Genomic DNA, 261,020 nt, shown 5'->3' with positions numbered 1-261,020 from the left:
TATCTACATCTCCTTTCAGTTGTGTAACTCGTTTAAAATCGAGAAATGCATCGTATACTTTGAGAAAATTATTTGAAGGATTCATATTCCACATCTCCTGTGGGAAAATTTGGTTTCTCTCATTTTTCAAGTATATATTCTGTAGATTAACATGATCGAATAACGAAAAGTCGAGTAACTGATTATTTTTACGATTTGTCTGAAATGTAACAAATACTAAATATGGCATATAAAATTCTACTGAGTTACAGTAATTTGTAATGTCAAGTTCCAAACTTCTCTTACAACTCAGTCCTGCAACTTCTGCAGTTTGTAGCCACAAAAGATATCGGAAGTTCCGGATTTTTCAGTATATTTTCCCTTTGTTCTAACTAGTAATCTGGTTCATATTTAACAATTGGTACACGAATTTCCATGGATTCTACAACAATTTTACCTTCTTTTGGAAATTTATTTCAACTCCAGCTTGATTAACTTCAGACCATCGAAGAATAGCATCTCCACACTTGTTGACCATGTAAAACTTACTATTAAATCTCCTTCCTACATAATTTCTTTATAATGTTCAAAAAAATCCTCCAAGCACTCCTAAGGGATAAAGCACCTCAATTTTCTTGATCTTTATTATTCCATTACTAAGAATATGTCCTTCTATACCTATTTTATCAGCAAGAGATGAAGTCACATGTAGTAAAACTGATGAGGAAATAAAAGGCTGTTCCATTCTAGATAAAACATTATTTCCTTTATTTATGGTTATATAATCAAATAGTTTTGCTACATAAATATCGATTAATTTTTTATTGGATTTCCCATCATATGTTGGATAATCAATACCATCAGCTCCAATAATACTAAAGTTAACATATAACTGCTCATGATTAGGATGCAACCATCCATCAACAATATTTATGTTAGTTTCTGTCTCCTTGTTGGGTACATTTAAATTATTTTCACTTTTCTCATTCACATTGAGTGAGTAAAACTGATAACTCTCGACTTAATTAATGATATATTTAAAAAAATAAATACTAAGACATTTCTAGAACAACTGTTATATAAGGAAGATTGAAGTCAATCAAAATGTCTTATTCATCAGTTATAATTATTTCTAAATTCTGAATTGGATCAAAAATAGGAATATTAACAGGATAATGAGGTTCATGAATTATTGGTCAACCAAATTCTGCATTAGGGTTGAATGAGCCAATAATATTAGTATCTCGATGAAAATGATCAATATGCCTTACAAACACCCCATCAAACAAATTAAAATTTAAATTTATTAATTCAAATGGAATAATTTTAGGAACATGATTAGCTACAGTCTTTTCATTGATTTCAACAATATGGTTACTAAATCCAAGCACACTTCAATACTTTTTTTATATCAATATACAATTTTACATTACTCTCCATAGTAACTCTTTTTAAAGTTTCATTTGTTTTCATGTGCATATTTGCCATTTCTGAATGAGTAAATTTTTCTAAATTTTTCAAACTATACTGATCAATGGAAATTTTTATTGCTCCTCCATCATAATGTAGTTTACTATTTTTCGATGTAATGTATTGAGTTCAAAAAATTGTATAAAAAACAACTAGTGAAACACTTTTGTAGTTAATTTTTTAACAATAGATGGCTTATCACTCAGCTGAAATACTTTACCGATTTACTATTAAAAATTTATTTAATTAAAGGAAAACAGAGTGGGAACCAAAAATAAGAACTCCAGAGAAGAAATCAAAAAATAAACATAGCAAGTACTTGCCTAACTCTATTTTATGTGCAATCATAAGACCAAATGTTTGTGTGAAAGCAACATTAACGATTGAAAATTATATATTACCTCCAGAATGGTTCAACAGGAAAAAAATAATCGTTTGTGAATTGATACTAAAAGTTTAGATCGACCAAAATACTCAGAATTTATAAAAAGGTGTGAAAGAGTGGAAGATAAGCATAGTGAGAAGATTGCTACTTTTATTGAAAAAAATTATGAAATTATTCCATTAGATCAATGTCAAGAAAATTCAGTTGTAGTATGTGACGATTTCATTCTAGAAAATCAAGATTGAGAATATTTTACTGGAGGAAGACATAAAAGAAGAGATTGTTTTTAGTCAATCTTAATTTTTTAAATATATTTAGACAAGATGACAAATTTAAACTACATTTACCATGAGTTCAGTAGAGGTGAAGTTTGATGATTTCATAGAAATGTGTAGTAAATGTTGGGATGATGAGTTTGAATTCTTTATGACAGACATGACTTTAAAAGCAAATGAAGGAAAATTTAGAGCCAAAATAAAAGATTTCTTTACAACATAAGGGTAACGAATTGTTCCTGTTAATCATTGAACATAAACGCTAAACACATTCAATATACACATAATACATCCAACATAACGATAAAACATTCAACATTAAAATAAAATAGTCAACACAAACATTAGAAATGTTTAATTAATGTTTTTTCTTCCCTAATAAGTGTTCACAAGATATGATGAAGAAGATGTTAAAAAAGCTAAACGAAGTAGAAGAGTAACAGAGAGTTTAAAGAAATGGAAAAAACAGCCAAGAACAGAGAAGGAAAAATATGAAAAAGAGATCAGCCAGTTATTGATGCTATTGAATAAGTAAAAACAAGGAATTAAAGGTACAGGTGATATTATTTGAAAGCTATTGAAGAAAAGAGAGAAGCTGAAAACCAGATACTTCCATATTGTTATCATATAGAAGATTTTTTAGATTTATCACCAATTAAACCATTAAAAGATTGGTCAGTTGATATGCCTGGTAAATACGACTATACATTAAGGCAATCAGAAATCCAGATTGTTTTGAAGACAATTAGGACAAAGAGAGACAATCTCAAGCTGCTGTTAAAAGAATAAATGAGACACAATCTGGCAGTCATAAGAATGAAACTGAAAAGATAAATGTTAGTGAAAGAATGTTAAAGCATATTAATCAAAGTGAGGATCAACTATCTGGTCTGAAGTCTGCTGGTATGTTTAAATATGTTGGTAATTTACTAGTAGAATTTAATGGAGATAAATTAAAAATGGTTGAAAAGACATATAAAAAAGATGGATTAATGAGTCTTTCAACTGAAAAAGAGATTACTATGGATGATTTGAGCGAAAGTTGTATGGTGTAGATCTATCAAATTATGCAGGTATATTATTCAATTCAGGAACACTGTATTCTGAAAACAACCCAAATAAAATAAAATCAAGTAGATGTAATAAATATAAATATCTGATAAAACAAATTCTTGATGTTTATTTCCCAGACTATAGATCTTCAGATTAATCAGAAATAAATTCACCTGAAGAAAAACGTAAAGGCTTAGTAAGGAAATATATATAAAAAAATAGTTCAATATATTTGAATGTATGATGTTAGAAACTTAATTGGCAGATTAATAGTACTTGATGCGGAAGAATTAGCTGCAAATAAAAATTATCATAATGAAAAACGTTAGCATAGCACAGATCTTAACAAATAAATTCAGTGATTTCATTATTAATAATTTAAATGGAATTTCATATTTAATTAGATTTTTAATAATCTTCCTCATACGTTTTGGAAAAGTGAAAAATTTCGAAAAGCATTAGTAAATACATTAATTAATAAATTACCATTTGAAATGCCTCTTACAGGCTATAAATTTTGTGGTCTGGGTATGAAATTAGAAGAAAGATTAGCTAGAGGAAATCAAAGAATTAATCTATTAGATGAAGCTTGCAAACAACATGACATAGCCCATTGTGATAATGAAGATTTTAAAAAAGACATGAAACCGATAAAGAACTTCAATAAGCTGTGAAAGAAAGAATGGATACAAGTGATGCTTCAACTGGTGAAAAAATAGTTGCAGTTGCAGTTAGAGGAATAATGTATGGAAAACGAAAATTAGGAATGGGATGCAGTCCTCAGTCTGCTTCAGTTGGTGCTTGCTTGGATTTAAGTGAAAATGGCTGGGGATTATGAAAAATGTTAATAAATTTATAATCTATATAAGAAATAGCTTTTTAATCGATTGTACTTTGCTACCTAGTGACAACAATAAACCAAAATCAATTCAATTTAAAGTGAATAATAAACAATTGAAAGTATTGAACCATTTTTACCAGATGCTCAAAAACTAAAGAAAGAAATAAAAGGTGGTTATTTACTCATTACACTAGGTATTCCCACTGTGGAAATTGGAAAATTGTGGTAAGGTCTTATGGGACCAAACTGCTGAGGTCATCAGTCCCTTAGCTTACACACTACTTAATCTAGCTTAAAATAACGTACACTAAGCACAACACACACATCCATGCACGAGAGAGGACTTGAACCTCTGACAGGGGGAGCCACATTGACCATGACAAGACACCGAAGACCACATGGCTACCCCATGCTGCACCTGTAGTGACAAAGATTATTGAATACTAAAAAAAAGGAAAGAAGGCGCTGGATTAACAAAACACAAGGGTGGATTTTTACCATTACTTCTGGCTAAATGACCATATCTAGCATCTATTGGTTCACTTGCTGGAATATCTGCAGCAATTGCAAATGCAGTAATAAACAACAAAAAAGCCAATGCAGAATAAGAAGAACAAAAAAGACATAATGGAACAATGGAAAAGAAAGGACAGGGGTAAAGAAAATTTCGAAGAAATGATTGACAAATATAATAATCCATTATTAAATTTCGATATAGAAGAATTAATTACACAATTGAAATCAAACACTTTCATGGAGTTTTTATGATTGATAATTACCTAATGAACCAAACAATAATGAATGTGGAATAGTAAATTTAGATACATGTGATCATCCTGGTACTCATTCGATATGTTATTATAAAAATAATTACAAAAAAATGGTTTTTGATTCATTTGGTGGTAATATACCAAAACAAATAATTTAAAACTTGGGAAAAATGACCTGTGCTACAAAACGGGGAAATAAAAAATTTCAATAAAGTAATATATGGTCACTTGTGTTTGTTTGTTTTAAAATTGTTTTGTGATAATTTTGGATCTAATGGACATTTTTGGAAATAAGACTAGTAAGGATAGAAATGGGAAAATAAAAAATAAAAAATAGAGAATTAGAAAAATCAAAAGTTAAATTGTTCCAAAATTAGAAAATTTTATTAAACAATTTCATGAAGTATTACGAACAATCATTAAAGTAGCTGAAGGATATACTGATTTTAAAGGTAGAGGAATAGTAGATATAAAAGATCCAGTAAATGGTAATGAAGTTGTTACAAAGCAATACTTGAAAAAGAATATGTTTCAAAATCTGAATATATAAGTATTCTAACACAGTTCAATAATTATGTCACTAAAACTGATCTATCAAATTACTTTACCAAAAAAGAAGTAGAAAAAACTCCATCCTTAGATAGTTAAAAAATTTTAAACATAAAGTATTGTATAAACAAGTAATTGTATTGACATTTATGACTGGGAGGGAACAAAATATATACAATTTCAATGAATAAGATTTTATTGTTAAAAAATTTTGTTGTTGTATAAAATATCAACAGGGATTTAACATTAGATGATTTTGATATTTCGAAAAGTGTTGTTGGCAAAGTTTATAAAATAACTTCTAAAATAACAGCAATAAAAATATTGCACAGGTAAAATTTTCTAACTATAAGATTATTAAATTTTTATCTGTATAAGTGTATAATCTCAATCACATAACCTGTTTGAAGTGTAAAAAATTTAAAGATACTCAGAATCCTCACAGACTCACCATTAAAAAAGGATGACAGAGGATTGATGGGATTTGCATGGTATGTACAACTAAAAAGAGTAAGTTTGTGAAGAAATTATTAATGATTTACATAAATAAACATTTTAAAGGAAGAAATGTAGTTTCATTCAGTATTGATTATTTATGGCAAGCTGATCTATTTGAAATAGAGTAAAACGATCATCTAACATTAATAAAAGACATAAATCCTTATTAACTGCTATTGAGGTTTTTTCAAAATTTGATTGGGCTATTCCAATTATAGATAAAACAGGTGAAAATGTTAAAGGGGCTTTTGAATAAATATTTAGAGAGAGAACTCCACAAACTTTACAGACAGATAATGGCAAAGATTTATATAATAATGAATTACAATAAATGATGAAAATTTATGATATTAATGATTATTCAACCTTTAATTAATTAAAAACATCTGTTGTTGGAAGTTTAAACAGAACACTTAAAGAAAACAAGTGGAAAAAATTTCTGTTCAGGGAAATTCTAAATGGACTGGTCTAGACTCAAAATTATTCAACGAGTACAATAACTAAAAACATTTAGCAATAAGAATGTAACCAGTAGATGTTAATGAAAAGAATTTTAAGGTAGGCAAATTGTAACTAATGATAAGTCGAGTTGTAAAACAGGAAGTTAAGTTGGAATTTGCAAATTAAACGATTATTCGAGAATGGATATACTGCTAATTGGTCAACAGAAATTTTCTATTCATTCCAATCCAATCACACATAAACTGAAAGATGCAAATCGTGAAGAAGTTATACATAATTTTTATTAGAATGAATTACAGGAAACAAAATATCCAAATGTATATCTTGTTGAGGAAGTGTTGAGAAAGAAAGGAGATCAGTTAAATGGTTAGGATTTGATAATATTATAGTTGGGTAAATAAAGACAGTGTTATTTTATAATTCAGTACAATGTAGATTAATTATATCATTATTCAATTGAGCCAGTGTGTATTTATCCATAGTATTAAAATAGTTCAGTTGACAGATGATACTAAAATTTTCTTTCATCCTCTGGTACAAATTTATTGAGTTAGGATCGTATTCGAATCTGAACATTGGTTCACAAATATGGACATATCTCTACAATTCCATATAACTCTTTGTAAATTTCTTCTTTATATTCTAATGACATAATAATCTTATTCACATTCATCATTGAATAATTTTAAATTAATATCTTCCCTACAAATGGTTGTGTTCCTCAAATTAATTCTTCTTTCTCATTAATTTGCTCTCCTACTTTTTTGAATGTCTTCTTTTATTCAGAACACACATAGCCATTTATTTATCAGTTTGTAAAACTTCAATTAGTTCTTGTAAATTTTGAATTGTTGATTGTAGTTGGTAGTGACCATGTGTACGAATTGAAGGTAAAACTTCTTCAGTCAACCAATCTTGATAATTTTCTGCTAATCACATTTTTAATTTCATAATTAAAGAATATAAACCAGTGTAGAGGACAAGCGGTTATTTTCAGGAAATATGGTGCGTAATTGTGATTTAGTGTGTTTCATTGTGCGATGCACCAGCCTCACAGCAGACGGTGGATGAAGGTTGGCCAGTGCGTTATGCAGGTGAGACAGTTTTGCAACGAACGTCGGTATGTGTGGTTGTGCGCAGCAGCCATCAACAGCCAGAACGCAGCATTAGCAGAATTACGCCGGAGCAGTCTGTTGTTGGCGCGGTTGCAATAGCTAACTAATAGTGAACATTCTAAAAACACGGTGCCGCGTAACCGGCGGATTCAGCAGCAGTCTGCACTATTTAAGGGCATCACAGGTGGGCATCGGCGTCGGTTCGACCGATTGGGCGTTCAGTCGCTGTTGCGTCATCATCATCAGTGATGCTGTCCCCGAGGACAGGTCGGCGGAGGGCGTTGCTTGCTCCTGCACTGGCGACTCCCGGCGTCGTCACGAACTGCAGCATCTGCAGGAGGCGAGCTAGGCTGGTCCTCATGCTGCTAACCTCCTACCACTTGTGCAGCCACTGACCGAGCATGGCGTCGTGTTCCCCGGGCTGGACGCATCAGTACGTCTCCAACATGACACAAGCGGTGGGGCTGAGCTACCGGAAAATGTATTGGAAGAACCAAAAATAAAGAGGAAGATTGCTAAAAATAGCCACCTTCTTCTACCCAACCAAGGCCTACATCACCGACCACGTCACCCACTCCAGACATCCTATTACATCAGGTTCATTGAAAAAATAGCTGATTTTTCATAGCCCCTAAAGGGGAAATATTTGTTCCCCTTCAAATTCTTATATATTTTTTGATATTTTGCTCTAACATGATCTCGAATTATATTTCTTGTGTTTGGAAATTCTAAAATTTCAGCTATGTCCATTGCTGTAAACCATGGATTATTCTGTTTGTTAATTGACACAAAAACTTCTCTATTGTTGTAAACAACCTTGTCAAATATATTCATAGATGTTGATATCGCTATCACTGGTTCCATTTGATAGAAATATTTTTTATTCAACTTTATTTTTCCAATAAAATTATGGCTTTCCTGTTCTTTAACTGTTGAGTATTTTATGTTAATAATTTGATGTTATTCTTTATATTTCATTATGAATATATTCATATTCTAAAGACAGAGGGTTGTTGTATTTTATTTCAATGTATTCAAGATTGTAATTAGTCAAAGATGTAATTAAATATCATTATTATTTTTCAGTTTTAACTTTTTTCAAAAACTAATAAAAATTATTTTAATAAATGACTAACCTATATGGACTGAAACTCAAGGACCTGGAAGCTAGAGCAAAACTGATTAGGAATTGAAGAATATTCTAACATGGACAACAAAAAGCTTAATGCATTGATTATGTGTAATTTTGAGGAATTGTATAAGATGTTCTCGACAACAAATGATGTCTATAGAAATAAAATAGTTTAGTATCTTAAATCATAACAGTAAAATAAATAGGGAGATGTATCTAGAAATCTGTAGATTTTATGAGAGAATTTCAAGATAAAATACTTTGGTATCTTATACCAGATAAAAATTAATCTAAATATGTTATAACAGAATTTCAAGACAGATTTTATTGGTGGCATATATCATTATTGGACAATTTATGTGAAGATTTTATGAGAGAATTTCAAGTTAAATTAAATTGCTTTATAATGTCAAGTATTCAAAAATTGACTGACATTTTATGAGAGAATTTCAAGACGAAGTAGACTGGTATGTAATATCATCTACTTAAAAACTGTCTAAAGATTTTATTAGAGAATTTCAGGATAATTTAAATTTAGATGGTATATATGGTGAACAAAAATTTAAAGATAAAGTAAATAGGGAATATATTTTAAATTATCAAAACGTAGCAGAATCGTTCATCCAAAAATATTTTAACCCTTATGAACTAATTGTAGAGTGTCAGGTTGTAGAAACAATTATTCTATATGCTTAGATGATGAAGAAAATCATCAATTTGTCAAAAATATTTGTAATTATATTTTTCATCATGGATGTGTGATAACTGGTTAAAGGAAAAAGATAATTGTCCTAGTGTAGAATTTTTCACAAAATTAATAAATATTTCCTTTATAAATGGAAGTAATAAAACCCAAACTTTGCAAATATTGTAATACTGAGAAGTCAACTGATAATTTTATGTTACAGAAATACACAAAAGATGATTAAAAAGCGATGTGTAGATTATGTGTAAATAAATATCATTAAAAAAATTACAATGAAAATTGAATACATTGTGTCTGTGGAAAACATATTGCTAAATATTATTACAGAGATCATTTATGGCGGATTCCAAGTGAAGGAGATTAGAAAATATTATAATCGATGAATAATAATGAAGAAACATTTGGTTCATCAACAAAAGAATGAAAGGTTGCCAAGCGTTAAAGATTTAAGTTGTTTTTCATAAATCTGTCACATTAAGATAGACATAATAACAAATGTAGGAAATGTGTTTTAGAATAAATGAAGAATAAGAAAGTAGAAGCATCTCATACTTAATAATTATGTATCTATTAAACAAGGACTCTCTAACTGACCAATTTTGAAAAATTAATTTTCTTTGAATAGGAAGGTCAAATAGAGAGATACACAGTTGCTCAACTTCGTGATTGTTGTAGAATGAATAACTTGAAAGGATATAGGAAATTAACCAAAGCCTCTCTAATAAGATTTTCTAAAGACGTTACACATCTCATGTGCGTTCTGTCCATAAGGGCAATCTTTGGAAACAGTGACCCTATCATAAAAATTAAAATGATGATGATGTTTCCCAAGCTAAAGAGGGAAAATCACTGAAAGAAATATTTCCATTTTCTACGAATGTGTTTGCGAAACAAAAAGCTAGAGCTAATAAAAAATTTTATTTCCTTTTTATACTTCTTTATTTGAATAACCTAGAGACAGAAATACACTTACAGATTCAATAGTTGATACTGCATTTAAAAACAGATAACAAACTATTAATTTAGAAAATAATTTAAACAAAATAGAACAAATCCATTTATTCACTAAGTAAACCAAAAAATTATGAAAATCTTAAAAGACAGTCTAAAAATAAATCATGGATTGAAAATAACTTTAAAACTTCTCATGAGTACCAAATGCAGATCAACAGAAGTAGTATGGAATTTGAATTCCAGACAGAGGCCCAAAAGGATCACAAATGAAAGAGAGATAATTAAAAAATTTAAAATGGGTTAACAAAATATTTTATCAAGAATGGATGATTTTCAAGCTCATGGATCAGGATGGACATTAAATAGAATTATTGGTTTGCAGTTAGGATTAAATAGATATATTCCATTGAGAGGTCAACTTATATTGAATTAAGAGATCATATGAAAAGTAAATTAGCATGTATTAAGGTAAAAAGTAAAGATAAAAAATTTTTCTTTGAGTTATAAAATCAGCATTATATACCCTGTAGATAATAATTCAGAATGAATTACAAAATATAAAGATCTTTATCAGAAACTGGAAAATATTCAATTTCCTGTAGTGGTTATACATATTCCAAAAACTGAGAGTACAATTAATGTATCTATCAACATTCATTTTTTGACGTAAAAATATCAAATGTATCCATTAAAAATGTGAGAGAGAAAAACATGTAAATCCCCTTTATTTTAAGAATGAAGGTAGTTCACACTACTGTTAAATAACAAAATTCATCCAGCTTGTTTCCAGTCAAATTACTAAAGACAAAGAAGCAAAATTAATTTATGATTTATATTTATTACATTTCACTAGTAAAGAAAAATTAGATAATTCTCCATCAAGATGTTTACAAACCATTAAAAGTAGAAATGCCAGAGAAAGGTTCATATATCAACTTCCATAATTATCAACATACACAAAAAGTTCCATTTGTTTTTTATGCATATTTTGAAAGTTTACTCTGGAAGATGGACTACTGTCAATCGAATTCAGATAATTCATATACAATAAAATATCAAAATATCAACCAGGTAGATACTGTTATCATAACAAGTATGTTAATGGGTATCATAAAGATCGTGTTGTTCATAGAGGGTCAGATTGTCATAAGAAATTTATTGAATGCATAAAAAAAGAGGTTGAATAAACTGGAAGAATTAATTCTAAAACTGAATAAATGAGTCCATTAACTACTGAAGAACAATCAAGACATACTATATGAAAAATTTGTACATTATGTGGATATCACTATGCAATAAATAATAAAAAGATCCACCATGATCATTTAACCTGAAAAAATATTAATCTGTTATGTAATAAATGTAATTTACAGTTAGAACATCCGAGTTTTTTACCAATTTATTTACATAATTTATCTGGATATGATTCTCATTTGTTTATGAAAGAACTTGGGTATGATAAGAAAGAAATAGATGTAATACTTAACAATAATGACAGATGTACTAGTTTTGGTAAAAGTACAGGAAGTCTGAAATTGAGATTTATTGATAAATTTAAATTTATGTCTTCCTCTGTTGACAAACATTCATCAGATCAGAAAAAGGATCAAAGGAAAAACATTAGAAAATTTTTCTCAGCAGAATTATTGGATTTAATGATCATAAAAGGTGTATATCCATATGATGACATGGATTCTTGGAAGAAATTTGAAGAGACACAATTACCAGCAAAAGAAGAATTTTACAATAATTTAAATGACTATGAAATAAGTGAGGAAATCTATAAACACGCAATATTGGTTTGCAAAAATGTTAATATGTAAAATCTTGGTGAATAGCATGATCTGTATCTTAAAACTGATGTATTGTTATTAGCTGATTTTTCGAAAATTTTAGAAAAACTTGTATAAAAGACTATGATTATATCAATCCTGGTATTTTACTGGACCCAGTTTATCTTGGGACGAAATATTGAAAATGACTGGACAACCACTAGAATTATTACATGATTACGATATGATTCTTATGGTTGAAAAAGGAATAAGAGATGCTATATAACAATGCTGTAAGATATATATATATATATATATATATATATATATATATATATATATATATATATATATATATAATGAAAAATTATGATATATGAAAAATTATGATGCAAAAAATATTTCAAATTACTTAGCATATTTAGATGCAAACAATTTATAATATTATGCTATGAGACAGTATTTACCACATTCTGGATTTGAATGGGATGAACGAAATAATTTTGATTGTACAAAAATAAGTAAAGCACCAGGTATTGATAAAATTGGTTATATTTTCGAAGTAGATCTCGAATATCCAAAACAACCGCATGATTTACGTGAAGATTAACCACTCCCTCCTGAAAATAAAATTATACCAGGTACTAAAGAAAGCAAATTGTTAACTACTCTGGAAAACAAAAATAATTATGTAGTTCATTACAGAAATCTTAAACAATACCTAGCTCTAGGAATTAAGGTAACAAAAATTCATTAAGTTTTAAAATTTAAACAATCTGATCGGTTGAAGGAATTTATAGACTTGAATACACAAATGGGGATGCAATCAAAGAATGGCCACCGCCAAACTGAAGCCAAAAGCAAAGTGGACAAACCTGCAGCGCAGCATGCAGCTTGACACAACACACTTGATTTCAAGGGCAGCTTCACTACCCAAGCCATCTGGATCCTTCCCTCCACCACCAGCTTTCCTGAACTGCACAGGTGGGCGTCACCCTTAGAATACATTCTCCACTCCCATAATTATCCCGGCCTCAACCTATGGCAACATACGGATTTTGTATGTCCATCCATTTGACTCGGGAACCATTGCCGTCCACTATTGTAAGAGAATGAAACGCCTACAGCAGTCCTTATGATTTTATTTATTGCGCACATACCACTTTCAGCGCTTCAGCATGAACTTAATCCTAAGATGGCGTTTTGAAGCGCCGAAACTGGGAAATGACATGGCTGCTTTCTTAGGTGGCCAGCCCCTGATGCGGTAGGATAAACCTGTGACAGGACTGGAATGAAAGTGCTGGGTGGGTGGAGTTTTTATAGTTCATAACTTTTTTCTGTTGGATGGTACAAAATAACAAGGAGGTAGAGAATGTTTGGGTGACATACATGAATGCACCCTGTGAGATTCAGATCTCCATAGGACTGCAGTACCTGTATCTAATTTTGAGACACATCGCAGTGCAGTAGCAAAATCCTTGTCCTTCTCCCACTCCCTGTAATTGCTCATACTGTCGTTCCTACTGCCTTGTGTTGCTGGGGAAAGAAACCTTCGTTTGGTGCTGGCACTACACGTTGTACACATATGGCAGAGCTACCACAAACTGTTCGCATATCCATCAAATGGTCAAAACTTGGTCCTGTCACATTAACTGAGCTCACCTTGTTTCTGCACGGGATGCGCAGATAAAGTGTCCTAGATAAAGCGCTCTAACACTTCCATTCAGTTCCGACTTAAACTGGGACTATGACGTGGACAACGCTGCAGAGACTGATGAGCGGTTATAAGATGAGAGGGAATGTCTTAAAAACCACGCTAGAGTTTTTGTTGTAGCATATAGGTTCAACAAAGGTGACTCGTTTTGGGATATGAGAGTGTCATGAATATGATCCACCAGTGGCTGTAATTATTAAAAGACATCTCCATAGGATCCAACGCAAGTGTATGGTTGAATGGATAGACTTGATTCCAAAACGCAGACAGCGTTCCTACCAGAAATCGTAAAGCAATTAACAACTCTTGTGTGTGCCTGTGGAACCAAGACCGCATGTATGTAAGGTGACGGAAGCACAGTCGTTGTGATCGTGTTTTTAACAGTGCGACATGTATGTTGCCAGCTGTACAATCCTTCTCTGGTCAGCTTCAAATGTCGGTTCTCAGTAGTGTTCCTCGAAAAGAAAATCGTTATCCTTCCAGGAATACCCATTTGAGCTAACTGGTGAGTGTAATCCGACTGCTGAGAAAGAAAAACTACTCGACATGCAAAGTGACTGTCATGATTAATTTCAATAATTAGCCTATCAATTTGATATCAGTGACATGCCGCCTGGCGGGTGGAAGCGACGGCTAGGGCACCACGGAAATGATTCTTGACTTGTAACGGTAATTGGGCGTGTTTTTTCGTTGCGGCGATAGCTTTCAACGATATTTCAATATAATTAAAGGTTTCCCTGAGATATTTAAGTCTCTTTTTATTATCTACGTTAATAATCGAAGCTGACGAAATGTATTAAAATTTGTGCTGCAGCCGGGACTCGAACCCGGTTCGAGTCCCGGACGCAGCACAAATTTTAATTCATTTCATCAGCCTCGATTATTGTCGTAGATAATAATAAGAGACTTAAATGTCTCAGGGAAACATTTAATTATAAGAGCTATAAGAATACCAATGGTACAAGGACGACCCTTTACGTCCAAGGCTGGGGTGCTTGCCAATATCGGAGAGCCCTGGCAGAAGTGGTTCAAATGGCTCTGAGCACTGTAGGACTTAACATCAGAGGTCATCAGTCCCCTAGAACTTAGAACTACTTAAACCTAACTAACCTAATGACATCACACACATCCATGCCCGAGGCAGGATTCGAACCTGCGATAGTAGCGGTCGCGCGGTTCCAGACTGAAGCGCCTAGAAACGCTTGGCCACACCGGCCGGCCCTGGCAGTAGTGACAATATGTAAGGGAAAAATTAATTGAAGGTTGTCTTGGAGAGGGCACTCAGCTTAGGTAGTTCGTGCAGCAATGTTAATCATTGTGCTGTGGTAGTGTAATGGTTAGTATTTCTGCCTAGCAAGCAAAAATATCAGGGTTCGGGTTTCGGCCGCAGTGCAAAATTTAATTCATTTTGTTTGCGTCGATTATTTACGTAGATATTTAAATATTTCACCTATACAAGAAGAGACAACCATCGTAGTAAAATCAGATGAGTTACCGAATTTATAAAGTGGTAGATAGTATAAACCTTATATTTGTCACTTCTCTGTGCTGTTACCCTAAGAGACTTAATTTGTAAGGAGACATTTGGTTACCTTAAAAGAGAGTTCGAAAGTGAGGAAGTGTCCTGTGACAGTGGTATATCTTAGCACTCCGTCATGAGCCAAAAATGAATTTAATATTCTAGTCTTGTGATGCATGACGTATGAGATAAGAAAAGATTTTTTTTCCTTCCTAATGAGAAAATACTTAGAAGACATGTAGTCTATACCATCCTGTAACAAGATTTTCACAAGTAACTGTACTTCAGCGATATGAAAGAGCGTGTATGTCTCGATTTCTCCTGTCTTAGGAAATGATTTGTATGTTGACGTCTTCGTCGTTGTTGTTATTGTGGTCTAGAGGCCAGAGACTAGTTTGATGTAGTTAATTATGCTACTCTACCCTGCGCAAGCCTCTCCATCTACGAGTAACTACTGCAACCTACATCCTCCTGAATCTGCTTAATGTATTCATCTCTTGGTCTCCCTTTACAATTTTTATCTTCCACGCTGCCCTAGAATACTAAATTGGTGATCCCTTGATGCCTCAGAACATGCCCTCCCAACCGATCCCTTCTTCTACTCAAGTTGCGGCACAAATTCCTCTTTTTCCCAATTCTGTTCAGTACCTCCTCATTAGTTACGTGATCTGCCAAGCTAATCTTCAGCATTCTTCTGTAGCAGTACATTTCGAAAGCTTCTATTCTCTTCTTGTCCAAGCTATTTATCGTCCATGTTTCACTTCCATACGTGGCTACACTCCATACAAATACTTTCGGAAAAAGACTTCCTGACAATGCGACATGCATGTTGCCAGCGGTAGAATCCTTCTGTAGTCAGCTTCAAATGTCGATTCTCAGTAGTGTTCCTAGAAAAACGCTTTCCTTGCCATTGCCAGTCTACATTTTATATCCTCTCTACTTCGACCATCATCAGTCAGTTATTTTGCTCCCCAAATAGCAAAACTCATTTACTACTTTCAGTGTCTCATTTCCTAACCTAATTCGCTCAGCATCACCTGGTTTAATTTGACTGCATTCCATTGCCCTCATTTTGCTTTTTTTGTTCGTCTTATATCCTCAAACTGATAGCTCGGTAATTTTCACACCTGCTTTCTATGGGATTAGAATTATTATAGTCTTCTTGAAGTCTGAGGGATTTCACATGTCTCATACATCCTACTCACCAGATGGTACAGTTTTGTCAGGGGTGGCTCTCCCAAGGCTATCAGTAGTTCTAATGAAATATTGTCTACTCCCAGGGACCTGTTTCGACTTAGGTCTTTCAGTGTCCTGTCAAATTCTTCATGCAGTATCATATCTCCCATTTCATCTTCATCTACATACTCTTCCATTTCCATAATATTGCCCTCAAGTACATCACCCTTGTGATACTCCTTCCACCTTTCTGCTTTCCGTTCTTTGCTTAGAACTGGTATTCCATCTGAGCTTTTGATATTCGTACAATTTGTTCTCTTTTCTCCAAAGGTCTCTTTAATTTTCCTGTAGGCAGTATCTATCTTACCCCTAGTGATAGATGCTTCTGCATCCTTACATTTGTCCTCTAGCCATCCCTGCTTAGCCATTTTGCACTTCCTGTCGATCTCATTTTTGAGACATTTGTATAGCTTTTTGCCTGTTTCATTTACAGCCATTTTATATTTTCATATTTCATCAACGGTGTGCGGTGGGCCTCGGGAGCTCACATGACACTCTACCTATAGATTATGGTCAGAGTCTACATCTGCCCCTGCAATGTCTTACAGTTTGAAACCTGTTACCCGAGGATTTCTGTTAGCCCTCGTCTTTTTACCTATTTGATCCTCTGCTGTCTTCACTACTTAATCTCTCAAAGCTACCCATTCTTCTTCTACTGTATTTCTTTCCCCCTTTCTTGTCAATCGTTTCCTAATGCTCTCTCTGAAATTCTCTACAACCTCGGTTTATTTCAGTTTATCCAAGTTCTATCTCCTTAAACTCTCATCTTTTTGCAGTTTCTTCAGTCTTTTTAGGTTTCAGCCCAAATAATTGAGCCTTCTTCAGAAGATATACCTGAATCTAGAATTTGTCTAAGAGGGCATGGTCTAGAAATAAAACTAAAACAGCCTGAATAGGCGTAACCACATTTTGAAAATGCGATACATAGGTACTAAGTCAACAACAGGACGTAACTTAAGCTCTGGCGTGCGCCTCCTCTCCATGGACGCTGTGCGGTGGGCCTCGGGAGCTCACATGAAACTCTACCTATAGATTATGGTCAGAGTCTACATCTGACCATGGAAATGTCTTACAGTTTGAAACCTTGTTCCTAAATTTCTGTCTTATCATTATATAATCTATCTGAAACCTTCCAGTGCCTCCAGGACACTTCCGTGTACACAACCTTCTTTCATGATTCTTAAACCAAGTGTTTGCTATGATTAAGTTATCCCCTGTGCAGAATTCTACCAGATGGCTCCCTCTTTCATTCCTTGCCCCCATTCAATATTCATCTACTACTTTTCCTTCACTTCCTTTTCCTACTACCAAATTCCAGTCCTCCTTGGCTATTAATTTTTGTCTCCCTTCGCTATCTGAATAATTTCTTTGCCTCATCATACATTTTCTCAATCTCTTCACCATCTGCAGAGTTAGTTGGTATATAAACTTTTACTATTGTGGTGGGTCTGAATTTTGTGTCTACCTTGGCTACAATATGTGTTTACAATGCTGTTCACAGTAGCTTATCCATATTCCTATTTTTCTATTCATTATCAAAGCTACTCCTGCAGTACCCCTATTTGATTTTGCATTTATAGCCCCATATTCACCTGACCAGAAAGCCTGTTCTTGCTGCCACCGAACATCACTAATTCCCACTATATCTCACTTCAACCCATGCACTTCCCTTTTTAAATTTCCTAACCTACCTACCCGATTAAGAGATCTGAGCTCCCACATTCCGATCCGTAGAACGCCAGTTTTTTTTTCTTCTGATAACGACGTCCTCCTGAGTAGTCCCTGCCCGGAGATCCGAATGGGGACTATTTTACCTCCGAAATATTTTACCCAAGAGGACGCAATCATCATTTAACCATACAGTAAAGTTGCATGCCATTGGGAAAAATTACAGCTGTAGTTTCCCCTTGCTTTCAGCCATTCACAGTACCAGCAGAGCAAGGCCGTTTTGGTTAGTGTTACAAGGCCAGATCAATCAATCATCGTTACTGTTTCCCCTGCAAGTACTGAAGAGGCTGCTGCCCCTCTTCAGGAACCACACGTTTGTCTGGCCTCTCAACAGATACCCCTCTGTTGTGGTTGCACCTACGGTAAAGCTATCTGTGTTGCTGAGACACACAAGCCTCCCACCAACGGCAAGGTTCATGGTTCATGGGGGGGGGGGGGTGATTTGTATAAAAGTGGGAAATCTACATTTCATGTGAGAATTTTGAGGCATACGGTCAGCAACATCACTGTTTCGGATTGGATAAAGTAGATTGTTTAAACTGGTGGGTCCATGTCGGGGTGGAATTGTTTAGAACTACTGTGTACGTCCAAGCTGTAGTTGTTTGTTTCTCTGTGCACCGCAGCTGGCTGCAGCAGTGAACAGGAGGAGTCCCCAACTGAGAGTAATGGATTAGTGCAGCCTGTGATGGGTACAAAGAATGCGACAGCCTTTCTTGTCTTGCCATCAGCGAGGGCTGGCGAAGTGACCAGTGTGCTGAGTGAACGCGACTGAAGCAGACATGTGTATGTTGCGTGAGAGAAGATTCAGATGACGGGTGTTTGTGCTGGAATTATCGATAACGTCCTATTTCCTTCCATTCCAGTCATTCCTGTACACTCTCCATGGACATGGGGGGTTCACTCTGGCAAACATGTGCGTCTTTGACTGGAGCTGCGGCCGCAGCGGTAGTTTTCACCGGCCTCTGAGTGTTGGCGCCTGCGGAGCTGCGGAGCACTTCGGGTGGACATCAGAACATGAGTGCCTGGGATGGGATGCGCAAGTACTTCAGCGATTTCTGACATGCAGCTATGGCAGCTACTGCTATGGACTGAATCGTGGTTTAAGTGTGTAGTGTTTAGTGCTTCTCAATATATCACAGTGGAGTTTGTCTTGCAGAGGTATTTGTTGTTGTTGTTGCTGCCATCCCATGACGTGATAGACCTTTTCTACCCCCCTTCGTCCTGGTGTTGCGGAGAGGACCTATTTAGGAATTCTATAGTGCTTTAAAAGCCCACTCACAATGTCAAATTCCCGATTGATCAATTTATTGTTTCCGATAGTTGTACTGTGAGCACACGTCTGTCTAGCCCCTGCTGCAAATTGTTTAAGGAAATAGCATTCAACTCAGCTGAAATCTGAAGGGAAAAAAATCCAGTAGGTTTTGGATACCGGATCCTTGTCGGATCGATTCTCAGCAAACATACCAATCCTAGTATCCACCAATAGGAAGCAAAGAAAAATTTTCCGATACAAAAGATATCGATTCAGTTAACTTGTCAACCAATCTAATAGAGTGAGAGAATATTTCCAAGACATCTACAGTTGAGGGTTTACCAGTGAAGCGCTGCTTTGCTTGCAGTTCGATCCGCCTGGTAGTGGCAGGCTACAGGACGAGACAGAGAGGGAGAGGGAGACAGAGAGAGAGAAAGATAGAGAGAGAGAGAGAGACAGCTGATGTCTCGACAGGAATTTCTCAGGTATCAAATATCAAAGGGTTGCCACCACCTGACGCTTTTGTTGAGGCATTAGCGCGACGTCTGGTCTGTCAGTCGCGGGCGCAAGCGGACACCTCTTGGACAACGGCACTTGGCATGGCCACTGACGGATGTCACGCTTTGCCGAATCCCGAGCGACCTGCGTGTTCGTTCGCGTGAGCCGGCGCACTGTGTGGGCCAGCTGATGGCTAAAAGTGAACGGTGCACGCTTCAAATCGAAAGAGTGTTAACAGTGTAATTACATGTGATGACTGTTTCATGATGGTAATTTTTGCATGTTCAGAATTTTAAAAAAGTGATCGATTTAATTACTTCTTTTCGATGTATTTGCCAAGACCTGCATCTTCCTAAACAGCAGAGAATGATGAGCGAGAGATATCCAACGCTTGGAAACTGAATTTTTTTATAAATAAATAATACACCCTCTGCTATATAACTGAATTTCCTGTCGTGAGATCCTTTCTCTCCAGCTCAGAACCACAACTTTCGGGATTGGGCGGGGGAGGGGGGGGGGGAGGGGAGTGGGAGGGGTAGAGAGGAGGGGGAGAGGGGAGGAGAGTATTGAGGAATTTACCAGAGGGGAACGAGGGGGAGTGGGGAGGGTTGGAGGTTTGCTGAGGGGTTTTGAGGAGGAGAAGGAGAGGGAAGGGTGGGAGCAGGCTTCTCGGGATAGATTATACACAGGAGGTCGTAACCCACTTGTTGTTGTTGTTGTGGTCTTCAGTCCTGAGACTGGTTTGATGCAGCTCTCCATGCTACTCTATCCTGTGCAAGCTTCTTCATCTCCCAATACCTACTGCAACCTACATCCTTCTGAATCTGCTTAGTGTATTCATCTCTTGGTCTCCCTCTACGATTTTTACCTTCCATGCTGCCCTCCAGTACTAAATTGGTGATCCATTGATGCCCCAGAAAACGTCCTACCAACCGATCCCTTCTTCTAGTCAAGTTGTGCCCCGAACGCCTCCCCAATTTTATTCGATACCTCATCATTAGTTATGTGATCTACCCATCTAATCTTCAGCATTCTTCTGTAGCACCACATTACGAAAGCTTCTATTCTCTTCTTGTCTTAAGTATTTATCGTCCGTGTTTCACTTACATACATGGCTACACTCCATACAAATACTTTCAGAAACGACTTCCTGACACTTAAATCAATACTCGATGTTAACAAATTTCTCTTCTTCAGAAACGCTTTCCTTGCCATTGCCAATCTACATTTTATATCCTCTCTACTTCAACCATCATCAGTTATTTTGCTCCCCAAATAGCAAAACTCCTTTACTACTTTATGTGTCTCATTTCCTAATCTAATTCTCTGAGCATCACCCGACTTAATTCGACTACATTCCATTATCCTCGTTTTGCTTTTGTTGATGTTCATCTTATACCCTCCTTCCAAGACACTGTCCATTCTGTTCAACTGCTCTTCCAAGTCTTATGCTGTCTCTGACAGAATTACAATGTCATCGGCGAACCTCAAAGTTTTTATTTCTTCTCCATGGATTTTAATACCTACTCCGAATTTTTCTTTTGTTTCCTTTACTGCTATCTCAATATACAGATTGAATAGCATCGGAGAGAGGCTACAACCCTGTCTCACTCCTTTCCCAACCACTGCTTCCCTTTCATGTCCGTCGACTCTTATAACTGCCATCTGGTTTCTGTACAAATTGTAAATAGCCTTTCGCTCCCTGTATTTTACCCCTGCCACCTTCAGAATTTCAAAGAGAGTATTCCAGTCAACATTGTCAAAAGCTATCTCTAAGGCTACAAATGCTAGAAACGTAGGTTTGCCTTTCCTTAATCTTTCTTCTAAGATAAGTCGTAGGTTCAATATTGCCTCACATGTTCCAACATTTCTACGGAATCCAAACTGATCTTCCCCGAGGTCAGGTTATACCAGTTTTTCTAGTCATCTGTAAAGAATTCGCGTTAGTATTTTGCAGCTGTGACTTATTAAACTGATAGTTCGGTAATTTTCACATCTGTCAACACCTGCTTTATTTGGGATTGGAATTATTATATTCTTCTTGAAGTCTGAGGGAATTTCGCCTGTCTCATACATCTTGCTCACCAGATGGTAGAGTTTTGTCAGGACTGGCTCTCCCAAGGCTGTCAGTAGTTCTAATGGAATATTGTCTACTCCCGGGGCCTTGTTTTGACTTAGGTCTTTCAGTGCTCTGTCAAACTCTTCACGCAGTATCTTATCTCCCATTTCATCTTCATCTACCTCCTCTTCCATTTCCATAATATTGTCCTCAAGAACATCGCCCCTGTATGGACCCTCTATATACTCCTTCCACCTTTCTGCTTTCCCTTCTTTGCTTAGAACTGGGTTTCCATCTGAGCTCTTGATATTCATGCAAGAATTTCTCTTTTCTCCAAAGGTCTCTTTAATTTTCCTGTAGGCAGTATCTATCTATCTACCCCTCGTGAGATAAGCCTCTACATCCTTACATTTGTCCTCTAGACATCCCTGCTTAGCTATTTTGCACTTCCTGTCGATCTCATTTTTGAGACGTTTGTATTCCTTTTTGCCTGCTTCACTTAATGCATTTTTGTATTTTCTCCTTTCATCAATTAAATTCAGTATCTCTTACGTTACCCAAGGATTTCTACTAGCCCTCGTCTTTTTACCTACTTGATCGTCTGCTGCCTTCACTATTTCATTCCTCAAAGCTACCCATTCTTCTTCTACTGTATTTCTTTCCCCCATTCCTGTCAATTGTTCCCTTATGCTCTGCCTGAAACTTTGTACAACCTCTGGTTTAGTCATTTTATCTGGGTCCCATCTCCTTAAATTCCCACCTTTTTGCAGTTTCTTCAGTTTTAATCTGCAGTTCATAACCAATAGATTGTAGTCATAGTCCACATCTGCCCCTGGAAATGTCTTACAATTTAAAATCTGGTGCCTAAATCTCTGTCTTACCATCATATAATCTATCTGACACCTTCTAGTATCTCCAGGGTTCTTCCATGTATGCAACCTTCTTTCATGATTCTTGAACCAAGTGTTAGCTATGATTAAGTTTTGCTCTGTACAAAATTCTACCAGGCGGCTTCCTCTTTATTTCTTAGTCCCAATCCATATTCACCTACTACGTTTCCTTCTCTTCCTTTTCCTACTGTCGAATTCCAGCCACCCATGACTATTAAATTTTCTTCTCCCTTCACTACCTGAATAACTTCTTTTATCTCATCATACATTTCATCAATTTCTTCATCATCTGCAGAGCTAGTCGGCATATAAACTTGTACTACTTTAGTAGGCGTGGGCTTCGTGTCTATCTTGGCCACAATAATGCGTTCACTATGCTGTTTGTAGTAGCTTACCCACACTCGTATTTTTTTATTCATTATTAAACCTACTCCTGCATTACCCCTATTTGATTTTGTACTTATAACCCTGTCTTCACCTGACCAAAAGTCTTGTTCCTCCTGCCACCGAACTTCACTAATTCCCAATATATCTAACTTTAACCTATCCATTTCCCTTTTTAAGTTTTCTAACCTACCTACCCGATTAAGGGATTTGACATTCCACGCTCCGATCCGTAGAACGCCAGTTTTCTTTCTCCTGATAACGACGTCCTCTTGAGTAGTCCCCGCCCGGAGATCCAAATGGGGGACTATTTTACCTCCGGAATATGTTACCCAAGGGGACGCCATAATAATTTAATTATACAGTAAAGCTGCATGCCCTCGGGAAAAATTACGGCTGTAGTTTCCCCTTGCTTTCAGCCGTTCGCAGTACCACAACAGCAAGGCCGTTTTGGTTAGTGTTACAGGGCCAGATCAGTCAATCATCCAGACTGTTGCCCCTGCAACTACTGAAAAGGCTGCTGCCCCTCTTCAGGAACCACACGTTTGTCTGGGCCTCTCAACAGATACCCCTCCATTGTGGTTGCACCTACAGTACGGCTATCTGTATCGTTGAGACATGCAAGCCTGCCCACCAACGCCAAGGTCCATGGGTCATGGGGGAGGGGGGGGGAGAACCTACTTAGCAGAACAAAAGGTTAAGAACCTGTCAATCAAAAAAGAACAATAGGTTTGTCCCTAATGTATACTTGCCTCCTAATGAAGGCAACCTGCCTAACAAAGACGGCTGATATTGTCGCAAACAGTTTAGGGCAGGCCTATAAGTATGAAGGCTTTCACGACCGGATGACATATCTTCTGGTAAACCTTCCGGGATGTAAGGTCGTGGTCCATGAAGCTCTTTGGCTCCTAACGTTTCGTCCAGAGCTGCGCTGGACATCCCCTACTGATCTGAGCAATCTCGAACTTTCAACTCCAACTTTTTGCACACATCTCATAACTACGCAAATCTCTTGTCGACCTGCTATGAACTCTCTGCGCAAATGTGATGTACTTGTATGCAGACAGTTTTGTGGACAGTTCGTTGCATGCAGGCCAGTCTGTTAATGAAGACTGTTGATCCACACACAAGGAGGTGTAAAAAGTAAAGATTAAAACCTACATAAAATGCTTAGTTGGCTAATGCCTGGCGTTTTCAGCCTTATGGAGAAAAACAGGAAGTTTATTAGAGATATATCATCAGTTCTGTTGAAACAAAATATGTAAGCCATCATTCATGACGTTATTAATTAGTTAGTCAGTTACATATTCCATGAGCTATTTTGCATAACAGATCATAATTATGTGGAATGACTCATTTTACAATCACATCGTAAATAATTTGTATATATGGTTTATTCTGAGCATTTCTTTTGTATGTACACACACACACACACACACACACACACACACACACACACACACACGCACACGCACACACACACATGTACACTTGACAGCAAAAAAAGTGGGTCACTGCCGAATACAACCAGCATAACTTAGCTGTGTTGCAGGTCCTCTAAACACCAAAACCCCATGGGGTACAGTCGTTTGACTACACACAATGGGTACCGCAAGAGACTACTAAAGACCAAAGGTCTTTATGGCAGTCAGTCTAAGCATCAACTAATATCGTCATACAAAACATATTAGAAAACACGTTCTTAGCGATGAGACACCCCACAACACTCATAAACTAACCTTAATTACAACAAGTGACATTCCAAATGTTCTGAGAAAACGGATTATTTTACATATATCGTACAGTAATCCTTAGTCAAAATTAAATACTTGAGACAATATATGGAGTTACAAAGCTGTATGGAAATTGCAAAAAGTTTTTCGCTCTCGAAAAGGTTTTCCATCCACGTGCTGAATGTCACTCAACGGCGAGTGGCTCTGGAAACTGGATATTGGATGAACCAGTAAAAAAACGCGATTAATGGCAACAAGCACTCTACAGAAATCTCAACATTAACAGCGAATCACCAGTAATATCATTGTTCTCGTAACACATCAACAGCTATGTGTACACAAATTTGAATTTTAAATGACATGACTAACGTCGTCGTTCTGCACCTGGATTCAAACCCAGCACCTATAGCCATGTCTAACTAAGTTAAGCTTTGTTTGTGCCTTGTTGAGACCAAATCACTAGGCATAAAGAGATGGGAAGTATAGACGTTTGCACCAGTATCAGTTGTCAATTCAGATCTTGAAAATAAATGACGAAATGTATGTACTGAACTGGGAATCCTGTCATAACAGTTACCTTCCTGTGACAGGAATGTGAACCCAGCACCTAATCGGATTGTTAACGAAGTATGTAAAATCAGAAGTTCAATATCAAATGTTTTCACCAATAGCGAGATGTTGGAACCTTAAATGACGATAGATTTGTTTTTGCCTGACTGGGACTCGAACCCAGCATCTAGCGCCGTTGTTTTCTAGCCAGGAACAGACGATAAATAGCTGTTGTTGGTTCACCAGTAGCGAGATGTGCGCATGTTTAGCTAGACATCAGACGACGAAAAGATCTGTGCTGAATGGAATTCAAACCCCGCACATGTGGTCATGAAGACACTTTAACTATCAAATTCTTTTCCAACAATAGCTAGGAGTGGCATGTTTGTACTTTCAATGATGTGATGGAAAATACTCTGCTGGCTAGAAGTTGAATCCACAACATATCGTCGTTGGTGATCACAACGAACACAACGTCAAACACAAATCCGTTTTCGCCAGTAGGATGGAGAGGAATGCTTGAACTTGAAAAGATGTAAGGAAACGTTTGATCTTGTAATGTTGTTATAAAAAGCTCATCATGTGGCTCTGAGGTCAAACGAACACATTACAGCTGACAACGCACGAAGAGACGCTGAAAATGCAACTATTTTTCACAAGTAGTTCGGAGTGCACATGCTAGGGCTTGAAATGTAATAATGAATATTTTGTGCTGATCCGGATTCGAAGCAAGATAGGTGCCTTTCGAGGAGGCCTAGAAGAGTTTGCAATCTCGGGGAACACAGTGAAATCGAATTCGAATCCTAGTCCAGCACCACAATTTTCAACGTCTCAGTTTCAAATAAAGTAAGAGCCTTCTGAACTTACATGGCCATTGGTTCATTAAATGAAATACGTTTTCTACATTACGACGGCTTGCTGGTGACAGAGTCTCTGCCTTCCCAGATTTCTCCAACTGTCACAGCTCAAACAAATGCTGCTCTGCCCCAGTCGGCTGCGAAGGGATGTTATCTTTACTACGGATATTGAACTACGGAGCTTACTGGCGTTCTGCACTTGGCGTTACTAGTGGTGAAGGAGAGTTATGTGTGTGTTGAAAATCTACGCCTGACGTGAGATGTGAACCTACATGTTTTACACATCAAATCAAGATTAATCCACCAGACCACAGAAACCCCTGCCAAGCACATAATTATGAATTGCAGAGTATTCACTTAGATGTAGATGCAGATGTCAAGGAACAGGTATAAAACGTTGTCTTCGCTGAGCTCTTGTTTCACAGCGGATCGTCGTGCATGCAGTCCAGCGTCCATCAGCCTTCGGCGAATCGTGTCACTGGAACCGGGGAAGTTCGTCTCCCGCCGCAACTGCTTCGCGTTCAGAAAGGGATTTTCCCTGCTCCTAGACACTAGGTCCCTGTCTTCCTGCTGTGAGCTCACTCTCTTCCTGCCTGAGCCAGGAGCCCTGTTGGTGGTGCCTCTTTCAAGGCAAATCCTCCACCATCTCGTTGCAGTGGTATGTGGTACGCCATACCGTCTTCCAGCTTCTCTGATGGAACATCCTCCTTCTTTAATGAGAGCGACGACTCTGTCTCGAATAGACATCTCCCAGTGAGCCATTACAGCAGACAGCCTGATGTGTATTTCTTCTTGCCGATCTTATACTGATGTCAGTAGAATAGGTAAACATATTTACGTCAAACGGAGTGGCAGAGGCAGAGGCATGAGGCGCAGCCGTGCTGGCTCGTCCCAGGCTGTTGGCCCACCAACGCCACCGCCAGCTCGCTCACTTCCGTCTCGCCTCGGCCAGCCTGACTGGCCCGTAGCTCACGAGCCGCGGTTAGTACAGACCCGGGCCGCAAGGCCACGATCACCCCTTGAAGGATCGAAAGTTACACCTAACCTACCCAAGTCTGTAGTATAAACTAACGCAGCTACAGCTATTAGGCTATAACATGTGCAGGTTCACCTACAGTTGACGATTAATTCAAATATTTGACGAACAATACGTTCAAAAATACATTCATTTTAAACATAGCTACCACAAAATATTTCACCTAGCTAGCAATAGCATGAGTCAGGAAACTATTCTTTCTTGTAAGCGCTCTGCATTAGATGTAGCCTTAAGAAAACGTGTATTCAACCACGACAACAAAGCGGAATGTAAAAGTAAACGGGTTTGGCGGCAGTTTCTCCAAATAATAGTATATACATAGTATGTAATACACGTTTTGTGCATTTATAACATGTACTCAGTGTCTCTGAAACAATATGTGCTGCAAGACGGAAATTACTTTCTGCTGAGGCACTTCATTTACATCTAAATGATACACGACTACTAGAGAACATTGCTTTTTACGGCAGTCAATCTACTTATAAATTAACACCATGATATCGCAGATATTAGGCCACACGTTACTAGGGATGAGAAAGGCCTTAAGGTTTTCAACAAAACATGCTACTCCTAGCTACTACTGAATAAGAATTTGATTGTTAAAGTGTCTTCATAACCATGTGTGCGATGTTCGACTTTCAGTCAGCATAGACGTTTTCTTCGCCTTATTTCTAGTTAAACGTGCGCACTGCTCGCTAATGGTGGACCAACATTGGGCATTTCTCGTCTGTTCCTTGTTAGACAACAACGGCAGTAGGCGCCTTGTTCGAATCCCGGTGAGGCAATACAACTTCAGTCGTCATTTAAGGTTACAACCTCAATACTGGTGACAAACTGTGATATCTACATTTGATTTTACATACTTATTCAACAATCCGATTAGGTGCTGGGTTCGCATCCTTGTCACCAGCATTACATGATGGCCTTTCAATTTTAAACATGTGCATCCTTTGTTCCTTGAAAATGCAACAACATACGTCTTTCGAGGTTAATTATCAAGAAGGTAATTGTCATGTTAGGGTTCCTGGTTTCGTACAAACATTATCGTCATTTACGTTCAAGTTGAGAATTGGTAACTGACACTGGTGCAGACGTCAATTTCTTGACGTCTTTTTCTGCCTAGTGATCGAGTCTCGATAAGGCACAAAGCTTTGCTTGGTTAACAATGGCTTTACGTTCTGGCTTTGCATCTGGATCCAGAATGAAGACGTTGGTCATGTCATTTAAAGTACAACTTTGTGTACGTAACTGTTGATGAGTAATGTGAACAATTATATTACTTGTGATTCGCTGTTATTGTTGGGATTTCCGTAGAGTGCTTGCCGCTGTTAATAAAGTTTTTGTGGTGTCACCGCTAGACACCACACTTGCTAGGTGGTAGCTTAAATCGGCCGCGGTCCATTAGTACAGGTCGGACCCGCGTGTCGCCACTGTCAGGATCGCAGACCGAGCGCCACCACAAGGCAGGTCTCGAGAGACGTACGAGCACTCGCCCCAGTTGTACGACGACGTTGCTAGCGACTACATTGACGAAGCCTTTCTCTCATTTGCCGAGAGACAGTTAGAATAGCCTTCAGCTAAGTCCATGGCTACGACCTAGCAAGGAGCCATTAACCATTTGTAACGTTGCATGTACCTCAAGATAGAGTCTCACTTGTATCATCCAGAATGCTGTATACCAAAGGACAATATAAAAGTTAAGTGTTCTAGTAGCTACGTTCTTTTCTTTATCACATTCATTACGAATCCTGTTACAGACTTAACGCCAGACGGCGTGAGTTGACGCGTGCCCTTTCGGCTACTTCACTGTGGACTGGCTGCCTTAACAGTCCACTACAGTTTTCTTTTAACTGATTAGTATTGCATAAAGTTGATGCGAAACCACTCCCGGTTGAACATTGAATGACGTTCAGCATGTGTTGGGTAAACCTTTTAGACAGCAAAGAACTTGTTTCCCATTGCCATACAACTTAATAAATCCATATACTGTCTCAAATATTTAATTTTGCCTAAGGATTACTGAACAATTTATGTGACAAAATTAGTTGTCCCATAACGTTTGAAATGTCACTTATTGTAATCAGGTTTAGTTTACAAACATTAAGGACTGTCTGATCTCTTCTGTACTATCGTGGTGTTACTTTGCATCTAGGCAGACTATCATAAAGACCGGTGTTCTCTAGTAGTCTCTAGTAGTAGTAGTAGTATCTTACAACAACTGTACCGTGGAGGGTTGCGACGATGCGCAACACAGATATGTTATGTTGGTTGCATACATTCAGGTGCAGCCTACATGTTGGAATTCAGGCGTGACCCACTTTTTTTGCTGTTTGCTGTCGAGTGTACACACACACACACACACACACACACACACACACACACACACACACACACACACTATCCATTGATAGTGACTGGGCCAAATATCTCACGAAATAACCATCAAACGAAAAAACTACATAGAACGAAACTCGTCTAGCTTGAAGGGGGAAACCAGAAACCAGATGGCACTATGGTTGGCCCGCTAGATGGCGCTACCATATGTCAAACGGATATCAACTGCGTTTTTTTAAATAGGAACCCCCATTTTTTATTACATATTCGTGTAGTACATAAAGAAATATGAATGTTTTAGTTGCACCACTTTTTTCGCTTTGTGATGGATGGCACTGTAATAGTCACAAACGTATAAGTACGTGGTATCACGCAACATTCCGCCAGTGTGGACTGTATTTGCTTCATAATACATTACCCATGTTAAAATGGACCGTTTACCAATTGCGGAAAAGGTCGATATCGTGTTGATGTATGGCTATTGTGATCAAAATGCCCAACATGTGTGTGCTATGTATGCTGCTCGGTATCCTGGACGACATTATCCAAATGTCCGGACCGTTAGGTGGATAGTTACGTTATTTAAGGAAACAGGAAGTGTTCAGCCACATGTGAAACGTCAACCACGACCTGCAACAAATGATGATGCCCAAGTAGGTGTTTTAGCTGCTGTCGCGGCTAATCCGTGCATCAGTAGCACACAAATTGCGCGAGAATCGGGAATCTCAAAACCGTCGGTGTTGAGAATGCTACATCAACATCGATTGCACCTGTATCATATTTCTATGCACCACGAAAGCATGGTGACGACTTTGAACATCGTGTACAGTTCTCACACTGGGCTGGGCACAAGAGAAATTACGGGATGTTGACAGATTTTTTGCACGTGTTCTATTTAGCGACGAAGCGTCATTCACCAACAGCGGTAATGTAAACTAGCATAATATGCACTATTGGGCAACAGAAAATCCATAATGGCTGTGACAAGTGGAACATCAGCAACCTTGGTGGGTTAATGTATGGTGCGGCATTATGGGAAGATAATTGGCCACCATTTTATCGATGGCAATCTAAATGGTGCAATGTATGCTGACTTCTTACGTAATCTTCTACTGATGTTACTACAAGATGTTTCACTGCATGATAGAATGGCGATGTACTTCCAATATGATGGATGTCCGTCACATAGCTCGCATGCAGTTGAAGTAGTATTGAATAGCATATTTCATGACAGGTGGATTGGTCATTGAAGCACCATACCATGGCCCGCACGTTCACCGGATCTGATGTCCCCTTATTTCTTTCTGTGGGGAAAGTTGAAGGATATTTGCTATCATGAAACACTGACAACGCCTGACAACAGTGCATTCTCAATGCATGTGCTAACATTACGGAAGGTGCACTACTCGCTGTTGAGAAGAATGTCGTTAGACGTATTGCCAAATGCATTGAGGTTGACAGATATCATTTTGAGCATTTATTGCATGAATGTGGTATTTACAGGTAATCATGCTGTACCAGCATGCGTTCTCAGAAATGATAAGTTCACAAAGGTACATGTATCACATACGAACAACCGAAATAAAATGTTCAAATGTAACTATTTTCTGTATTTTAATTTAAAAAACCTACCTGTTACCAACTGTTCGTCTAAAATTGTGATCCATATGTTTATGACTATTACAGCGCCATCTATCACAAAGTGAAAAAAGTGGTCCAAGTAAAATATTCATATTTCTTAACGTACTACACAAATATGTAATAAAAAATGGGAGTTCCTGTTTAAAAAAAACGCAGTTGATATCCGTTTGACCTATGGCAGCCCCATGTAGCGGGCCAACCATAGCGCCATCTGGTTTCCCCCTTCAAGCTAGACAAGTTTCGTTCTTTGTAGTTTTTTCATTTGACGCTTATTTCGTGAGATATTTGGCCCGGTCACGATCAATGGACCACCCTATATATATATATATATATATATATATATATATATATATATATATATATATATATATATATGTGTGTGTGTGTGTGTGTGTGTGTGTGTAATTTCTACCCAACACCTTTTAGGTATTACAGTAACAGAAATTCTTCTATGGAGTAAAAGAAGTTATGAAGGAGAAAGTTTCTCAGTTTCTTTTTAAATCTTATCTTTCTGTCTGTCAGCCATTTTATATCACTGGGTAAGTGATCAAAATTTTTTGTTGTGACATTGTGCTCCCCTTTTTGTGCTAAAGACAAACATAGTGTTGAGTTAGTAATATCATTTTTCCTTCTCATATTGTAATTATGTACATCTATGTTCCTTTTCATCTATGGTGATTCATTTACAACAAACTTCATGAGGGAATAAATATACTGCGAAGTGGTAGTCAGAAATCCCAGCTCCTTAAACAGATCTCTACAAGATGGAAATGGGTGATCGCCACATATTATTCTCATAGCACGTTTTTGTGCAATGAAAACTTTCTTTCTAGAAGATGAATTATCCCAGAACATTATTCGCCAAGATTTGCAATGATTCTAAATGAACTAAGTTGTTTTAGAAGTTCCAAAATGTGATTTTCCCAATGCAATTTCTCATGAATACAGACATCTAAGAAATTCGAAGCTTCCACCCTATTTATTGTTCCTTACCATGTGTTACATTCATCATTGCTGTAATGATGAGCAGAACTAAATATGTAGTCTTTCGAAACTTGTGGATGAAATCATACACAAAAAACCAGTAAATGGTACTTTTAAGAACTTTGTTTGTCAATTCTTCTGTTTTTGTATATATGCTTGGATTGATTACACTACTAGTGTCATCTGTAAAAAAAACTGATTTTATGGGGTTATGGCACAGACACCAGTTAGGATTAACAGACCCTTATTAAGTGCCTAAAGCTTTATTGAGGACACTGATTTTCCTTTTATACTAGTATTTTAGTACAATTTGTCCATTCAGTTTTGTAATGAGATCTTCAGAGGTCCAAATTGAATGATTTAATGATAATTATCCTGACACTCCCTGTTGATGTTGCTCATTCATTTATTAATTAACTACTGGTACAGCAATTTGCTGTGTTTTTAGTGAATAATCTTACGATTGTTCCATGGTTTATAATGGGCTTAGAGTAACAAACATGATTCTTTTATGAAACTCATGATGTTGATCTGTTCATTTTTGTAGGCCAGTGCTAATGGCCAAAAGTTACTGCTGATACATCTACAAAATCTTCTTTATGTGAAAGCGTTAATAAATTTCTTTATGGCATTTAAGAAGGAAAAGTGTCTGCATTGAAAAATAATAATAAGGTTGCTGTACTCAGTGCCATTAATGATATGCACTATTACTGGCCAGTATTGGCCTCCACCAATCACTGTGCTATTGGCTTTGTGTATAGGGGTACTCGCATCTTCCATGGCCAGTAAAGGGAAACATGTTTAAGTTTTGTGGCCAGTGTGGTGGCTAGCAGCAGGTCACGTGACCTACCGGCGGCATTTATTGGATGGTTCTTAAGTGCAGAGGCCGCCAGTAGAGTTGATTCAGCTGTGGTGTGCGGAGCTGTGCTGTTGTTTTTGTGCCTAGATCAAGTGGCTGTTGTGACTTGCTGCCATGCCTTGATAAGGCTTGTTTGAAAGCAAAGAAAGATACCGGTACTAAGAAGAATGTTAAGTGAGTGCCAGATAATATTGAAACATTTTTATAAACTTTCCAAAACCACAAATTACTGTGAAATATACTCCATGAACATTACTTCAACAAAAGAAGAAGGGAAATTAGTATTTTGAAATTGAAGGAAGACCTTACAAGACACTGTTTAGTTGTTCCTGATTTTGCATTTTTGAGGGCTAGAATAAAAATAATCAAGATAACACACAGAAGAGAGTTACTGAAAATTATCTTGTCAAAAACAAGCAGAGCCGAGGCTGAGGATGCTTATACACCAAAGCTACCTTGGTTCAAAATGGCTGACATATTTCTAAACAGCATTTTTGTAACTCGAGACTCAATCAAATCTGGCAAGTTAACATATTCTATTCTAAGTACATGGCTTTAAAATAACTAAATATAAAAATAGCTAAAATTGACTTTTAGGAATTTCAGTATTGTTAATATTTAGAAATGTTTAATTGTATTTTCCAATGGAAACAAAAACATTTAATGGCAAATTTTTTAAATAATTTGATAACGAATTTGTTTTTATTGATTATTTACAAAAAGTATTTACAAACTTCCATATCACTAGATTGAACTGTTAATCAGAAATTGTTAAAATTCCAATTTTACAAGAGTAAAAGAAATTGTTGTACAAAAGTAGATAAAATCAGAAGTTTGAATTACAAATCAAATTCCACCATATTTACATTCCAATGGCCTTCATTTGCTAAGGAACTTGACCTTCTTTGTCGAAGTAAGCAGCCATATTATTCATAAATCAACCCAAATCGAGACAAGTAAAATAAATACTAAAATTTTGATAAACCCTGATACAAAAGGTACAATAAATAAAATCTATGTTGACTTAAAACGGTTCTCACCTCCTAACTTACAGTTATAACAGTTTCAACCATTGCTTCATCAAAAGCCTCCTCAAACTCATTAACACTGTCACACTCCACATTTTTACCAAGTAACACTTAACACTGTATTCTATACCACCTCTAACGACAGACTGGGTGACACAGGTCAGAAAATATTGGAAGCTATTATTGGCCTAGTGTATAAGCTTACTACGTGGTAAAACCGGCCAGAACTGGCTACCACTACTGGCCCTGTGTTCAGCAATCTACAGCGCGGATACTTGCGTGTCGTACTGTATCACGTTACATTACCTCGCGAAAAGGCTACAAACGGTATAAAGGAAACAGATGACCCAAAGCTTTTTTATATCCTGTTTTTAAAACTGAAAAAGCTATGCTTCTGTTATATGTTGAGCAAGATGCTATCTCTGCTGAATAGACGTATAGGAAATTGTTAGTACTAAAACTTGAAATTCGCGGGGCAACAGGAGGAGTGTCTGAATCGTGTAGCACTTTGATTTGAGTAGTTTACGCTGAGTTGACACTTTGCATCTGTACTGATCATCAACAAGTAAATCATGCAATTGACTATAATGACACGATCTCCCTGTCATGCGTTACATCTAATCTCACCCTATACAGGTGCGCTAGATTAGTTTCAGAGCTGTTCTCTTCCGTGTATCAGCAGTTCTTATCCAAGATGAGTATTTAAGGAGGTTATCGGTGAAACAGATATTCAATGAGTTGTCTATGTTAAGCAAGTGCAGACGATGCTGAGTAATCGAAATATGACAGGAGAGCTTTTAGGTGTCAGTGGCCCATAAATTTTAAGTGAAGGTATTTTGTAGAGGTTAGAGATTTTACTAGTATTTTGTATTTACTACCATATGCTCGGTTGATAGACTGACGCGAGGCTTATGTCATCGCTAATCATAAACTAACCTTGTGCTAGTTGTATACACGGTAGCATTGGGAAGTGGTACAATATTATTTAAAGTCCAGTAAAACTTGAGTTACATGAATGTGTTGTTATACACTGTGTGGTACAATATTCTGTAGATGCAGAGTAAGCGTAGCTACAGTGAGTGCACCTTGCTGGAAGTTATGTTTATGAAGTAAGAAGCGCATAATCTGGTTTTGGCCTGTGTGTCCCGTCGTTGTTATTCCGTTTATGCTGTGTTGTGATTTGCACAGAGCTTCAACAACAAAGTTTGTGTTAGTACCACTTAACAGAAACGCTGTTTATAGGCATACTGCTGAAAACTATGGACAAAAGTGTTGTTGTTGCTGTTTGTAATATGAAAACAAGTTGTTGCCAGTTACTAGGGGAACAAGCACAACGTCAATACGTTATTTTATAATAATACTATCCCCTTAAAAAAAAATAAAAAATAAAATACATGCCAAAGAAACTAAACCTATAGGGGAGGGGCGGGGTAAAGGATCTCATCCGTTCTCTACATACCCGGCCAAATTTACCACTCGCTTCTGCATATATTTTAAAAAGTCGCTACTATGACCCCTTGTTCATTACTCTCCTAATCCATTTTAAAGTCGATACTTACTTTCTCAATAAGTATGTTTTACAACCTATGATATCGCTTGATAGTGAATGTGAATGTGGTACACAGTTTCGTATATCATTCATGATTTCCTGTACAATATATCAAGGCAAACATCGAGACATGGAAAAGACTGAAAAGGATATGTTGAAAAACCCCACTTAGTGTAGGCTCTGCTGACCACTATACAATTGCATTAGTTAATGCTAAAATAAACATTAGATAAACCAAACTGCACCAAAGAAGAACTTTAGTGAATATTCAATTCAATTTATTAGCGTCCTTGTAGTACATCATCAAAATGACATAGGACTTGTCAATAAACATTACAATTTAAAATACATGTACATGAAAATTTATAATTGAATTTACTTGTCACTTAGACATTCCAATTTTAATAGAACTATAAGAACATTAACATAAAAATATACAAGTAGGATAACAACGTACAAAAAAAAAAAAATAAATAAATAAAAAAAAAAGCTAGTAATTCTCACATCAAAGATTATTTCCATTCTTACGTTAACACTGTTTCACACTTTCATAGAAACAGCAAGTATTTAAATGTGAGCAATTACACATATTTATTATGTCGGGGATATATTAACTGCGCTTTTATTGTCAACGATTCATAAACTCTTCAATACTGTAAAAACTATTGCTCAATAACATGTTTTTTAATTCTCTTTTAAATATGTGCAGTTTTGGTATTATTTTTAGTTCTTTGGGGAGAGCACTGTTGAGGATTTTGGCTTGGTATAGTACACTTTTGTGATACATAGCTGTTTTATGAATTTCTCTGTGGAAATCATTCCTATTCCTTGTTTCATAGTTGTGAAATTCTCTGTTTAATGTAGGAAATTCATTGTTTTCTTTTAAGAAAAATATGCTTTCATATATGTATAAGGATGGTAGTGTCATGATTTTTAATTCTTTGAAAGCATGCCTACAAGAGTCTCTATATCCTATACCTTTTATTATTCTGACTGCCTTCTTTTGTAGTCTAAATGAATGTTTTGTTAGACTGATGTTCCCCCCAAAACTGTACACCATATCTTAATAAACTGTGCATGAATGATAAATAAACACATAACACTGTTTTAATATTACATGAGCTTTTAAGCATTCTAAGTATATAACATGTTTGACTTAATTTTTTGTTCAATGATATTACATGCTTTTCCCATCTTAAGTGTTCATCAAACCATACTCCCAAGAATTTAGTGTATGATGCTTGTTCAATCTTACACTTGCCTAGTTCTATTGTAAGGTTAGTTTTTATTTTATTTGTAATATGTCTGAAGTTGATCCACATTGTTTTTTTGGCATTCACAATGAGTCTGTTTTCATTAAACCATGTGTCTGCTTCGTCTGTTGCTAATGTGACTTTTTCCTGTAAGTCAGCTTCACTATTTGCTTTAACAAACAAACTTGTATCATCAGCAAACAGTACTGCCTCTGCTTCAGATAATTGACTTGGTAGGTCATTGATAAATATTAAAAACAATAATGGCCCTAATACGGATCCCTGGGGTACTCCATACAAAACCCTCGAATCTTGATGAATATGTCCTATCTGCATGGCTTATCTCCACCTTCTGGTACCTGTCTGACAGATATGATTCAAACCATTTGTGGGCAACTCCTCGTATCCCATAGGCATATAACTTACTAAGCAGTAACTTATAGTCGATGACATCAAAGGCCTTTGATAAGTCTAAAAACAATCCACAATTTAATTCCTTTCTATTTATGGAATTTAGAACAAGTTGCAAAAAATTGAAGATAGCTGCTTCAGTTGATTTATTTTTGAGAAACCTGACAACATTGATAAAGGCCTAAAGATACTAACATCATATTTATCACCATTCTTGTTAAGTGGCTTTATAGTTGACATTTCAAGTTTGATGGAAACACCCCTGTCTTAAAAGATTCATTTATAATTTCAGTGAGATGTGAGGCTATGTTTCTTGCACTTTGCTTAATGACTTTGTCAGGAATCCCATCACACCCACATGACATTTTATTTTTTAACTTATTTATAGCATTTAGTACCTCTGATTCCAGTTACTGGATAAAGGAACATTGTCATGTCATTAATGGGGATTTTTACCTTGCTATTGGAATTGCATTTAGTTTTAATTAAATTTATGGCTATATTTGTGAAATGTCCGTTAAATATGTTGGCAATCTGAAGTGGGTCCTTAACAGTTTTACCCCCACTTTTAATGACAAAGCTGTTATCTTTTCTTTTGTGCCTACCTATATTTTTATTTATTACCTCCCAAGTTGACTTCATTTTGTTGTTACCTTTCTCAATATATGAATCATTATCAAGCTTCTTAGCTGCAATTATTACTTTCTTGTACAGGCTTCTATAACATTTCACATGTGCTTTCAGTGCTACATTCTTCTTGGCTGATTTATTTAACTTTCTGACAAGGGAACCTCCCCATCGCACCCCCCTCAGATTTAGTTACCAGTTGCCACAGTGGATAGGCCTTGAAAACCTGAACACAGATCAATTGAGAAAACAGGAAGAAGTTGTGTGGAACTGTGAAAAAATAAGCAAAATATACAAACTGAGTATTCCATGGGCCACATAGGCAACATCATGGAGTATGTGAGCTCGGGAGCGCCGTGGTAGCGTGATCAGCTGCGGAACCAAAGGTCCTTGGTTCAAGTCTTTCCTCGAGTGAAAATTTTACTTTCTTTATTTTTGCATAGTTATTATCTGTCCGTTCGTTCATTGACGTCTCTGTTCACTGTAATAAGTTTAGTGTCTGTGTTTTGCGACCGCATCGCAAAACCGTGCGATTAGTAAGACGAAAGGACGTGCCTCTCCAATGGGAACCGAAAACATTTGATCGCAAGGTCATAGGTCAACCGATTCCTCCACAGGAAAACACATCTGATATATTCTATACGACACTGGTGACGGCATGTGCGTCACATGACAGGAATATGTTGTCGACCCACCTAACTTGTTCACTTGGCGAATGGGTAAAAATATTCTTCTACCTTGCCCGATTTAGGTTTTCTTGTGGATGTGATAATCACTCCCAAAAAAGTGATGAAAACATAAGAGTTTGTCACATAAATTGAAAATAAAAAATTAAATTTTTCACTCGATGGAAGATTTGAACCAGGGACCTTTCGTTCCGCAGCTGCTCACGTTACCACGAGACCACAGCGCTCCTGTGTTTCATGTGTCCTTGATGTTGCTTATCTTCCCACGAACTACTCAGTTTGAATATTTTGCTTATTTTTTCACAGTTCCACACAACTTCTTCCTGTTTTCTCAATTGATCTGTGTTCAGTTTTTCAAGGCCTATCCACTGTGCCAACTTATAACTAAATCTGAGGGGGGTGCGATAGGGAGGTTCCCTTGTGAGAGTGTCTGATGACTTTCTAATCCCCTGTGTAACCCATGTTTTGGTTTTATGTTTAGTTTTGACTCCTTTTTTATAGGAAAGGCAACATCAAAGCAGTGTTTGTAGCTTTCAAAGAATGAGTCAAACTTTGTGTTGACATCACCACTATTTCAGTGAATTCAGTTGCCAAATTCTACTTATGAAGCTACAAGATAGATGCAGCAGGTTTTTGTTGTTCGGTCTCTCTCTCTCTCTCTCTCTCTTTTTCTTTCTCACATATGAAATATGAAGAAATAACTATTTGTGAGTTTAGAAAGTAATGAGGTCTCAAAAGGGAAGAAGGCAGTGTGTAAAAGCTCAGTGGGCCTATGCTGAGTACGCAACAGAGTTTATTGCCACTTTTCTGTGTAGTTTTGTGTATAGTCTTTTAGTAGTAGCTAATATCTTCCTTATTACTGTAAGTGGAGAAACTGCCGTTTATGATTTCTGTTGTAAGTGGAATGTTAAATTATCAATATTCCATACTTTCTTTTTCTTTGTTAGTTGGAAGAAGTGGCCTTTTTTCGGGGAGAAAATGCGATATTGTAATTTCTGTTGGAATTTTGGATTTAATTTTGTGCTTGATTGTAAGAACTACTGACATTAAATGGTTCATCTGACTAACATTGTTGATGATCCTGCTAATGTAATTGTGCACGGATTTTAATCCTATAGCAGATTTTTTGTTTATTCATAGTAAAGTTTTTATATGCTGTCCCCTTAACAACCATTTATACATGTAGACTACAATTGGGCATCATTTGTGCACGAGGATGCATTGTAGTACAGCACATATTCTCAATGTACATAAATGATTTACAATACAGTGATTGTAAATTTCTATTTTAGTTATATACTAAATTTTTGATAGGCAACTGGTATCCTAAGAAAAGTAGTGTGACATTTAGAAAGACTTACAAAATGTCAGTACTTGTTGCAACATATCACAGGCACAGTAAATAGGAGCAAATACAATATAATGTTCGTAGATAAAAAGTAAGTTTGGACACAACTATAGGATGTTATCAGCAATAAATCACCACTGCCACTGACATAAATGCCTTGGCAAGCACATTCAAGATGACATGAGATTGCAGTTCATTGGCGGAATTTTGAGCACCAGCACATCTTTTGTGAATTCGTTTTGTTTATACTGTGATGCCTTGCTATCCTACTTTAAATTGTGTAGTCAGCATATTTTGAATTTATTGCCTACAGCTGAAATGTAACTAGAATAATGAAATAAATTGGTTACAATTCTTTTGTACCTCTTATGGCACATGGAGCATTACTAATGCTCCCATTTTTTTGTTTCAGACATGTTCAGTAGTCAAAGAAAGGTGTTGTGATATTTTGATTGATCTTACCTTTATGGACAACCAGTGTGTTCAACTTGAACCCTAAGGTACGAATTATTATTTTTTAATATTAAAAAGTGATAAAAAACTGGTACGGTATGAATTGTAGTATGCAGAACACAATTATAGACTACAAAATTAAATATTAACTATAAGAAGAGAAAAAGAAAATGTACTAAAAACTTAATTAATCAGATGATAATAAAGAGGTATTCAACAGGAGTAGTCAGACAATAGCACAGTATAATGAAGAAAGCCAATGTCTTCCTTCATTGTAATTTCAAGTGTTCATACTTCCCTCAAGCCCTGTGTATCAATTACGAAAATACCACAAGAAATGGGAACAATATTCCCATGGTGGTTACATTAATTTGTAGTCATTTATTTTTTGTAATGTTTTCATGTTGTGAATGAAATCGTTCATTGGTTGTTTCTTGAGGCTTCGTTGGTCTGGCAATGCGGTATTGCATTGTTAACTACACCTCTATCAGAATAACATTTGATTGACAGATACACATGAAAATGGGTGATGTAATACTGAGTAATCTGTAATACTGAGCTCACCTGGCAGGATCGTAATACCATTATCACTTTGCTGCTCACTTCTGCTATTAGCTGGAGATGTTCTTTTGCATATTTAAAAAAGAAAAGGAAAAAAGGAGTTGATGAAAATGAATCAGAATAGTTGTGTTAGTGTAATTGAGGTCCGCAGAGTGACATGACAATGTTGAACAAGATGGAAAGCTTGACCAAGGTCATTCTGTGGTGCATTGTTGCTGTGGTAATTTTTTTTGTAAACAGCAAACTGTCAATCACAATATTATTTCTATTCAGATGTAGTCCTGAAAGAGTTTAGAGGGAAGGAAGCACTATAGGGGAAATGGAAGAAAGGGGAGGGAACAGGAAAGGGAGAAGTGGATGAGAGATAAGGAGGAATGAGTAAGGTTGAAATAAGACAAGGAGGATTGTGCCGGCAGAACATACAAGGCCAGGAATGCAGTTTGGCAGGTGGAGGTGTGCAAATGGTTGTGTTGGCTGGGGGGAGGGGGTGAAAGTGAAGGATGAGGAGGGGGGCAGCAGGCGTGTGCAGGGTCGGAATGTGGGAGGTAGAGGCAGCAGGTGCATGGGACTAAGAGTGGGACACATGGGCTCTGGAGCCAGTGAGTTTGTGTGATGCACAGTGATGACGACATAGATTTTTTGGGTGGTGGTGGTGGTGGTGGTGGTGGTGGTGGGGGGGGGGGGTTGGTTGGGGGGGGGTGACAGGGGAGGAAAGAGAAAGTTTCAGGCAGACAGTGTGAGTGCAGTAGGTTAGCAGAGATCCTAGTCAGCAGGGTTACGAGATTGAAGGATGTGTTGTAAGGATAACTGTTATCTGTATAGTTTGGGAAAGCTTGTGCTGGAGAGAAGGATCCAGATGGCATGGGTTGTGAAGCAGATATTGAACTCAAACGTGTCACGCTCAGCAGTACATTCGGCCACTGGGTGATCAACTCTGTTGTCGATCACAGTTTGGCAGTGGTCATTCATTCTGGAGGACAGCTGGTCCCACATTCCTATCCTGCACACCAGCTGCCTCCCTCCGAGCCACCAGCTACCCCTCACTAACCGCTCCTCCCACCTCTTTCTCCCATGCATGTGTGCATGTTAGGGAGAGAGGGGGGAGGGGTGGCACGGAATGGGCCCCACTCATGCGACACCTACAGGCAAATTGCATAGGAAACTTAGTACTCTCAGATTTCTTACCATGCCTATGGGAAAGCATGCCACACAGTTCTTCAATGATTCTATGAAGCTTTGATTGTATCCTGCTTGGAGGATGGCTGTGCTGCCTATTGGTTGACAACACAATCAGTACTGAGCTTGTTTACCAAGTGAGGCAGTGCTGTATTTAGCACACTGGAGTCACATTCAGGAGAATGGTGGTTAAAACCCACATCTGGCCACCCTGATTAGGTTTTCAGTGATTTTCCTGAATCACATTAGGCAAATGCTGGGATGGTTCCTTTGAAAGGGCTTGGCCGATTTCCTTCTCCATCATTCGCTAATCAGAGTTTCTCCTCCTCCTCCTCCTCCTCCTCTTGAGCTTGTTAGACTTTGTTCATCAAAGTGGTGTGTTGTTAGCAACTGGAGCCTTCCGGGCAAACCACGTAGACAGCCTCCAGGTGGAAGCTGGCATCGCACTGATGGTCAGGTGCTAGCAACTTTTGGCAAGCTATATGGACACAGTCAATCAGATGCTTACCCATCCATGTTATTTGAATCTGTTTTATGACTCACTGTTTGGACTGGCTACAAATTGCCAAAAAATATGTAGACCATATGATGTATGAATGGAGGCTCTGTGCAGGGATATACAGCTCACCTCCCCCTCTCCCTCTTCCTCCCCACGTTTTGTACAAAGGTCTGTGATTCAGGGGAACCTTTTCTGGAGGAAAATACTGACACTGGCATTCTCAGAAGTCTCTTCTGTTCGGTTCTCTGTGACCACATCCAATTTGGAATGCATCTACACAGCTGTATCAAAATCAATGACAAGGTTGGTTATATGTTTGCATACTCAAGGCATGAGGAAAAGCAGTCTGCTGAGTGCATACAATGTATACACTGTGGACTCTCCAGGAGGTTCTTTCATAAGTTCGTGCATGGCGCACATGGGGCCGAGCTATTGTGGCCCATTCTTCATTCCCTGGCTGCATTTCCTTCACCATGCCCCTTCCCTCGCTCCCTATCCTCGGTCCTTCCCTGTTGCCACCTCCTTTCCCTCTCTCGGTGTTCTGATTTATGTCGACATGGCTATCCACCTGGTTTCCTGTATTGGTTGCAATTTTGTTCCTTTTGCCTGTTCTTTCATCCTTTTTGGTATTTAGGTCCCCACTTGAGGTTTAACCTCCACTTCAAAATTTCCTGTTTTTAGTGTGAGCCACATGGGGAACAGCTCCCTCCCTAGCATCTACAGTGTGGATTCCTCTCCTGCCTTCCTTCCCCTCTCCCTTCCCCACTTTAGCCCCCTTCCACGCTGCTAGGTCACCAGCATGGGTGATGGGGCTGTTATGTACCCATATGGCTGAGCCCCTTGACAACACAGGGATCACACTACTGATATCGGAGCTGTTCCCTGGTCGGAGTGAGTGGTATCAGGGCAGATGCTTGGTGCATGAAGCGTATCAAGCTTCAAACATCTGGCCATTCTCCAACGACCATCTCTTCTAATGGTGAAGGGTCCTTGACTGCTGCTTCGCATGACTTGGCAACTTTCCTTTCCCAGACAATGCCATGGGAGGAGGGCCTGGCTCGCTGTCTTGAGATGAAACCCTTTCCCCTTTACCTCATCTCTACTAGGATTGATGGAGACACTTCACCACCACAAAGCCGTTGTTTTTCGTGGAAAATGTAGAGGACAAGTTTGGTCAAGTGGAGTCTCTTAGTAATATGTGGTCGTGCTCCTTGTTGATCCAAGCTACTTCTGCCACCCAATCTGCAGCTCTTCATACGTAGGGTAGTCTTGGCAATGTCTCGGTGTCTATCACTCCTTACCAATATCTGAATATGGTCCAGGGATTAATTTTTCATAGGGACCTCATCCTAAAAACTGATGAGGAACTCTGAGGTAATCCGAAGTGACATGGCGTTCATTTTGTTCGATGTGTGCAGAAGGGTTGCAAAGACAACTGCACTTATACTGGCACCTTCATTGTGGCTTTTGAGGGGGATACCTTCCCAGAGAAGGTCAAGGTTATGCGCTACAGATGTGACGTGAAGCCGTACATCCCTCCACCTATGTGGTGCTTTCAGTGCTTGGGTTTTGGGCATGTGTCTTCCCGCTGTATGGCAGAACCTTTGTGTGGTGACTGTGGCCACCCACTCCATGAGGGAAACCCCTGTGTGTGTCAGTTGTGCTGGCCACTCGCTGGATTTCTCGGCTTACAAGATAGAAAAGAGGATGCAAGAATACAAGTCCCTGGATCACCTGTTTTATGCTGAGGCTCGGGAAAAGTATGAGGAACTCCATCCAGTGCCACTATCTTCAACTTTTGCCTCTGTTACTTCCTTTCCTCCTCCTCCCTCATCCTTATCTCTGCCCCATTCCACTCTCCCCTCTCTCTCCCCTGCAGTTCCCACGACTTCTCTTCAGGGAGCTGCTTCCCCTCCCCAGCCAAAGAAGTGCCCTACTTCATCGGCATCTGCTGGTGATTGAGCTCCCTCCTGGGACCCCTCTCCCCGGCATCTCTCAGGCCAGAAGACTGTTACTACCACTCGACTACGAGGTGCACCATTTGTCCATCTGTGCGCCCCAAGGTTGCCCGCTCTCTTTCAGTTCCAGATCTTGCAGAAGCCTATACTCCCCCTGTGCCCTGCCCTCCTCCACCTCTGAAAAAGAAACATAAGTCCCAAGACAAGGTGCCCTGCGGAAGTGCCATCTCCACCCTCGCAACCCGAGTCTGACATCTTATTTATGGATGTCACCCCATCCTTGTTGGTGACAACTATTGACCAAGTGACCTGACCTCCTCCTCGGCTTTTTCATGTCTACATTGGACTCATGCCACATGATCATACAGTGAAATTGCAATGGATACTATAGTCACATACCGGAAGTTCAACGCCTTGTCTCCTCTTATTCTGCGTTCTGTCTTGTTCTTCAAGAAATGCATTTCTGTGATGACCATTCTTCAACTTTTTATGGTTATTGGGCATTCTGTCAAACCCATGCTGGCCTTAGGGTAGCATCTGGTGGGGTCTGCACTTTGGTTCACTCCAATGTCATTAGTGACTGGATCCCCCTACGTACCACCTTAGAAGCGATAGTGGTTCGAGTGCAAACAACTCCAGCAATCACCATTTGCAAAGTTTACCTCCCTCCAGGTAGGCCACTTGCTTACATTTCTCTGTCTACCTTAATCCAGCAACTCCTCTCCCCGTTTCTCCTCCTTGGGGACTTCAATGCCCACCATCCACTGTGGGGGAGTGTCACTTCAACAGATAGGGATATCCTAATTGACCAACTTATCACAGACCTTGTTTTCTCTCTCCTCAATGATGGCTCCCCTACCCACTTCAGTGCCACTCATGCACCATCTCTCCTATCAATCTCACAATCTCCTCCCTGCCCTCGTGGCTTCCCTTCATTAATCATCCCATGATGACCTTTGTGACAGTGACTACTTCCCGGTGATTCTGTTGTTTCCCTGCTGCCACCAGGCAGACAGGCCCCCACGTTGGGCATACCACAGTGCCAATTGGCCTTTATATACATATGCTATCCACTTTGACACCCCCTCTCAAATTCCATTGGTGTAGTCATGCAAGGCATCTCTGCCACTGTTAGTCATGCTGGTGGCACTGCTGTCCCCCTATTCGCAGGTCCCACTCATCATTGGCCAGTACCGTGGTGGACCGAGGGTGTTGCAGTTGCTGTCCAGGACCGCCGAAGGGCGCTGCAGTGATTTAAATGACACCCTGCACAGACCAACCTCCTCACTTTTAAGTGTCTTGGTGCTAAGGCTCGTTAACTTATTAAGCAGAGTAAAAAGGAATGCTGGGAGCACTACGTTTCCTCCCTGGGGATGTATGCCCCCTCTTCACAGGTTTGGTCAAAGCTCCATAGCCTTCTGGGCTGCCAGCGAAAGTCAATTGTCCAGGGCCTGAACCTCCAAGGTGCTCTGTGCACTGATCCATTGGTCCTCACACAACACCTTGCAACACACTTTGCGATCTCATCATTGTCCTCTTCCTACCCAACTACCTTTCTCTGGCAGAAACGCAGAGTTGAACAGACCCCCCTGTTTCATCCCGCACCACATTGAGCCCTATAATGCACCCTTCACTGAATGCGAATTGGTGCAGGCTCTTAGCTCTTCACAAGAGACAGCCCCCAAGGCCGGATTCCATCTACAACTAGATGATCCAACACTTGGAAGTTCCCCAGAGGCAGTAGCTCCTCAGGGTCTTCAACCACATTTGGCTCACAGGTGCTTTTCTGTCACAATGGTGAGACAGTATAGTTATCGCTGTCCTTAAGCCCAGGAAAAACTCAGTCTCTCAACAGCTACTGCCCAATCAGCCTGACGAATGTACTTTGCAAACTGCTTGAAAGGATGGTCAGCTTCAGATTATGTTGGGTACTCTACTCTCGGGGCCTTTTGTCGCCTTATAAGTGTGGCTTTTTGGCAGGGCGATATCCAACTGACCATTTACTCCAATTGGAATCAGCCATCCAACAGGCTTTTACTCACTGCCGATGCCTTGTCGTGGTCGTCTTTGACCTACATAAGGCGTGTGACATGGTTTGGCGCCATCACATTTTAGTTACACTCCGTGACTGTGGATTCCGTGGTCCCCTTCAGATTTTTATTCATGAATTTTTATCATACTGGCTCTTATGGGTTCGAGTTGGCACTTCACTCAGCACCCCTCAGATTCAGGAGAATGGTAGCCCACAGGGTTCTGTGCTAAGTGTCACATTCTTCCTCATTGCCATCAATGGGCATGCGACCTCTGTTGGGCCTCTGTTTATCCCGGCATTGTATGTTGACAATTTCTGCATCTGGTGCAGCTTCCACTCAGTAGAGTCTGCTTTGCGCCAGTTCCAAGGCACCATCCAACAGGAATCTGCGTGGGCCACCCCTGATGGCTTCCAGTTTACTACCTCCAAAATGCAGGTTATGCATTTTTGTCGCCGACCCACAGTGCACACCCATCCAGAACTTTATTTAGGGAACCAACTCCTCAGTGTTGTAGCACAGTCCCATTTCTTGGGCCTTATTTTCGATAACAAGCTGACATGGCTGCCCCACATTTGCCACCTAAAGACTACATGTATGCGGAAGCTTAATGCTCTCTGCCTCCTGGCCTACACAACTTGGGGTGCAGACTGTTTCACTCTTCTCCATTTTTACTGTGCTCTGGTCTTGTGATACGACTGCTGTTGTTTTCTATATACATAAGTGATTTTGTGGACAACATGAGCAGCAATCCGTGGTTGTTTGCTGATGGTGCCATGGTGTATGATATGGTGTCAAAGTTGAGTGACTGTAGGAAGGTACAAGATGACTTGGACAAATTTCCAGTTGGTGTGATGAATGGCAGCTAGCCCAAAATGTAGAAAATTGTAAGTTGATTTGGATGAGTAGGAAGATCAGACCTGTAATGTTCGGATACAGTATTAGTAGTACTCTGCTTGACAGAGTCACATCATTTAAATATCTGGTCGTAACATTGCAAAGCAATATGAGATGGAATGAGCATGTGAGAACTGTGGTAGGGAAGGAAAATGGTCAACTTTGGTTTATTGGCAAAATTTTTTAGGGAAGAGTGGTTCACTTGTAAAAGAGGCTGCATATGGGACACTCGTGCAACCTGTTTCTGAGTATTTAGGATCTGTACCAGGTCAGGTTGAAGGAAGACATTGAAGCAATTGAAAGGTGGGCTGCTGGATTTGTTATTGGTAGGTTCGAACAACATGTGTAAGTGTTACAGAGATGCTTCCTAACTCAAATAGGAATCCCTGGAAGGAGGGCGACATTCTCTTTGAGGAACACTATTAAGAAAATTTAGAGAACTGGCATTGGAAGCTGATTGCCAAACGATCCTATTGCCGCCAACAAACATTGTGCGAAAGCGCCATGAAGATAAGATACGAGGGATTAGGGCTCATATGGAAGTGTGTAGATTGTTGTTTTTCCCTCACTCTAGTTGTGAATGGAACAGGAAAGGAAATGACTAGTTGTGATATAGGGTACCCTCTGCCATGCATCGTATGGTGGCTTGCGCTTGCGGAGTATCTATGTAGATGTAGAAGATATCATGAAATGCTGTCAAGTTGTGTATTACTATTATGTGTGTGGTGCCCGTTCTTCCAGACATGTGCGAAAGAACAGATACTGCACACACAATAGTAATAACCACAAAATGCCAGCAGCTCAAGCATTCTGTTCAGAATGCATACCTCTATCAGAGTTTGTATATTGGTGACTGTTCTAAGAGAGGAAATTGTTATGTCTAAAACAAATGCGAGCAAGCTATGGTTATTTATGTTGCTAGTGGGCCTTATTTTCAAACGATTGGTATGTGTATTAGTAATCTCCTTAGAATGATTAGCACTCTCTCTGGGAGGTTTGTAGTAGCAAGTACATAGTCCTCCACAAATGTTTACATATACCAAAATTGAGAATTGAACAGTGTATAGTTTATCATTAATGCAAAAATATTTTTGAAAAAAGGAGCACAAGACATGTATAAAAAGATATATTCAGAAATTTATTAAATTCACTGAAAGGCTGATGGCCTAGCCAGTGTCTGAATAGAATAAATTAATACAACTGGGCTGTCTTTATATATTTTTCAGTGTGTGTATTGGATCTAAAGAAATTTGTTCCTCAATAATATAACTTCAGTGCTACAGTAGTTTTGCCAATTCTTAAAGAATGTATTACAGTGACTTGTTATTATACGTAGTTTCCAGAGAAATTACATTTAGTTTGACATCACCTTCCTTTGCAACATTTTTTCTGTCAAGTATACAAGGAATGAAGATTAAACACTTGCAATATTTTTATCACTGGCTGTGTATAATTTTATCCATTTTTTGCTGTTTGTAGTACATGTCTCATTACTGATATTTGAACTTTCTATGCGATGCACTCCTATCTTCAATATTTTAAATAATGTGTGACTTTATGCAGGACTAACAGATTTAGTATAACATGAAACTAACTCATGATTATTATGTTCTTCTAGGAAGGACATTATTGGTACTTTTAAATTCTGAACCACGTAGTGCTGCCAAGAATGGGTCAAAATACAAGTGTTCCATCTGGATCACATTTGGGACGAAGGAGATCTTTTCGTAATTCCTGGCGCTCTCCCTTTCCTCGGCGATCCCACACGCACAAGAGCTCTTTAAGTGCTGCCGTCAATTTCATAGATGTTGATCCCAAGGTAAATAAAAGTAATTTCCTTGTCTCTTTAAAATATATTTTATGAGTAGGTGGTCTTTTGAACAGTTGCGAAAAAGTAAAAATCTTTACCGGACTGGAACTCACTCGAATCTTTGCTTATTACAGACAGTGGGTTACCAATTGTTCTATAAGTATGTGTCTCACAGGCTGACAACAAATTTTCAACTCCTCGCTTGTTTTCTTTCCACCTTCTAATGTCATGTCATGTCATGTCGATTTTTAATAATGTGTGTGCATCAAAATATAATAGCGAGTGCAAATTGAGCACATTGGTGACACAGAGATGGTTGGTGCTTAAGAAATGGTAGATTATAATTTGAGAAAAATATTATTAGCTGCCTCCATTCACAAAATTGTGTCTACACTATAATGTAACACAATACAGCATGAGCACTGGAGATCTGTATTCAGATGTAGGGGTATGTCTTCAGATGGAAGTACCGTATTTACTCGAATCTAAGCCGCAGCTTTTTTCCGGTTTTTGTAAACCAAAAAACCACCTGCGGCTTAGAATAGAGTGCAAAGCAAGCGGGAGTTCTGAAAAATGTTGGTAGGTGCCGCCACAACTAACTTCTGCTGTCGAATATATGTAGCGCTACCCAGGCGTGCTTTGCAGGCACAAAGATAAATACTGGCGCCAAAACCTCTATCAGCAAATAAATTAAAAAAAAAAAGGTGGAAGACAAGCTTTTGTCTCTGCCCCGAGTTTTATTCACTGTATTTTCATACATTATGCAATGAAGTAAATACAAATTCCGTATTGTTCATCTTCGAATGTAGCAGCATTTCAATGTACTACGGTAATCCGACTGGCAAGACTGTCTGGGATGTTTGTCAATATGGCCAACTCTATGTTCTGAATTTTTTCCTACCTGTGAGAAGAGATGGTTGCTAATAGGAACTTTTATGAATTGTGAATCAAAATTCACCAAAGAATAATACGAATATAAATATTTTGCCATGTATTGTTTCGTGTTTGCTTCTGTCTCATTTAAATCCTATCTGCCTGAGTGAGACAACAGCAAATGCGGAAGATATAGATATCGTGTCATGTTTATATTCGTATTATTCTTATGCCTAATAGTGATACAGTCAGAAATGAAGCACGGCAATTGACTAGATATTGAAATCTAAGATGACTCTAATGTCTGTGCAGAATGTAATGTACTAAAGAGGCGCCTGCAAAGATTTTGAAACGGAGAAAAATTTTCGCTAAACTCTCGTTCAGAACATTTTCTATCATACGCAGTCTATTATTTGGTTCTTGTTGATCATTACCAAAGAAAGCAGCAGTGTAAGTAATAACAAACAGTAGTCTCTTTCCATTGTTTCGCTAATGAGACGATTCCTCTTTCTCCCTCTCTCTCTCTCTTTTTTTTTAAAAAAAATTGTAAGCGGCGGTAGCGCGGACAAAAGCAAGCCATGCCGTGAGCGGCAACAGGCCGTAAACACTCATTATCAGTATGTGACAAACAATGCTTGACTCAGTACAATAATGTATTATCAGCTTAGAGTGACATAAACACCTATAACAAAGAGAACGGCACTTGTCAGATCAAAGCAAAATAAGCAATCGATTCAAACCAGACGAAACACGTCAAAAGGAAGGGTACCCGTGTAAATACGGACGGAGCGCCTGACGCATAGCAGTGGCTACCTGGTAAAGCTTAACTGCTAAGCTTAAGACTCGAACCAAACTACTGTAGCTGTACCGTCATTCATTCGAAGTAAATTGTGTCTCATATTACAATGGGCCAACTTTGTTTCGATTTGGAGGTGCGGCCTAAAACTTTTCTCTCCCCTTGAATTTCGAGTCTCAAATTTCAGGTGCGGCTTTGATTCGGGAAAATTTTTTTTCCTTGATTTCGAGTCTCATTTTTCAGGTGCGGCTTAGATTCAAGTGCGGCTTAGATTCGAGTAAATACGGTAAGGCTCATTCCATCTCAATATGAAACATGTGCTTCTTACGTGAACGTATGTCCCTTAGTAAAGAACAGTGTTTCACTTCATTATACATTTATATTTTCAAAACTTTCAAGCTCTGCAACAAGATAGTAACTCTACCCATAAAAAATGATAATTCTTTCAATGGCTTTACGTTCATGTGATGAGATCTGAATGTTGTTCACTCTAAATTCCAGTAATATGGGACAGGAGCATGTAAATGTAAATGGTCAGAAAATATCAATTTTTAGTTAAAGCTCATGGGATTCTCTCTCTCTCTCTCTCTCTCTCTCTCTCACACACACACACACACACACACACACACACACACACACACACACACGTGGCAGCTGTCCTCTCTAGACACTGTAGTGCCACTGTGCTGATTAGTGATCTCAGCTGAGGAAGTTAGTGGCAGTAAAGAAGAGGTGTGGAGCGGGGATTCAGAGTGACAGCAATTTTGGGGTTGGAGGAGGTGCTGTAGTGCCGCCTGTACTGTAGTAGTGTGCAGCATCATGGCAGACTACTAGGTGCAGCATTGTACTGGAGAGGGGGGGGGGGGGCAGAGAGATGGAAATGACTATGTTGTTGAGCTGGGAGGGAGGGGAGAAGGTGGTGAAAGGCCAATGTGAGGCTGGAGTGGGAGCAGGGAAGGGGTAGAGGCAGTTGGTGGAAAGGGACTTGTGAAGGTTGATGCCAGGGGTGTTAAGAGTATGAAGGAGATGTTGTAAGCAGAGTTCTCACCTGCACAATTCAGAGAAACTGATGTTGGTGGGAAGAATCCAGATGGCATAGGCTGTGAAGCACTCATTAAAGTAAAGCACATCACGTTGCATGACATGTTTAGTAATGGTGTGGTCCAGCTGTTTCTATGTAGATGAGAACGGCAAGGGTTTGAGAGCAGGGGTAGAATATGGTCAAACGAGGATATTGTGTAGATTGGTTGGCAACAAAATATGTCTGTGGGAGGGATGGGGAGGATAGTGGGGGTGATATTTCTCATTTCCAAGCTTTAAAAGGAAAAAGAGTGGAAAGTATGCATAGTTGGAGGATACATTAGCTACTGAAGTTGGACATTAAAGAGAAACAATACACAAAACAGGAACATGCCATGGAAAGATTGTAACACATGAGCAAAAGCATAGCTCTTTCTAAGAGAGTAGCTAACTACTTAAACAATGATGATTTAAGAACAAGTGTCATTTTAAAACATTTCAGATACAGGTACACCCACTACTTTGCAAAAAATGGGAAAGAAATGCTACACGTCCTGAGAAATGAGCTCATTTCACACAACGTGAAAAAATACAGTGGCACTTGCAGGTGGTACAAATTTAGAGGACAAATGTATGCTTTTACTTTTGGTTTAAATTTAAAAGGTTAGAATGCAATAAATGTTGGTTGGTTGATTTCGGGGAAGGGACCAAACAGCGAGGTCATCGGTCCCATCAGATTAGGGAAGGATGGAGAAGGAAATTGGCCATGCCCTTTCGAAGGAACCATCCCAGCATTTGCCCTAAGCAATTTAGGGAAATCACGGAAAACCTAAATCAGGACGGCCAGAAGTGGGTTTGAACCATCATCCTCCCGAATGAGAGTCCAGTGTGCTAACCACTGCACCACCTCGCTTGGTAATGCAATAAATGTGTGAAATGAATTACGGAAAAGTTAATTTTCTACCATTAACCTTGATTTGACAATAAACAACACAGATGAAACGTGTCTTAAGAAACTATGTTAGCTCTGTCTTGCTACAAGCTTTCATGCCATGGGTAATGTGTAATAGTTTGCATTGCCACCTGTTGTATTATGGGTCACCAGTTCAAAGTTGACCATCAGCAGTTATTTGTTATTACTTATTTAGCACTTTTAGAAGGGTCTTGAAATATGTTACTTTTGTAATGTTTGTATACTTGGAATATTCAATGGTATTATAAATAATAGCTTTCTGGAACATTTGATGTTTGTCTAAGTAACTGCACTCTCTGTCCAGGAAATCCATTCTGTTCTGGCTATATGTTGACGCCAGTAATTAAACGTGCTTTCATTTCTATATGTTGCACTTTGTTGACAGCTGTGCCTTCAGATTTGGATTTGATTGTGGTTTCAACATGAGGTTGTCTGGTGGAGGCACAAGATATCCTCAAGACATCTACATCACCATGGCTCCAATTAGGCATCATAAAAATTGTTTCTTACACAGACAACAACCAGAGTACAAGCAATAAATCATTTCCATGGTCTGTACAATCAGAAGACCAATGGATTCCATGCTGGTCATAAGTCAAGTTCATATCAGACATCTGTCAGTATTTTATGGTTGGTAGCGAACAGAAGAGGTAAAGGGATTCGACCGAGTCGCCAAAACCAACAGGTGAGATGACGTGATGTGTGCAGCAAATGTGTTCTTCTACTTGGATGGCACAGCCCACCAGTGGTTCGAGAACAACAAATAGAAAGCTAGTAGCTGGGACAAATTCCACACAGGATTTCAGAAAACATTTGACGACAGTCAGCAGTGTTCTTTTAGCTGAACAAAAATTGGAAACAAGGCCCAACATCATGGTGAAATGACACAACCATACATATAGAATCTTTTAGCCCTTTGCAACATTGTAAATCCAAATATGGCAGTAGCTGACAAAATCTCACGTTTGATGAAAATGATCACAGAAGATGTGCACCAAGCTCTTCTGGTAAAGGAAGCCACAACAGAAGAATTCATCTGGTGATGCCAGCACATGGAGGAAATGTGACAGAAAAAGTCAGTAAAATAAGTGTGTTTGACTCCAGAATGTAGCCCCTTTGGCAGTTGTGGAAGACCACTGTGACCTCACATCTCATATGCCAGTCAGTAAGAGAAGAGGTACCAGCAGTGTGTGGTAGCCAAAAACTTTGGACCGAGTATTAAAGAGATAGCAGCCATGTACGTTACTCCTGTATGTCAGGATGTAATAGAGAATGTTGAAAAATGGTGTATTGATCTTCAGCACCAATCTCTACCACCAGTCAAACAAGCCATGACAAATGGACATGCCCAATTTGGTCTTGAGCTGCCACAGTTGAACGGCAACCCAATATTTGGCTAATGCAGTTACGACCAACTCCTCCTCCAGGTAAAATGCCCCAAAGAACAGACATTTGGAGGACAGAGGGTAACACACCAGTATATTTTCACTGTGGATGCCCTGGACATATTGTACACTACTGCAGAGAGAGAGAGAGAGAGAGAGAGAGAGAGAGAGAGACAAATGTTTGACAACTATTACACTACCAGACTTCAGCCATCACAATAGCCCTGTTCAAGCCAGTCATCTGCAGATGATTATAGTTGACGGTTTGGACAAGGCCCATTGCCGCACCATGGATGAGACTGTTGCCCAAGATGCTGCAGCTATTACAATTATCAGTTGAGATACACAGTTAAACTGTGAAACTTGTGAAAAATTACTTAGATTCACAAAAGAAATCAAGATACCAGTGACAGTCTTGAACACTGTAGGTTGTCAAGAACAGCCACTACCCATCTCTAAAGGTATGTTTGTGGGGACAGCCAAACCAGTCTGGGAAGGGCAGCCTAATGCCATCAATGAAGCATTACACTCCTCTACCATTACTAACAACAAAGGGAGGGGAGCTACTTCCGAACTGTCAGTATTATCCAGCCTGACCAAGAAGCAATGTCGGTGAGTGTTTGCCTTTCTCCACCCATTTTCACATGCTTTCAAATGCAGATGGAAAAAAGACAGACCAAGCAGCCCATGCTAAAACACCCTATAAACACTGGGGATTATCCACCATATAGCGTGTCACTAGCTGAACGACAGATAGTCCAGGAGGAAGTGGAGAAGATGCTGCAAGATGACAGTCATTGAACCTTCTGAGAGTCCTTGGTCCTTTCTGATAGTCCTAGTTAAGGAGGATGTTGGCACATGGCATTTCTCCATTGACTGCCAATGAGTTAACAAAATTATGAATAAGGGTGTCTATTCATTGCCGTCCATTGATGACACCATGGTCTGCTTGAAAGGAGCAAAGTATTTTTGTACTAGGGACATGCAGACTGACTACTGGCACATTAGGGTTGACATGGTTGACCAGAAAAAGACTATGTTCATAACTCCAGATGGCCCCTTAAAAGTCCAAATTTATACAGTTTGGGTGATGTGACACTCTAGCCAGCTTTGAATGTGTGCTGGACAATTTGCTTCAACACCTTAACATGTCATTGTTGTTTTTTTAAGAACATCTAAGCTGGCTAACAATTGTGTTGAAGTGTGTTCAGATTGCAGGTCTCTGCCTGAATCTGAAACAGTGCTTCATCTTTGCCCAAGAAATATAAATCTTGGGGCACCTCATGAATGGCAGTGAAGTCTGTCCTGATCCAGAGAAAATAAGACCAGTCACAGATTTTCCAATTCTGCAGCACAATCATGATGTGAGAATTTTTCTCAGAATGTGCTCATACTACCAGCAATTCATAGAGTTCCTGTACAAGGCACATCCGTTTCAAGAACCACTGCAGGTAGATGTGAAATTTTCCTGGAATGAGGTGTGAGAGAGATCTTTCCTTGGCCTTTGGGAGATGCCATCATCATCATCAGGTCCATTGTATCATGAAAAAGCCAGTACAGAATTTCATACCGACGTTAGCAGTGGATGCTGACGGCCTGCCTTTCAAGAAATTCTTTGCTGGAACACAGCACTTGTACGAAACGTTGGCCATCACTGCATTAAATGACATTGCTGATGAACAGAGGGAAGAGGCAGCATTGCTGAGAATTACAGAAGCATAGAAAAATGAGGAAGCAACCAGAGGAAGATTCCATTTCATAAACTGAATATTTTATAAGAGGAATTATGGTCTGATGAGGTGGACATTGCTGCTTGTCATTCCAGCACATCTGCGGCCAATGATCCTGAAGTATTTTCAGTATTTTTACGTACAGTCAGATTTCCGTACAAATTCAGTACAGTAATGTGATAATTGTAAACAGACGTTATAATTTTTTTTTTTTTTTATTTGATGATACATGGCTCCAACAGTATAAGAATTATCGTATACACATTAGTGTATTGAGTATTTGCATGTTTTATGACAATTTATTTATTACCTTTTAAATGAAAATATGTTTAAGATTTTTTTGTCTTATTCACTATCCCTGAGAACCATTTCACTAAGGATCTGTGGAAGGTTCATTAGCATATTTGTTTCTTTTTTTTTTATATTCACTATGTGTTCTTGTTTTTCTGTCATATTCATGTGCGTTCTCCTTAGTGACTACAAATTTTATGTCATACTGATGTTGCCTGACAAGCACTATTAAGTGCAAAATGTTGACTGGGAGAAATAGCTATTTAGTACAGAGAGACAAAGGCAAACAGTTTTACAAATTACTAGTGGAAGCATTCTTATACAACAGTCTTAAACATCTGCTTCAGTTGGTCACGTGTGACATAAGCACTTTGTCTACTAGCAACTTGTATACAGGGTGTTACAGAAAGGTACGGCCAAACTTACAGGAAACATTCCTCACACACAAAGAAAGAAAATATGTTATGTGGACATGTGTCCGGAAACACTTACTTTCCATGTTAGAGCTCATTTTATTATTTCTCTTCAAATCACATTAATCATGGAATGGAAACACACAGGAACAGAACGTACCAGCGTGACTTCAAACACTTTGTTACAGGAAATGTTCAAAATGTCCTCCGTTAGCGAGGATACATGCATCCACCCTCCGTCTCATGGAATCCCTGATGTACTGATGCAGCCTTGGAGAATGGCGTATTGTATCACAGCCGTCCACAATATGAGCACGAAGAGTCTCTACATTTGGTACCAGGGTTGCGTAGACAAGAGCTTTCAAATGCCCCCATGAATGAAAGTCAAGAGGGTTGAGGTCAGGAGAGCGTGGAGGCCATGGAATTGGTCCGCCTCTACCAATCCATCGGTCACCGAATCTGTTGTTGAGAAGCGTACGAACACTTCGACTGAAATGTGCAGGAGCTCCATCGTGCATGAACCACATGTTGTGTCGTACTTGTAAAGGCACGTGTTCTAGCAGCACAGGTAGAGTATCCCGTATGAAATCATGATAACTTGCTCCATTGAGCGTAGGTGGAAGAACATGGGCCCAATCAAGACATCACCAACAATGCCTCCCCAAAAGTTCACAGAAAATCTGTGTTGATGACGCGATTGCACAATTGCGTGCGGATTCTCATCAGCCCACACATGTTGATTGTGAAAATTTACAATTTGATCACGTTGGAATGAAGCCTCATCAGTAAAGAGAACATTTGCACTGAAATGAGGATTGACACATTGTTGGATGAACCATTCACAGAAGTGTACCCGTGGAGGCCAATCAGCTGCTGATAGTGCCTGCACATGCTGCACATGGTACGGAAACAACTGTTTCTCCCATAGCACTTTCCATACAGTGACGTGGTCAACGTTACCTTGTACAGCAGCAACTTCTCTGACGCTGACGTTAGGGTTATTGTCAACTGCACGAAGAATTGCCTCGTCCATTGCAGGTGTCCTTGTCATTCTAGGTCTTCCCCAGTCGCGAGTCATAGGCTGGAATGTTCTGTGCTCCCTAAGACTCCGATCAATTGCTTCGAACGTCTTCCTGCCGGGACACCTTCGTTCTGGAAATCTGTCTCGATACAAACGTACTGCGCCACGGCTATTGCCCCGTGCTAATCCATACATCAAATGGGCATCTGCCAACTCCGCATTTGTAAACATTGCACTGACTGCAAAACAATGTTCGTGATGAACACTAACCTGTTGATGCTACGTACTGATGTGCTTGATATCTAGTACTGTAGAGCAATGAGTCACATGTCAACACAAGCACCGAAGTCAACATTACCTTCCTTCAATTGGGCCAACTGGCGGTGAATCGAGGAAGTACAGTACATACAGACGAAACTAAAATGAGCTCTAACATGGAAATTAAGCGTTTCCGGACACGTGTCCACATAACATCTTTTCTTTATTTGTGTGTGAGGAATGTTTCCTGAAAGTTTGGCTGTACCTTTTTGTAACACTCTGTATGTGACTTTATCATTTTATACGTTTTGGTATTAGTTGTTCTAGAAAAAGGCTTGTAGATGAATAATTTACAAGTGTAAAATATGCCCTATTTCCTGTTCAGACAACGGTTAATACTTCATGACTATGTTCCTGTAGTTTAAGAGGCCTCCAAGGTATTTGAAGCTTTCTACTTGCTCTTCTTCTTTCTGACATATGAATTGTATGGTATCAGCATTAGCTGGAATATTTTTCTTCCAACCCAATTCAGTTCCTGTGAAATATTTTCCCACTTCCCTTAACTCTTTTTCTAGGACCAGCACAGGGCCTAGAGGGCAGAGTGGGAGAGTGAGTTCGGTTCCTGATTCTACCACAAATTCTTCTAGTATCTCATTTTGTTTTCTCTCACACTGCATTTGGATAACTAGTGCAGAAAGTTCATAAATTGTTATAGCAGGCAAGAAGGCATTAGGAGATGCTTTTAGAATAACACACACTGTTCCTACTAAAGTAAAGTCTGGTGAAGACCGTAGGGAAAATTTCAGTTAGAGATGGAAGTTATTGAGTTACTGCTATAACATGGAGTGCAAGTTTTGACACCAGTCTAACACACACAGAGCAAACTATGCAGAATACTTCGCCAGAATTTTTGTCATACTTGCTCGTGGTCTGATCTGCTGTCTCAGTGTGACTGTCAAAGAAAGAGAAGACTTAATCTTCCAATGATGAAACTGACAAAAGCCACATCCTGATGTGGAGAATGGGTTCTGTATTCTCTGTGGCTCATGACTAGACCTCAGACTTTTAGGTTCTAAAAGTCTTAAATTAGGCACCTAAAATTGGTTCTGTCACTTACAAAAATAGGTTATAAAAATCAGAAAATAGGTTATCGAAATGTGACATTTTGTTTAGAAAGATAGATAGATAGATTGACAAAAATCCACATTATATTATTGTCCATGACCAAAATTACAGTCACAGTGAATAATTAACACTTTCTCCAGATTTTCCGTTGAGAAACTGCATCTCTTGTCTGTTAATAGCATCTTATATGCTGAGAATGAGCGTTCCACGTCAACAGATATCACCTGAGCATATTTAAATGACAGTATTAGGCGTAATGGAACTGCACACTCATGTTCTGTTGATTTACCTGATAAGATAGCAGCCACTATGCAGAGGGTGGTCAGTCCTGAGTTTTTTGTAGCACTGTCTTTAGTTTCTCACTATCTTTCATACCAATAGAACCTGGGACCAAGTTGATTTTTTTCTGTCACCTCTTCTATCAATCGCAGTTGCTTGTAGACAGGTTTCCCTCAACACTCCAGAGCTTTAATAATAGGGACTAAAAATGCATAATGAGATTTTATGTATACAATGTCGTTGAAAATTGTTGGGTCCTTTAGAAGGTCTTTAGCGGAAGTAATGCTCACTGCCTCCTCCTGCAGTTAATGTTCTTAATGTATTCCAAATACTCGCTGTAGTATTCGGTGACTTCTAGCCACATTCTCCAGCGAGTAAGTGTAGGTTCTGGTGGAAGTGGTACATTGGGAAGTTCCTCTTAAAATAACTGGATTCTTGTAGGTGTCTTAACAAAAAATTTTTTGTTGGTTGAAACTAGCTTATTTACCTGTGGAAACTAGAGACAAATCATCTCAGATACACGATTCATGGCCTGGGCAAGGCATGTGATTTGGAACAAGGCTCGCTAAAATACAGCAGCAGTTTTGTATGTGGGTGCATCAGTGTAGATAACAAATACTGTATTTTCATCTAGGCTGTTGGGGAAAAGTAATTTGAGGGCTTTATTAACAAAGTGAGCAATTGTTTCCTAGTTAGTCTTTTTTATATACTTTTTGTAGATCAGCTGAGGTACAGAGTAAGTGCCAGGATCTAGCTTTCCAACAATCTAATTAACCACATACCGACCTTTTCTGTCAGTTGTCTCATTGACAGAGATCTACATGTGTGAATCGCCTATATCTTCCCTTATCCTGCTCAATGTATTGTCATATAAAGTATCTAAATAATTCTTTATCAGTGTGAATTCTGATGGAATGCTGCGGTGACAGTGTTCCTCTAGAAAACTTTTGTACTGGCTATTTTCAACTGCATTGAATGGTATGTTTGCTGCAACAATGGCTCAACTCAGGTCAATATGAAATTCATTTTTGTTTGTTGCATTTGATTTATTTTTGAAATTTGTCTGGTGTTTAATCCGTGCAACATGCCAACTTAAATGCAACCTCTGTTCAGAATGTACCTAAAAACAAAAAGAAATGAGAAATACTTTGTGGAAGAATTTACGTACGAGATCTACTTAGGAAAAGTAATCTACATGAAGGGTTTAGAAACAATATTTTTGCATTCCCATGTGTTTGGTCCAAGTGAACTCAGAAAAAAAACATTTGCATCACTGTTCTCTGAGTGGGCATAACATTTAAAAGGCTAACATTTTACTTACATCTTTGTTGCACACATTGCAGTGAATAACTCTTCCGCCTGTAGAGAAATCAGGAAATTGTTGTAACCACTGACGAATCAGAGATGATTTGGAGCTGGTTACTTCCGGCATGCTTGACTTTCCAAAAATACACTGTCGCTGTGAAATATTTCACCACATACAAGCAGCATGCAGACCGACTGAATGACGACAGTGCAGGTGTTTTAAACAGGCTGCCCCGACAGGGCAGGAAGGTGCGAAGAAACCAGTTACCATTCAGTTAACATTTTCTAAGTAGCCAGGAAGACCAGAAGAGTAGTTTTAGTCAGACAAATTTTATTTGGCTTGATTTTTAAAAATTAGATACAGTCAGGCTCTAACATGAAATTAGATATTTTTAGAATTTTTAAAAATGAGGTACAATCTGGTACTAACCTGAAATGAGGTATTTTTAGGTGCTATAAAACTGGCGTTTTCAATCATAAATTGGCGTAATTCGTTTATGTACAAATTTTATTGCCTTTATGAAATGAGGAACAAAATAGGTTTTTACCTAAAATCTGAGGTCTACTCACGACACACATCAGCTGGTCATGACAGGTACATTGTGACATGTGACAGACAAAGATTAGAACTCATCCACACTCATTGAAATTTTGTTCAAGAAACAGGAGAGAACACCCTCTTGATATCTGGAAATTTATTTATTTATTTATTTCAATTTACATGGATCCTTGATACGAGTGTATTGCTAGTATGTAAAATGTGTCAGATTATTGCAGTAATAACCACAAGTAAATGATGATGAGGCTTAGAATCTAATTCACATGTAAACAGATACATGAGATTCAACTGTTGAAGTAACAAAGATTATACTAGTAAGAATGGTTACAGAAAAAAATTATAAGTCTTACATTCTAATTCATTTAAAAAGCATTCCGTCAGTGATTGATGTACCAGTGTTGCATAGTCATTTCATAAAGAAATGCTTTAAATTAAACACATTTTGCTAATTATTACACATTGTCAAAGTATACCTGTAAAGAATAGAAAGAACTATTCAAAAGACAAAGTTTTAGCTGGTTTTTTGAATTCAGTCTTATCCCCAATGACTGATTTTACATGAACTGGAAGTTTATTGTATACTTCTATGCTTGAATAATGTACTCCTTTCAGCTCCATCCTGAGATTTTTTGTGAAGATAATGTTTACTTCTTGTATCAAAGGATCACACAGACTTTAAAAAATCTGTCATAATGTTTCTCTTAGTAGCTTTACAGGGAAAAGCTTTTGTGTTGATGTTAGAAATGCCATTTTTATCTGTGTTCTCAAATCTAAGACAGTTTGCATTACTGCTTTCGGTGAAGGTGGTGTGTGGTCATCTTCACTTTTGCTTTTAGTCATGTAGCTTAGAGAATATGGAGCCTAATTCAGTATACCTCAATCATAGATTATTTTTCTATTTTTCCCTCTTCTTCTAACCTTGCACCCACTTGTACTTCAACTATAGCTAACAATTCGAAGGCTGAAAGAATGGATTGAAACAAAAACTTTGTTATAGGTTTCTGACTCATTAAGTCTGTGTGTGTACATTTTATCTGTCCAAGCTGAACTAGGAGGAAATGTCACTGCTACAAGTGTTAAGTGTATGTTGTTTTTGGGAATTTTTCACTCAAAAGTTTATGTACTTGTCACAACTGAGGGACATTGATGCACAGCACTTCAAATCCATGAATATTTTAAAATATATTAACCATGGGACATAGGAAGCAAACTACACACGTTTGCTGTAATTTTACATATCACGTATAAGATGCTGGCTTGGTTACGGATGCACCATGAGGAAAATATGCTGAATGTCTGGGTATTATGTCCTCAGAATCTTGAAAGCTGCTTATTCATTTTGTGTGTGAGATGTTTTATATAGTGTCCTGGTGGAATTACTTTAATATTTCTGTAATGTGTTGATACTGACCAATCAATATCTTATAAATCATGCAGCTCTTCTCTGAACATTTCAGTTACATTTGTCTTTCTGTCTGTGAAGTGTGTGCATGTCCAATTTCATATAGTGCATGTAATTTGTGTAGCTGTCAGTGATTTAAGCTCTTAAATGGAAAGATGCAAACCAAAGAAAACCTACTGTTCTTTTGACTAATATTGCATTAATCTTACCAAATCGTGAAACCTCATGGCAGGAAACACATCGGTTGAGTCACTGGATTTGCATTTGAGATCAGTGGTGTTCAAATTCTACTCAGGCCATCTAGATTTTAAGTTTTTGTGATTCTGTTACACTGATTAAAGCAAATGATGAATATCGTGATGATTCCTTTGAAATTGGCATGGGTGGTATCGTTCCCCATTTTTGTCCATTCTATCTGATGCTCTGTTGCTAATGGATTGTCAACAATTACACTAATGTTCCTTCATTCAAAGTATGAGTGTTACAATATATGTGAAATAGACTTTACTATTGTTTTATTATATTTCTACATTGATTTTTGTTGTTTTTTCAGCTTCAATCAAACTAATTATGAAATTTAATTCCAATTTCAGCATATAGAACTGTTAAATGTAAACACAGCCAGTGAAGAAGAGTTAATGACATTGCCAGGGATTACAAGGCACATTGCACGAAGCATTGTGGAATATCGTCAAGCTATTGGAAGGTTTAAGAAAGTTGAAGATCTTGCTCTAGTGTCTGGCGTAGGAGCAGAGAAACTGGATTTGATTCGCCCAGAGATATGTGTTAGGAGCAAAAATGCAAGGTATGATTTATAATATAATTCAAAAGTCTGAAGCAGATTAACTCTTTTCTTTTATAGGTGTATTTATCAATGTCATTTTCAGTTTACATATTTATCCCTAGTTACTGGACTGTTATTGTTAGCTTGTGTCAACAGGTTTCGTTGTGTTCCTCTTAGTAAAATATGGGAGCCACATTCTAAGTTTTTACAAAGACAGTTAAAAATCAATATTTTGATATAAATAATGTTATTGTTTCTAATTATTTGCCTTCAGAATTAACACATTTTTGCCTGGGTTTGAATTAATTCTGGGAACATTTTTCCTCTCCACTGTTAACTCAAAAACATGATTTTCGGAGGATTCATCAGCTTCTTTAGGTGATGAAATCATTGTCCATCAACATTTTGTGTGATGTAAGAGAACAGAAAGAAGACAGTGGGCTTTAAATCGGGTGAATATGGGGAGTGAACAGAAACATTTTTTGTATCTATTAACTTCTGTCTATATATGTGTCAAATTGCTGATATTTGAGCAGACTTCACATTTGGTAAGACTTCTTTCTCTGATTCTTAAGTAATTGTATTCTCATATTGGAGAGCCTTATATTCAATGCAAAAAAAAAAAATTGTTTTACTTTTTTACTGTCTCTCTTCAATTGATGAAATGCGTAATATACTTTTCTTTGAAATGGCTTTCTAGTTGTGCATCATCTCGAGCACAGTCCTTTGACAGTATAGCAAGTTCAGAGTTTTCTCAGGCCGGATCTACTAGCCGCACTGTAGATGTGAACTCTGCAACAGTTTTTGAGCTGATGACTGTAAATGGCCTTAACCAAGAACTTGCAGCTAACATAGTTGAACACAGATTAAGGAGAGGGCCATTTAGAACATTAGAGGATCTGGCAAAGGTTAGTATTCTGCTTCCCTTTGCAGTATTTTATTATACCAGATTATTGATTTACAGCAGATGCATATGATGACTGGCTACTAATTAATCATTATTTTGTAGCTATAATACTGATCTTAAATTAGTGAGTATTAAATTACGCTGCCTGACAAAAAAGTGAAGCACCCAGTAGGCAAAGAGGAAATGAAACTGCACGGATTGAGAGGCTATTTGATGGTACTCCAGTGATTACAATACCTAGTCAACTTTACAAAAGAAATTTGGGAGTATGAACCCACTTATCAGTACGACATTGCACTCCCACGACCCTGGATACGTGCAATGATTCAGTTGGGAAGGGTGTCATAAAACTGTTGTCACCTCTGCAGAGGCAAGCTAGCCCACATCTGTTGCAGCTGGTCCTTGATATCATGAATGCTGACATCAGAGCTGGTTCCACACACATTCTGTCGGAGACAGAAATGGAGATCTTGCTGATCATGGTAATACCTCAGCACCATGCAGACGGTTCGTAGAGACACATGCTGTGTCCGGACAAGCATTGTCTTGAAAAATGGCACTACAATACTATTCTAAGAGTGTGAACACTTGAGGACACAGGATGTCCATGATGTACTGTTGTGCTGTCAAATTTCCCTGGTAGGGACCAGCTGACTTGAAGCGTACCTGATGCTCCCCACACCATGACCCCAGTAGTAATGCTGCTGTGCTTCACCAAACCATTAGAAGGGTGAGGCATCTCCTCAGTTTCCTGTCGTACTTGCCAGTGACCGTAATCCCTGGTAGTGCAGAACTCTGATTAATTGCTAAACACAATGTAATGCCATTCATCTGCAGTCCTTGCTTCCTGATCAGAGCACCACTCTAGACACAGCTGTTTGACATTAATGGGAGCCTATGCGCGGCACAGTAATTCCCTAGTCCCGCTGCTGCTGCTGTTGCTAGTCTCCAGCCAGTGGTGTGGGACGATACAGAATGTTGCTGGTACTCGACTCCTTGTTCTCAGATGGCAGGCACAGATGTGAAGGGGGTTATGGTGTAGTTGGTGTACAATGTGGTCATCCTCAATTGTGATGGTTAACCAGAACTTTGATGTCACGTATGCCTGTCCTTGTATTCTGATGCAGTCCAACATCAAGCCACTGTTGCACCTGAATCCCCCCCCCCCCCCCCCCCCCCAAAAAAAAAATCTGGATAATGCACAATTCAACCAGCCAGACAACTGAAGACTCATAATGAGACCCATTTCAAACACTCTCAGGTGCTAATAATAATGCCTCACATGAGTATATAGCATCTCTGTGCCCTTCACTATGATTGCTCATCTGACACTGTTCACACCCCTTATACACACTATCAGTCCTGGCACTGTACTAAACACAGACAACACTTAAGCATTTTGGTGGCTGTTTACCTGTCGCAGAGAACTCCAACTATAATCATTTATAAATCTTCCAGTGGTATGTGCATGCACAATATTACATTGATGTCTAACCATGTCTTCTGAGTGCTTCATTTGTTTTAGTCAGGCTATGTATTTTCAAAGCAAACTGGACTGCTACTGAATTGAGGCATTGCATTGAGAGCAAAGATTATTGATCTTCTTATAACTTAGATTATAAAATGCAAAAAGTCGTGAATAAGTTCAATGATCATGTAGCACTTTTGCAATAAAAGAACTGTCTATATAGTGCTTCATTATCCCCATCAATGTTTTGAAGAATAGTCATCATCAGATTAAAGAAAGAAAGAAATAATTACTACATAATATACGTCAATTTTTGTATTGAATCTTGTAATTTACACGTGTCAGGTTGTGGTTATTGCTTTCTTCTCTAATCTGATGACAGCAGCTTGTTGAAACATGTAATTTACAATGGATAAATAAGGTATGGTGTAGACCATGTGTTGCATCTCATTAAAAAAAACTTTATTGGTACTGTTTTTAGAGATATTACTGAAGATTAATTTTCAAACTGCAACTTCTGTGTGAAGCAAAAAAGCGGAACATGATGGAGAATATTCATATTTTTCAAAAAAATAATGTTGATTTTGCTGTCGTGTAGGATGCCATTTTATTTTGAATGCATGCAACAGTGCATTGCAACACCTGACATTCCGCAGTTTAGAGAAATCTCACTGTGGCATATATGGTAGCTGGTCTTTGTATAAATAGTTTTTTTCATGGGAATAGCAGACCCTTTCAGCAAACATAAATTGCTTATGTAACATAACCCTCAAGATTTTTCTTGGTATAGTTGACTGATGATTTGTTTTTGGGTTGCTGATAGAGCACACAATATTTCAATGTCAGATCTAGTGTGCTTAAATTGTTTGAAGCTGTAATATGATGTGTACCTGCTGCTGGACTCCAGCCAGATTGAGAGGTATTATTTGTGTTGTGCCACTATTTGTAGCCAAATTGATTCCTTACCCTTGCTACTCCCTTTGACACAGATGTTGTTTTCCTGCAGCTATGAGAGCCCTTCGAGAAAGAAACGTGATAGAGCTAGAGAAAAATGTTGTCAGTTTGTTCTCCTGTAAAGTAAAGTTATTAATTGGGCATCAGCAGTTAATTTTGTTAATATTGGGTAGTAAATAAGTGTACTTCCTGTTTCAGTTGATACAACAAAAATGTCATTTTTCCAGTCGTATTGTTTATAAATAGTGAAAAGTTGTAAGAAGGGAAAATCTTGCATGTAAGCTTCAATTTGTTAACAATAAATGTGAAACAAACTTTGTCTGGATTTAATTGTTTAACTCTCATTTCATTCAAAATAATTTTTTAAGGTTTCATTTCGTCTAAAACACCAAGTATCAGAGTACTTGATGTTTACTTATGAGAAATAAAATGTTTGATTTTGATTAAGTTGTGAGGAAATTCGGTGTTATAAGTTGTGACCAGTTGGCCTAATTTGTTTATACAGGGGCCATAAGATGATAGAGGTTTAACTTTGCTTTTAAATAGGATTCACTTCTAATTACATAGTAAGTGCAGTTTTTAATCACTGTACAGGGCAATTTCATTGGTTCAGTAAATCGTAATATGAGGGGAATGGAGGAAGCCTGCGACAGATCACCAGTGGATACAATTACATAATCTTGGAGTTAAACAAGAACATTCTGTACCACCCATCAACTTTGACCAATAGGTGTAATATCAAGCCCTGACATGCTACATAGACACGGTTTCAAAATGTCAACCAAATAACATTACACGTTGCAATGGTGCAAAAATATAAACATCAAATGCAGAACACAAATGTACAAAAAGTCATAATGTGATACCAAAACACACAGTGAAAACTCACAAAACTAACAAAAGACAGAATCAATAACATGAGCTGAACTAAAAGGTTACCTTCCATTGGGAAAGTGGGTGCACTCAGCGACTGTTGTTCAAAGAACTGTGACTAACGTCCGAACAACAAGGAACTAACATGCATCAAGATTAGAAAATGTTGCATTGATAATGGCTAGGCACTAGCCGAAATATGGATTTGCATAATAAAACCTACAACAAAAAAGAAGAAGAAGAAGAAGGAAGAAAGAAAGAAAGAAAGAAAGAAAGAAAAAAGGTGGCCAATTGCTGTGCTCTATAATTTATTGACCTATATACACCCACCATTGGTGGGTACATAAATGATTAAGAGTTGCAGTTCACTGTGACAGGTACAAAAGCCACCAAAGTAGATTAGTTTTGTTCATGTTTAATGCTGTTACCAGTCATGATAGGGCATATATAAGGGAAGTGAACAGTATCAGATGTTTATTTATCACTTTTAAGGAAGTGTAGATGCTTTGTACTTGAGTGAGAGAGTGTTATAAGGTGCCTCAGAGCTTAAAAAAGGCCTTGTTGTCGGTCTACATGTGACCAGCTGCTAGACTCTTGCAATAACCAGATTTGTGGGCATTTGGAAGTGACAGTGGCCCTTTGTTGGACTTCATGGGTACATGAGGACAAATATAGATGCTGTCAAGGTTCCAGTTAACAACATCCTTCCACCACAATATTGTGTATCAAGCACATCATGACACTTTCACATCTGCCTCTGTCTTTGAGAAATGGTAATGGACTTCCTGGAACATTCTGTATCTTTCTCTACCATTAGTTGGAGAGTAGCAGTAGCAGTTCTAAGGATGCACAGGGCACATCCTATTGTGTTCAGCAATTAATTGCCGTTCTGCACTACCCCAAATGACCACCATCAGTGGGTATGGTTGCAACATGGGGGGAGTACCATTCTTCCAATGTTTTGGAAAGACACAACGGTGTTACTCCTGGCGTTGTGCTGTAGGGAGCTGACGGGTGTGACTTCAGGTCACGGCCAATAGTGACTGAGGGAATTCTGACTACACAATGATATCTCACGGACATCCTGCATGCTCTCAAGTGATAACTCCCATGAGACAGTGTCATGGTACCATTTTTCAACTGGACCATACTTGTCGAAGCATGACATGTGCCTTTATGAATGGACTTGATGATGATCCCCACATTTGTTCCTGATAGAACATTTGTGGGACCGGCTTGCATGTCAACTCCATCCCAGTGTCAGTATCCAGGATATCAAGGATCATTTACAGCAGTTGTAGGCCAGCTTGCATTAGTAGAGGATACAACACCTTTATAACACCATTCCCAATCGAATCGGTGCATGCATCCAGGCCAGTGGGGGTGTAACATCGTACTGATAATAGGGCTCATACTGCGCAGTTCATTGTAAATTTGACTCGATTTTGTAATCATCAAAATAATAATGCATGCCCTCTCTACCTGAGAAGTTTCTGTCTGTCCTTTGCATTTCATAAGTATTAAACAGTCTGTCCTAAACTTGATGGAACTTAAAAATCACAATTGTTGCAGTATAATTGCAGCAGCCTCTCAAGAATAGCCACATAGAGTGAAGTGTAACTGCATTTCATGATTGGTTTGAAGTTTGAAAAACCTATGAAGCTGCAATAAATATTGAAACCATTATCACACCCAGTTAAATAACACCGAAAAAACTGAAATCGGGGAATTATACTGGGACATATTTTCACAATATTGATTAAGTGATGACTATGCATCTGTTCAATGCAGAGAGAAAAAAAATAGTTTTCTGGGTAGTCAGTGTTACTTCAGGCACCTGTAAAGAGCATCAAATAAAGTGAAATGGGCGAGAAGTTAGTTGGGTATAAGTAGGCTACTTCAGGGATTTGTGGACATGGTAAAGAGCTGTGCATGTCTTGTTCATCCTGTCCAACAAGGGGTGCAAGGCTGATGTGACAGAGCAACAAGGAGGTATTGCCTCTAAGCATACAAAAATTAATTCTGTTAGAAAAGTGGTGGATGTTGCAAGTATTACTACATACAGTCGCACAGGCTTCATAAGACTAACAGACATCCCCATTCACAAGAAATGCCATTGAAAGGTAATAGCCAGCAACTTATGTTCTACAACACACCATGAGATCTGGCTGTCGTGTGTATTTCCCGATGCGCTTGCTGGATGGGGCTCCGCTCCTGCCGAGAGGGCTGTTGTAACAACCGCAGCCATCATCTGGCCTGTGTTGTGTTAGTGCGTGAGTGTAAACCTGAGTCCAAATGTCAATTTTTGCGCGTGCGCCAATAGTTCCCTGCATTCTGCTAGAGTCGCTGTGATTTGTTTTTGTGACACACAGTGCTTTCATTCCTGGTTTTGTTAAGTTTGTATGTTAGTTATTCTATTTTTCTTACCTCTATTCTTGTATGGGTTCCTATGTACAATATACCAAGTAACACAAGCAGACAATGAGCTTACTAAGTGCAGTTGATCTGTTCCCATGTTCCTAGTCTCATGAGCCTGGTATTTAGTGTTAATCCTCCTGAGCTCTGTATTTAACATTCTGCAGTCAGATAAAATTCTGTGGTGTTGAAGATAATACAGTGTATGTGTTATTCCTGTAGCAGTCATAGTAGAATCTCGAGAACTGATTCTCATACACAGTGGCCAAGGATTGATATAGACATTTCAAGGGTAAAGATGTGGACTACACTCAACAAGCAATGCCACAGCTACGTACATACATGCAAATCACAATTACTCAGTTCTCTGCCAAGGAAATAAAAATTCCCTCCATCAAAAGCAATAACTCCCATGGCATTCATAATAATCAAGTAAATGACTACAGTTCTCTCTCTCTCTCTCTCTCTCTCTCTCTCTCTCACACACACACACACACACACACACACACACACACACACACACACACACACAAAATGCTGTTAGTCACATGTGCAATATACCACAGGCTGAAATATATTATTGTCAGACCCTTTTAAAAGATATGTTTTAAGGCAGATATTAATAATTGCTGATGAGTCTATGTGCTTCCTTCTTGGTGATACTGAAAAATATTGAGCATGGAAAGAATAACAGTATACTTATCCCAAAATGAGATACTTACTCCCAATGTTTGTTTCAGAATGATCTCTACATAGAACATACCAGTTCTCAGTTTATGAACTGAATGGCAAAAATATTGCCAACTGGTATTTTATGTGACATACCAAAAGCATTTCATTGGGTGGTAGCTGGTAACAGGTTTTCATCCTATCTAATTCAAAGAATATAAAGTGAAACATTGGTCAGGAACACAAGGAATACACACAATGAATTAACATCTTCATTATAGCAAATGGTTCCTACAGGTGTACCACAGGGATTGATATTGGGTCCACACTTGTTCTTGTTATATATAAATGAATTGCTGTTGTATGCCAGAACAGCTTGACTAGTTCTCTTTGCAGCTGATACTAATATTAATAGTTAAGCCTAATGCAGAATTGAAATTACTTTTGAAATTAATAACTAGTTCACTACTAATGTTCTGTCACTGATCTTAGGTAAAACATGATATATGTACTTCTGTTCTGCCCAAGGCCTGAACACCTCATTAGAAATAATGCATTAAGGCAAATCAGTGATGAAACAGTTTATTCTTAATTCTTAGGTGTTTATATTGATAAGAACCTGAAATTGAAATTACTTGTCTAAGCTCACAGCTTTTGTATTATGAATAATTTTAGATTTGGGGAATGAAAATGTCAAAAAGTTGACTTGACCGAATCAACCAATCAACCACAAATGTCATATGGAATCATATTCTGGGCAAACACTCTATTGAGGAATGAAAGTTCTTGCTGCACAGAAGCATGTAGTAAAGATAACAAATGGTGTCCACTTCAGATTATCTTGTAGATATCTCTTTAAACAGTTTGGCATACTGAAAGCAGCCTCACAGTACGACAACTCCCTTATGAAATTTGTTGTCAAGAATTGGTCACAGTTTGGAAGCAATATTAATGAATATAATACTAGAAAGGGAAATGACATGCATTATCCGTTGCCGAACCCTTATGTTTGTATGGTACAGAAAGGAGTGTAAGATATTTAGCCACAAAAAGCTTTGACCATGTACACAGTAATATGGAGAATCTGAGAGATAATAAAATGGACTTCAAAAACAAACTAGAATTGCTGTAACTCACCAAACGAAAGTGTTGGTACGTTGATAGAGACAATAAAATACTCTCAAACACACACACAAATTTCAAGCTTTCACAACCCAAGGTTGCTTCATTAGGAAGGAGGGAAGGAGAGGGAAAGACGAAAGGATGTGGGTTTTAAGAGAGAGGGTAAGGAGTCATTCCAATCCCAGGAGCGGAAAGACTTACCTTAGGGGGAAAAAAGGACAGGTATACACTCGCACTCGCGCGCGCACACACACACACACACACACACACATATATATATATATATATACAAAGATGATGTGACTTACCGAACGAAAGCGCTGGCAGGTCGATAGACACACAAACAAACGTGTTTGTTTGTGTGTCTATCGACCTGCCAGCGCTTTCGTTCGGTAAGTGACATCATCTTTGTTTTTAGATATATTTTTCCCGCGTGGAATGTTTCCCTCTATATATATATATATATATATATATATATATATATATATATATATATATACAAAGATGATGTGACTTACCAAATGAAAGTGCTGGCAGGTCGACAGACACACAAACATACACACAAAATTCAAGCTTTCGCAACAAACTGTTGCCTCATCAGGAAAGAGGGAAGGAGAGGGAAAGACGAAAGGATGTGGGTTTTAAGGGAGAGGGTAAGGAGTCATTCCAATCCCGGGAGCGGAAAGACTTACCTTAGGGGGAAAAAAGGACGGGTATACACTCGCGCACACACACACATATCCATCCACACATATACAGACACAAGCAGACATATTTAAAGATATGTCTGCTTGTGTCTGTATATGTGTGGATGGATATGTGTGTGTGTGCGCGAGTGTATACCCGTCCTTTTTTCCCCCTAAGGTAAGTCTTTCCGCTCCCGGGATTGGAATGACTCCTTACCCTCTCCCTTAAAACCCACATCCTTTCGTCTTTCCCTCTCCTTCCCTCTTTCCTGATGAGGCAACAGTTTGTTGCGAAAGCTTGAATTTTGTGTGTATGTTTGTGTGTCTGTCGACCTGCCAGCACTTTCATTTGGTAAGTCACATCATCTTTGTTTTTAGATATATTTTTCCTACGTGGAATGTTTCCGTCTCTCTCTCTCTCTCAGGCATGTCTGCTTGTGTCTGTATATGTGTGGATAGGTGTGTGTGTGTGTGTGTGTGTGTGTGTGTGCTACTCTTTTTGCTACTGTGCATGTTCTGCATGGTCTTTAACTATCCGTTTCCCATAACAGCATGCTCTACTATTTTCCATCTTGGTTTGGTGCCCTGATAGATAGCTGAAAAAATAATAATGGAAAAACCAGGTTGTAGGAAAAAGGAAAAGATGGTAAGATTTTTACTTGAAATTCATGCCATAAAATATGTGATGTTCATCTTGGTTGGTTCTGTTGAAGCATCTCTCAAATGCAAAAGTGAAAAGTTGATTCTTGGAATACATTACATTGATTCTTACATACAAAAATTTCAAGTGCATTTACTTTCAATGTAAAATTACTTTCACTTCATATTTTCAGGTGCTGACCTTTCTCTGATTGTGCAATACATTATTTTCATGTGCCTTCATTATTCTTCACATGAGGGACAGAAACATCAAAATGAATGTGTCTAAAGGTACAAATTTAGAATTGTGCTTGTCATTTTCATTGCTGCATAGTTGCTGCATTACTTGTTGAAGAAGTCTGTGTTTGCAAATAGCGCTTTTTTTGTAGCACACACACACATTTGTAACTACTATTATATCAATTGCAAACAGATCGTTCAGTGTGATCCTTTGTCATCTTTGTATGTTTGGTAGTTTCCGCTGTCTTAATGGGAGCATTTAAAGACTATGACAAGTCCGTATGGGTTTTAATGGTTCCTAATCACTTTTTTTCCTATGTTGTCAATTTGGTCCTGAGTTGGAGTACTTCATCCTTTGTGAGATGAAGTCATTTAACACTTCGCATTTTATGTACACTCATTTAGTTTCACATGAGTTATTTGTGCTTTGTAAAAATATTGCATTAAACAGCTTTCATCAACAAATTTTGTTTACTCTCGGATGAGAGTAGCCCACCTTGTCTGGGCAGGGAGAGGGGGGTGGGGTGAGGGGTCATGTTGTCTGGCTGCCATGCACATGACCCAGCAGCATTTCCCAGTAATTCTAGGGATTTTTTCCTTGGGTGGGAGCTCTGAAACAGCATGCACACGGACTTGTGAGACCAATTAGAAGCTACTTTAATGAGAAGTAGTGGCTCCAAGGTATGAAGAACGATGTGCTGACTCCATGCTACTCCATACTACATCCAAATGACGGCATATGCCAGAGGATGACAGGGCCGCCAGTCAGCATCATACAGTCCACTTGGCTTGTTTACAGAATTCCTGTTTGCTACATGCTAGAATGCACTCATGAAGATAAGTTTCGATTGATTATTACTCTTAGTACTAATTAAGCGAGACACTGGGAACACTTGAACATTCTCCAATCACAGCAAATTTTTGTGCATTTAGTGGCTACATAGAATTGGTTTTGTTCTAAGTAGTTACTATTCACTAACAATGTCCTCATTTCTTGTTATTTGTGTGTGACTTCTACTGACTTTAAAACATAAAAAATAAAAAAGTGGAAATGCTTACACCTACTTCTATAGGATAATGTGTTATGTGTTGTCTTTTCCAAATCTGAAATTTTTCTCTCAGGGAATGTTGAAACAGACCAATAGATGAATGTGTGTCAGTTTATATTTTGAGCTAGTATTAGCTTTTCTGTTTTGCTTACTGTGTTTAAATTTTGTGAATTGCAGTCAGCTTGCCACAGATCATAGTCAGCAATTGGTAACTTCCAATATGCATTAAAGCTACGCAGAGTGGTTGTAAAAATACTAAACTACACAATGGACAGTAACAACCTGAAAATTTATCTCATTGTGTTTGAATTCGTGGTATCATCTAGGTAGATCGTTGCCTCCCCAATCAGTTAACTCCACTAATGACATGTACAGTTATCATTCATCGATACCTAGTTTTTTAACATGAATGACACTATAATTATCCAAGAGCATTGCATTTTCTGTATGCTTGCACCCATTACGTTGGCATGATGACGTATCACTCCTTTGTAAATGTTTTTCTTGATTATACATTTCCTGAAACATGTAATGGATATGTGTTCATATCTATAAAACAATAAACTCAAACATTTGGTTGAATACTACTTCAATTTTGTTTTCATTTAACGTCCATCTTTTCAGTTAGTTTGCATTTTACCATTACTTCCTCGTGCACTGATAATCATTTCTGAACACTGACTTTGTTTAAAATAGGTCACAACCTGAATAAAGCTGACTCCTAAGTTAAGATTTTGGGGCTAGTGACCTTTGTGGCATGAGGCAAGTCATTTTAAGTTTCAGTATACAATCGACTGCTGAATTGCGTAGCCAGTCCATTTCACATACTATCATCTATTAATGTGAAGTTGTTGGGAGTTTAATGAAGGCTAGGGATTGTTCTGTCTGTCATTTGCATTTCATAAGTACTAAACAGTCTGTTCTAAAACTTGATGGTAAGTTAACAATCATAGTTGCTGCTGTATAATTACAGCAGCCTCTCAAGAATAACCACATAGAGCTAAGTGAAACTGAATTTCATGATGGGTTTGAATTCTGAAAAACCTATGAAGCTGCAATAAGTATTGAAACCATTATCACACCCAGTTAAATAACACCGAAAAAACTGAAATTCAGGAAATTATACTGGGACATATTTTCACAATATTGATTAAGTGATGACTAAGCATATGTTCAATGCAGAGAAAAACTATAGTTTTCTGGGTAGTCAGTATTACTTCAGGCACCTGTAAATGGCATAAACAAAGTGAAATGGGTGAGAAGTTAGTTGGGTAATGTAGGCTAGTTCAGGGATTTGTGGACATGGTAAAGAGCTGTGCATGTCTTTTTCATCATGTGAAACAAGGGGTCAAGGCTGATGTGTCAGAGCAACAAGGAGGGATTTCCTCTAAGCCTGCCAAAATTAATTCTGTTAAAAAAAGTGGTGGATGTTGCAAGTATTACTACATACTGTTGTACAGGCTTGCTAAGAGTAAGACACATCCCCACTCATGAGAAATGCCATTGAAAGGTAATTGTAATATTTCTGGACAGGTGGCACAAGTTTCTGATTGTGGCTGAAGATTACTTGACTACGAGGCACAAACTGCTGCAGTACTTCACATCTGGTTGTTACTGGCCCATTTCCAAGGGAACATGAACAAGTGTGATTTGCTTCATGATTGTTTGGAAGAAAGTTGCCCACAAAGCAGCATTTCTCATTTCTGTCTATGAAGTTATCAACTTACAATAGGCTGTGAATGAACAAAAATAAACCTTAACTGGTTAGAAATGTATCTGGTCATGTGAATAATATTGCTACCTATGTGTGAATGGTGTGTGATTTTGTGTTAATTGTAAGCCTCAGGCTGTGCATGTTGAAAGAGGCTCTTGGCTAAACTGACAGGCTCATTAATTCAGAATGGACACATTTCACTCCTGGACAGCTTCATTTGCAGTTTTCTGTTATCTTAATAAGAACCATGATATTATGAGCCCTGTCATCCAACTTGACAATTCTCTTGACTGAGCTGAGCATGTACAGCTTTTCATGGCAAAAATTAATTAACAATGACACAGATGGATTGCCCTCAAAGTCCCTGAATTTAGACACGAAAGCAATTGTATGGAATCATCTGAAAAAAAGGCAAAAATCTGGAATGCCATCCATATGTCCAACACGAGATGGCAGTTGTTGGAAATAAGTTTTTGCTATATCCAGAAAATGGTACAGAAAATTACTATTGCCACAAAACTTGTGCAACTCTTTCAATCTGTTAGGATAAAAGTAAACTTATTTTTGGTTATAATATTTGCACCACATTAAATTTAAAAGAGAAAAAAATGTAGACAGTATTAGCATGATTTTTAAATAAAATGTAGTAATTCATCTCAGTATTGCAGAATTCTAGACTTAACTTCTGCATAACATTTTACTTTTGCTTAATGACCACACTGTGAAATGGTAAAAACATGTGGGAATCCACTACTAAATAACCTGACACTTACTTTTATGCAGAATTTTATTTCATATGACACAAAAAGGCTGAGCCACTTTGGTAACAAATGACAGGTAATATACCCTTACTATGTATGCTACAACTGCTTTTCTCCTGATAACATCCTGTGTTGCTGCACCTTGGTACTGTCAGGGATTCATGATCCTTGTTTTGTCTTTTTTTTTCCTGCAGCACACTTACTAAGTGGCACTCTTTTATTCTTCTCTTACTGCCTTCTGTAGAATAATTCGTGGCATGTTCATGTATTGGGATTGTGCAGTGGTGGATGTGATAAAAATTAACTGTGATAGTCATAATCATTAGCCTTCTTGGGTTAATTTTCTAAGGATTGTCTTTGTAAGATGCTTTCATATAGCTTTATTTGTTTGTCATCTGTGATTCGTGCAAGCATTTAATAATTTTCCATTTTGGTCTCACTTGCTAACTTTTCAGCTTTCAGTTTCATATGAAATACTTGTATACATTTTATTCAACACCAAGTAACTTCACTTATTCCCTTTAACTTGTATTAAGAAAAAATAATGTGGCAGATCTCACTCAGATTGTCTCACGAACCATCCACAATCTTGCACAGATACTTCATGCACGATTTGATTACAGATGGTGCCTTATGTAGGGAAGGCTGTGAAATTCACAACCACAATATTAGACATAAAAACAATTTCCATATAGTCTATGTATTATTGCAATATATTTCATTGGGTCTAGTAAATCGAACATGTACAGTATAGCACATTAAATATAGGGCACTGTCTGGGGTCCAGAATAAAATTAATATTCTGGTACAAAAGTCTGTATCAAGTTGCCAGCAGACAGCAGTGGAAATCCCCAGATCTAAAAGTAATTTTTATAAAAATTGGTGTGCTTAATTTGGCACTAGACTTGATTTTTTGTTAGTATGCTATACAGAAATTTGCCTGCAGTGGCTGCTTCTGCCTGTTAACTCATTCCACATCTCTTAATGCTGCCCTTCAAGATAAAATTTACTTGTGAGAGTGAGTGAATGTATGAATAAACTGTGCATTAGCAAGCCCAGTGCACTGCAGTGCTGATTGTGATAGTTTGTAGTTATATATGAAGTAAAACTATCAACAATATGAAAACCTAAAAAAAAATCTGCTCACCAGGCAGCAATGGGAGACACAAATAAAAAAGGTATTACGTATGCAAGAATTCGGAGCCAGTGGTTCCTTCTTCTGGCAGACGGGTTGAAGGGGAAGGAAGAGGGATGAAGGAAAAGGACTGGCGAGGTTTATCACTAATCCTTTTCCTTCACCTCTCTTCCATCCCTTCTGACAGAAGTAGGAGCCACTGGTTGCGAAATCTTGCATACATAATACCTTTTATATGCGTTTCCTCCTGCCACTGCTGAGTGAGTAGATTTTTTTATCTATTCAATTACACTGTGTTTTCAAGAATTGCTAATTTTTGTTAACAATATGAAAAGGGTAGATTGCTTTTCACCATACAGAGCAGCTGTTGACTCACATACCAAATACCAGACTGCAAAATTGTAGCCTTTGGAGACACACACACACACACACACACACACACACACACACACACACACACACACACACACACACACACAACTTCTGACTGTGGCTGTTTGTGCCTGACTGTGGGCTACATGTGCAACTGTAATGAACAGCAGTTCGGAATGGGTTGGTGGGGGTAAGGAGGCAGAATGGGTTGTGGAGGGGAGGAAAAGCAGGGTGAGGATGGGGGAGGATGCTGTTCTGGGAGTGAGCAGGGATGTGGTGGTGTCAGAATAGGGCTGCTAGTGCGGAGTTGGGAGGCTGTACTAGGGGAGGGAGAATGGGAGAGGGTAGAGGAGAGATGTAGAGAAGGGGAAAAAAACTATAGTATGTGCATTGGAGGAGTAAAAGGCGTGTGTATTACTGGAGTGGGAACAGGGAAGAAGCTGGAGAACAGGGGCTAGTGAAGGTTGAGGTAGGAGGGGGCAGGGGGATAAGAGAATGTAAGATGTGTTGTAGGGAGAAGTCTTACTTGCACAGTTCAGGATGAATAGTATTGTTAGGAAGGATCTACATAGCACAGGCTGTTAAGCAGTCACTGAAGTGAACCACGTAGTGTTGGGCAGCAAGTTCAGAAACTGAATGGTCCAAAGGGGCCTAAACTTTTGCTAGTCCTGATCCTCCAACCTCTGCCCTGCTTCCACTACAGCACAATACACCTATTCCACCAATGTACCTACTAGTCTTATACCCTTCTCTATGTATCTCCTCTCCCCTTCCCCAACACAGCCTTCTGACTCTGCACCTAGCAGCCCTGTCCTTTCCCCATGACAGCACATCTTCCCCCACCTCTATCTTGCAGGATTTCTAGTTGGTGTGATGAATAGCTGCTTGCTGTAAATGTAGTTTATATAAGTTGATGTGGATGAGTAGAAAAAACAATCCTGTAACATTTGCATAATAGTGTGCTGCTTGGCACAGTAACATCAATTAAATATCTGGGCGTGACATTGCAAAGCGATATGAAATGGAATGAGTATGTCAGTTAGGTAGTAGGGAAAGAAAATGCTCCACTTTATTTTACGGGAATTTTGGGAAAGTCTAGCTCATTGTATTGTTAGAATTTAGGGAAAGTGTAGCTCATCTATAAAGGAAATGACATATAGAATGCTAGTGTGAACCAATCTCAAGTATTGCTCTTGTGTTAGGGATCCACACCAGATCACAGTAAACAAAGACATTGGAACAGTTCAGAAGTGTGCTGCTAGATTTGTTATCGGAGGTTTGACCAGCATGCAGGTATTACGGAAATGTTTTGTGAACTCAAATGTGTAGGCTGGAGAGAGAAAAATGCTTTTTTCATGATGCACTATTGCAGAAATTTTTAGAACCAGCATCTGAAACCAACTCCAGATAAATTCTGATGCCACCAACATACATTTTGCATAAGGATCATGAAGATAAGAGAAATTAGGAAACATATGGAGGATACAGATAGTCATTTTTCTCTTGTTATGTTTGAGAGTGGTACAGGAAAGGAAATTAAGAGAGATGGTAGTGCTCCTGTGTGAGAAGAGTGTCGCCACAAGTCAAGGCATAAGAGTCCAGCCCTCTACCTGACACAGACTCTGGACATTGGGCACTGTGGGGTGTTATACTCAAAGATCTTGTAGGATGCACAGCATGACATTAGCACATGGGAGGAGATGACTGCCAGCTCCCACAGTTTAAAGCCTAGCTTGAAGAGGTCTCTTGTGGATTATGGGGACCACTTTCCCTCCCATTTCAACATGACCAATGTAAAAAATACTTTCTTGGCACCAGGATGCAAGTTGAGGATGGCATGCTGGATGGATGGTGTGTTGTACTGCGTCGGCTTCTCATTGTGGCATCAGTCAAGCCAAAGGTGGTGACAGACTATCTGGATATTGACTATGTGGGCTTGGCTGCCTTTGACTACGACAGTGTCTGGCTTGTGGAGTCCTGTTATATAAGGGTGGGTCTCCACTGAGACATCGAAGCCCCTTTGCGTGAGTTCACGTGTGAGATACAGGGTATGTGGCACCATACAGTGGCATGTGTGTAGATGCATGTGTACCCTGATTTCCCTACCTCCCCCTCCCATGCTGCTTCTCTACTCCTACCACCAACCCCAGACTGCTGTTCACGTAAGATGTGTGTGCTGCTTGCAGTCAGGCTTGAGTGGCTGTAGGCGTAGCCACGCGTGTGCGTGCGCATGTGTGTGTGAGCGCGTGCGCATGTGTGCATGGGTGTGTGCACATGCTTCTGTTTCTGAAAAAAGACTTCTTTGTTTGAAAGCTAAAAGTTTATCAGTCTTTACATTGTGTGTGTCTGTGACTCAATGCCTCCTCTGTGTGATGAGTAGAATCTATCCTTTTCATATTGTTGTTGTTCCATCCTGGAGTTTCCATTGCTTGATTAACTATTAATCCGAGATGTCAAGCTTCAGTAGTATAATACTTCTATCATTAGCTTTTGTGAAAAATATTTGACTAAAGTTCGCTGAGTTCCATCCTGGAGCTGTGAATGTGAGTAGTATAGAACAAATGTGGGGATATGAAATGGCATGATCACATAGGCTCTGTCTTGGGTAAACCATGTAGCAGACTTTGGTTCAGTGGTAGGATACAGGAAAACTCAAACATCCTACAAAGCAGAAACATTACTAAAATATGTGGGATACATACCATATGTGACTCACAGGAAATATTGACTGTATTCATAAAAGGGCAGCGTAAATGATAACATGTTTATTTGACTCATAGGAGAACATCATGGAAATGGTGAAACACCTGCACTGGCAGACACTTGAAAATAGATATCAGCTATCCTGGAAAAGCATAGTCCCAAACTAGTGTTCAGTGAGGAATTGAAGAATGTACTGCAGCACTCTACATACTTCTCCCACAGTGACTCTGTGTTCAAAATTATAGAAATTACAGTGTGCACAAAACCATTTAAGTAGTCATTCTCCCTGTGATCTACACACGAATGGTTCAAGATAAACCCTAATAAATGTTACAGTAGAGAGTACCGTCTCCCATGCAGTCTACATCTACATACATACATACATACATACATACATACATACTCCACAAGCCACCAATACAGTACATGTTGGAGGGTGCCCTGTATCATTACTAGTAATTTCCTTTCCTCTTCCACTCGCAAATAGAGGGAGGCAAAAATGACTGTCTATATGCCTCTGTATGAGCCTTAATTTCTTGTCTCTTATCTTTTGTGGTCTTTAAGTGAAATGTATGTTGGTGGCAGTAGAGTTGCTCTGCAGTCTGCTTCAAATGCGGTTCTCTAATTTTCTCAATAGTGTTCCTTGAAAAGAACATTGTCTTCCCTCCAGGGAAGTTCCTGAAGCATCTCTGTAATACGTGTGCGTTGTTTGAACCTACTGGTAACAAATTTAGCAGCCCGCCTCTGAATTGCTTCAATATCTTTCTTTAATCCAATCTGGTGTGGGTCCCAAACACTCGAGCAGTATTCAAGAACTGGTCACACTAGTGTCCTATATATGGTCTCCTTCACAGATGAATCGCACTTCCCCAAAATTCTCCCAATAAACCAAAGTCAACCATTCTCCTTCCCTACCATAATCCTCATATTCTTGTAACATAACACTCTGATTTTTAAAGGCCATGATTGTGTCAAACAGGACACTACTATTGCTGTATACAAACATTTTAGGTATGTTTTTCCTACTTCTCCACATTAACTTACATTTTTCTACATTTACAACTAGCTCCCATTCATCACACCAACTAGAAATTTTGTCTAAGACATTGTGTATCTTCCTACCATCATACAACTTGGACATCTTGCCACACACCACAACTTCATCAGCAAGCAATAGCAGGCTGCTGCCCACCCTGTCCACTAGATCATTTATGTATATAGAAAATAATGACAGTACCATTATGCGTCCCTGGGATACTCCTGACGATACAATGGTCTCTGATGAACTTTCACTGTCAAGGATAACCTACTGGATTCTATTACTTAAGAAGTCTTAGAGCCACTCACATATCTGGAAACATATTCCATATGCTTGTACCTTCATTAACTGTTTGCAGTGAGACACAATGTCAAATGCTTTCTGTAAATCTAGAAATGTGGAACCTGTCAGTTGCCCTTCATCCATAGGCCGCAGTACATCATGTGAGAAAGGGCGAGCTGAGTTTTGCACGAGCAGTGTTTTCTAAACTGCTGATTTGTGGAATAAGCTTTTCGTTGAACAGAGATTATATTCAAGAATCGTGCAGCAAACATATGTTAAGGATATTGATCTGTAATTTTGCAGATCCATTGTTTTACCCTTCTTATATACAGGAGTCACTGTTTTTTTCCAGCTGCTTGGGATTTTGTGCTGGGTCAGATATCTGCGATAAATACTAGACAAGTAAGGGACCAGTGCTGTAGAGTACTCTTTGTAAAACTGAATTGGGATTCCATGCGGACCTAGCGATTTACTTGTTTTCAACTCTTTTAGTTGTTGCTTTATGTGAGGTATGCTTAATGCTATATTGTCCGTACAGGACTCTGAGTGATGGTCAAATGATAGTATAGTTGTACAATTCTCCTGCATGAACAATTTCTTGAATGCAAAATTTAAAAGTTATCCTTTTGTTTTGCTAGTTTCTGCTGCCACGCCAGACCAGCCAACAAGTGACTTAATGAAAGCCTTAGACCCACTTAGCATTTTTACATAGGACCAGAATTTCCTCAGATTGTTTACCAGGTCTGGTCTGATTGTGATAGTTCCATGCTTTGTGCATTGATCTTTTTACAGACACACAAATCTCCCCTAACTTTTGTCTATCTGTCATTTGCATGCTCTGTTTTGAACTGAAAGTGCAAGGGCCTTTACTTCCTGAGTATTTTACGAATTTTGTCATTAAAGAGGGGCAGATATTTTCCATCCCTAATCCTCTCACTAGGTGTGTACCTGTCCAGAGAATGATTTACAATCTGTTTAAACTTTGCCCATAATTCCTCTATGTTCATAATATTGGAACTAAATTACATCAGTTCATTGTCTAAGTCAACAATGTAGGAAAAGGTAGATTGCTACTTACTGTAAAGAAGATGCATCAAGTAGCAGACAGGCACAATTGAAAGACACTCACATATAGCTGTTGGCTACAGCCTTCATCAAACAATGGCTTATGTGCTCTTTCTAGGAGAAAAACTCTCCTAGCCCTCTTGACTGATTTATTAACTTTCATTACCGTAGTCACTATGATATAATCAGTAATCTCTGTTTCTATATTGCTGGTGTCGATAAGGTCTGGCCTGTTTGTAGCTATAAGACTTAAGATATGTCTTTGGATGTGGGCTGCCGAACTAGTCGCTCAGAACAGTTTTTGGAAAACATGTTAAAAAGTACTTCACAAGACTGTCTGTCTGTACCCACCTGCAATGAATCCATGGATGTCTCATCTACACTCGGTAGTTAAAGTCGCCTCCAACTAGTATTATGTGATCTGGATGTTTAGGCACTACTGGCCATAGACTTTCTTTGAACGACTCTAGAACTGTTACAGTGGAAATGGGTGCCTTGTAAAAACACCCAGAATGTAACTTAGTTTCAACCTCAACAGAGAAAACATTTTTGTCAATTGCGCTGAACACTACCCCTCCTGTGATGTATAACCTGTCTTTCCAGTATGCATTCCACGACTCACTAAATACCTCAGCTTTCTACTTTGTATTTCAGCCAGTTCTCAGTCGCAAGAATAATTTGAGCACAATAACTTTCCTGGTGGAGGGGGGAGCAAATTTGATAGCTTTGTTATGAATACTTCAGCAATTTACTGATAAAATTTTGACAGTCGCAGTGTCTTTATTCTGAATGCAGTCTGATTTCACTAGTTGCTGGCAAGTGTTAATCAGAGTACCTGAAGCTACCTCCTAGCCTAAAAAAGACATCCATGTTCACTCCATAAGTTTTTCACTATCTGAGCAGGTGCTTTCTGTGTCTTGTGCACACCTGATCTATTGAAGGGAGTCCTACAGTTCCCCACCTGATAATGCAGGTCCAGAAATCTGCTCCCAAGCCCGGTAGAGTCGATGAAGGCTTTAGTTGAGACTCTCCACTCAGCTCCAAACCAAAGGACCTCAGTCAACTCTGAGAGCAAAGCTGCAAATTGTGAGCTGTGCTTGCACTCCATGTGCAAGGCCAACGGCCTTCATTACCTCCACCATCCACCTGTACACAAACTGAGGCTGTCCTCAAAGCCCATGTGATAAGTGTTTTTGGTGCTGATGTGAGCCACAACTCAGAGACTCCTGCACCCTGCTTGCCTGATAGGTGCAGGCAAGGCCACCTTCACATCTTGGATGAGGTCCCGTGGCAGACATACTGAATCCACATTGGCTTTCTTTCCAGCCCTGAACACTATCTTCCTAAGGGGCTCCATAATGCACCCAACTTTGGAGCTCCTGATAACTAGGAAGCACTTGCTCACGTGTGCCTCATCAGACCCTGCTGAAGGAATGGCCACCTGTTCAGTCACAGGGTGAATAGGCGAGACCAGAATGCCAGCCTCCACATTGTCCATCTGCCTCAAGTGACGAAAATGCAATACCAACTAACACCACTACATCCCAAGCAGCAGCCTGAAGGCAGCTACCCATAGCCAAAAGAGCATTCAGCTGTTCACAACCTGCAGCCATTTCCTTCTTTGTTCGCACATAGCATGCACACATACTACCCATCCTAACAAGACTAAATAAAGAAGTAAACTATAAAACTATTCCTCAGTGGTGTTGCTCAGCAAGAATGTAGAATATATATCTACATGTTGGCTGTTTTTCATCATGGAACTTCGGAGGCAGTCACTGGAAGAATGGTATGATGTATTACTTACAAGGTCTTAATTATATGGTGTGTAGTGGTGGCAGTCATATGTAGTGGGCCTGAAGTCAACATTAGATTATGAGCAGAGAATTTTGTTTGCTATGAGCTAAGCAAATGATGTAAACTAGGTGAAAAAATAATTTGCCGAAACTGCAACAATTAAAAGAATTCCTTATTGGCAATGTAAATGTTTCAAATAATTTTCTATGTTTATTTCTGTTTTCCCCAGCAAGAAAATAATTTTTCCTGACTATATGATTTGCTCTCTGACTTTGTATCTTGTGGTTGTCATCATGTTATAAATTATTAGTTGCTTTGTCCACTATTGAAAGAAAATTACCTCACTGATAAATCATTGATTACTTAACATTAATTCCCATGATTTCTCACAGAAGTCTAACATAATTTGATCTTTTTCCCAATTTTAATGATCTATTTATTGTAAAATGAAATATTAAAAAGACAGATATTTCCTTTATATTACTTTTGTAACATAGATTTCTAGAAGCAGGGCATATTCGTTCCTGTGATCTGTGATTTTGATTACATGCAGCCTTGTATGTCTAGGTAGAAATGAACTACAGGTGAACATGTTGGGCGTACTGCAGTGTCATCCTGGGCTAGATCTTTGTGAGTGTGATTTTTGTTGTGATTGTTATATCCATCTGACGCACAAATTTCTGTTAGTACTGTATCGTCATAGCCATATTGTGAGATGTTAAAAACATAAAGAAAACCACTACTAAATATGCAGACTTTTATTTCACAGAACCAAAAGAAAAATCGGGTTAAGCTACTTGGATAGTGAACCTGTACCAAAAAAATGAGGTTTAGGATTTTGCTTGGGCAGCAGGTGAGCTATGTTTTTACATGCTTTGTGAACAAATGGTACAATATAAATCAGATGTAAGTGATTAAGACTCTTTAACCTTGAAATGAACCACCATATCATTGTGATGTAATGTAAGTTGATATGTAATGCACTGTTGCTCACATACGATTGAATAACTTTGTACCCACTCATTATTAGCTAACATACACCATATGTGAGTAGGCAAAAAACATAACATTTTAGCAACAAATTCCACAGTTAAGCAGTTACCTGATGCTTTAAAGTGGTGCCCCTGTAATCACTTACATTTGTTCATTTGCAGCAAGCAGTGACTATGTGGAAAATCTGCATCACAGTTTCAATGCAGCAAATATTTTCAGAGCGTAGAGGAGGAAGATAAGTGGGTGAGATAGAAACTGCAGACCACAGTGAAAGAAAAAAAACTGTCTATTAAAATGTGTTACAGCTCAGACACTGTTTGGAATGTAGCATATATCTACAGAAACTGTTTTGTTTCTTATAGCGATCCCTTCCCCCACCCTTCCATAGTCTTCCCTTGCTCCATTTCAGGGGTAGTAATCACTATGTAAAAATGTGTTGAGAAAAACACTGTACACAGTCAGAAAGAAATAGAAAAAGTTTTTACATATCATTGAAATACCTTTACAGTGTTTTTGACCATCCAGATATCACAGATCATTAGTCAAGGATAGGTCTTATTGTCTAATAATAGTCATGAGAAAAGACTGTAAAATCTTCAGTCCATCAATAGTATAAATTTGAGAGCATGATGGCTTGTTTTTTTTTTATCTGCAGAAGTGAGCTGCTGCAGAAAAATGTCTAGTGAAGTGCAAAATAAATGATTGAATTGTGTATTGAGCTATTTTTCATTGACTTTAATGACTTTTAATTTGTTAATAGAAACCTTTTTGAAAATATAAACTAATAATCCTTGTTTTAGGTGAAAGGGATATCACACTTAAGACTTGGAGCCATACGTTCACAGATAACAATGAACCTGCCAGAAAATTTGCCAGTAAGAAATGGTTACGTGCCACACATGATACCGGAGAATTCCACTTCATCTCTTGAAGGTATGGTAGTAAACTAATTTGAATATACTGTTCAGTGGAATAGATTGGGTAAATGGAGAGGCAAAGGACAGGTGTTCAGCAGATAGGAAGTGAGAAAATGCTGCATATTGCACTGAAGAGCAAAATTAAGTGCATAGTTGGAGAGGGAAAAGGGGAGAAATAAAATCATTGTTAAAATGATAAATGTGTCACATCCCAAGGGTGCCAACGTGAACCCAAGAGTGAGATAATGGTAGGCCATAACTTTTGGTTTGGTAGTGATAGAGGCTTACGTGGTTAGGCTGGTCAGAGTTTTAACATATAATGTTTCACTATATCTATATTTAATATACATCTCTTAAATCAATGTGAAATGTATAATAGAGAGTATTTTTTATTGTATTGTGTTTTTGTGCCCTTCTGTTTGTTGTTGGAGCTTGGGAAAAATGACTGTTTGTAAGCCTCTGTGTGAGCTTTTATATACCTACTTGCACGATCTCTGCAGGATAAATACATAGAATGTTGAAAATTGCTAATAGTTTCTGTTCTTAAAGATACTTCCTGAAGTTTTCCAAGCAGAGTGTGATGGTATGTGTGGTGTATTTCTTAGTGTGTCCACCAGTTAATATTTTTTAACATTTCTTTCACTTTCTCCCAACAGTTGAACAAGCATATGACCAATCACACTGCTTTTCCTTGTGTACAATCAGTTTCTTCCGTTCATTGAGCCTGATATGGGTCCATTCATTTAATCAGTATTAAAGTCTGGGCTGTACAAATGTTTCACATCCGATCTACCTTGTAGATGAACTGCTGTTTCCCAATATCCTACCAATGGATCGTAGCTGGCCATTTGTTTCATAGACATTGAGCTTATGATGTCATTCCTCTTCATATATTTAGACAACAGTACTTCCAAATATTTGTATGCCATGACTAACTCTGGTTCTGATTCATTAATCCTATAGTCAAAGGATGCCATTCGTTTACAATGCTTAAAGGGCACAACTTTGCATTTCTATACATTAAAAGCTAGTTTGCGGGTTTTGCACCATGTTGTTATTTTACTGGGATTTAACTGGAAGTAACTGCAAATTTTATCAGATAGAATTTACTCTTAGATAACAGCATCATCTGTGAAAAGCCTGAGGTTACAACTAAGATTATGTAGTTAGTCATGAACTGCAGTAGTCGCATTAACATCTGCAGCACTTCATATTTTGTTTCAGTGTCTGTAAAAGACAGTCCATCCCGGATAACATGCTGCATCCTGCCTAATTAGGACATTTTTGATCCAGTTGCAAACCTGTTTAGCTATCCTGTAGGAACAAATTTTCTGTAGAAGGTATTGTTGTGGTACTGAATCAAAAGCTCTAGCACTGAGGATGTCATATGTGAGAAAGTGTGAGTTTATAGTTTTGCATGATTCGTCTATTTTGGGATCTGTGCTAATCCCCATGGAGAGTATTACTTTCTCACAGGTAAGTCATGGTGTTGGAACTGAGAGTGTGTTTCAGTAATCTGCCACAACAATGTCTGAATGTTGTAGGGTAATAGTTCTGTCGATCAGCTCTACTAGACTTTGTATGGCCCTTCTGAGTTTTAGAAATGTAAGCTCCTTTTCAAAACCACTGGTGCTGTTTTAATGTCCCATGGCAGTGGTACAGCTATTGAATGACAACATTCCTTGTCTTGAAGGAGGATTTAAATACAGAATTAAGTGGTTCAGCTTTTGTGTTGCTATGTTTTATTTCAGTTCCTGTCTCATCCACAAGGTTTGTACACTGATTTTTGTGCCAGCAACAGCATTATCATATGACATAAATTACTTAGGATTTCTACAATTTTATTGTTTCATTTGAACCTATTGTGCTGTTTGTGCTATTTTTAAGATGTTCTTTCCTATTGTCTGTCTTCCAGGGGATCTCTGCCATCTTTATCATGCTTGGTTCTTATTTTACTAGGCATTAGTCTACTATTTGTTTGAACTTGAGCAACAGTTCCTTGTGTGTTCACCGTTTGAAGCAAATAGTTCTAGTTTCTATCTGAGAAATGATTTAACCTCCTCCTTATCCATTTTACTGAACATATAACATTTCTAGCTCTTTGTACCCAGGAGTCCACTGCTGCTACAAAAAAATTGTTACAGTGTGTTTTACACTGTAGAATGGAAGAATCATTCTGTACCTTTAGTATTTTCATGGTTGAATGATTGATTACAGCACATTTCACTAGGTCCCATCAGCTTCAGTTTAGTGTATGTAATTATTGTTCAGTGAATGGTCAAAAGCAACACATTAACCGGAGCACTATCAATTCAAACATATTGTTTTCCATTGTGCATAGCAAAACTTTTTACAGTAAATGTTCTTAAAAGACAGGGCTGGCTGTGGGTAACCAAAACAAAGAAAAACACCCTAGTGTGGATGGAGCTAATATTATTTGTAAACATGCATTGTATATTTCATCAAAAAGTAGAAAGCATCAAAAATGAAAATAAAGAGCTTTTATTGTCAACACAGGAAAGTAAATGATTATGAGTGTAATGTCACATGGAAGTTACAGAAATCGAGTAATTCCTCTTGAGGTTTCCAAGTGTGTGATCATAGAAGTAGATGAAGAAGAGGGAGAATATTTATATAATATGAAGAAGCAAAGTAAAATCCTTGGCCATTTTCCTGACAATTGCTCAAAAAATGGAGAAACTTCACACAGCAGATCAGTTTAGTTGTATTGGAGTATCACAGTCACAGTCTGCAAGTTGAAGAAACCCATTTATGAAATAATAACATGTAATTTCCATTTTCTTTCAGGTCACAAAAGAAAACCGCAAACATCACTGAAATATGGCACTTCAAATGGATTCCTGGCAATTGGAGATATTTTTGAGATGCTTTCAGCATCAACTCCACGACCTATAGTTGAAGAAGATTTCCAGTATGAACGTAATGGTAAACCAGCAGTAAGAATAGCATCATGGAATCTTCAGTGCCTCACAGTGGAAAAAATAGAGAATCCTGGAGTGAAAGAGATATTTTGCCGAACAATACTGGAAAACAAGTAATTACGTTTCAGTGAATTTTAAGTCTTTGGATTTGTTGCAACTACCTGACTTATTTTGTTGTGTGTTAGGTGTTTGAAAAGCCTATTCATGTCATATGTCATTCACTGGCTTCTGTAAAAGTCATAAAAATTTTAGTGTACAGCAAAAAGTTCCTAGCTCTTTCAGTTTCTCTATTTTGTAGCTCATTACTGTGTTGACAAGTGCATCTCGGTGTCATATATTGTTCAATAGCAATATAGCCTATTGTAAGGCGTGTCCTTGTAAACATAATTACATTTTACAATGGGTTGGTTAGAAATCAAGTTAAAAACAAAATCCTCGAAGTTTGAAGCAGAAAATATTCTTTCCCAAGGTAGATGAACAAGTAGAGAGGGAAGTAAGACAGAATGGTTGAACAAATTTCTCTTATATTAAGTGAATTGTTTTGGTTCTATATGATGATTATCACATATGTCTGTCCTGTTAAACTAGTGCATTAAACATATAAAACTTGTAGCCAAGATGAACATAGTTGAAAGAGATAAAACACAATGAAAATTGTTCTTAAACATATCATCATAACATTTTATTATGTTTTATGCCTTTCGACAGTGTCTGTCTTGGACACAGTTTTTTTATATTTGATATTCTAGTTTAGTGAGACTGACATATCTAATCATGATCATGTGGATCAAAATCAATTGTGCAATAAAAGAGAAATTTATGCTGTCAGAAACTGTTTGAAATTATACAGTTTTCAGTATATTTCCCTTTCTCTGAGTCAGTTGTGAACTTGCATAAGCTCGACAAAATAGTCAATATATGCAAAAACTGTCTACCCTTCCCAAAACCTTAACTGGAATAATAAACTAGCCTTTGTTGTATTTGACCTCTGTAATAGTTGAAGTAAAATTGTTGGCTTCTTTCTTAAAGATTGTGCGTAAAGCTAGTCCAAAAAATGTTTCCACATTCAGGCTTCCCTGTGAATGATGAAATCTGCTCAATTGCCAAGGCATTGTAGTTAAAATCATTAGAGCCTGCAACTTTTCAATTACAGCAAGTGTAGTTTTCCGAAGACACACAATACTAAGATTTTGTTACTGAGCTAAGATAAGTTAAAGTTGCAGACAGAACATGCTCCGTGCTTTCATGAGCAATGTGATAAGTTTTCTGTTAATGAGACATCAAACTCACAGCTACTTGGGGTGAACATGTATGAACAGATTAAGACCTTGTGAAGAACTCTTCGGGAAACAAACAGTCCTCAGAAATATGACATCCTTCATTCAGTAAAACAGCAAAATGGTAGGAGGAAATGGAGCTGTTGAAGGATTGGACAAAACATTCATCTAAGGCTCCAGCTCTAGGGTCAGTAAGCAAGAGAGGAGATAGTTGACCCTGAGAAGACTCCTCCGAAAATCTCCATCTGAATCTATGGAGATTCTTGTTCCATTTAAGATATAGAATTCCCAAACATACTGGTCACCATACAGTCATCGGCTTCGAAGTAGCCAGTAATGTTGCTGCTAGTTTTGGTAACATGCATAATGTGTCAAAAAGATTAATTTATGTATTAAAATCACTACTCATTTGGTGGTCCTCCTGCATTCTGTGCCTGCCCCAATCATACTCGTATTTCACTATGTGTCATTGATACCATTTGCTCTCTTGACCAACTGTCTTTCGTTTTACAAAAAGTAGTGCATGACTCCATGTTATTATTTGAACAGGCCTCTTTGCTTCACATGAAGGAGTACAAATTTTCTTTATTATAATCTTTGTCAAATTTTATTTGCATGTCACAGTTCATTTTTACTGATTAAGCAGAAGTTGCTTTGAAATGTATATCAGGGTTTGTCTTGGATTTGGATAAGGAAGAAGCTAAGAGATTATATGACGACTGTCTGTAATTAATATCTTCAGTGGGTTCAGTATTCAGTAGTATGGTGAATCCCTGCAGCATGCCTTTGCATCACACACAGCTCGCTCAGAAAAGTTACCCTGTGTTTAAGTTAGAAATTTTCATCACTCTTGTTTGTAATTAGAATACTATGTCAGGTGAGAACAAGAGCGTTTTATCCTTTCTGTCTAGTCACCTAAGAAGTGCACAGTAGTGCTGGAGTTTTGCCGAATATTATTTCTTTCTTTTTAAAAATTAAATGACATTCAAAGCCATATTGTTTCTTTAGTTGTCTCCTTTTATGTCTGAACTGCAACTGGTTTCATCGTTGTAGGTTAGTTGGACCTCTGGCTGGCTAGTGCTGTCCAAGTTTAATGCACCGGTAAAGCTGTTGTCCCATATTATCACTCAGTTTTTGTGCTTGTAACTCAGCATAAAACAAATCCTTATGATCACACTTGACTGTACTGGTCACAGCTTTGCTTCCGCTCCACATGAAACAAAATCTAATGAGATTCAAGCAATCACGGAAGAAAGCATGGCATACTGTTTATGTCAGGTTTATTATTATGTTGAACAGAGTATAGTTGGGATAATAATATGTAATAAGTTGATACTACAGAAAATATTGATCTAAAATTAAACACTTGTCTCCCTACAGTAAACAATGTTAGCTCAATATTATTTGCACACTGTCGAGGATTGTATGAGTCACTAACATGATTCTGAATGTAGAAAGTAAAGTACTCCAGACAAGTAAGAGTGCCAAAATATAATGGAACAGAGCAAACTATTGTTCTTGTTGAGATACATTTCATATTGAAATAGTGTATTTTCCTGTCATATATTGATGAATGATGCCTCTTGTCATTACCAAATACTAACATCTTTTTTGATTGCATCGTCATCTTGGAATTCCTTACCAGCAGGGAAAAGTTATAAGATCAGGCAAGATTGGGCCTGTAAACTGATTGAGGAAAAGTTTCCTCAATGGATGTCTGCAATGAGCTGTTATGTTCAGCCATTGGGTGGTGATTGAGTATTGCCATAGATGACATCAGCAGCATATCTCAACATGCAGCATTGCTCATTATGACCTGTACTCTGCCATTTGTATTACATTGTAATATCACTTGATGATTGCATTGCTCAAAAGTCCATCAGCATACTTTCTCTGCTCCAGATCACCACTGTCAGGAGCATTTTAGTGGATGGAACTGGTTTGGGTTTCATCCTATGTGACGAGATGTGTGCCTCCACTTTCCAAACTCTTGTTTTGCCTTAGGAGTCTCCTGTGAAACCCTTCTTGTATCTAGTCACAATACGGTTGAAAAGAACCACCTACCTTCTTATGGTATATAGTATTAGCCATACCTTTTTAATTTGTCACGTTGTTATGTATGCATTGCGTAGTCAACATTCCATTGTCTGCAGTTATGACAGCCAATGCATGAATGCTTGAATATAATACATAACTCTATGAAAATCTCCTTATTTTGAATTTAATGAATTGTATGTTGACTTGACAGTGGCTTCAAGACTGAAGCTAGATGTCTGATAAAGACTAAATTCATTACACTGCTTTTGATGCTTCCACTGTGACCTTATTGTGAAGATTCACTTTACCTGACATAATTTTTTTTTTTTTTTATTTAACCTGATAAGATTAGAGCTCTCTCTTAACATCAGATCAGGCTTTCACATGTACAGAACTTTTTTTTTTACACCTTGGTTATCTGAGAAATAAAAATAATTTTCATATGACAGAAAGTAATAAAATACTGTTAATATAATTAAAAATTATGTGAATTTATGTTGAGAGAATGTGAATAAGTAGTACTGACTAAGAACTAATAAAGTTAATACTACTACTACTACTACTACTACTACTACCACCACCACCACCACCACCACCACCACCACCACTACTACTCTGCTGCTTCTGCTACCATAATATTAATGATGATAATAATAATAACAATAATGATGATGCTCATGATCATGATATTAATAATGATACTGATGGTTAAAATATGGGTGTACAAATGTTACTTCTAACATAACAAGTTTTGAAGCACGGAATTTAGTTAGACCGCAGCAGCTAAAAGCTGAAATGAGGATGATCTGGTTAGAAAGAATGATGTAATGGGGTGCCATTACAAAAAAAAAAAGTACACATTATTGTTGCTTCAGTAAGTATGTCATTAACTGTCTTTTGAAGCTGGAGGTGTTACTAAATTCCCTAATATAATGAGGGAGGTCACTCCAGAGTTGGGTACCTGCTGTTGAAAAGGACTTCAAAAAATGGCAGAGTAATGGAGTGGGACAGAGAGAATTTTGCTCAGATGAAACGAGTGTTTCTACTGTGTTGTTCAGTCAAGAGCTTAAAAAAAAATAAGATCGAAGAGAGAGATGAGGGACATATTATGTTGCTAAGACAGTAGAGAAGATGGAATGTTGTATTCGTCTGTTGGTCAGTTTTGGAATAACTGTGCTGGGGGGCAGCCCAACAGCTACCACAAATCGGCGTGAAATTTACATAATGAGAGATAATTACTGCTTGCAGTATTGGAATTAAAGCATGAATTCTTGTTAAAACTAAATTGGTGCTATGTACAGTCTTCCTTCTATTGCAAGAAAAATACGATGTGCAAATATTGGAATAAAAAAACAGAAGAAGAATGTATATAGGATAATTTTTCTTACTGTGTCCATGGATATTTTTAGAATGTCCAATTTTGCAGCAAATTTTGTGCTTAACAAAAAGTCAATTGTTCGATTATTACACATACCTATTTAATAGAAGTCACTATTAGGTTACACTGATATTAGTTTACCTCAAATTTTCTGTGGTTGCTGATCATACAGTTCATCCACTAAATGTCTTTGATTAGCACATATATATTTTAAGATGCCTTGCAGGATGGAAGAAATTACTGCCTCTTGTTATGATTGCAAGTAAAAGTCATGCTTATGGATGAACATAGCATTTACCACACACACTGCTTATGCTCGAGTATAAATTACTCGTCCTTTCTGTGTGATATCTTAAACATAAGTTCTCTCTAGTGAGATTGAAACAAGACGAAGATAGTAATTAAAACTTCCGGGCTAAAAGGCCATGGTCCAATAGTAGAAATATTTCTGCTATTGGACCACGGCCTCTTAGCCCGGAAGTTTTAATTACTGAAGACGCAGGCCGTGAAAGCCTACCCACTATGATAAGACGAAGATAATTTTAAAAGCCATCTTTGCCATCTTCTGTGGCAACGTACAAATTTCTTATTATTGGGTATTACACAATGTATGGAATTTCCTGCACTTGCCTGCCCATAGATAGGATTGTTGTGCAGAAGATGGTGAAATATGATCAAAGTCGAACACCACAGGTACACTGAATGGAAGCATTCAGCACCAGTTACAGGCATTCTGTGTTCTTTCCTGAGAATGACTTGCAGGATAACATTGTTGTAATGAACAATTGAAAGTATAAGTGCTTGTACAAATATATTTCTCAGGTTGAAAGAAAAGAGCTGTTTATATTGTTGTAGAGCATGGTGAAATGCTGATGCCTCCTTGCAAATTGCACCTGTGTACTCTGCCCAATTTATCTTTTCATCTTTTATTATTCCTAGGCCCTTTGCCGAGGGGCAAAAGTTGATACCTGTACCATTTAAGGTTAACTATGTTAGATATTTGCTATATATTGGGCTTATGAGCCTAGAATGACAAAAAAAGAGCTGCTTGCGTTTCAGATGAGTTGAGCTTTAATACTATATTCTGTGCTTAACTTGATAGTGTACACAGGTTAGTACTGAAATTCCCAGTGGCTGTCTTAAAGTTTATTGGTTTTGTGTCTCTTCATCATTGAAAATAATCAGGACAGATTCACTATTGATTTCATAAACTCTATGGTGAATGTGACTGTTTGGTAGATACTAATAATTCAAATCCTGTTCAACAGTATAGTCGATGAGATAGACAGTTTGGTTTTGTTTGACAATACTGCAACCCACCTTTGAGTGTGTATATTACCACCTCTGTTAACAGCAATATCTCTCTTTTGCTAATTGGATTCACTACTCTAGATGGTTTCTACTCAAGTGCCTGTCTGTGGGCAGCCAAGCACCCGTAGGTAGCAGTGGCCAGGGGTGGGCAAACAGCTGATAAGCAGGCAGTCAGGCCAGACGGTCAGGCTATAGTGCATGCATTGCCCTGGCTGATATCAGGCAGCAGCCAGCCGAGACTGAAGCAGTAACAGGGAAGTAACCAATTGTGTGACATTTTATAAGTTCCTAACCAGGGGCATACTGTATAGTTTTACCTGTTCCCTTTGGTAGTTAATTTGTTGAACTTCTGCGTGTTAATTTGTTATTTAATAGACACAGTTCTCAGGTTTTCATTTGTGTCAGAAAGAAAACCAATTTTATGATGTATTACAAGTACATAATAAGGAGCGAATTATTTAGTTTCACTAAATCAGTTTTTGAATCTCTGCATATTAATTTAATTTATTGGACACAGTTCTTGCATTTTCCTCTTGTGTCTACAGTAGAGCTCCTTAGTCTGTGTTGATTGACATTGTTTGTCTGTGTAGTGTAGTTTCCAACAATCTTTAGTATGAATAGGGACTGTGATTGCTGTGTGCGGATGCAGGCCGAGTTAGTGACACTTCACTCTCAGCTCCAGGCTATGATGACTTCAGTTACACTGCTTGAAACTGCAGTGGATGGGCATCACTGTTGTGGGTCGGCCATGGGGATCCAAAGGATGTCCAGCACATCTGAGTCCACTGATCGATTGGCACCAGTGGCCAGCCCAATTACTGCTCGCACTGACCACTGGTCAAATGGGAGGTCACATCGGTGCATGGCAGGCGGCGAGAGATTTCCAAGGGGACCACACGTAAGGCCTCCCCAGTTAGTGTGACAAACAGGTTCCCGCTGCTGTCTGTGGCTGATATTGTCCCTCAGCCAGATACAGTCACTTGTCTTGTTTCAGAGGAAACCTCTCAGCCTGCAAGATCCGGGCAATCAAAGAGAGTGGGATTATTGTAGTTGAGAGCTCCAATGTTAGGTGTGTTATGGGGCCACTTAGGGACATGGCTGCAAAGGAGGAGAAGAAAGTCATTGTGCACTCAATGTGCATGCTGGGTGCCTTCCAGATGCCATGAAGAGCACAGGTGGCAACTGCAGGTGGTGGCTCACGTCGGTACCAATGAGGTGTGTCACTTTGCATCGGAAGAGATTCTCTCTGGTTTCGAGCGGCTGACAGAAGTGGTAAAGGCTGCCAATCTTGCTTGCAAGATGAAAGCAGAGCTCACCGTTTGCATCATAGTTGACAGGACTGATTGCGGTCCTCTGGTACAGAGCCAAGTGGAGAATATGAATCAGAGGCTAAGATGGTTCTGTGACTGTGTAGGCTGCAGATTCCCCGGCTTGTGCCATAGGGTGGTTGGGTTTCAGGTTCCACTGAATAGTCAAGAATTGCCTACACACAGAAGGCAGCTGCATGGGTAGCAGGGGCTGTGTGGTTAGGAGTGGACAATCGTCTAGGTTTCAGGGAAATACAAAAAGGGCTTCAGTCTCAAATGGTGCAGGTAGAACAGAGGAACTATTGGTTTAACAGTTGTATATTGTTGTAGGTCCAAGTGCAAATAGAAAGCATTGATGCTTAAATCGTTATAGGCACTGAAAGCTGGCTGAGGCCAGAGATAAGTTCAGCCAAACTTTTTGTGAAGAACATAATGGTATTTAGAAAGGACAGGCTAAACACAGTTGGCAGTGATGTTTTTGTCGCCATTAGTACTAGTTTATGTTGTAGCAAAATTGAAATAGATAGTTCTTGTGAGTTAGTGTGGGTAGAAGTCATTCTTGGCAACTGGGATAAAATAATAATTGGATCCTTTTACCGCCCCCCCCCCCCCCCCTACTCAGATGATACAATTGCTGAAAGGCTTAAAGAAAACTTGAGTTTCATTTTAAACACGTACCCAACTCATACAGTTAAACTTCTGTGGTGACTAATTTACCCTCAGTATGTTGCCAAAAATACAAGTTTAAACCTGGAGGTACACATTAATCATCATCCAAAATTGTGCTAAACGCATTCTCTGAAAATTATTTCGACCAGTTAGTTCACGAGCCCACACAAATAATAAACGATTGTGAAGACGCTCTTGACCTCTTAGCAACAAATAATCCAGAGCTGATGATGAGCATCAAAACAGATACAGGGATTAGTGAACACAGGGTTGTCATAGTGAGATTAAATATTGTAACCCCAAATCCGCCAAAAATAAATCAAAAATATACCTATTCAAAAAAAGCACATAAAAGTTCACTTGATGCCTTCCTGAGAGACAATCTCCACTGCTTCCAGATTAACAGTGTATGTTTAGACCAGATGTGGCCTGGATTCAAATAAATAGTGTTGACAGCAATCAAGAGATTTATAACAAATAAATTAACAAATGACGGAGCTACCATGGTACACAAACCGGTGCAGAACACGGTTGCCAAAGCAACGAAAAAAGCATGCGAAATTTAAATGAACACAAAATCTTCAATATTGGTGATCTTTTACAGAAGCTCAAAATTTAGCGCATATTTCAATGTGAGATCCGTATAATAGTTACCCCCAACAAAACTTCGTCTTGAAACCCGGCAGAATATCCAAAAAGAGTCTGATCGTATGTAAAATATGCTATTGGCAAGACACAGTCAATACTTTCTCTGTGTGATAGCAATGGAAATGCTATTGACAGCAGTTGTGGTAGGAGTTACTAAACACAGCCTCCAAAAATTCCTTCACCAGAGAAGATGAAGTAAATATTCCAGAATTCAAATGAAGAAGAGCTGCCAACATGAATAACTTAGAAGTTGATATCCTTGTAATAGTGAAGCAACTTAAATCACTTAATAAAAGTAATTATTCTTGTCCAGACTGTATACCAATTAGGTTCCTTTCAGAGTACGCTGATGCGCTAGCTCCATACTTATCATATACAGCCACACGCTCGATCAAAGATCCATACCAAAGACTGGAAGGTTGCACAGGTCATGCCAATATTCAAGAAATGTAGTAAGAGTAAGCCACTAAATTACATGCCCATATCATTAATGTCAGTATGCAGTATGATTTTGGGACACACATTGCATTCAAACATTATGAACTACCTTGGAGAGAGTGGTCTGTTGACACAAAGTCAACATGGATCTAGAAAACATTGTTCTTGTGAAACACAACTAGCTCTTTACTCACACAAAGTGTCGAGTGCTATTTACAATAGATTTTAAATAGATTTCGTAGTTCTAGATTTCCAGAAGGCTTTTGATACTGTACCACACAAGCGGCTTGTAGTGAAATAGTGTGCTTATGGAATATCGTCTCAGTTATGTGACTGGATTCGTCATTTCCTGTTAGAGCAGTCACAGTTCATAGTAATTGATGGAAAGTCACCGAGTAAAACAGAAGTGATTTCTGGCGTCCCCAAGGTACTGTTATAGGCCGTCTGCTGTTCCTTGTCTATATAAATGATTTAGGAGACAATCTGAGCAGCCATCTTAGATTGTTTTCAGATGATGTTGTCGTTTATCATCTGGTAAAGTCATCAGAAGATCAAAACAAATTGGAAAATGATTTGGAAGAGGCATCTGTATGGTAAAAAATTGGCAATTGATCCTAAATAATGAAAAGGTCATCCTCATGAGTGCTAAAAGGAATATGTTAAACTTCAGTTACACAATAAATCAGTCAAATGTAAAGGCTGAAAATTCAACTGAACACCCAGTAATTATAATTATCGACAACTTAAATTGGAAAAAACACACAGAAAATGTTTTGGGGAAGGCAAACCGAAGACTGTGTTTTATTGGCAGAAAACTTAGAAAATGTAACAGATCTACTAAAGAGACTGCCTGCACTATGCTTATCCATTCTCTTTTGGAGTACTGCTGCATGATCTGGGATTCTTACGAGGACTAATTGAGTACATTGACAAAGTTCAAAGAAGAGCAGCATGTTTTGTATTATCCCGAAATAGGGGTGAGCATGCCACTTACATGATACAGAATTTGGGGTAGACATCATTATAAGAAAGGCGTTTTTCGTTGTGGTGGAATCTTCTCATGTAATTTCAACCATCAACTTTTCCTCTGAATACAAGAATACTTTGTTGACACTGATGTGCTTAGGGAGAAATGATCATCATACAAAATAAAGAAAATCAGAGCTGTCATGGAAAGAGATAGGTGTTCGTTTTTTTTTTTGTATTTCCACACTGTTCAAGACTGGAATAATAGAGAAGTATTGTTAAGGTGTTCGATGAACCCTGCTGTACCAGGCACTTAAGTGAGATATGCACAATATTCATGTAGATGTAGATCCCACTGAAAGGCTAAGTCGCTCATGCATGTGCAGAATGCACACAATAGGGTCACCTGGCAGGTAGCCTATACTACCTTCACCTGACTGTGTGCATGCCGATGGGAGCTCATGGACAACATATGTACTCCTCAAGCCACTGTATGGTGCATTGCGAGGGGTATAATGTACCACTACTAGTCATTTTCTTTCCTGTTCCACTTGCAAACAGAGCGAGGGTAAGGCAGCTAGGTGCAGTAGGGAGGTTAGAGGTTGGACAGAGGATGGCAGAGGGGGGGGGGGGTGTTATTAGCGGAAAAGGAGAGCAGTAAAAAGACTTTGGATGTGTTGTTGGAATAGGGGACTTGTGTAGTGCTGGAACGGGAACAGAAGAGGGGCCAGGGGGTAAGGACACTACTAATGAAAGTTGAGGCCAGAAGGGTTACAGGACCTTAGGATATATTGCAGGGAGAGTTCCCACCTATGTGATTCAGAAAAGCTGGTCTTGATGGGAGGATCCAGATGGCACAGCCCGTGAAGCAGCCATTAGGATGAAGAATGTCGTGTTGGGCAGCGTGCTCAGCAATGGGGTGATCCAGTCATTTCTTGGCCACAGTTTGTCGGTGGCCATTCATACACAGAGACAACTTGTTAGTTGTCATGTCCACATAGAATGCAGCACAGTGTTTGCAGCTTAGCTTATAGATCACATGACTGGTTTCACAGGTAGCCCTGCCTTTGTTGAGGGTAGGTGATGCTTGTGACTAGAATGGAGTAGAGTAGATGATGGTGGGATGCTATATGGGACAGGTCTCACATCTAGGTCTATGAGGCAAGGGCGGGGCAAGGGCGTTGGAAGCAGGGGTGGAGTAGTGATGGACAAGGATATTGGAGTAGGGATGAACAAGGATATTGTGTATGTCCAGTGGGCAGTGGAATACCACTGTGGGAGAGGAGGGAAGGGTACTGGGTAAGACATTCCTCATTTCAGGACACAGAGAGAGGTAGTTGAAACCCTGGTGGAGGATGTGATTCAGTTGCTCCAGTACTGGGTGGTATTGAGTCACGAAGGGAATGCACCTCTGTGGCTGGACGGTGGAACTTTGGGAGGTGGTGGGTGGCTGGAAATATAAGGCACAGAAGATCTGGTTTTGTACAAGGTTGGGAGGGTAATTACAGTCTGTGAAGGCCTCAGTGAGATCCTCAGTGTATTTCGAGAGGGACCGCTCGTCACTATAGATGTGACAGCGATGGGTGACTAGGCTGTATGGTAGGGACTTCTTGGTTTGGAATGGGTGGCAGCTGTTGAAGTGGAGGTATAATTTGGTTGATAGGTTTGATGTGTGTGGAGGTGCTGACGTAGCTATCTTTTGAGGTGGACGTCAACATCAAGGAAGGTGGCTTGTTGGGTTAGGTAGGACCAGGTGAAGCAAATGGGGGAGAAGGTGTTGAAGTTCTGGAAGAATGTGGATAGGGTGTCCTCATCCTCAATCCAGACCATGAAGATGTCATCAGTAAAGAATGAGTCTGATGAGGGTTTTAGGAATCTTAGTGTTCGGAGGGGGAAAAAATGCAGTTAGTGGACTTTAAGCCAAAAATTGATTGTGCTTTACTTTTTTATGCAATACTTCGTCTTCAAATGACAGGTTGTTTCCCTTGCCATGATTGCTCTTTTTGCCCCCTCGTTGCCATCTTCTTCTGTATAATTTTATTTTTTTTATCATAGTAATGTGGTAACAGAAAAACCTGATAGAAGTCTTTAGTATCCCCACAGCAGACCTCCCAATGGAGGCAGATCAATTCAATTGGCACTGGTAGAACAGCAGAGTAGTTCAGGAACCTTCCATGGAGGGCGCACATGTTGCGTCGGAAATACAGAAGCGTCCGATCTTACCCGTCGGCTTTGACCCATGACGTCACAAATACCGCGGAAACGACCATAAACAACAATTCCAATATGGCGGATATAAAAACATCGAATACGTATTGTAAACACTGAAATACACAAGTTTCACAAAAAGCCTAATGACTGTAACGGGACAAGCGTGGGAAATTGGGGGTTTTTGGGTGGGGAGAAACTAAATATGTCGTTATGCGGTGGGGGGAGTCTGCAGTGCCCCCCCATCCCCCCACAGGCTTCATTAGTGTCAAATCAATATTTTCGAATCATAGGCGGCCGCTGCCGCGGCCGCATTCCAAAAAAAAAAACTCCCAAACTAACCTCAAGTGGGCTACGCTACAGATCAATATGTTCATCAAATTGCTTCATATTACGTATACATGTTCATTAAACAAGAGTACATCAAACCATGTATTAGGTTTTCCGCGCCGTAATGACGTCACACACCACAACACGCTTACGTCACGGGTCAAAGCCGACGAGTAAGATCGGACCTTTCTGTTGACCCGTTGCGTCATATGGGCAGACCCTCTGAAGTGTTTACTTGCGAGCAGCAGTGAACAGAACAGGCAGTGCTCCTGCAGAGTTAGACTGCTGCGGACGTAGTCTAGAGCTCGTGTCGAGAATTGTTGTTGTGCATGGTCATTAGACACCCATGACAGCCCTTACTTCAATTTGCACGGCAAGTTAGTCCCATTCACGGGGTTCTGTTCCCTGTTTGTTGCTAAGCCACCATCAGCATAAAGTACCATGCCAACCGTGTTGAGTAGCAGCATTCTCACACTTTCTGCAGATAGTAAAGTGATAACAAAGGACATTCTTACATGTGTGCTGCCCCTCTTTTTTTCCCATGGTGTTCACTTTGGTCAACCATGGACCTGGCATTTCAGCAAAGCTGACAGGAACAATGATGTCTACAGGAGAACCAGCAGTAGTTGCACCAGCAACATCAACAGGAGCAGCTGCAGGTGCTGGTAACCCAGAATATGAACTTAATCCACACTCTTGTCTCCCCGTGGAGTCAATTTTCTTCTCCACACCCTGTGCCATTTGCCAGTTTCCATAAGTCTCCAGAAAGAGGGATAATTATCCGTGCTGGTTCTTGCTGCACTGTCTGGTAAGGCATATTGTTGATCTGGTTGATAGGGTCACCGTGTTGTTGACCAGCAGTGTGGGTTTACATGAAGTTTTCCAAATTTTAAAGCCCTCAACTGAGCCCGAGAAGCTCTCCTTTGACGAGTTTCGTCAGTTGTTCAGACAGTATTTCGGTCCTCAAACCCATGTGATAGCAGCAGCATGGTTGCATTGTAACAAGCATCGCAATCACTCTGCGCAGTCATACGTGGCCTGGATCACAGATTTGCATGGCCTCTCACACAAGTGTCGTCTTGAGTGTCCGGTGAGCCACCTCTTATGCTGACTTGCCAATTCACGAAGTGATGGGTCAATTCCTGATTACGAGATTCAGATTAGGGCATTGACCTTGTCCAATCCTTCTTTAGCCAACATTGCCCAAAATTCAGAGTCACATGAGGTTACGGTAGTGGGAAGGGATGCCCTTTCTGATAACTGGCAGGTGGCTCAGCTGGGTGTGTGTGATAAACAGCACTTGATGCACTATGGGATACCCCAGGCAGCCAAACCTCTAGCAAAGTCAACTTGTGTTACCACCAGTGCCAAGGTGTTGCATCGCAGCCTGACCTCACCTACAGTGAGCAAGACATGTTCACACTAGTTGCAGCATCGTAATTCCTATTGGCAGGATTTTTCGAGTCCTCAATGTCATTCCCTTCCTACTCGTTGGGTGAGCCAACGGTCCTGTCCTGACTGTCATTTGTCACGTCACTGTGACTCCCCATGTGTGGAAGCCACATTAGTCAGTGGAAGCATCAGTCAGCCTCATTAATTGGGATACATACAGTATCTTGGGGTATCCGATGCTGCAATGACTGCTCCGTCAGGTTGTGTCTTACAGTAAACAGTGCATTCCATTCAGAGGGCAATTCTCTACCTCTGCGCATTACAAGAATGTTGAACAGCAACTTAACATTATTAGTGGTCAATTTATCACTGGTGCAAAATATCTTTGGGCTCAATACCTTTCCTGTTTCCAGCTTTCAGATCTTGGACAAGTGCATTTACTGTCTCAGTTTGTTCTTTTTCATGATTTGGACTCCTTACTGCAATCCTATAGCCCACTGTTTGAGAGTACCTTGGGCTGGGCAGAAAATTTTGAGGCATGTTTCTCATAAGCCACTGGTGGTCCCACAATTTTTTACCCCCACCACATTCCCTTTGCAATGTGCTACAAGGTAAAAGCTGAGTTGCGGTGTTGGCAGGATCAGGGTGGTTTCTCCAATTTCAGTGAGTCAGTAGGACACTCCTTTGCTGGTAATTCAGAAACCCAAAGGTGCCGCATGCCTCTGTGTCGATTTTGAACAGATGGCCAATGCACAATCTGTCGTGAATTTGTATTGCAATCTGTGGCAGGCGGAGTTGTTGGCAAAGTTGTTGGGGTGGAGTGGGGGGAGGAGGGAACAATGTTTTTCCCCGCATCAACTTGAGTGATGCTTATCTTCAGTTAGTTTTCTAGCGGCTTCTACTGAATGGCCTTCATTGCTAGTTCTCTCCATAGGTGCATTTTTGGGTCATGTGCTTAGTAAAAAAAAGGCCTTGTTCCCGTTGAGGCCATTTTCAACCTACCAGTGCCCACGAATCTGAAGGAGACCCAGTCTTTTTTTGCATAAGATCTGACATTATGCTTAGTTTATTCCCCATGCTATGCACATCTGCCAGACTCTTAATCGTCTCTGCCAGAAGGACATTGAGTTTGTGTGGCTTGTGGACTGCCAGTGGGCTTTCCAGTCTCTCAAGCAGTGTTTTTACTGTACCCTTTGCTGGATTCTCTTATGCTCAGTACACCTTTAAACCTGTCCTGTGATGCATACTAGTATAGCATTGGTCTCATCGGAACCTGGATGGCACCAAATAGCCCATGCTTACACTTCGAAGACACTTTCTGCTGTGCAATGGAACTATCCACAGGTGGAAAAGGAGGCACTAGCTGTTATTTTCAGGGCCAAAAGCTCCACACTTTCCTGTATGAGGTGAGGCACCTCCTCATCACTGACCACAAGCTATTGGTTTCCTTATTTGGTCCTCATTCTGAGTTGCCAGATGGGACTGTCCACTAGTTGCAGCAGTAGGCCCTCTCTCTCAGCAGCTATTCTTACAGTGTTCATTAGTGCTCCACCACCCACCATGCTTATACTGATGTGCTGGAGTTCGACCAGCAAGAGGCTCTTGTGTTTACCTTGGATGATGGCTTGCAGCAAACCCTGTCAGATTTTCTGTTGACAGCATAAGAGGTCACAACTGCCATGGTGGTTGATGCACTTTTCCAGAAAATGGCTTCAGTGGTCCAGATGAGTTGCCTGGAGCATGTCTCATTGGTTGCGTATCCAGTGCGGGCATACTTTTTTCTCCTTTGTGCTTGACTCAGCATTATCTTTGGGGTCCTCATGATTGCCACAGAGGAGCAATGCAGTTGAGTGGTTGTCCCCTGCATCCTTGCATACTCCAGTTGCTGCATGTGTCACACTGGGGTATAACTTGGACAAAAACTTGTGATGTCAAACATCTGGTGCGAACTTGAGGGGCTTGTGCACAGAACTGGGCCATACCACTGTGCCAGTTCTCTCATTGGGTATACCCAGAGCATCCTTGGTATGTAAACTGCATGGGTCCCTTTTTGGGCAGTATGTGGTGGTTGGTTGTAGACACGTTGTCAAATTTCGTACGCATAGACAAGCTGTTGTCCACGTCATTGTCTACCACCATTTGTGTGTGCTCAGTTACTTTTTCCATTGAGGTATCCGTTTGCATTCTATTGTGTGATAACAGTAGGCAATTTTTGTTGTGAGGGTTTGAACACTTTTGCATCTGCAATGGTATTCAGCATCCGAGTACCACTCCATTTCTCTCGGCTTCTAACTCGGAGATGGAGTGCTTTAAGCTTACATTCAAGACCCAGATGAAGTAGTCCATGTCTACCCCTTCCTGTGTTGATGCATTGTCAAGTTTTCTGGCTATGTACCAGGAATGCCTGGTCAACATGTGCAATCCAGCACGAGAGCCAGGTACAGCGTCTTCTTGATTTATTGCATCCTAAGTCACATGCCACAGACCACCTCGGCCCACTGCATTTCCCTGCTGAGGCTGCCGTTTGGGCCTGACCCTTTGGCTGGTGGCTGGGATGGCTGCCGGATGTTGTGGTGGGCCACAATGGATGGCAGTTGTTCGTAATGAATGTCTGTGGAGAGCAGCACGACTCATCGTGCCAACCAGTTGTGCCCATGCGCTGGGGGAGTGTTGGTATTGCAGCGTTCCAGTCAGCTAAGTGACAGTGTTGAATGCGACGTTGTTCCCAGACGAGGCTTCCACTTGCAGCATCGTGCCTCACTGTCACATCCCCTCTGTGCCCTCCGACTTCCTACCATCGCCTGCCCCATTTTGCCCTGGTGAAACTAACACCTCCACCTGCTGTGATTGAGTCTATGGATTTCAACCCACCTCCCTTACCTTCTGCCTCTTATCCCTCTTTGTCAACGAACATGGCCTCATCCCCACTGCCATTGAATGAAGCATCATTCCACCCTTCTAGCAGAGCCAGCAGTGCCAGTGTTGCCTTCTTTGGTAGTTAGTTCACTGCAGGGTTCTCCAGTGCTCTCTCCGGTTCTGTGATGGAGGTTGGTATTCAAGCGAATTTTCAGCCCTACATGGCCTGGTAGTCAGCCTGAAGCACCACACTGACTGTGTCGAGAAGTGGTGTTGTCACACCTTCTGCAGAAACTGAAGAGTGTAAATAATAATTGAGAGGCCAGACCTTCACTCACTTTTAAAGGGATATGGAGTGGTGAATCAACATGCCAGAAGTGCTGAATACTCTCTCTCTCTCTCTCTCTCTCTCTCTCTCTCTCTCTCTCTCTCTTTGCCTGTTTTGTCACTCCTTCCCTGTTTCCTCTTTCGGGTTTGGAGTCTTCTGACAGGGAAAATGATTTGGGAGGCGGGGGAGTGGGGGGGGGGGGGGAGAAGTTGTCATCCGTTCAAATGATTGTAATTTTTACATGGAATAATAACTAAGTATATTTACTTTCTGTGACCTTCCATTATGTCATGGTGATTGACACCACCTTACTGTTAGTTGTAGATATGAAATTAGTGCCTAGCTTCCTCTCTCTGAACCCTAGACACCCCCCCTTCCCCCCCCCCCCCCCCATTTTGCTGCCTGTAGTTTGTTTTTGCTGTAGTTAGTTTATCAGCTCAGTGCCTCTGGGTTATCAGTTATTTTATTATTCTCATATATGTATCCTTTAAAGCAAAGTGTAAGTCATGCTTTTGGTTGATAACATTGCTATCTTAAGAGAGCCAACATTTGACAGTGTTGGCAATGCATAACAGATTTAAACATCCATTTGTCAGTTTACTTTAATAGTACTTTTGGTTTCAGGTTTTCTGTGATAGCTGTTCAGGAAGTTATGGACAGTTTTACTTTAAAAAAGGTATGTATTTTATACACCATCTTTTTCAATGTCATGTGTAACTGTATTGATGTGAATATATAGTTGTTGAGAGTATAAAAGATAACTCTCATTTCTTCCCTGTCAGTGCCCATCCTTTATGCTTCAGTCTAAGGATGAGTGTGTATTTTTGTACTTGGAGATAATGTTTTTATACTATTACATTTGGGTATATTTTTAAAGTTCTCTTGAGAGGAGCAAGGCAATGGAAGTAGAGTGTAGGATAGTTACAAATACAACTTTCTTAACAATTGTTAATCGGTAGCTAATACATGACATTGTAACTAATGAGTAAAAAACAACTTCTTCATTCCGTAGATAATTGCAATAGTGTAAGAGCTGCAATATGTGGATGTATGGGTTAACACTGTTTGAGCTCCATGTGTTGCCCCTTTTCTTAACCGTATCTAACAAACAGCTGTTTGGAAATCACAGATGTCAGTCACATGTCCTTCACCAGCACTCAGATGCGAATGCAACCAGAGCAACATTAGGCTATGTAATGTTGTCTTTACTGATCATTTCAATGCGCACTTATTTGTCCGTGGTGGAGCAATGAGTCCTGCAAGTATACATGTTGTTTACCTCACAACTCAGTATTACAGTAGTTGCACTAGTGTACTACAGTGTTGTTATGTGTACAGTCAAAACAGCACAGGTCATTGTAGTGAAACTATCACAGGTCTTCACACACGCAGAATGTGGTGCCATGACCTTTGTCTACAGGTTCTGCAAAGGTAATTCCAGAGTTCAAGCAAAGGGCCATAAAATGAGCTCAGATCAGCAACACAGCAACTGTCTATTAGAGTTGCAAAATGGGTACAAATTAAACGAACCATTAAATCATAATGTTTTATCTACTAACACCTACATTTGTCCTATAGACAATTTTTTTTTTCATTAGTTTTCTCAGAAACTTAAGAACAAGACCTATTTTTATATTACATGTTTTGTTCAGAATCACCAAATGAGATGGTGACAACTACTCTTTCTTCATACCCATGAGGTCCTCATCTAGGTTCTGATGAAAATAACAAAATACATGAAACAGTTCTTTCAATCATCCTTGGAGCTTCTGCGGCATCATGTGAAGTCCCACTTCCAAATGCAGACAGGATGCACACACTTTGTGATGTGCAGTGCCTAAGATACAGTACCTGACATATTGAAACATCCTTGCACATCAGAAGTGTGTGCTGGACTGGGACTTGAACCTAGACCTTTGCCTATGGTAGGCAAGTGCTCTATTGACTGAGCTATCCAACACATGCCCTGCCATCACAGCTTAACTTCCACCAATACCTCGTGCTCTACCTGCCAAGAAGTTTCAAATCAGCACACATGCTGCCACAGAGTCAAAATTCATTCCAGTTCCCGAGGTGGCCGGTCGGTGTGGCCGAGCTGTTCTAGGCACTTCAGTCAGGAACCGCACAACCACTATGGTTGCAGGTTCGAATCCTGCTTCAGGCATGGATGTGTGTGATGTCCTTAGGTTAGTTAGCTTTAAGCAGTTCTAAGTTCTAGGGGACTGATGACCTCAAATGTTAAGTCCCATAGTGCTCAGAGCCATTTGAACTATTTTGAACTGAGGTGTTGTTCACTCAGAAACATTTATTGATGAACTTGGATTAAACCTCTGCACTGATAATAGTATTAAATCAAGACAGATTTAAACTTCTCATGCCTCCAAAATCAATTATTAAAGCTCTGTAGTTTTGTAACAACTTCCAAGAAGATTCCTTGATCCAACAATTGGACTTAAATGTATACACTTCTCCACCTCCAGCTGGCTAGCAGCAATTTTTTTTTTTTTTTTTTTTTTTTTTTTGTAATACCCAGAAACACCTAACAGCATAAGATTTTAAATTCAATAGGAGAAAAAGGCCACACAGAAACACCACATTCAAATTTGCATGGAAACAAATGGAATTTATTGGCTTCAGTTAAACTTCACATAGTCCCCTTCATTCATTGAACATTATTTCAGGCTGGCTGCTGGCTCCACGATCTAAGGTTTCTGCCTTCCGAGCGCCTCACACTCAAAAACTGCCAACACACTCCTACATGACTGGAAAATGATTCAATGAGAATTCAGTGCCCACATGTGGGAATCACTTGCAAATTCTTTCAAAGATTTGTGCTCTGGCATAACAGTTTTATCACTCACCCAGGATTCCACAAGTGCCTCACCAAAAAAAAAAAAGTACAGCTGTTTTTATCTGTTTTTATTGCTCTGAGTTGTGCATTAACTGACTAAAGGTCAATGCTTCAATATGCTGAACTGTGCAAGCATTATTAGCTGCAACAGGCAGAAAATGTGCTTTGTTGATGCTGTACATTTTAGCAGTTTTGATCGAGATAAACTTGTGCTGCAGTATTCTTCTCCAGCACACCGGTGTAGAAGTGTGCACAGAATCAGCTAAGTTAAAAATCCATGCATTATGCACACTTATTTATATATAAAAGCCGACTTAAGAATTTTCCTTTGTGTTAGTCCGCGTGTACAAGATCGTGTGCCAATTTAAAGATCTAGATTCATGTATTTTACTGTTTGCATCACTTCTACATAATCTTTCATTGATTGTATCAATACCCATTTGTATTGTGTTCTGTTGTGAAATTTCAAACATTCGCAAGTGCTGCGATAAACTAATACTGTTGTTATCAATTGTAGGCTTAAACTTAATTGTGCTCTTCTAAAGTTTTTGGGAACAGTAGACTTATCCTCATTCAAAATAATTGTTCTCTAATTTCATTGTGCAATTATGTGAGAAATAGGTTATGTTGAGAATTTTTGGACACTTAAAAAACTATATTTTTGTAAGTTACTGGTGCAAGTGTTTTGGATATGTAATTCATTTCGTAGCAAATCAGGATTTGTGATTCACAGTTCAGCCAAAGAATACATCACCCCTGAATGTCATTGTATATCAACGCAAATAAAAAAAAAAGCATTTATGAGAATTTTCGGAAGCTACCATTGTCCTTTGCATAATTTACAAGCAATTTGTAGTAAATCAGCATTTGTGATTTAGTTACTGTAGCAGATTTTCTGACTTACATATTGTGTTACATCTAGTTTTCCCTTAAGGAGGTGTAGCCCTATACATTATCTGTATTTATTGTAAATTAACTCTGTTTTTGAGTTTGCTAAAACCTACACTATAATTAACATCAAAACATTTTAGGACACTAGTAATTTTTACCACAGGTTTTTGTGTTGCCTTAACAGAAATCTTGTTTTGTGTATTTGCCCCAATTCTTAAAAGTAATTAGCAACCTTTTAGCTCAGCAGAGAAAAGATAATAAGTGGGCTTAATTTGAAGTTATTTGTTCACTTCCTTGTAATACGTTGTATCAGCCACAATGCAGCCCCACAGTGAATGACGTTCTCAAACACGGGATGAGTTGTTTGATGTTCATAAGCAGCTGGAAATTGCTCTCTGGCTACTGTCAAAGGATTGGCAGCTGCTGCGAGGTGGCATGTTGGAAGAGATCCTGAGAGTTGTGTAACTGTGATACCTGTATCAGAGGTGCCTCAAGTACTATTCTCGCCTGTGGATCCTGTATCCTCGGCAGAAAGTACAGGATCTATTATTACTCTTCTACTTGACTGTGAGTGGCTTGTGAATGGTAGATCTAGATGTCCTGTACAGGATGGATGGGGACCAGGGAGGACTCAGGGTTTTGTACGGATCCCCCTAACCAACAAGTTTGAGCTGCCATCTTTTTCTGAAACTGGGTGAGTGGGACTCACTTCACCTGTTTTGGGGAAACTTGTTTTGTCTGGTGTCAGGAGAAGGAAAATGCAAAAGGGTAGGAGTCTGTTAATCGTCTGCAATTCAAATGGACGGCGAGTGATGGTACCCCTTAGGGAAATGGCAGCAAGGGGCAGGGAAGGACACAAGGTGCACTCAGTGTGTATGCCTAGGGGTCTCATTCAACATGTTGTAGAGGCTATTCCAGCAATCGTTGAGGGAACAGAGTGCAACCAACTGCAGAGTGTTGTGCAATTTGGAACAAGTGATGGCTGTTGTTTGGGCTCCGAGGTCATTCTTGTGTCATTCCAGTGACTGCCAGAGCAGGTTGAGAAGACAGCCATGTGTATGGAGTTTCAGTAAAGCTCACAATTTGCAGCACTGTTCCCAGAATTGATCTTGGTCATTTGTTTCTGAATCGAGTGGAAGGCCTGAATCAGATACTTCAAAGGTTCTGGTTGTGACTTCCAGGACTTGTGCCATAGTGTTGAGAACTGTAAGATCTCCCTAAATGGATGAGGTGTGCACTACACATCAGAGGCTGCAACTCGGGTAGCTGACTGTGTGTGGGGTGCACACAAAGGTTTTTTTGATTAGGTGGCTCTCCATCCAATCCAGATAATAATAGCTGTAGGAAATCCAGAAGTATCAATGTAAGATCGAAAGAAGTGCCTCCCACAGGTAATCCTAATGATAAACTACCAAAGCATTCACAATGAAGTACCAGAGTTTGAAGTGCTCATGAAAAGCGGTAAAGCTCACATAATACTAGGTACAGAAAGCTCGTTGAAACCTGAAATTGGTAGCAGTGAGATTTGCGAGGGAAATGAAAATGGTGTATTTGTTGCAGTAGACAAAAAACTCAAATCCACAGAGAGAGAAATTGAAGCTACATGTGAGTTTGTTCGAGAAAGACTCAGTATTATGAGTGGGCATAAAATGATAAATGGATCCTTCTATTGCCCACCAGACTCATCTACTGATGTACCTGAGAACTTGAGAGGAAAATCTCAGTTCACTTGTACGTAAGTTCCACAATCATACTGCCATCATCGGCGGAGACTTCGGTCATCCAACAAGTAACTGGGAAAGTTAGAGTTTTGTTAGTGGTGGGCATGATAAGACATCCTGTGAAACTTTGCTAAATACCTTCTTGAAAACTGTCTAGAACAGATAGATAGGAACCCCAACTGTGATGGAAATATATTGGATCTAATGGCAACAAACAGACCTGACCTTTTTGAGAATGTCCACATCAAAACTCGTATCAGAGACCATGATGTAGCTGTGGCAGCAGTGATTACCAAAGTGCAAAGTACAACTAAAACAATAAGAAAGATAGATATGTTCAGTAAACAATGTAAAAAATCAGTAGTGTCATATCTCAATGAGGAACTTGAAACCTTCAGCAAAGGGCAGGAGCATGTAGAGGAACTCTGGCTCAAGTTTAAAAGAACAGTTAACCATCCACTGGATAGACATGTACCCAGTATAACAGTTCATAATGGGAGGGAACCTCCATGATATACATCACGGAAAAGAAGCAGAGATTAGTGCATAGTATAGGTAAAACAAAGCATAAGGCTATAGATAGAGAAATGCTGAATGAAACGTGTTTAGCTGTCAAGAGAGCAATATATGATGCATTCAGTGACTACTGTAGCAGAATATTCCTTTATAAAGAAAAACCCAGGAGAATTGCCCCAATTTAATCCCCGTACCACTGAAAAGACTAATGAAGTAAGTGTTAGTGTCAGTGAATATGAGAAACAGCAGAAATCGTTAAAGTTGAACAAAGCTTCAGGGCCGATGGAATCCCTGTCAGATTCTATACTGAATTTGTTAGCCCTTCTTCTGGTAGTAATGTATCGTAGATCCCTGGGAGGGAGGGAGGGAGGTAGGTAGGTAGGTAGGTAGGTAGGTAGGTAGGTAGGTAGGTCCCTTATCCTTATCATCGATTTGTTGTAGAATTTTAGAACATACTCTGAGCTCAAACATAATGAGGTATCTTGAACAGAATGACCTCCTCAATGCCAACCAGCATGGATTTCAAAAACACTGATCATGTGAAAACAACTTGCACTTTTCTTACATGACATACTGAAAGCATTGGATCAAGACAATCAGGTAGATGAAGTATTTCTTGATTCCCAGAAATTATTCATCTCAGTGCCACACCTATGCTTATTGTCAAAAGAATGATGATATGGGGTATCAAGTGAAATTTGTGACTGGATTGAGGACTTTTTGGTAGGGAGCACACAGAATGTTTTCTTGGATGTAGAGTCATATTCAGATGACAAAGTTTGCTGGGTGAATAGTTATGCCATTTAAACCTTTTAGTAGTACTTTATTCAATTATGTATTTTTAATGTAAAAATTCATTCGTTGTGTGTACATGAATGCATGAGTGTTCTTTCGTCTGTGCTGTTTTAATCAAACTTGCAGTTAAATTGTTAAATGTATTAAAACCAAAGAAATGTTAATCATTATTGACACGATTGTCCATATCAAATTAAAGTACTAGACAGGAAGAATGCATATAAATAAAGTAGGAGGGGAATTGGAGAAACACAATACATGTTGAAAGTACGAGCAATGAGCTGAGTACATATTTCTGGGATGGTTGGTGCTTGAAAAACATTTTTATGAAAACAAAGACTTTGTTGATTGCAATGCAGGAGTTATTTTTGGCAACAATAATTTGATTCAGAGTTTATTTTGTAACTATATCAGATTCATATTTTCATAGATGCTGTAATACTAAGTCACAAATTAGTTTCACATTTCGAAATATTGACAGCATAGCATCAGAGATTGTATAATTTAATGTTTCAGATATGTGAAGAACTTAACAGTCCAACACTACGTAAAGTTGCAGAATGGAAGGATAATTCAAAAAACTGGAAGTGCTGCACCTGTGAGAAAACAGTTGAAAATTTCAAGGTTAGTACGACATATTTGCAAACTGAAGACTTATTTTTAGGCAGCCTACTTGTTTTGTTATCCTGGTTTTCCGCACCATAAATGGTATGAAAAAAGAAAAAAGATGGTTTCATTGGTTAGCAGAACTTGTACACTATTGTAATTTTACCTCGAGTTGTGTACTCACACTGTGACAAGTTTCACCAAAATAGAAAAATTTAGTGACGTGACAGTGGATGAGCCCCTTCCAACAGAAATACTGTAGTAAAAACAGTTATTAAAATGGAATGGTATGGCCCATGTCAGATGCAAAAATGTTGGGAATTAATAAAGTGGGAAAAAGGTGTTCAAAATTTACGTTATTATTGTGCATAAATCATTAACACAAATTTCTCAGGATGTGTTTGCCTGGGTGCAGACATGACTTCATGTACGGGGGTGGGGGGATGAGAATTAAGGGATTAACCATTTTATCTTGCCTCATGATGAAATTGGCAGTGTATGAAGGTATAACTGTTTAAAGGAAGTCCCTCTAACTAATAGCTCACCTTCAAAGGATGTCATGTTTCCAAGTAGAGAAGGAATTAGCGTATTTCATCAAGATATAAGAGGTATTAGAGATAAAGTTAGTGAACTACTTATAGATATTGACTCTGAAATTATTGATATGTCGGAGCAACACTTAAATAATTTAGCAATTCAGGGGCTTCCTTTACCAGGATGCAGATTAGCTGGCTATTTGTCAAGGAGATCCTTGCGAGGTGAGGGAGTGCCTATGTACGTAAGAAACAGTATTCCATTTGAGTCCGTAGACATATCATGGCACTGCACTGAACAGATATTTGAATGTTGTGCAGCGGCAGTTGAATTTAGTGAAACTAAACTTCTAATTGTTGTTATTTATAGCTCCCCTATCTCTGTCTTCAGAGCATTTCTGCTAAAGCTAGAGGGGATTCTTGATTCACTTTGTAGGAAGTACCAAAATTTAGTTGTATGTGGTGATTTCAATATAAATTTTGTATATGATGGAGCAAGAAAGAGATGTTGGTAGATCTCCTAAATTTCTTTGATCTGATGCAGACTATGTTTTTTCCTACTAGGGTGCACGGATACAGTAGCACAGCCATAGACACATTTTGTCATACACTCAAATGGTTTATGTGTAATGTTTTTTGTTTATTTTTAAAACAAGTCTCGCTATTCTTATTGAGGTTCATTAAATATTGGTAATACTGTTTTTAGTTTTCTTATTTAAAATAAAGTTACACTTTATTATCCTCTCTGTCCTGTTCTTCCTCTTCCAACCTCCCATTAATCTGTCTCTTTGTCCCAAAGTTGTCCACTTTACTAGGTGCAGCAGAATATCCAGGAAATTGAATTTCCTGAGTGAGTACTACACAGCAAACTGAGAGAAAAGTATTTAAGGCACAAAAGCATCTGTGCTCAAATAATCATTTGCTACTACAGTGGAAGAAAAAAAAGTAGCACAGAAGATGAATATGATGTTACAGACTAATGCAAATACTAAAAATGAAAAATATGTACATGCAAATCCACTTGTAAAAATGTAATAGGGAGAATACCTATCAACTCCTCCAAGCAGCTAATGAAGTTCACCTCAACCCACGAACAGTGTTTAGGCAAACATGCATATGCTAAGAAAATTTGCTAGCATCTGTACAATAGTTAAATCTGCTGCTTCATGACCAAAATTAAATTTGGGAACAGGAATCAGAAATATAAGAACTATCAATAAAAAAATGTTGATTGCAAAATACTACCATGAATTATTTGCAGAAGAATGGAAAGACTGGTAGAAGCCAGGCATAAGGAAAATAAATTTGGATCCCAGAGAAAAATAGGAACTTGGGCAGTACTGACCCTACAACTTAATAGACTTAATTAAAAAGGCAAACAACATTTATAGAAAGCTTTAAACAATGTTGACTGGGAACATTATTTGAAATTCTGTTATTCAATTTGTACATTGAGTAAGCAGTAAGGAAGTAGGAGATATTTGGTAATGGAATTTAAGTACAGGGCTAGAAATAAAATATTTGAAGTTTGCTAATGACAGTGTAATTCTGTCAGAGATTGTATGGATATCATCTTCAAAAGGAGTTATAAGATGAACGTCAACAAAAGTAAAACTACGGTAATGGAATGTAGTTGAATTAAATCAAATTATACTGAGAGAATTAAGATTAGGAAATGAGACTCTGAAAGTAGTAGATGAGTTACACCATTTGGCTACCAAAATAACTGAAGGTGGTAGAAGTAAAGACGACATAAAATGCATACAGCCAGTAGCAAGAAAAAACTTTCTGAAAAAACATCCAATATAAATGTAATGAAAAGGATAGATTACGACTCACTACATGGAGGAGATACTGAGACACAGGCAGGCATGACAAGAAGGCCGCTGTACATTCAAACTTTCAGCCAAAAGACCTCCTTCTGAAGCAAAAAAACACACACACATTTTACTTCAGAACAATGCCTTTTAGTGGAAAGCTTATGTGCATAGCAGTCTTGTGTCGTTCCTGTCTGCGACTCAGCATCTCCTCTATGCGGTGAGTAGCAATCAGTTATTTTCAAGATATTGTCATTATTCCATCCTGGACTTTCCATTCTCTCTTCTTTATCTGTGTAAATTGAAGTCACCTACTTGCATCCGTCTGTACATGCAGGCTAATATCAGGAACTGCAGTGTGGTTTTTGATATGGTTTTGACTCATAAATATATTGATTCATGAGAAAGGCTTTGTATATAATTTATGAATACTTTACAAATTGTCCAAATTATGATGAATTAAAGTTAAGTCATAAAAATGATGCCATTGCCACGTAGCGAACAGCTGCCATAACTTGACAGAGGAACAGTGCCTTGAGAATGCAGCAAGCCAGATGTAATTCCCATCAAATGTGCTGGTCCAGCAGTAGAATATGTGGTTGGATGCTGGAAGGTTGTGGGGACTGAATCTTAGCTGGGTCACATTTTTTACTCAGCCATTTAAGCTAGCTTCACCCCTCAGTTATGTGGAAATGTTCGTTTTGAAATATGTAAATTTCAGGCTGCCAATTTCTGCTTCCCTCACATTAGCAATGGCAATTTGCACTCTTAATTCGCTGCAGATTCTTTGGACAATGGGCAGTGAGTTATTCAGCTTTGAAGTATTGTAATAAATATGACCAGTAACGGAAAGATAACCACCTCATCATCAGGCTGTGACGTGAGACTTACAACTTGAAATAATCAAATGTTTTTAACCAGTGGTCTCCGTGGAATTGTTTGAGAACAGTAGCATAGCGAAAGAATGTGAATTCAGAATATGTGGTGTTTTATTTTTTATGTTGCAAGCAGAACGTTTTCCAAACAAGTACTTCAGCAACTTTGCTTCGTTTGCATACAGTGTGTATTTTTAGCAGTGCAGCAGATGACTCAACTTTTCTCTTTCTGCCTTCCTTGAATCAGTCCTATAAATGATTCTTTGTGTGGCATGGCAAAATATTCTGCCATAAAAAGTCCACAGCAAAGAATTGCAGCAATGAGTCTCAGCAGTGCGTCACAGTGCATACTAAGCTTCACAAGCAGAGTGCTGTGACTGAGCTAAACATGTGCACTGTACATGTATATCATCTGTATTTTTTCTTTTATCTGTGCCATCTTAGCCAACCTCGAGTACATTCTGAATCTCACACATAAATATGTGATTCACATACGGTATTTACATTACTAACATCATGGTGTGCTCCCATCATTGCCATGAGATGTCACTCCAAAAGCCAATTAAATTTGCCTCCAGACAACTTGTCTGCCACGTGTTGCTCACATCGCATAAGTTATATGAAAGCCACGACATTCAGTTACTTAACGTTGGACTCTGAAAGTTATTGATAATTCTATGCAGTGACCTGCAAACAAAAAATGCTGGGTCACACAAGTCGTCTGGTCATAAATACTTAATGCTACTCGTGTGTAGCCAGGCTGAGTCACAAGTTCAATATAACTATACGTGTGAGAAAGTATTTTTTTAAAAACTTGAAACTATTTGTAAAGATTGTAGTCTTATACATATGTGAAACTGTAATGATAAACAATAGATACAAGTAGAGGATAAGAGCTTTTGAAACATGATGTTATAGGAGAATGTTGAATATTAGATCAATAGGTCAGAGACAGCTAATGAAAAGGTACTGAATCAAATCAGGGAAAAGATAAATTTATAGTAAAACCTGACTAAATGAAGGGATTGATCTGTAGGACACATACTGAGGCATCAAAAAATATTTAATTTTGGTAACGGCAGATAATAACTGTAAAGGAATTGTAAAGAAAGCCGGGATCTGACTACCACAAGCACGTTCGTCAGTGGATGTAGATTGCAATCTTAATGTTGAGATAAATGAGACTCGCACAGGATAGACTAGTATGATCAGCTGTTTCAAATCATTCTTCAGACTGCAGACCAAAACAACAAGAAAGTGAGAGTTCTAGACCATCATGCCACTCAGTGGTAGTTTTTTACAATGTGTCTAATGGCATTTCAACAGATACTAGGAATTATGAAGTCCTTGTGAGTGTACATCCCTGCCCCTTAGCCATTTCATCATAGTTTTAGATTCTTAACTTGGCAGGATGGTATAGTGAAAGATAAAGAACTTCACTGCCTGGATTGCTGCTGTACTGCAATGGAAATTGATGGGTTCAAGGCACACGGGTGGGCTAAAACTTTCAGTTTGTGGTAGAACCATGTATTTAAATTTGCAGGGAAAAGTTTAAACTCGCTTGTACCCTGTGTTAAATGGGTATAATTTTCACCTAAGGACAACCTTACTTGTGATAGGGCCAAATGATGGGTGACTATAGTTGTAAATAACACACTGCATTACTCTGCTGTCACCTACTTTATGTATTTTCAAGAAGTTGCCATTGACATGAGAGAGAGCCATAAAAGGAATTATGTTAAGAGGATCTGTGACCTCAACATGCAAGGCCCCTCTGCTCACTTTTATAAGGCTCAAGATGACTGATTATCACAAGGGTCTCGGTCTTCCACAGAACCAACCCCACACCCTAGCTTGTGTTCGAAGACTTCATCCAGTGGCAACAATCAAAAGGTTGCCTGCTGTTTGAGAATCTTGCACTGTTGTGGAACAAATTGTCTTCAGTTGTCCACAATTAATGAGGGCATTTGCAATAAGCCTGAAGCATGGTCTCATTTCACCAACCCAAACTCAAGTTTGGAACATGAAAATAATTTTAGATATGTTTTTAATTTAGTGTTTTATGAAATTTTAAATGATTAATGCAATTATGTATCAGCATTCACTGATGATTGTGGCAAGGGACACCTTGGCTGGTCTGCTGTTTTCGTTGATTGTGACCTCAATATCGATCTTCCAAATGAATTTACTTTGTTCAGTGAATTCAACATGATATTGGGGCACTAGAGAAGATGAAATATATCCAGTTGGTGAAATTCGTTTATGCTCAGACTCATTAAGTGATCAGTGAAAGCAAATTGGTCCTCTTTATTATGGTTGCTACTAGAAATGACCATGTTCCAAAAATTTTGAAAAAGGGTACTCCAGAACTGCGGCAAAACTGAATAAATCCTTACTGAAGTGGTAAAACTTAAGTCATTACTATAGGAGTCACTTTGGAACTCCTTGCCCCTATTACATGTGCAAATAGCTTACAAAATAAAAATAACCACTTGCATGATTTTTGTAAATCACGCACACTTGAGTTGAAACGATTGCCTGTATTATTTGAAATAAAAAATGGTCTCTTGTGGATTCAAAAACATTTAGCTATAAAGTGTGTCTCTTAAGACTGGTCAGGGTCTCACATTGATGCATAAGATATCTGTCCTGGGACTGGTCAGGTGCATTTTCTCTAGTGTTTCAGCAGATATTTGTGATTTTGTTTTTGAATTGTGTAGCTGGAGTCATCTGAAACAATTACTGCTCACTATGTGTTTCATGCAATGACCAGTGTTGATGGAAAGCATTAGTTTGTTTCCCGTTACAAACAAAATTATTTTTAAAGCAGTATTTTATGTGTTCCATAAAAACACGGGAGAACTGCCGGATATCGGCTCATTGATATGTATTAATGGGGACAGTAAAGCTCAAAGAGCTGACTGCTATTGCCAAGCATGCAGAGCTTTAGTTCGCTGCTGGATTGCTGATTAATTCTTCATATTTTACTGTCAGGTTAATACATAATGAAAAAACAAATCTAAGTCTAGACTAATTGAGAGCTTTCTGTTGAATGGACTCGCAAAATTCTGATTTAAAAATAATTTTGTTTGTTATGGTAAACAAACTGATGCTTTCTGTTGACTGTAGGCATTGTTTGAAAGACATGATAAACAGTGATTGTCTAGGCTAACTCCAGTTGCACAATTCAAAAACGAAATTTCAAATATCTTCTGAAACATCAGAGAAAATGCAGCTGATCTCTCTTATGAGAGACAACAGGGATATCAGGTACCAAAATATAAAGAAATGCTGCTGGAGTTGAGTATCTGTTAAATGTGACAGGTTCACCCTGTCTGAACATAACACCCATAAGAGGAAACTCTACTACAGCATGAGTGGCTGAGACGGGCCACTGTAAAACACATATTAAGACTCTAATAACCTAAGGTGAGCCCTCAAGGGTGCTCTCCACTCTTTGGCAGGTTTGTGCATGGCTACCATGGGGTCCCAACCCTTGCTTCACCTTTTCCCTTCCGTGCTGCATGTCTATCCTCTTGCTATTCTTTTTCCCCTCCCTTGGGGAACCTGTCTGGGATGTTTTTGGGAATGTGTTGTGCATTTTCAGTAGCTGACATTAGAACAGTCTCTCCACTGTTTTTTATTCCTTTTTTCCCCATTCCCCTTCTCCTGCCCTTCCTCTGCTTTGGCGTTTGAGGTTCCTCTTTTAGTTCTTCCTCCCCATGCACTCCTGCAGGCCGGCCCATGCATCTGACACATAAGAGGTGACTGGGTAATGCATAATTCCCAGCACCGGATCAACAGGTAGAACAGGTAGGGTTCGCATGTAACCCCTGGTACAGACCAGCCCCCAGGGAGGGGTGATTGCCTGAACTGCTACCTTCTCAAATTGCTGATTGGTCCCTCTGTCAGGTGTTTGGGAGGTGTGACCTGAGGTGTGAACAAACCCCTAAAGCGGGTGCTCTACCCTCTGAGGGAGACCCCCAGCTGGAAGGAGCACACCATCGGAGACACTGGCAGTTCTCAGGGATTTTCTCACAATGGGCTGAGCCAATTATCATCTTCACAGTCAATGTTACTATATGTAAACAGAATGAAACTCAAGATTCAAAGACCGTCCCAGTTGCACCACAGTTCCTCATGATTTCAAGTACTGAAGACAGTCAGTCCTTTGCGTTGGTAAATCCGTTTATTATTCAGAAAGGTGATGATGCAATTCCCGACCCTGCAGAATCCTGTTCTACTTTACACAATGGCACTTCCCTTTTGGAGACTACTTCTGATTCTCAAGCACAACAACTGCTTGCAGCTTCACTGCTCCATGGCTATAATGTTCATGTCTAGCCCATCGAACGCTGAATTCTTCAAATATTTACACTAGGCTGCTTGATGATCTGACCAAGGCAGAAATCCAAGCATACTTCTCTGATCAGTGCATGATTGCAGTGCATCAGGTGATGAAAAAGGTAGATGCATCCTTAGTGTTCACACGCACTCTTTTACTCACTTTCAGTAGACTGGTGCTTCCATCAAAAATTGAAGCAGGCTGTGAAGTTATCATAATCTGACCATAAATTTCGAACCTGATGGGCTGTTATCAGTGTCATTATGTAATGGATCTGGGAGTTGTGTTATTTTCTACCGGATTTGTCGATACCAAATTGTAAATGTTTTCTTATATTTTTGTCAGAATTTTTTTATTGTAATTTGCCTTATCTTATGTTAATTTACTTATATTTCTGAGAGTGACAGCATATTGATTACTATTAGTAGATGTGACGAAGAATATCAAAGAGACTGGTTACAAGTGGAAGCTTGTGTGTTGTGTAAAATGTCTTTGACGCTGGAGTAGTCTTTGGCTGTAGTCAGTCGGCAGTTAACTCTTGGTGTGTGTTGACGGTAGAACAATGTGCAGGTCGCCGTCATAAATAATTTTGAATTATGTTACTATTTTTTTAATATAAACTTTAAGAAGAAACCACATTCGAAGAAATGGTATTTGAAGCACCAGAAATGAGGCAAACGCATTGAACCAGGTCATTTCTGCAGCCGACAAAGATGCATTGTGGAATCGTACTTCCACTAGACAACTGAAGCCAAGACAAATATCGCCTTGTAAACATTATACGGAAAAGGTACTGTCACGAAATATGCCAAATTTAAGTAAATAAAAATAGTTAGCATATTTCAATCATTACAACTACATTCAAATGTCCTGTCAACACTTGGCCAAATGTGTAACCTGTGGTAGGGATGCCCAGGAGAGCGATTGTTTGCCTCCTCCTCCCTGCTGTATCAGTGTAATGGCAACCATGCAGCCTCCTTCTGTGATAGTCCCTTGTATCTTGATGGGTGGGGCGTCCAGAAGATCCTGGTGAAGAAAAAAGTGCCTTACCAGTCACTCGTAAGCTATTGGGTAATTGGAAACCCTGCATTCTACTGTCTAGCACTTACAGTACTGTTCTTGCTACATCTCACTCCACGAAAGACATGGCCACGCAGAATTATGTCATCAGATTCAGCACCGCGGTTATAAAATCACCCAGTGTTGTGGTAGCATCCCTGTATCCTTCTCCAGCTGTGCAACAAGCCACCAAACTTTCACCTCATGGGGCAAATTCACCTGCTACACAACCGGCAGGATGGAAAGGACAGAAAGAATGCTCTCGTGAAAACTTATGTCCCTCCAGCCAATAAACATCTGAGTCTTCCTCTGCCAACTGGAAAGACTCCAAGAAATCAAAGGGAAATGGTCTTCTCCTTTGCTGACTTGAAGATCCTCTTCAACCGTGTCACCATGTGATACTCTCACCCGGCTGACCCATGTCACTGGTGCACACCGCCAACTGTTTCTCTGCCCTGGGCTCTGCACACTGACAGAAGGAGAGTGCCGACGCCTCTGTAGATCTCAGATCTCGTGGAGCAAAATCCTCCAGCCTCCGCACCCTGTAGCAGTGAGTCTTCGAAGGCTGGCATTAGCAGCTGCCAAGGCGATACCCCTTCATATTTTCCCTGTTCCCCTTTCCTTGTTATGACTCTCCTCCAGTCGAACATGCACAATCTTTGATCCAAAAAAGAGGACTTATGGCTGCTCTTGGAATTGCAGCTGCCGCTTGTTCTCTGCCTTCAGGAATCAAATTGCGTCCTCATAACCGCTTTGAGCTCTCGCACCTCTTCCCGGTCTGCTTTGACCTCCCCACCAAGAATGGCATTCTATCTCATGGGGTGGAGGGGGGGGGGGGAGGGCAGGGGTTCATGCTGTTGTGTGGGATGATGTTCACAGGCAACCCATCTCCCTGACTACCTGGTTTCAAGCTTCTGTCGTCTGCATTTTCCTTCCTCACTTCACCTTTTCCCTTCTGTTGTGTGGGCCAACTTCCGATGGCTCTCTGGGACCGAGGTCTGTTCCCCAATTTCTGGCCTGACAGTAGCAGATGTTGTCATAGTGGACCCTATTTCTATCTCCAACATCTTAGGCCATTATTTTATGGAGATTTCGGGCTCCACCCACTATCAACCTGCCTTCCTCCATCAGAAACGAGTGGAGGAGGCTCGGGTGATAATCTTCTCTTCTCAGAATCGCGAGTGCTACAATGTCGCCATTACTATGAGGAAGCTAGATCATGCTCTCACTTCATCCCAAGCCTCTGCCCCAGGGCCATGATGTTCACATTCTGATGTTGCAGAACCTTTCTCTTGTGGGCAGGCACTTTCTCTTTCATATGTACAATCACATCTGGGCTGAGGGCACGTTTCCCAGATGCTGGCATGAAGCCACTGTCATACCTATACCTAAGCCCTGTAAGGACAAACACCTTCCTTCTAGTTATCCCCCAATTTCTTTGACCAGCTACGGTTGCAAGGTGATGGAAAAAAAGATTCATGCCTGGCTGGTATGGTGGCTCGAATGTCCCAATTTGTTAACTACTGCACAGTGTGGATTTCAACCACACTGTTCTACAGTTGACCATCTCATCACTTTGTCAACCCATGTCATGAATGATTTCCTGTGGAAATACCAGACTGTGGCTGTGTTTTTTGATTTGGAGAAAGCCTATAACACCTGCTGGAGGAATGGAATCCTCCGTACACTCTACACGTGGGGCTTTCATGGCCCCATGCCTCATTTCCTTCAGGAATTTTTAAGAGACTAGGTTTTCAAGGAACTTATAGGTTCTGCCTTGTTGGACACCTTTATCCAGGAAAACCGTGTGCCTCAGGGGTTCCAACCTGAGCGTCGTCCTCTTTGTTATCGCTGTTAACTGTGTTATGGCCTGTCTCCCATCTGGCATCTCTGGCTCCCTTTTCATTGACTATTTTGTGATTTATTGCAGTTCTCCATGGACTTGTCTTCTTGTCGCGGTCATCAGCGATGTCTCGATCATCATTACTCATGGAGCATCAACAATGGCTTTTGCTTTTCCACTGACAAAACTGATTGTATGAATTTCTGGCGGTGCAATTAGTCTCTTCCACTGTCCTTACTTCTTGGGCCTGTTGCTCTTCTGTTCATTGAAACTACAAAATTCCTGGGACTCAAACTCGATAGGAAACTTTCTTGGTCTGCCCACGTGTCTTACATGGCTGCCCACTGTACACGGTCCCTCGATGCCCATGCCCTCAGCGGTACTTTCAAAACTACACTGTGTGTGTTTTGTTTATTCATCTGCACATCTGTCTCTCTTACACTGTCTCAGTACTATCCATTATCATGGCATCCATTTGGCCACTGGTACCTTTTACACTAGCCTGGTTGAGAGTCTGTATGCAGAATCTACCGAACTACTGCTGTCTTACCGCCTTTCTCCTCTGCAGATACGCATGCCAATTGTCTGCCATGCCTGGCCACCCATGCTATGCCACCTCCAACAATTATTCTTGTGTTTGCCAGTATAGGGTGCGTCCCTCATCTCTGTTACCTCCTGGAGTAAGCTTTTGGCTCTTGCTCCCACCTCACGTTACCTGCCACTTTCCCAATGGGTGTGAACCTTTCACCACCTTGGCTTCGTGTGGCAGTCTTTGTTCACCTTGGCCTTCATTTTCTTTGTTAGATAACTACTCCAGCCTTGTTCTATTGCTGTAAGTTTCACAGCCTTCACACGGAACTTCATGATAGTACCTTTATGTACACTGATGGCTCTCAGATTGACCATGGTGTCGGGTGTGCTTTCGTCATTGGTGCCCACAATTTTCAGTATCGGCTTCCAGAACACTGCTAATTATTTACAGCAGAGCTCCTCGCCCTGTATCAGGCCATGCATTACACATGGTGACACAGGATTTTCAATTGCGTCATCTGCTCGGACTCTTAGTGCTTTTCAGAGCCTCTGTGTGCTGTACACCATCTGTCTCTTAGTGCAATGGGTCCAGGAAAGCTGTCACTTGCTCACTTTTGATGGAGCCACTGTGATGTTTATGTGGGTTCCTGGTCGTGTCAATCTGACAGGGAACGAGCCCGTTGACACTTCAGCCAAGGTTGCAGCCCTCATATCTTGGCCCACTAGTTCTTCCATTCCTTCTGATAATCTCTGTGTTGCCGTCTGCCAGCAGGTGGCGTCACTTCAGCGTCACCATTGGTCCACCCTTCATGGGAACAATCTCTGGGGAATTAATCTTCTCCCAGCAGCTTGGATGACCTCTTCTCGGCCCTCTCACCAAGGGGAGCATATGACCCTAGTTGCTTTTGTGTACCAAAACAAAACAACCTAAAGTGGCACAAACAAGAAATCGTATGTAGCTGTTTACAGTTTGGATGTATGACAGTTATAAATTCAAGGAAAATGTTTTGTTGCATGTTGTTATCACTTTCATAATAACTGAATCTGAAAATTTGGTATTAGTTGATGTGTGAAATCAGTGATGATGGTGACAATGTTACACAGACATTCAGTTAGTAGGAATGTGTGTGTATTAAAGGAACTGTTTGTCAGTAAATTGCCAAGGCAGAGTTTTACAACCATTTGAATGTTTGGACCCACGTAAATGTAAGAAAGACTTTGCCTCAACCTATGATGGTGGCTGGTACACAGTGACAGTGACAATGCAACATGCTCAGTACGCACAACTACAGCAGTGATAATCTTCTTAAAGTGGACACATTTCCCTGAGAAAGAGTGTCTATACATTATCCACATGTCCTGGTTCCGTGATGATGAAAGCAGTTATAATCATCATCATAAATTGTGATGTTTGGAACTAAATATGCACATTCTACTTTCACTGAATATGAAACCAGTCATAATGAAACTGGTTTGATGCTGGCTCAATTAGGAATATACTGGGTAATTAAATTGACACTTGATACACTTATATCATTAAACAGACATGCACTAGAATAGGTACATCAAACAGAACAGGTGATGGTTGACCTGCACATGCACAGCCAGCCAGCCAGCCAGCGAGCCAGCAAGCACTGCACATCCCCCCCCCCTCCCCCTCTACTCCCTCTCATATTGTCATTCTATGCTGGGTTCCAAGAGACAAGGAAAGACAGAGATGACGCCATAATGGAAGGTGGATGAAAGACATTACAAAACCTGCAGAGCAGCGTGGGTGCTTATATTCGAAGACCATACATAGATTCACATCTGTGTGACTACTCCACAGTTCACACTTATGTTCCTGGCAAGGTTTCTTTGGACTATCTTCAGACTATTTCTCTACTGTTCCTCTCTCTAATAACGTATAAGAAAAATCAACACTTAAATCTATCTGTAAAGCTTTGGTTTCTCTTATTTTATTATGACAATCATTTCTCCCGCGTCCTGCCATCCTGATTTAGGTTTTCTGTGATTTCCCTAAATCGCTTCAGGCAAATGCTAGGATAGTTCCTTTGAAAGGGCACGGCTGACTTCCTTCCACATCCTTCCCTAATCTGATGAGACCGATGACCTCGCAGTTTGGTCTCCTCCCCAAATCAACCCTGTAAAATATTTTCACTTTCAGAGGAGAAAGTTGGTGATAGAAATTTCATGAAAAGATCTCACCACAATGAAAAATGCCTTTGTTTTATTGATTGCCATCCCAAATTGCTTATAGTATCTGTGACACTCTCTCCCCAGTTTCACCAATAATGCAAAATGAGTTGCCCTTCGTTGTAACCGAGCAAGGTGGCACAGTGGTTAGCAAACTGGACTCGCATTCAGGAGGGCGACAGTTCAATCTCGCATGCAGCCATCCTGATTTAGTTTTTCCGTGATTTCCCTAAATCGCTTCAGGCAAATGCCGGGATGGTTCCTTTGACAGGGCACAGCCAACTTCCCTAATCCGCTGTTTGGTCTTTTCCCCCAAATCAACCCAGTCGTCTTTGTACTTTTCTGATGTCTTGTCAGTCCTATCTGGTAATGATCCCATGTAGCACAGCAATACTCTAGCAGAGGGTGAACAAGTGTAGCGTAGGCAGTCTTTTAGTAGACCTTTTGCATTCTAAGTGTTCTGCCAATAAAATGTAGTCTTTGGTTTGCCTTCCCCATAACTTTGTCTATGTGATCATTCCAGCGTAAGTTGTTCCTAATTGCAATTCATAGGTATTTTAGTCAAATTTACAGCCTGTAGTTTTTTTTTTCTCTCTCTCTCTCTCTCTCTCTCGTGTGGATGATATTAGGCTTTTCATTATTGAGAGACAATTGGCACTTTTTGCATGATACAGGTATCGTGTCTAAGTAATATTGCAATTGGTTTTGATCTTGTGATTACTTTACTAGACAGTAAATGACAACATGTGCAAACAGTCTAATAGGGCTACTCAGTTCTCTCTTAAATTGTTTATGTAGATTTGAAACATCAGAGGGCCTATAACACTTCCTTGGGGAACACGGGACATCACTTCCATTTTACTTGATGATTTTCTGTTTATTATTATGTACTGTAACCTTTCTGAGAGGAAATCACGGATCTGGTCACACAACTGAAATGATACGTACCATAGCCATGCAATTTGATTTGATGACTCTTATGAGGAAATCTAAAAGTATGCAATCAATTTGACATCCCCTGTCAACAGCACTCATTACTTCATGCAAATGAAGAGCTACTTTTGTTTCTCAGGAATGATATTTTTCTGAATCTGTACTGACTGAGTCAATACTCTTTTAACTTCAAGGTAATTCATAATGTTCAAACATGATATATGTTCCAGAATCCTACTGAAAATTTACATTAGTGACATGGGTCTGTAATTCAGTGGATTACTCCTTTCTTGAGTTTTGGCGTGACCTGTGCAACTTTACAGTCTTTTGGTATGGATCTCTCACCAAGTGAGTGGATGTATATGTATGGGGCTGTTGCATGAGAATGCTTTGAAAGGAAGCTTACTAGTATGCTGTATGGACCAGAAGACAGGTCTTCATTAAGTGATTTAAGCTGCTTCACTACACCGAGGGTGCCTACTTCTAAATTAAATATCTTGGCAGTTGTTCTTGATTTGAATTCTGGAATATTTACTTCATCTTATTTGGTGAAGGAATTTCTGAAAATTGAATTCAGTAACTCTGCTCTAGTGGAACTGCCATTGGTAATTTTGCAATTGGTATTGTGCTGTGATAGTATTGATTGTGTCTTTCTGCTGATGTACATTACCCAAGACCAGAATCTCTCTGGATTTTCTGTCAGATTTAGAGATACAGTTTCATTTCGGAAGCCATTAAAAACATCCCACATTGAAATCTGTGCCGAGTTTCTTCATTGTGCAAGCTGTTAAAAACATCCCACATTGAAGTGCGGGCTGAGTTTCAAGCTTCAGTAAAATTTAGCCAGTCTTGGAGATTTTGTGTAACATGGGGAATCAGCACCATCTTTTATTAATTTTATTGGTATAAATCTCTCAATTGCCTAAGATACTATTTCTTTGAATTTAAGCCTTATCTCGTCTACTCTTACATAGTTTTTTGGGAAGGAGTGGCAGCTGTTACGTAGGAAGGTGTTGAGCAAAATTTTATTTGCATTTTTAAATAGATATATTTTGTGTTTAATTTTGCTGAATTAGGATGTTGAGATGGTTAGCCTCACTACAATATCTTGCCCTTGCTAACCTCTATATCCATGTTGATGGCCCCCTTCTTGCTCAGCATAATTTGTTGCTAAGAGATCAAGTATGTTTTCACAACCATTTACACTTTGAGTAGGCACCTGAACTAATTACTCAAAATAATTTTCACAGAAAGCATTTAGGACAATTTCTACCTAACACCAGCTTTGAATATGTATTTTCACTAACAAATTGAGGGTAGATTGAAGTCACCACCTACAATAATTGTATGAGTGGAGTACTTATTTGTAATGAGTCTCAAGTTTTCTTTGAACTGTTCATCAGCTGTATAATTTGATCTGGGGGATCAGTAAAAGGAATCAGTTATTAATTTATTCCGGTTGTCAAGTATAACTTCTACCCATACTATCACAGGAAATATCTATTTCAATTTGCTACAAGTTAAACTACTTATAATAGCAACAAAGACTCCACCACCAACTGTTTGTAATCTATCCTTTTTAAAGACGTTAGGATCTTTGTAAAAATTTTTGCTGAACTTATTTATGGCTTCAACTAGCTTTTGGTACCTGTAACGATTAGTGCTTGCAGCCATGGTTCTTTCTCAATTGCTTCTGTGCCTACCCTCTTCCCGTGTTTGTTCTACACCCTTTGAACCCGAAACCCTTTCTGCACTTTCCTGAGACCCTCTAACCTAAAAAACTGCCCATTCCATTCCTCACATCTCTTACTACCCTTGTAGTCATCTCCTGTGTGTAATGGACACCTGACCTATTTTGCAGAACCCAAAACCTCATCATCCTATGGTGCAAGTCAAGAATTCTACAATCTACATGGTTGCAGAACCATCTGAACCTCTGATTCACTCTCTCCACGTGGCTCTGTACCAAAGGTGCACAGTCAGTCCTGTCAGTGGCGCTACAGATGGTGAGCTTTGTCTTCATCTCGCAAGCAAGACTGGCAAACTACCAATTCAGCTACCACCTAAAACCAGAGAGAATCTCTTCTGATCCAAAGTGACACACATTGTTTGTGCTGACATGAGCCAACACCTGCAGTTGGCTACACCCTTTGCTCTTTATGGCATCCAGAAGCACTTGTTCCTCATCTGGAATCTCACATCCCGGTACGCACACAGAGTGCACACTGGATTTCTTCCCCACATCCCTAAGGGGCCCCTTATGTGCCTAACATTGGAGCTCCCAACTACTAGTAAAGTCATGTAATTTGAATGGCCAGATCTTGTCAAACCAAGAGGCTTCCTCTGAAACAGGGCCAGCAACTGCATCTGGCTAAGTGCCTTTGTCAGCCACATACAGACCCAAAAACCAGGCATGCCCTTTGATCGACCCCTCAGAAAGTCTTTCACTGCTTCCCACACTTGAAACAACTTTCCTTTAGACCACAACTGAGGGGTTGTCCTCAATGTGTGCAGTACCCAGGACAGTCACAGTAGTGGATCAATCGGAGGACACGAGGGACAAGCTGGACATGCCTTGCATCTCTACATCAAGCCTTCAACAGTGATGCCCTTTGGTGAAAGCCTCAAGTTGTGTAACCAAAGCCAGCACTGCTTGGAGCTGCAAGTGGAGGATCACCAGCTTAGTTCAGATATGAACCTAGCAATCACAGTATCTATCCATCCTAAAGTCAGAGGAACTGTAGAATAAACTGTGATTAAAACATGGAACTTGCAAACAAAATGCTGTGCTCTGAAATGCTGCTAGTTGGGAGCTGTTGACCAACTAACAAGTTCTGCAGTTGTAAGTGTCATTTACATAAAAATAAATGCCTAATGCAAAACAAATGGGAGAAATGTATGGTACACAGTAGTTAAAAATGCCAAGCTGTGGCTACCAGAAATACAAATACACAAGAAATTTAAGATTTCTAACTGAAATGCACAAAGTAAATAATTTGCTTATTGTTGTTAAAAGCTTGTTACTACTCACAAACAGAACTCTGTGCTCCAAAGACTGCTGCCTGGACGGGTGCTGCTGACCAACTTGTGAAAAGAAAAGTCAAGAGCAGGCCTGTATCCACCAGTGGATGCTGCTGTTAATGATTTACTGTGCTCCAAACAAGTTCAGTTAATCAGTTTAAATAACAGTTACTGTTTTTGCATATCTATAACAGAGAGCTTCATTAGAAATGCTTCCTATATTTTTTTCTCAAGTGCTGGTTCTGGAGCAATTTTTATTTATTGTAGTCTGTTGTCGTATAGTGATTCACTTTTGTGGTATGATGGTGATCTGGAAATAGTTTCTTTAAATTTTTCTCTCATCTTAGTTATGTCTTAAGATGACATTTTTCCATAAGTAGTCCCTAGGGAAAAAGATGATTTTGTGGATAAACTAACATGTAAAGTATAGTCCAGTACAGTAAAATATACAAGACACAATTTTTTGAAGGCACTAATTATTCTCAGTGTGATTTCTTTTCCTTATTTTGGTATTATAAATGCATTCATGCTGTGACTGGCTTTTTCTGAGAAACTGATTACATAGCAGAGTAATGAATGGAACTAAGCATGGTTTGTCTTCCTCATCCTTTGTGTACTTGTAAATTTTAATACTCTAAAATCGTAGCACACTCTTGAGTGTTTTTGACAAGTTGGTTATCAGTATAACCCTTTTCAGCCCATATTGAACCCATAGCCCAAAAGTTTTGTGACACCTACATATTCTTATTTTGCCTTTCAATCTTACTAGGACAGATTTTTGGGTAAGTGGAGGAAATCTCACAGTTCACACGTACTGATTTTTGTTCTTTCTTTAACATTTTCAGTAACATTATTGTCAAAAAGTGATTGTTTTCCTTATTATATTTCAGTAACCTTAGTTTTTGTGTTGACATCAAATTTTCTGCTGTTGACTGCACACTTTATATTCTACATCCAGTCAGTTATGCATGAGTGACATCAGCAAATGGCACAAATTTTTGGAGACACATCTATCCAATTACGTTAGAAACATTTACAGGGATAGGATCAAGCCCAGAGGAATGTCATACTTTGTTGGTGATTCATTGATGGGAAAATGTTTGCAATTGTATTCTGAATGCTGAACTTTTATGTTGTGATAACATTTCTGTGCAGTTTTCTAGATTTGAAAATAACAACCTGTAACTATATATTCTACACTCATTTTTTTTAATTTCATGCTTCCATCAATGAACTATGGCATTAACAAATGAATTTTATCTCACATTAGTAATGCTTCCAACTGTTTATTACCTATTAATACATTTTTTATCGAAACCATTTTCCAGGTGTGATATAGCTTCTTTACGTATTTGCTTTGTACTGAGTTCCTTAGATATTTTTAATGTGCTTTTAATATCATTTGCATTGTCTTCCAGGGTTCAGCTGGCCTTGGATTTATTTATGACTGCAGGAATGACCTGCAGATTCTGCAAGTAAAGGAAGTTGAACTAAGTGAAGCCTGCCCTAAGTTGGCACGCAGTATTGGAGTCCTGCTAATGAAATTCAAGGTTGTTATGAAATAAAATTTTCATTTTTATTTTCAGAAATGTTTAAATTTGTAAATAGATTACAATTTCAATATATTTATTCATTTGTTAACTTTGATACCTGTTATTGATAACTGCATATGAGTTAATGATTCCTTTTGAAAGTGGAAGAGCGGATACGACCAACTATATTTGGTCGTACAGGGTATAGATTTATGGGTATTGTGGCATATGAAGGAAACAATTTGCACATCATGGTGGTGAAATGCACAGATTGAGTAATTGATTTTTATCATGACCTGTTGAACTGCATTTTGAATAAAAAATGTAATTGTACTACAAGATATGAAATAAAAATACAAACCTACCAAAATTTTTGATTTTCTCCACAATTCTTGTGAGATAGTACAAAGCATTTTTCAAATTTTTATCAGTGGGTAGACAAATTTATGTAGCCAAAGTGATGAACTGTAATATTTCCTCGTGTTTCACTCAAGGTGAGAGGGATATCTGCTGCAGTTATACTTTCTTCTTCTTCATCAGTTTTCTGAGACTGGTTTGACGCAGCCCTCCAGAACTTACTCTCCATTACCAACCTCTTCATCTCAGGGTAGCATTTGCACGCAACCTGTAAGTTATTTTTTGAGTATATTCCAATCATCTTCCCCTTGAAATTTTACCCTTTGCAACTCCCTCTACTATCATGGAAGGTATTCTGAGATGTTTTAACACATGTCCTGTCATCCTCTCTTCCTCCTTGTCAGTGTTCTCCATATGTCCTACACCCATTTTACTCTGAGCACGTCATTCTTGAGCTTTCGTATTTATTTTTCCCCTCTGGGTTTTTGTACACATTGTATATTACCATCATTTCCTATAGCTTACAGCTGTTCTTCTGAGAATTTCGAACATTTTGCACCTTTTTATGTCGCTGAGCACTTTCTGTAGGTTGACAAAGCCTATGCTGCCACTATCAAGCACTTTGTTAGGACTACCCCTCTGGTGGCTTTCTCTTTCCTAAAGCCAAACTAATTGTCATCTGACAGATCCTCAATTTTCATTTTACATTTTCTGTATATTGTTCTTGTCAGCAACTTGGTTTCATGATTTGATTCACACACTTACATGCCCTTGCTGTCTTAAGAATTTTGTGGATGATATTTTTCCAAAAGTCTGATGGTATATCTTTAATCCCACAGATTCTACAAACTTGAATAGTCAGTTTGTTTCCATGTGACTCAATTATTTTAGAAATACCAAAAGCAATTCTTCACCCCTGTAGGGGCCTTCAGTGTACTCTTTCCACTTATGTGCTCTTTCCTCTGTTTTTAACAGTGGAGTTGCTCTTTCATTCATAAAGTTGACACCTTTGTTTTTAATTTCACTAAAGGTGTTACGACTTTTCTACATGCAGGATCTATCCTTCCAATGACCATTCCTTTTTTAATTTCTTCACTTTTTCCTGCACAATTTTGCTTTAGCTTCCCTACACTTCATATTTATTTCATTCCTAAGTGACTTTTCTCCTGAGTGGTTTTGTGCTTTCTTCTTTTGTCTGTCAACTGACATATTCATTCTGTTCTCAAGGCTTCTTTTCAGTTACCTTCCTTGCACATATATTTGTCTGTTCATCTTCTGTCCTTTCCTCTTTAACTGAACCATCTACTGTGGTGTTAATCATTGTCATATGTACAGTCGTAGAGAACTTATAAGGGGGGTTGGGGCGTTTAATAGGTAATGTAACACTTTTTTCTGAAAGCAGGTTTGTTTTATTCAGGATTACTATACACCATATTGTTCCCCACTCTTTTGGCAACTAAACCCTATTTTTAATGTAATGTATATTCAGTGTGATGGCCGTATGCCACCTTATTGGGAGGGCCTGTATGCGTGCATGGTACCAGTACTGGTCAACGTTAGAACTATTGTCTTGCAGCATCAGTGACTTCTCATCATCTATGTATTGCTTTCTGCAGAGTGTGTCCTTCTGTGGGCTGAACAGTTAGAAATTAGAAGTTACAAGATCAGAGCTGTAGAGTGGATGAGGAAGAACAGTTCAATGAAGTTTTATGAGGTCCTCTCAGGTGCACAAACTTGGGTGAGGCATTGCATTCTCATGGCAAACAAGTAGTTCATTTGCATTTTTGTGGCAACAACATGCTAAAATCATTCCTTCATTTTCCTGATGGTAGAAGACTAAATTTCAGGGTTGATTGTTGCACCATGAGTGAGGACATCAAACAGAATAACCCCTTCTGAGCGCATTACTGGTTTAGGGTGCAACTTTGAACTTTTTCTTTGGAGGAGAGGCAGTGTGGTGCCACACACCATAGATTGCCATTTCCATTCTGGTTCAAAATGATAAACTCAAGTTTCATCACCTGTGACGACGTACTACAAAAAATTGGTATTATCAGCCTCACAACACGCAAGAAATTCTGCACAGATGGTCCTTGATTGTTCTTTGTAGTCTTCTGTTAGGCAGCAAGGAACCCAGGGGGCACACACCTTTAAGTGCCGCAAATTTTGGATGAGTGTATCAGCACTACTAGCAGACACATCCAGTTGTGGAATGAGATGTTTGATCGTGATCTGTCAATCGCATCAAATGAGGTGTCCACACATTCCAACATCACAAGAGTCACAACTGTGTGTGGCCAGCTGGCACATGGGAGATTGGATGGGTTTGCGCAGCCTTGTTGTGATGATGACAGATGCCTCACACAATGACTCATTGTGCTGTTTTTCACTTCCAAGTCTCTGTATACATTCTGCAAGTGCGTATCTGTGATGCTCTGGTTTTCCACTAACAGAAACTCAGACAAGTCTGCTTGGAACACACCCCTGTTACAGACACCATTTTGAAGGCTATGTGTAGTGCCACCACATATCGGAACTTCATGAAACTATAGGTGCTGAAGTGGGAATACTCCAACATCTCCCAAAGAAAATACTGCATTTTTTCAACTGAAATTGGCCAACAAAATAAGTGTTGCTTTACTTATTGAATGCACCTCATAAAAACACATCACCATTTCTCAGTATTTCAGTATCCCACTTCTTTCCACATTGATCTTTCCAGGTGATTCTTGTAAACTTCAGTCTACTCTTCAACATTACTAAATTGTGTACTAGATACTCATAACAATTCAAAATCTGATTTCAGAATCTTTGTGTCACCATGCTATAATCCATCTGGATTCTTCCCATGTCCTTAGGCCATGAGTTTTGGGCAGTGTTTTTGCTATTACCAGCTAATGTTTACTGCAGAACTGTATTATGTTACCTACCCTTTCACTCCTACTACCAAGCCCATATTCAGCTGTAACTCTGTCTTCTATTCCTTTCCCTATTACATCATTCCAATACCCCATTATTTTTAGAGTATCATCTTCCTTCCAGTATCCACATACTTTCTGTCTCTTTGTTTTGTGCTTGTGGCATAATTATGTATATCTGAACATATGTTGTTGACATAGATTTGCTTTTGATTCTGATCACAATAATCATATTACTGAACTATTCACAATAATTTTCTGTCTGCCACACCATTCTATTCATGATGCTCCCTACTCTCGTTAAACCATTTTCTGCTGCTGTTGATATCGCCATATACTGGTCTGACTAGAAATTCTTATCTTCTTTCCATTTCAGTTCAAGGTCTCCAATATGTTCATACTGAGCTTTTTCATTTCCCTATCCAGATTTTCTAGCTTTCCTATGTCATTCAGACTTCAGACACTCCGTGTTCTGTCACACAGAATGTTTCCCCTTTGGTGGTTATTCAGTCTTCTGCTCATAGTCACTCTCCCCTTAGTAGTCTCCTCCTGGAGATTCAAAAGGAGGACACTTTTTTCTGAAAGCAGGTTGGTTCTATTCAAGATTACTGTACACCATATTATTGCCCACTCTTTTGGCAACTAAACCCTATTTTTCAATGTAATGTCTACTCTGTGTGATGGCCTGTATGCGTGCATGGTGCCACTACTGGTCAACATCTGAACTATTGTCTTACTGGATCAGTAACTTCATCATCATCTATGTATTGCTTTCTGCAGTGTGTCCCCTCCAGTTAGCCAAAGAGATAGAAATTAGAAGTTATAAGATCAGAGCTGTAGAGTGGATGAGGAAGAAAAGTTCAATGAAGTTTCCCCAATGGAGAGATTATCATGACACTTTCTTAATTACAGTCCATGCAGTCTGTGGCTTTGCAGGAGGGTCAGAGAAGGGGATAATATAATAATTACTATAATACAAGTATTGGTAAGGTAAGCTAATGCTGTGTGGGGGGGGGGGGGGGGGGGAGGAAAGACTTAATATATGGATTGTTGAATTTTAATAGAAAAGCTGTGTGAGGGAAGGCTATGGAAGGGGATAAGGAAAAAACTAGCATAAATTGAAAACCTATGAAGTTTTTGAAGTGATGGTTGTGGGTAATAGTAGTCTCCAAATGATCAAACTCAAGATTCTTGCTTTTATATTTCATAACATGCTCAACAAGATGATAAGTGTTGCCAACATAGTGTGTTCATGGCCAACTGTTAAAGTGGCTGTATTGGAGTGTACTGGTGAACTTGATATGAGCCAAAGTGTCAATGTAGTGCATGCCAACCTAATGATGATGTGGGAAACAGAGAGACCTTGTAAATTTTGCAAGAGATGAGGTATTGAACTGCCTCAGTAAATGAAGATATTCAAGCCACTGCAAGTCAGTCACTGAGAGTAGCTGTCACTGTGAATCAAATGTACATTTGTCTGTCCTGTGAATACTTTATTATTTTATTGGTGGTATTATTTACTACTACTACTACTACTACTACTGTCATTATTTTCTTCACAATTACAATAAAAATCATTTTTGTAATTACTGATCTTACTTTACCTCCTTTGCCTTGAATCTACCTTTTCTTTGACACATGCCCGGTTCTTCCCTTTTCTCTTTTCAATTTCTCACTGCTGGTGTTCTCTTGTTGTTCTACGGTTTTTTGCTATATTCTGAATAATCTACTTTTGATATCATCATCATGATCATCCTACCTGCCTCGTGATGACTCGGTGTTTCTGTTGTCATTTCATCATAATTTATGGAAGTGGCGAGATTGGACTGAGCAAAGGTTGGGAATTTGTACGGGTGCTGATAACCGCATAATTGAGCACCCCACAAACCAAACATTGTCGTCATCATCATCATCATCTGAGATAGAAGAAGATAATCTACTTACAGTTGTTCAAAATAAGAAAAAATAGAGCAGGACTGACAAACCGACAAATTAGTATACACATGTAAATCTTCCACGGTATTAATCCTTTATTTGGAGAGAAAGAAATACAGGAAATAAAATTTACAAATGTTGTAATGACTAAAAGTCACTCAAACCTCTGCATAAAAAAACACATTTTTCTCATCAGATGTTTCTTTCTACTTCTGTTGGCCAAAATGTTTTTTTTCTAGTGATTCAGATTTGTGAGTTACTGCCTCATATATATGATAATTCCAAATAGGTCCCTGTACTATTCATAGTCTTTCAGCATGTGTATCTCTCTACCTTTCAGTGAACAAATGTCATATTTAGATTTCTTTATGGTACATTACGTATCATGTCTTCAATTTCTCTCTAATTGTATTTAAAAATTAAGGACAAAAATGTATAAATGAAATTAATCTTCACCTATCTTTAGTTGTTTGTGTTTCAGTCTGTGGCTGTTTGATATTTCTGAGTCAGTAGTTATTTAAAAATTCCGAGAAAAATCTAAGAGTGTGGGGGAGGGGGATTTTGAATAGTTCTTGGCTTTGCACAAAAAGAATAGTGTCAGAGTTTTGACAGTACACATTTATTTAACATATTGCACCCCTACCTCTTCTTAAATCATTGATGCATATTTTCTAGTCCATTAAGTAAGAAAAATATGTGATACATAGTCAAATGAGCTCTCAGCAGCTTGTTTGACATGTTCATTGGTATCTAAATGATGAACCATGAGATGTTTCTTCAGGTTGGGAAATAGATGGTGGTCCAAAGGGGCCATGTCAGTTAAATGAGAGAGATGGTCAATCAGCTGGAAACGTAAGGCCTTTAATTTGGCATCTACAACTAGGGACATTTACAAGGGCACATTGTCTCACCACAAAATCACCCCTTGGATGAATTTTCCATGGTGAATAGTTGAGGAGGCTGGTGTAATACTCTCCTGTTATACTAGAAAGCCGAGAAATATAGCCCACCAGCAGAGAATAACATTTTCGTGTCAGGAAATGGGTGCCGTGACTTTTTTGATTGATTTCTGGATGTGGAACTTTCTGGTCACGGAGTCCCACTGTAGTGCCTTTCCTTTGATTCTTCATTTGTTTCAAGATAACAAATGTGGAGCCAGGTTTAATCCTAAGTCAGCAACCTAACCATAAGTTTCCGAAATTAGCTACCACAACTCTGGATGTCTCATCTGGGGCTTTCTTCCGTTCACTGTTCAAACATTTTGGCACTGACTATGCGGAAAGTTTCCTTATATCTAGGATATTGTTGATAATGAAACCAACACACTCCCATGAGATGCCTAGTGTTTTGGTGAAAACTTCATGATGCCCTGTAACTCCACAGATGTGGGACTTCCTGACATTCAAACAGTTACATAATGAGAGTTTAAGCTTACATGTGGTGGCAAATTAATTTTTCAGTTCCAATTGGAAGGTGCTAAAGTCAGGGACTTTTGCACGCCTATGCTCCCTTATATTAAAGAAAAATTTTACTATTTTTGAACTTTAATTTAAGAGCTAACAATGCATATCTTTCTCATACTGTTTCAGGTTACTGATACTGTAGTATCATTACTTAATATGTATGTAAAAGACAGCAATGAAGATTCCTTCTCCAGCATAGAGCAGATGACACATGATAACTTCCAAGAAGATGAGTTACTAATAATATTAGGAGATTTCACTGGCCTTAAGAAAAACAAAGGTAACTAATTTTGTTGTGCTCACTGTATAGTGTTTGATAGACACACAAGCCGTGCTGAAAAAGTTGCTGAGCTTTCTAATAACATCATTCTTTGAAACAGGATGATGATGATGATGATGATGATGATCAATTATGTGATGTTTTCAGTTGTGTTACTGGTTTCCTGTTCTTTGATCCTATAAAGTGACATGTCCAATGCAAGCAAAGAAACAAGTATTCATGTCATGAGAGCACTTTGTGGATGTATCACTTTTGTAGGTTTCAGTTCACCTTGGAACACTCAAAGAATTTACTGTTGCTTGATTTCAGACTCATATTTCAAAATTTTTTCTGCTGTTACAATTTTGTATACAGATTTTGCATTTCCTCAGTTGAATTTTCATGCATTTCTTTACAAAAATATCGAAACTAGCTTCTTTTTGAGCTTTGGTCAATTTGTGTGAAATCCATTGGGAAGAGATTTTCACAGTTAAACATTCATGCATAAACCAAAATCCTGGAGGCTGCATGCAGCCTTCAGTATGCCTAAATATGCCTCAGTCTCCTGGTAACTCACTTGCCATCCCTCTTCAATCATGTTACGCATAGCATCAACATTTTTTGGAACAACAATCGATATTGATTGACCTTCACAAAATTCATCATTGTTGCAAGCATGACCATTATGAAATTCTGCAAACTAATCGTGAAGAATCTTTTCTTTGGATGACTTATTATCCAACAAAACTTCATGTAAAATTTACAGTTCTTTCACATCACCAGTTCTTTAAATGCTCAGAATAAACACTACTACTGTTTTAACAGTAACAAGTGACAAATTTTAAAACAATAGTAAAGTTACATCGCAATGGTGCGATCTGCTAGTCATTTGTAATTACTTAAAAAAGTGATCCTCGTACTGTACAGAAGATCGACATGGAACAGAATGAATAAATAAAGCTCCTGTTCCTATTTGTAATATGTTACATGTGGTTTAATGAAATCAGTGTGACAAATGTGTTCTTGAAACATTCACAAACACAAACAGTTTTATATTAATGGTCTGTTATATCCAGTGCTTTAGCAATTGAGAAAGTCATTTGAGATGGCCAGATAAAAACTGGATATTTATCCTGTTCTTATTATTTGTTGCTGGGGGCTGTAACCCAATGATAATCTCCTTGTGACTGTCAAGTATAAAATTATATTTAAAAAAATTCATTTTCGCCATCATACTAAAACATTCAGGTAAGGTGACAAACTGGGTCAGGGACAATGACAAACTATGACAGAGGTTTATTTCAACAACAAGTTGTATTTGTTTTATGGCTTTGCTAAGTTTTGATGATTTAAAAAATGTATCACAATAAATATAGTGGCTTCCCAAGTTAAGGAAATAAACATTTGATTCTGTACCAACAATATTGCCCTGCTAGAAACTGTTTCATTACTCCACCTTTACTACTATTACACTACTGGCCATTAAAATTGCTACACCAAGAAGAAATGCAGATGATAAACGGGTATTCATTGGACAAATATATTATACTAGAACTGACATGTGATTACATTTTCACGCAATTTGGGTGCGTAGATCCTGAGAAATCAGTACCCAGAACAACCAACTCTGGCCGTAATAGTAGCCTTGATACGCCTGGGCATTGAGTCAAACAGAGCTTGGATGGTGTGTACAGGTATAGCTGCCCATGCAGCTTCAACACGATACCACAGTTCATCAAGAGTAGTGACTGGCATATTGTGATGAGCCAGTTGCTCGGGCACCATTGACTGGACATTTTCAATTGGTGAGAGATCTGGAGAATGTGCTGGCCAGGGCAACAGTCGAACATTTTCTGTATCCAGGAAGGCTGTACAGGACCTGCAACACACGGTCGTGGATTATCCTGCTGAAATGTAGGGTTTCGCAGGGATCAAATGAAGGGTAGAGCCACGGGTCGTAACACATCTGAAATGTAACATCCACTGTTCAAAGTGCCGTCAATGCGATCAAGAGGTGACCGAGACATGTAACCAATGGCACCCCATACCATCACGCCAGGTGATAAGCCAGTATGGCAATGACGAATACACTCTTCCAATGTGTGTTAACCGTGATGTCGCCAAACACGGATGCAACCATCATGATGCTGTAAACAGAACCTGGATTCATCCGAAAAAATGACGTTTTGCCATTTGTGCACCCAGGTTCGTTGTTGAGTACACCATCGCAGGCGCTTCTGTCTGTGATGAAGCATCAAGGGTAACTGCAGCCATGGTCTCCGAGCTGATAGTCCATGCTCCTGCAAACGTCGTTGAACTGTTCATGCAGATGGTTGTTGTCTTGCAAACGTCCCCATCTGTGTTGACTCGGGGATCGAGACGTGGCTGTGCGATCCGTTACAGCCATGTGGATAAGATGCCTGTCATCTCGACTGCTAGTGATACGAGGCCATTGGGATCCAGCACAGCATTCCGTATTACCCTCCTGAACCCACCGATTCCATATTCTGCTAACAGTCATTGGATCTCAACCAACGCGAGCAGCGAAGTCGCGATACGATAAACCGCAATCGCGATAGGCTACAATCCAACCTTTATCAAAGTCGGAAACATGGTGGTACGAATTTCTCCTCCTCACATGAGGCATCGCAACAACGTTTCACCATGCAACACCAGTCAACTGCTGTTTGTGAATGAGAAATTGGTTGGAAACTTTCCTCATGTCAGCACATTGTAGGTGCCGCCACCGGCGCCAACCTTGTGTGAATGCTCTGAAAAGCTAATCATTTGCATATCACAGCGTCATCTTCCTGTCGATTAAATTTTGCATCTGTAGCATGTCATCTTCATGGTGTAGCAATTTTAATGGCCAGTAGTGTAAATTACTGCCATTTAAAACACACTCAAAAGCCAATCAAACAATCATGATAACTACATTTCCATGGATGACGTTTGACTTGAATTTTATTCTGGGTAGTGAACATGGTATTGCTTGCACATGATATGTGGGAACTGTAATTCAGATTTCCTTTTTTCACCATGTAGTGTTTTAGGTCCATACCATCATCCGTGCCAGCAAATGGCACATTGCTCTCTTCTTTTTAAAAGAAATTACTAGTTTAGGGCATTTAGTATCGGTGATTTCATCTGACACTGTTTTGAGTTTCTCTTCTCGTTCTGTTCCTTTCATTTTTTATTAAGAAGCATTTTAATCAGTAATGTGTTATAGTGAGGTATATAGATGGAAATTTCTTATTAGGTTTCTTAAATTTATATTTTTTACAGTCAGAAGTTGCAGAAAAAACGCAGTTACTTCATATGGTAAAAAAAGCTGTCAATTTTGTAGGTCTGTCAGATAGAAGCATGTCCGAGTGTGGCTGAATTGAATCAGTTGTTGTTGTTTAAATAGCAGTTTCACCTTCTTGACAAGGTATCTCAGCTGTGACAAGGCACAAATCATCCTTGGTGAAAATACTGTTCTCTAATGGCATGATTGTCATAGCTGAGTAGTTATTAATTGCTAATCTCCCATTAGCAACCACAAGGCATGCTTTGCTAGTTTCTGACTACATGACTCCTACACCCAAACCTGCGCCCAGTGGGGTCACTTTCCTCTTCTCTTTCAGTTTCTTTCATTTTTTATTAAGAAGCAAGACTTCCCTTATCCCTCCCTCCTTAGGATTTAGTGAAAGTGTGTGTGTGTGTGTGTGTGTGTGTGTGTGTGAGAGAGAGAGAGAGAGAGAGAGAGAGAGAGAGAGAGAGAGAGAGAGAGAGAGATTTTAAAAAAATGATAGTTTGCCTGAAAAGCTATTGTAAGTTTTTGAACTGTCAGTAAGTCAGCTGTGGGCGTCTCACTGTATTTTCTCATTTTGATTTTTTATTTCATTCTACGACCATTTTGTGACACTGATGCCTTAAATGTCACAGGAGTCATAAATAAATAAAACAGTCAGATCATAAACATCTTTGTTGTCTCATGAATGGAACCTAAATTTCAGGAATACATGCGAGATTCTTTTCATGAAATCTTACATTACGAAACAAAATATATTGGCTACCATGTCAGACTATGATAAAAAAAATTGTTAAAATATTTATGAAGATATTTAACTCCTCTGGAAGTAAATTGAATTATGTAAGTTTTTAGTGTCTTAGTTCATAGTGTTTAACTAGAACTTGTAGATTACCAATTCAGATTTGAAACATTGTAATAATCCATCCCATATTTTTACTGCCATAAAAATTCTTTAGTGCATAAGAAGTTTGAGTCACCAAGTCATGTTAAGTTACAAAAAAAAAAGATTGTTTTGTTATGTGATTTAATTGGATTTCTTTATTCTCTCCACAGAGATGGATGATAGTCTGAAAGTAAATTATAGGACGATAATTCCTACCACAATTTCTACAAATGCTAATGAGAATCCAGTGGTAAAATATGCAGATAACGTCCTTCTTAACAAAAGTGCACAATCACTGTTTACAGGTAATGGTCTTTCCCTTCTCTGTGCTTACTCATTCATCTTTTGGACTAATGATGTCCTCATTTTTTGGGAACTAAGTGAAAATTATTTCATAAAAGTTCCAGTTTTGATCAAAACAGTTAGTGTTAAAAAAAAAAGGGGGGGTGAAGGAAAACTGCGAATTTTTTGCAATGAGAAATAAGTACTGGCCCCTAGCCTGCTGCTGCCGGCCGAAGTGGCCGTGCAGTTAAAGGCGCTGCAGTCTGGAACCACAAGACTGCTACGGTCGCAGGTTCGAATCCTGCCTCGGGCATGGATGTTTGTGATGTCCTTAGGTTAGTTAGGTTTAACTAGTTCTAAGTTCTAGGGGACTAATGACCTCAGCAGTTGAGTCCCATAGTGCTCAGAACCATTTGAACCCTAGCCTGCTGAAGGTATTTTTTCATTTGACACAATTTCATTGGTTGGAATATCAGTTTTTTATGCATATTTAATCAATTAGCTTATCAGTTGCATCATGAGGCTAAATGCCTCCAACTCCAGACCATCAAACTTAAGGAAAATCTAAGGTATTTATTAATACTGGATCTTTGGGCCTCCATATTAATAGCAAGTTACATGTGGTAGTCAGTAGTGTGGTGTCAGTATGATAGTTACTCCCAGAAATCTACTGCTTTTTGGTTTCGTGATAATTTTATGCTTGTTCTAAAAGTCTGAGGTATTGTATCACCTCTGATCAGTTGCTTTTTGCTTGTAATTTACATGTTAACAAACAGATATAAGAAAAACAAATTGCTGATTGGATCTACTGTAGAAACTATTTAAAAAATGAGCTATTGGAAGAGGAGGATAAAAAAGACATGGTCTACACTTTTAACAGGAAGGAGAAAAATTGGTATCTGAAGTGACAGCAAGAAGTGTAGGGGGAGGGTGTACTGTTACAAGCAATGGAATTCTTGATATTACATATGTGAGATGTAAGCCTTTTTGTCCAAGTACTTCATTTGTACAAACTGATTTAAAAGTGGTCCAGATGAATGAAGTGTCATACATAAAAGAAACAAGTGTGAATGAGCCTACTGTGATTCATCACAATGTTAGAGGACTAAAAAACAAAGTTAATGAACTACTTCTCTGTTTACGTGATCTAGAATGTCTTAAGGAAGTTGATGCATTAGGTCTAGGCCTGTCTAACAGCCAAATAAATATAGAAATATTTTGTGTTAAACATAAAAATTAGGAGTTGTCATGTAATTTAAAAATAATACTGAGCTCAAATCTATTGAAACCTGTAATTTCCTTGTGAACTGCTGTTAACGGAAAGACCATGTATAATTGTTACAGTATATAGATTCCCAGTGGAAGAGGGAGATAATGACAGTGAGAACAGAAAGCAGCAGTGGGAAGGAATATTTGAATCAGTATTACTCCACTCAGAAAAAATAGGCTGTGGAGAGCTTAAAAGCAATTAATTAACAATTTGAAAATGTTACATAAGGCCTATAACCTCAGTTATATTTTTAATTTCCCCAGCAGAATTACATAGCAGAACTACTACTGGAGCACAAGAAAAGGTGAATAGGCTCCTGTTTAATTAAAATACTTTGACAGAAAAGTGGTTCACCGGCTGCCTTATTCTGCCTTCCTGAGCACCTTTAAAAATTTTCCCAAAAATTTTATCATGAAAACATATCCCTGCTCATTTTAACATGCAACTCACTTCTCACTCCCACAAGCTTCCCTAACTGTATCTCGCTCACACCCATTAGTCCATTGCTGTAAGCCACTCATACCCATCCACTCTTACTTGCTTATTCTCACTCACTCAGCCCAACTCATTGTCATCATCTCTTTGTGTCTCTACTATCTCCTGTCTCTCAGCCACAGTCTCCTTCATTTTGTACTACTACTACTACTACTGTCGTCTCCTCTTACTGTCACTGTCTCCCTGTTGCTCTCTCCTAATGTTGCTTTCTCATTCATTCCTTCCCACTGCTGCTTTCTGTTCTCACTGTCATTATCTCCCTCTTCCTTGTTACCATTGTCACAGACTCTCTCTCTCATTATCACTGGCTCTAACCCACTTCCACTTTCTCCTTCTCTTTATTCCTCTCCACCTGGTACTGTCTCCCTCACTCTTTTCCTAGCACTGTTTTGTCTTTGTCACCTATGTTCCACTGCTAATGCATCCCTCCTTTGCTCGTTCTATACAACCACCGTCTGCTATCTTCCAGTATTTATTACTTTTGTGTCTCCTTCCCACTGCCAATGTCTCCTCCTCTCTCAGCCAAAAAGGGGGAATATGTTCACATGCCAAAATTTTTGGAAAATTTTTAAAGGTGCTGAGGAAGGCAGAATGAGGCACTGGTAACCCACTTTTTAGTCAAAGTATGTTAAACAGGAGCAACTCACCATTTTTTATGCTCTGATAGGAACATTTTTCCGCTGGCTCCCTTCTTTTCTCTGCTGCAGCAGGGCATATCACTCATATGAAAAGAACTTTATGGCTCACAAATTTATGGTAGTTTCCTTACACGAAATTAAAACACACAACTAATTGTACTCTTCAGATTGGATTTTATGTGCACAAAAATTTTTCATGTGGTGCACATGGGGGTTCCCAGAACCCTTCTGATGATAATGGAGATACTTCACAGCATATTTCTCCATGCTACATACTATAAACTATGTTTTTGTTTCACACCGAATTTTTACCTGTGTGTTTTACATGCACAAATAGGGTAACTGTAAACCTCTATATCTCAGAAACAGATAAGGATGTAAAGAAAATTTTCAGGCTGTTAGAGATCAAGACCTTAGGAATCGGTCATAAAAGTTACAGCCATTTGTTGTGAATAACTGTCTTGAAATCCGCAGCTCAGTTTTGGTACCCAAAAACTATGTTTTTGGGGTGTATCTTGGTAACGGATAAAGATTTTTAAATTGGAAAGATGGCATTTCTAGATAAATGCCTAGAGAATTTACCATTGAAATTTCAGCAATACCCTGTGCTTAATTATTTAGATACGAGCTGCTGACAGCAAAAAAATGGTGTAAAAACACTACTTTGGGTTTTCTCAGGAACTACCCATAAACCAAGTGGGCCTCCATAAGTCCCTTAAGGCACACTGTATGCCACATAAAATGCAAAAAGAACCAACCTATTTGCTCCATTTGCCTAAGCAGGAGGATAACTCATACTTTGACCCTGTACTGTAGGATAGTTACAGTGTTGTGTTGGATATACCCACGGTTCCTAGCTCAAGAGCTGTCCAGAACACTTAACCCTGCCTTTCTCTCACTAACAGAACATGAGGTATGAGCCCCGGAGAAATCCCATTTTTATATGCAGCATTTTGGGAAATGATGGTAGTGCATCCCTAACAATAGACAGCATTTTTGTTGGTGAACACTTAATAAGTGATACAAATGTTTATACTGTAGTGAATGGCCCCTCTGACCACGATGCACAGCTAGCTGTACTGAACACTTGTGTGATTATGTTGTAGTGATATCATGGAAAAAAATTAGAGTAATTAATGGATGGACATCAGAAAATTTCAAGGCAGCTTTACAGAAAAATAATGGGAGGGATGTTTATAATGTGACAGTTGTAAATTCTGAATTTGATATATTTATAGAAGGGTTTGTATTGATCTTCAACAGCTGCTTTCCCAAGAAAACAATAAAGTATGCCACCACTGACATGTTTTTAGAAAAAAAATGTAGGAGAGTGAGAGGTTGAAAGACTTTCGAAAGAGGGGCCTGCAGGAATCTGTTTGTTGCGCATGTTGTGTTGCTTTTATAGTTCTGTTTTTGATCCTGATGATGACTGAGCTAGCAGTTGTGTTACCGCAGAATATAATCTCGTACTGTGGAAAGCTGTGGTGCTGAGCAAAGTATACAATTCGAACAGTGTGAAAGCTTGCTTTGTGTGCTATTGTGTGTGTCTACCATTTAAAATCATGTTGAAGCCACATGCCTAAAAATTGGTTTCCAGTGAATGTGTAATTTTGCTGGATTTTGTCACAGAGGTGTTGAAGACTTCCACCTCAGAACTTATTATCATGCTGATTAGTCACCCTGTTTGATTACTAATACTGCAGTCGCATGGAGGCACTGTTCAGATAGTTTTAGTAGTTAGCTTAGTTTCTTGCAATTAAAGTTAAATTATCCTGATGATGCTATTACTGATTTTTACAAGTGCTTGCATTACCGTTATGTGGCACTGCTGCCTGTTGACCTCTCGGCATGATGTGCAAACAAAAGTATCTCCACATGTAAATTTCCAGCCACATACGTCTCTCTCTGTTAGAATGATCACCATGTCTGTTGGTTTCATAACCATTGTGACACAGCTTATTGTTGCCCTATATGACATGAGACACAGATGAGGAAATTACACCGTTTATAATAAATCACTGATACTTACACTGCTGTAACTGCTGTAAAACACACAACTTCTGTGGTGAGTGCTTTGACCACTTTTTGCCAAAATAAAGCAGTTTTCCTTTTTTGCAGGCCACATCTCCAACACTACAATGGCATTCATTGCTGAGCTCACGCACAAATCTCTTTAATAATTGTACCACACTCCACCCTATCCAGAGTGTCAGCTATTGATATAGTGTCAGGGTGGGCAACAATAACACACTATGCTTACATACCAATTCTCAAAGACAATTGAAAAACAAGAAAATATAGTCCCTCCAGTGGTGGGGATGGAGGGGTCAGATACCTGGTCCCATGAAAGTAGATGTAGTTGGTAAATGACCACAATGCCATACCATTTAAATTAAGCAAGAGATACAGAAAGACATGAAAATACAATCCATGTTAGTAGAATTCACATACATATGCGAGTATACCTGTCATAAGAAATATAATTACAATTTTAATCATTATGATATTAGTAAGACAAGGAAAGCAAGCAAAATTTATTTAAGGCTAACAAATTTCCCTACAGTTTAATTTGTATGAGAGAAAGAATGAAAATTTTTCAAAGGAAATAGACAACAAAAATAATATTAATTAAGTCCCTGAAAATGAAAGTACAATTAACTGCTCACTACACAAAATGCATCCACATTACATATCATTGATAGTAACAAGAAAACTATGCACTTACATAGCTGCTCTTGGCTGTTCCACACATGCAAAATTTATTCTACTCAAAGCTCTGCACCATCGGGCATTAACATTGATAAGTGGGGAAGAGCTGGTTTCTCGTGGCACCACCTCGGTTACAGGTACAGACTTGGCAATCACTGGCACAGCATTCAATGTTCTCCAATGTCCACCCATCAGGTTAGCATCTCTGCCTTGCAGTAAACCACCCTTGTGATACAATATTCACAGTCAACGTCTATCTTCAGGAGTTCTGGGAACCAGGGTGATGCAAAAATTTTTTTGATGTGTGTGTAAACTTGGCTGCAACTACTATCCTGCAGTGTATTTGGGCATGGCGAGTAACAAGCTGTCTGTCTACATGAATGGCCACTGCCAAAATATGGCCAAGAGATAGCTGGAGCACCCAGTTGTTGAACATGTTGCTGAACATGGTGTGCCTCATTTTAGTGACTGCTTCACAGCCTGTGTCATCTGGATTCTTCCCACCAACACCAGCTCAGTTTTTTCGAATTGTGCAGATGGGAACCCTCTCTACAACACATCCTTCATTCCTGTAACCCCTCTGGTCGCATTCACCAGTGCCCATCCTTCTCCCACATGTGTCTTCCCCTGCTCCCACTCTAGTATATACACACACCACACACCACACACACACACACACACACACACACACACACACACACACACACACACACACTATCCCTCAGTGCACCTACAAATGATTACCTCCTCTACTTCTCCACCCCCCCCCCCCCCCCCCATTTCCCAGCACAGTGTCCCAATGCTGCACCTGACTGCCCTACCCTGTCCCTGCACATGCAGACAGGCGGTACCTGCATCTTCCCTCCCTATAACTTGCCGTCCCTCCCCATTCCCAACCAACACCTCTTCCACACCCCAACTACAGACCACAGCTGGATTGCAGCGAACATCAGATGCAGTCACAGTCAGTCTTAGTGCCCCTTGGCAGTGGCCGTGTGTGTGTGTGGGGGGTGGGGGGAGGGGGGGGGGGTGGGGGGGGTTGTCGTTGCTGTTTGCATGTGTGAGAGATCTACTTCTGAGAGGTGAAAATATTTCTAGTGTTCTGTTGCATTGTGCCTATCTGCAACTCACTGTCTCCTCTATGTGGTGAGTGGCAATCTGTCCTGACCATATTGCCACATTGTTGTTGTTCCATCCTGTAAATGAGTGTTCTTCAATAGCTATGGCTTCTTCTAAGTTATTGTATTTTGTTCTGGTATTAAGAGGTGGTTTTAAAAGTTCTCAGAATCACCATGAGAAGTCAGCACTAGCACAACGAGTTTTTCATATTATATTGCTTGGACTGTTGCCTGTAAACATGTGCCACATCAGTGCTCTTGTGGAGAGAGCTGTGGCTGTGACATGGCTCTGTTGTTGTTATTCCCATGTAGTGATTTGCGAAGATGGAAAAAATCGAGATTCGAGCAGTGATTAAGTACTTCATAAAGAAGGGTATGAAAGCTAAGGACATTCATGCCGATTTCCAGAATACATTGGGGGACTCTGCTTCCTCATATTCAACTGTTAACAAGTGGACAAATGAATTTAAATTTGGTTGGGAGAACTTAGACGATGATCTGTGTAGTGGTCAGCAGAGATATATCACTACTCCAGAAAGCATTGCAAAAGTGCACAAAATGGTCATGGAGGATCGCCAATTGAAAGTGTGTGAAATTGTACATGCTTGACAGATGTCATCTGAAAGGGTATATCACATTTTAACTGAAGAATTAGAAATGAAAAACTTATCTGCAAGATGGGTGCCGCAACTCGCAACGTGCGCCCGCACACGTGCCATCGCCATGGCAAAATTACATGAACTAAGGTATGAATTGTTGCCATGCCCACCTTATTCAGCTGATATGGCTCTGTCAGACTTCTATCTCTTCCTAAAACTGAAAATTTTTCTTGGTGGACGAAATTTCACTTGAAACAAAGAACTGAGAGCCGGAATTGACAACTATTTTGCAGGCCTGGAGGAAACTCATTTTTGTAATGGAATCAAAGCAATGGAACATCACTGGACCAACTGCATTAATCTACAAATACACTGAAAAATAAAAAGAGCTTCAGTGATGTAAGTACTTTTTTTCTATTCTGTTCCGAGAACTTCTCAAACCACCCTCGTAGTTGTTTCAACTGTAACTATATTTATCCTGCAGCTCTGTCATTCAGACAAACTTATTGCAAAAAACGCTTAATGAACATATTGGAAATCACTGGCTTAGAATGGACACTACTTTGACGATGAGACTAAAAGTCTCTGATAATCAGCTGTGGAAGTAACCTCTCACCAGAAAAATTCAGATACAAACAATGCTTTATAAGCTGTGACAAAGTGAATGTGTTGCCCCTAAATATTTGCATTATGTGATAGGCTCCAGAAATTTAATCCTTACATTTTAATCAAATACTATCAGTCTTTCTCTTTGTTATGAGAAATATCTTTCATTACTACTTATTTTATGTTTTATTGTGTAACTTGGTTCATTTGGTTTGCTCTGCAGTGATATCGGAAAGTAATAAGTGTTGGCAACAAACATTTTATTTCCAGGTGTTTGGGGTATTGTGAGGCAAGGTCTGTCACATCTCGCTATTCCTAAAGGATGGCTGTGGGGTGGCTGTGCCACAGAACATTGCCCGGTGTGGTGTGAACTTTTCACAGGCACTACTGTGCAGCACAGCTGAGTTGTAACACATCACATTCTCCTGAAGTAAACAGAGATATCATATTGATAGTTAATAATATTTATCATATGTTTTTCTCTCAAATAGTTTATGTTCGTAATATTTAATTTCATCATTCCACACACAATTAGTGCCACAAATTATACATGTATTTTCTAGTTATTAGAAATACTAAATCTGTAGCAGACAATAGTTGTGGCAGGCTTACCACAGATAAAGCAAATAACAAAGTAGTTTTGTGTTGCACTTGAGGGAAAATGCACAGAAAAATAATTTAAGATGCAGGAATTTTGTGATTTGCATTGCTGATCTTAATTATTGCCTTGTTGATTTATTGTATAATATTTATTGTGGAATTAGAGAGTGTGTGTGTGTGTGTGCACGCACGCACACTTGTGCCCACATGTGCGTGCATACACACGAGCATGCATTGATACATGAGTGTGTGTGTGTGTGTGTGTGTGTGTGTGTGAGAGAGAGAGAGAGAGAGAGAGAGAGAGAGAGAGAGATTCTCTCCTGCTTGTTTTAAGTATGTGTGGTATCAGATTGTTCTTGCCTTTGTAAGTTTCACAGTATTATAAGTCTTCCCATAATTGTCTAACAGAAATATATTTTATACTAATGTATTGTTCTGTCTGGAAGATAAAGTATCGAGAAGTAGATGTAAAGATGCCATTATCTGTGATAGATTTTGTAACACAGTGTAATGGTTCATAGACTGAAATAACTCCAAACTTCACATCACATTTAATATACATATATATGTTTCCCTCTATTATATTGATATCAATATACATATATAATCATTCAATCTCATATAATTGAGCAGATTTTCATTTAATTAAGAAGTGAGAAGTCATACCTGGATCTACTGATATTTATAATACTATTTTATTGTAGGTGACAGTCTTCAGTTAAATCCATGATGCAAAATATTTGCTTTGGAAAAGCATCATGACTTTTAAATTGTTAAAGACATTTTAGATTTCACTGACAGGTGCTCTTACACCAGTCAAAAAGTCTTCCTGTTGTGCGTAATTTGTCATGTTTTGTGATATTGTAGTTGAATTAATGATTTGCAGTTTTTATTTATAAACTGTGTTCTTAGAATATGTTGTGCAAAACCAGAAACAATCAAGTATATTTTAAATTTTGATGCTGAGAAACATTTATTTCACTATGTAACGTGACACAGACGTTGAGAACCAGAATTTTGTTCTTGAAGCAAATGCTAAACTGCTAGTGCATCCTACTGTCATCATTCACTATAGTTTGTACAGTAATTGTCTGTGAGGGTATTCAGCGTGTTCAGACTTGAAAACTATTATATTATGTGTTGTGAGTCCTTTATTGATCAAGGCTTTTACTGTTAAGAATCTATGTTGCTGATGTTGCCATCATCTTCATATGGAAAATAATTAATTACAGGTGGCTGTAGGGGGAGACTTTGGGAATTTCTGATCATTCTCTTGAATTTCATAGTAAGTGGTGTACCAACTTTTTTTCCAGCTTTGTTTTTCTTCCGTCATCTTTTTTATTTCTGGCATGTCACTCTGGGAGAACTCCAGCTTAACATTATGTGTAATGCAGTCTACATACTTGTACATAACAACACCACAGTCACTTCTGTTGCTTTGCATTGGGATATTCTTCACACACCAGATCTCCCATATGTCTTCACTAAGTGGTTCAGTTGATCTCTGTGCAGCTTCTTGGTACAAGTAATTCCATTTAGTTAATGGACTTCACTCATTCTCTTCTCCCATACTGTCATAATACAGGAATGCCTGCTTTTGGAAATAGACAGCTGCCACACATCAGTCAGTTCCCAGATGAACAGGAAAAACAAAATGTCAAGTTTGAATACATCTGTCTGGTCAATTTTTTCATGCTCTGATAACCACATTTAATAATATTTGGGAAGAAACGTGTTGTATGCATACCTTTCTGGTTCTCTGTTCTGTCTCCCTGTTTGATTTACGAGTTTCATGTAGAAATTCAAAGATTTGATTGTTGAGTTAGTTTGTCCCAAATAAAGTAACTAAATCAGAAAGAATCATCAGTGAGCGAAACCCTTCACCCACCAACTCCATATTAGTGTCCTTGCATTAGTCGTCGTAACCCTCTGACTTGCCAGATGAATGAGATGCATTTCAGCAATTTTAGCAACATCATACTCATGTGGAATATCTTCAGGAAAACTGTTACATACTATCCTTTGATAGTAACTTCCAATTGTATTTCATTGAATAAATGTAGTAATGTGACCTTCTCCATACTGCTTTTTTAGAATCTCATTTCTCTCTTAGCCTTTCAGCCTCTGAATATTCAGTTTTGTTGGGGTGTATAGGTTTTGCCTGACCAGTTCTCCTCCCACCGAACTACTTGCATCATTCTCCTTCAACACGCTGAAAACATAAGTTTTTTGGAAAAATGCTGTAGCTTTTAAATAAGATTATGTTTTCTACATGTCTAAGAAGAATGATATATGTAGTGCAGATGGAGTACAGTTGCTACTGTGGTATGTAGATAAGAGGTTTCAGAAATATAAACATTTTAATTTTTTTTATTTTGTGAAGCTGACATAGATGGTAATGTCTAGTGAACCAACACATGGGACAAATGAAAATAACAGTACATGATCATTTTTCTTTTCTTTTACATTAGTTACTCAAAAAGAAAAATCAATTAACAAGATTAAGAGGTTATAAAAATATTAAATGCAGTTGCAGTTTAGGGTTTATAGTCTGGAGACACATTCTTGAAGACTTATTATTTATAATCAAAGTTAAAAGCAGTTTGCAATGTAGTTTACTCCTATTTGTGAAAGGAAACTGAAGACTTGTATTCCTTTATTCAGATCATGCCATATCTGATTGTTCAAGTTAGTAGCTACAGTTTACAACTGAATTTTTTTTTTATTTTTATGAAATGCTCATTGCTATTCTGTCAGCTTTACTTCAAAGAACTGGAGGCAGGGGGGAGGGGAGAAGAGAGAGAGAGAGAGAGAGAGAGAGAGAGAGAGAGAGAGAGAGAGAGAGAGAGAGAGAGATTCTGAACTGACAAAGTCTATTGCATGTAATAATGCTGAATGACTAATAAATAATCTGAATCAGAGAGAGAGAATGTGCTTGTGTGCTGCAGTGTGCATGGGTGCACATGTGTATCTTACGCGAGCATACATGCATTCACACGTAGGAGCATGCACACATGTGGGAACATGCATGTGTGTGTGCTCTGAAGCAGATGTGCAAATGCGCATGCACTTTGTCTTTCTCTCTTGGTATAGTTTCTCGCAAAGTTAAATCATCCTAATGATCCTATCCTATTACATGCACATGCATTAACACATGGGAGTGCGCATGCTCATCCACATGTGAGAGCACACACATGTTGTCAAGCACACATTCACACTCAGGGAAAAAGAAAATGCCTTGTCTCATGTGACGGTTCCCTGCAACCAATAGATAAAAAGTTTAGTTCACAGCAAAACATGAAGATAGTTTTTAATGAACCAATTATTTATGTTAACCACAAATGAAAATTAACTGATTAATACTCAATCTGTGTCCAATATTTTCTCAAAGTTATGAAAATTAAATGTAAAAATATTGTTTGAATGATCTTATTGTAAATGCTTAAAATTAAGAATCTTTTTTGGTACACAAATACAATAGGTGCTCATAATTCAACATGTTTTTGCTATAAGATCTTTTGAAAACAATAATGGCAGCTTCTCTGTATAGTAGACCTAATTGTCAGTACAAAAGCTTTTTGTAAAAAAAAGATGGTGGCATTGACTAGAGTAATAAAGAGAAAGAGAGATGGGAAAGAAAATCAGTATATAACAATTAACACATACCATAAGTATGTAAATACAAGGAGACCTTGCCAAAGAAAAATAAAATGATATTAGGGCAGAACTAACAGAATAAGCAAAAAATTAAAAGTCCTAGTTTCTCTTTGGAGATAAATACAACAATTTATTTCGGTACATTTAGTAAAAGAAGTATCAACATACTGTTGTATTTTTAAGAGTGGAGCTGTAGGATATGATTAAAAAGACAATGTAATTTACTTTCAAACCAACACCCATGTCAAGAACTGCCCCCCCCCCCCCCTCTTCAGAAAAATGTTGTTAACTGTCATGCTTCATAAAATACATTCTGACTGACTAGCATTTGGTTTTGGTTACTAAAGATTAGTAAGCACCACATGGGTAGACAGCAGGAAAAAGTGGGCTGTGAGTAATCAAAGAATTGTGTTGTTAAAAATGTGTTCAGGTCAATAATATGAGGACAATATAGCTGTAATTTTGTGTTCAAGATATGGGCTGTGCACTTGTACACATAGTTTACAATCATTAATTATATCAAAGAAAAGATTTCTCTGGATTGTTAGTACAGGGCTACTACAAATGATTCACTCATTTTCATAGCTCTTTATTTTCCAAAGTATTACATGTACAAATATGATTGATGCATTAATAGAACCATAAACCCTATACAGCTTCATCTGCAACACTGCACAGAAAACATTAACATTCGGTAAATCTGTTTCATTTACCACAGTTTCATGAGGATTTTCAGTGCCCCACAGTCACATATTGTGGCGATTAACATTTCCATATAAATGCAAGGTTGCTCCATTGCTGAATATCACCTTGAAGGCAAAATGTTCATCCTCTTGCTTTGTCACAGTTTTGTCAAGGCATTGCACTCATAACATCAACTACTGGGTACAATGCAAACTTGGCAAGTTTACAGTTCTACTTGAGCATCAGTCATGACTGTAAATGTAATATTTTGGAAAATATAGCACTTTTAAAGCAAATGAATTATTTATAGTAGCCCAGTACGTATGCACTGGTGTCTGTGCTGTTTGTTCACGAAACCGACTCACTTTAATTAAGTTTTAGGCATTCCAGATATGCATACATAAACACTCAGCTGAAACAATGTGTTTAATTGTGTTACAGATAGGCTACGCTTTTTACAGTGGAAATGTTTGTAATGTTGGAAATAAGAACTGTTGCTTATTATTGTTGCTGCTGTTACTATTTTTTTAAAAGTGACTTAGTATGGAACAGTTATAATTATTTTAAATTCAAACACTGCATGCAGTCAGCTTTTCAACTGTTATTTGTTAAATGTAAATTGAATTCATAACAGAATACTACAGTTTGTTCATGTGAATTTCTTGTAAGCTCCCATCAGAAACTACACCATTACAACAGTGCTGTGGCTTATATTCTGAAGTTATGTTATCTGTAAGATTTACTGTTTTAACAAGTGAATTGCATAAATTAAAGTGGCAGAGGATTATGACTAAAAAGTAATGTAACTGTAAGGAAGTGTGCTGTTAACAGTATTCACAATAAGGAGGCTGTGAAATTGGCATGTTAGCCAAGAATGACAAATAACTGAAACTATGTGTAATGAGTTCTTACAGCATTCTTCTGACCCTGTTGTTATTAACTTTTGTTACTGTATTCAAATGCAAATCTGAAAAGATTTTGTACTTTGTTTTTTTATGTAGAATGTTATTAAAATTCTGAATATAAAAAAAACCTCCAGTTTTTTTCAAAATGTCAAAAGATTGCTGGAAAAGCCTGAAGAATTAAACCTCCAGTTTGTTGCCACATGCAAGATGCTTACGTATATACACTTTTTACGTCTACAAACATTTCTACATAAAACTGATATCACTATTCATTTCACCCTTCTAGTATAGTATATGCACTTAGATCTCTCCCCCCGTCTCTCTCTCTCTCTCTCTCTCTCTCTCTCTCTCTGTGTGTGTGTGTGTGTGTGTGTGTGTGTGTGTGTGTGTGAGAGAGAGAGAGAGAGAGAGAGAGAGAGAGAGTGTGTCTTATCTCATTATTCTGTATATAAGGGTTACATTTCCTCTTTTTTGCCATCCATCCTTATGTTTCCATTATTGATTCATATTATTTTACAATGAAAATGTATTATATACAGGAGGAAAGGTAGTACAAACAAAAAGAAAACTCAGCTACATGGACAAAATTACAAAGATTTTTTTGCTTGTATGCAGTTGTAAAATATTCCTCCAGTACATAAACAGCATTATCTTGTCATCATTGCATGCCTTTCATGAATTTTTGCTTTAATAATGAAGTGGAATGAAATTACTATTTGCAGTTAATCTTCTTCCAAGGTTTATTATTTAAGTAGTGGCCATTTCTCTTTTCCTGCACATTAAAATTGTAATTTATTGATGGAAGTGTATTGCACTATTGTGCAGAAAGCTAGTTGTCACAAAGTGGATGGTAACTGACCATTCTCAATATTACCAAATCCAAAAACAAGGTCGTCAATGAAGTGTACCTCTATGTTTATTACGAACACAAATATACAGCCAGAACATAACTGAATTCCTGGACAGACAGTGCTGCTGGTTGTGCAAACATAGGAAATTTTGAAAACCTTCCAGAAATTATATGTAATAAATAACTACTAGTGGTCAGGTTTGAAGGTTACCCGCAGTGCAAAAGCCACTGATAGTAACTGCTATGCCACATTGCATGCACTACAGCTCATGGCAACGGCATTGCTCTCTTTCTTAGAGAAACAGCGACCCATTGCTTCAGAAGTTTTCTTGGAAATGATTACAGCACCCTGGACCTAGACCTCGTCAATGGTCCTCTATATGGCAGTGTTGGCAGATCTTTGCATTCTGGTTGCGTTTTCACTTCATCTTCATTATAATGAGCATAGGTGACCTTTCACATCAAAGCTTTGTGGTTATAGAGGGGGTCTTTAGTTTCCTTGAATGAGAAGCCTCCATTGTCAATCTGTGCCTTAGGACTGTAGTAGGGCTTCAGGCAGGGGACATGGGTAACGTCTCTGCATTCTTGTCATTGTATGTGGTGCCCGACAAGTGACAAACTGTATGATGTGGCCCTAGGTAGCACTTTAGTAAGCTTTAAAGTCATTTATTAGTTACCAGTAGTACAAGCACATTCTGAAAAAAATCCCCACATCATGAATGTGTTCAGGACTCAGAAAATATGTGCCTTCTCTTATTTTTTGTAGATGGAGACTCACTCCATTACCATTCACTAGGTCCCCCAAGATTTTTATTTCTTGGGCTCTGAAGAGACACTTTTTCAAGTTAAGACAGAGACCTACAGTCTGAACACACTTCTACTTAGTTGTTGGGTGGCTTAGATGTTCTTCACATTTCTTCAAAATAAAAAGAAAAAAAAAACACATTTTGTCCATTTAAGGTGTCAAAGGTGTTGGAGTGCTATGTAGTCCAAATAATTGTAAACTGACAGAGACTGTCAGAAGTTATAAAAGCAGTCTCTTCCTGTTCAGCCTCATGGGCCTCTATTTGCCAATACCTTTCATGCATGTCCATAGCTGAGAAATACATTGCTCCTCTCAAGCAACCTAGGGGTCATCAATGTGGAGAAATGGGTAGACATCTTTATTCATGATTTTGTTCAGTCATCAGTATTCAATGCAGAAATTCCATGTGCCATGGATCACAGGAGAGAACAGAGGATTCCCTGAAGGTCCAGTGTCATCTTAAAGTGTTTTCTTCACTTTTTTTCCAGATTATATGTTGTTCAGCCGGCGACACCCTGTATGAGCACTTGGCTAGTTAGAAGATAATCCCCCACTGTTGATACGGTGTTTCAGCATGGTCTGTCTTTTCCTCACTCCAGATTTGAGAGCATCAGAAAATTGTTGAAAAATGGCCAGTACTTGCTGAAATTTTTTCTTGGCCCCTTTGTCTGTAATGGCAGTGGAGCACAATTACCTTTTTTTTTCTGCCCTTCTTAGACTGGTTCAGCTCTTCATACCTACACACATTTAGAGATGAGGTGTTGCTGCTCCTGACAATTAGTGATCCACAGTTCTGCTTCACCACCTGCAATGCTTATGATCACTGCTGGCATGTAGGTTTCTCTTGTGAGCCTGAGTAGCTTTTTGCAATCAACAAAAGCTTCGGTTTAAGTGTCTAGATTGATATTTGGAATTTGTCTTATTTATGACAGTGGGATAACAATGCCTTCACTGGAAAACAAATGCCCAGAGCAATATTTGTTACATGTGCTTGTCAAAATAGGTTCGTCATTCTAGAGCTCTCATCATCCACAGTCTGTGACAGCTTGTGATGTCAGCATGAAGTCCCGTCCAAGAACAAATTACGACTACATTCTGAAATTGCAGATTTGAAGGACTGTATTCTGTCATTGATAGTTATTCTTGCAATATGTGTTTCTTTCAGCTGTACATACTTCTCATTTGTGACTTTTAGTGCAGTTGCTTTCATATCACTGGATGTAGCATTACTTAGCTGATGACGAAACATTTGTCATCACCGAAAAGGAAGCCCCTGAGTTGACTAGCACCCAGACAGGTTGGTCGGTGGTGGTGGTGGTGGTGGTGGTGGTGGTGGTGGTGAGTGAGATTTTGTGACATCTTGATGACTGTCATCCATAAATGATACCCTTGCTTAGATTTCTCCTGAATTCAGCGGCTTGGTGATCAATTGATACTTTTATGTGGCAGTGGAGAGTGGCTAGGGCATGTGGGGGAGCATTATCCAGTGTTTAGCAATTGGCTTCATCCCAAAGGCTGACTATAATACTTTGAAGTTCACTGTTGTGAACAGAACTGTCATGCTGGATGACATCTGGTGGCATAGTTGTCGTTGAAAACTCATCTTTGTTCTCTGCAGTAGTGTACAACACGTCTAGAGCATCCACAGTGGAAACACCAATATGCTGTTCTCTGCCCTCCTAATGTCTGTTCTTCTGAAGGACATTATACGTGGCAGAGAAGATGGTTGTACGTGTGTTGGATGGGTGATGGGTTGGACTACTGCAGCACAGGTCTGAGTTGGCAGACTCCCCATTCTTCCTTGCACATTCGAGTGGTTGTTTAGATTGATGCTAAAGAGCAATAAACCTCTTCTTCAACATTGTCAGTTATCTCTTGACATATAGGGTCGACATTTATGTTTTCTATTGCTTGCTTACTCAGTCTGACTGTTGGGGCTGCCGTAAAATGGTGTCTCTCTTCTCTTACAACCTGGCATACAAGAAAGGTGAGGTCATGGTGGTTTCCCACGACTGCCATAGGGACCACATTCCAGCATTGGTCATACCTTTTTCGTCTGAATCTGTTCTATTCCATTCCCTCAATTTGTTGGCACCACTTGATGAATTATTCTGTCATTCATCTACATCTACATCCATACTCCGCAAGCCACCTGACAGTGTGTGGTGGAGGGTACTTTGATTACCTCTATCAGTTCTCCCTTCTATTCCAGTCTTGTATTGTTTGTGGAAAGAAAGATTGTCGGTAAGCCTCTGTGTGGGCTCTAATCTCTCTGATTTTATCCTCATGGCCTCTTCGCGAGATATACGTACGAGGGAGCAATATACTGCTTGACTCCTCGGTGAAGGTATGTTCTCGAAACTTCAACAAAAGCCCGTACCGAGCTACTGAGCGTCTCTCCTGCAGAGTCTTCCACTGGAGTTTATCTACCAACCTTTATCAGAAGAGTGTGCTACATGTCTTTTGTGATTCCATTTATCATGTTTGAGATTTTGTCAGACCCTGTCATGTTAGGATTCACAGTGTGGGTAGCATAGTACTAAAACATTTTGTATGTAGCACCGTGCCATTTCCCCAAGATGTTAGGGCTGTTCTGCACTTGTTCTTCCAGTACGCAGACTTGCTGCTGATTGTCGCCAAACATCTTCAGTCTGGCCTGGAATTTATACCAGCCATTGAGCCTCCCCTTGTTCTCAAACTGCTGCAGGGATGTGCAAAAATAAATGTACAAATTTTCCAAACTCATGTCATCCCACCTATTGTATTTGGTGACTCAGTCAAATCCTTTGCCACTGAATCAAGTCCTGAACAGCAGCTCCGGACAAAACTTATGGATGCCTGACATGCAGCTGACTTACTGCTGTTTTGGAATGCATTGGTCTCCTGAATATACTGACCATGGGAACAATGTACTGCTTTTATTCCAGTTCCTGTCTGTGTAGGCAATGGATTTTATGTTTCCTAATTTGAAACATAGTGATGTACACATTTTGAATTACCCAGAATCTACATCAATCAATCGCACATCATAACCACAATCTGGTCCAGATCGGAAACATGTTAACAATTAATTAATAATGTGAACACCAACATACAGCCAGAATAGAAAGAAATGAACTCCTTGACATGGTTTGCTGGTATTTATATAGACATTGAATTTTCCAGAATATACAAACACAAGAAATTTTGATAACCTTACAGAAATGATGCATACCAGGTAACAAACAATATGGATGGCTCTTAAAACGCACCTGCAGGAAGCCCATGAGGCATCTCAGAAGTGCTTGAAATGCACCTCTTAGATTGTCTGCCATGTGTGATGCGACAGAAGGGAAAAAACCATTCAACAATCAATGGAACATTTTAGAACCTTGCACCTCCTCCTCAGGAATAATTTCTGCGGACACCCATGGTAACACTGCATTGATTTTCTGGTGAAGTCAGAAGACAACCAGGAAGCCAAAATCATTAAATTCTAATCTAAAAATGCATTCACACTTAGGACTGTACTACCATTTTACCAATGTACAAACCAAGAAGTGACTACTACTGAAATGAGCTCTACCAATATTGAAAGCAAGACTACTCAGAGTGAACAAGAATACTGACAAAACTTCTTTTGTGTTGTAGTTCCATCAAATATCAACCAGGAAGTTGGTTTAAACACCACATTGCTTACTAGGCCTGGTCCTATTGGAGATGGTTTGACCTTCCCCTCGTCACTTCAAATTAATACTTGTTATGTTTGCCTTTCATCACCCATAAAGAATACAACATTGGCTAAGGGACTGTCCCACACCTAAACATACATGAAAATCAGTACTAAGTTTTCTGTGTCTGTTCCAAAGTGCACTCTTATGTGCTGGCGTACGCCTTTGCCAGCACTCCAGTTGGCACTAGGAAACATTGTATAGCAAGCACTGAACTAAGCATGCCTATGAGAAGAGAATACCAAGATATACCCCACGCTACGCGCTGCTAACACACCCTGGGCAGAGTCCACATGCTGATCGAGCTGTCTCGATATCAATCCCAGTACCTCAGTAAGTTGCGTCAGGACTCAATTCGCATTGTACCTCAATACATCACACTGTGCTCTAGTCTCCCACAATGATAGTCATCACCTCACACCTTAGTTAGCTGTGAGGGAACATTAGTCATTGTATATAGCAGTGATATGGACACGGACAAGGTTCAAGAATTAGACATGTGATTTGTTTACTGTTAACCACAGAGCTTCAGATTGGACATCACTGAAGTTAAGTACCCAATTTGTTCCTGTAATAAAGTGTATTTTAACCATGTGTGCATTTTGCGTTTTAGTGTGAGGAAACTGGCCATCCATGTATCATCAGTTTATTGCAAGTTCCTAGAGTATATTCTGCAGTTGGCTTGAGTATTGTGACTTTTCTGAAAGAAAGAAAGAAACTTTTTGGAAGCAATTGATAAATGTTGAGGAAAAAGCAATTTGTGAAATGCAGCTGGCAGTTTTCACACCCAGTTTCTTGCAAATAGTGGACGCAAGTGCAGTAGAAGATTATGTCTCCTAGATTTCTGAAAGGCATTTGATACTAACACTTTACAGCTACAAACCATTATACAACATACATAATATCTTTACAAGTGTGTGACTGGCTGGAAGAATTTTTGTCTAATTGAACGCAGTACTGAATATGCAGTGCATTTTATTCACTTCAGAACCCAGTACACTATAATGGACAGAAAATGTTAAAATGTGCCTCGAGAAAGTATAAAGTTCTCAGTACAAATATGTGATACCTCAAGGAGAGTCTGAAGTACCCACAAATTGTTTGTTGAAAATGCAGTTGTCTACAGCAAAGTATCTTTGCTGATGATTATAACCAAATGCAAAACAACTTAATAGTACTTCTACTTCGTGCACTGAATGGCAGTTCTCTTTAAATGTGGCTAAATGAAAGAATTAAATCAAACAATGGAAACTTCAGGTAGTCTAACATTGTAATGACTTAAAGTGTGAAAGTAGGTGTGGGTTACACTGATTTATTTCCCCAAACCACATTCCCTTCTTTACGAGGTGACTTACTTGGAATTTTGCAGCCCCTTTTCTTTACGGGATAGTTGGCTGCTGGAAAATCTCTTAACTTCTTCTCTGTCGAATAGCGCTAGCTACAGCAACTTTGAATCCTCTTTCTACTTATAAAATGAGTAGACATACGAACTTCCCTTTTCGTCAGTTAATGATGTATTTGACTTTCACGCACAATATGATTCATACTTTCATCATACATACGTAACTTTCTGTAAGTACCTCGTACCATCGAACATTAGAAACAAAATGAGTTACAGTTAAAAGAAAGTAGACTTGACTCCCATGACTTTCTTTAAAAAAAAAAAAAAAAAAAAAAAAAGAGTCTGAAAATACATATTGCCTCTACCAAGGCTGAGTCAAAAGTCTACAAGAGTACTTTGCAACTGTTCTTGTTTCCCATAACAATAGTCAGTGACACAATAAGCACAAAGCTGCATATAGACTCCATGGTTCTTCCATACACACTCACTAACAGATCTATGGATTGCCCGACAGGTACTTGTCGGTACCGTTCGACCACCATGTCTACCTTCTTTTCGCAACTGCTTTTAAACCTGCACACACAATAATGACATGTGCAGTAGACATGATTTTACCATCCCACTCCATATCCAGAATATCTTTTGTTCGAGAGAGTAGAAGGCTGAGTGGTTCTAGAATTTACACAGAAATTCTCGAATCACTGTATATCATCCCCCCCCCCCCCCCTCAAATCGAGCACGCAATAGTTTAAACATAATCATTATGCAAGTAATATCACTCATAACAACATTTCATATCTTAACAGTATACATTTTTACATATGTTTACATACATATCTCTCCTTTCCATAATAATTCTCTGCCCTCTCTTGCACAATGTTTTGCTTATTTTTTCTCTACTCTTTTCTTACCTTACTTTGTTATTGAGAGAGCATTTATTGTTTTTTTTTTGTCAGCATTACTAATATTTAGGAATTGTGAGGACGCTTTTCTTTATTTCGTTTTTCAATCGAAAACTTCAGGTGTTGATGAACATGAGTAATCTATTTTTCGTTCTTATCTTTTTGTACTACCTTTTTCCTAGTATGTACTATTTTGATTAGTTGTAGCTTGGAGGAACTCTGGGTGAAATGAAAGTATTATTTTGACCCTCGTTTACTTCCACAAAACATAATAACGCTAGTTGTTCATAGAATTTACACTTTCCAGAATAATTCCTATAAAATTTGTAACTTTTGTCACAATACTGTCCCCGTCTCCTAGAATAAGCACCTATTTCTTGCTTGTGGGTTGACCTTATGAGAGCACTTCCTCTTTCCATTCTGGTAGGTACACCCCTTTTTAGGCCGCAGATCGTCCTATCTGCACATAGGTACGTCTGTGCATTATACTTTGTGATTGCTAGGTAAGCCCCCCCATGCTTTCTGAGTAAGCCTCACGGTTCATTACCCTAATATACATTTCTATGTATACCATAATTAAGTATCTTCTGGTAAAGATATAAATCTATCTTAAACTTCACATTCATTCTTTAATATATCATTCACTCCCTAGAGTCCTCCGCTACTTATCAACTTCTATACTTTCAATAGATATTATGTCTATATATATTACTTATGTCCCCCTATCCTTCAATTCATCAAAGTTTTTATTGCATTGACATTGCTCATGCCTTTTTCTTATTTATCCATTACTCACTACTATTTTATAGTTGTTTGTTATGTATGGGCACCTCTCCTTATGTATATTCGATGTAGGACCGTCATAACTCCCCATACATGTGCGCATAATGGACACATGTTTTCCCCTACAACACCTGGTGGTTCTCACATCATGACAGGCTTTGTCTTATATAATTTAATGTTTGCGTAGAAGTGTATATTTGTGTATAAGTGGATGTGTGTTTGTGTAGTCTGATTCTTCGGCCTTCTTATCTAAAGATAAGATGTAGGTTATTAGTAACCATGGAAATAAGGAAGGATTTCAGTGATAGAAGTTTATGAATCTGGAAAGAGGGAAAAGATAGACAAGTCCTCAAAGTAAGAAAGGAAAAAATAGATGTGGTTGCTAGGATCGGAGAAGAGAAAGAAGGAGCACCAAAGACAGGAAACCCTTCCCACCCCCCTTCCCCAGGATCTCTACCTCTCAGGTACTTGAGTGAGGCGCCAGAGGAGGTTTGGTCTTAAATTATCTCCTACAAAATGGACTTGTCCCACCTTCACCCTTTGAGCTCCCCGAAGGAAATCCTAACAACCCTATGGAAACGACAAGTGAAGAAGAATCAGGCACACTTGCTTGTGAGGGTTGTTTGAAAGATGTGATGTGTGTTTTGTGTTAATCATGATTTATCAGTTCCTGTAAATCAAGCTTTTAGCTACAGTACCAACCCCTTTCAAAATTTATACAAACCCTCTCATTTATATCACACCTAATAAAAGGTATAAAATACTCTATACAAAATAGAAAAGCTATACACTTCAGTATAACAATTGTTCAATTAGTCACATCATATTACATTTTCCACAAATACACTACTTTATTCAGTTAATTTTGTTTAGATATCACTTTTTTCTGTAATTCTCTAAGTTTTTCTGTATTTATTTGGTTTTCTAAGGAATAAAATTACAGAATAGTTCTAGATTTTAAAGGAATTTGGTGCAATAAAACTATTTTGGAAGAAACACCGAAAACAACTCAGGATCCGACGGTCATTACTTCGCCCATTAACTCGGAATGTTGATGTCCCTGGCGGATAGATGACCCTGCCCGGGTCCCATGGATCTGGTATTAACTTTTCTTGTGAACTGGTAGACTAGTAATTCCCTTTAAATTTCTTTTGAAAGTCTTCCAAAGAGGAAAAGCTCTCAATATTTACTGTTCCCCATTCTGAGGCTGCCCCTAAAAGGTACCCCACCACAAGTTCGATCTTCTTGGAATCTTCCCAATTTTTTTTGGCAAAGCTTGGTTAGATCTTTTTAAGAAATGGGTTGAATGTACCTCTCCGTCCAACTTAAACTTAGGGATTTGTCTAGATAACCCTGAATTAGGTCCCCATTGTAAATCAGTCATAGCTTCACTAGTTAATACAATGATGGTGAGGATACCCTTTTTTCTACTTTATCTTAGATAAGCTGAATCTCTTTCCACAGGTCGTCCATACCCTTCCTTGTATCATTAAGTTCGGAAGAAGGAATAGGCAATACATTGCCGGATGTTAGTCTCTCGGTAACTTTTCAATCTATAATTTCCCCAAATTGTTCCTCCAAACTAATTACATTTATAATATCAGAGTTAGCTATTTTCTCTTTGAAATTCCTTTCTACATTATCTACCTGTGTACTGACACCTGTAATTTGTGAATGAATGACTGGCATTAACTCATTCTGCTTATCTACACTCTCTTGCAAAGTATACAACCCATGTCTTAAATCATTAAACTTAATATTGTACACATTTCCAAAAAGAGTCTAACTTTTCAATAAGTTTGGATTCTACATTATTACATTTGTTCTCAATGTTAAGTTCTAAACTTTTTGACAAATCTTGAAAGGTATCATTCTGTTTCTGATTATGGTCAGTAAACATATGATTTACATGAGTAGTCAAAGAGGTTGTCAACTCATTTTTTAGATCTACTTTTAACTTCTCTACTTTATTACTTATGGCATCGAATTCAGTCTTCAAAGCACCCATGCCTTTGCATGGATTACTAAATTACTTGCTTTAAGAGTTGACTTTGGCGTTTAACAAACCTAAATTAGTTGTTTGAATATTTAGAGTTTCCCTCTGAACATTTAATTTAGAATTTACCAAACCTAATTCTTTTAATTAGAGCTGCACTCTGAGCTTTGATTAAATTTATCAACTCAGCCCAGTCAGGCACTTCTTTGCTGTTTCTCATGGCCATAGCTGGGTCTTGAGTTTCTTCAACCTGTTGTATATTTTCCATGTTCCCATATCCTTTAGCTCTTGTACGCATTTAAAACTAACTTTAAATATGATAACTACACAAATAAAGTTCACTCAAAAGTATCTTGTAGCATTTCATACTGAAGTAATGAAGTTTTGTTTCACGCTCACCCGACGTAGGGTTCTCATAGCGTAGGTGAGCGGATGTAGAGGCAGGTCAGCACTGGTGATCAGCAGCTGATGCCGGCGGCATCAGATGTATGTCGGTTTCCGTGTCTGCACCCCCGCAACATGTGTGAGAGCTGTATACTCCCCGCACTGGATCTTCTTGGTTGAAGCATTCTATGCGTATTTCTTCTTAGACAATTATGTCTAAATCTTCTTTGGTGATCAGCAGCTGATGCCGGCGGCATCAGATGTATGTCGGTTTCCGTGTCTGCACCCCCGCAACATGTGTGAGAGCTGTATACTCCCCGCACTGGATCTTCTTGGTTGAAGCATTCTATGCGTATTTCTTCTTAGACAATTATGTCTAAATCTTCTTTGATGTTTTATCATTGTGAATTTTTCATGTCTTCATTTTTCATTAATTTTGCTCCATTAGATACTTGAACATATTCCAATGTTTCAGAGTAAATTCCTTGTCATATTACGTTTGGCTGCTATGGCAACATACAACAGCTTCTTTTCTCATTTTTGACTGAAAATTCCTGTTTTTTCAGTCCTTTCATGCAGGTCGCCATGTTCTAACATTTCATGTCAACTTAAAGTGTGAAAGTAGACATACAAACTTTACTTTTTGTCAGTTAACAATGTATTTGACTTTCATGCACAATATAATTCACAGTTTCAACATACATATGTAACTTTCTGTAAGTACCTCGTACCATTGAACATTAGAAACAAAATGATTTACAGTTAAAAGAAAGTTGGCTTGACTCCCATAACTTCCTTAAAATGTGAAAAAAAAAAAAGAGTCTGAAAATACGTCTTGCCTCTACCAAGGCTGAGTCAAAAGTCTACAAGAGTACTTTTTCAACCATTATTGTTCCACATAACAATAGTCCGTGACACAATAAGCACAAAGCTACATATAGATTCCATGGTTCTTCCATACACACTCACTTAACACATCTCTGGATTGCCCAACAGGTACTTTTTGGTGCCATTTGATCGCCGCATCAACCTTCTTCCCGCGACTGATTTTAAACCTGCACCTGTGATGCCCAGTAGATAGGATTTTACCATCACACACTCATATCCAGAATATTGTGTGTTCAGGCTGGTAGAAGGCTGAGTGGTTCTAGAATTTACACAGAAATTCTCGACTCACTACAGTAGGAATATCAACAATGAAGGAAAAGACAGATTGCTACATACCATAAAGAAGACATATCAAGTTGCAGACAGGCACAATTAAAAGACAATTCCATAAAGCTTTTGGTCACAGCCTTCATCAGTAAAAGAGACAGACACACCATTCACACACAAGCAAGCACACCTTACGACCACAAACTCCTGCATCTCGGGCTGGAATGCTGGAGTTGGCAGTCGTGTGTGTGCGTGAGGTGTGCTTGCTTGTGTATGAATGGTGTGTATCTTTCTTTTACTGATGAAGGCTGTGGCCGAAATCTTTATAGAAGTGTCTTGCAATTTTGCCTGTTTGCAACTTCACGTGTCTTCTTTATGGTAAGTACCAATTTCTTTTCCTACATTGTTAAATGAAAGAATGCTCATATTACAGAGACATGCAAAAAAAATTCTGGAAAGTGTAAACATTATATAAAATTCTTAGAGGTAGCACTAAGCAACAACAGGGTATGTAATGAACAGACAGTCAATAGTAAGGAAGATAAATGTAACTCTTAGATTTGCTGGAAGGATTCTGGGGAAAATGAGGTACATCTGTAAAACAAATCATTTGCAGAGGACAAGTTGGACCTAATGTTGAAGGAATTCAGACACATTGCTAGGACCACAATGGCCTGGTGTAGTATGATAGTATGAATGATATGCATTATGATTATCTCCAACATGTTGGACTTCTCTGCTTGCCTGTATTATTATATTATCCTGTAATTATTGTTTAAAGTGATCTTCAGTTTTATCAGATACTTCTAATTACCAACATGAAAAATAAAAATGAACATAAGTCTGTGGATGTGATCCCCACAACATCAGTGCCAAGTATCTAGGTGACAATAGTGAAGCAGTCAAATGTGATGACTGCTGACCTCTATTTTTCAGTTACTAGATCCTAGTGACTAAACTCCTTAAGGAGACATTTAGAAGGATTAAACTGCTTTCCCTTGTAAGATTAGCTTCCCGAACAGGAACATTATTCTGGAGAAATTTATCACACAATGAATTGTGGAAGGTTTTGGTTGCACATTAATGTATTGATGCGTTTTGATACATCATCATCAAACATAGAATAACATATGAACAAACTACACAAAAATGAGCACATAAGGTACTAAAAATATAGTTCTCATAAATGCAGAACTAGGTTCCAAACTTGGTACCTGGATCCATACAAACCATTTTGTATGGTCGGTTTGAATTTCATTCTGTGTGCAATGATGATACATCGAAATGCATCAATAAATTTATATGCCACAATTCATTGTGTGCCAGTTCTGAATGGTCACCTGCCTCTTAGCTGGATGCATTTCACTATCAAATGAAGTAATTTAGCATGTTAGACATCATCCCGGCTTGTTGTGGCAGTATTCTGCTGCAATGCCTGACAGTCTAGTGGGTGAGTTATGCCTGTCTTAGCACCATACATTCTATAACAGCAAGTTACAGTACATGATTTAAGGACAGATGGGTAAACCACCTCACCAACAGTCCAGTGACTTAAAAGCCATGCCTCACTGTCAGTCATGTAATTCATGAGCTATGCCTCATGACCAAGAAGCTATTCATGACCACCTTATTGCTCCTGTGGAGTTAGGGACTTTGCCAGTGTCAGAGTTGTGGTACAGCACAACATTCCTAAGTGCCGTGTGCAAGATCAATCAAATGATATTGTGACAATAGAGAATCCGGTTGGAAACTGTATTTTGGTACACACCACCACCAGTCCAAGATAATGAACTTCTAAATACATCACAGAAAAATCATTTTTTTAAATGCAGTGCAGCATAAACATGGTACTTTTTTTCCCTGCATTGGCTGCCATGACTCAATGCCAGCTTAAAGGGAATGTACAGCCATCAAGGGGGAGTTCTGTGATGATCATTGACTCTACCAATTAGTGTTTTCTGTAGGCCACATGGTGTCTTGTTTGGACCCCAAATGTGTCCAAATGTCATCTCTCCGTGGCCTTGTGTCTGTGGCATTTTGGGGCTATATTTTTTCTCGGAGATTTGAGATGCTTTGTAGGATAAATGACTGAGTTAATACTACACCATACTGCAATGATTCCATCAGTATTACAACTATATACTGGACGTCAATCTGTTTCTGTAGGTTCATTCTCCAATACACATCAGCCATAGTGCAGAAGTGATTTGCACAACATAATTGAGATTTCTCTTCCCTGCTGGCTTCCTCCCGCACCATTCCCTTTGGAAACGTATGGAAGCAGACACACATACACACACTCACGCAAACGCAACTTGCACACATGTCTGCAGTCTCAGAGAACTGAACCACACTGCGAGCAGCAGCACCAGTGCATGATGGGAGTGGCAACTGGGTGGTGGTAAGGAGGAGGCTATGATGGAGAGGGGGAGGGATAGTGTGGTGGGAGTGGCGGGCAGTGAAGTGTTGCAGTTGGCCCGGCATTGATGGCAATGTTGATCCCCTGGTCTGTGGGTGTACTGTGTGTGCGCGTCAGCAGGCAAGCCCCCCTCACTCGTTTGCACCCTGCCTGTGCCTCGCCGGCCCTGGGATCGCATCAATGTCGATTTTGCAGGCCCATTTTTGGGGTCCATGTGGTTACTCATCGTTGATGCCTTCTCCAAATACCCGTATGTCGTCCGCATGGCATTCACCACCATGGAAGCTACACTCATGGCCCTGGCCCAGGTTCTCACAGAGGACCTGCCACACATGTTGGTCTCTGATAATGGTCCCCAGTTCACAGCGTTCCCCTTCCATGACTTCTGTCAGGCCAACGGTATCAAACATATCAGTAGCCGCCCTTTCCACCCTTCGTCCAATGGCACAGCGGAGAGGCTTGTTCGCATTTTTAAACAACAGTTGACAAAGGCAGTCAATACATCTTCAACCACATCGGCCCTCACCCTGTTTTTAACTACCTATCACACTACACCAACTGACGGATGCACATTCCGGCAGAGCTCCTTCATGGGCAACAGCTGCGGACCCTGCTCCATTTGCCGATGCCATCTCCCTCCCGCCCTCACCCCCACTCCCAGCCCTCACAGTGGTATGCCCCATCACGGCCATGTGAGCCCGCGAGTACAGGCGCAAGACAGGTTAGTTGCCCGCCACGGTCGTCGTGGCCCATGGATGGCGAGTGACGTAGGTGCAGACGTCGAAAGGGTTGGAGCGCCGCCATCATAATCAGCTCCATCTGCGTGTCCCCACGGGACTCGCACCGCCGCCTCCTCCCCTACCTGCTTCAGGTGCGGACGTGGTCCTCGAGTCACTGCCCCTGCCCCCTGGTTGCCGTCTCCCCACGGGCCTGCCGCTGGCCCTCCCCGCCTCCGGGTGGATCTGCAGCTCCCTCCTCCACCCTGGACTCTTAGTCGGCTGTCATGGATACCTCGGGCATCCCTTCCTCCCCGTCAACAGCGGTTGATGAGGCTCTTCTCCTCACTGCCCCCACCTCGGCACTGTCTGGTGCATTTCCGCCCCTCCGCAGACGTCATAGATATCGAAGACCCCTAGAGGTCTCTGCACCATCGCGCCATAAGCCGTGGCGGCGCGCGCCTCCTGGCCCGCATTTAGTGTGAGGGCACCACAGTGGAACACGTGGTTCCAGTGGCCAATAGCGGCGTCCCCAATCGTGTATTTAAGCGCCTGCCTCTCGCTCAGCCAGTGAGTCTAATTGTTGCGTGAGTCTTGACATATCGCCTTGACAACAGACAGCGTGTTTATCGTTCTTTGTTTTCATTACTAGTGGACATCTTGGATTCATTCGGTTGTCTCTGTCACTTCGTTGCTTCTTGCATGTTGTCATGGTAAGGTCTCTCTCGATCGTCCATCATTGTTTCGTGTCTGTCCTTTCCGTTTGTTTGTTTGTTCACAGGCCACTCTCTGTTTGGTCCCGCTGATCTTACTCAGCCACCCCGTGACCATTCCGGTAGCGGTTACGACAGGTTACAACGGTTTCTGTATTCCTTTTTTACCTACACTCCCAATTGAATCAGAGCTACTCCGAAGCATTAAGGCTTCACCTCTGGTAAAACTGCTGCATGACTGGCACTGGTTTAGACATCAGTCAGTTATGTCTATGCTTAGTTTCTGTATTGAATCTTATAACTCTAATCCTCAGTCATCTGTTTCTTCACTGAACCAAAGCAATAATTTTGCACTTGTTGATACATCTGTATTCTGCAAGCCACTGTGCGATTTGCGATGGAGGATACATAGCGTAACTCCTTGTTTCATCTCCCTTCTCCCTTCTTAATCCGTTCATGGGTGCTATGTTGGAAGAAAGATTGAAAATACTTCTCTGTGTGAGCTTCTATTTCTCTAATTTTAGTGATGTGGCTATTACACTCATGTTAGGGTAAGCAGTATGATTTTAGATGCACTTAGAAATGTGGGCACTTGGAATTTTTTGAGTAAGGCTCTCTGCAACACATATTGTCTCTCTTGTAGCATTTCCTATTATGATTTGTTGAGCATTTCTATGAAACTCTAATGACAAATAGTGCAGCATTTATTAAAAACTTTTCGACATCTTCCATCAATCCAACTTGTCAAAGATCCAACACTTTTGGGTCTTGAATCCAAGCTCTTTTGTGGATGAATTACACTTCCAAGGTATTTTTCCAATCAGGTAATCACCATTTCAGATCCCATAAAGGCAACGAAAACTGATGCCATTTCTTTCCCGCTTATGGTGTGAATGGTGGCAGCACATCATCTAGAACCAGTTCAGCATAGTGGATGAGATGGGTAGTGCTAATTGTCTAGTATCCACATGATCAGAGGGGCCTGAAGACAGTCTAATGTAACACAAAAATCGATAACAAATAAAAATAACAACACAAGATAGCTGAAGGTGCCATCCCTACTACATTAACTTAAACTGCACTGGTCAGAAATTTGCAGCTACTTGCAGGTTTTGGCTGATTGCTAATCACATAGTCATTGCACCGGGTGCTGGTCACCTGAAAGTCCTGCTGTATCTCATAATCAGTTTCAAATGGCATCACCTCCTCCACAAAATTGTGTCATCAGTGAACATGTCATAAAGCTACAGACCTTATCTTCCACAACATTCATTTACGTCATAAATAGCAGCAGCCTTATTTCTGGACCTCAAGGTCCACCAAATGCTACCTTTGTTTCTGATGAGGCCTCCCCATTAAGAATAACATATTGAATGGATGTGTCAGTGCCATGGAAGAGCATGCTTGTAATGTGATGCACCTGTTTGTGGACACAATCAAAAAGATCAAAAGCAGCCAGTTGGCTGTGCAGCATCCACTTAGTATTGTTGAGAATTCATTTCAGATGTTTCCTTTCAAACACCGTTTGATCTGTTATCTTATCCGCACCAGAAAGTGATCACTGATTAGGGAGGAACCCCTGACTGTTGTGAAGTGTGTGTATTTCCGCTTATTTAGAATACATATCTTGACTTGATAAGCCTCTTGACAACTTGATCCCTTAGGCAAGTTCCATAGTACATTGTGCACATTAAAGTCACCAAGCTTGTGAAAGAGATGGGACAATTTCACAATAGTGCTACTGTGATCCTCATGGTTTATATTCTCATAAGCTGGTAAACGGAAGGACCATATTGTAACTCTCAAGGGAAAAATAACTGAATCAAAGCATTTGAGTTTTTGTTACAGATGGATGCTGAAAATTAATTGGACTGATAAGAAATGATGAGTTTCTGTGCAGACTTTGTGAGGATAAGAGTATGTGACTGGAGATGCATTAAAATATTATGAGTAAGAAGAGGTAGAGGGAGCCATTAAGGGCAAAAACTGTACGGTATGACAGCTGTTGGAATACGTCCAACAAACAATTAAGGACATTTGGTGCAAGTGCTACTCTGAAATGAACAGGTTGTCACAGGAGAGGAAATTGGGGCAAGTGTGCTACTCTAGCCACAGCCAGTCTTTGACGAGCAGATCCTGTACAATTACCAAGCTTTTGGAAATGTTGATTGCTATGTTTCACCTGCTGTTCCAAATATGAGATATTTTACACGAGATTAGTTGAGTATCCGGCATCATCCAGGTATGTGTTTATTCCAATCTTCTATTATTTCATTTCCTCTTTTCCTGTGTCTCTGTCCATCTGCATCACTTCTTCCCTCTGTCCACCTCCTCCACAGCCACTCTGCCCATATCCTCCTGCCCGTCTCTTTGTTCAGCTGCTCATTCCTTGTCTGTCCATATCCTCCTCCCCTCTGTGTGTATATCCTTCTCCTCCCTCTAATTCCATTTCCTACACCTCTCTCTTCATCAGTCTCCTCTTTCTCTTCATCTATTCCTCCCTCTCCCTCTTTCCACCCCCTGCTGCTTTACGTCTCCTCCTCCCCCCTCTCCCCGTTCATTTCTACCACTTTCCTTTCGGCGTCCATCTTCTCCTATTTCCTTTCTGAGCCTCTGTCTGTTCATCTCCTACCCCCCCCCCCCCCACCCCGTCTGTCTATCTTCTCTTTGCTTTCTCTGTCCATCTCCTCCTTTCTTCTTGATGTCTGCTGTCCATCTCCTTGTGTCCTCCCTTTCCTCTCTATGTTATCACACTCACCCCAAAAGGAAGCTGGTAGTTCTTGCCCCTAAAGTATTTATTTCCAGATAGTAACTAATAGGGCTACGTGTACTAAATTTGATTGAAATTGTTCCAGAGATTGTTGTTTAAAACGAGCTTCTTACCCATGACTTTAGCAGCATGTGCATGTGTCAAATATATTTCACACATATTTTACAAATTGTATGCATATTTGTACACATATTTCACCTGTATATCTAGTTTACTATGTACCTATCAGTTTCATTTTCACACAGCTCAATGTTTATGACACTGAACATATCTCCTGAACTATGTGCTGTACAACGATATAATTTTGCAGGTACATCAAGTGGTATATATCTACTGTTACGAAATGTGTTGTGAATAAAGGTAGTAGCAACAAAGTAGTAAATCTGAACATCTTACATATTCGGTAGTTTTTCGTGCATCTCAGTGTTTACGATGTCATATTTCCTGAAATAACTGTTGTACAATGACACAGTGATGTAATTTTTCTGGTACATCCAGTAGTATATGTGAATACCACCTGCAAAATGTGTCACGAGTACAATTAGAAGTAAAGAAGTAATAAATTCAAACATCATGCTTCATGTGGAAGCATGCACAGCAAAAATGTTGTAAGTGATAAACTTTTTCATTTCATCATTTTGTGGAGGTTGTAAGTGAGAAAAAGTTTCATAAGGATTCGGAATTATGAGTAAAGCTTCTTTTAAGTCTCTAAGTGCTCTCATTCCCAAATAGTGGATGAGTAAAGTGTGAGTATTTTTACATCATGGACTACACTGATTTTTCATCCCCACCAGCATCCCTTTGGTGATTCTTTCCAGACAATAAATGATATGTGAACCATGTTTGGTTAAAATTGGTCCAGTGGTTTAGGAGACGATGTGGAATATACATATGTACATCTGTTTTTATAATTTGTATGGATCGTGGTTGAGTGACTTGATAGGCCAGTCAATGTGCAGTAAGATACTCCACAGCGATGCCCCATCTGATTCCTCATAGGGCACAGTCAGATATATTGCTTCTTGGGTTACCAATCCTCACATCCCACTGTGTGGTAGGCATTTAAAGAATGATGATAAGGTAATTTTCAAAATGGAATGTTTCCTGAATGGCCAAAATAGAGTTCACTGCCTTGTCATCCAACATTCGAATAACTGGGCTGCACTGAAAGATGAATATGCAGAGAAGGACTAAAATGATCATGAACTTTTGTGGCTTCAGTTTGAATTTTTCAGTGTGATAATTAGAACTCAATGAATACCCTTTGCACACACAACTTCACTGCTGTATCAAATGGGATCAAATGAATATTAACAAATCAACTCTTACAGAAAAGAAAACTGAAATTGGAAAAACAAACAACTGATATGTTACAAAAGTACATATTATGATTTTTGAGCACTGCAGAAGTTATTTCATCTGAATGCAGTGGTTGAAGTCATTCAGAGATATGAGGACATAATGTGAATACTTCTCATCCTGACTTTCCTTTTTAATCTTCTCCCTCTGTCTCTCTCTCTTCCCCAAGGAACAAACTGTTAGTCTATAAAGCTAAGATTGTGTGTGTACTTTTGTGTGTCTATCGATCCGGAAAGTAAGTACTCTCTCATACCATATTTAACAGACTATAAGATACACTGTTTTCTTCAAAAAATTGCCTCCACAATTTAGATGTGTCTTATGCTTCAAATTAATATAAAAATGCCCAGTATTTGATTTAAAATTCCCACCAGTCTTAAAAATGGTCGTATATTTGATGCTGCAAGAAATGTATCTCTATCTGGCAACACTGGATTCAACTGGTAGCAGCAGTGCATCAATATAACCAATATTAGTTGCAGGGATTCACAAGCTTGCTAACACTGTCTCCCTCCTGCCCCGCCATCACAAACCTAGAACATTGTTTAGGCTATGATGCATCATTGCAGTTTATGGTGCCAGTGAACTTGAATGGAAAGTTATTTGTGTTATCAGTACCAGTACAATATTTTTGTTAGTAGCTAGTTTCGTAATGGAAAAAAAGAAAGGTATTCATATGATGCAGGCTATAAATTGAAAGTAATAGCATATGCAGAAGAACATGGAAACAGAGTAGCCGAGCAGCATTTTGGCCCTCCACCAACAGAAAAAACCATTTATGATTGGCAGGCTAGCAAAGAAGACCTGAAAAAAAATGAGGAAGACTAAGTGTGCAAATAGAGCACTGAATGCAAAATGGCCAAACTAGAGGACGACATATTGAAATGGATTCAAGGACATTGTCAAAATGGCATCGGAATTGATAAAAAATGATTCAAATACATGCTCGTAAGCTAGCACTACAGTGGAACTTAAAAGACTTTAAGGCTGGAGTTGGTTGGTGCTAAAAGTTTATATAGTGCCACAGACTTAGCAAGCAAATCAAAACCATAATTTCTCAGACAACACCACAAGAGTATAAAGAGAAAATATTATATTTCCATCGATTTATTATTCAACATTGAAGAAAACCAGTGTGAAACTAAGCCAAACAGCAAATACGGACAAAACTCCCCTGACATTTGATGTGTCAAGTAACAGAACCGTTTCCATGAAAGATGCTAAAACTGTAACTATATAAACAAATGGACACAAAAAAATACACCATACTGTTGTTCTTTATTGACATTCTGACGATACTAAACTTAATCCAATGATCATTTTCAAGTGCAAAACAATGCCAAAATGTTCTCAAATACTGCCAGGTGTTGCTGTTCACATGCATGACAGGGGCTGGATGGGTTAGGTTGGTATGAAATTATGGGTTAACAGCATGTGGAAGACAAGGACAGGTGCTTTATTGAAGAAAAGTTCTGTTCTTGTGCTAGATCAGTGTAGTAGTCATTTGAAAAATTCTGTGAAAGATAAATTGAGACGGAAATACACAGTTTGTTGTTATTTCGGGAGGACTTATTTCACAATTGCAACCTCTTGATGTATCGATAAATAAACCATTTAAAGTATATAAGAGAAAGGAATGGAAATGGATGATGGGTGAAACCCAAGGTGAATTCACGCCAAAGGGAGCTTTAAAACAACCTACAGTAAAACAAGCATGTCAGTGGATAAAATAGTCATGCTCTAGAGTGAGAGAAGAAATTCTTGTTAAATCTCTCAAAAAGTGTGGCACAAGTAATACTCTCGATGACATTGAAGATAATCTTATATATGAAAAGGACAACAATGATGACAAAGAGGAGGAGGAAGAAGAAGAATGTTCAGATGACAACTTTCAGGGGTTTTAAAGGTCGGATCAATTTTATAAACTAAGAATTTTTTTAGTCCGTCTTTGCAATCTGATAATAAAAATGTTATTTTAAAAAAAATTGCTTATAAATGCAGATGAATCTTATAGTCCATAAAATACAATAACGAAATAGTGTTTGACAAATTCAGAGAACCAATAGATACACTGTGGAATAAATCTAGACCCAATATAATACATTTTGCATGAGAAATATAAAGTTAGATCAGAGCATGGGCAGCAGTAAACAAAGATTTTGGACAGGTCAAACTCTTTGATACTGGCTGTCAGCTTTGACATTTAACATAATGAGGAGGCATGTCATGTCATATATATGTTGAGTATTTGAAAGTTTGAGAAGACAGCCTTTTGAAATACATGTCATTTGATGCGACACACTCTTGTGATAAGTATCATTGTGCTGGAAATTTGTTGGGTTCTTTATTAGTCATCATCCACTTTCTGTCATTGTAGTTTTTGTGATGTTTTGTAATACATCTCGAGGTGAAACTTGCAAGTCATACGTTGTTTGATGAGATATGGGACATGTCCAGCACTATAATTTTCGTATACAGTATGGATGTTAAATACCGTGAGAAAGTTATAAAATGACAAAGGTTGATCCCTCAAGTAGTAGAAATACAGGATGTAATCAATAAGTAGTAGGACTGAATTAATTTAAATTTTTTTGTTGAACTAACTGGTACAAATCCTTAGTATTCCTCGAAGTATCACCCTTGTCCTTTGACACAATGCATATAATGCAGTTCCCATTGCACGTATGCTTTCTGGAACTCGCTTTCCTTGATCTTCTTTAAAGACGCCGTCGCGGCATTTTGGACGTCTTCTACGGAGGTGAATTGGTGTCCCTTGAGGTCCCGCTTGACTGGGGAAATAGCAAAAAGTGCGCTGGTGACAGATCTGAACTGTAGGGAGGGTGAGACATTGTGGCAACCCTGTGCTTGGCGAGGTGTTCCAACACCCGCAGCACGCAGTGGCACGGCATGTTCTACATCTACATCCATACTCCGCAAGCCACCTGACGGTGTGTGGCGGAGGGTACCCTGAGTACCTCTATCGGTTCTCCCTTCTATTCCAGTCTCATATTGTTCGTCATGGTGCAGCTAACAACAGGTGGCGATGTCTGGCTGCACTCGGAGGACGCGTTGTGCAACCTTTCAAACACTTCCACATAAAATTCAGATATTCACAGTTTGTCCAGGGCGCACAAACGCCCGGTGAACCAGACAACAATGGTCAAACAAGCAGATGACCAGGGTTTTGACCCTTGACTTGCTCATTTTGGCTTTCTTCGCACATGGGGAATTGGCGGTGTGCCAGTCAGCGCTCTGGCGTTCATCTTCAGGTCATACTCAAAACACTATGTTTCGTCACTGGTAATCACATTGTGAAGAAAATTTGGGTTTTCTTTAACACAGTTCAGAATTTCCTGGGAAATCTGCACACAATTCAGTTTTTGTTTGTCACTCATGATTTTTTGCACAAACTTGGCACACACCTTTTGCATGGCCATACCCTCAGTAACAATTTTTTGGCTGGTACCATACGAAATCCCCAACTCATCAAACAACAGACAAATTTTATGTATTGGTTGGAGTCTAGAAGCACCTTCACTTTGGCCACGTTTTCATCTATCCTTGAAATTGATGGGTGACCAGCACGCTGGTGCTCTTGAACACTCTCCGGCCCCTCTGGAAACATCCCCAGGCTGTGGCAAATCCATGTCTCCGCAATATCCTTTCTTCCAGGAGTGCTAGCTCTGCAAATTTCGTAGGAGAGCTGCTATTAAGTTTGGAAGATAGGAGACAAGGTACTGGAGGAAGTGAAGCTGTGACGACGGGTCATGAGTCGTGCTTGGGTATCTCAGTTGGTAGAGCACTTGCACACAAAAGGCAAAGGTCCCAAGTTCGAGTCTCTGTCTGGCATGCAGTTTTAACCTTCCAGGAAGTTTCAGTTTCATAATTTCCTGGCATATCCACTTTTTCAATTTTACACACTTTTGCACACATTTGATGATAAAGACAGTAATACAGTGTTTTTTCTCCTTCAAATAAACAATATTTGACTTGTCATAAGACAGTTGGAATTGTCATGATGATGAATGATATGACTTTTTAGTTGTTTTCCAAAATTTCCTGTTGTTTGATCCTCTAAGGTGATGGGTACAGTGAAAGCCAAGAAACGAGTACTCATTTTCTTTGAAGTGCTTTGTGAACATACCAGTTTTGTTGCTTCAGGTTCATCTTGGAACACACAGACCGTTGATTGATGTTGGGCTTCTGGCTGGTATGAATATTTCCAACTTTTATCTCCTATCGCAATATTGTACAGAGATACTGTAAACTGGGGTGAATAAGGACAGTTTATTTTTTTTAAACATATTTCTGAACAATAACTAACTTTGGTACTGAGGGTAATGCTGCTATAGAGTACAACACTGCTCAACTTAGCATACCATATAATGAAAAGCTGCTCTCCTTTTCTTGAACATATACATACAGGATGTCCCACTTATCTTGACAACCCTAAATAACTGTTTTTCCAGATGCAAATTACAAAATGTTTCAAGCAAATGTTCTTTAGTCATCAGGGGGACATCAATCAGCAAGATTGCCTTTGTTGTAGCTTTATTTTTTACAAAAATATGAACAGCAGTATGACTTTTTTAAATGGCACGCTGTATTTTTTATTCGGTAATTCATTTCCTCTCCTAAAGACCTATTCAAAAATGTATCACAGTGTACCATTCACTGAAAAACAATATTATTAATTACATAACACAACATTGACTTTGAGCCCGGGATCACAACCCCATCCACTTGCTGGAGTTGTCAGAAAACAAATGAAAACATAACACAAAATTGACTTTGACTCTCCTGTACCATTGCCCAGGAGTAGAACACTCAAAGGCGCTCAAAGTGGTGACTCTGGACACCGATACACTGGTGCACTCAATGAATGAAAGAATTATTTACTGCTTCTAGTGTCGCCTGCTGAAGAGAATTACAAGCAAGCACAGTAGGTTCCTGCATGTCTTCTGGAGTTGTTGGAATATCGCGACAGACAACGTCTTTAATGCATCTCCAAAGAAAAAAGTCTAGAGGATTTACATCAGGAGACCTAGCAGGCCAAGTAACTGTTCCTCCTCGACCGATCCATCTGGCAGGATACATTCGGTTCAGAACATGCAAGGGATTATGTGCTGGACATGCATCATGTTGATACCACATAAGCATTCTGGTTCTTAGCGGCACTTCATCCAGAAGAGGAGGAAGAATTCATCTGAGGAAGTTGGCACACGCTGTGCCGTTTAGACTACCATTGATGAAATAAGGGCCAATAATTGTAGTACTAAGCATCCCACACCAGACGTTAACTCTCCATTGATGCTGATGTTCCACCTGTCTAAGCCATTGTCGCTTGACCAATAATGGATGTTCCTTGTATTTAACTGTCCTTTGTTTGAGAAGGAACATTCATCGGTAAATAGAACATTGGAGAAGAAGTTCGGGTTGGCGAGGATTTGCTGCTGTGCCCACTGGCAGAACTGTACACTATTCTGGAAATCATTCCCACGCAATTCTTGATGTAGGTGTACATGGTAAGGATGGAACCGGTGATGTGTAAGAATACGATGTACACTGGTTTTAGGAATTCCAACCTCGTGTTCAAGCTGTCGTGTGCTCACATGTGGAGTCATACCAACAGAAGTGAGAACAGTAACTTCGGTAGCTTTGTCTGTACGAGTGCTACGACGATTGCATTGTCATGAGCTGAAAGTTCCCGTTTCCTCAAGTGTCGCACCAAGACGAGAAAACACCCATCAGGAAGGTGGATACTTGTCAGGATATCACTCTCTGTACAGTTCCGTTGCCTGTGTGGCATTTTGCCTACCTTCAACAACAACAATAAAAGAAATGTTATGTCGATGCAGTTTGTAGGAAGGACAGCCTTTATTGTATGCCTACTCTACACAAGAGTATTTAAAAGGACTAAAGTACTGTGCTAAATGTACCTGTACATAAGAAAACAGTATTGCAATTACTGTTCTGCTAATTTACATTCCCCACAGATGAGCAGCGTTTCTACCTTCTCTTCGTTGGTGTACATTCTACTCACCCATCTCTCAACTGACGATGGATGACAGAATGACGGGTGTGCATTCTACTTATGTTTACATTTCTCCTCTGTCAATGTCAGCATGTGGATGTGTTCCATTACCCCAAGTATCTGCACTAACTGCTGGGAGCGTCAGTGTCAATGTTGTGTTATATAATTAATAACATTGCCTGGTACCGACCACCACAGGTTTTGAATCCGCGCAAGACTGCATGGACCTTGATTACCACTAGAGGTGTTTACAGCCATCGCGCTCTAAGCTGTGGCTGCACACATTCCTGGCTTGCGTATAATGTGAGGGTGCCACGGCGGAGCATGTGGTCCCAGCAGCCAATAGCGATGTACCGTATCCTGTATACAAGCGCCTGCCTCTCGCTCAGCTAGGCAGTCTGAAATTCGTGGAGTCTATTGACATCTCGGCAACAGACAGCATGTGTGTTACGAGTGGATGCTGTGGATTCGTTTCGTTGTTGCTTGTCATCCTGTTGTTTCTTGCATGATTTTGTCATAAGGTCTCGCTCGGTCGTCCGTTGTTGTTTGTGTCCGTCCTTTCCCATTTGTTTGTTTGTTCATGGGCCACTCTCCGTTTAGTCCTGCCACGCTTTGTTCTCGGTCACACGACCGTTCTGGCTGCGGTTACAACATTTTGGCAATGAGGTAAACGGTGGTAGTTGTTAGCATGGAGACGAAGACGAAGTTCGTCTGTCTTCTGGAGCACCAACAGCAGCTCATGCAGCAGCAGCAGCTCCAGTTAGACATCTTACAACAGTCGCTGCAGTTGCTCACGGACAAAGTCGATGCCCGGGACGCATTACCACAACAGCTTCCAAATCCTCAGGTGTCCGAAGCTTTCCCACGTCTGCCGTCATTCCCACCATTTAATGATGCTAAAGAAGACTGGGAAACATACTTACATTGGCTGAAACAACATTTCACGGCTTTTCAAGTCACAGATGACTTCTTGCAGCGGTCGTTGTTTTTGTCTTGGGCCTTCCCAGACACATTCTTTCTTCTCCGCAAGTTGGCACCGTTGTATGATCCTGTGGCGCTCTCTTTCCAGGAGATATGCCTTTTGCTGACAAACTATTATTCCCAATGCTACCATGTGGTCACCTCTCGGCTGGAGTTCCACCAGTACCATAAACAGCCTTGTCAATCGTATCATTCCTGGGTCACGGACTTGCAGGGTCTCAGCCATTGATGCAATTTTACGTGCACCAATCAGCAGTGTAAGGCTTCATATGTTGACTCCCTGATCCGGGTTGTGGTGGTTCAGCTGGCTCCCGATCCGGAGGTCTGCACTGTGGAGCTGAAACTCGATAACCCCTCCTTGGAAGAGATTCTCCGTATTGCCCACTCCTTTGAAATTGCTCAAGCGGCTAATGAGCATCTTATGGCGCGGCCGCAGGTGGCGGCGAACGAAGCGTCTCGGCGGGTTTCACCCTCGCGACGTTGACGTGGCCCATCTGACAGAGGCCAGCACTGTCAAGACTCCTCATTGTCCGATGTCTCTACGGTATCGGCGCCTCCAGTCGCCCCTCATCGCCGGGCATGCAGCCCCCTTCCATCTTGCCCACAGTACTTCACTGCACATTCTAGAGCTGATTGTCCCCACCGCTGGAAAACATACATGCTGTGTAACAAGGAGGGCCACATCCGATCAGTTTCTTGTAGTCGCTTGACTCTCTCCAGTCCTGCCCCTCCCGGGCCTCAAGGTACTGTCCATGCTCTGCAATCAGTTGTCCCACAGGATAACCTGTCAGTGCGGAAGCTTTTCCTCACGCTCCATCTTTTCACTGAGGATGTCAGTTTTCATGTTGACACTGGGGCCACCGTCTCCCTGATTAATATGTTGACATATACCTGACTGGGCTCTCCTGAGTTGTCACCTCCCTCTCGCCGTTTGATTGCCTACGGAGACGGTTCCATTCCCCTCCGTGGGCAGTTCGTCGTCCAGGCGATGTACAAGCATGTTCCCCGGTTCCTTACCCTGTTTGTCGTCAACCATCCGTCGGCTTTGACTATTTTTGTCCTGGACGTGTTTCAGCTGTTTGGCTTTTCAATTTCCGACGAAGCTCAGGTCTTTTCCACAGCTGTTCCTTTTCAGGAGTTGGACAATCTGTGCTCTGCTTTTGTGTCATTGTTTGCAACAGATCTTGGATGTGCTTCTGATTTGCAGGCGCACATCACCCATCGGCTGTCATGGACACCACGGATGTCCCTTCATCCCCACCAATGGCGGCTGATGAGCCCGAGTCTTCTCCCATCTGTTGCCCACCTCGGCACTGTCCAGGGCGTTTCTGCCCCTGCGCGCAAGTTTCGAGGTCTCTACAGCCGGCATGCCATAAGCCATGGCTGCGCACGTCCCTGGCTCGCAAATAACATGATGGCACCATGGTGGAGCACGTGGTCCCAGCAGCTAATAGCGATGTACCATATCCTGTGTATAAGTGCCTGCCTCTCGCTCAGCTAGGCAGTGTGAAATTCGTGGAGTCTATCGACATCTTGGCAACAGAGAGTGTGTGTATAGTACTTTGTTTTCGTTATGAGTGGACATTTGCATTCGTTTGGTTGTCGCTTGTCACTCTGTTGCTTCTTGCGTGTTGTCGTTGTAAGGTCTTGCTCAGTCATCCATTGTTTGTGTCCGCTGTCCGTCCTTTCCCGTTTGTTTGTTTGTTCACGGGTCACTCACCGTTTGGTTCCACCGCGCTTTTTGTGTCAGTGAATGGTACATTGTGATACATTTTTGAATAGGTCTTTAGGACAGGAAATGAATTACTGAATAAAAAGTACAGGGTGCCATTTAAAAAAGTCATACCTCTGTTCATATCTTTGTAAAAAACAAAGCTACAATGAAGGCAATCATGCTGATTGATGTCCCCCTGGTGGCTAAAGAAAATTTGCTTGAAATATTTTGTAATTTGCATCTGGACAATAAGTTATTTAGAGTGGTCAAGATAAATGGGACACCCAGTATATTTGTTTATTTGTGTCCCTCCATGGTTAGGGTGAAAAGGAATCGACATTTATTTATCAGTGTGTTCCCTATCCAAACATATGATGGGGGTCTGTAGGGATGTTCATCTTTTTTAAAAAAGACTTGATGGCATTTATTATAGAAGTACAGTAACAAAAGAAACTTTCGTTTATCTCAGAATGGGATGCTTATTAAACACTGTTTACATTTTTCACATTAGAGAATTTAAATAAAGTTTATTTTAAACCCATAACTATAATTTTAAAAATACAATTGAGAACTTTTTTTCTTTTTTTTTTTCAAGTCTTGCTTTCTGTAATAATGTCCAAAATGAGTTTTTCACAGTATATTTTTATTTGAGATAGCTGCCTTTCTTATTCAAAAGCAGTTTTTTCCCACCTCAAAACCCAATTACTTCCATGGTTAGAAGATACCGAATTCCCTCCATTATTCCAAACCTTGCATTAAAACATGCTTTCTCAAGCTAAAATTTTTGTAGGGTTAAGTCTTTTGATTTTAATAATGCCATTTTCAGTGTTCATATTGGTAACATATCCTGAAGTAAAAATAAAGCCTCATAACATTTGCTTGCTATCCATTTGCATTATTCTTGGGTCATTGTCAGTGATGACAGAGATGTTTTATATATTCTTAGCCTCTGTTTCAAAGTTTACTTTTAAATAAAAAGACAGAAGAATACTCTAAACCTGTAATGGAAGTTGGAAGGAAGAAAAGTAAAAGAAGAGGTTATTTTACAAAAAGAAAAATGAAAACACAAGAAGATACATAATGAATGTGCAGGGCCGTTGTGTGCTAGACGTGGTCACATTTCAAATGATTATATATCCAGGGACTGTTATGCTGCTGACTTAACCTACGATGAAATGGATGATAAGCACTTAACAACACTTTTGAACAATATTTCATTCAGAAGTTGAAACAGACTAGCATTGCACTTGCAGAATTAGAAATTAATTGTATTTTATTTGACTATTTTCCAGACTTTTGGAAGCTCCTGTATAAAAATGCAGTGCAACTTCATGGTTCAGATTTCTGTTATACATACATATTTTAGGGAATCAACTGTAGTACAGACCCTCTAAAAAGGAGGGAAAGCCTACAGAGCCATGGACTCAGCTCAAAAAATGAAATCAATGAGTCATGTAAATAAAGGAAAGAGTTGAGATATGTCAATGTCAGTGAAGTTCACTGAAATACCTGATGATGCCAGGGAATTCTATGAAATTATTTTGAAGTGGACTAGTGCTGTAGTGCAAATAGGTAATGTGATGGAAAATGTAGACATTGGGGAAAAAGAGTAAGCCACTGGAATATACACACATTCAGTGGATTGACTTAAGATATTTTAACGCTTGTCTTAACCCATTAGCGCTATGGTGCGTTGCCATATGGCAACGTTTGTAACTCTTTTTTAAAAATCGTTTATTCTACGACATCAACGAAGCGAGAGTGCTGGCAGCACTGGATTCTGTTCCGCAAGACTCTAAAGATCACTACAATGCAACAGTTTTAACAATACATTTAAATTCTGCGGCGTAAGCAGTGTTGGAAGTCATTGTTTGCTGAATGACGAAGAAAAATGGAGTATAAGTTCAAGTAAGTATGCTTTACACAGTAACTTACGACATGTAATTTGGTTTTTTAGTATGGTTGTGCTTTAATTACTCAAATATATATTCTTTGGAGGTTACTGCTTGCTGTGAAATAAATTACGTTCTTTTATGCCTTTTGAACATCGGTGTTGCCATATGACGCTTGTACTCAGTAAAAGGACGAATTTTCTCTTTTTTGTTTTAAAAGAGGTTTCTCGCTTGCTGAGGTGCTGGAGATTCTTTATAATGACGATGTTGAAGGTGATGTGTTTGTTGAGCCCCCAGATCCAAATGTAGACAGATAAAGATTCGGGAAATGAACATGTTGGCGGGTAAGTATGCCTATCATTGGTTTGTAATTGTTTGTATACTGATGCCAACTTTATTATGATTTGCTATTTAATTTCTTATTTTTACAGACTGTTAGACAACCTCTCCTCTCGTCAACTATGAGCTAATGCTGAAATAAGGATGCCCAATAACGAAAGGATCAGTTTTGATTATGAGCACTGTAATCCGCCGGCACCATCAATGCGTACTGCACAAGATCCAATTGTGTCCGAAACAGCTACGCAACGTCCAAATATACTAGAGCCATCTGTATCTGAGGTAAGATCTACCTTATTGCCAAACTATTACCTTGTTACCAAACTATTTCACAGCTTGATTTCAAGAGAGAAGTAGCAACAGTGTACTTGCAAAGACACCAAGCTTTACCAAAAGGAGCCGGGAGACCATCTGCATCAAGGGCACGTTCCGACAGACGTATATCAGATTCAATTAGGTTTGATAAGACTGACCACCTCATCCAGCACACAGAAGGAAAGAAGAAGAAAAGGTGTGCACACGAGGACTGTAAATCTATTGTGAGAACAATGTGTTCAAAGTGTAATGTGGGATTGCGTATTGACTGTTTTATTCCATTTCATGTAAAATAATGCTGAGTTCAATGTTTGATTATTAATTGTACTGTGTTATAAAATATCAGTTGTATGATGAAGCTTGAATAATAAATTTGCACAAAACTTGTATATGTAATATGAAATTTCAGTAACCTACTTATTTTAGTTGACGTTGTAATCCATATAAATTTAGCTAGTGAACGCGCCTAGCGTTGCCATATGGCAACATCAAATATCTCGCTAATGGCGGTAATGATTTTCATCGAAACAACTCTGTTGTGTAATTTATACCTTTTACAGACATAATAACGCAATTTTTTTTAAAAAATCACAACAAAATTAATTCCGGCACTAATAGGTTAATGTATTAACTGCATTCCACATCAGAAATACTTTATGAAATTGTGTGTAATGTACTTGTTTATTGTGTTTCCTTGGTAAATGGATGATAAGAAAGATAGTTGCACATAAGTATATTATGAAGAAAGCAAGTTTTGAAATAAATAGGTATTTTCAATGTCTGTTTTAAAGACATGCATGCGTACAGGAAACACAACAGACTATTTAGGGACTTGTAGATGGATGAAAATTTTGCAAGCTTCACAGATAATCTATTAATTTCTAAATAGCTGTTGATGCATCCATAAATCAAATCACTCTTGTGACCCATCCTAGAATATTGCTCAAGTGTGTGGGACTCGCACCAAATAAGATTAATAGGAGATATTGAACACATACTGAGAAGGGCAGCACAAATGGTCACAGGTTTGTTTTAATCAATGGGAGAGTGTCAAACAGATACTGAAGGAGCAGAACTGGAAGACTCTTGAAGATAGATGTAAACTATCCCAAGAAAGTCTATTAACAGTTTCAAGCTGCACTCTATAATTCACAAGTCACATACAGTCACTGAGTGCATCCACTTTCCGAATGGAAGGTAACCTGATAGTTTCTACTATGATAAAAATAAAAACGTGATTTTGGTATCAAAGTACCTTGTGACAAGAGACTGGCCATCTTAACTGCGTAATAAATCTTTTTGTTTTGATTTATGGATGCATCAACTGCTATTTAGAAATTATTGGATTACCTGTGAAGCTCGCAAAATTTTCATCCATTTACAAGTCCCTAAACAGTCTGTTGTGTTTCCTGAAAAACTATAGTTTTGCAGAAACCAAGTTTTGAAAAAGTCATCCTCAATTATAAAAAGTTGGGATAACATAAAAATAAGAAACTGATTAATCAAATAAATCACTCACTATGGAAATAGCTTTGGCTAGAAGGTGTAATGTCCCCTTCACACAGATGATGTCTTCAAAACAGCAAGGGCATCAGCTTTTAAGAAATGACACTCATCTGGCCTGTCCAAAGAAACAAATACATCTGAATACTCAATCAACTGGTGAAGAAAAGTTCCACAGTATTGGTCATTTTCCTTATCAACTTGAAGAACCTTTTCAATGAACACCTTTGTATGCTTATAAGAATACTTGACCTTAACCCAGTCTCCTTCCTTTAAATTGTTTACTTCTTCATTTGAAGTCTCCACCATTTTGTCCATGTTCTAGGTCATCTGAAACAGGTTCTTGATCATTAGATTATGGTTCTGGATCATCTACATTGCTATTTTGAAAGTCTGCTAGAGCAACTCTGGCTCCAATGCCTTCCATTGGTGCTGTCAGCTCATGCTGAAGTAACTCTGGGTATACCTCAGAGAAGTGTGTTGGAACCCTTGTTGTATATCTTGCAGACAACATTAAAAGCAACATCAGGCTTTTTCCAGATGATGCAGTCATCTATAATGAGGTATTATCTGAAAGAAGCTGCATAAATATTCAGTCAGATCTTGAGAAGGTTTCAAAGTGGTGCAACTTGCTTTAAATGTTAAGAAATGAAAAATTGTGCTAGGGATATGACATGGAATGATAACATAGGCTCAGTCATGGGTAAAGCAGCTGGTAGACTTTGGTTTATTGGTAAAATACTGGAGAAGTCCAATCAGTCAACAAAGGAGATAGCTTACAAATCACTCGTGTGACCCATCCTAGAATATTGCTCAAGTGTGTGGGACTCACACCAAATAAGATTAAAAGGAGATATTGAACACATACAGAGAAGGGCAGCACAAATGGTCACAGGTTTGTTTTAATCAATGGGAGAGTAACACACAGATACTGAAGGAGCAGAACTGGAAGACTCTTGAAGATAGATGTAAACTAACCCAAGAAAGTCTATTAACAGTTTCAAGCTGCACTCTATAATTCATGTCACATACAGTCGCTGAGTGCATCCACTTTCCGAATGGAAGGTAACCTGATAGTTTCTAACATGATAAAAATAAAAACATGATTTTGGTATCAAAATACCTCGTGACAAGAGACTGGCCATCTTAACTGCACAAGTCTCAACTCCTTAGGGAAAACAAAAGTGAGAGATTTCTTTTAATTTCATTTCACAGTTTTTGCACCTATTAACCCTCATGTCCTTTCACTACAGTTTATAGTACTGCACTTCTTTGGCAGAATTTTTTGAGCATTTCCTCACACCAACTGACAAGTCTGTTCTTAGCACTGGTCACATTTTGCGGAAGCCATCAGGAACAGATTTTTTTACAGCTGGAACTGAGCGATCTTTTATTTTTTACCTTACTTAAATGTAGTTTGGATGGTAAGTAAGGTAGAGCTTGTTTTGTGTGATTATTTCTTAAATTTATTTTAAGAGAGCTACGATTTTTTTCCTCTGTTTTTGACACTTCCTGTAAGGTACAATTAATTTTACTTAGTCCTGAGACCTGGAGACAATCGTCATGATTTTTTTGGAAACAGATATTCTGTACCTGTTAAACAGAAGATCCACAAAAGTTTTTCTTTTTTTCTTTTAAATTCATGATTTTCTGAAGTGTTCATTACAATGGACACTTGGTCTTGGAGACGTATAAGTAAATATTAGAAAGGAAGTTGAAAATGTAAAAAAAAAGTACTTTATTGGTAGTTTATTGAACAAAATACAGTCTTATTAGGCAGATATTACTTGAATCATTCACTGATTATTAATTTAAAATAATGAATATAAATTTAAAAAGGAAAATAAATGACAAATTTTGACAGTTTTATTTCTGATGATACTCAGAGAAACAGTTTTTCTGTGATGATAGACAGAGGAAAACTGAACAACCTTTGCACTTTATTTTGGTTTTCTTCGTGCAGCCACTGTTCTTACACCTCGTGCTATTTTTCAACCCAGTCATTTCTGGCAAATGGGTTACAGAAGGTGAAGGTGATTGTGGCGGCAATACTCTTCGCCTTTTAGGAGTTGACTCCTCATCATCTTCATCAGAATGTTGTTCCTCTTGGCCCCTTAAGAAATGCTCAGCAATTCTAATTTTGAAATCAAGGTACTGCAGGATATTCTTCTTTGGCTCGTCATTCTTAAGCAATTCTAATTTTGAAATCAAGGTACTGCAGTATATTCTTCTTTGGCTCGTCGTTCTTAATTCGGTCACTTCTGTACTGAATCCAGCTATTTGCAATTCCTAGATCTATGAAATGAAAAATAGTTTTTACAGTCCACTTTCTCATTCTGGTGCAGATCCTGTAAAAACTCATCATTCTGTCAATCAGGTCTATGCCACCCGTATTTTTATTGTAGCAGCTGATTACTGCTGGATGGGGAACCTGAATGTATCTCCGATCTTTTTTCGACCACCTTTTACATTGATCCATAGGGTTCTTCCCAACCTTCGTCGATGCAGTTATGACTGGCTTTTGGACATACCATTTTACAATAGAAATGTGTTTGTCTTTTATCACTGTCTGGTCAACAGACCCACGTCCTTGATTTGCAAGAATCTTGTCTGCAGTCAGATGGACTGCTCTGGGTATTCTTGACTTCATGACGGTTCCAGTGGCAGGCAAGTTTTTTTCAGCCAATGATTCCAGTAAAGGAACAGAGGTAAAATACCTATCAAAGAACACGTGTGTTCCTCCTGGAAGACTCTAGCAAAGCCTGAGGACTGCCGAGGCTCCTATTCTTTGTTTTAATTGCTGACCAATAGCTTCTGGGAATGTTCCTTTGCGATGATAAATCTCAAAGTCAAGGACTAGTCCTGAAGGAGCAGCCAACACAAAATTTTTAAGCCCTTCAGGATTTGGCTTTCCCCTGACAAATTTTTTTATTGCACATGCTCCAGTAAACGGGATCATTTGTTCATCCACTGCCACTTCAGGAATTCGAGGTAAACTGAGGCATGCTCTCTTTACACATTCTAAAAGTGGCCTTATTTCCCACAACTTATCTTTCCTTCTAGTTTCCTCTGTTACAGCATTATCGCCTGTCACCTTCAAATTACTTCCAATGGTGAAGTATCGGTCTCGAGTCATGATTTCAGTAATGCTAATAACTCTTGTTGTTTTACCCCAGTACATTCTAACTCTAGGGTATCTCAAACAAGGCATTAGTATTGTTGCTCCAATAAATACCTGCAATTCCTTGGCAGACAGCTTTAAAGACCTTCCAGTCTGCTGTAAATATCTCATATTGTTAAGTTCAGACATATCCTAAAAAAAAAAAACCAAGTCAAAGTATTGCTGAAAGTAGTCCATGATCTGCTTCTCATTATGTTCTGCAACTTCCGTGGGTGAGAAGGTGGCCTGGAGTCCCTCAAACCTGAAATTTGGAAACAAAGCATGAAGGAAAGATCGAAAATATCAGGAATAATAGAAAATTATTTACAAGAAGGTATCACACTTACCTTTCGCATTTCTCCCAAAACATCCTGCAATTCTGTGAAGAACTCTCGTCATCATCAGAATTATCAGTACTGCTGCTACTATGTTCACTTGGGGAAGGAACATTGCGTTGCAGCGCAGCATCATCTGCCAGATCAAAATCACCATCCTCCTCCTCACTAATCTCAAGATCTGACGTCTCCATTCAAAAGAAGTTCTAAAATTTCTTCTGAACTTAGCTTTGATCTGTATCCTTTAAGAAAATGATTGTTTTAACATAGTGCCTACTTTCCTTACAGAAAATAATTATAGTGGTGTATCAGATAATGTCACTGAGCAACAGTCACAACACGAAATGTATTGGAAATTAGCGAAGGTAATCACCACTAATGCCTACGAAATAGTGCTCAGAAATGTGACTTCAAGTCCCAGCGTCCACTGCAGTGGACATTACTGTTTTGCAACGATAATTTATGGAAATACACAGTACTACCAAACCTTATTTCACAGAAAGGTTGTATAAGCACCACTTATAGATACTGTCTACAATAGGTCCTTTTTTTCATAAAATAAATTTCAAAAAATACACAATAATGATGGAGAACTCACCTGCCATTGTAAAAAATCATAAACAAAGCTGCTACTTGGTGCCAAGTAATCGTAATGACTGTTTCTCCCACCAGATGGCTACAGCATACAGTCCATTCAAATGTGCCACAGGTATTACAACAGAAAATGCAGAATCTTTGACAGCAGGACAGGAAACTCCATGTCCATTATAATGGACATCAGGTCTCAGGAGGATATGAAAGTCTTTGCTTTGTTTGGTTTCTTTTCCTTTTGTTTTCTGAATTGGAAACATTGTGCAATAATCTCACTTGTACAGCATCTAACTGTTTTACTTTTGGGTGCAAAGACACTTGGGATTGTCGAACCTGCAAACATGGTACACACAGTGGTTCTGTGCGGAAAACACAATTTGTCTAAATTCCAACTGCCCTCATTTGTATCTCACTTGTATAGCATCTAACTGTTATATTTTTGGGCGGAAAGACACTTGTGATTGTCGAACCTGCAAACGTGGTACGCCAAGTTGTCTGTGCGGAAAAAACAATTTGTAAAAATTCCAACTGCCCTCATCTTATGCCTTTTAAATCTGAATGGTAAGTTAGCTGAAAGTTGAATTTGTGGTATGAAAACCAGTTTGCCTCTTTATTTTCCTATAAAATTTCCATATCTATGATGCAGTTTAGAAGCTGTTTTGCAAGAGCGTACTGGGAACACTGAGCAAATTTATAAAGTACTGCCTTAGCAGTCACAGATCAACAGCTGCAGTAGAGTCAGAATAACATACAAGTAAAGGATTGTGAGATGAGACTAGTTGTGCTCAGTGGAAAACTGCACTGCACAGCTGTAATGACCATAGGGACAGGTTGATGTCATCACACCACAGAGAATCTCTCCTTCTGAGCGATGTGACTAGGTGTGAGAAGTTCCTCACGGAAACCTATAGTCCACACTTGCGGCTATCAGCACTTAAAATTCCCTCCCTGGGGCTTAGCACCACATCGGCAGCCACCATCCATCTCCTGCCAGAGAGCAGCAAGTCGAGTCCCATGCACAGTCAGCAGTGTTTTCCATTGGGCCCTCTGCCCCATTACCACCACCACTCAACCTTCTGAGCGCAGCTACACTTTCCAGAGTGGTAGTCTCCTCTGGGCATTCTTCACGATAATAATTTTTTTGTTGGTTTAGGTTTGTGCAACATTGGCTGTAAGGCTTTTGAGCCATTTCTTTATTTTTAATTGTATCTTGAATCTGGGTGATGGGGTTATTTTAATCATTTTCAATAACACAGCTCTTCTCCCCATGCAACCTCTGTGTGTGTGTGTGTTTTCTGTAAAGCTACTCCTCCTGCTCCATGCAAATCTCCCTCGAAAGCATTCATAGTAGAGGTTGCATGACCTGAATGGTTCTTTATAAATTTACTTCTTCTTGTGGTCTCTGAAAAGCCAGTATTCACAGATAATTTCCAAAATGTGGATGTTATCTGTGCAATCCAAGTTGACACTTGGCGTGATGGCTAATGGCAGTGACCATAAAGGCATTTACAATTACAGTCCACATCGCCCACCAACTCGAGTGTAAATTTGGTGTGTGAAGACCACACATTGTGTCAATGCAATACCTGATATGTACAATAAGTAGTTACAAGTGATAACACTAAAATAAATTATTATGTGGCAACTGCGGGGTCTGCCCTTAGAGCCACAGATGCTACTTTAATACAGACTATACAATTTTTAAAACACATGCTCAATTTAATATCTAATTGCACTTCAATCTACAAGTTATTACGGGCATTTCCTTTCTTGGTTTGCTGCCAGGAATCACCTACATAAATTTAACCACTGATTTTGTCATCACAACCCTCTTTATGCAGCTTTACTGTATGATTAAATGATGATGGCGTCCTCTTGGGTAAAATATTCCGGAGGTAAAATAGTCCCCCATTCGGATCTCCAGGCGGGGACTACTCAGGAGGACGTCGTTATCAGGAGAAAGAAAACTGGCATTCTACGGATCAGAGCGTGGAATGTCAGATCCCTTAATCGGGCAGGTAGGTTAGAAAATTTAAAAAGGGAAATGGATAGGTTAAAGTTGGATATAGTGGGAATTAGTGAAGTTCGGTGGCAGGAAAAACAAGACTTTTGGTCTGGTGATTACAGGGTTATAAATACAAAGTCAAATAGGGGTAATGCAGGAGTAGGTTTAATAATGAATAAAACAATAGGAATACGGGTAAGCTACTACAAACAGCACAGCGAATGCATTGTTGTGGCCAAGATAGACACGGATCCCACGCCTACGACAGTAGTACAAGTCTATATGCCAACTAGCTCTGCAGATGACGAAGAAATGTATGATGAAATAAAAGAAATTATTCAGATAGTGAAGGGAGACGAAAATTTAATAGTCATGGGTGGCTGGAATTCGGTAGTAGGAAAGGGGAGAGAAGGAAACATAGTAGGTGAATATGGATTGGGGTAAGAAATGAAAGAGGAAGCCGCCTGGTAGAATTTTGCACAGAGCATAACTTAATCATAGCTAACACTTGGTTCAAGAATCATAAAAGAAGGTTGTATACATGTAAGAACCCTGGAGATACTAAAAGGTATCAGATAGATTGTATAATGGTAAGACAGAGATTTAGGAACCAGGTTTTAAATTGTAAGACATTTCCAGGGGCAGATGTGGACTCTGACCACAATCTATTGGTTATGAACTGTAGATTAAAACTGAAGAAACTGCAAAAAGGTGGGAATTTAAGGAGATGGGACCTGGATAAACTGACTAAACCAGAAGTTGTACAGAGTTTCAGGGAGAACATAAGGGAACAGTTGACAAGAATGGGGGAAAGAAATACAGTAGAAGAAGAATGGGTAGCTTTGAGGGATGAAGTAGTGAAGGTAGCAGAGGATCAAGTAGGTAAAAAGATGAGGGCTAACAGAAATCCTTGGGTGACAGAAGAAATATTGAATTTAATTGATGAAAGGAGAAAATATAAAAATGCAGTAAATGAAGCAGGCAAAAAGGAATACAAACGTCTCAAAAATGAGATCGACAGGAAGTGCAAAATGGCTAAGCAGGGATGGCTAGAGGACAAATGTAAGGATGTAGAGGCTTGTCTCACTAGGGGTAAGATAGATACTGCCTACAGGAAAATTAAAGAGACCTTTGGAGAAAAGAGAACGACTTGTATGAATATCAAGAGCTCAGATGGAAATCCAGTTCTAAGCAAAGAAGGGAAAGCAGAAAGGTGGAAAGAGTATATAGAGGGTCTATACAAGGGCGATGTACTTGAGGACAATATTATGGAAATGGAAGAGGATGTAGATGAAGATGAAATGGGAAATATGATACTGCGTGAAGAGTTTGACAGAGCACTGAAAGACCTGAGTCGAAACAAGGCCCCGGGAGTAGACAACATTCCATTAGAACTACTGACGGCCTTGGGAGAGCCAGTCCTGACAAAACTCTACCATCTGGTGAGCAAAATGTATGAGACAGGCGAACCACCCTCTGACTTCAAGAAGAATATAATAATTCCAATCCCAAAGAAAGCAGTCGTCGTCAGATGTGAAAATTACCGAGCTATCAGTTTAATTAGTCATGGGTGCAAAATACTAATGCAAATTCTTTACAGACGAATGGAAAAACTGGTAGAAGCCGACCTTGGGGAAGATCAGTTTGGATTCCGTAGAAATATGGGGACACGTGAGGCAATATGGACCCTACGACTTATTTTAGAAGCTAGATTAAGAAAAGGCAAACCTACATTTCTAGCATTTGTAGACTTAGAGAAAGCTTTTGACAATGTTGACTGGAATATTCTCTTTCAAATTCTGAAGGTGGCAGGAGTAAAATACAGGGAGCGAAATGCTATTTACAATTTGTACAGAAACCAGATGGCAGTTATAAGAGTCAAGGGGCATGAAAGGGAAGCAGGGGTTGGGAAGGGAGTGAGACAGGGTTGTAGCCTGTCCCCGATGTTATTCAATCTGTATATTGAGCAAGCAGTAAAGGAAACAAAAGAAAAATTCGGAGTAGGTATTAAAATTCATGGAGAAGAAATAAAAACTTTGAGCTTCGCCGATGACATTGTAATTCTGTCAGAGACAGCAAAGGACTTGGAAGAGCTGTTGAACGGAATGGACAGTGTCTTGAAAGGAGGATATAAGATGAACATCAACAAAAGCAAAATGAGGATAATGGAATGTAGTCAAATTAAATCGGGTGATGCTGAGGGAATTAGATTAGGAAATGAGGCACTTAAAGTAGTAAAGGAGTTTTGCTATTTAGGGAGTAAAATAACTGATGATGGTCGAAGTAGAGAGGATATAAAATGTAGACTGGCAATGGCAAGGAAAGCGTTTCTGAAGAAGAAAAATTTGTTAACATCAAGTATAGATTTAAGTGTCAGGAAGTCGTTTCTGAAAGTATATGTATGGAGTGTAGCCATGTATGGAAGTGAAACATGGACGATAAATAGTTCGGACAGAAGAATGCTGAAGATTAGATGGGTAGATCACATAACTAATGAGGAGGTATTGAATAGAATTGGGGAGAAGAGGAGTTTGTGGCACAACTTGACTAGAAGAAGGGACCGGTTGGTAGGACATGTTCTGAGGCATCAAGGGATCACAAATTTAGCATTGGAGGGCAGCGTGGAGGGTAAAAATCGTAGAGGGAGACCAAGAGATGAATACACTAAGCAGATTCAGAAGGCTGTAGGTTGCAGTAGGTACTGGGAGATGAAGAAGCTTGCACAGGATAGAGTAGCATGGAGAGCTGCATCAAACCAGTGTTAGGACTGAAGACCACAACAACAACACCCTCTTTATCTAGGTACACTCGCAACTGTAAAAATTCTATGGCTAGTACCTCTAGATTGTGTAAACAGTGTATAATTTTCAACATTTTTATAAGACATGTTTATTACCAAAGAGAAATTTCAGGTACACTGCATTACAATACAAACACTGCAATGGTGATATAAACTATTAAAGTCATAAAAAATATAGCAAAGTTCTTAACAATAATTACAGGCTCTAGAAGTAGCCTAAGCATGATGTATCACTTTAAGAAAATAGCTTTGTCATTGACAAATTGAGGCACCAAGGAGTAGTAGGTGCAGTTTGCAAGTGAGCAGCTAGCTGCAATTGACAAGGCTCTGCACGTACCTACATAACAGAAAACACAATGAGCATGCGACACTCAAGAAAAGAGTACTATTGTCTGGTAACTGGCCCCAAACCAACTGACTTACTGAAATGTCAAGCACATAGTTATTTTAATCAATGTACACTTATGATCACCTGTAATAACACCCCATACACCACAAATACTGTCCTTAAGCCATTCAGTCAGACAACTATTTTGTTGTCCTCTACATTATTTTGTACTCTCACTTCCACGCTTTACAATACTCAAGTAGTTGTTATAGCAAAATGTGCATAAGGGGTCTGTCTCCCAATCTCGGTAAGGTCGTTGGCTTGAAAATCGGTTTCTTTCACAGGAAACAGAAATGGTAATTTCACAATCTGCAATTTCGCATATTTTATTTAAATCTGATATTGCCTCCGATAACGTATATGACGTTAAAACAAACGGTACTGCATCATATTTCAGAAAAAATGGTATGGACTGGCCCCATGTGTCGTGAGAACTCTGTTCATCAATACCACTATTGTAAGCCATGATTATAGACGGAGTTTCATAAGTAACTGACTTAACGAAGTCATGATACATGCCACTGTAAAGTTTAATGTTGATCCCCTTTCCCTTTTTTTCACATCCCGAGCACAATGTGAAACTTGTACCCTCAATAACATCTGGTCCAATGAACACAACAGATAAATATTTTACATGTGGTAACCAGTGCAACACACTTTCCCAAGAGAAGAAAAAGGAACACTCAAGGTAACTAGCACCAACAACATGCACAATAAGGGAGGCTCTCATAATTCTCTCTCTCTCGAGGGCATACAACAGCGTTAAAGGACATGAGAAAAGCTCTGACACATACGCAAACACCAACTGTGGAGGCAGAGTAACCAGTTTATCAAACGTAATATGGCACTGTATAAAATCTATTGTGTTCTTGGGCAAAAGAGTATACTCTTCCTGACTTGTCACCATTAGAGTGCTAAAATCCAAATCATTTTTCACTTTTGTGTCAATTTCCAAACAAAGTTTCAAATCACTGCACACTCCCGAGTGATTCGTTGAATCTTTTAACTGATGGTCAACTGAACAGTAACTTGCTGACAGACAATCGCCACAATCAATCAAATCGCCGTTATTGAACATTTTGCAGACCCTACAAACTCTTGGGAAGAAAAACATCTCACGCTCGTATTTACATAGTTTTCTCGCTACAAAGACTTCAGCAGCAGCCATATATTTCGTGCGAAGAGTACACCATTCTCTCACCGTCATGTGCGGATTGGGAGATTCAAATAACGCCGACACGCCGCTATTGTGGCATATTCTCACAATACTTTTGCACAGATCTTTATGCTTTGGCCAATGTTTCTTTTGGTGTTTCACAGAACAATATGAAATCAATCGACATTTGCTGCATCGCTTCACATCAACATCGGGTTGATGCAACTTACAGACATGACAACAGTTAGAATAAAAACTGCCTTCCATCAACAAGTCGCGACACATCACCGTTTGTCAACAACTCTGTTATCAAAACAAAAACAATTAATTGAAAGATCAAAGATAATTTTAGTTCACATGATTTTTCAAAGTTCTTCCTGCAAGTTAGGTTACAGACAAATTATAGCAGGTGTCTTCTTTGTTTTAGTAGACACTAGCCTCATTGCACGTGTGCCAAATAGCTTGTTTAATGTTTTGCATTAACAGTCCTGAAAAATTCTAATGCATCCAATAGTCAGTAAGCCCCAATCAGCAACAAGGATTAAGACTTGTAAACATATAAAGGTTAGTTAAAATAATAAAAGAGCAGGATCTTTATCTTCTATTTTCCATTCTGTTCATTCGCCATCTGCTCCAATTTCTCGGAAAATGTAAAATCATGGTTTCTGCAAAATTAGACTCTAAACCATATATAAAATAAAAATAAACAATTCACCCCACAACTGAGCCTTGAGTACGAGGATATCATCTTCGTAACAAATGATCATTGGTTATCGGCAGTAGTTTGTTGTCACGTTGTATGATTAGCATAACAAAACTGATGCGTGTTTTCGTTGTATGCTATGCAGTTTGTTGAGGAGACATTCATTTAATCCTGTGGTGTTACGTTTTATAATTGTATTGATGTATTCCAAGACTGAAAATGGGGGCAGCGGTGAACCTAATTTTTCTTTAGGCACTGTGAAATGGTGTAGCCTGTAGATATAGATGATTTCAGCACTTTTACATATATGTTGTTCGTAGTTTGGTCGATACTATGAGTTTTTAAATACATGTACCAATTTCGTTGGGAGAATATTTAGTTATTTAAAACAATGGGGATCCGAGGGCTTACTACTTATATACAAAGTAATGCCGACAAGTACTTGGAATCATACGAACTACACAACAGCCACTTAGTTATCGACGGGAACAATATAGCGTCTCACCTGTATAGTTGGTTTTCTAAATGCAACAGTGCCTTCGGTGGGGATTATGACGAATATGAAAAGTCTGTGAAGGATTTTTTTAAGCTTCTGCGGGTATGCAATATTTCACCATTAGTTGTTCTCGACGGCGGATATGAGCCACGGAAACTAAATACTGCGAAATCTAGGTTACGAAGCCGCTACCATATAGCCAAGAACGTTACACCGCGAACACAGTCGAGCATAAAATTCTTCCCTCTTATGATGAAAGAAGTGTTTAAAGACGCATTACTGCATTTAGACATCCCATTTGTTCAGTGTGATTTTGAAGCCGATGATGAAATAGCAGCATTGACCAGAAATTTAGGATGCCCCGTACTGAGTTATGATTCAGACTTTTATGTTTATGATGTGCCTTACATACCATTCTCAACATTGCAGATGGAACCCATTAAATGTTCAGTGAATGAAAACAAGTACTTTATTAACTGTAAATTGTACAGGATTGAGAATTTCCTAAATTCATTTGGGGGGCTAGAAAAAGAAATGTTACCACTGTTAGCTACACTGCTTGGTAATGATTATATTAAAAGAAGTACTTTCAGCAACTTCTTCAGCCAACTGAAATTACCCAAAAACAAAACTATGAGTGAGACCCAGAAAAGAATTTGTGGACTGCTTCAGTGGCTACGTAAGGAAACTCCAGAGACAGCTCGCAACAAGGTATACACATTCCTTATTCATTTGTAACAACATTAATATAAAATCAAAACATATAGTAGTACCAGCTGAAAAATCTATAACTACGACACAAATTTGGTACAGAGTTTTCAAGTTTAATTTAGCCTATTCGGTTTTGCTCCTTTTGCTGTTGTTTTTACATCTAACCACAGGGAACAGACTATTGGCACTTAAGTATTTTTCAAAATCTTGCTGAGTACATTTATTTTCACAAAAGTAATTCACTAACTATAACATGTCTGTTATAATGGAGTAGACTGTAATAACAAATGTTTAAGCTGAAACAAATTTTTATGAAACTACTTAGAACACAAAGAAAGACATTAACACAGATCAAAGTGGAGACACAAGGGTAGATTCTGAAATCAGTGACAGATATTTGGTAATAAGATCTACTTATCAGGAGATTAGAATCAGTTCATATGTGGTATGTAAACGAATACATTCTGTAGCTGAGAAACTTTTGTTATTTGTGCTGTATATGACAATGCTGGTACTATCAGTTTATTAGAGCAATTTTGAACTGTCACAAATTGAAACTTTTTTTTTTAAATTTTAACTTCTATGCTGTCTCCAGTTGTAAAAGAAATTAAAAAAGAAATAAAAATGTAGTACCTTTCATTGTTTTCTTGATCACAACATTCCTCTGTTCAATGTTTCCATTTGGTTGTTAGTGAAACACCCAACTTAGATTCACGTATATCTATATAGAGGTTAAAGTCACAGAGATGGCTGCTGTAGGTTTTAAGTTGATACTTTGTGCCCTGTGTTTTAGTCCCCAAGAATTGCTGCAGTTCTAGCATATTGCTATCTATTCTGTTTGGAAATGAACAAGAGTCAGTGTTTGCTACATAAGCATGTAATTTCTTACACACAATGTCACCATGGCCTGCTTAATTATTTCCATTTATTTGAAGGTGAATTCAGTTATAAATTATATTCTATGAGGCATTTGTTGCTACATATTGTAATTGTATTCAACAGATTCTAGTAAGTCAAATTGCTCAGACACTATAAACTTGAATTACAATAACTTTGTATTTGATATTTCTCTGAGTTGAGGTCGGGTACCAGCCAGTTATGGTGGTTTCCACATGCTTGATGTTGTCTGTTCTGCAAGCACAAGCAGTGCAATGCCTTTTCTGGGAGAAACAGTCTCCAAGGAGGGAAAGCAGAGAGAGAGAGAGAGAGGGGGGGGGGGGGGCGGTTGAAGGTGAGGTAGGCCAAATGAGGTACTTTTTTCCCACATGAGTTTCTTATCTCAGGAACATGTGGTGTGGTGTGTACCAATCGGCAGCTCAGCTCCATTACCTACCATAAACATGTGAGTCGCAAAGTTATTATAAACAAAATGAAGTTGGGTGTGTCTTTCCGAATGTTCATGTCAACCAGCATATATGGATGGTCCGCCCACATTGTAGACAGCATGGTGAATCAAAATGTGCTTCCCTCTGAACTAAATATTAAGGATGACACAACGCCTGACTACCTGCTACATGAAAATATTGACACAAAGTCATTGCTGACACGCAATCAACATGTGAACTAGTCACATGCTTTGAGATGTACAAGACCTCATATATGGAATGAGACTCCTGTGAGCATAGCTCTACCAGAGCTTAGCATTGTGCATGTCTACACACTTTTTGGGTCATGGCAAGCAACTGTAACATTGGTATGGTTAACTGAGGCTGTTCTGGTATGGTTAACTGAGGCTGTTGTGGCACATGCTATTCCTCAGATTTCTGCACATCAGTACAGATAAAACTGCAGTGGGAGTAGAGGATTGAATAGGTACCCCTAGATATTTTTGCACTTGCATCTTGATGCACACAATGTGGGTGTAAGCAAAATAAAACAGACATTAGAAGCCCACTTGTTTCCACAGCTTTTTATTTTGAAATAATTAGGATTGAAAATAGGTTAATGGAACTGGATGAAGAATTAAAATAGAATCAAATGAGGCATTATATGGATTTCAGAAGAGCACAGAAAAACCAAATACACTCTAGTCACATTACTACCTGTTAAACGCCTGGATAACCACCTGTTGCAGCACGGACATGCAGGAGGAGGGGCAATGAGGTTCCAGAAGCCATGTGACTCAAGTGCTGTGGCCAGTTGTGCTAGGTTTCTTGACTGAGGATCAAAGGTGCAAACAGCCCAGTCAAGGTGGTCTCTCAGATTCTTGATTGCTTTTAAATCCGGAGTTTGATGGACAGGGGAGTACAATAAACTCACCCTGAGACTATTCGAACCACACACGGATATTGTGAATTGAGTGATGCATTGCATTGTCTTATTGGTAGTTGCCATCATGCTGAGGGAAAAGAAACTGCAGGATGGTTTCCAAAGGAAGGTGCATACATGTGTTGAGCCATTGTGGCTTCCAGAGTGATGAGATATCCAGGGAATGCCACAACCCCCCCCCCCCCCCTCCCCAGGTGACAACACTCCCTCCTCCAGCCTAGAGCCTTCCAGTGATTGTTGCAGGGTTTCAGCTTTTAGATGTTTCACACCGATAGAGCATAAATTATGATTCATCTGGAAAGGCCACCTGTCACCACTCAGTGGACCTGCAGTCTTGTTATTGGTGTGCAAATTTCAGCTTTTGTCACCAATGATCAGCAGCAGTCAGGATGGAGACTTGAACCAGGCACCTGCTGCGGAGATCTGCACGGAGCAGTATTAACTGAACAGTCATTGAGGAGACACTGTTGGTAGCGTCTCCGTCATCTACGGCCCATGCTGCACCACAGTTGCCTGGGCAGCGGTTTTGGATAGCACCATTTTGCCATGCACGGTATACTTTAATTATGGCAGCACACAAACAGTTTAAAAACTTAGCTGTTTCAGAAAATGCTTCCACCCTCGGGCTGATAGCCAACGATCATGCTCTTTAGATGTTAGATAAATCGCTCTGTTTTGCATTACAACCACGACTGCATTGTTTTCTGTGTTCTCCTGACATATATTATACTCTCCACTGCTACTGCTGCCACCTGCTGTCTGCGAGTGGTTATTGTACACATTGGTGATGGTCACATTAATGTGACTGGACTATGTAGAATAAACATTGGGGCAGGTTTTATTGTTGTTGTGGTGGTGGTCTTCAGTCCAGAGACTGGTTTGATGCAGCTCTCCATGCTACTATATCCTGTGCAAGCTTCTTCGCTTTTTCATCTCCCATTACCTACTGCAACCTACATCCTTCTGAAACTGCTTAGTGTATTCATCTCTTTATTACAGACCAGAAAATGAAGGGAAAAAAATATTACAGGTATTAAAGGAATATATATATATATATATATATATATATATATATATATATATATATATATATATATATATATATATATAACAACAATTGTTACATATTTAACTTCACTTTGAACTACATCATTCTTCGCAGGTTCATCACTTGAAGTCCGATATAAAACGGATTTATATCTTGAAATAACTTATTTTTAGCCCGACATTGGATTTCTAAATCTGTCCATGATTTTACTTTTGATATATCTGCACTTGTCTCCGGCTTTGAATATGTTACAAACTTAAATCTATTTCTTCTACTATATCTACGCCATGGAACACCAGAAGAACGTTCGGGTTTAAGACTAAATCCACCAATTTTATTACTACAAGCTATACGAACTTTCTCCAAAGCACCTTGGTCTTCAAATATTTTTTTATTTGCTCTATCATCCAATGTCAAGCATTCTACTCTTACATTAATCCTATACACATACGTAACAACTTTATTAATTATTACTGATGCATACTTGTTAGCAAAAAACTTAAATTCATCTGTAATGTCGTAATGTTTTAATGTAGAAAAATTAATAGCACTCTCATCATATTTCTCAGTGGCGCCCATTTTTCCATATTCTGAGGTATGACTTTTGAGGCTTTATTTATTGAGGCTCTAGTAGTTATACCACAAAGGCCTATAACGTCCTTGTCTGAAATCGTAGTACCTATGTGCACATCTTATTCCATTAGGCATAAACACAAACTCTCTATATGCATCCCTGAATTGCCAAATTAAATCATTCAGATTTGGCTTATAATACCACAGTTCTTCAAGTACAATAATAGCTGCTGAATAATTTATTTTGTTTCCATAGAAAGTAATAGCTAATTCATCAATTCTTTCTTGACTGGTAGGAACAAGGAAAGTGAGGCGCCGGTCGTCCGGGTAATTTCTGATATGGTCCCAGTTGCCATAAAAAAACTCCAACGCAGACATTAGCTGTAAACAACAAGCCTCAAAAGTCATACCTCAGACGCACAGCCGAAGGCCTTCCTAGAAAATGGCCTCACGGTTAGTGAGGTCTCCTAATCAGGGTAAAACGAAATATAGGCTTGTTCACAAGTTATCTACTGAGAAAGAGCGGTGACAGTGTAATTGTCAGAATGAATTTTGTTTACATTTTAGGTGGCAAGTGTTGGCACGTTTGTATTATGTGTTGGATATTTCAGGATGGCTCACAACCTGCGTTTTGCTTTGGGATTCCGAAGAGCAGAGTATGAAAATGTTACCAGTACTGATGAACAAACCCAAGGTATGCAACATCACGCAGCTGATCCTTCTCTGCAAACAAGACAACGAAAGAGTCTTCACAATCTGAATTTGACTACGGATGGGAGGTGCCGCTGTCGTGCTTGCCAGCGTACCTACTCGGAGCTTCGAGGTCATCCGCTCCGAGTGAGAACCCAGTGGGAGCCCCATTAGAAAGTCAATCGTTGCCACCTAGTATTGCTAGTGGCACGATTCCGCGTTGTAGGGATTACGTCACCTCTTAAAGGCCGCGTGCAGGCCAGGACGTGCCTGACCGGCTTGGACATGTTCCAGACGTTTCTGCAACTACTTGCCGCCAGGGATATAAAAGGCGCAGCGAGAGTTTTCTCATTACAGATGAAGTAAAATCATGGACAGATTTAGAAATCCAATGTCGGGCTAAAAATAAGTTATTTCAAGGTATAAATCCGTTTTATATCGGACTTCAAATTTCAGGTGATGAACCTGCGAAGAATGATGTAGTTCAAAGTGAAGTTAAATATGTAACATTTGTTGTTAGAAATAGAGTGTATATGACTTTTTGTAAAAGGAAGGGTACCGTTACGTTCTGAATAAAGCTTGTTGTTTACAGCTAATGTCTGCGTTGGAGTTTTTTATGGCAACTGGGACCATATCAGAAATTACCCGGACGACCTGCACCTCGCCTTCCTTGTTCCTACCAATCAAGAAAGAATTGATGAATTAGCTATTACTTTCTATGGAAACAAAATAAATTATTCAGCAGCTATTATTGTACTTGAAGAACTGTGGTATTATAAGCCAAATCTAAATGATTTAATTCGGCAATTCAGGGATGCATATAGAGAGTTTGTGTTTATGCCTAATGGAATAAGATGTGCACATAGGTACTACGATTTCAGACAAGGACGTTATAGGCCTTTGTGGTATAACTACTAGAGCTTCAATAAATAAAGCCTCAAAAGTCATACCTCAGACGCCCAGCCAAAGGCCTTCCTAGAAAATGGCCTCACGGTTAGTGAGGTCTCCTAATCAGGGTAAAACGAAATATAGGCTTGTTCACAAGTTATCTACTGAGAAAGAGCGGTGGCAGTGTAATTGTCAGAATGAATTTTGTTTACATTTTAGGTGGCAAGTGTTGGCACGTTTGTATATATATATAAAATCACCCTCTCCAAACCTTGCAGGAATTTCTGACTTCCAGCCTTGCCTCTCAATCCTTCTTAAAAAACCTTAATCCTACTCCCAACATCACCACTGCTGAAGCCCAGGCTATCCGTGATCTGAAGGCTGACCAGTCCATCGTCATTCTTCCGGCGGACAAGGGTTCCACGACCGTGGTACTTGATCGTCGGGAGTATGTGGCTGAGGGACTGCGCCAGCTTTCAGACAACACCACATACAAAGTTTGCCAAGGTAATCCCATTCCTGATGTCCAGGCGGAGCTTCAAGGAATCCTCAGAACCTTCGGCCCCCTACAAAACCTTTCACCTGACTCCATCAACCTCCTGACCCCACCGACACCCCGCACCCCTACCTTCTACCTTCTTCCTAAAATTCACAAACCCAATCATCCCAGCCGCCCCATTGTCGCTGGTTACCAAGCCCCCACAGAACGTATCTGTGCCTACGTAGATCAACACCTTCAACCCATTACATGCAGTCTACCATCCTTCATCAAAGACACCAACCACTTTCTCGAACGCCTGGAATCCTTACCCAATCCGTTACCCCCGGAAACCATCCTTGTAACCATTGATGCCACTTCCTTATACACAAATATCCCGCACGTCCAGGGCCTCGCTGCGATGGAGCACTTCCTTTCACGCCGATCACCTGCCACCCTACTTAAAACCTGTTTCCTCATTACCTTAGCCAGCTTCATCCTGACCCACAACTTCTTCACTTTTGAAGACCAGACATACCAACAATTAAAGGGAACAGCCATGGGTACCAGGATGGCCCCCTCGTACGCCAACCTATTCATGGGTCGCTTAGAGGAAGCCTTCTTGGTTACCCAGGCCTGCCAACCCAAAGTTTGGTACAGATTTATTGATGACATCTTCATGATCTAGACTCACAGTGAAGAACAACTCCAGAATTTCCTCTCCAACCTCAACTCCTTTGGTTCCATCAGATTCACCTGGTCCTACTCCAAATCCCATGCCACTTTCCTTGACGTTGACCTCCACCTGTCCAATGGCCAGCTTCACACGTCCGTCCACATCAAACCCACCAACAAGCAACAGTACCTCCATTATGACAGCTGCCACCCATTCCACATCAAACGGTCCCTTCCCTACAGCCTAGGTCTTCGTGGCAAACGAATCTGCTCCAGTCCGGAATCCCTGAACCATTACACCAACAACCTGACAACAGCTTTCGCATCCCGCAACTACCCTCCCGACCTGGTACAGAAGCAAATAACCAGAGCCACTTCCTCATCCTCTCAAACCCAGAACCTCCCACAGAAGAACCACAAAAGTGCCCCACTTGTGACAGGATACTTTCCGCGACTGGATCAGACTCTGAATGTGGCTCTCCAGCAGGGATACGACTTCCTCAAATCCTGCCCTGAAATGAGATCCATCCTTCATGAAATCCTCCCCACACCACCAAGAGTGTCTTTCCGCCGTCCATATATATATCAGGTCGATAGACACACAAACATACACACAAGATATATTTTTCCCACGTGGAATGTTTCCCTCTATTATATATATATATATATATATATATATATATAGATGATGAGACTTACCAAACAAAAGCGCTGGCAGGTCGATAGGCACACAAACAAACACAAATATACACACAAAATTCAAGCTTTCGCAACAAACATATGTCTGCTTGTGTCTGTATGTGTGGATGGATATGTGTGTGTGTGCGAGTGTATACCTGTCCTTTTTTCCCCCTAAGGTAAGTCTTTCCGCTCCCGGGATTGGAATGACTCCTTACCCTCTCCCTTAAAACCCACATCCTTTCGTCTTTCCCTCTCCTTCCCTCTTTCCTGATGAGGCAACAGTTTGTTGCGAAAGCTTGAATTTTGTGTGTATATTTGTGTTTGTTTGTGTGCCTATCGACCTGCCAGCGCTTTTGTTTGGTAAGTCTCATCATCTTTCTTTTTAGATATATTTTTTCCACGTGGAATGTTTCCCTCTGTTATATATATATATATATATATACCATGGAAAACATTCAAGTGTATGTATCAACATGATGGGGTAGAAGAATTATTTCTCCTTCTTCTTCTTCTTCTGCTGCTGCTGAAACCTTTGTATTGATTAAGTACATTTTGGAACAAGATGCAATTGAGGCTCGACAGGTATTAGATATGGTTATTAATCCAATAAAATGGCTCTTATGGTAACTAAATAACTAAACTTATCGGGGAAGTGTTGCGCAATACTTCAGTATTACCAGCTACATATTCAGAGTTGAGCCTGCAAGACAGATAATAACACTAATAATTTGTGAAATTTATTTTAATTTGTAAATGGTGCAACATCAACAAATCCAAATACCATTCAAAATCTATACATTTCAATGGAAAAATATGTATGATTTGATATTTTCTGTTGTCAGACAACTGAGGAAATCACAAAGAACTTTAAATAAGTATACATATGCATGCTTTTTTTATGTGCTTATATCATATTGTGGAACTTCATCACCTCTTTGCTAGATGGTAGCACAAGTAATTGGAATGTGTTTGCTTTGTGACATAAATGTTTGCAGTATGAAAATTTATTTTTGTGTGCTTGTGGCTATGATGGAATTACAAAACTTGGCTTGTGGCTGCAATAGTAAACTCTAAATAAAAAGAGCCAGGTTCAGATGCATTGTAATTTTTCAGGACATTATTAGCTTTACTGTGAAGATTAAAATACTGGACTATCAGTTTTCACATATAACTTTGTATTATTCATATTCATTTCTAGGTTCTTGGGCACCTGAAGAAGCCATCTCGGGAGTCTGTTGAAAGACAAATAATGAAGATAGCTTCAGGATATCATCCAACAGAAATACATTCAGCTCTGGGATTGCCGTTGCAGCCTGCCTTAGTATTTGTAGAGAAGAGGGTTGTTCAAGAAGAACAGTTACAAGAAACTCACTCACTTCATAGTGAATATACCCCTGGTGAAGAAATGGGTTGTAATACAATTGACAATATTTGCAGTGACAGTGGAAGTGAAAACACTTACAGTGACAATGATTGTGAAGAACCCAGCAGTAACAGTGATGAAGAAAAATGTACTAACTCTGAGTCAGAGGGCGGCAGTAAATCAGAGACAGATGAGAAATCTGCATGTGTCAAAACTGCTGAAGAAAATATTGTTCTCTCTCTCCCCGAGTGGTTTAAAAACAGCTTCAGAAAAGGAAATATGCCAACTAGCTTTCACGATATGTTGACACAAAAGTTATATTTTATGTCACCTCAGGTTGAAGACTACTCTCTTGTTTTTTCACAGGACATTAGCATACCTATTATTCAAATAATATTTGGCCTTCTGATGTCTGGAAAACCGAGCACTTTGAGCTACTATTCCAGAAGCCCTCGTGGACAGTTACAGAAGTATTGTTTAAGTTCTTTGTGCAAAACATCAAGAGTAAAAGAATTTCCTTCCTTGCTTAATCTTCCACAACTTCCTTTGACTGAGAGGCAATATATATTGTTAGATACAATGGGCATTAAAGACAAAACTGAATATATAATACAGAAATTGTGTCCAGAATGGAGATTGTTTGCAATTGCGTTGAAGTATTGGTTCAGCCATACTATGCAACCTGCGCTTAACTCTTGTTATATACATGCACTCATTTTCAGTGCAGTTGTTTTAAATATAGTTAGCAAGGTACCAGGGTACTATAAATCAAAAAAATCTTTGTCAGGTGTGCTCAAAAAAGTGAAATCGAGTGAAGTTGAAAAAAGTTCTTCAGAAAGTGATGATTTTTTATTTGGGGAATTTCTTCAATCTTCAGATGCTCTCAGCGAACCAAATAAAATGCTGCATGTCATCAGGAAAGAAGACAGTATATTATTAGCTAATATTATTTTGCCTTTCCACCAAATTAATGAGCACATGAAGTCAAATGCTCGCCTTTATTCAGTTACAACTGTTCACGCCTTTGCTCAATTCCAAAGCTGTCTAATGCATCTGAGACATTTAAATGCTTTACTCAGTTTTCCATTTCCACAGATCCTACCTGCAAAATTTTATTCAGGGACTCTGGTATACAATATGTACATGAATTTTCAAAAACGGTCAGATGTAATGGGATATGTATGTCACCTTTTGCAAAAAGCTGAGTCTGTACTGGTTTTGTACAAAAGTGTGATTGAGGCAATATTCGAAATGCTACCATTACTTCCATCCCTGAAACGTCGCAGACATAAGAAAAAGAAAAAAGGAGCACACATGAAAGTAGTAGATGATACTGATGATGACAATGGTGGTTCTTCGGGAAGCCAAATTGCCGAAAGTGCTTTCAGTGATTTGAACAACAGATTCAGTATTCTGGGAACAGGTGACAGGTGAATGAAGGTTTCTTTTCAAAAATATTGAAATATTGCACAGAACAGAATATTGTTATGTTGTTTGTAGTAAGTGTGCAATTGAAGCAGTGGTAACAAATATGCAGTTATGGAATAGAATATTGATATTTTGTTTGTAGTTTAGTGTGCAAGTGAAGCAGTGGTAACAAGTATGCAGTTATGGAAAGTCTGTAACAGTAGTGTTCCAGTATTCTGTCCTATGATGAATGGTGCTTTACATACAAAGACCATAATACCACATTCATAATGAAACATGTATGTCCTATAGGTATCTATTTTTGTCATACCATATATGATGTAAATAAATCATGACCTAAATCTTGTTACTGATGAAAATCATGTCATACAAGACACTTGATTCAGTCAAACTGAACATATTCACATTTAAAGCGTACTGCAGTAACATTTTTTTAATGCCTGAACATCAAATGTTGATACCCAAGTCCATAGGTTTTGTATGGTGTTAGAAAATGTTTTGAGTGAATCCTACTAAAGTCAGTGGGTTATGATTGATGCATCTCTTCTTATACACCATCCAATGATTTGTTATGTTTCTACATCAACTTAAAAGAAATGACTAGGCCACAACAAAACTACCCTACAAACACACTTTGATGGTAGCATCTGATGACACACACACACACACACACACACACACACACACACACACACACAGAGAGAGAGAGAGAGAGAGAGAGAGAGAGAAAATGTAGATTACTGACCTCTCTGTAGGTGCTCTTTTGTGCTGAGAGCATAGTGAATGGAAACTGAATTGTCTATCTTATAGCCATGAATAAAGAAAATGGCAAAAGGCTGTGGTAACTACTGCTACATAACAATCATGCACATTGGATCTTTGCTATCATTGATGAAATCAGATTTTGAAAAACTTGATTTGGATTGAGGTTCTTTTGATCTTGCTAACTTTGATGATCTCTTTATTTAGTCTTTCTCAAACTTTTCATCCAGTAATGAACAGGCCTTTCAAACTTGATAACTTCAACTCCAAATCAGTTCACATGGAGCTGAGAAATTAACCAGTACACTAGCTAACACTGAAGGACTCAAACTAAACTCTGTCCGAACAGGCCTTGGATGGCACATCTGTGCCAACCAATCACCGTGTCATTGTATGCTGATATGGAGGGGCATGTGGTTAGCACACCGCTCTTCTAGCTGCTGTCATTTTTCATGACTGGAGCTGCTACCTCTCAGTCGGGCAGCTCCTCAATTGACGCCAAGGACTGAGTGCACTCCGCTTACCAACAGTGGTCAATAGACCTTTATGGTCACCCTTCTGACTGCTAGCCAAACCCAACAGTGTTTAACTTTGGTGATCTGATGCGAACTGGTGTTACCACTGCAAGACCATTTGCACAACAGTGAAGAACATATTAGTGATTTAACTCTGTCTGCTCTTTGTCTCAAGTAAAATTTTTTAATGCAGACAAAAATTGCTGAGGACTTTTTCATCAGCGTAGTACATGCAAAAGCAGTTTAATATTACACAGTACAATACACTGCTGATCACTGAAACTGCAACACCAGGAATGACGGCAAACAACAAAATTTTATCTATTCTGCAAATACAGTAAGGTAGCAAGAGTATAGGATTAAATTTTTAGAAGATTTGCGGGTTTGGAGAATGAAAAATTTAGTACACGTAGTTGCCACCTTTAGCAGCAACAGTGGCTTTAGCCAGTCCAGCCATCGAGTCGAATTGAACTTTGAAGACAGATGCTGATACATCATTCTATGCTGCTCAGGATCAGAGTTCATCAGTCATAGTGGCTCATGGCTGATGTCACTGCAGTCTCTCAGCAACTCTTGAACAGAAGTTTTCACTGGGCGAGGTCTGGAGAACATGCTGGCGAAGAGAACAGTCGAACACCCTCTGTATTCAGGATAGTTCAGGACTGTATGGTCAACTTGTGGCCTCAGGGTTATCCCACTGAAAGGTAATGTGACAGAGACATAGAAGGCCCCCCCATGAACCATAGACCTTGCCGTTGGTGGGGAGGCTTGCGTGCCTCAGCGATACAGATAGCCGTACCGTAGGTGCAACCACAACGGAGGGTTATCTGTTGAGAGGCCAGACAAACATGTGGTTCCTGAAGAGGGGCAGCAGCCTTTTCAGTAATTGCAGGGGCAACAGTCTGGATGATTGACTGATCTGGTCTTGTTACACTAACCAAAACGGCCTTGCTGTGCTGGTACTGCGAACGGCTGAAAGCAAGGGGAAACTACGGCCGTAATTTTTCCCGAAGGCATGCAGCTTTACTGTATGAATAAATGATGATGTCGTCCTCTTGGGTAAAATATTCCGGAGGTAAAATAGTCCCCCATTCGGATCTCCGGGCAGGGACTACTCAGGAGGACGTCGTTATCAGGAGAAAGAAAACTGGCGTTCTACGGATCGGAGCGTGGAATGTCAGGTCCCTTAATCGGGCAGGTAGGTTAGAAAATTTAAAAAGGGAAATGGATAGGTTAAAGTTGGATATAGTGGGAATTAGTGAAGTTCGGTGGCAGTAGGAACAAGACTTTTGGTCAGGTGAATACAGGGTTATAAATACAAAATCAAATAGGGGTAATGCAGGAGTAGGTTTAATAATGAATAAAACAATAGGAATGCGGGTAAGCTACTACAAACAGCACAGCGAACTCATTGTTGTGGCCAAGTTAGACACGGATCCCACGCCTATGACAGTAGTACAAGTCTATATGCCAACTAGCTCTGCAGATGACAAAGAAATGTATGATGAAATAAAAGAAATTATTCAGATAGTGAAGGGAGACGAAAATTTAATAGTCATGGGTGACTGGAATTCGGTAGTAGGAAAGGGGAGAGAAGGAAACGTAGTAGGTGAATATGGATTGGGGTAAGAAATGAAAGAGGAAGCCGCCTGGTAGAATTTTGCGCAGAGCATAACTTAATCATAGCTAACACTTGGTTCAAGAATCATCAAAGAAGGTTGTATACATGTAAGAACCCTGGAGATACTAAAAGGTATCAGATAGATTATATAATGGTAAGGCAGAGATTTAGGAACCAGGTTTTAAATTGTAAGACATTTCCAGGGGCAGATGTGGACTCTGACCACAATCTATTGGTTATGAGCTGTAGATTAAAACTGAAGAAACTGCAAAAAGGTGGGAATTTAAGGAGATGGGACCTGGATAAACTGACTAAACCAGAGGTTGTACAGAGTTTCAGGGAGAACATAAGGGAACAGTTGACAAGAATGGGGGAAAGAAATACAGTAGAAGAAGAATGGGTAGCTTTGAGGGATGAAGTAGTGAAGGTAGCAGAGGATCAAGTAGGTAAAAAGATGAGGGCTAATAGAAATCCTTGGGTGACAGAAGGAATATTGAATTTAATTGACGAAAGGAGAAAATATAAAAATGCAGTAAATGAAGCAGGCAAAAAGGTATACAAACGTCTCAAAAATGAGATCGACAGGAAGTGCAAGATGGCTAAGCAGACATGGCTAGAGGACAAATGTAAGGATATAGAGGCTTATCTCACTAGAGGTAAGATAGATACTGCCTACAGGAAAATTAAAAAGACCTTTGGAGAAAAGAGAACGACTTGTATGAACATCAAGAGCTCAGATGGAAATCCAGTTCTAAGCAAAGAAGGGAAAGCAGAAAGGTGGAAAGAGTATATAGAGGGTCTATACAAGGGCGATGTACTTGAGGACAATATTATGGAAATGGAAGAGGATGTAGATGAAGATGAAATGGGAAATATGATACTGCGTGAAGAGTTTGACAGAGCACTGAAAGACCTGAGTCGAAACAAGGCCCCGGGAGTAGACAACATTCCATTAGAACTACTGACGGCCTTGGGAGAGCTAGTCCTGACAAAACTCTACCATCTGGTGAGCAAAATGTATGAGACAGGCGAAATACCCTCTGACTTCAAGAAGAATATAATAATTCCAATCCCAAAGAAAGCAGTCGTCGTCAGATGTGAAAATTACCGAGCTATCAGTTTAATTAGTCATGGGTGCAAAATACTAATGCAAATTCTTTACAGACGAATGGAAAAACTGGTAGAAGCCGACCTTGGGGAAGATCGGTTTGGATTCCGTAGAAATATGGGGACACGTGAGGCAATACTGACCCTACGACTTATTTTAGAAGCTAGATTAAGAAAAGGCAAACCTACATTTCTAGCATTTGTAGACTTAGAGAAAGCTTTTGACAATGTTGACTGGAATATTCTCTTTCAAATTCTGAAGGTGGCAGGAGTAAAATACAGGGAGCGAAATGCTATTTACAATTTGTACAGAAACCAGATGGCAGTTATAAGAGTCAAGGGGCATGAAAGGGAAGCAGGGGTTGGGAAGGGAGTGAGACAGGGTTGTAGCCTGTCCCCGATGTTATTCAATCTGTATATTGAGCAAGCAGTAAAGGAAACAAAAGAAAAATTCGGAGTAGGTATTAAAATCCATGGAGAAGAAATAAAAACTTTGAGGTTCACCGATGACATTGTAATTCTGTCAGAGACAGCAAAGGACTTGGAAGAGCAGTTGAACGGAATGGATAGTGTCTTGAAAGGAGGATATAAAATGAACATCAACAAAAGCAAAACGAGGATAATGGAATGTAGTCGAATTAAGTCGGATGATGCTGAGGGAATTAGATTGGGAAATGAGACACTTAAAGCAGTAAAGGAGTTTTGCTATTTGGGGAGCAAAATAACTGATGATGGTTGAAGTAGAGAGGATATAAAATGTAGACTGGCAATGGCAAGGAAAGCGTTTCTGAAGAAGAGAAATTTGTTAATATCGAGTATAGATTTAAGTGTCACGAAGTCGTTTCTGAAAGTATATGTATGGAGTGTAGCCATGTATGGAAGTGAAACATGGACGATAAATAGTTGGACAAGAAAAGAATAGAAGCTTTCGAAATGTGGTGCTACAGAAGAATGCTGAAGATTAGATGGGTAGATCACATAACGAATGAGGAGGTACTGAATAGGATTGGGGAGAAGAGGAGTTTGTGGCACAACTTGACTAGAAGAAGGGATCGGTTGGTAGGACATGTTCTGAGGCATAAAGGGATCACAAATTTAGTATTGGAGGGCAGTGTGGAGGGTGAAAATCGCAGAGGGAGACCAAGAGATGAATACACTAAGCACATTCAGAAGGATGTAGGTTGCAGTAGGTACTGGGAGATAAAGAAGCTTGCACAGGATAGAGTAGCATGGAGAGCTGCATCAAACCAGTCTCAGGACTGAAGACCACAACAACAACAACAACACCTAGAAGGCAGGGTATAGACATGAGTCTTACACAACAGGAATGTAATGTCTGCTGTCCTGATTAAGTCACAAGTGCTCATAGGTAACCAGTGGCACTTCATACCATCATGCGAGGTGCTGGACCTGTTGGACGATGACAAATGCTATCTGACAGTATACATTCTCCTCAGAGCCTTCACACACAGGTGTGTCCATTGTGACTCTGTACTCAGAACCAAGACCCCTCTGAAAATACGATGTGGTAACACTCCTGTGGTGTCATCAAGGGCACCACTGTTGAAACACTTCTCTCTGCTGCAGCACCAAGGGAAATAACAACAATAGTCACCATGCTGACAGTGCCCGGTGCTCTAGATGTCAACACATTGTTTATGTGAATACTTGTTTTGCTGCAAACAAGCCCATTTTCTGATTCAGTGTAAGTAATGGGACTGTACCATTCTGCATGACTGAATGAACAATATGTATGTCTGCTTGGGTGCTAGTTGTGCAGGGCACTGGAGGTCTTGAATGGCGCTGAGTATGGCCTCCTGAATGCATTCATTCCATATTAGCATGACGAATGCAAGCATCAGTACTGTGGAATGATGTTCCATAATCTCCGTAGGCCAAGATCTCGCCGCTGTCAAAGTTTGACACGTGCCAATAAATAGTTTTTCCTTTTTACCATGGTGTAACACAATATTCTCGTGAACAACAAATATTCAAATCTTCACTTATACAGATGGTGTTACCATCACATACATAAGGTGTAAAAGGGTAATGAATTGGTGGAGCTGTCATTTGCACCCAGGTGAATCACGTGAAAATATTTCTGATGAGATTGTGACCGCATGACAGAAATGAACATACCTGGAACATGGAATGTTAGTTGGAGTTTGATGCATGGGACATCCCATTTCAGAAATCATTGTTGTTGTGGTCTTCTGTCCAGAGACTGGTTTGATGCAGCTCTCCATGCTGCTGTATCCTGTGCAACCCTCTTCATCTCCGAATAACTACTGCAACCTACATTCTTCTGAATCTGCTTAGCGTATTCATCTCTTGGTCTCATCTAAGATTTTTTCCCTCCAGACTTCCCTCCAGTACTAAATTGGTGATCCCTTGATGCTTCAGAATGTGTCCTATCAACCGATCCATTCTTCTAGTCAACTTGTGCCACAAATTCCCCTTCTCTCCAATTCTATTCAGTTGCACTTCATTAGTTATATGATTTACCCATCTAATCTTCAGCATTCTTCTGTAGCACCACATTTCGAAAGCTTCTATTCTTTTCTTGTCTAGACTGTTTATCATACATGTTTCACTTCCATACATGGCTTCACTCCATATAAATACTTTCTGAAAAGACTTTCTAACACTTAAATCTATACTCGATGTTAACAAATTTCTCTTCTTCAGAAACACTTTCCATGCCATTGCCAGTCTACATTTTATATCCACTCTACTCCGACTGTCATCAGTTATTTTGCTCCCCAAATAGCAAAACTCATTTACTACTTTAAGTTTCCCATTTCCTAATCTAATACCCTAAGCATCACCCGATTTAATTCGACTACATTCCATTATCCTCGTTTTGCTTTTGTTGATGTTCATCTTATATCCTCCTTTCAAGACACTGTCCATTCTGTTCAGCTGCTCTTCCAGTTCCTTTGCCGTCTCTGACAGAATTACAATGTCTTCGGCAAACCTCAAAGGTTGTATTTCTTCTCCATGGATTTTAATTCACACTCCAAATTTTTCTTTTGTTTCCTTTACTGCTTGCTCAACATACATATTGAATAACATCAGGGATAGGCTGCAACCATGTCTCGCTGCCCTCTCAACCACTGCTTCCCTTTCATGCCCCTCCACTCTTACTGCCATCTGGTTTCTGTACAAATTGTAAACAGCCTTTTGCTCCCTGTATTTCACCCCTGCCACCTTCAGAATTTGAAAGAGAGTATTCAAGTCAACATTGTCAAAAGCTTTCTCTAAGGCTACAAATGCTAGAACCGTAGGTTTGCCATTCCTTAGCCTGTCTTCTAAAAAAAGTAGAAGGGTCAGTATTTCTTTGCGTCTTCCAACATTTCTACAGAATCCAAACTGATCCTCCCCAAGGTTGGCCTCTACCAGTGTTTCCATTCGTCTGTAAAGAATTCGTGTTAATATTTTGCAACTGTAACTTATTAAACTGATAGTTTGGTAATTTTCGCACAAGTCAACACCTGCTTTCTTTGGGATTGGAATTATTACATTTTTCTTGAAGTCTGAGGGTATTTCGCCTGCCTCATACATCTTGTTCACCAGATGGAAGAATTGTGTCATGGCTGGCTCTCCCAAGGCTATCAGTGGTTCTGCTGGAACATTGTCTACTCCTGAGGCCTTGTTTCAGCTTAAGTCTTTTAGTGCTCTGTCAAATTCTTCACACAGTATCACATCTCCCATTTGGTCTTCATCTGCATCCTCTTCTGTTTCCATAGTATGGATCTCAAGTATATCACCATTGTATAGACCCTCTGTATACTCCTTCCACCTTTCTGCTTTCTCTTCACTGCTTAGGACAGGTTTTCCATCTGAGCTTGTGATATTCATACAGGTGGTTCTCTTGTCTCCAAAGGTCTCTTTAATATTCCTGTAGGCAGTATCTATCTTAATCCTAGTGATACATGCTTTTACATCCTTACATTTGTCCTCTAGCTATCCCTGATTATCCATTTTGCACATCCTGTCGATCTCATTTTTGATACGTTTGTATTCCTTTTCACCTGCTTCATTTACTACATTTTTATATTTTCTCATTTCATCAATTAAATTCAATATCTTTTCTGTTACCCAAGGACTTCTACTAGCCACCTTTTTACCTACGTGATCCTCTGCTGCCTTCACTATTTCATCTCTCTTCTTTTACTGTATTTTTTCCCCTGTTCTTGTCAATTGTACCCTAATACTCTTCTCTGAAACTCTCAATAACCTCTGGTTATTTCAGTTTATCCAGGCCTCACCTCCTTACATTCTTACCTTTCTGCAGTTTATGACCAATAAATTATGGTCAGAGTCCACATCAGCCCCTGGAAATGTCTTACAATTTAAAACCTGGTTCCTAAATCTCTGTCTTACCATTATGTAATCAGGCCTCTTCCATGTATACAACCTTCTTTCATGATTCTTGAACCAAGTGTTAGCTATGATTAAGTTATTCTCTGTGCAAGTTGTTCCAGGCAGCTTCCCATTTCATTCCTTACCCCCAATCCATATTCACCTATTACCTTTCTTTCTCTCCCTTTTCCTACAGTCACATTCCAGTCCCCCATGACTACTAAATTTTTGTCTCCCTTCCACTATCTAAATAATTTCTTTTTTCACATCATACATTTCTTCAGTCTCTTCATCACCTGTGGAGTTAGTTGGCATATAAACTTGTACTACTGTGGTAGGCATGTGCTTCATGTCTATCTTGGCTACAATAATGTGTTCACTATGCAGTCCTCAGTAGCTTATCCGTGTTCCTATTTTCTTATTCAATATGAAACCCGCTCTTGCATTATCTTTATTTGTTTTTTTATTTATAACCGTCTATTCACCTGATCAGAAGTCGTGTTCCTCCTGGCACCGAACTTCACTAATTCCCACTATATCTAACATTAATCTATCGATTTCCCTTTTTAAATTTTCTAACCTTCCTGCCCTATTAATGGATCTGACATTCCACACTCCTATCTGTAGAATGCCAGTTTTGTTTCTCCTGTAAAGACATCCTCCTGAGAAGTACCTGCCCGGAGATCTGAATGGGGCACTATTTTACCTCTGGAATATTTTACCTAAGAGGACACCATCATCATTTATCCAAGCTGGATGCCCTTGGGAAAAATTACAGTTGTAGTTTACACTTGCTTTCAGCCGTTCACAGTACCAGCACAGCAAGGTTATTTTGGTTGATGTTACAAGGCCAGCTCAGTCAATCATCCAGACTGTTGCCGCTGCAACTACTGAAAAGGCTGCTGCCCCTCTTCAGGAACCACACATTTGTCTGGCCTCTCAACAGATACCCTTCCATTGCAGTTGCACATACACTACGGCTATCTGTATCACTGAGTCATGCAAGCAGCTCCACCAACGACAAGGTCCATGGTTCATGGAGTTGAATTCAATGTTCCAGGTTCCACATTGTTAGGAGTGTACCGAGAACACCATATTTCAGGTATTAGCTCTCACCGCAACAACACAGTGGCCAGTGGCCTTCAATTAATAACCGAAAGCAGTAGCGTTTGTGTAGAGTTGTCAGTGCTAACAAACAAGCAACACTGCATGAAATAACTGCAGTAATCAATGTGGGATGTATGACATAGCTTACAGCGCCTCCCTGGGCTCGTAACCATATTGGTTGGACCATAGACAACTGTGGTGAAAACCTAACAAACCCTTGGGGCCCAGACTGTCAAGATGGCACTGTGTAAGCTGGTGGTGGCATCATAATAGTGTGGTATGTGTTTACATGGACTGGATCCTCTGGTTCAGCTGAACTGATCATTGATGGGAAATGGTTATTTTCAGCCATTCATGGACTTCGTGTTCTCAAACAATGATGGAATATTTATGGGTGACAATGCCAACATGTCACAAGGCCACAATTGTTCACAATTAGTCTGAAGGACATTCTGGACATTTCAAGCAAATAATTTGGCTGCCCAGATCACCAAATATGAATCCCATTGAACGTATTGGGGCATAATTGAGAGGTTAGTTCATGCACAAAATCCTGCACTGGCAACACTTTGTAATCGTGGATGGTTGTAGAAGCAGAATGGCCTATTATCTCTGCAGGGGTCTTCCGAAGATTTGTTGAGTTCGTATCATGTCAAGTTGCTGCACTTCGCAGGGAAAAAGGAAGTACAATGTGATATTATGAGGTATCCCATGAAATATGTCACCTCAGTATATAGTTCATACAGAATTAGGTGGCAATACTTATGCTTACTTCGTGTTAATGCGACAAAATGCATGTCAGTCTGATGTTTGTAGCATATCTTCATGACAGTTTAAATGGTCAGCAGTGTATAAATAGAAGAGAGTAATCCAACTGGTAAATTCAGCAAAATAAAATAAGGCAGTCTATGTGTTAGGTGTCAACAAACATGGAAACAATCAAGAAACATAGCTTGCTTTTATTTTCCAGCAGAACACACTGCCTAGAGTTCTCACTGTAGCTGGTTGATACTGGCTGGAACCAACTTGGCTACAGCAAATTAGGAAAAAAAAAATAGTTTCTTACAGCTGCACCACCATTGCTGCCACCGTCTTTTCTTCTTCTTCTTCTTCTTTTTTCTGTATTTAGCTTTCACAGGATGAATTATGCCTAGGCCTAAAAGCTGCAGGTGTCTTATACTATCGACAGGAAGATGTGCATCCGAGTGTGTGGAGACTATGTGTGCTGGATAAAGTGATCATTCCTGCAGTGAGCACTAGAAAGGTAACTATCACGTGTCATGCCATGCATCTACCCATGTATCTTGTAGTGGGATGTAAGAGAATCATACTACTGAAGAATAACTTGGTCATCCCAGCCTCTGTCGTCTCGTTTAAGAACGGATTCGGTGAATTGTGCATAGTTAACTTTCGCCGAGAATTGCACATCCACCCAAGACGCATGTGCATAGCAAACGCTGAGCTGTTAATTGAAGAACAGCTGAGCGTCATAGAAACCTCCCATGCTGAGTCTGTGGGCGAAATCAGCGCTTCCACTGCGAGACAAGATCTTCTAGCTTGACTATCACCAGATCTCACTAAGGAACAACAGAAGAAGCTACTTGCCATTCTTCAAGAGTTCTCTGAATGTTTCAATCTACAGGTGAAGAGAAAATTAGACAAATCGACAGTGAAGCACCGGATTAGCACTGGAGACCATCAACCAATAAGCCAGAGAGCATACCGTGTGTCAGCAACTGAACGTCGAATAATTCGTAACAAGGTGGAGAAAATGATGAAGAATGACATCATTCAGCCTTCACAGAGCCCATGGTCGTCACCAGCGGTCCTCATCAGGAAGAAGGATGGCAGTTGGCGCTTTTGTATTGATTACAGGAAGATAACTAAAAAGGACTTTACGCTCTTCCACGAATTGACGATATACTAGATTGCCTGAAGGGGGCTAAGATTTTCTCACCCTGGACATGTACTCGTTGGCAAATCGAAGTAGATCAGGCTGACTGTGAGAAAACTGCATTCTTCACCCCTGAGGGCCTGTATGAGTTTAAGGTAATGCCGTTTGGTTTGTGTAATGCACCAGCAACTTTCGAACGGATGATGGATAATCTTCTAAGGCACCTGAAGTGGACAATTTGTCTTTGTTATGTAAATGACATTATAGTGTTCTCAGAGACATTTGATTAACACATAAAGAGACTGAGGGGCGTTCTTAAGTGTCTCCAATCACGGAGACTGAAACTTAATCCCAGAAAGTGTCTCTTTGGAGCATAAGAAATCAAAATACTTGGACACCTTGTGTCAAACAAAGGTGACCCAGAAAAAGTGAGATCTATAACGGAATTTCCTATTCCTAAAAGTATTATAGACGTGTGAAGCTTCCTCAGATTATGACTTTTGTATGAAAGCCAGGCCACTCCAAGAGTTGTTAAAAGCTGATGCTAAATTTATCTGGGGTGGTGCTCAACAAGATTATTTCAATGTGCTGTGAAAACGCTCTGACGACTGACCCTGTACCTGGTCTGTATGATGCGATAGCACCTACAGAACTACATACAGATGCCAGCGGATATGTGATCAGTGCTGTTCTGGTGCAAATTTCGGTTGGAAAAGAGAAGGTTATAGCCTATGCTTCTAGGACACTTACAAAAGCCGAGAGAAACTACTCAACTACAGAAAGAGAATGTCTTGCTGTGATCTGGGCCGTGTGCAAATTTTGACAGTGTCTTTATGGTAGGCCATTCACAGTTGTTGAAGACCATCATTCGCTTAGCTGGTTGACAGGTATTAGGGATCCAACAGGACGACTCACCAGGTTGGCACTACGTCTTCAAGAGTATGACATTACCATACTGTACAAAAGTGGAAGAAAACACCAAGATGCTAACTGTCTCTCAAGAAACCCTGTGCAAGACCATCAAGACTTTGATGAAGATAGTGACTGTCTCGCTGCTGAGCAGAAGGAGGACGCCATGATATCTCTAATTATGCTTGCCTTAAATCGGTCAGAGGACGTGAAAGGACAATTTAAGGTAGTTAATGGGTTACTTTGCAAGAAAAACTTTGATCTGTTTGGAAAGAGGTGGCTACTAGTGATTCCTAAACATAAGCACTTACATGATCTACAGAGGATTTATTAAGACATACGATAGAATCTGCAAGAGATTTTTCTGGCCAGGTTTATTTAGGAGTGTCAGTCACTGTGAGTTGCACTGTCGAGAGTGCCAGAGGAGAAAGGCAGTTCCTCAGAAACCACCCGGGCTGACTCACACCAATTCCACCAGCGGAAATGCCTTTCCAGCGTGTTGGGATTGACCTCCTCAGACGATTTCCAACGTCTGCTCAGCGTGTTGGGATTGACCTCCTCAGACGATTTCCATCTGTTAGTGGCAATAGATGGATTGTTGTTTGAACTGATTATCTGACACGTTATGCCATTACAAAAGCCACGAAAACAGCCTAAGCATCCGAGGTAGCCAAATTTATCGTGGAAGACATTGTATTAAAACACGGTGCCCCAAGGTCATTAATTAGAAATTGAGGGAAAGTTTTTCAATCGAATCTTGTGACAGAGAGAAATCGTCAGTGCAACACTACTCATCACATGACGACTGCCTACCATCTGCAAACTAACGGGCTTACTGAACGCCTTAAGGGGCTCTGGAACGCCCTATACTTGCAATGTTAAAATAACGCTTATAAATTACATCTTTCCTCACAAAGTATTTGAGGTAGGAAGTTGAACTTTTTACAGATTATTTATTGGAATATGGGCTACAACTTAACACAGGGATTGTCAAAATTTTAGTTCAGTTATTAAAGATGATTTTTTTCAATTGTAATGAAAATTCACAACATTTTTTGCAATTTTTTATTTATATATTCAAAAATATACAGTTTTTTGGAAAAAGGCTGTGTTAAATTATGTAGAAGGTACTGTGTAACATTTACTGAAAGTTTGAAACAAATATGTTTGGAAGATCCTTAGAAAACATGTAATTAGTATGAGAAAATAAAAGTTTTGGGAATCGAGCGACAAAGATTGGATTAACTTTTTAGTGCATTCCAGGTCCATAGGATGGATTATCTTCATCCTCTGCAAACTCCTCCTCCAGCTTCCTCTTGTTCCTCCTCCTGTTTACTCTTGCTTGTATTTCTAGACTCTTTACAGCCCTGTCTGCAGCCCGAAGGCATTCCTTGTCTAAAGCAAGCATCGCTCGTACCATGTTAGAACCTATCTTCATTCCCATATTTCTAAATACCTTTGGCTTTCCAACATTTCTCCTTTTCTTAAAAGCCTTCAGAGGATTTCTAATAACTTTACTTTTACTCATTATTATACTTCAACAAAACAGAGACTCAAGAAACAGAATTAATTACGAATATTTTCGAGATAACGACAGAGTAAATAAACATGAAACAATCGACAATCACACCAGCGATATATATTGAACCATCACAGGTTAGCCACAACACATACTTTATCTCACATCACTAAAATGTACATGATGAACACGGACGTTAATAATAACACCATTTGACAGCAGTTTAACAGCGCCACAGTGGGTCACGCCCATGTAGAACACATTTCAAAAAATAAATAAATAAATAAATAAATAAAAATAGTTGTAGTCTTCGGAATTGAATAAATTATATATCTATTAAAAGGTAATAGTCTGCAGATTCAGAAAACGCAAAAAAGTAAAAATTGAACATTTCATGATTTTGAGCCTTTCTGGAGCCCCATAATAAGACCTTGGCCGACTTTCTATAAATGTTCGTCAATGTTGAGCAGAGCAACTGGGATGAGGTGCTACCTTTCGTGACATTTGCCTACAACACCGCCAAACAAGACACCACAGGATTTACGCCATTTTTCCTGGTGCATGGGTGTGAGGCGATGGTCTCTGTGTTTCCATTACATCCTGATGACGTGGACGACGACTACATTGGCCGGGGGTTAACCAGAGCTGAGGAAGCTCAGCAGTTAGCTCGACTCCGCATGCTGTAGGCTCAAGAAAACGATCGCCGAAGGTATGACGCGAGCCACCACCCTATTGTCTACCAGTCTGGTGACCTCGACTGGATCTTCACTCCTGTTCAAAAGGTTGGTCTCTCTGAGAAGCTCATCAGGCGCTAGTTTGGACCTTATAAGGTTGTAAGACAGTTGTCTGACGTTACTTATGAAGTTTAAGATTTTGACCCCGACACAAGACGATGAAAGATCAGAGGTACAGTCCATGTCCTTCGAAACATCAACACTCTAGAGGAATGTCATTATCTTTGCATGTGCATGGCATCTCTCAATAACAAGAATGGTCTTTCTTCCATCTTGCACATAAATTCCCGAGAAATTTCAGTAATTGTCGAGGTGTTGCTAATAAAATTGCAGTTGAGAGTATTGTTCTTAAGTTTTTAAATTTTTCCTGTTAGTAATGCCAGCAACTTTTCACTGTCATCGACACAGTGCGATAATTCTTTCTTTGCTTATTTTGTCCATGTAACGTCAACCCCCACCTCCACATAAAACAGAATAGCCCAATGTTTTTGAGGGAAATTTTTAGAGAACCCCAGTTACATCAGCACTGAAAATGTTTCTAGTCACATCCATTATCAGCTGTGGCTAAATATTCTTCTTCCATCTCCACAAAAATTTTGTTAAGAGTGGTTATGTCAGTTTCTACTTTTTTTTAGTTTTATTAGTAAGGTGATGCTTTCCAAGTCCTTAACGGACCCACACACCTTCAGTTTAGCTGTGGAGATAATCTCATGTGATGTCATATCTGAGCAATAATCAGTATGATTACCCGAGCTAAGTGCGTCTTTCAGGTAGGCCATCTGTCTCAACCTGTTACTTTTACTACTTCCATGGAAAAAAAAGATGCATTGCTTGATTTTATAGAATGCTACTAGAATCTTCTTATACATTTAGAACTTTATGAAACCTGAAGCAACTCATGATGACCCAGGAAGAAAGTAAACAACTTTCATTCTGTATTTTGGAAAGAATTATAAAGAACTGACACACAAAAAGCTGCAGCTCTTCATTTTCTGCTACCCACTCTCACTTTATGGATGTGAACACCCCGGATTTTCGAGAAACACATGGGAATGCTGAATGCTATCTATACACTTTCCATGCAAATAACTGTACATATTCTGACTTGAACAGATAACTGCATAGTTAAACTGAAAGTGTGTAGCCCCCCTTTAAATGATTAAGCACATATATTAACCCTTTTTAATGAAGGAGGACTGGAAGTTTCTGGATTTGGGAATACCTGCTTATTTTTCAGAAGCTGGTGCACAGCTCCAACGTTAGGCGGGTGATGGAGCCCCTTAGGGAAATAGCGGAAAGGTCCGGGAAGAAGGCCAGTGTTCACTCTGCCTGCTTGCCAGGGGGTCTCATCCGAGATGTGGAGGAGGCCCTGCCAGTGGCGATAGAGAGCACTGGGTGCACCCGACTGCAAATTGTTGCTCATGTCGGAACCAATGACTCCTGCCGTCTGGGTTCAGAGGTCATCCTCAGTTCATACAGGCAGTTGGCGGAGTTGGTGAAGGCGGAAAGCCTCGCTCGCGGGGTGGAATCTGAGCTAACTATTTGTAGTATCGTTCCCAGAACCAATCGCGGTCCTCTGGTTTGGAGCCGGATGGAAGGCTTAAACCAGAGGCTCAGACGATTCTGTGGAGATCTGGGGTGCAAATTTCTCGACCTCCGCTATCGGATGGAGAAATGTAGGGTCCCCCTGAATAGGTCAGGCGTGCACTACACGCAGGAAGCTGCTACAAGGGTAGCGGAGTACATGTGGAGTACACATGTGGGTTTTTTAGGTTAGAGAATTCCCTCCCTAAGCCTGACAAGACGCCTCCTGAGACGCGGCAAGGTAGGAGTAGGCAAAATGCAACAGGGAATAACTGTATTAACGTGCTAATAGTAAACTGCAGGAGCGTCTATAGAGAGGTCCCAGAACTGCTCTCATTAATAAACAATCACAATGCCCACATAGTACTAGGGACAGAAAGTTGGCTGAAACCAGATGTAAACAGTAAAGAAATTCTAAACTCAGATTGGAATGTATACCACAGAGACAGACTGGGCAGTGATGGGGTAGGCGTGTTTATAGCAATAAGAAGAACAATAGTATCGAAGGAAATTGATGGAGATCTGAAATGTGAAATAATTTGGGCGAAGGTCACGGTTAAAGCAGGCTCAGACATGGTAATTGGATGTCTCTATAGGCCCCCTGGCTCAGCAGCTGTTGAGGCTGAGCACCTGAAGGATAATTTGGAAAATATTTGGAGTAGATTTCCCCACCATGTTATAGTTCTGGGTGGAGATTTGAATTTGCCGGATATAGACTGGGAGACTCAAACGTTCATAACGGGTGGCAGGGGCAAAAAATCCAGTGAAATTCTTTTAAGTGCTTTATCTGAAAACTACCTTGAGCAATTAAACAGAGAACCGAATCGTGGCGATAACATATTAGACCTTCTGGTAACAAACAGACCCGAACTATTTGAAACAGTTAACGCAGAACAGGGAATCAGCGATCATAAAGCGGTTACTGCATCGATGATTTCAGACGTAAATAGAAATATTAAAAAAGGTAGGAAGATTTTTCTGTTTAGAAAAAGTGACAAGAAGCAGATTTCAGAGTACCTGATGGCTCAACACAAACGTTTTGTCTCAAGTACAGATAGTGTTGAGGATCAGTGGACAAAGTTCAAAACCATCGTACAATATGCGTTAGATGACTATGTGCCAAGCAAGATCATAAGAAATGGAAAAGAGCCACCGTGGTACAACAACCGAGTTAGAAAACTGCTGCGGAAGCAAAGGGAACTTCACAGCAAACATAAACATAGCCAAAGCCTTGCAGACAAACAAAAATTACGCGAAGCGAAATTTAGTGTGAGGAGGGCTATGCGAGAGGTGTTCAATGAATTCGAAAGTAAAGTTCTATGTACTGACTTGGCAGAAAATCCTGAGAAATTTTGGTCTTATGTCAAAGCGATAGATGGATCAAAACAAAATGTCCAGACACCCTGTGACCAAAATGGTACTGAAACAGAGGATGACAGACTAAAGGCCGAAATACAGAGGAAGACTGCACTGTAGTTCCTTCTCTAGATTGCCGCACAGATGACAAAATGGTAGATATCGAAATAGACGACAGAGGGATAGAGAAACAATTAAAATCGCTCAAAAGAGGAAAGGCCGCTGGACCTGATGGGATACCAGTTCGATTTTACACAGAGTACGCGAAGGAACTTGCCCCCCTTCTTGCAGCGGTGTACTGTAGGTCTCTAGAAGAGCGTAGCGTTCCAAAGGATTGGAAAAGGGCACAGGTCATCCCCGTTTTCAAGAAGGGACGTCGAACAGATGTGCAAAACTATAGACTTATATTTCTAACGTCTATCAGTTGTAGAATTTTGGAACACGTATTATGTTCGAGTATAATGACTTTTCTGGAGACTAGAAATCTACTCTGTAGGAATCAGCATCGGTTTCGAAAAAGACGATCGTGTGAAACCCAGCTCGCGCTGTTCGTCCATGAGACTCAGAGGGTCATAGACACGGGTTCCCAGGTAGATGCCGTGTTTCTTGACTTCCGCAAGGCGTTCGATACAGTTCCCCACTGTCGTTTAATCAACAAAGTAAGAGCATATGGACTATCAGACCTATTGTGTGATTGGATTGAAGAGTTCCTAGATAACAGAACGCAGCATGTCATTCTCAATGGAGAGAAGTCTTCCGAAGTAAGAGTGATTTCAGGTGTGCCGCAGGGGAGTGTCGTAGGACCGTTGCTATTCACAATATACATAAATGACCTTGTGGATGACATCGGAAGTTCACTAAGGCTTTTTGTAGATGATGCTGTGGTATACCGAGAGGTTGTAACAATGGAAAGTTGTACTGAAATGCAGGAGGATCTGTAGCGAATTGACGCATGGTGCAGGGAATGGCAATTGAATCTCAATGTAGACAAGTGTAATGTGCTGCGAATACATAGAAAGAAAGATCCCTTATCATTTAGCTACAATATAGCAGGTCAGCAACTGGAAGCAGTTAATTCCATAAATTATCTGGGAATACGCATCAGGAGTGATTTAAAATGGAATGATCATATAAAGTTGATAGTCGGTAAAGCAGATGCCAGACTGAGATTCATTGGAAGAATCCTAAGGAAATGCAATCCGAAAACAAAGGAAGACGCTTGTTCGCCCACTGCTTGAATACTGCTCAGCAGCGTGGGATCCGTACCAGATAGGGTTGATAGAAGAGATAGAGAAGATCCAACGGAGAGCAGCGCGCTTTGTTACAGGATCATTTAGTAATTGCGAAGCGTTATGGAGATGATAGATAAACTCCAGTGGAAGACTCTGCAGGAGAGACGCTCAGTAGCTCTGTATGGGCTTTTGTTGAAGTTTCAAGAACATACCTTCACCGAGGAGTCAAGCAGTATATTGCTCCCTCCCTCTCGAGAAGAGACCATGAGGATAAAATCAGAGAGATTACAGCCCACCCAGAGGCATACCAACAATCCTTCTTTCCACGAACAATACGAGACTGGAATATAAAGGAGAACCGATACAGGTACTCAAGTTACCATCCGCCACACACCGTCAGGTGGCTTGCAGAGTATGGATATAGATGTAGATGTATGTGTAGATCATATTTCTTTGCCATTGTGGAGTGTTTAACATTTCAATCGTCTTGACATCACAAATAATTGTCAGCTTGTGTTACATTTTAAGCATTCTTATTTTGCTGGTCACAACCACACAAAACGTTTGCTATACAGAATTCAACACTTCTATTGACAGCACACTGCAATAAAAACGTGTGCTAGGACCTGATGGGACGTTAAATCACATAATCTACATGTCTTTGGGTTCAGTTTGGAAACTGCATAATAATTATTTCCTAGAAGCAGACTTTTTTTTTGAAGTGGGGGACTGAGAGAAATACTGTCACGTAGAAGAAGCTGTAATTAGATGAATGACGAACACAAACTTCACTTAACGAAGGTGTATACAGCACTTGCACATACAAGAGCGCGGAGCGAACTGCCTCCGGCCACAACACATACATTATATATACAGCTACAGAACATTCCAGTCCAATGATTCTTCACATTTGTGGATACTTCTAGAATGTACTCGATCTGAATATAGAAATTAAAATTGTACAGTCCAGGTGAGTTTCGAATTCACGACCCTCCATGCAACAGTTTAGTATCATAACCACTACACCACAGTGCTACTCGTATTCTTCTGCGACATTGCTCCCTCCCTAAAAGAGATGCCTCTGTGTTACGTCGTCCTAGTCTGGGAACGAGTCATCAGTCCTGCGTACTCCGACTCCTGAAGACTGATTCTCGCCCTGGCGGTGATCTTCTTAGAACTTCTTTTGCCGCTATGCTTTTCGTCACCTTTCCACTTGTTGCCAGAGCTTCGAATTTACCCTGGGTTGCAGGATCCTTATAGGGCTTCATTCGAAGGACATGGACTGTACCTCTGATCTTTCATCGTCTTGTGTCAGGGTCAAAATCTTAAACTTCATAAGTAACGTCAGACAACTGTCTTACAACCTTATAAGGTCCAAACTAGCGCCTGATGAGCTTCTCAGAGAGACCAACCTTTTGAACAGGAGTGAAGATCCAGTCGAGGTCACCAGACTGGTAGACAATAGGGTGGTGGCTCGCGTCATACCTTCGGCGATCGTTTTCTTGAGCCTACAGCATGCGGAGTCGAGCTAACTGCTGAGCTTCCTCAGCTCTGGTTAACCCCCGGCCCATGTAGTCGTCGTCCACGTCATCGGGATGTAATGGAAACACAGAGTCCATCGCCGTAATCGCCTCACACCCATGCACCAGGAAAAATGGCGTAAATCCTGTGATGTCTTGTTTGGCGGTGTTGTAGGCAAATGTCACGAAAGGTAGCACCTCATCCCAGTTGCTCTGCTCAACATTGACGAACATTTATAGAAAGTCGGCCAAGGTCTTATTAAGGCATTCAGTAAGCCCGTTAGTTTGCAGATGGTAGGCAGTCGTCATGTGATGAGTAGTGTTGCACTGACGTTTTCTCTCTGTCACAAGATTCGATTGAAAAACTTTCCCTCAATTTCTAATTAATGACCTTGGGGCACCGTGTTTTAATACAATATCTTCCACGATAAATTTGGCTACCTCGGATGCTTAGGCTGTTTTCGTGGCTTTTGTAATGGCATAGCGTGTCAGATAATCAGTTCAAACAACAATCCATCTATTGCCACTAACAGATGGAAATCGTCTGAGGAGGTCAATCCCAACACGCTGAGCAGACGTTGGAAATCGTCTGAGGAGTTCAATCCCAACACGCTGGAAAGGCATTTCGGCTGGTGGAATTGGTGTGAGTCAGCCCGGGTGGTTTCTGAGGAACTGCCTTTCTCCTCTGGCACTCTCGACAGTGCAACTCACAGTGACTGACACTCCTAAATAAACCTGGCCAGAAAAATCTCTTGCAGATTCTATCGTATGTCTTAATAAATCCTCTGTAGATCATGTAAGTGCTTATGTTTAGGAATCACTAGTAGCCACCTCTTTCCAAACAGATCAAAGTTTTTCTTGCAAAGTAACCCATTAACTACCTTAAATTGTCCTTTCACGTCCTCTGACCGATTTAAAGCAAGCATAATTAGAGATATCATGGCGTCCTCCTTCTGCTCAGCAGCGAGACAGTCACTATCTTCATCAAAGTCTTGATGGTCTTGCACAGGGTTTCTTGAGAGACAGTTAGCATCTTGGTGTTTTCTTCCACTTTTGTACAGTATGGTAATGTCATACTCTTGAAGACATAGTGCCAACCTGGTGAGTCGTCCTGTTGGATCCCTAATACCTGTCAACCAGCTAAGCGAATGATGGTCTTCAACAACTGTGAATGGCCTACCATAAAGACACTGTCAAAATTTGCACACGGCCCAGATCACAGCAAGACATTCTCTTTCTGTAGTTGAGTAGTTTCTCTCGGCTTTTGTAAGTGTCCTAGAAGCATAGGCTATAACCTTCTCTTTTCCAACCGAAATTTGCACCAGAACAGCACTGATCACATATCCGCTGGCATCTGTATGTAGTTCTGTAGGTGCTATCGCATCATACAGACCAGGTACAGGGTCAGTCGTCAGAGCGTTTTCACAGCACATTGAAATAATCTTGTTGAGCACCACCCCAGATAAATTTAGCATCAGCTTTTAACAACTCTTGGAGTGGCCTGGCTTTCATACAAAAGTCTTTGATAAAACGACGGTAATAAGAACATAATCTGAGGAAGCTTCACACGTCTATAATACTTTTAGGAATAGGAAATTCCGTTATAGATCTCACTTTTTCTGGGTCACCTTTGTTTGACACAAGGTGTCCAAGTATTTTGATTTCTTATGCTCCAAAGAGACACTTTCTGGGATTAAGTTTCAGTCTCCGTGATTGGAGACACTTAAGAACGCCCCTCAGTCTCTTTATGTGTTAATCAAATGTCTCTGAGAACACTATAATGTCATTTACATAACAAAGACAAATTGTCCACTTCAGGTGCCTTAGAAGATTATCCATCATCCGTTCGAAAGTTGCTGGTGCATTACACAAACCAAACGGCATTACCTTAAACTCATACAGGCCCTCAGGGGTGAAGAATGCAGTTTTCTCACAGTCAGCCTGATCTACTTCGATTTGCCAACGAGTACATGTCCAGGGTGAGAAAATCTTAGCCCCCTTCAGGCAATCTAGTATATCGTCAATTCGTGGAAGAGCGTAAAGTCCTTTTTAGTTATCTTCCTGTAATCAATACAAAAGCGCCAACTGCCATCCTTCTTCCTGATGAGGACCGCTGGTGACGACCATGGGCTCTGTGAAGGCTGAATGATGTCATTCTTCATCATTTTCTCCACCTTGTTACGAATTATTCGACGTTCAGTTGCTGACACACGGTATGCTCTCTGGCTTATTGGTTGATGGTCTCCAGTGCTAATCCGGTGCTTCACTGTCGATTTGTCTAATTTTCTCTTCACCTGTAGATTGAAACATTCAGAGAACTCTTGAAGAATGGCAAGTAGCTTCTTCTGTTGTTCCTTAGTGAGATCTGGTGATAGTCAAGCTAGAAGATCTTGTCTCGCAGTGGAAGCGCTGATTTCGCCCACAGACTCAGCATGGGAGGTTTCTATGACACTCAGCTGTTCTTCAATTAACAGCTCAGCGTTTGCTATGCACATGCGTCTTGGGTGGATGTGCAATTCTCGGCGAAAGTTAACTATGCACAATTCACCGAATCCGTTCTTAAACGAGACGACAGAGGCTGGGATGACCAAGTTATTCTTCAGTAGTATGATTCTCTTACATCCCACTACAAGATACATGGGTAGATGCATGGCATGACACGTGATAGTTCCCTTTCTAGTGCTCACTGCAGGAATGATCACTTTATCCAGCACACATAGTCTCCACACACTCGGATGCACATCTTCCTGTCCACAGTATCTCATCTCGTCTAGCATAATCTTCAAGCAACCACAATCTATAATTTCCTGAGAAGCTTTCAAAAAGGCACATCCTAGAATGACATCATGTCTACACTTTTAAGATGATGAATTCTAAGGGCTGTGTATGGCCACTTATACCCACACGAATGGTACTTCTTCCTGTAGGTTTTACATATTTCCCATTAGCCACTTTCAGCAGAGATGTTTTGTTGTCGACGAATACGGAACTTCTCCGAAATGACTGAATATGATGCTCCAGAATCCACAAGAGCTTGGGCTGGTTGGCCATCCACGAGGATATCGGCGTAGTTTCCTATCAGTTTTGTAGTTATTGACGGCGGAGGATTTTTCTCTTCGGCGGCCTCACCCCTAAGGAAGGTCACACCTCTTAGTTTTCCAGGTTGTGGCGGCTAGGTGATAGGCTGGAGCTTCTGAACGGTGATGGAGACCTTGATCGGCGTCTAGGGGAGCATCTTCTCCAGTGGCTAGCTTGCGGCGACAGTGACGTATGTCGTCCTACACCCACTTCTTCTTGTTCATCTTCATCGTCCCGGTGTTGGCGTCGGCTAAGATCGGTCTGCTGTCTTCTGGCGCGGGCATCATCAAATATCCGCCACCTTTCTTGACAACAGTGCACCACATGTCCCGGTCATCTGCAGTGGAAACATACTGGTTGGTTATCCTGGGTCCTCCAGGTATCAGTCTTCCGTGGTGCCCAAACAGGTTCCTCATGCGGCATTTTCACAATATATATAAATGACCTAGTAGGTAGTGTCGGAAGTTCCATGCAACTTTTCGCAGATGGTGCTGTAGTATACAGAGAAGTTGCAGCATTAGAAAATTGTAGCGAAATGCAGGAAGATCCGCAGCGGATAGGCACTTGGTGCAGGGAGTGGCAACTGACCCTTAACATAGGCAAATGTAATGTATTGCGAATACATAGAAAGAAGGATCCTTTATTGTATGACTATATGATAGCGGAGAAACACTGGTAGCAGTTACTTCTGAAAATATCTGGGAGTATGCGTGCGGAACGATTTGAAGTGGAATGATCATATAAAATTAATTGTTGGTAAGGTGGGTACCAGGTTGAGATTCATTGGGAGAGTCCTTAGAAAATGTAGTCCATCAACAAAGGAGGTGGCTTACAAAACACTCGTTCGACCTATACTTGAGTATTGCTCATCAGTGTGGGATCCGTACCAGATCGGGTTGACGGAGGAGATAGAGAAGATCCAAAGAAGAGCGGCGCGTTTCGTCACAGGGTTATTTGGTAACCGTGATAGCTTTACGGGGATATTTAGCAAACTCAAGTGGCAGACTCTGCAAGAGAGGTGCTCTGCATCGCGGTGTAGCTTGCTCGCTAGGTTTCGAGAGGGTGCGTTTCTGGATGAGGTATCGAATATATTGCTTCCCCCTACTTATACCTCCCGAGGAGATCACGAATGTAAAATTAGAGAGATTCGAGCGCGCACGGAGGCTTTCAGACAGTGGTTCTTCCCGCGAACCATACACGACTGGAACAGAAAAGGGAGGTAATGACAGTGGCACGTAAAGTGCCCTCCGCCACATACCGTTGAGTGGCTTGCGGAGTATAAATGTAGATGTAGATTGTAGAAACATAACTCCGCCTGGGTCTCGACTTTTTCACCATTTTAAAGGGAAATGAAGGACGAGAGATTGGGTCTGTCCACTTCCTCCCTTATGACCTCTTGATGTATCTCAGTGTTTTTGCTCGCCATGCAATCTAAGTGCCTTCTGAACTTCCTCTCTCACTATCAGACGAAGAACACTTGTGAAATCATTTGCTTCCTCTATCACAGACATCAATATGACATTTGGAAGCTGTTCAAACTTCTTGCGTGTAATTTTTTTTGATGCATTGTCTCGATATACTGGCACCATTTTATGAAGTCGTCTGCTGTTGAAACCTCCTTCAGGAGTAGGGTCGTACGCTGATACACCTGCAGCCACTTGTTTGGATCTTGGCCACCGTCACCAGAAAACCCGGAAGGATGTCTCATCTGGTGGCTCACAGTTGCTGTCATCGTAATGTCCTCTTCTTCCTCTGTCTCTGGTAGATTGCGATCTGTTGAATATGGCTCAAACTCGGGTTTCTTGACACGTAAACGGCGGCTCTGCCGTGGCCTTATGGGAGCCACGGTGTCGTTAATAATGTGTGCTATCAATTTCCACCAGAATAATGTCATGTAGAAGAAGGTGTAATTAGACGAATGATAAACACTAACTTTACTTAACGAAGGTTTATTCAGCACTTGCACATACAAGGATGTGGAGTGAACTGCCTGCGGCCAGAACACATACAGTATATATACAGCTGCAGAACATTCCAGTCCAGAGATTCTTCACATTTGTGGATACTTCTTGAATGTACTTGAACCGAATACAGAAATTAAAATTGTACAGGTGAGTTTTGAACTTACGACCCTCCATGCAACAGTTTAGTATCATAACCACTACACCACGGAGCTACTCAGCTTCTTCTGCGACAATATTCATTAAAAGTGGGTTGTTAATGTGGTGTTTTACTGTACAACAGATGGAAGATTTGCGGACTTCTGGAATGTTGTGTCCTTTCATCCTTTTCTGCTATGTCTTCCTCAGCGAAGGAATCATCATTTGTCAAAAGTTAGTAGCTTGTCAATTGTTGTACATATCCATCAGTTTGCTACTGCCTGATAAGAAGATAGTGCAACATAAAATGAAATGTATACTGCCACATGGAGGAGCAAAAGTTGTGTAAGTACATACATGGTATTCAAACAGAACAGTGCTAAAATTAGCATTTCACGAGGAAACTGACAAGAAATACATTTCATTAAGCAACCAGATGTTGGAAATGCATATTCAGTGAACACTAACCATGAATATGTACACCTGTGACAAAAGGGAGAGAAAGAAAGTACCTTCTTCAAATATTGTTGAGGTACATAGAATTGTGAGATCCTGAAGTTGACAATGTGCCATTAAACAGCACAGTAATACTGTAAGACCTCCTTGATGGTCACAAAGTACACAGCATGTAGAGTCCTGGTAGAGAAGCAATTACACATCTCTGTGCAAGCAATGGGCCAAACAATTTTGGTCCCAGAATACAGTTCTGTCCATGGATTATGCGGCACAGTTTTCGAATTGCTCAGCAGCCATGTCTGGAGTGATAAAAATCTATAGGCTATGCTTGTCTCAGATCACTGTCAATTACTCTCTACTACTGTGGGCTGGAATTTTAAAACATCAACTAAAACGATCTCATCTGAATGCATGTTACCTCGTGTTCATGCTAGATGTGTTGCTGAAGTTGTTGGAGACTATACCTCTTGCTGTTCATGAGAGGGTGTGATTTCAATATGCCTGTGTACCATCCAACTCTGATATTAATATGCTGGGGTAATAGATACCATTGTTGTGGATTGGAAAAAAGAGGTCCTGTCCCAGATCCAACAAATTTGGCTGATCTCACTCCCGTGGATTTTTTGCTATGAATTTACACTCGGCACCATATTATAAACCGAAAAGGAACTGGTTAGTAGGGACCTGGTTGTTTTCTCCTGGTATGGCAGTCAACAAGGATATACAACAGAGTTTTGCAAAATTTTATGGCCACTTATAATGCATGCATGTATCTCTGTGTTAATAAACAATAATAACAGAAAATAAATCTTTGTGATCAGACCCTAAAGATGGTGCAGTGTTGGCTGGCCATTGCATCATCCTCTGCCATGTGATGTGGTGTCATGCGGATGCAGTATGAAGGGGCATGGGATCAGCATAGTGCACTTCCAGCTGTTGTCGGCTTCCAGACCTCAGAGCCACTATTTCTCATTCAGGCAGTTCCTCGGCTGGCATCACAAGGAGGAATGCACCACTATCTAGTCGTCTCATCAAGGAAAAATCTCTGGTAGTACTGGAAACTGAACTCTGGTCTTCCAAATGAGGTTTGGTTTTGGGGGCAGACTGTTTATATCAATAAAAAATTAAATATCCAGTTGTGAGCATTAATTCCATATGTTGAAGTACTCAGTTTTGGTTTCTCTGTTGTCACTATTATTTTGACCCTAATGTAGAGGAAGGATGTAGAGAACAAAAATATTTTAAAATGATGTGTAAATGACTTTTCCAACTATGGAACAAATGTTAAAGTACTTGGATGTACTATAAGCAAGAAAACGTTTGTTTAGATATTGTGTGACGGGTGTAGCAAGATGAACCGAAACCGCTGAAAGTGGTTTATTCATGAAGCAGTTCCAAGAAAATTATCATTTGCTTTTTTTCTATCGTGCTGGACATATTGTGACCATTGCTTTAGAGGGTCAAAGAACATAGTTAGTTTGAACGATATGCAATTTGTTTGCCACCAGCCATCAATAAAACTGGGCGAAAAACAACTGAAAATGTTGCATCATAGCAATGCCAGCCATCACACAGCTCACCAAACATTTTATCATATAACAGGAAATAACATCAAATTAATTTTCATTGGCTATACCCACCTGATTTATCACTGAGTGATTTCTGTTGTACCCTTACATCAAGCAAGAAAGTGTGGGAAATGATTTTCATCAACCCGGGAACATGCTGAATTCTTCCAAAATCATATTTTTGATGAATCGGTTTCAGAGTGCAGAGTGAAAAGAAACGTTTTTAGTATGAACAGATGCAAAAGACATACATTTTGAAAAAAATTGAACAGCTTTACACAAAAAAATGTTTTTGTCACTGCTTTTGCAAAAATTTAACACTTACGCTGAGGCTATAAGCTTCACAACAAACCACGAGCCAGTGCGGCTGACGCTTATAAGCGTCCGCGCTCACTATCAGATTACTCAGTCTAGTTGCAGCGTCTAAACAAGCATCAGAGCGTGTAAACTTTTGTCTTGTGTGGTCAGTTATCGAACCTATATTGTTCCTAATGGCGACTGGACCTTCCAATGTGAAAAGGATCAGGAAAAGTGTTAAATTGACAGAGGAACAGTTACTTAGTGTACTAGACGACAGTGATTTTCTGTGTAGTGAGGACGAGGCATACCACGGAGATTGTCATTTAGAAGCTGCAGAAGAATTACAGAGTGATGATAGCGTGGAAGCACAGCTTTCGAATCTGTTTCTTGACAGTTCCGAATCTGACGATACGGATCACGACGATTATGTGGAAATCGACGACGAGAAAGAGCCCGACCTGTCACACGGAGATAATCCAGGTAAGTCCTGGTATAAAGTACCACATAATATGCAGTATCACCCATTTACGAAGGAAAAAGTTTTGCAAATTCATCCTGCTGGCAATTCTCTTATGGATTTCTTCAGATTATTGGTAAAAGACGAATTGTTGCAACTTGTAGTTGACGAAACGAACGATAACGCAATCAACATATTGCTGAGCGAAAATACAAAAGAGGGATCTAGGATCTGTAAATGGAAACCTCTAAGTATTGGCGAATTACTGGTTTTCCTGGATGTTTCGTTACATGTGGGTAACGTTAAATATCCGCGATTACAAGACTAGTGGAAGAAAAAAATCGCTGTTTGAGAATAGAGGAATAGCGACGAGTATAAGCAGAGACCGGTATTTGCAAAAAATCCGCTCTCTGCATTTTGCAAAAAATCCACTTCCAGGAAACCCAAAACCAGACGATCGTTTATATAAGATAACACGAGAATGTCTCAAGTGTATTACCCGGGAAGAGGTTTACCAATAGATGAATCAATGATTCTTTAGAGGGGAAGATTGTCATTTAGAGAATACATAAAACGCAAACGTAATAAATATGGCATTAAGATGCATATGCTCAACAATCCAGACGGTTTCATAAATAAGTGCGCTGTGTACACGGGAAGCAGTGGAGATATGGGGGGGGAAAGGTCCCGCTGAAAAGGTCGTTTTGCATTTCATGGCAGAAAAGCTGCATTTACTTGGACAATTATTATAACAGTTTTCATTTAGCTACAACTCTGTTGAACCTAAAAACACTTTCCACAGGTACTCTGAAATTAAATAGGAAATATACCCCCGACGACGTTGTATCGGCAAAACTTGGGAGAGGAGAGACAATTGCGCGGTATTCTGATGGAGTTATGATTGGAAAATGGAAGGATCGACGAGAGGTTTCCTACATTTCTACAGAACATCTAAATGTTATGGAGCAAGTGACGAGTGCGCTCCAGCAAATAGTCACGAAACTTTTGCCTATTGTCAGGTACAATGCGTGTATGTCTGGGGCTGATAAACAAGATCAGATGTTATCGTATTATTTATGTGAACAAAAATCTATCCGCTGGCCGAAAAAACTATTCTTTCATGTCACTGACATGCTAGTTTTCAATTCTCTATATCTGTACGACAAATACTCAGGAAATAAAATGACGTTGTACGATTACAGAATGAACATTATAAAGGGCTTCCTTTCGCCAATGGACGTTCCACGAAATGTGAGCAAGAAACATCACAGGCAAACACACGTTGTGCAAAATCTGGAAGCTACTGCAGGGAAGAAGCAAGTTATGAGGAAGCGGTGTATGAAGTGCGCGGAACAAGGCAAGCGCACTGATACACTTTACGAGTGTACAACCTGCCCAGACAAACCTGAATACTGCTTGAACTGCTGTATAATTTCCCATAAGTAGCAAAAACGCGATGATATGGGGAAATTCTGATTATCAAAGACAACTTCTTTTATTTCTTTTGACATTGCATGGTGTCTTTTTATGACGTGAAAGCTTAGAACTTTTTTTCACGAGTACTCAGAAAATGAGGTTTTCTTTTGTTTTAAGTCGACTTATTTCTTATTGCGTTGTAAAGCGTTCACTTCAGTTTTTTGTGAAATAATTTGTTGTGCTAAATTTGTTTTAATAGCACCGCAATTGAAGTGATGGGGGACACGAGAGAAGCCTCCACGTAGGTTGTGTTTCGCTTACTAATTTCTACACATCCGGGCGTCCCCTGGGCGTCTATGATAAATGTAGACGGCTAATTCTCTCATACCAGAAGCAAACATGCTGCTAAATTGACGACCTCTATCGGAGTCAATCTTAAAAATGCGCATTGGAAGTAAATATAATTTCAGATGAATCCAGTTTCCTATTTCCTTTTTTTTCCTTCTTAAGAATTTGCGTTTTGGAATCCAAATTTTTCCTGAATGCAGTGGGTTTGTTGTTTGTTTGAATTGTATTTTTTGTTACATTATCAACAAATCACTTTAAAACATGACCACAATACAGTCGAAGCTTATTTGAAGTAATGCATCTAAGGTGTCATCATTAAGTCAGTATAGAACGTGATCCTACAGATCTTACAAGGTCTTGACGTCAGCCTGTAGCTCAGGTGTGCTTAGGAGCATCGGCTCCGAGCCGTACCTGCCGTTTCAGTGTGCTACCGGCCCGCACTCGCACGTTGCCGGACCGCACTGGAGAGTTGCGCGCCTGCACCAATGCCGCAGCGAAAGTGTTAAAAGGCATTCTCTAAAGGGCTTTAAAATCCATAAAAAGTAGAGAATTAACAGAACTGATCCAGTTAGGAAAACATATTTTACGTATATGTATAATACATTTGGTTTTCAAGTGTGCACAGTTATCTTTCAGAAGAAACTACAGCCACGCAAAGTATTAGTCTATATTAAACATGTCACATTTTTCTCCCCCCCCCCCCCCCCATGAACCATGGACCTTGCCGTTGGTGGGGAGGCTTGCGTGCCTCAGCGATACAGATAGCCGTACCGTAGGTGCAACCACAACGGAGGGGTATCTGTTGAGAGGCCAGACAAACGTGTGGTTCCTGAAGAGGGGCAGCAGCCTTTTCAGTAGTTGCAAGGGCAACAGTCTGGATGATTGACTGATCTGGCCTTGTAACAATAACCAAAACGGCCTTGCTGTGCTGGTACTGCGAACGGCTGAAAGCAAGGGGAAACTACGGCCGTAATTTTTCCCGAGGGCATGCAGCTTTACTGTATGATTAAATGATGATGGCGTCCTCTTGGGTAAAATATTCCGGAGGTAAAATAGTAGGTTAGAAAATTTGAAAAGGGAAATGGATAGGTTAAAGTTAGATATAGTGGGAATTAGTGAAGTTCGGTGGCAGGAGGAACAAGACTTCTGGTCAGGTGACCACAGGGTTATAAACACAAAGTCAAATAGGGGTAATGCAGGAGTAGGTTTAATAATGAATAGGAAAATAGGAACGCGGGTAAGCTACTACAAACAGCTTAGTGAACGCATTATTGTGGCCAAGATAGATACGAAGCCCACACCTACTACAGTAGTACAAGTTTATATGTCAACTAGCTCTGCAGATGACGAAGAAATTGAAGAAATGTATGATGAAATAAAAGAAATTATTCAGATAGTGAAGGGAGACGAAAATTTAATAGTCATGGGTGACTGGAATTCGAGTGTAGGAAAAGGGAGAGAAGGAAACGTAGTAGGTGAATATTGATTGGGGCTAAGAAATGAAAGAGGAAGCCGCCTGGTAGAATTTTGCACAGAGCACAACTTAATCATAGCTAACACTTGGTTTAAGAATCATGATAGAAGTTTGTATACATGGAAGAACCCTGGAGATACTAAAAGGTATCAGATAGATTATATAATGGTAAGACAGAGATTTAGGAACCAGGTTTTAAATTGTAAGACATTTCCAGGGGCAGATGTGGACTCTGACCGCAATCTATTGGTTATGACCTGTAGATTAAAACTGAAGAAACTGCAAAAAGGTGGGAATTTAAGGAGATGGGACCTGGATAAACTGAAAGAACCAAAGGTTGTACAGAGTTTCAGGGAGAGCATAAGGGAACAATTGACAGGAATGGGGGAAAGAAATACAGTAGAAGAAGAATGGGTAGCTTTGAGGGATGAAGTAGTGAAGGCAGCAGAGGATCAAGTAGGTAAAAAGACGAGGGCTGGTAGAAATCCTTGGGTAACAGAAGAAATATTGAATTTAATTGATGAAAGGAGAAAATATAAAAATGCAGTAAATGAAGCAGGCAAAAAGGAATACAAACGTCTCAAAAATGAGATCGACAGGAAGTGCAAAATGGCTAAGCAGGGATGGCTAGAGGACAAATGTAAGGATGTAGAGGCTTGTCTCACTAGGGGGAAGATAGATACTGCCTACAGGAAAATTAAAGAGACCTTTGGAGAGAAGAGAACCACTTGTATGAATATCAAGAGCTCAGATGGCAACCCAGTTCTAAGCAAAGAAGGGAAGGCAGAAAGGTGGAAGGAGTATATAGAGGGTCTATACAAGGGCGATGTACTTAAGGACAATATTATGGAAATGGAAGAGGATGTAGATGAAGATGAAATGGGCGATACGATACTGCGTGAAGAGTTTGACAGAGCACTGAAAGACCTGAGTCGAAACAAGGCCCCCGGAGTAGACAACATTCCATTGGAACTACTGAGGGCCTTGGGAGAGCCAGTCCTGACAAAACTCTACCATCTGGTGAGCAAGATGTATGAAACAGGCGAAATACCCTCAGACTTCAAGGAGAATATAATAATTCCAATCCCAAAGAAAGCAGGTGTTGACAGATGTGAGAATTACCGAACAATCAGTTTAATAAGCCACTGCTGCAAAATACTAACGTGAATTCTTTACAGACGAATGGAAAAACTAGTAGAAGCCGACCTCGGGGAAGATCAGTTTGGATTCCGTAAAAATACTGGAACACGTGAGGCAATACTGACCTTACGACTTATCTTAGAAGAAAGATTAAGGAAAGGCAAACCTACATTTCTAACATTTGTAGACTTAGAGAAAGCTTTTGACAATGTTCACTGGAATACTCTCTTTCAAATTCTAAAGGTGGCAGGGGTAAAATACAGGGAGCGAAAGGCTATTTACAATTTGTACAGAAACCAGATGGCAGTTATAAGAGTTGAGGGACATGAAAGGGAAGCAGTGGTTGGGAAGGGAGTAAGACAGGGTTGTAGCCTCTCCCCGATGTTATTCAATCTGTATATTGAGCAAGCAGTAAAGGAAACAAAAGAAAAATTCGGAGTAGGTATTAAAATCCATGGAGAAGAAATAAAAATTTTGAGGTTTGCCAATGACATTGTAATTCTGTCAGAGACAGCAAAGGACTTGGAAGAGCAGTTGAACGGAATGGACAGTGTCTTGAAAGGAGGATATAAGATGAAGATCAACAAAAGCAAAATGAGGATAATGGAATGTAGTCGAATTAAGTCGGATGATGCTGAGGGAATTAGATTGGGAAATGAGACACTTAAAGCAGTAAAGGAGTTTTGCTATTTGGGGAGCAAAATAACTGATGATGGTCGAAGTAGAGAGGATATAAAATGTAGACTGGCAATGGCAAGGAAAGCGTTTCTGAAGAAGAGAAATTTGTTAACATCGAGTATAGACTTAAGTGTCAGGAAGTCATTTCTGAAAGTATTTGTATGGAGTGTAGCCATGTATGGAAGTGAAACATGGACGGTAAATAGTTTGGACAAGAAGAGAATAGAAGCTTTCGAAATGTGGTGCTACAGAAGAATGCTGAAGATTAGATGGGTAGATCACGTAACTAATGAGGAGGTACTGAATAGGATTGGGGGGAAGAGGAGTTTGTGGCACAACTTGACCAGAAGAAGGGATCGGTTGGTAGGACATGTTCTGAGGCATCAAGGGATCACCAATTTAGTATTGGAGGGCAGCGTGGAGGGTAAAAATCGTAGGGGGAGACCAAGAGATGAATACACTAAGCAGATTCAGAAGGATGTAGGTTGCAGTAGGTACTGGGAGATGAAGAAGCTTGCACAGGATAGAGTAGCATGGAGAGCTGCATCAAACCAGTCTCAGGACTGAAGACCACAACAACAACATTTTTCTCACATTAAAGAAAACAAAAAAATCACTATCCTTTTAGTTGAGTCTTCAGGTATGGGAAAAATGAAAAGTTACATAGGACAAGATCAGTCTTCATGCCCTGTAGCCCTAATTTTCTTCTGATATTTTCAGAATGCAGTTGATGTAGCTATCTCAAGCTGTTGTTTTCTATTTTTCCAAACACCTTGTCTGGAGTTTGGTTTACAACAACTGAACTTGTGGTCACTTTAGATAGATATGTACCAATTATGGCAATAACAATAAGCAAACACCGAATTGGGCTACCTGGTATCACTGTAATGATGTTGGGAAAATGGTATTTCTTAAAAAAATGCAGGACGGTCAACAGAGAAAGCTTAATGACAAAGGAAGAGCTATGTGTGGAGCCTACAACAATTTCCATGTTCAGGTCATAGCAAGTAGTCTGTTAGAAAACCATATGAAGATCTGGTCCTGTGTAGAGTTAAGTAATAGATCCATCCCTCTATCCAGTCACTCAGATCAGTTAACTGTTAAAACTGAACACAATAGATATTATAGAAGATATGGTCAATCTGTTTAGTGTCCACATTGAGGCTGACTCGTCAACCATACATGAGTGAGTGGTTGTTTTAAGGTATGGCTTGCAGTGAAAGACTTTCAGTGGGATCAATTGAAAGGTCTCCCCTCATTTCCTCTCTAGTGTGTCTAACAAACAGGCTGTCTGTGGTTGATAAATATCCTGAGCCACCTCCATTTGTTTGCCCTCTTTCAGTGGAAGCCAGTTAGCCTGCAAGGTCTGGGCACTCAAAGACAGTAGTCTGGAGCTCCAATGTTACTTATGTGATGGAGCCCCTTAGGAATACGGATGCCAAGAAGGGGAAGAAATCCAGTGTACACTCTATGCACATAGCAGGGGGAGGCATCCTATATGTGGAACAGGTTGTTCTGAATGCCATAAACAGCACAGGGTGCAGCCAACTGCAGCTGGTAGCTCTTGTCAGTACTAATGATGTGTGTCACTTTGGGTCTGAAGAGATTCTCATACGTCTCCAGCGATTATCTGAAGTAATAAAGATGAAGACAGAGCTCCCCATCTGCAGCATTGTTGACAGGACCGATTGCAGATCTTTGGTACAGAGCCGAGTGGGGGGTTGTGAATTGGAGGCTCAGGCAATTCTGCAACCATGTAGGCTACAGACTCCTTTCTTGTGACATACCGCAGAGAGATGTCAGGATGCGCTTAATACATGAGGGGTCCATTACACATACCAGGCAGTTACAGATGTGTGAAATGGACTGATGGTTTTTTAGGAAGAGGTTCAATCTCAGAGGGTGCACAACACACTCCGGCTGAGAGTACACCTAGTAAACATTGATATCATAGTTACAAATTGTCACAGCTGTATTGGGAAAGAACCAGAGCTCCAGGTGCTAACAGAAAACACTGAAGCGGAAATCATTACAGCTACTGAAATCTGGCAAAAAGCCAGATATAAGCTCCACCGAAATTACCAAAATTTTTACCAAGGACATAATGGTGTTCTGAAGGATAGATTAAATTCAGTTGTTGTCATGTTTGTTGTTAGTATAAGTAGTTTATCTAGAAGTGACACTGAAGTAGGTAGTTGCTGTGAGTTAGTATGAGTAGCGATTATACTTAAGAACTGGCATAAATGAATAATTGGTTCAGTATGGTTTCAGTTGCCTGAGACTGCAATTGTGTGTGCGTGTGCATGTGCATGTCTGTCGTTTATTGTTGACAGAGGCCTTAATGGCCAAAAGGTGAGAGTCTTTATGCTGTGCCTACATGTGACTCAGCATCTCCGCTACATGGTGAGTAGCAACTTTCTGTTTCATAATATTGTTACATTCCATCCTGGATTTTCCATTGTTTGAATAATTGATTCCTTTTCTGACACCCCTCCAGGTGATTCAGATGATATAGTTACTGAAAGGTTCAAGGAAAATTTATGTCAAATTTTGAATATGTACCCAACTCATACAATTATAGTTGGTGTTGACTCCAATTACCCTTGATTTGCTCGAAAAACATACACGTTTAAATTTGCTGGTATGCATAAAACATCATCCACAATTGTACTAAATGCTTTGTCTGAACATTCTGTGCAGTTAGTTCAAGAGCTCATACAAAGTATAAATGACTGCAATAATATACAATACCTCTTCGCAACAAACAATCCTGAGCCAATAGTGTGTGTGTCATTACAGGTAGAGAGATTCATGACCACGAGGTCATTGTAGTGAGACTTAATACCATAAGATCCAAATCCACCAAAAACAAATGAGAAGTATAGCATAAATTCGCTTGCCGCCTTCCAAAGAGATAGTCTCCATTCCTTCCAAATTAAGCATGTAAGCATGAATCAGATGTGGCTTAAAGACAAAGAAATAGTATTGACAGACATTGAGAGTCTCTAAAATAAATTACTAAGGTATTAAGAAATCCTAATGGTACACAAAACAGGTCAGGATACTGTTACAGAAGCAAGAAAAAAAGCATGCTAGATTTAAAAGAACACAAAATCTTCAAGGTTGCCAATGTTTATAGAAGCTTGAGATTTAGTGCAGATTCCAATACAAAGTGCTTTTAACCCTCCCCAAAAAAAGCTCTGTCTTGAAACCTGACAGAAAACCCAGAGAGATTATGGTTGTATGTAAATTATACCAGTGATAAGATACAATCAATACCTTGACACTGTTAAACATAGTTTTCAGAAATCCGTTCACCAAAGAAGATGCAGTAAATCTTCTAGAATGTGAATGAAGAACAGCTGTCAATATGAGTAACTAAGGTACAGGTACCATCAATGTAGTGAAGCAACTTAAGTTGCTCAATAAAGACACTTCTTCTGGTCTAGATTGTACATAAATTACATTCCTTTTGGAGTATGCTGATGAAATAGCTCCATTTCTAGCAATCATATACAACCATTCACTCGACTAAAGATCCATACCTTAAGGATGGAAAGTTGCACTGGTCAGACCAATACACAAGAAAGGAAACAGAAGCAAACTCCTAGGTTAGAGACCCTTATCACTGACATCAGTTTCAAACATAAACTGTGTTCGAACATTATGAAATATCTCAAAGACAACCATCATTGACACACTGCAAGCTCCAGAAAATATTGTTCTTGTGAAACTCAACTTGTCCTTTATCCACACGAAGCATTGTGTACAATGGACAGATCATTTCAACTTGATTCCATATTTTTAGATTCCCAGAAGGCTTTTGACACCCTTTCTCATAAGCAGCCTCTAATCAAATTGTGTTCTTATGGACTGTCATCTCAGTTTTGTGATTGGATTAGTGATTTTCTGTCAAAGAGGTGAGAGTTAATAGTGACTGACAGGAAGTCATCGAGTGAAACAGTGTGATATCTGGAGTTCCCAAAGGAAGTGTTATACGTCCTCAACTATTTCCAGTCCTTTCAGGAGACAATCTGAGCAGTCCTCTTAGACTGTTTGCAGATGATGGTAATATTTACCATATAATAAAGTCAGCAGAAAATCAGAAAAAAATTGCAATATGATTTAGAAAAAAAGTATTTTTATCGTGCAAAAAGTGGCAATTCACCCTATACAATTTAAAGCGTGAGTTTCTCCACGTGGAAAAAAAATCTGAAGCTGTTAAATTTCAGTTACATAATAAATCAAACTACTTTAAAAGTTCCAGAATGAGATTTTCACTCTGCAGCGGAGTGTGCGCTGATATGAAACTTCCTGGCAGATTAAAACTGTGTGCCGGGCCGAGACTCGAAATCGGGACCTTTGCCTTTCGCGGGCAAGTGCTCTGCCAACTAAGCTACCCAAGCACGACTTACACCCCATCCTCACAGCTTTACTTCCACCAATACACAGTTTTAATCTGCCAGGAAGTTTCTTACTTTAAAAGTTGTTGATTCAAGTAAGTACCCAGGGATTACTTTTACAAACAATTAAAATTGAAACCATAATATAGAAAATGATGTGGGGAAGGTGAACCAAAGACTGCAGTTTACTGGCAGAACATGTAGGACATGCAACAAATCTACAAAAGAGATTGCCAATAATAGATATTTCAGTACTCTTCTGGAGTATTGCTGTGTGATATGGGATTGTTATCAGATAGCACTGACGGAGGACACAGAAACACTTCAAAGAAGGGCAGCTTGTTTTGTATTTCTGCGAAATAGGGGTGAGATTGTAATGAATATGATAAGTGAGCAAAGGTGAAAATTATTAAAATACATTCCATTTTTGTTACAACAACATCTTTTCGCGAAATTTCAATCACCATCTTCCTACTCCAAATGTGAAAATATTTTGGTGACTTCCATCTACACAGTGAGAAATGACAATCATAATGAAATAACAGAAATCATAGCTTTCATCCAAAGATTATATGTTCACGTTTCTCCACTTGATATTCGAAGAGGTAGGCAGATCAGAATTTAATGTCCCATTGACAGGGAGGTTAGTAGAGATTGAGCACAAAACTGTACTATGAAAGAAGGGGTAATGACATTGGCTGTACCCGTTACAAAGAAAACATCGCAGCATTTTCCTTAATCAATTTAAGGAAAGCACGGAAAACCGAAATCTATATGAGGATACAAACTGTTGTTCTCCCGCATGCAAGTCCAGTTGGCCAATCACTATGCCATCTTGCATGTTGCTATTCTTGAGTGGAATGGTCAAGAACTAGTCAGAAAGTGGTTCTATAAACCCTCTACGAAGCACTAGTGTGAACTGTAAAGTAGTCATGTAGATGTAGATGAATAATTAATTCTGCAGATAAAAATTCATCCATACATGACGATATCACCACCATTCCAATATTCGATCACTGTGGACAATTACAAGTGAGAGATATTGAAATAATCACTCCTTGTACCCTACTGAAAAACATTTGAGGCTAGTAAAAGAGAACATAGTGTCAGGTATTTGTGGAATTCCTGTAGTACTTTACATTGAATACACTGTGGAATGAGCCCCGTTTATACGTAATATTCAAAGAGAATATCAAACACAATAAATGGCCCTATGTGAATAAAAAAAATCATCTCAAATTTTGTTATAAAAGAATATGCAGATTTACAGCTACTGTCTCTCTCTGCAATATTCTAGACAGTAATCCAAAATCAAACATTATGATGTTCCTGAACAAAAGCGAGCTACATTCAATGGATCTGCTTCGATTCAGAAAGCTTGTTTTTTTTTTTTTTTTTTTTTTTTTTTTTTTTTTTTTTTTTTTTTTTTTTTTTTTGCCCCACATCAGAAGTCATAGCAGAGTCAAGTGGGCAGGTAGATTCTGTCTTAATAGGTTTCTTTGTTATACCACAATGTCAGTTTCTAACCAAGGTTTGGATATATGAAATATCTTCGCCAAAATGTGATTACTTCAAATAATTTTTGGTCCACATAACATACTACATTACATTGGATGACAAATGCTCAACATAAGCAGTAGTAAATGTGGTATCTCACAGGAAACCAATATAACAAAATTTCAGTGTTCAAGAACCATAAGCTGTCATATCAGGGTAGTTAGCACTCTCAGATTGTTATCTGATGATTCTGTTGCCAAGAGGAAAGTGTTCTTGCTGGAAAAATCGTAAGGAAATGCAGAATTATTTGAGACAGTATTTCCACTTGGTGCACTGAATGGCAGCTCTCTTTCAAATGTGAATAGTGACTATAAGAAAGTGTTTCCTGGAAGGATTCTTGGAAAGTACAGTTCATCTGTGAAGAAAACCCCAAACAATATGCCAGTATGAGCAATTCTTAAGTGCTGCTCCAACATTTGGCATTCATTCTTTCAGCCGTTTCCCACCTGGTGCGTCCCAGAAATACGGTAAATACTTCTTCAGTAGAATGTGAAACTCCATTCTATACTCTATCAGGGATGTGTAGCCTACTTGAAAATTATTTACTTCTAGTACTGTGGCTGTGAATTTCACACTTCATCCTAAATTCATTCATATTGCTATACTAACTAAAAATACCATAAGAGAGGATGTAAACTGACACACAACTGTAAGAAACTGAAAGTTCCTTTACATGTTTGGCAGCCAGTTATATTAAAATATGCTAATAGCCTTGTCTGCAGGTCAAAACAGCAAGAAAGATTTCCAAGTGAAAAGCAGGTGAGTTGAGCTTCTTAGTTAACGAAGCCATATGCTGGTGTCATTTCAGTTTAATATCCATCAGAATGAACAGAACTTCCACACATGGAATTTTATTTAGTATTTGCTCTGTTATCCCTACTTATCCCAGTTTACATAATTTTTATTTGGTTGGAACTGCACAGTATAATGTATGTAAGATTAAGAGTTAAGGTGTTTACTTCACGGATGTCCTGCAGGCATTTTGCAAATCCTAGCTATTTTTGCAAATCCTAGTTATTGAGAAAAAGCAGCAGGAGCAGTGGAATACTCAGAGGATCTTCCTCAGTATGCAGTGGTTGTGTTGGTACATATCATGTTTCCCACAGCTTTATCTTTGATTCATTTGGAAATGTTTCATATTAAAACAAACAAACAGTGTCCGAACAGGCTATGAAGGGCCAACGGTAGGTTTCATATGTGGTAGAATTCTTATGTTCTGTCATTAGCCTCTTAGTTTTATCCAATGAGATAACACTAATTACTGAAAAGTGACCTCAATCTCTCTCTCTCTTCATCTGCAATTGTGATGGTGAATAGGAGTGACAAGAAATATTCAATGTTGAATCACATACTCTGTTTTGAATCAGTCGGACTTCTGGTGTGATCTACTTGGCTTTGGGCATTCCTTTTGCCGCCAGAAGTTTATACAGACAGTTTTCTTGGTGGAAAGTTGGAAGCTGTTGTCTATGTTCCTTGAGTAGAGGTGGTTGAGACAGTGCTGAAGTTACCATTCAAGTAAACAGGTCAGCCGAGAGCAACAACAGACCACAAAATCATTAATGAAGAGTGTGTCTGAGTTGCCTGGTGGGAGACAATCAATAATAAGGTTGATTACTACAACAAATAAGGTTACAATCAGCACAAAGCCCTCAGGTGCACCATTCCCCTGCATAAAAGTGTCCTATAGAGCTGATCTTATGCATACATTAAAAACCCAGTCTTTTGAAGATTCTGAGGTCAATTCAGTAGGTGGCCTCATCCATTCATTGTACAGAACATACCCTCTCTTCAGAAAGTGGCATAGGCTGGTACTTCTTAAAAAAATTGTTCATGACATGGGTCGGAAAAGTGGTAAGATGGTTAACTGCAGAGTGAAGCCTACAAAAGATACGTATGTTTGTTAGCAATTTCTGAAACTCAAGCCACCATGCCAACTGCCCACTGATAATTCATTCCATTGCCATGCAGACACTACGGGTTTAGATGTAGAGATTACAGTGGCTCAGCATGAACATGTAGGAAATGTGCTGTCCTTCCAGATATGATTGTACATATGGAGGAGAAATGGCCTGCCACCAGGAGATAGGTGCTATATTATCTGAATGTGAATGCCATCTCATATCAGGGCAGTGTGTCACGACAATGAAGGAACATGCTCCATCTCCCTATAGCAGAAACAATATTGTTGCATTTGGGTTATAGTAAGTGAAAGAATCTCCCGTGCCTCCACCATTCTTTTCCAAGGCAGGTAGGTATGATGGTAATGGGCAAAGCTTGAGATCTGTGCAAAGTGCTGCCCCGGAGTGTAGAAGGTACTGACAGGAGCCATGAAAATATTATATGAAACTGTCAAATCATGTATTGGAAGATGGACCTTCTTGCCAGCAACACAATGAAGTTCATCCTAAACAACAGAAGAGACAGTGAAATGTTAAAAATGTTTTTTGTTATTTCTGATAATCCGATGGCTCTTTGTACACCATTCTTGACCATGGAATGGCATTCCATGACACAGGGAGTATTTTCACATGAGAGTCATGTCTTGGCATTCCTGACAATCAACAGACTGGTGTTCATTGCTGGAGGAAAGACATTTGGGACATGAGACATTCAGTGGCAGTGAGGATAATGTTTGTAAGAAACTGAGGGCCATCACTGCTGTGGGACTGTTATTTGTCAAAGGTAACCAATGAGGAGTGCAGCCTCCAGACACCTTTAGTAAGTTGCCTGGTTGTCTTACGCACAGATTTTACATAGGACACCAAATGGTCATTCGAGTGTACGTCAGAGATGGTGGACCACTCTAGACAGTGAGCACATTGCAGGAGGGGAGATTAAGGTGTCAATGAATGTCTAGAATCTGAAAGAAATATGGGCTTGCCACTGTTGTGGGGAATGATAAGATGGTCCAAAATATCTGCCAGGAATGAGAACCCCGGGGTCCTGAGTTGGGGACTGGTCAGCGCCGCCAGTCTCCTGTCACCGTAACCCCCGGACATGCTTCAGCGACCACCACATGGCGCGGCGGTGGAATGTTGTGTGCTGCGGGGAATGGTAATCTTGGCTTGATCGCCTGGATTGCGAGGAAGGTAAACCTCTATAAAAACCCCTCAATCTTACGGTGTGCTGCGCGCCTATAAGATGCATGGCTGTTGGGGTGGAACAGTCGCAAGCGGGCAACCTCTGGGGCACTTGCCGCGCCCCAGTTGTATAAGGCTTACCTAGGCACGCGGGGCTCTGTCTAGGTGGACTTCTAGTTCCCTAGCTGCTCGTGGGACCGAGATGGAACCCTCGAACTTTTATTCTTCTCCTGCCAGTGGAAAGGGTGGACCGCTGGTGGGTTCTAACACCCAATCCAACAAGAGGGCTCGTGTAGCCAGTCCTCCTGATTCAGGTTGTAGTAACAGAACGCATGCTGCTTCGCAGAATGTGTTTCTCATAATTAAAAGAAAAGATGGGAGTTTTGAAAAAGTTTCGCCATTTTATATACAGAAGGGCTTAGAAGGTATTGCTGGCACATTAAAATCTGTAAAGCGCTTGCGAAATGGCACCTTGTTGGTTGAATCATCTAGCTTCCAGCAAGTCCAGAACCTTCAGAAGGCACAATTTCTTGGGGAGTTTGCGATAGAGACTGAATTTCACAACACCTTGAATTACAGCAAGGGTGTTGTGACTTGCAGAGATCTCGTTGACATTCCCCAAGACGAACTGAAGGCTGAATGGTCCCGGGAAGGAATTGTCAACGTGCAACACATTATGAAACGGGTGGATGGTGCTCTCATAAAGACTGACTCATTTATCCTTACATTTAACACCACCAAATTGCCAGAGCATGTGAAGGCAGGTTTCCTACGTCTCAGTGTACGGTCTTATTACCCCAACCCCATGCGGTGTTTTAAATGCCAACACTTTGGACACACTACTCTCGGCTGTAGAGGGGAAGCCACTAGCGGGAATTGTGGTAAAGCCGCCCATGAGGGAGTTGGTTGCTCCTCTCCTCCCAAGTGTGTCAACTGCTCTGGGGATCACCCTGTGTGGAGTAGGGAATGCAGAGTTTTCCTTGAGGAACGGAAGATCCAGGAACTAAAAACTACAAAACGCATCCAGTATGGTGAGGCGAAGAAAATCTACAAGTCCATGCAGCCGCCCACGTTCGCTGCTTCCTTTTCTTCCGTTCTCAAACAACCAGTCTTGAAAACCAATGCCGCTACACAAACGGAGGTTGCTACTGTCAGCACTAGCACCTGCGCTTGTCAATGTATGTGTGCTGCTGCCATTCCTGTGAAGCCTGCTGCTCCCCCCCCCCCCCCCCCCCGGCCTTCTGACCAGGCCGTGGTAGCTGACATCATGGAACTTCCTGCCCCTTCCCGGGTCCAGTCTTGTGCACTGCCCAGTGCTGCTACATCCCCTACTGCTTCTGAGGTTTTGGCTCCAATGCCACCTCAGGCCAGAACATCGAAGCCAAAGACAAAGGTGAAGACTCGCCCACTAAAGGAGACTGCAGTTATACAGTCTCCTGATGTGGATGTCATTCTCTCTGACGTCTCTCTCGACTCCTCTTCTGAGGCGATGGAGGTTGATGTCAGACTGGGGCAATCATCTCGCCCCAAAACTGAGCCTCCACCTGTTGTGGGCTCTCCTCCCCAACAGAAAGTGAGAATGAAGGTACTCCCACCCTGATAGATGGCTCCCATTATACAGTGGAACTGAATGGATTCCGGGCACATGTGGAGGAACTGAACCTCCTAGCACGGCAACGACCCCTGTGCTTGTGTTTACAGGAAATGCATTTCAAACCATCTGATGCTTCTGTACTAAGGGGCTATACGTCATATCGCAAAGATGAGCTGACTGGAGAAAGGGCCAAAGGCGGAGTCGCTGTGTTTGTCAATAATGACCACCACTCCTCTGCTCTCCCCCTGGATACTGACCTGCAAGCAGTTGCAGTTGAAATTCATTCACCTCGGAGGCTTACCGTTTGCTCCCTTTATTTACCCCCTCTGGATGCAATGACCTTAGACGCTCTCACAGATCTTATCGACCAACTACCCCGCCCATTTCTCCTCCTGGGAGACTTCAATGCCCATCATGTCCTGTGGGGCTCCACTTCTCTTTGCGCTTGAGGTCGAATTTTGGAGAGCCTCCTAACATCTCAAGTGTTGTGCATCCTCAACACAGGTACTCCGACTCATGCTCTCCAACCCTCACCGACTCTGTTCACTGGGAGGTCATTGATGACCTTCATTCCAGCGATCACTTCCCTATCCGCATTCATCTCCTGGATGGTGTATCGCTGGAGCAGCGGCCACCATCGTGGATGATTGGCAGGGCTAACTGGCCACTGTTCACTCGGTTGGCTGTCTTTGACCGCCACAATACGTACAGGAATGGGTGGATCACATCACGCTTGTGGTCCATCATGCTGCTGACCTGTCCATACCACAGTCTTCTGGTACTCTTAAGCGGTGCCTTGTGCCTTGGTGGACAGAAGAGTGCTGTTCAGCCATACCGAGCAAGGTGGCGCAGTGGTTAAGACACTGGACTCGCATTCGGGAGGACGACGGTTCAATCCCGCGTCCGGCCATCCTGATTTAGGTTTTCCGTGATTTCCCTAAATCACTCCAGGCAAATGCCGGGATGGTTCCTCTGAAAGGGCACGGCCGACTTCCTTCCCCATCCTTCCCTAATCTGATGAGACCGATGACCACGCTGTCTGGTCTCCTTCCCCAAAACCAACCAACCGTTCAGCCATCCGGGACAGGCGTGCGGCTCTTCGCCGATTTAAATGCCGCCCAACAGTGGTCAATCTTACCGCCTTTCGAATCGCGAGAGCCAGGGCTCGGCGTGTTATTAAAGAGAGCAAGAAAAGGTCATGGCAGGAGTTCCTGGACTCCATCAACCGTTCCACTTGTTCCACAAGAGTATGGGAAGCCATCCGGAGGATTTCCAGTAAACATAGCCGTTTACCAATAGCTGCTGTCCTGAACCAGGGATGCCTCCAAACGACACCCAGAGCCAGAGCATTTTGCACAAAGTACTGCCACTGGAAATCAGGATCCAGCGTTTCGTCGCTACCATGCGACTGTCAAAAGAGTGACCTTGGACTTTCAGACGAACAGTTCTGAGGCCTACAATTCCCCTTTCTCCAGGTGGGAACTTGAATCGGCACTTACTGAGACTTCTGACACTGCACCAGGTTACGACCGCATCCGGTACTCCATGCTTCGACATCTGCCAGCGGCGTCAAAGGAAATCCTCCTCGAATGTTTTAATCTCATATGGCAGACAGGAGTGTTCCCCACCTCGTGGAGGGAGGCAATTCTCATCCCTCTCCTCAAACCAGGAAAGGACCGCACATGTCCCGGTAGTTATCGTAGTATCGCCTTGACAAGCTGTGTCGGAAAGACCCTGGAACGGATGGTTAACCAGCGTCTGGTCTGGCTGTTAGAGACCAGACATCTCCTTAGCCGCTTTCAGTGTGGATTCCGAAAATTTCGGTCCACGGTCGACAACCTGACCCTCCTAGAGGCGGCTATTCAGCAGGCTTTTCTCCGCCAGCATCACTGTATCGGTATCTTCTTTGATATCAGTAAGGCATATGATACTACTTGGAGACACTGTATTCTTGCACAAATGCATCAATGGGGCTTTCGTGGCCGCCTCCCGATTTTCATTCGGTCTTTCCTGTCTCAGCGGTTTTTTCGGACCCGCGTTGGTAACACACTGTCTGATCGCTTTGAGCAAGAGAACGGTGTCCCCCAGGGCAGTGTTTTAAGCGTTACCCTCTTTGCATAGCCATCAACAGTATAACGTCTACAGTGAGGAGTCCAGTACAGTGCTCCTTATTTGTGGACGACTTTGCTGTTTTCTGTTCCTCCTCCAGTGTTGCAACCGTGAGCCGTCAGTTGCAGCTAACAGTGTGGCGGTTAGATGAGTGGGCTGCAAAGACGGGTTTTCGGTTTTCTGCCGAAAAGTGCGTTTGTGTTCATTTTAATCGTTCTCGTCGTCTTTTTACTTTGCCACGGCCGGCCGAAGTGGCCGTGCGGTTAAAGGCGCTGCAGTCTGGAACCGCAAGACCGCTACGGTCGCAGGTTCGAATCCTGCCTCGGGCATGGATGTGTGTGATGTCCTTAGGTTAGTTAGGTTTAACTAGTTCTAAGTTCTAGGGGACTAATGACCTCAGCAGTTGAGTCCCATAGTGCTCAGAGCCATTTGAACCATTTTTTTTTTACTTTGCCTGCCTTGCATATGGGGGATACTGTCCTACATTTTAGAGACACAGTGCGGTTTCTGGGCCTAATTTTTGACTCCACGTTGTCATGGCTGCCACACTTACGTGACTTGAAAGCCAGAACGCTGAAGGCACTGAACATCCTCAAGTGCCTCAGCCACAGATCTTGGGGCGCGGACAGGGCGCGTCTCCTTCAGTTTTATGGAGCTTTTGTGCGTTCACGGCTGGACTATGGGTGCACAGTATATGGGTCAGCGAGGCCATCTTATTTGCGGATCCTTGACGCTGTTCACCATGCTGGGATCCGACTGGCCACGGGTGCTTATCGGACCAGTCCCGTACCCAGCCTCTGTGCTGAGTCTGGCGAACCGCCACTTACCATCCGGCGGCAGCTCCTGCTGGTGCGCCAGGCTTGTAAGTTTCTTGCAGCTCCCAGATCGCCTGCTCACCATCTTGTTGCCCATCCACCTCTGGACCGCCTTTTTTCCCGCCGTCCCTGGGCTACGTTGCCGTTTGGGATCCGTGTGCAACATGTATTAGAGTCCCTCAGTGTGGAGTCTGTACAACCCCAAATCCAAGGTTTTAACCGCCTGCCACCCTGGTTACTGAAGAAGCCCGGAGTGATTTTAGATTTATTGCAGTACAAGAGAGATTGCACTCCTGCCACCGTTTTTAATGCAGCAATTTCTGCCATTTTGTCTGAGCACCACGACTATGTAGCTGTTTTCACGGATGGGTCGAAACAAGGGGATTCTGTTGGTTGCTCAGTTGTTTTTTCATATCGTGTCCTCAAGGTCCGACTGCCTCAGACTTTTACTGTCTTTGATGCAGAATTGTCTGCGATCTTGCGGGCACTGGAGCACATGAGACATTCTTCCTCTCCTAAATTTCTTGTCTGTTCCAATTAACTCAGTGCCCTTCACTCATCGCAACATTTGTATCCGGCAGACAAAATTGTCCAGACCATCCAGGATGCCCTCCTCCGACTACAGCGACTGGGGAAGGTTGTATCTTCCTGCTGGGTTCCGGGGCTTGTTGGCATTGCTGGGAATGAAAGGGCAGATCTCGCAGCCAAGGAGGCGTGTCTTGCCCCACAAGTATCTCAGTGTGCT

General features: G+C 39.7%; 3 protein-coding genes and 1 long non-coding RNA gene across 7 annotated transcripts; 2 read left to right on the top strand and 2 right to left on the bottom strand.

The window, feature by feature from the left end:
- The first annotated feature begins 34,787 nt into the window (after positions 1-34,787).
- On the top strand, positions 34,788-153,678 carry LOC126234635 (endonuclease/exonuclease/phosphatase family domain-containing protein 1-like). Of its 4 annotated transcripts, none has more exons than XM_049943361.1 (13): positions 34,788-34,898; positions 40,549-40,636; positions 49,329-49,529; positions 63,544-63,755; positions 64,435-64,642; positions 87,418-87,550; positions 90,343-90,589; positions 108,246-108,297; positions 114,912-115,019; positions 133,573-133,704; positions 140,486-140,639; positions 144,967-145,101; positions 152,784-153,678. In XM_049943361.1, exons 3-13 carry the CDS (start codon positions 49,380-49,382, stop codon positions 152,915-152,917), a joined length of 1,665 nt encoding a protein of 554 aa, XP_049799318.1. In that variant the 5' UTR covers positions 34,788-34,898; positions 40,549-40,636; positions 49,329-49,379; the 3' UTR covers positions 152,918-153,678. The 4 variants fall into 4 exon arrangements, with proteins under 4 accessions (XP_049799318.1, XP_049799321.1, XP_049799320.1 ...); XM_049943364.1 differs by lacking the exon at positions 34,788-34,898 and adding an exon at positions 34,967-35,093; XM_049943363.1 differs by lacking the exon at positions 34,788-34,898 and adding an exon at positions 34,980-35,106.
- Positions 153,679-192,793: 39,115 nt separating this feature from the next.
- LOC126234634 (uncharacterized) lies at positions 192,794-197,441 on the bottom strand. Its single transcript, XR_007544756.1, has 3 exons — positions 195,135-197,441; positions 194,549-194,778; positions 192,794-194,463 (listed from the first exon to the last, which is right to left on the bottom strand). It is a non-coding gene; the product is annotated as an uncharacterized LOC126234634 (long non-coding RNA).
- Positions 197,442-200,029: 2,588 nt separating this feature from the next.
- Positions 200,030-201,811, bottom strand: LOC126234633 (uncharacterized). The gene has a single exon (XM_049943360.1). It carries the CDS (start codon positions 201,759-201,761, stop codon positions 200,481-200,483), a length of 1,281 nt encoding a protein of 426 aa, XP_049799317.1. The 5' UTR covers positions 201,762-201,811; the 3' UTR covers positions 200,030-200,480.
- Positions 201,812-202,264: 453 nt separating this feature from the next.
- On the top strand, positions 202,265-213,837 carry LOC126237043 (protein asteroid). The gene is made up of 2 exons (XM_049946804.1): positions 202,265-203,386; positions 211,886-213,837. Exons 1-2 carry the CDS (start codon positions 202,571-202,573, stop codon positions 213,482-213,484), a joined length of 2,415 nt encoding a protein of 804 aa, XP_049802761.1. The 5' UTR covers positions 202,265-202,570; the 3' UTR covers positions 213,485-213,837.
- The last annotated feature ends 47,183 nt before the right edge of the window (positions 213,838-261,020 follow it).

This window comes from Schistocerca nitens, chromosome 2 (genome assembly GCF_023898315.1).
Source record: "Schistocerca nitens isolate TAMUIC-IGC-003100 chromosome 2, iqSchNite1.1, whole genome shotgun sequence".
NCBI classification, from domain to species: Eukaryota; Metazoa; Arthropoda; class Insecta; order Orthoptera; family Acrididae; genus Schistocerca; species Schistocerca nitens.
This window is presented reverse-complemented; position numbering and strand designations above follow the sequence as displayed.

Coding starts and splice junctions, on each gene's coding strand:
- LOC126234635 (XM_049943361.1), top strand. CDS start 49,380: ATGGGTCAAAATACAAGTGTTCCATCTGGATCACATTTGGGACGAAGG. Junction 64,643..87,417: donor CATTAGAGGATCTGGCAAAG/GTTAGTATTCTG, acceptor TCCTTGTTTTAG/GTGAAAGGGATATCACACTT. Junction 108,298..114,911: donor ACAGTTTTACTTTAAAAAAG/GTATGTATTTTA, acceptor TTAATGTTTCAG/ATATGTGAAGAACTTAACAG.
- LOC126234633 (XM_049943360.1), bottom strand. CDS start 201,761: ATGTGTCGCGACTTGTTGATGGAAGGCAGTTTTTATTCTAACTGTTGT.
- LOC126237043 (XM_049946804.1), top strand. CDS start 202,571: ATGGGGATCCGAGGGCTTACTACTTATATACAAAGTAATGCCGACAAG. Junction 203,387..211,885: donor CAGAGACAGCTCGCAACAAG/GTATACACATTC, acceptor ATTCATTTCTAG/GTTCTTGGGCACCTGAAGAA.